General features: G+C 37.5%; 5 protein-coding genes, 3 long non-coding RNA genes and 3 pseudogenes across 24 annotated transcripts; 5 read left to right on the forward strand and 6 right to left on the reverse strand.

Moving 5' to 3' along the window:
* Positions 1-202: 202 nt before the first annotated feature.
* Positions 203-50,844, reverse strand: CFI (complement factor I). 3 transcript variants are annotated; one of them, XM_077882272.1, is made up of 14 exons: positions 50,646-50,843; positions 37,761-37,802; positions 30,678-30,957; positions 28,767-28,920; positions 26,776-26,948; positions 25,410-25,523; positions 25,199-25,309; positions 19,766-19,789; positions 16,414-16,449; positions 14,255-14,358; positions 13,986-14,089; positions 6,403-6,680; positions 2,564-2,668; positions 203-534 (listed from the first exon to the last, which is right to left on the reverse strand). In XM_077882272.1, exons 1-14 carry the CDS (start codon positions 50,700-50,702, stop codon positions 317-319), a joined length of 1,800 nt encoding a protein of 599 aa, XP_077738398.1. In that variant the 5' UTR covers positions 50,703-50,843; the 3' UTR covers positions 203-316. The 3 variants fall into 3 exon arrangements, with proteins under 3 accessions (XP_077738398.1, XP_077738400.1, XP_077738399.1); XM_077882274.1 differs by lacking the exon at positions 37,761-37,802 and having other exon boundaries at positions 50,646-50,844; XM_077882273.1 differs by lacking the exon at positions 19,766-19,789 and having other exon boundaries at positions 50,646-50,844.
* An 831-nt stretch (positions 50,845-51,675) lies between these two features.
* GAR1 (GAR1 ribonucleoprotein) lies at positions 51,676-71,097 on the forward strand. 8 transcript variants are annotated; one of them, XM_077882282.1, is made up of 7 exons: positions 51,676-51,827; positions 63,060-63,266; positions 64,711-64,865; positions 65,323-65,382; positions 68,792-68,930; positions 70,365-70,433; positions 70,802-71,097. In XM_077882282.1, exons 2-7 carry the CDS (start codon positions 63,071-63,073, stop codon positions 70,813-70,815), a joined length of 633 nt encoding a protein of 210 aa, XP_077738408.1. In that variant the 5' UTR covers positions 51,676-51,827; positions 63,060-63,070; the 3' UTR covers positions 70,816-71,097. The 8 variants fall into 8 exon arrangements, with proteins under 8 accessions (XP_077738408.1, XP_077738403.1, XP_077738404.1 ...); XM_077882277.1 differs by lacking the exon at positions 51,676-51,827 and adding an exon at positions 62,271-62,484; XM_077882278.1 differs by lacking the exon at positions 51,676-51,827 and adding an exon at positions 62,427-62,555.
* LOC144303869 (uncharacterized) lies at positions 58,562-62,239 on the reverse strand. 2 transcript variants are annotated; one of them, XR_013370868.1, is made up of 3 exons: positions 62,099-62,239; positions 60,876-60,959; positions 58,562-58,755 (listed from the first exon to the last, which is right to left on the reverse strand). It is a non-coding gene; the product is annotated as an uncharacterized LOC144303869 (long non-coding RNA). The 2 variants fall into 2 exon arrangements; XR_013370867.1 differs by lacking the exon at positions 60,876-60,959 and having other exon boundaries at positions 62,099-62,238.
* Positions 71,098-73,316: 2,219 nt separating the features above from the next.
* RRH (retinal pigment epithelium-derived rhodopsin homolog) lies at positions 73,317-92,855 on the forward strand. 3 transcript variants are annotated; one of them, XR_013370869.1, is made up of 8 exons: positions 73,317-75,204; positions 80,306-80,496; positions 82,978-83,077; positions 83,597-83,750; positions 84,639-84,807; positions 89,654-89,832; positions 90,426-90,524; positions 91,483-92,516. XR_013370869.1 is itself a non-coding variant. In XM_077882285.1 (8 exons), exons 1-7 carry the CDS (start codon positions 75,069-75,071, stop codon positions 91,595-91,597), a joined length of 1,044 nt encoding a protein of 347 aa, XP_077738411.1. In that variant the 5' UTR covers positions 73,317-75,068; the 3' UTR covers positions 91,598-91,609; positions 91,826-92,855. The 3 variants fall into 3 exon arrangements, 2 of the variants coding, with proteins under 2 accessions (XP_077738411.1, XP_077738410.1); XM_077882285.1 differs by lacking the exon at positions 90,426-90,524 and having other exon boundaries at positions 91,483-91,609; positions 91,826-92,855; XM_077882284.1 differs by lacking the exon at positions 90,426-90,524.
* Positions 74,786-85,120, reverse strand: LOC144303873 (uncharacterized). Its single transcript, XR_013370871.1, has 3 exons — positions 85,082-85,120; positions 83,946-84,024; positions 74,786-75,853 (listed from the first exon to the last, which is right to left on the reverse strand). It is a non-coding gene; the product is annotated as an uncharacterized LOC144303873 (long non-coding RNA).
* On the forward strand, positions 91,494-114,318 carry LRIT3 (leucine rich repeat, Ig-like and transmembrane domains 3). Its single transcript, XM_077882283.1, has 5 exons — positions 91,494-91,609; positions 93,659-93,785; positions 96,720-97,192; positions 105,446-105,751; positions 107,597-114,318. The coding sequence occupies exons 2-5, from the start codon at positions 93,667-93,669 to the stop codon at positions 108,742-108,744; spliced, it is 2,046 nt and encodes a 681-aa protein (XP_077738409.1). The 5' UTR covers positions 91,494-91,609; positions 93,659-93,666; the 3' UTR covers positions 108,745-114,318.
* Positions 114,319-129,896: 15,578 nt separating this feature from the next.
* Positions 129,897-130,003, forward strand: LOC144304397 (U2 spliceosomal RNA; annotated as a pseudogene).
* A 10,364-nt stretch (positions 130,004-140,367) lies between these two features.
* On the forward strand, positions 140,368-233,438 carry EGF (epidermal growth factor). Of its 5 annotated transcripts, none has more exons than XM_077882286.1 (24): positions 140,368-141,033; positions 165,597-165,796; positions 167,886-168,067; positions 168,436-168,669; positions 169,604-169,806; positions 182,339-182,464; positions 183,741-183,863; positions 189,289-189,411; positions 190,303-190,428; positions 191,503-191,639; positions 193,904-194,052; positions 198,241-198,345; positions 199,586-199,809; positions 204,287-204,454; positions 205,144-205,293; positions 208,469-208,591; positions 213,043-213,159; positions 213,853-213,978; positions 217,062-217,184; positions 218,753-218,897; positions 224,043-224,207; positions 227,273-227,390; positions 230,356-230,461; positions 232,375-233,438. In XM_077882286.1, exons 1-24 carry the CDS (start codon positions 140,907-140,909, stop codon positions 232,608-232,610), a joined length of 3,636 nt encoding a protein of 1,211 aa, XP_077738412.1. In that variant the 5' UTR covers positions 140,368-140,906; the 3' UTR covers positions 232,611-233,438. The 5 variants fall into 5 exon arrangements, with proteins under 5 accessions (XP_077738412.1, XP_077738413.1, XP_077738414.1 ...); XM_077882287.1 differs by having other exon boundaries at positions 208,472-208,591; XM_077882289.1 differs by having other exon boundaries at positions 140,369-140,865.
* LOC144304211 (uncharacterized) lies at positions 172,838-173,905 on the reverse strand. The gene is made up of 2 exons (XR_013371155.1): positions 173,642-173,905; positions 172,838-173,187 (listed from the first exon to the last, which is right to left on the reverse strand). It is a non-coding gene; the product is annotated as an uncharacterized LOC144304211 (long non-coding RNA).
* Positions 186,782-187,631, reverse strand: LOC144303926 (large ribosomal subunit protein eL30 pseudogene; annotated as a pseudogene).
* Positions 233,439-265,028: 31,590 nt separating the features above from the next.
* On the reverse strand, positions 265,029-266,096 carry LOC144303874 (large ribosomal subunit protein uL18 pseudogene; annotated as a pseudogene).
* Between the last annotated feature and the right edge of the window lie 2,599 nt (positions 266,097-268,695).

The following is a 268,695-nucleotide window of genomic DNA, read 5'->3' on the forward strand; positions in this document are numbered from 1 at the left end:
GTTTGAATGCAGGCTTATGTGAATGCAATGTCATTCAACTAGCAAAACCTTTAGTATAGTCGATATATCATTCCTATATAAGGAGATAATTTAATCCCAATTTCAATTCAATAAAATATGGATGCCCAACTAAAATATTTCTTTGTTGATTATGTGGCAAAGTTCCAATATGGAATAAGCTTTGTAGAGACCTTTAAAAATGTCCAATAAAATGTGCTTTATTATTTTTTTCCTAGAGAAGTACTAATTATGCAGTATCATTTCAACTAAAATCCAACTCCCTAGAGAAAAAGAGTAGAAGAGAGAGACCACAATTTTATACATTGTACTGAGAAATAAGAGACCTTCCCACGTGATGGCTAATCCAGTCAAAATAATTGGCTACTTTGGTGTAAACACCTGGGTACTCTGGGTTTCCGCAGTTTTCACCCCAACTCACAACACCCCAAACATAAGTCACATTGTTGATATCCTTACAGACTAAGGGACCTCCAGAGTCCCCTTTACAGGCGTCGATGGAACCGTCATCTGTACCTGAAAAAGACAAAGGAAAAAAGAAAATCACACACGCACTTCCATTTGTCGAGGCTGCCATGCCGACTTCTTGTCTCCTCCACCAATGGGTGTACCTTCTGGCTTTCTTCCACTTTCCTAACGGGAAACAATGAGTATTCTCCCTTACCAGGCCCCTGCTGGGCCCATAGAGATGGAGCAATGCAGGTAGGGGGACACTTAGTCTTCTGCTCATTTTCCAAATTTAGTTGAGTGCTTCCCTTACTTCCTCTATTTTATGCAAGTTTATACTCTAAGGAGACTGCAATCTGAAAGTAGCATCCAGTGCTGATTGGGAAAATAATAGATATACTTAGTGCTTATTGAGTGCTTAATATATATTAGTCATTCATTGTGTTAATCCTAAACCACAGCCCAATGAGCTAAGCATCATTATTATCCCTATTTTAAGATCAGATAAATAAGGCACAGAGAGGAACCTAATTTGTCCAAGGCCACTCAGCTACTGAGTGGCAGAGGGTGGACTTGAACTCAGGCAGGGAGACCTTAGAACTTTTCCTGTTAATTGTGATAATTGCCTCCTGGTAAGTTTTGTGCTATTCTCCCCTTTTGTCCTCTGGCATCCTGAACTCCATTTAAGAAGGGAGGGCACTGGGAATGACTGTTTACTTTCTTTTCACTTTTAAGACTTTCTAAGGTTTTTAAATCACGGATCCCAAAAGCTATAGGATGTCAATAACATTGCCTTTTTCTGTAATACACTATTTTTATAAGTGGTTTTAATAAAGTATCATATATGCATTACCCTGGCTGGTTCCCTGCCTTAGCATCACCGCCAATAGTAGGAACTGTGGTAGCTTGTGTCAAAGATGTGGGAAACAAAGGCAAAAGAAATGTAGTTTCAATTAAAATCACCTTATAGCTTGCAAGACCCTCATAGGTCCCTGAAACATGCAGAGTGTGACCCTCCTCAAGGAACTCGTGGCTGCCTTAGTGCCTTCACGCTTAAAAGTAACCTTATCTTGGCATAGCTGGCCCCTTGAGGTCCTGAAATCCTTGCTTTCAGAGTTGTGCTATCCCTCACCCCCATGAATTAAAAGAGTATACAATCAATCACTCCTCACAATCCCAGTACTTTGTGCCCACAGGTCCGTTCCAGAGAGTATAGAAGGGGTTATAAGATGTAGGCGAGAGATACAGGGGGCCTTTAACTCCCCTGATGGGCTCTGCTGTTCCCTGCAGGTGGAGAGGCTGAGATCCAGTGGAGCAGAACAAGAGATAAGGGAACAGACCAAGTTGGTAGAAGAATATCAAGGCCATGGGCTTCCCATTGACAGTTCTCAATAAAAGACTGCCACTAAAAGCCCTAGGTGGCAACTCATTCAGGACCTCTCTGCTTCTAGAGAGCTTTTTTCTTTCCTTTCTGCTCTCACTTTCACTTAATAAACTTTTATTTCCCTTTACCCTTTTGTGTTGGGGAGATTCATCCTTCCACTCCATGAGACAAGCACCCTGCAACTCTGTATCACTAGCAGTCAGTGGCAGGTATCATAAAAAGTGCAATGGGATTTCTGAGGAGGGAGGATTTACTCCTGACTGGACACATCTGAAATGAGACTGTTCAGAATTTTATTTAGAACAAGTTTGAGTTTTGATCCTGGATATGCCACTTCTTGTCTGTAGGACTTTGGGCAAACTATGTAACTGCTGTGCATCTGTTTCCTCATTTATTAAGACCTTGGATTTTGCAGATGGGGAACCCTGCTCCAGGTCACATGAGTAGTAATTGGTAAAAACGGGGATGTAAACCCCGGGCAGTCTGTTCCAGAGTCCATGCTCTTGGTCACCTTGCTATATGCCATACGGTGTCATAAGATTTTTCCTTTTAGTGTTAGCTTAAGGGAATTTGAACTAGGGGCCAGGGAAGCACCAGCCAGAAGGTCCAATGAAAGGGCCCAGGGCCCAGAGCAAGTGGATGGATTTAGAGAGGAGGAGAGATGTTTGGTCGGGGGTAGGTGTAAATAGCTTAGAGAAGCTACTTGGGACTTACCTGCACACACCATTTCTTTTTCAAAGTAGCGACCTGGGTAAAACTTGGAGCAGTTGTCTATTAGCTTAACGTCACCCCACTTAAGTACATAAACTTTTTGGTTGTCTAAACAAAGTGAGAGAACAAATAGACATTTAGAAGTCACAAATGAGAAATCTAAATAAATACTTATTCTCATAATTTGGTAAACCATGAGGAATATAGAAGATTACATATATTCCTTAACACATATATAAACTTTTGAGGAGAATTCATTAACGTATTTAATCCTATGCTGCTCCTCTGCCCTGTTTCTATAATTGCCCTTCTAAAAATAGTTAAGGGGCATTATTGAACACATGCTGGAGTCATTCTTATTTCACAAAGCCCTGGGTGCTCTGAGATGAATAAGATAAACTCCTTCCCCTAAAATTGCTAAGTCCAGTCGGGGAGCTAGACTGATCCAGTGACTGTGGATCCAGTCAGTGATTAGCATTTTCTTACATGAATAGGTCCTATCATTTAACAGTCACAGATTTCCTTGACAGTGCTTGTTAGAGTGAAAACAATCTTTTGACATAAGAATGAATGTAAGTCAAATGACTTACCCCCTCACTTAATGAATAAACTATTGGGGGACAGAGGCTTCTGGTTATCTTTTTTTTTTTTTTTTAAGATTTTATTCAGAGAGACAGAAAGAGAGGCAGAGGCAGAGGCAGAAGGAAAACCAGGCTTCTGCAGGAACCCTGATGCAGGACTCCATCCCAGGACCCCGGGGATCACCACTTGAGCCCCAAGACCCCGGGATCACGTCCTGAGCCAAAGGCAGATGCTCAACCACTGAGCCACCCAGGTACCCTGGCTTCTGGTTATCTTGAGAGGACACCTCCATGACCCTAACACTGTAGGGAGCATGTAGTATACTATAAAACTAATATTCTCTTCTGAAAAGCAGGGGGGAGACAAAAATCCACCAAAGTAAAGGACAAATTAGGATATTTTCTTTTCTTTCCTTCAAGTCTTACTTCAAGTTAGTTTTAAAATGCTATCTTCTTCAGGTTAAGAGTTTTTTTTTTTTTTTTAATTAGTGATTTATTATTTCTTCCAACTCAGGAAAAGCCTTTAAAAACTGGGAATTCCTATACTATGTGAACAATTTTTAATGGCTCAGGAGATTATTCCCTCCCCTGAACTCTTGTTTTGTATACTCCCTTTTTTCTTTTTTAGAGGGAGAGTGAGAGTGGGGAGGGGCGTAGGGAGAAAGAGAAAGAGAATCTCAAGCAAGCTCCATGCTCAGCAAGTCTGATGCAGGGCTTGATCTCACAATCCTGAGATCATGACCTGAGCCAAAATCAAGAGTTGGATGCTTAACTGACTGAGCCACTCAGGCATTCTATTGCTTTATATACTCCTTGGGGCACCTGTCACATTCTGCTATCCGATGGTGGCATTCACATCTGATGGCTTCTCTGTACTGTAAGTCCCTTGAGTGCTGGTCTTGTCTCTCAATCTGTAGCCTCTGTACTCTTTGTTGACTTGGTCCATATTTTTCATCAGTGAAATCCTAATACATTAGCATTACTATCTTGCAGGTATGATAAGGGCTCAAAAATGTGTTAAATTGTTTGATTGATAAGTAAAACAATGCATAAGAACATACCTACCAGTTTATAGGAAATACATGGAATAGAAGAATGTGCAAAATGCCACATCAAAGATACAATCAGCCAGATTCAAGGTGTGAAAATTCCAAAATAAGAACGACTCAGTTTCTTTAATAAATAACATTTTAAATAAAAGGAAGAGGGTAACTGTTCTAGAGTAAAAGAGATTTAAGAAAAATAGCCACCAAATGCAAAGTGCAGACTTTGGATCCCAAGGAAATAATTCTGATTGTTAAAATAGTTTGTAAATAATTGAGAAATATTAAACATGGAATGGTTATTAGATGATATTATGGGATCATTTTCATTTTGTTAGATATGGATGATGTTGTGTTTTTGTTTTTATTTTTGTTTCTTTAAGTCCTTACCTGGTAAATGTATCTACTGGAATATTCATGGGTAAAATTACATTATATCTGGGTTTGATTTAATATGCTTCAGGAAAAAATAACTGTGTGTGGTGGGTGGGTGGGAGGAGTATGTTCAATAGCTCCCAAGTGTCCTTCAGATCCATTCTCTCCCCTTTGATGCCCTACCCTTTGCCTAAAGAGCCTGATCTAAGGGACCACCTCAACAGGAATCTCTTAGCCTCTGGTTTTCTTTTCTTTTCTTTTTTTTTTAAGATTTTATTTATTTATTCATGAGAGACACAGAGAGAGAGGCAGAGACACAGGCAGAGGGAGAAGCAGGCTCCATGCAGGGAGCACTATGTGGGACTCGATCCCAAGTCTCCAGGATCACGCCCTGGGCGGAAGGCAGATGCTCAACCGCTGAGCCACCCAGGTGTCCCTAGCCTCTGCTTTTCAACATAAAGGAAGGAAGGGAAGATAAGGAGAGAAGATAAAGAGATTGGGGTTGGCTATAACCTTCTATCCAAAATCACTGCTTCTCTTAATGCAGCCTGCTCAACCTGATACTCTTTCTCGTGGTAACTTCTTCCTCTCACATCTTTAGATCTAAGAGAAGCTGTTCTGGTACTGTTCATTCCAGGTTGCTGCCTAGCCCTTGTAGTTCCCCAAACCCCTATCCACATCCTTGTAATTAATCCCTTTATAAGTAGCCCTTCCTATTTATCTATTAAGCTTGTGAATAATTCTGAGAGATAAAACAAGACTGGTAGAGGGTTGATAACTGGAAACTGAGTGACAAGTAAATAGGCTTATTGTATATACTTAATCTCTACTCTTGTACTCGTAAATGTACATAATAAAAGTTTTTTAAGGAACAAATGTTAGGACATAATGCCTTCTGAATAAATTAATTACTAATAACATTTAGTCTTGGGTATTATATGTTAATTTATACACATATTTGGAACTTTTCAATGTAGCAATTATAAACAATGTAGTGGAGTATGAGTCTATAAGACATGTAGTGAAGTTATTTACAAAGAGATGTAGGAGGTCAAAAGGAAGCTAAATTTCAAAGCTAACTCTTCAAGATAAAGGTAAAAACACTGGCTAATTCTAATTTAACTTCTAATTTAGCCAGTTTTTCTAAGTGTCTACATCACTTATTCACACAAATGTTCACCTCAAGTCTTCTTAGAAGCTCAAGAAATAATTCTTTCTTTCTTTCTTTATTTATTTTTTACTTTTTATGGGACGCAATGGTGGGGCAAGGAGAATGAGGAAGTGAAGGAGAAAGCAGAGGGTTGTGGGATTACTGATTCACCTATACTGAGACTATTCCTTTGAAAACCATTTTATCTTCCATCCATGTCTCTCTAACAAATCCAGAAAGTCCATGCTGTATATGTCCCCCTGTCACTCTACTTTTTTTTTTTTAAATGGTTACCCCTCAATGTATACTTCAAGATCACAGAGTGTAGATGTCCTCTGAAACTCTGGATCAGGATCAGCTACATAATTTTCAGGGCCCAGTAAAAAACAAACAAACAAACAAACAAAAAACAAACAAAAAACAAACAAAAAACACGTGAGGTGGGGGCCGCTGCAAAAATTATTAAGAATTCAATGATGATGACAGCATAGCAGTACACTAAGCATGGGGCCTTTGGAGCCTGGGATGCTGGACAACTGCACAAGTCTCACTCCCATGAAGCCAGTCTTGACTCCTCATTTTTCTGGAGTTATGCTATGTTTTTCCCAGAGTACTAGGAAATTAGCTCTATCCATTTCTATTCCCCTGGAATAGAACCCCTGGATTCTGATTAACAAATTTTAAAACATATACCTTTTTCTCGACCCCAGCCAGAAACAGTGCATCTGTCATTAGGTTGGAATAGATATGAAGACCAGGGGACACAGGCAGGGATGGAATGAGGCAGCGAACATTCTTTTTGGTTTGAGCGTTTTCTCAATTCAATCAAAGCTATGTCATTTTCATAGGTGGCTCCGCTGTAATTTTCATGAACAATAATTTGTTTTGCGAGCTGAACAATTGTATCACTGTCAGGTCTTAACGAACTTAGAAATGATGTCCATATTTGGTACTGGTAAATTCTACTGACACTATAATAGAAAGGAAAGGGAGATAAGTTATATTGAGGGAAAAAAACAACTAAAACATGAACATTTGATGCTTCGTCTTTATATTCTCTGTTTTAAAGGACTTTCTTCCTTTTTCCAGATTCTTTTTTAATCCTTGCTGTTATGAGGCAGTGTGATTAAATTTATGGGGTAGAATGTTAGTGGCCAAATAAAGAGAGGAATAACCCATCTAACTGCTCAATATAAGGGCCATAAAGAACGCACTAACAGTTGCCCAGAAGTGGAATGAGTTGGCTACCTCTGGAGAGCACCATCACTGAAGGTGTTCAAGCAGAGATCAGAAAGCATGTAGCCAGGAATGTGGTTGAGGAAATGGGGAATCAGGGCACACATTCTCATTACTTTGCCAACCCCAGAGGTTCTCAAGGTGAAGACTATAGCAGTCATTATCCTGCATTTAAGACTTAAGACTGTGTTTAAGACTGTTCATCTTAACATTGTATTGTATTCTATTTATTTGTCAGAAGCCTTTCTTCCTGTTGAATTGTGCTAGTTGAAGTCAAAGGATGAGGTCTGATTCATCTGTACTTAGATCCCTTCATCTGGTATTGTACCTGGAATATATTCGCTCTTCTTTTTTTTTCGCTTTTCTAAATTTAGTTGAAATTAGCTAAATGCTGCTTGTTCTATGCTTCACTCAATTTTCATACCAATTTTTACCTCATGTTTTCAGCAAATTGGCATTACCATCATTTTCTCAGGTAATCACCTAACAGCTAAACGGTGATGTTCTAGGAACTAAGGAGGTGTGCAGGATGCTTTAATTTATGCTTAATATTCCAAGAATGCTATGCCTCATATTAATTTTGGTTGCTTTTTAGGATCATAGGTCCTGAATATTGTTTAAAGTTTAGTCCTGTTTATTCATTCAATTTACTCAACAAATACTTAGTATGCACCTACTATTACCAGTCACTGTGCTAGCCACTGGGATACAGAAATGAGCAAAATCAGAAACAGTTCCTGCCTTCATGGAGCTCAGGATCTAGGGAAAGATGTGGTATTAAATGGATAATGGGGATAATGAAGATATGTATTCTACTGTGTAAAGTGAGAGAAATGAACAACACATGGAATTCTGAGAATTTATCAAGAAGGCTTTGACTTAAGGGAATCATGGAAGATTCTCTGGGGAAGTGAAGATTGAGTTGAGATCTGAATAAAGAATAGCACTAACTAGAGAAACAGGGTAGGAAAAATCATTTCAGGCATTAGAAGTAACACCTGAAGATCTCTCTGCAACAGGGAGCAAGGTGCATATGAGTAGTTGAAAGAAGTTCAGAGCAGGTAGAGCAGACAGAGAGTTGAAGCTGTGGGGCAAGATGAAACTGGCAAAAGTAAGTAGAGGTCAGATCACATGGAGCCTACTGGGCCATGTTAAAAATGTTGTTTAGATACTCTAGCAGCAAATGAGCCTGGCAAAACCAATGTCTGACATTTTCAGCCTCTCTAGTGGAGAAGTGGGCCCTGCATCCCACCAAAATTCATGAGAATAAGAATTAAAAAAGTAGAAGCAACGTAGATTAAGACTACTGATAGTGGTGGTCCACGATGGGAGTGTTGGAACACCCTGAACTCGCCTTATTCCATGGACACACCAAATCTAAACTACATATAGAGCAATACCTCCTGAAGAACAGAAGGCTAATCAAACAGCTTGTGCACAATAAACAACAAAGGGACTGCATAGAGAAAGGTAGGAGAGACAGAGATATGGTAATGATGGCAACTCCACATCTGATTCAATGACCTGCAGTAGGAAGGAATATCCCTAAGGGGTTCGTGTGTAGATTCGCCTGGCCTGGAGGAAAAATAAAATCACCAGTGTAAAGGGCAACTACACTATAAATGAAAGAAATTAAATTTTGAGCCCTAGAGAGTCTGCCAAATGGTGGAAGAACTGCTGGAACTTTCTTTTTTTTTTAAGATTTATTTATTCATTTATTTATGATAGACATAGAGAAAGAGAGAGAGAGAGAGAGAGGCAGAGACACAGGAGGAGAGAGAAGCAGGCTCCATGCCAGGAGCCCGACATGGGACTTGATTCCGGGACTCCAGGATCATGCCCTGGGCCAAAGACAGGCACTAAACCACTGAGCCACCCAGGGATCCCCTGCTGGAACTTTCTTGGGGAGTTGAAGGTGCTGGTGAGTGCCATTGTCTATGTTCCCCTTCCACCTTGATAACACAGATGGGAAAAGGGCCTAGACACTCTAGCTGGTCTACAGCCTCAGTGACCCCAGATTCCTAGACTAAATAGCTCCAGCCATCCCTTTTAGGTGGGCTCCTACCTTCATCCATCCCAGCACCAGCTGTCTTGGTGAGACTGCCCCAATGCAGCACACCCCCAGCCACCACCACTTGTGCTTGCTATATCTCCAGCCATCACACCAAAGTGGCCAGGTAGAAAGTAATCCAGGACTTTCTGGGCTGCATCTGCTTCAACTCCAGGCCATCCTACCAGGAAAGCCCCTATGTGGAGTGCCCCAGCCTGTTTGCCCCAGCTCCAGTTATCCTGCCATGGTGGCCCTGGTGCAGAGCACCCTGGAACCTGCCAACCCATGCCTGCCCCAGCTCCCGCCATCCAGCCAGGTGGTTTGAGCATAGAGCCCCCTGGGACTCCCAGGTCCATGCTCACTCCAGCTCCAGCGTCCATGTAGAATGGCTCCAGTGTAGCATGCCCTAAGACCCCTTGGCCCATACCTGCTCTGGCTTTAGCCAGTCAACCAAACCCACCAGGTCATATAATCTACACATGGAAGCACCTACACAAGACCACTCCTTCAAGACTGGGAAAAGCAGCTGTTCTGCCTAGTACCCAGAAACAGATAAAGTCAAACAAAATCAGGAGACAGAGAAATATGGTTCAAATAAAAGAACAAACAAGATAAAACCAGGGATTAAAAAAAAACCCTAATGAAATGGAAGTAAGTAACTTACCTGATAAAGAGGTCAAAGTAATGGTCATAAAGATGCTCATTGAACTTGGGAGAAGAATGGAGGAAACACAGTAAAAACTTCAACAAAGAATTGAAAGAACCAAAGAGAAATCACAGAGCTGAAGAATACAATAACTGAACTAAAAGATACTCTAGAGGAAATCAATAGCAGATTAGATGATACATAAGAACAGATCAGTGATCTGGAAGACAGAAGAGTGGAAATCACCCAAGCAGAACAGTAAAAAGAAAAATAATTTCTTTTTTTTTATTTTTGAAAAATAATTTTAGTATGCTAACATCGAGTATGCTAACATTCACATTATAGGGGTCCACAAAGAGAAGAGAAATAGAGATGGGCAAAAAACTTATTTGAAGAAATAATGCTTAAAATTTTATTAACCTGGGGAAGGAAACAGACATCTAGGACCAGGAAACACAGAGAGTCCCAAAACAAGATGAACCCAAAGAGATCCATAACAAGGCACATTATAATTACCATGGAAAAAGTTAAAAAGAAAATCTTTTTTTTAATTTTTATTTATTTATTTATTTTTATTTATGATAGTCACACACACAGAGAGAGAGGCAGAGACACAGGCAGAGGGAGAAGCAGGCTCCATGCACCGGGAGCCCGACGTGGGATTCGATCCCGGGTCTCCAGGATCGCGCCCTGGGCTAAAGGCAGGCGCCAAACCGCTGCGCTACCCAGGGATTTTTTTTTTTATTTACTTAGAGAAAATCTTAAAAGCAGCAGAGAAAAACAAATAATTACAAACAAGGGAAACCTCATAAGGTGATGAGCTAATTTTTCAGCAGAAACTTTTCTGGTCAAAAGAGAGTGGCAGGGTATATTTAAAGTGCTGAAGAAGAAAAACTCATAACCAAGAATACACTATTTGGCAGGGTTGAAAAAGAGATAAAGAATTTCCCAGACAAGCAAAAGCTGAATTTCATCGCCACGAGACTGGCCTTACAAAAAAAAAAAAAAAAAAAAAGTCTAAAGGGAAAACCATAATTAGAAATAAGAAAATATATGAAAGAAAAAAATCTTACTGATACAGGTAAACATATAATAAGGCAGTAAAGTAATTTGGCTACTTTCAAAGTTAATATGAAGATTAAAAGACAAATAGTAAAATCAACTATAACTAAAATAAGCAGTTGAAGGATACACATAATAAAAAGATGTAAAATAAGACATCAAAAACTTAAAATATGAGGAAAGGAATAAAAAATGTAGTGCTTTTAGAATGTGTTCAAATTTAAGTAACTGTCAGCCATATATATATATATATATATATATATACACACACACACACACATATATATACACACGCACACAAATGGAGAGAGAGGGGGGAGAGAGGGAGAGAGAGAAAGAGAGAGATAGAAAGACTGCTATATAGATAGGTAGGTCAATATATATGAGCCTTATGGTGAGCACAAACAAAAACCTGCAATAGATATACAAAAAATAAAGAAAAAGAACCCAAAATAAAACTAAAGGAAACCATCAGGCCACAATGGAAGAGATGAAGAGAGTAAGAACAGAACAGAAAAACCATAAGAATAACCAACAAACAATGAACAAAATGGCAATAAGTACATGTCTATCAATAATTACATGTAAGTGAATTAAATGCATCAGTTGAAAGATAGAGTGGCTAAATGGGTAGAAAATAAGACTCATCTATGTGCTGCCTATAAGAGATTCATTTCAGATCTAAAGACATGCACAGACAGAATGTAAGGGGATGGAAAAAGATGTTTCATGCAAATGGAAACAAAAGGATAGCTGGCATAGCAATACTTAAAACAGACAAAATAGACTTTAAACCAAAGACTAACAAAAGACAAAGAAGAGCATTACATAATGATAGAGTAAATCCAAGAAGATGATATAACATTCCTAAAGATTTAGGCACCCAATTTAGGAGCACCTAGATATATAAAGCAAGTATTAACAGACATAAAGAAAGATATAGTAAGTAACACAATAACAGTAGGGGACTTTAATATATCATTTACATCAATGGATAGACATCCAGACAGAAAATTAATAAGGAAACATTGGCATTAAGTGGTGCATTAAACCAGATGGACTTAATAGATATATACAAATATTTCATCCCAAAACTATGGGATACACAATCTTTTCAAGCACACAGGAATGTTCTCCAGAGTACATCATGAGAGAGAGAGAGAGCACACAAGCAGGACAGAGGGATAGAGGGAGAAGGAGAAGCAGGCTCCCTGCTCAGCAGGGGGCCTGATGACCAACTCCATCCCAGGACCCTGGGATCATGACCTGAGCTGAGGGCAGATACTTAACTGCTCAAAGCTCCACACTAATTGTCTCATATGCTGCTCCAGCACTGGCTTGCTCATTTTCTGCATGTGTGCATCATTGACATCTCTTCTTATTCACATAAGGAGACCAATCATATAGGATTAGCTCCACTTATGACCTTATTTAAACTTAATTCCCTCTTTAAAGACTATCTCGAGGACACCCGTGTGGCTCAGCTGGTTAAGTATCTGCCCTTGGCTCAGGTTATGATCCCAGGGTCCTGGGATGGAGTTGGGCATCGGGCTCCCTGCTGAGGGAGCCCTTCTCCTTCTCCCTCTATCCCTCTGCCCTGCTTGTACGTGATGTCTCTCTCTCTCAAATAAATAAATAAAATATTTATTTAAAAAGACTATCTCCAAATCTAGTCATGTTGGGGATTAGGTCTTCAACGTGTAATTTTAGGGGGACACAATTCAATCCATAACAGTGGCTGAAGGACAATATACAAAATGTGTTGAAAACAACCTAAGGTCAGCTAGAGGACAGAGTTTGGATTTCCAGCCTCAGTTCTGATTTTAGAATGAATGAAACATCATTTACTGAGTGCCTCTTACAGACCAGATAGTGTATGTGGCACTTTCATATATGTTATTTTGTTTTAATATTCTTGACAGCCCTAAGAGGTAAATATTATTCTTCCCATTTTGTGGATTACCCAACTGAGACTGAGAAGTTACACAACCGGGCTAAAGTTACACTCCTAGTCAGCTGCAGAAACATAATTATCAGTACCATCTGACAACATACAAAGTTTTTACGATATTATTGCCAATGATAAGCATGCCTATCTATGCTGTATGTTACATCTCCTTGGCTTATTTACTTTATAACCAGAAGTTTGTATTTCTTGATCTTCTTCATCTATTTTGCTTACTTCCCAACTCTTCCCCTTTCTGGTAACCAAGTTTGCTTCTTGTACCTATGAATGTGTTTCTGTTTTGTTCATTCATTTGTTTTGTGTTTTAGATTCCACATATAAGTGAAATCATATAGCATTTGTCTTTCCCTGTCTGACTTATTTTACCTAGCATAGTACTCTCTAGATCCATCCATGTTGTTGCTAATGACAAGATCTCATTCTTTTTTTATGGTTAAGTAATATCCTATTGTATACATACATCTTTATCCATTTATGTATACATAGACACCTTTAAATTCGTTTTCATTTTCTTTGGGTAAATACTGGAAGCAGAAGAGCTAGATTGCATAGTGGTTCTATTTTTTAATTTTTTGAGGAACCTCCATACTGTACATCATGTGTTAGTCCACAAAAGATAACCAACTGAGCCACACAGGTGTCCTGGAGATAGTCTTTAAAGAGGTAATTAAGTTTAAGTAAGGTCATAAGTGGAGCTCTCATCCCATATGATTGGTCTCTTTATGAGAATAAGAAGAGATGTCAGTGATGCACACATGCAGAAAATGAGCAAGCCAGTCTGGAACAGCATGTGAGACAATTAGTGCAGAACTTTGAACAGTTCCTTTACTGTCTGGAACACATATCAAATACATTTAAGGGTACATGGAAGGGGCAAAAGAGATGTATACATTTGAAGCCTTTAAACGCATGCAGCTCTTTAAACAACATCCTTGTTGAAGTGAGGTGAGAAATGCCAAGTTAGTATTACCTCTATATAAACCTTTCAGTCATAAACTCTTCTCGACAATTTGGTGTAACTCTACAAAACATAGGTAGTATCTACTTCCCATCATGCAAATGAGCCAAAAAACATGCCTTGGTACCTATGGGTTTGATCTGACCTTGCCATCTGGGATCATAATTTGGTCTGGGGGGAAGAACACAGTAGGTTCTGGGACAATGGCCTCTGGGGTTCCGATCATGAATATTGGAGGGGATTTAGCTGTTAATAGAGTGGAATTTGTCACATGTTTTTATCTATCATCTGCCAAAATCTCTATTACCCACTTTGATTATTTCAGGGAATCCAAAATCTGTTTGGAGACATTTTTTACCTGACACAGTGTGCAGCAGTTAGAATCCAACACCCTCCGATATAAATTCCTCCACATTTGATTTTCTCATTTTCCTTAATTGCCACCTGCCACGGGAAGTCTCCCTGTAAGAGACATTAGTGTGGTTACTGCCATTCTACCAAACAGTGATAGACAGATGGCCCTAAGATAAGTCCTTTGCAAGAGTCCCAGTTTCTTAACATTACATATCTTCCCCACCTTTCTTTGTTTTTCAAACTTGGACTGCTCCTGGGAAGTAACAGTTTTACCATTACTGCTGCCTTTCCTCCCACGACTCGTTTCCTTCGACTGAGCACGTTGTTTGTAACTCCACAGAATAGTTTAGGGAGAAGTGACTTTATCCGTTTTCTTTCTTCAAGAAAGAGAGAGATTGTATCATTATGATTTTGAACGAATTACTTCCTTATTGTCTATGCCACAAAAACAGCAAAGTCATTGCTAAAACGAAACAGGCTGAATTGATTAATAAATTATTTTATATACTAACAAGTACTATTTACCTTGTTTAAAAATTCTAGCTTAATACGAAAATTGGCTTGATTCTCTGAAGTTCTGCCTAAAGGCACACTGGTGGCAGAAAGAGGTTAGCTGAAGGGTTAAACATTTATCAGTCTTTGGCAGATAGATAAGAGATATCACATGGCCAGGCATACTTAAGATGAGGGTCTCATTCAGAAATTTTCAGAATGAGCTGAAAACATGGGCACCTATATCTTCTCACTTCCATAGTTTTTACTTTGTAGAGGCTGTTCCTATGGAATTCTTTTCAATAATATTAACATTAATGATGTTAAGGTTTGAGCACTTTCTGCATCAGTCCCCATGCTAAATACTTTGCATGTAGTTTATCTCATCTAACCATCATATTAACCCTGAGAAGTAATGTGCCGGGGACCCATAGACAATCCAGGATCAATGGGCTAGAGGGTATTTTTTTTGTCACTTGACATGTGATAATATTTCCTTCCTTTGTGAGCATTTAGCTGTGGCACACTTGTCACAGAGACACATGGCAGAGCAAAGCTTAAGAAGTGAACTGGCAAAAGAATTCACACAAAAAAGAAGAAAGTAAAAATATATGATGTTTTCCTTATTCTTTCTATATATTTTACCATATCACAAATACTTTTATGAACTTGCTTATTAGCCCCAAATTAGAAAGGAAAATTAATATCAATGTCAATTACTTTGAAGGAGGTAGCTCCTTCAGGGAAAGAAGTTGTGAGTGAAGATGGATAGTTTTCTGTTTGTTTTTTTGTCCCACCCATTCTAAGAATGGGGGTGGGGAAAGAGTGTGATGGTAAGTTTTAAATTTGTGCTTAGACCTTTATTTTATTTTTAAAGATTTTATTTATTCATGAGACACAGAGAGGCAAAGACATAGGCAGAGGCAGAAGCAGGTTTCCTATGGGGAGCCCAATGTGGGACTCAATCCAGCGACTCCAGGATCACACCCTGAGCTGAAGACAGCTGCTCAACCATTGAGCCACCCAGGTGTGGCTTTTAGAACTTTAAAAGAAGAAAGACCTCGTCTACTGAGGGTTGTGGAAGCAGCTCGGGCACTATCTGAAAACCAGTGCTATGTTGAGTATAAAATAAAGCGTCTTTGTTGAAAAATCTCTTCAGACTGATATCTATATCTTCAAGATCTAAATCTTTCACTCATTGTCTGATGAAAAAACATTGTTAATTAATTTTGGGGCCTGGCATTTAGAAGAGAGTCTTCAGCTTAAATTCTTCTAAAACAGGGAGTTATTTTATTCCCAAATTGTATTTGAGGTTAAGTTATTCACCTAAGGTTATGCAGTTAATAAATAAATGAGTCAGGATGTAACACAAATTTGTCTGACTCAAAAGCTCTTATTAATTACTGTCTCCTTAGGGGCTTAATACTTTAATTTTAATACTTCTAATTAATACTTTAATTTAATTTGGCTTTCAGTGTACAACTGGCCAGGATATGGATCTTCAGAGACCTGTTTTATCATGTTTTATCACAGTTTAAAATATTGCAAAAGAACAACTAAGTTCAAGTAAAATCTATTATTTTTCTATTTCAAAATGTATGTCATGGGTCGTGCTCGAAAACTGGTTGTTTTTGACACAACTGATGTGACAAAGCTTACAGCAAATAAAACTTTATGTAGGTCAAAAATATTGTATTCACTTCAAAATTAGCTTTGTGAATTAATCCATTTTTAAAAGTAGTTCCCAAGAAACATTTATGTTTGTTTTTCTTGATAGTGATAAGCAGAAGAGTAATGGCATTTTTTCTATTTAGATTGATAGCAAAGGTAATTGTTGCTTGAATCAATTACAGGTACACACATTCATACATACATACACAACATTAAAATGCAGACTTAAACCAGGGAATCGGTAGTAAAAGAGAATAATGTTAACTTACCTGCATCCATATTAGCAGTCAAATATTCTGTTTCTTCTATAATAAAACAAAAAGTTCCAAAGTTTATGATTGTGTTTATAAAAAAATTAAATAATTAAAATTATTTAAATTTTGATCGTAATTTTCTGTCTTAAAACCTGTCCTCTATTTATTTGAGAGAGAGTGAGAAAGAATGCGGGCTTGGGTGTGCATGTGCATGTGTGGGCACACATGAGTAGGGGAAGGGCAGAGGGAGAGAGAATCTTAAGCAGGCTCCACAGACTTGGGGTTTGATTTCACCGCCCTGAGATCATGACTTGAGCTAAAATCAAGAGTTGGATACTTAACCCACTGAGCCACCCAGGCACCCCAAAACCTGTCCTCTGTTTAAAAAGGACAGTACAAATCCTAAAAGCACACTGTCTCATTTCCTTTCTATACCTAGGTAGGTAATTGTGAAGGCTCATGATGAACTAGGCAGAAATTTTGCAAGTACCAACTAAAGGTGTCTGTTGGTACAGAATGGTGAGACCTATAGTGCTGCGGTTTTCTGCATTTAGAGAAGGCACAATGCTTGGGTAAGAGAAGTAAAGTTTCTTTTTCAACTCTGATTCACCAAGTCCTTATATAAGGTAGTGAATAGTTACTAACACTGAGTGAAAGAGTACTGAGCTGACATCATAGAGGCTCCTCTCATTTTGTACATAATAAGACACCTCTTACAGGAGTCCTGCAAACAAAGATGTTGTATTAGGCATTGATAGTATTAGGCATTAAGGATATTAGAAGTCAAAAATGAAACAAACCAACAAAAGATTCTCTCCTCTTCCTTAGACATTTGCTTGAAGTTATATGGGATGATTCCATCATCACTTTGCCATCCTAGAACATTTCAGAGGATAGGATAATAATTTCTTTGACCTAGGGGTCCAAAGGTGAATTCCCACCACCATGTTTTTTGTCTTGGTTGAGGATGTGGCTGTGAATGGCACAGCTCAGAAGGGCAATGTTACTTGGCTACAGCAATCATGTGTCTTGTCTCTGGATTTTCCAAGTTCTTTTTGGGAGAGATATATACATATCCACATGCCTAGATTATTTTCTGGGGCAGAGAGAGGTTCTGCTCAGAAGCTTTCACAAAAGCACCCTCATGAATCAAAGAGACCACTTAAATGTTCATATTAAATGATCAACAAAAAAAAAGATGCAGAATGTTCAGTGTAGCTGAGGTGTACTGGATATTTGAAGAACATCACAAAGCTCCAAAAGCACAAGCCACAAGAAAAACAGTCAATGACTTTGATTACATAAAGATTAAGATTTCTATTCAACAAAACTCACTATGGATAGAGTTAATCAATTGGTGATAGAATGGAAAAAGGTATTGGCAATGTCTAAAACTGAAAATGAATAAACATCTAGAATGCAAATCAACAAGACTTCAACTGCAACATGAAATTAAGAAAAGATATGAACTGGCAAAATGATACAGGGGAGAAAAGAAGGTGAAAACTCAAAAGCTAGTATGAAGAGAAACTCAAAACCATTCATTATTATAAAAATGCAAATTAATAAACAATGCCATTTGACTGACAGTATGAGACTAGCAAAATTAGAAAGGTGGATGATACTCAATGTTAGTGGGGTTGAGGAGAACCCTCCTGCATTATTGGTGGTAGAGGTAAGAACTGGTATAGCTCTGCCAAAGAACATGTAGGCAATAGTTAGCCAAATTAGGTAGATGAATACCCTGAGAACCAACACTTTTTGCCCAGCTCGACGTCTTGAAGAAATTCTCCCATACATCCTGAAGAAGAGAACATTCACCATAGTGTGACTGAGGGCTGAGAGTCCATTACTGGGAAAGTAGGGAGTAAATTGTGAAAGAGGAACACCACGGAGTGTTTTATGCAGCAAGCTAGAGGCAACAGATTAGATGGACACATAGCAACATGGACAGATCTTTAAAACTTGAATGTTTTGTAAAAAGAAATAAAGGAAATATGAGATCTTATAATGCTATATATACTATGTGAAATAAAAATGTATGCTCACAAGATAATACACATTGGATAAGAATGTATACAAACAACATGACATACACATGTTATTTTATTTTACACATTTTAATACACATGAAAATGGTTGCCTAAGGGGAAGGGGAATCAGGAACTGAAATAAAGGAGAATAAATAAAACAAGTGAGGTGCCCTGCCTAGACCAACACTGATCATGTGCAACAAGTTGAGGGGTATCATTAACTCATCTCTTTGCACCGGAGGTCTGAAACTAGGAAGGAAGGAAGGGAAAGAAGGAGGGAGGGGAAAAAGGATAACGATGGAATAAAACCAGGAACAGTGATGAAATCATTGAGATTAGGCATTTAGAACAGGGGTGATCTTGAGGATATGGAAATCCTCCAGGAATCCTAAAAAATCCTGAGGAGGATCACAAACTTCTGATAGTCCTATTATATGAATAATAAAGACATATTAAATAAATATGTGAATTTCATATGGATACTAAAGAAATTTATATGAATATAAAGAAATAATAAAGACAATTTATTCTTATGAATAATAAAGGGTGACCTTAAGAGGTGGAGGATTTGGTGACAACTGGCTTATAAAAGTAAATTAGAAAATACCTTTCATGAAAAGATGTTACTTTGACTGTGCTGGCAATTTCCTCAGAAATTGCTTTGGGTTGAGGAAAAAGTAAAGGAAGAGGATAAGGGTTTTCAGCAAAGGTGAAACACAGAGATATGTCCACTTTGGGTGGTTTGGGTTAGCAGGTTATGGATGATGAGCATGAGAAGGAAAGTTTATCACTCTGTGAGAAAGGCCTCTGTTGCCTATACTAGTGTGAAAGCTGAGCTATTGCTAACACGTGGTCATATAGTGTGCAATTAATAACTACATTAAAAGAGAAGAAGAGGGGCAGCTGGATGGCTCAGTTGGTTAACTATCTGACTTGATTTCATCTCAGGATCATGAGATCCAGCCCTACATCAGGCTCCACACTCAGCAGGGAGTCTGCTTGAAGATTCTCTCTCCCTCTCCCTCTGCCCCTTCCCCAGTTCTCTCTCTTATTCTCTCTCTCTCTAAAATAAATAGATCTTAAAAATTATATAAAGGAGACAGCAATAGCTTTGTTTTATTTTGATTCTGCAATATTCCAAGAATTTAATAAATTTTTTACCTTGAGCCACATGCAAAAAAAACCACATGTAGAAAAACCAAAAATTTACCATAGTGAAGAATAATTTTTGAGAAACATGCATACCATATCATATGTACATATATTATGAAATTACAATACCTTATCCTTTTCTCAATTTTTAAATAAATTTTCTATTATAAAAATGGATTTACCTTTAATTTCAGAATGTTCAGTTCCTAAAAACAAACAAAACACTCACTGTAGCAAAGACATAATGTTCACCTGAATAAAATATATATGAATCATTAATATCTCAGAAATAATATAGCAAAATTTTTCCAAAGATAAAAGGGAATCACAGTATGTCATCTTTCTTTGATTTTTAATACCATATAACAAACGTTTCATATTGCATTTGAACACATACGAATTTCACTACAACAAGGAAATAATTTTTTCTTGGGTATTAAAAAGAAATGTATATTTTGAATATATTTGAACACATACGCACAGCAAATTTACTATACAGTTATACAAAATGTATAACTCTTTTAAACTTATATGTATAAAAGGTGGGATTTTTCAGGATACATGAAATCAATTTACACTCCAAACTTCCGTTGGTGTAGTGATTCTGATCTGTCCGCTGAAAGATCAATGAATATAATAATATTATTTTACATCTCTGCTCTCATTTGCTCTTGCTTAGAGAGGGAAAAATTAGAAGCACTACTGAAATACAAATGGTGATGCTAACTCCACAGAAGGGTAAATGGAAGTAACAATGAGAGTTGACTAAATGTATTTTTGATATGGGTTCAAGATAATTGATTTTTTAAAAGTCAGCTTTATGTCATAGTTACTCGCTAGCAGTGGGATTTTTTTCCCCTGATAAGCTAACAATTTGTGTTCTTTGACCTTAAACTGAATCAGGAGAAGGAGGAGAGGGAGAGAAAAGGGACCGAAGAAGAGGAGAAGGTGAAGAAACCCCAAATATTCTTATGCTGAAAAGTGAAATCAAATTGTAAGCTTAAGAGGAAGACAAATACTGCATGATGTCACTTATATGTAAAATCTAACAAAGCAAACTCAGAGAAAAAAAGATCAAATTTGTGGTTACTAGGGGCAGAGGGTGGGGGGTGGGGAATTGTCCTACAAACTTCCTGATAAATAAGCACTGGAGGTACAACGTACAGCACAGTGACTATAGTTACCATTGCTATATGGTACGCTTAAAAATTGCTAAGGGAGTAAATCCTAAACGTTCTCATCACAAAGAAAAAAATTTTTTGGTAACTGTATGGCATAATAGATGTTAACTAAACTTACTGTGGTCATCATCTCTCGATGAATGTGTGCCAAGTCACTATATTATACACCTTAAACTTATATGCAGTATTGTATGTCAATTCTATCTCAATAAAACTGAGAGGGAAAAACTCTCAAGCATCCTGGCAAGAGTTGTGATTCACTGTCTTCCTCCCTTAAAAATGCTTTGAAATTTCTTTCTCTTCTCTCTTTATTAAGGTTTTAACTATTTTTAATGAACATAAAGTATTTTGCTGAACTGCTTATATAAATCAAAAGAAATAATATGACTTGAAATCCTAAAAAGTGTGTTTTTATATTTAAGAACTGATGTCAATGGGAAATTAAATAAGACTTCTGTAAAGTCATATAATACCAAGCACTGCCAAAATATAATTATTATCAATTAATTTGTCCATATATATCTCCAACATGTATTTAATGCTTATTTATAAGGCATTACATTTGGAATATAAAAATAATTAGATTCTCTTTTCAAGAATAGGGTCTGGCACATATATAGTAAGAACTTAATAAATATTCATTGAATAAATGAATGAATATAATAATTTCCAGAGATTTTTCCTCCAGAAAGCATTGATGTAAGGAAGAAGTCAGTCTGTGTGACACAGAGTAGGCACCTAGTAAATATTTTTTAGCATCAGAGGTTTTCTTTTTTTTTTTTTCAAATCTCTATAAATCCAGAATAAGGAACATCCTATAGGCAAATGACCAAGTTTCTCTAAAAATCAATGGCATGAAAAAAATTGGGAGTGGATGGGTAGGTAACATTTTTTAAATTGAAGTATAGTTGACAAAAACTGTTATATTAGTTTCAGGTGTATGACCCCAAGATTCAACAATTCTACATATTATGCAATGCTGACCACAGTGTGGTTACTGTGTGTCATCATGCAACATTATTACAGTATCATTGACCATACTCTGACATTTTATAACTGGAAGTTTGTTCTTCTTAATCTCCTTCAACTAATTCTCCCATTCTCCCCACCTATCTCTGGCCACCACTAGTTTGTTCTCTGTATTTATGTATCTATGTCTGCTTTTGTTTGTTTCTTGGTTCATTTGTTTTGTTTTTAAATGCTTCATATAAGTGAAATAATATGGTGTTTGTATTTCTCTGATTTACTTCACCTAGCATAATATTCTCTAGGTTTAACATGTTGTTGCAAATGGCAAGATGTTATTCTTTTTTATGACCTGAGTAATATGCCTCTGTGTGTGTGTGTGTGTGTGTGTGTGTGACATTTTCTTTCTTTGTTTGTCAGTGGACACTTGGGTTGCTTCCATATCTTGGCTATTGTAAATCATGCTGCAATAAACATAGAGATACATCCTTTTTGCATTTGTGTTCTTGTTCTCTTTGGGCAAATACTCAGGAGTGGAATTGCTGAATCATATGGTAGATATATACAAATATGTATAATTTTTTTTGAGAAATCTCCATACTGTCTTCCATAGTGGCTGCTCCAATTTTGTGCACCATCAACAGCGCACCAGGGTTCTCTTTTCTCCACATCTTCACCAATACTTGTTATTTCTTGTCCTTTTGACACTAGCCATGCTGACTGGTGTGAGGTGATATCTTACTATAGTTTTGATTCACATTGCCCTGATGATTAGGGATGTTGAGCATCTTTTCATGTGTCTGTTGGCCATCTTTATGTCTTCTTTGGACAAATGTCTATTCAGATCCTCTGCCCATTTATTAATCATTTTGTGTGTGTGTGTGTGCATTGTACTGAGTTGTATAAATTTTTATGTATTTTGGATATTAATCTCTTATCAGATATATCATTTACAAACATCTTTTCCCATTCAATAGGTCATCTTTTTATTTTGTTGATGGTTTTCTTTGCTGTGCAAAAGCTTTTTATTTTGTGGTAGTCCCAATAGTTTATTTTTACTTTTGTTTCCCTCACCTAAGGAGAAATACCTAGAAAAATGTTGCTAAAGCTGGTGTCCAAGAGATTACTGCTTATATTTTCTTTTAGGAGTGTTATGATTTCAGTTCTCACATTTAGGTCTTTATTTTTTTATTTAAGTTAAATTAAACAACATACATTTAGGTCTTTAATCCATTTTGACTTTATTTTTGTGTATGGTGTAAGAAAGTGATCCAGTTTCATTTCTTTGAATGTACATTTCCAGCTTTCCCAACACCATTTATTGAAAAGAATGTCTTGTCTAGATTATATATTCTTGCCTCCTTTGTTGTGGATTAATTGACCATGTAAGCATCCATTTATTTGTGGACTTTCTATCCTGTTCTATTCATCTATGTGTCTGTTTTTGTGCAAGTACTACACCGTTTTGATTACTATAGTTTTGTAGTATATCTTGAAATCTAGGATTGTGATACCTTCAGTTTTGTTCTTTCTCAAGATTATTTTGGCTATCCAGGGTCTTTTGTGGTTCTACACAAATTTTAAGATTATTTGCTCTAGTTCTATGAAAAATACTATTGATATTTTGATAGGGATTGTGCCAAATCTATAGATTACTTTGGGTAGTACGGACATTAAAAAATATTTGTTCTTCCAAGCCATGAACATGGTATATATTTCCATTTATTTGTTTCACTTTCAATTTCTTTCATCAATGTCTTATAGTTTTCAGAGTACAAATCTTTCATCTCCTTAATTAAATTTATTCCTAGGTATTTTATTCCTTTTGGTGCAATTATAAATGGGATTGTTATCTTAATTTCTTTCTCCAATAATTTGTTACTAGCATATAGAAACACAACTGATATCTGAATGTTTTTTTTTTTTTTGTATCCTGCAGTTTTACTGAATTCATTTATTAGTTCTAATAGTTTATTTTGTGGAGTCTTTAGAGTTTTCTTCTTTAAAAAAAAAGATTTATTATTTTGGGGGAGGGAGAAAGAGAGAGAGAAGGAGAGAGAGAGAGAGAGGAAATGAGAGGAGGGGCAGAGGGACAGAATCTCCACTGAGTGTGGAGCCTAATGTAGTGCTCTATCTCATGAACCATGAGATCATGACCTGAGCCAAAATCAAGAGTTGGATACCCAACTGACTGAGCCACCCAGGTACCCCTAGAGTTTTCGATGTAAAGTATCATGTCATTTGCAAATGGTGACAGTTTTATTTTTTCCTTGCAAATTTAAATGCCCTTTTACGAACTTTGGGCTTTTTTGATTCTTCCTTTTCTAGCTCTTTTAGGTATAATGTTAGATTATTTATTTGGGTCTTTTCTTCTTTCTTGAGATAGGCCTGTATTGGTATAAAATTCTTTCTTAGAACTGATTTTGATGTATCCCAAAGATATTGGACCATTGTGTTTCTAGGTGGGTAACTCTTAAAGAATAAAACAGACTTTAAAAACTTAATAATCAAATACAATGTTAGATTATTTTGGACCTTAATTCAAACACATTGTTCTAAAAGGACAATTTTGAGAGGGCCACCTGGGTGGCTCAGTTGGTTAAGCATCTGAAGACTCTTGGTTTTGGCTCAGGTCATGATCTTACAGTCATGGAATGGAGCCCCCACTGGGCTCTGGGCTCAGCTTCGAGTCTGCTTCAGATTCTCTAGCTCTCTCCCTCCAACTCTCTCTCTCTCTCTCTCTCTCTCTCTCAAATAAATAAATAAAATCTTTTTTAAAAAGATATTTTTGAGATGGTTGGAAAAATTTGAACATGGGCTGTTATTAAACAGTGTTTGGGAATTATTATTAGGTATACCAATGAAAATATATTGTGTATATATGAAGTGTTTGTATCATTAGAAATTTATATAGGTGAAGTGACACGGTATCTCAAATGTGCTTTAAAATACTCAAACAAGTTGAACGAGACTGGCAAAATATTGTTAACTGTTTGAGCTGGGAGATAGGCACATATTGGTTCATTCTACTAATGTCTAGTTTTGTTATGTGGGAGCTTTTCTAATTTTTTTTTATGATAGTCACAGAGAGAGAGAGAGAGAGAGAGAGAGAGAAAGGCAGAGACATAGGCGGAGGGAGAAGCAGGCTCCATGCACCGGGAGCCCGACGTGGGATTCGATCCCGGGTCTCCAGGATTGCGCCTTGGGCCAAAGGCAGGCGCCAAACCTCTGTGCCACCCAGGGATCCCTGTGGGAGCTTTTCTAATACAAAGTTATGAAATAACAAATATGTTTAATAAATGAAAATATGAGAGAAGAACATTCCATAGTTCTTCAAATGCCCATTCAGTAGTACTCTTACTGCTAACACTATCCTATACTCATTTAAAATTACAATTTACCTAAAAGGAAGTTTCAGAATATCCAGATCAAGTAATGAAAAAACATAACCACACAACTTTAAATTACCTTGACAACCATTTTCATCTTCTCCTGTAATGCAGTCCACTTCACCATTGCACTTATACTTGTTTGGAATACAAACACCAGATTTACAAAAGAAACTTTTGCCATGGCATCCTGCACAAACATAAACAGTAGAGATTTTATTTTTATTTTTTTCATACTTAATATTTAATGGGATAGAATCTGAAATTCAATGGGGGAAGTCTTTTACTACCTGTACAGCATAGTTCATCACTCTGGTCTCCACAATCATTGATACCATTACAGGTCCTCTTTTGAGGAATCTGTTTCCCATTCACACAATGGAAGGAATCACTTGCTGCAGAAACTGTAAATTATGAATTATCTTTGTGAAATTTATTTATGGAGTTGTAGGTGACATCTTTATCACATTTGGAATAACAGAAACATTAAGATAAAGTCAGGCATCAAGTAAAAAATGATATAAGCTGTATTGGTAGGATCAACATAATATATATGGTTAAAAAGGAAAACAAATGTCAAAAGTTGGTTTATGGAGGCCCTTTCGTTATCTCTGAAAACCAGTATTTATTGTGGAGGTCTGTACTCGTTGAGATTGGGGGATGGGGATCAGGGATCACAGGTCCTTGCTCACATTGGCAAATACAGGTGTTCACCCATTCCTTTCCCGCTGCGGTACGAATCCTCACTTCCATCTCATAACTTATTTGAACAGTGCCATTTATATTTTGATGGTATTTTTTTAGCACCAAAAAAAGTCTTCAGCCTCTATTTTTTTTTAATTTTTATTTATTTATGATAGTCACACACAGAGAGAGAGAGAGGCAGAGACACAGGCAGAGGGAGAAGCAGGCTCCATGCACCGGGAGCCTGACGTGGGATTCGATCCCGGGTCTCCGGGATCGCGCCCTCGGCCAAAGGCAGGCGCTAAACCGCTGCGCCACCCAGGGATCCCTCTATTTTTATTTTTTAAGATTTTTATTTATTTATTCATGAGAGACACACAGAGAGAGGCAGAGACATAGGCAGAGGGAGAAGCAGGCTCCCTGCGGGGAGCCTGACACTGGACTCCATCCTAGGACCCTGGGATCACGACCTGAGCCGAAGGCAGATACTCAACCACTGAGCCACCCAGTTGTCCCAGGCTTTAGCTTTTAAAACCGCATTTGTGACTAAAATATTCCAATCTAGTTAAGACTTAGGTAAAAAGTGGCAGTGACTGCTTTGAGACTGTGGCCACTTAAATATTTTAAAGGTATTTTGAAGTGTGTACGCTGGACCTCTCAAAGAAAATATGGAGGTTTCTTCTGATGTTTGAGTTGCTTATGTTTGTTTTATTAACTTTAACCCAGCTGTTCCAGCAAGCAAAGAGAAGTCAAGCAGCTTTGCCCCCAGAGAGGAACCTGGATAGAAGTAATATTTGAACGCAAAAAGGTGCAATAGAGGAAAAGCACCAATTTAGGTTTTAAAGCCCCCCAGAATGATTTTGCCCCTATTATTGCAATTGAGTATCCATCCTTTGTTCATTTACTACAGACTGGTGTGCAATAAGCAATTTTGAAGGAAGTTTTGGAGTTTCAGGCAAGTACTCTACCAACCTGTGTTCTCTGTGTAACAAACCACACCAGCTACACTTTTAGCTCTTCTCTTAGTAAAAGTACATTCAGCCAAACTTGTCTCTAATCCTCGACAATGTACCTGCAGACATTCGGTGAGATTTTTATGTTGATCTTCAGGAACTTCAAACGTTTTTTGAATGTCAAAAGCACCTCTACAAATAGAATAAATGAAACATTAATGTAGAATAATTAGTAGCTTGCATTTATAATCTTAGTGTAGGAGATAAGGAACTAAAGTAATTTCCTCTAATTTTCTACATATGAATGATACATTGAACAAGATGCTTAAATTCTCTGAGCCTCAGTATCTTCACCTGCAAAAGGGAACATAATAATCTCAGCTAGTTTTGGAAAGATTAATTAAAGCAGTCAATTTAAATTGACTAGCCAAAGTTCAAGCATGACAAATAATCAGCAAATAATAGTTTCCTCTTCTCTGTTTCTTGTTGAGGAGGAATTATTCTTCCACACTCCTGATGTTTCCTTTCAACCTGAGGGTGTCATTCTTGGCCTCTCTCCATCTCTTAATTCCTCTTTGTTCAAGGAAAGGGAACCGAATAATTGATCAGGGAATTTTGGAGTTATAAATCAAGGTTAGTTCACTTTTTCCATCTTTCCTTTTGGGGACTGCTTCACTTGCTTCTCTTGCTGTAAGGTTTACCTAGTTGGTTCCATTGTTGCTTAGATTTTGAGAGGTTAAGTTGATTTAATTCTAGGAGGTTTGTTTTATTTTTATGTTAAACTATGTCTTCAATTCAGCCTTGACAGTATTAAGGTGATATTTGGCATCTGTATGCCATTGCTTAGACTTCTCAATTTGTTCAGAATTTGTGCATGTAAGAGGCTACCTCTATGACTCAATATACTAGAGATGATGAGTTATAGTAAATTGTTCTTTCAGAACATTCAACTGTTTCTTGTTTCTTTTAGAAGGAAATGGGGGAAATGGTGTTAAAAATAAGAAGTTGAGAAAGATGCATCAGGTAAAAAATATAAACGATAACAAAGCAATAATCACAATATAAATATCGTATCAATTAGAATGAAAGGCAAAAAGAAAACAATTAAAGAGAATAAGGAAGGTATTTTTAATGATTTCGGATCCATAATGATGATGAAAGAGTCATAAAACTGTGCCAAACAGCATCAAAATATGGGAACAAATGAGAGCCATTGGGGCAATCTCAGAGGTAAATAATTTGAAAAAAATCAATCTAAAACTATCTAAAAATACTAGATAAATGCATTCAATGAGCTCTTTTTTATAAATAAAAAATAAATAAAACTGTATTTATTTATTTATTTATTTATTTATTTATTTGAAAAAGAAAGAGAGCACAAGTGGGGAGGGGGAGCAGAGGGAGAAAGAGAAGCAGACTCCCTGCTGAGCAGGGAGCCTGACCAGGGTTCAACGAGATCTTAAAGAAGGAAGGGAAAATAATTGGCTAAAATAAGAGAAGTCTGTCCATGAGCTCATACAAAATATGATAAGAGTAAAATACTGGGAGATGAAAGACTGAGAGACTTTCCTATTAGGTTGAATCATAGGTTGTAGGTCACAAACTGTCAAAGACCACAAGTACCTTGTGGCTCAGTTTAATAAGATCCTTTCACTAATGAACCACTAGCAGATGTGGTATAGGAAGAAGGAACCTGAATTCAGAATAAAGTTGAGAGATGCAAGAAGCAGCAACAAACCAACACATTGGTAATGAACATATTTACAACTCTCTGGAACTTCAACAAACCTACAGGTACTCTGTGCTCAGCCATGTTCTAAGTGTAAATGAATAGGAATAAATAGTGAAACATGAACATATTTAATCTTCATAACAATGCTAGGAGGCAGGTGGTTAATATTCTCAGGTCACATATGAGGAAATTAAAGCAGAAAGACTGGGTAATCAAAGAAGCTAATAGTTGGAACAACAAGACCAACCCCAAGATAATCCACTGACACAAGCACTCACTGTTGAAATCCAAGGTCAACACAGGCCACATTAGCCTCCAATATGCTCCAGGATTTTTTACATATGAACATTTTCTTATCTTGGTGTATAAGTTTTACTTCAACAATTCCCTCTGAAGTGGTATTTCCATAATTTAAGGAAATGCTAAATTGTCCTAAAATTAAAAACAAAACAAAACAAAACAAAACAAAAGAATGAGCAATATTAGGCAATTATATTTTCTCCTCTTGATTAAAAGCCTTTAAAATAACAAAATACATAATTTCAAATTAACTGTGAACTCCATGAAGATTTTGACAGAAAATAGCAGGCAATTATTTTATGAGGCAACCGTGTGAAGAAAACACTGATATTTATCCCCATTTTTACACATGAGGAACCTAAATTCCTCCATTTTTACACATGAGGTTAAGTTGCTCGCTCCAGTGGGGAAGCCAGGAATCAGAAGCTATCATATTGATCTCACTCCCAAGTCTGTGCTCTTTTTAAAAGTAAGCCAAACAAATTAGAATGTAAAAAAGTTTTATACATCCTCATATATTTAAGGCATTTAATGCCTCAAGAGAACAAAAGTCTGCCACTGACAGAATAATCTCTATTATTTCTTCCCTTCTTCCAACAGGCAAAAGAGATGGGTTGAAATAAGGGGCTCTCTACTTCCTGCTCCAGAGTGCTTCAACATCTTCACTCAGCATCACACAGATATTTAGGCTACTGCACTGACCTATGGCATGGTGCCTTTAAAAACAATGTTTTGGGGTGTCTGGGTGGCACAGTCGGTTGAGCACTTGACTCTTGGTTTTGGCTCAGGGTCATGATCTCAGGGTCCTGAGATGGAGCCCCAGGTGGGGCTTGGTGCTGAATGCAGACTCTGTTTGAGTTTCTCTTTCCCTCTCTCCTTCCCCTCCTCACTGCGTGCTCTCTCTCTCAAATAAATAAATAAATAAATAAATAAATAAATAAATAAATCTTTTTTTTTAAAGAAAGGATGTTATGAGTATTTTTCTATCAATTCACTCAGTGCCTGTGATAATTGATATCTGAATATAGCCTAAGGTTTGCTGTCATAGCTAAAATTTCTTGAGCTTTTTTTGTGTGCCAGTGTGTGAAGAGCTTTACATACATGATTTTATTTAGTTTTCATGAGGGTCTTACGAGTTAGGAACTAGTGTTATTCATATTTTACAGATGTGGAAAAATGGGATCTGACAGTCACATAGCTTGTCAATAACTGAGGTGGGGTAGAGGGGCTTGCAGCTAAATCTGGCAGTGAGATTCATAACCTTAACCACTCCACAGATCTACCTGTCAGTATCCCAGCCTCCTCACTGCATTAGGAACCTGGATGGAGTATAGACAAGCTCTTTCATTTGATGTACCAAGTTAGAGATTTTAGAGCATGGCCAGGTTAGAGCATGGCCTAGGTCAGCAGAGGCCTGAGTTCCCCTTAGATTAGGGCCAACAGGGTTGGGGTTCCCTTGGGGTAGGGGCTGGTAGGATGAATGCTGGAAGAAATTATTGGAGCTGGAGGTCCAGAGGTGCAGCTCCATCTCAGTATCAATGTCATGTAAAGATTTGTTCACTGGGTTCTGAACCAATTCAGTAGTTCTGGGAATAGTCCTGCTAGCCAAGTAGAAGTGAGGATAAGGATAATTTTGAAGGGCTGGGTAACAGAGAGTGGCACCAGGCACCGAGGGGAAAGACTGACCTTGGGAGCCTTGTGCTGTGGATTCAAAGGCTGGCTATATTCTGGTGATGTTATTTCTTTAGTTATCACAGCAATTACAATCAAGGGTTGAGAAAGGAATTTTGAATTGTCATCATAACATTTCATAGCAAAATTATTTTCTAGTAGAAGGGATGGCAAAAAACTTCCTTCTTACATCATAGACTCAACTAGACTTTTCCTACCTTCAGCTGTGCATGTTCCATTATTTAAAAACTTTGCCCCTGGACGAAGACATTCAAAACTCTTTTGCTGACAGTAAGTTGGGTAGCTTCTCCCATTAGTTGAACACACTGAGGTACCATCCTTTGGGCACTGATAAGGGAGTTTACAAGTACAGGTCCCATCGATGCATTTCTGCCATGGTTGGCAGAAGACTTTATTGCAGGAGAGATGTGTGTATCTTTCAGTTAAACATTTTTCATCTAACAGACTCACTTGTGGTGTGTTTGATAGCGAAGAAAGCTGTAAAACACAAAATAAACAGTAACAAACCAAAATCTTCTTTTTGAAGATGATTATACATGAAGGAAAGGAACAAAACAGACTCACCTATCACACAGTACAGATAGGGTGATATGTTTTCGTGGCTTGCAGAATCACAAACCTGACTTCTAGTCCAAGCTTGGGTATTTACAACTATATGCCCTTGGGTAAGTTACTTACCCTCATAAAATGTGTGTTTCCTCACCTGTAAAATGGGAGGTAACATCTTCTATTTTGCGAGGCTATTGCAAGGATTAGAAATTATAAACATATAATGGTTGACAGGTACTAGGCATGAAATCAATGGGAGCTATTATTATCCTAAAGCCAACATAAAACTCTGCCTTTGAAGAAATCATGTTAAGAAGTAACAAAACAAAACTGGTGTGAAATACAGTCTTGTGGAATGAATTGATGAATTAAATTGGTTAATTTAATTAGTAACAAAAAAGCCATTTGTTAAACTCCTACTATGTGTAAAGTTTCTCTAAGATACATGGGTTCTGTCTTCCAGGGGCTTGATATGTAAGCAATAAGACAGAAACACACATAGCAACTGGGGTACAAGGCAGACTGTGGTAATTGATATAACAGTGGTAGACACAACACAGTACTCTCGGAGAACCAGAGTGGAAGAGAGTTAGTATTTCTAAGGAATTTAAAAAGACCTCATGGAGGTGGTAGCATTTGAGCACGTTAAGGAAGGACAGATGTTAGCAGAGGGCTGGTGCTACAGCCTGTGTTTACAAGAGGGTTGGTGCAGAATGTATTCAGGGAATCAAGAGCAGTCCCAACTGATGGGCGTATGGGGTTTCATATACTTCAAATGGAATGGTCACTGGCCAGGAAACTGGTAAGAGGCAGCAGGAGTGGAGTATCAGAATGGTTTAAAAAGACACTCAGGCAACCAAAAGTAATAGGATTGGACAATTTAATCCATTTAGGGTTTGAGGGTGGGTACTAGGTCTTGAGGTTGAGTGATAGTGAAGATCTGTAATGCTATTATGAATTTGGTTTGCAACCGTTTGAGTATGAAGTGTCTGAAGGATGTGCATTTGGCAATACTTTTTGGCAAAGGGGTATCTGGTATGTGTCTAAATGTTGGAAGACAGATTATTAGCTCATTTATTCATTAACTCAATAAATGAGTTAGTAAGTACTGCTCTGTAACACAGAAAGACTAGGACCAGAGGAATAGAACTCCCTGTCACACCCAAAGAGAGACAGGCAAGCCTGAATGACAATTTCTCTGGTAGAGATGGCTGGAAATGCCATTAGGACAGTGTTCTGGGCCCTGGCCTGATGAAGAAACTTGGGAACATTTCCAGAAAGAACTGATCTGGGCTGAGTTCTGAGGGTACTGAGCAGAAGTTGCTGGCAGAGGGGGTGGTGGGTAGGTACTTTAGGCAAGACTGTAAGAAAGAGAACAGGAGGCTTGATTGAGACTAAAGAATAGAAAGGGAGGGTGGTGGAGGATAAGAGAGCAGGTCCCAGGGGAGTCACTTTCAGCCATGAAGCAAATATGCATTTGAGGAAGATATTGGAGATCAGGTCAGACAGGCAGGAGGCCAATTAGACCTGCAGGAATCCAGAGGAAATATGTGGAGGGCTGGGAACAGACCAGTTGGGTAAAAAACGAGTTGTGGAAATCCAGTGCTGCTTCTGTCCCCTAGTTGGCCTGTCTGGAGGATGAGTGTCTTGTCCTTTGGTCTCCCTAGTCCTCAGTGACAAGTCCCCCTCTCTTTCTCAGTGTCCTCCAGCTGCAATAACAGCCAGTGGGGACAGAAACAAATTGAACAATCTTTAAATGCTGTCATGAAAACAAATAAAAACCAATCAGTTAAAACCATGCAAGAATTTGCATAAGCTCTAAAAGTTATTCTATCTAATATGCTTTTCACAAAACTTTATTAAATAGCCACATAAAGAAGAAAATTTCACAAATTGGTCATTCAGTAAATTGGCTTTTGACACATTGATCTCTGAAGAAATCCACCAGTCACATACTTTTCATGGTTCCTCTTTTGTGGCACTTATTAGAGTTGAAATTTTTGTAATTACTTAGTTCTTATATCTTCCACTGAGTAGATTGTAAGTGCCCTGATAGCAGGAACTGTCACCTTTCTATGTATCACCCTTATATTGAAAGAGAGATATTCCAATTGGGTGCAAGTAGAAAACAACATAATTCTTTCCAGCCTTTATTCCTTTAAATCCTTTCTCGGGTCTCCTTTTTCCTTGCTCATTGACAGAAACATGCACAAGTGTCATAACTTTTCAATCATTCTTAGATTAGAGAAAACATAAAAAATTAAGGCTTTTAGTCCCAGAAAAGATCATATAACAACAACTACAATGTCCAGTTCTCTATAATCATTGGAACTCTGACCTTCATTTCAGGTGAAATCTTCTCAGACTTGCTTTAAGGGGTATGGTGGGCCTGGTATTCACTGAATGGCAAACAAAACAAAACAAAACAAACCCAACAAAAACACAACATTGAGGAGAATTTACATTAAAGGAGCTGAAGATGAGGAGCAAGTAAAAGAGAATTTGCTTCCCAGCCAGAGAGGGGTCCTTTGCTCCATGTGTCTACTGTGGCAGAGAGCTCCAGAGGATGAAGGCTGAAAAAAGGCCACTGAATTAGATGAACAAGGATTACTGGGACTCCTCAAAGAAGTAGTCTTAGCTGAGTGTTAGAGGTAGAAACCAGACTTTTGAGAGTTGAGGCCAGAAAATGGAAGCAGAAGTACAGGGTAGCCATTTGATTGACTTTGTGCTTAGATACAGGAAACTGAACACAGGCTTTAAAAAAAAAAAAAAAAAAATCTCTGCTTCCAGGGTGCCTGGGTGGCTCAGTTGGTTAGGTGTCAAACTCTTGGGTTTGGCTCACTTTATGATCTCAGAATCATGAGATCAAGCCGCACATTATGGGGCTCTGTGGTCAGCACAGAGTCTGCTTGAGATTCTCTCTCCCTCTCCCTCTGCCCCTTCCCTCCTGCTCATGTTCTCTGTCTCTCTAAAATAAACAAATAAATCTGTAAAAACAAAAACAAAAAACTCTGTTTCCCCTCCAAGTGCCACTAAAGTAAGAATAAAACAATTTTAAAAAATAAGGTATAATCAATACACCCAAATGGAATGGGGAGAGTGTTAGAGGCCTCTAGTTAGGTTCTAACAGGATGCCTGGCAGCCAGGAAAGAAGTCATAGCCAGCTATCAGGAAAGTCAGAGGCCTGTCCTGGCAGCATTCCAAAACAAAGCCACAAGAAGCCAGATTAAACCAGACAGGCCCAAGATGGCTGACCAGATGGATGGATTGGGTCAAAGTTTCAGGACCCAATGTCTCCGCAGTCCACCCTGCAACGAGATGACTACAGACTTGAGGTATTACCAAAATTTTAGAAGCTACAAAGCAGATGGGCCGGTGGTAATGGTTTTAGCAGACCAGAGAGAACTGAAAGGCCTCATGAGGAAAATCCATAAGAATAAAGCAAATATATCCCACAGAACCCCAGACAAGTTTAGGCATTAGTACTTTTGAAGAACATGGAGTGACTGAAAATCCAGGCAATTGTTGAAAAGAAATGCTTGTATGAACATGTCATAAAGGAATCGGATATAAATAGCAGAAGAAAAAAAAGAAACAAATAGCAGAAGAGACAGCAATGATTTGAATGATTTGAAAGTGGTTGTTTCTGGATGGAGAGAACCAGGGTGAGATTGGGTATTTTTAAAAAAGGGTATGATAGGGTATTTTTAAAAAAGATTTTATTTATTTATTCATGACAGACACACACACAGAGAGAGAGAGAGAGAGAAAGAGGCAGAGACACAGGCAGAGGGAGAAGCAGGCTCCATGCAGGGAGCCTGACGTGGGACTTGATCCCCGGTCTCCAGGATCACACCTTGGGCTGATGGTGGCGCTAAACCACTGGGCCACCAGGGCTGCCCAATAAGGGTATTTCATAAGGAAAGATAATTGGTTCATGATCTTATCTGACTGGTCAGTATCTATGCTCAATCAGTTGTTAAACATTTTTAGCATTACCATGGTTTTAAGCCTTATTTGCCTTTGTAAACTATACACATGAATTAATGTGATAAACATAATTAAATGAAGAAGAATATCAGTAGGCTTGCAGCAGAGAAGAATTAAGTATTAGATTTTGAAGGAAAATGGATGGGATAGTAACACAAAGGGACCCAGAATAAAGAGAGACTTTGCTGTTGTCAGGACATAGGAGATTTCATGATAACTATAGGCTAAGATCAGGAATCTAACAGAATAGGAAAGACTGAAGCTGTAAGAGAAAGGGACAATATTGTTGAAACACAGTTGAGGAAGATATAGGAGAAGGTATAATCAGAGAATGATGGAGAAGATTGCCTTAGAAATTAAGCAGTTTCCTATTCCAACAACCTTTCATGGTAAGCTGGAATCAATTTTATAGTAATTATTATATTTTAAATTTCAAGTTAGTCATGGTAATGACTAACACTGTTCAACATACTGGCTGCCTAAAATGGCAATAATCAAAAGAGAGCTAGAAAGTTATTGTGGGGCAGTAGCCAGGGACAGAAGAGTAAGTTTGTTTATCTGCTGTGTAAAACATGATGACAGCAGGCTTTAACGCTGAGGGAATGGGGTAAGTTACATGTATCTATGGATCCTCAATACCTAGAGCAGTGGTCTGTTGATCTCTAAGGATGTAATTAAAGGGGTTTGTAAATGCACTTCCAAACCAGTCTTTGTCTGAAAGAGATTATAAATTATGCTTCATACATTTATGTAAACTCATCTTTCCAATGAATGTATATAGATGTTGTCAATAAGCAAATTATTTAAATCATCATGGAAATTATATTAACTCTGTCACTTCCTTCCTTCCCACAATAAGATACTAAAAAAAAAAAAAAAAAAGACTATTACATATGTGGTTGATGGTAGAAGATGCGGTGATGGATCAAAAGCTTTCTTAATGTTTATCTTTGTGGTAAACACTGTTTACTAAAACCTTATTTTACTCTACTTCCAGGCAAACAGAAAGATTGCCCTTGACAAAAATGAATAGAGAATAAATGCACAGTATAACATAAGGTGACAAATGTTATACAAGGTAAGAGGGATAGAGATTGGGGAGAGTGAGGGAGAAAACTGCTATTTTTGTATGGAATTGTCAGGGAAGGTTTATCTTGGAGCAGAGATATGAAGGTGAGTGAGCAAGCCATGCACCTACCTACATGTGAGGTGTCATGGTCAGAATTAGCCAAATCTGTAGGGGAGAAGCATAGGTGATGTGCTCTTGGTGTAGAGACCTGGTGTGGTTGCAGAGGAGTAAGTGGCTGGAGGGAGAGGAAGAGGAGGTAAGATCAGAGAACTGGAGGGTTGGGTGAACAATCATATAGGACTTAAAATTCACTGTAGAGACCAGCTTATTCTCAGAATGAAATATAAAGCCATTGGAGGATGTGAGCCTCCCAATATTTTGAAGTTGAGGAGATGATGGAGAGTTAGAAAAGGAAATGAGAAGATGTGGTCAGTGAAGTAAAAAACAAATAAATAGAAAATAGTGCACAGTAGCAGGGAGAAGGAAGGAGTGGCCGGCAGCTGTGTTTAATGCTTCTTTAGTTAAATGGTGACCTTGGGAAATGCAATTTTGTTGGAATGATGGGAACTCAAGTCTGACTGGGTTCAAGAAATAATGGAAAAAGAGAAACTGAGCACAGCAAATTTTTGAGAGTTTAAATGTAAAGAGGCACAGAGAAATGGGGCAATAATTGGAAGGGGATATTAAGTCAAGAGAGGGTTTTTGTTTTAAGACAGAGGATCATATACATTTGTACAGTGAAATGAATGCTGGATTGAAAATAATACCCAACTGCAACACCCACAGATAAGCGAATGGCAGAGTCAACACTTCTAACCCCAGTAGGAGCAGTTCATCAGCCACATGGCAGGGTTAAAAACAATGAAAAGTTAATTAAGTACTATATGAAGTCAGCCTTGTCCCCTCAATCAGTAATATTAAAATGAGCATTTAAATATAGATTTATATCATTAATGATGAACCTCTCCCTATGTGTTTATTGTGCATTTTGCTCCTTGTGAACTATCTTTTGCAGCTAATATGCCATGAAATCAAATGAAAAATTTTAAAAATAATGAAGTGTGTTTAATGATATTATTCTATTAAAGATTGTTGAAAATTATTAAAATATTATTTATGTGCTTAAAATTGTATTTTTTAAAAGATTTTATTTATTCATGAGAAACACAGAGTAAGAGGCAGAGACACAGGCAGATGGAGAAGTAGGTTCCCCACCAGGAGCCCAATGCAGGACCTAATTCCCTGACCCCGGATCATGCCCTGAACCGAAGGTAGACCTCCAACTGCTGAGCCACACAGGTGTCCCAAATTGTATTTGTTTTTTAAGCTGCATTATGTATATAGCAGTATATTTATTATTGATAAGTAAATATATTTACATATACTAGAAGCACATGTCCAAAAATTTTTAGCAATTATGACTATAGTCTACTCGTCTATAAAACATGACTCAACTCTTCTGTTACTATTGCTTTTTTGTGTATATGGATATGTTTTTGTTTTGTTTTGGCCCTTGGTATTTGCAATGATGTAACGATTATTTTGACTTGAATTTTGTCTTTTTATTCTAGGCAGGATGACAATGAAACAATTTTAGATGGGTGGTTGGTAATTAGAAAACAGGAAGCAAACAATCCCTTATTTACCCTAGTACATAGCTGTATAACTTTACCTGGGTTTTCCTTATCCATTGTTTTTGGTTTTCATCTGTATCCTATAAACAAAGGAAAAAGAATGATCAACTATGACCAAAGTACAGAAAAGGTCGCCAATTCCTGCTTGTATTGCTAAGTAGCTGTGTGAACTTGGGTAAATGACTACTTTCTGATTCTGTTCTTCTGTAAAATGTAGAAAATAAAAATAATATTCTCACAGAGCTATTCCAAGGATCAAATGAAAAATACATGGGAAAACATGAATGAACATTTAAGACCCTATGGAAATGCAAATATGATGGTAACTGTGATAGATTGTAAGTGGCCCCAATTCTAGCCTCCCTGCATTCCAGTCATTTGCTGGGGGAAAGGTGTATTTTCTTAACTGTAGACTCTGGGTCTGGCCATGTGACTCGCTTTAATTAACAAGCAGTCAGTAGGTGTTACACAAGAGATTGGAAAGTATTTGTCCAATTAGTTTGTCCTTTTGCTTCTCTGCCATAGCTATGAGAAGAATATAGCTAGGCAAGCAAAGAAGAATCACTCTACTTGAGCCCAATTTAGATCAGCTGATCACCAGCCAACCTGCAGCCTAGTATATTAAATAAACTTTCTGACACTGAGATTTTGTGGTGATTTTATTATTATGACATTAACTACCTGGTATAATCATCATTTCCCTGGAAAATATTGAGAGGAAAAAAAGGAAAAGATTCAAAAAGGGCAAACAATATAGCATTTTGTCTTTCTTCCAGAAGTGAATAAACTCATATCCTGAAAGTTAACCGTAGGGGAAGTCTTTCCATTTGGAGAGTTTTAGGCCTCCTGTGGCCTCAGTGTCTTCTCATCCTGGTCTTCGCTAGCAATTTTTTTCTATAATCTTTTCCTCTCTTTGGATCTGTCCATCTTTTATCATACCTGTTTCGATATAAAGTCATACTCTGATACCCCGACAACCAGATATTTAACCAGCAGCCACCCTATTCAGATAAAAAAGTGATGTTTCTCTACTAATACTAAATGATGAATACTTAACAAAGAACTTGAATTTTGTTATTTTTGTTGTTGTTTGTTTTATTTTTAAAATAACTACACCATTTGGCCCAGGACCAGTATGTTGTTGCTGGAAATGGTAGAAAAATGGTTGTACGATGTGTGCAGGTAAGGTGGGCATTCTACTTTTTTCTTTAAAAATTGGGAGTATTGCTTTGGGGTCAATTCCATTATTTTTGCCTCAGAGATTTTTTAAAAAATCATTGGCCTAGTTTTTTGGCCTTATTTTTATTATGACAGTTTTGTTTTTTAATATGAAAACAGTTTTGTTTTTTAAGATGGCTGAAATTTTGTTGTTGTTTTTATTTTTAATTAATTAAAAAAATAGGAAACACAAAGGAATATTACAAACAGGTTCAAAGGGGTGCCTATAAAAAGTATATTTCCTTTTTTCCCTTATCCATTTAACTTACCAAGGCCCACCTCGGAGTCAACCACTTAATAGTCTTTGTGAATCTTTCCAGAGATCATTATTGTACATGAGCCTATGTTTTATTTTCTAACTCTGCCCCCCAACGCCAGTGCAATTTGCAACCAGTGGCCCTTTCTAATGTTTTGTCATTATAATCAAAGTTATAGTGAATCTTTTTACATAATACACATCATTTCCCACTATACTAAATATATCTGTCAGTACTTAACCTGGGAGTGAAATTTTAAAAAATCAGCACTTTTAACTTTGAAAGATATTGCCTAATTTCTCTTTATAGAGGTTGTTTTCATTTGCATTCCCAACCTTGATATCAGACAGTGCCTATTTTCCATAATCTTGACCACAGAACATATACCTCACTAACTTTTTTATCTTTGCCAATTTGGTATATAAAAATGTTATCAGAGTACATACAGTTTTATTTGCAATTTACCCAATGAGTGAGGCTGAACATCTTTCAATATGCTCAAACTTTGAGATTTTTATTTCTTTCTCCTTGCACTAATCATATCTTTTGCTGATGTATATTGGATTGTGTTTGTTTGTTTGTTTGTTTGGCCTTTTGTTTGTTTGTTTGTTTTATAAGAAGTCTATATATTAAAGAAACTAGCACCTTGGAATAAGAGTTGCAAAAAATTGTCTACTGACAAATGGCAAGCTTAGTGTTTTTGACACACTAAACAGATACTTTTTTAAAAAGGATTTTTTTTTTAGAGAGAGAGAGCAAAATAGAGTGAGAGTGAGTGGGGGGGAAGAGAGAGAGAAGAGAGAGAATCGCAGAGGGGCATGAGCTCGAGCGTGGAGCCCAATGCCAGGCTCAATCTCATTACCCTGAGATCATGACCTGAGTGGAAACCAAGAATTCAACACTCAACCAGCTGAGCCACCAGGTGCCCTGAGAACAGAAACTTCCAAAACACTATTCCCTATACAACAAAATTATTTCCAATAAAAACCATGAAAGAAATGAACAATAAATTATGCAGAAAAATGTGAACAGCAAATATTTTCTGTCATTGAAATTCATATATATATATAATATATAATATATATATATATAATATATATATACACCCTGTTTGTAAAAAATAAAAGTAAAAAACACAATACAAATAAGGAAAAAATAGGGATCCCTGGGTGGCTCAGTGGTTTGGCACCTTCGGCCCAGGGCGTGATCCTGGAGTCCCAGGATTGAGTCCTGCATCAGGCTTCCTGCATGGAGCCTGCTTCTCCTCTATCTGTGTCTCTGCCTCTCACTCTCTATCTGTGTCTCTCATGAATAAATAAAATCTTAAAAAAAAAACAAATAAGGAAAAAAATAGAGAAATATTTTTAACTACATATTTGTCTTTGATGAAGAAGAAAAAAATTACACCTATGTATAGGTCTGTTATTGTAATGAATAATAATTTTTCAGTTTAACAACAATTAAATACATTGATAAAAAAGGAATAAATTTCATTTTAAAGATATTATTCAAATTTGGTAAAATATGTCCTGCATGTACTGTTGTTTGCTCTTGGCACACCTTTTGGTCTGCACTTTTTTACTATTTTATATTTTAAAAACAAAAATTCCAAATGGCCTAGAATGAAAAAACTGAAAACTCTCCTTCTGTTTCTTCATCCTTGTAATTCACTGTGACAATACTGTTTATTCACATTCAGAAAAATGTGATAACAGAGAGTTTGGAGACAGGAACTGTACTGAAATGACCTGAACAATTCCAATGCATAGTGTTTATGAGACTGCCTCTATCAGGGCTGAATTGAGAATTGACTGAATTAACTTGCATTTATAACACAATGTCTATTAAAGGATATGTTTTAAAAAACACACCCATTTGAGGTTTACATTTGTATTTTAAAATCTCAATCTCAGTAACCCCAGCAATTGTTAACTGTACTAATACAAGAGCCACTGGCCAGATATGGCTACCTACATTAAAATTAATTAAAATTAAATTAAATAGGAATTCTGCTTCCAGTCAAGATTAAATAATAGGAACCAGGTTTATGCTTCAGCCTAAAACAACTAAGAAATGGGCAAAACATAGCAATAATTTTCAAGATACTGAACATTAGGTGAAGAAAGGTAGTGATCCCTGAGAGTCTAGAAGTAAATGAAGAAGACCTGTAATTGCTCCATTTGATTGCCTTGAGAGTTCCATGACTGTGGTGCAGACGAAGGGAACTTGAGCTGAGCCCAAGGGACTCCCTGAGCTGAGGAAAAAGATTTGAGAGTCTGAGGAGACCAAAGCAGTTAGAATTCAAAGAATTGAATGCTGGAAAGAAGTGAATGGAATAGAAAAAAGAACTTGGGAGCTCCTTAGCAGATCCCCTCTGAGTGTTCAACAAGTATTCATCAGCACCTGAGTGTGAAGAAACTACTTCAGGCTGGGGAAAGGACCACCGAAAAGAATTCTAGGTGATAGGGACCACATTCAAACAGGGCCATGAATAGTTCTAATTCTTACCACTTGTAATTCATGGGGCATTTGGAGGTGTACACAGAGGATCTTGCCTCAGTAGTGTGGAATAATTAGTTCTAAACTGAGTGCTAGGGACACTTGGGTGGCTCAGCAGTTGAGCGTCTGCCTTCAGCTCAGGGCATGGTCCTGGAGTCTCGGGATAGAGTCCCACATCGGGCTCCCCTCGAGGAGCCTGCTTCTCCCTCTGCTTATGTCTCTGCTTCTCTCTCTGTGTTTCTCATGAATAAATAAATAAAATATAAAAAAACAAACTGAGTGTTATTCTGGTCCTACGTAAAAATGTTTAAAGCAAGACTTGAAAGGGTCAAACTGTTTTCAAGTAACTTAAACATCTCAGAACAAAGTTCAAGAATGTTTATAGGCATACAAAAATACTCAGCAGTAGAGTACTCAGCATACAAAAATACTCTCATCCAGTAGAGTAAAATTCATAATATCTGGCACCCCCCAAAATTACTAGGCATGCAAAGATGCAGCAAAATATGACTCATAATGAGAAAAACCAATCAACTGAAATACACTCAGAATGCTAGTATAGATGTTAGAATTAGCAGGTAAAGATATTTAAATATTTATTATAACTGTAGTTCATATGTTTAAAGCGTTAAGTAGAAACATGAAAGATATATGAGATCCAAATTGAACTTCTAGAGTTGAAAACTACAATATTTGAGATTAAAAAAAATATACTGGATGGAACTAATGACAAGTAGGTCTTGGCAGAAGAAAATATTAGAAAACCTAAAGATTTATCAAACAAGGTATGAGTGAGCTGTGCAACAAATTCAAGTGGCATGTTTTATGTGTAATTGGAGTTCCAAAGGAGAAGGGAGTGAGATAGGAACAAAAAATATATTTGAAGTAATAAGGGCTGACATTTTTCTAAATTTGATGAAAAATAAAAATCCACAGTTCCAACAAGTTGAATGAATCTCAAGCAGAAGAAACATGAAGGAAACTCCATTAAGGCATCATATTCAAATTTTCAAATACCAGAGATAAAGAGAAAATCTTCAAAAGGGCCAAAGAAAAGAGTCACATCATGGGCAAAGGAACAAAGGTAAGGGTGACAGCTGAGGTCTCATCACTAATACAAATGAGAAGACAGTGGAGTAACAGTTAAAAAATACTGTGTGTGTGTAGGGAGCCCTATCAACATATAAATCTATTCCTAACAAAAATGTCATTAAAAGTTTAAGGCAAATAACAACCTCTTTAGATACAAAACTGAAAAATTAATCACCAGTATATTTGCCTTAACAGAAAAGTTTTTTAAAAATCCCTTTAAGCAGAAGGAAAATTATGCTGGATGGCAATCTGGATCCATACAAAGGAATGATGAATGCTGGAAATATCTGGGAATATTTGATATGAGGAGGAGGTCAATGACGACAGTAGCTTTTATCTCTGCTTTGTATCTTGTTGTATCTTTGACATTATTATCAGAGTGATTTTGGACTCATGAATTAGGAAGTATTTACTTCTTTTCTTTTTTGGGGGGAAGAGTTTGAGAAGAATTAGTGTTAATTCTTCTTTCAGTGTTTAGTAGTGAAGCCATCTGATACTGGATATTTCTTTGATGAAGTTTTTAGAAATTCCTGATTCATCTCTTGTTGCTTGTCTGTTCAGATTTACTATTTCTTCTTGATTCAGTGTTGGTAATGTGTGTGTTTGTAGGAATTTGGCTACTCATCTAAGTTATCTAATATATTGGCATATAATTGTTCATAGTACCCTTTTATCATTCTTTTGATTTCGGTAAGGTCAACAGTGATGTGTCCACTTTCTGATTTTATTTGTGTCTTTTTATGTCAGTCTAGTTAAGGTGTGTCCATTTGATCTTTTCAAAGAACCAAATTTTTGTTTAGTTGAATCTATTATGTTACTATTTATTTTTCCCACCTACAATTTCTCCTCCTCTTCCTTCCCCTCTTCCTCCTTTTTTGGAGGCTAAACAACATGCTACTAAACAACCAATGGATCAGTGAAGAAATCAAAGAGGAAATAAAGAAATACATGGAGACAGATGAAAATGAAGACATAATGGTCCCATATCTTTGGGATACAGCAGAAGCAGTTCCAAGAGGGACATTTTTAGTGATACAGATCTACTTCAAGAAAAAAGAAAAATCTCAAATGAACAATCTAACACCTAAAGGAACTAGAAAAGAACAAACATAGCCCAAAGTTGTTGGAAGGAAGGAAATAATAAAGATCAGAGAGGGAATAAATGAAATAGAGACTAAAAAGATAGAAAAAAATCAATAAAACCAAGAGTTGGTTCTTTGAAAAGATAAACAAAATTGATAAACTTTAGCCAGACTCATCAAGAAAAATGGAGGACTCAAAGAAATAAAATCAGAGATGAAAGAGAAATTAACAACCAAATTAACAGAAATATAAAGCATTTGACAAGATTCTTTATTCATTCATGATAAAAACTCCCCATTCTAATCTTTATTATTTCCTTCCTTTTCCTAGCTTTGGATTTATTTTGCTCTTCTTTTTCTGGTTCTTTAAGGTGTAAGGTTAGATTTTTGATTAAGGATATTTGTTATTTTTTAATGTAGGCATTTACTGCTATAAATTTCCCTGTGAGAACTGCTTTTGCCACATCTCGAAAGTTTTGGTATGTTGTGTTTTTGCTTTCATTCATTTCTAAGTATTTTCTAATTTACTTTGTGATTTCTTTGACCACTGGTTAAGAGTACATTGCTTAATTTCCACATATTCGTGAATTTTCTTCTGTTTTCTTTCTGTTACTGATTTCTAGCTTTATTCCATTATCTTTCAAGGAACTATTTCTAAGGATTTCAATATTTTTAGACTTGAGACATGTCCTGTGGCTTAACATATGGGCTATGCTGGAGAATGTTCTATGTGCACTTGAGAAAAATGTGTATTCTTCTTTTGTTGAGTGTAGTGCTCTGTATGTCTAGTTGTTAGGTTAGGTTGATTTATAGTGTTATTAAAATCCTCTATTTTCTTATTTGTCTTCTGTTTAGATTTTCTATCCATTATGGAAGGTGGGATATAGAAGTCTCCAACTATTATTAGAATTCTTTTCTTCCCTTCAATTATGTCATTGTCTCATATATTTTGGGCTTTACTATTTGGTATGTGTATGTTTATAATTATACATTTTAAATGAATTCTTTTGTCAATATCTAGTGTTCTTTGTCTCTCATAACATGACAAAATTAAGGTTAATTTTGTCTGACATTAGTGTGTCCACTTCTGGTTCTCTTTTGGTTGCTATCTGCATGGAATATTGTTTTCCACCCTTTCATTTCAATCTATTTATGTCTTTGGACCTAAGTGAGTCTCTTGTAGATAGCATATAGTTGGATCACATTTAGTTTTTTTAAAAATAAATTCTGCCAGTCTCTACCTTTCATTGGAGAATTTAACCTACTTATATTTGTTTATAAGGAAGGCCTTATTTTAACCATTTTGCAATTTGTTCTCTGTATTACAACTTTGTATTCTTTATGTCTTCTGTTACGGCCTTTTCTGTTTAGTTGATTTGTTTATAGTGAACTATTTTATTTTCTTCTTACATCTTTTCTGTATATTTTTAAGATTTTCTTTGTGGTTGCTGTGGAGATTATACTTAACATCTTAAATGTATAACAATTTAGTTTGAATTGATACCAACCTCGCTTCAAGAGTAGATAAAAACCCTGGTCTTATATAGGTCCATCTCCTCTTCTATGTTGTTATGGCCATATATTCATCTTTATGCATTGTATGCCTATTAATATAGATTTATCATTATTTTTATACATTCTTCTTTTAAATCATGTGAAATACAAAGAGGTGCTCCAAACCAAAAATGAAATTACGCCAGCCTTTGTATTTACCTATATTGTTATCTTTATTGAAGTTATTTATTTCTTCTGTGGCTTCCAGTTATTGTCTAGTGTATTTTTGGTCAGCCTGCAGGACTATCTTTTTTTTTTTTAATTTTTATTTATTTATGATAGTCACAGAGAGAGAGAGAGAGAGAGAGAGGCAGAGACACAGGCAGAGGGAGAAGCAGGCTCCATGCACCGGGAGCCCGACGTGGGATTCGATCCCGGGTCTCCAGGATCGTGCCCTGGGCCAAAGGCAGGCGCTAAACCGCTGCGCCACCCAGGGATCCCGTATCTTTCTTATAATGAATTTCTTATTTACCAATGACTAACTCCATCAATTAATCTGAAAATGTCTTAATTTCTCCTTCATTTTTAAAGGATAGTTTTTTTTCAATATAGAATTTGTGATTGACAGTCTTTTCTTTCAGCACTTTAAAAATATTCCACTCTCTTCTCCATGCCTCAATGGTTTCTAATGAGAAATATACTTCTAATCTTACTGAAAATCTTTTGCCCATGATGAGTTACTTTTCTCTTGCTGCTTTCAAGATATTCTGTTTAGTTCCTTGGCTTTTAACAATTTCATTATAACGTGTCTTGGTGTGGACTTCTTTGCATTATCTTTTTAGAGGCTGGTAAGCTTTCTAAATCTATAGACTCATATCTTTTAGCAAATTTGGGAAGTTTTTGGCTATTATTTCTTCAAATATTCTTTTTAACCTGTTCTCTTCTCTGGGTTTCTAGTGTGTATATTTTGGTGTTCTTAATGGTGACCCACAGGTCTTAAGCTATGTTAGCTTCTCTGTTTTTTTCTTTCTGATCTTCAAACTGGATAATTTGACTGATCAAGTTCACTTACTCTTCTGCCTGCTTCACTCTACTATTAAAACTCTAGTGAGTTTTTTTATTTCTGCTATACTTTTAGGCTCCAGAATTCCTGATTGTTTTTTATGATTTCTATCTCTTCATTGATATTATATGTTTACTCATGCATCATCTTCCTGGTTTCCTTTAGCTCTTTGAATATATTTAAGTTAGTTGATTTAAAGTCTTTCCCTAGTAAGTCCCAAGTCAGTTCTTCCTCATTTCTGTTAATTTCTCCTATAAATGGGACACATTTTGTTTCCTTGCATGCTTCATATGTTTTTGGTAAAACTAGACATTTTGAATATTACAATGTAATAACTCTTGAAATCATATTTTTCCTTCTACTCAAGGTTTGCTTTTCTTCCTTGCTGTACACTGTAGCTGTTTGTTTAGTGAGTTTTCTAAACTGTTTTTGTAGGAAGTTTGTTTTTTGTGATGTGTAGTGTCTGAAGTTTCTGTTCCTTTACCTTGCAGTAAGCTAGTGTTTGGACAAATATTTCTTTGAGTGAGAGAGAGAGAGAGAGAGAGAGAGACAGAGAGAGAGAGAGAGAGAGAGAGAGAGGAGAGAGAGAAGGAAAAGGAAAAGGGAAATGAGAGGAGAAATAAAATAAAAAGAATAAGAAACTCCTTAAATCATTAACAACAAAAAAACCTCTTTTTTTTTTTTTTTTTTTTTTTTTTTGTAGAATAATGGCCCCTTCTACACTTAGCCAGGCCATTTACAATTTCTCTCCTAGCCTTCACTTCATGCTTGCACTGAGCCTAGAGATCATTTAGAAGTATAGGCTTAGGGTCTTCCTAGATCTTTTCTGAGCATGCATTCTACCCTGGGCATGTGTGTTGCTTTTTAAATTCCCAAGTATTCACAGGGACTTTTAAATGGTCCAATTTCCCATAGAAACCCTCTCCCTAATTTTTTCTCCAAGCTTTGGCACTCTCCTGTTTGTCTCAACCGTAATCTTTTGTCTAGGTAGCTGCACGTTGTTTAGTGCTTCACAATGTTTTTAAGGAATGATCACTGCCTTTCCACTCTGAGTTGAGTTCTAAATTAGGCAAAACAAAGACAAATATATTTGGTCAGTCTTTCCAGTATCCCCTCAGGCAGGTTAGAACAAACCCTATTCTTTTTAAATAAATTCTGCTCTGCTCCTTCTAGAGCTAGGGATGAGACTTCCACACGTGGACTGCCATCTTCAAGACTGCCACTGAACTGGGGACAGGGTAGGGCAAAGTCAAGTAGAAATGCCACAGAGCTTTCTTACCATTTTTAAGCTGCCTTTTCCTTCATTCAGTGTTTAGTTGGATGCTGTAGCCTTTGATTAATAACTAGAGTTCTGACAAAGTTGCCCCTGAGAGACTGCATGATTGTGTGTGTGTGTGTGTGAAGTGTTTGGATTTGCCTACTCTGCCATTTTTGCTGACCTCACTCACTCTCTGCATTGTGTGTTGCTTCCTGTGCATATTGTCTTTCCATCATCTCATCACTCTGCTGAACACACCCTAATTCTTTCTTTCCAAAATATTACTGATATAAACTTAGGCTTGTAATAAACTTTTAGGGTAAATAAAAATTTGGGGTTTTGGTTGGGGTTTATGTTACAGTACAATAGTCCCACAGTAGTGAACAACCATATTGAATGAAACATTTGGCTTCCCTATTCTTTAATATATGTTGGTCATTAATGCAGCAGCCAATCCCTCTGTTCTGGTTTTATCTCCCAGAGAAACCTGAGTCCCCTTATCTCTACATCTGGGCAGCAAAACCAGAATTCTCTCACTATTCAGAATATCCTGTTTATCTAACACCAGTTCACTCTTGTCATTGACATAATTCACCTTCAAATAAGTCCATCAAACAAACAAACAAACAAAAAACAAAAACAAAACCAAATAAGTCCATCAAAAAGTTTTGATATAAAAAAGGGTGTGGCACTTTTTATTCCTTAGAGGGAAATCTGGTCTCCACTTTCAAAATCACAAAAATTTCTTCCAGATGTACATATTTTCATTTAGAAAATGTAGACACATTTTAAAACTTCTTTGAACACATTTGAAGACATGTTGTCTGTATGGTAACTTCCATTTAAAAATAGTTTTCTCCTAGTATTACATTTTCTTTTATAAACTAATATTTTAAGAAGTTCAGAAATTTTCACAAATATGGTAATTCCTACAAAATTCTGTTTTTTAAAGAAAAGAAGACAACTTTATTATTGGATGATTATTCAGTAAAAGAGGCTCCCTTTCTGTAAGTGAAAAATACTATTTTGTTTTTTATTGGTTTTGTTCTGGGAATAGAAAATGTGGCTGAAATGTCTTTTTCTCAAAAACAAGTTTTTCCTTATTCTAAAATAACATGCATTTATTTGGATTTTAAAAAGATGAATAATGGGGACACTTGGGTGGCTCAGTGGTTGAGCATCTGCCTTTGGCTCAGGTCGTGATCTTGGATCCTAGGATCAAATTCTACATCAGGCTCCCCACTGGAATCCTGCTTCTCCCTCTGCCTATGTCTCTGCCTCTCTCTCTGTGTCTCTCCTGAATAAATAAATAAAATCTTAAAAAAATAAGATGAATAATGCATAAAACAGAATTTCTGAATTCTGAAAATTCATAAGTGTATAAAACAAAAAGTAAAAATCACCAGTAATCTCATTACTTAAGATACCAACTGGTATCTATTTGATATATACCCCCCAGGAACTTTTAAATTGCTGTTTATATGAGCAGCTATATTTATGTATTCGTGTGTGTGTGTGTGTGTACACACAGATACATAAATGTGTGTATATTTTCTTCTTTAACAAAAATAAGATTTTAGTAAGGGCTTTTGTCTCAATAAATATATAATGTGTCATTTTAATAGCTACATGATAGTTCATTTATAGATGTACAATAATTGAATCAATTTCTTATGAATGAGCACTTATTTTCATTTGTTCTGTTACAAACATTGCATATATATTTTAGAAGTTACAAGAAACTTATTTAAAGTAAGTAATTCTGATTTCTTAGGTGGTTTTCTTTAAATATTTGCTTCTCTAAACTGGCATTAAGACAAAACAGCTTTTGTAACACTGTTTCAAAGTGCTTTGACCACAAAAGTAGGCAATAATCAATAATTGTCTAAAATATCTTAAACCTATATAACTTAATATGTGATCTTCCAGCCTGGCTATAATCTGTCATATCAGTTTTGACTGCTCAAGTTCCCCACTGTCTCCATTCTGATCAAATGTATTTATTCACCTGGAGGAAACTAATGTTTTACTATCCTTCTACCATATAACTGGTATGAAAAGGGTGAAAGTTACTCTGTTTCTCTACACTAATCCAGAATTACGAATCCAGCTCAAATCCCACTTGGTCCATAGACTCTTCCTGGTCTCTTAACAGGAAGGGAATTTTTCCCCTCATTAAAGTCCTTTGGCACATGATATTTACAACATTTTTGGCAATTGAATATCTTGCAACAGTTCCTTCTCAAATGTTATTTAAATCTTATTACTTCCTCATTGTCATGTCATCTTTCTACCACTGTACCGAAGGGCTGTTGAAGGAAGAGATCAGACATGCTATTTTCCCAGTACTATACCTTGCATGTAGAAGGATTTGGTAAATACTTTTTGATTTAATACAATGACTGTAAATTATAGATCTCTATTAGTAAAATTCTCATTCAATTAATTGTTATGCACAGATAAGAGAACATGAAAAAAAGCAATTTCTTAAAGCACTTTCATCAAGATATTAACACAAAATCTTTGTTACTGACTATATATTGCCACTGTTGGTATCTGAACTATGTAATCTCTAAAGTCAAAATAATATATTTAAGATTTTTCTCTTTTTTACTTATTTTAAATTTTTTAAATTTAAATTCAATTAATTAACATATAGTGTATTATTAGTTTCAGAGGTAGAGGTCAGTGATTCATCAGTTGCATATAACACCCAGTGCTTTTTATGTCACATGCCCTCCTTAATGCCCATTACCCAGTTACCCCATCCTCCCATCCACCTCCCCTCCTGCAACCTTCAGTTTGTTTCCTATGATTAAGGGTCTCTTATGGCTTGTCTCCCTGTCTGATTTCATATTATTTTATTTTACCCTCCCTTCACCCATGTCTTAAGATTTTTCTTACATTCTTGTAATATTAAAAACATCTACTTAAAATAGGCTAAATATTGAGTTACTTACCTTGCAAAAACTTAGGCAGAAGCACAAATGTAACAAAATAACATGAACAAGCTTCATATTGGAAACTTTCAGGGTCTGTCTCTCTTCTCCACCCTGGATATTCTTTTGAAATTTAATTTTTAACCTTTGAAAAAATATTTAGAAAGAGCAAGTCTCCTAAAGAGCTTTGCACTTTTGAACTCAGAGAATTTGGCTAAAATCCAGAGTTTTACCGTAACTGAAACCAAAAAAGGCCTTCCCAGTAAATAGCTGAGTGAGGTGACCAATAGGGAGCATGTTTCCTCCAGAGGAAAATAATTTCCACAGTTTGTTAATAGCCCTTCAATTTTGCTTTTTTAGAGAAGACAGAAACTACATGGAACGAAAATTGCTTGTGTTTTTGGCAAAATAAAATTAGAGTGTTTTCCCTTAAGTTTGAGGATGAGGAGGTAAGTAAAAGTATATCATGTTGAAGGCTATGAAGAATACAGTAAATATCCTGAACAAAACATTTCCTTTACCATGCATCCATTATGCTGTGATCAAATTATATTGTCTGAGCATAGAAAACTTTTTTAAAAAACGATTTATTTGAGAGAGAGGGAGACAAAGTATGAGCAGCGGGGAGGAGACAAGAGAGAGAAGGAGAAGCAGATGAGCAGGGCGCCCAATGTGGGGCTTGATTCCAGTACCCTGAGACCATAGGTTCCCCAAGGTGAGGGCAGATGCTTAACTGACTGGGCTACCCAGGTACCCCAGCATAGAAAACTTTAAAAAATAAGTTTTATTGCCCCAGCACCGAGTGTAGTGCAGGATTCATTTTTATTTGTGAAATAAATGTTAGGGTTTTCCTGAAGCAGACATGAGACAGAGTTGGGGCTACAAGTTAGAAATTAACTCCAGTGAAAGGAAGTGAGGTTAAGCAGGAGTGAGCAGAGAGAAAAGTGAGACTGCAATGCAGGTTCAACAAAGCCCTGGTTAACTCATGGGGAGCTCTGGAGTGAGTGTGGCCTGTCACAGTGTCTCTGGGTCAGGCAGGAGTGGTTAGACTGTTAAATCCTGCCTTGCTCAGTCACCTGGTGTGTATTGTCCAGGAAAGGCATCCCCTTAGGTGAGGCCATTCTCTGCAGCTGAGGCAGACTCGGAAGGATCTGACATTTAGTTGTCATCAGAAGAAATGTCTCCTCATCACACTTTTCACAGGTAGGTAGCAAACCCTTCCATGAAGTGGAATTTGGGAAACTCATCTTCCCATTTTTAGAGTGCACCATTTGCACCTTTTAGTTCTACCTTTCATATATGCTCCAAGAGTGGCTCCTTCAAAACTGCGGTAGGCTTTTCTTCCTGAGGGAAAATTTAGAAGAGGGAGGTGGTAAGAAAAAATGATGGCCCTGGCCCTTGTAGTTGCTCTTGAGGCTGCAGGTGATGCTCATCCATCCTCTGCCTTTTTTCTATCCATTCTAGATTCCTTTTACCCTGAGCTTCCACATCTGCCAGCCTCAGTTGCTTACCTAATGTCATGACTCACAAACTTCCTGGAGCCTCTGGTTACATTTCCTTCTCAGACCATAGTTGTTTTTATCCTTTTACTGTCACAGGAGGCACTAAATAGCTATATGGTTCCATACATACTCTTTTCCCTCACTGTATGACAGCAGCCCTGCTTCCTCTAAATGAGCAGGGTCAGTTATTCCTGTCAACATGGTGACTCCTCTTCTTTCTTGCCGATTCCTAGACACTGGAAGCCCAATGTGCACCAGGCAGAAGGCTCAGCTTATAACTCATTGGGATTCTTGCTATGCCTCCTGGCAAAAGAATGCTTCCTTGGAGGAACAAGATCCCTAATTCTGCAAAGTCTACAGTTGTGGAGACAGGAAGCACAAAGCTCTGTTAGTCACTGGGAGTGACAGTATGTGTGGTCATTCCGGCTTCTATTGCTTGGCTCCCAGACCTCCATCTTCTACTATAGGGGGTACAATGCTAAATGGTTTTTCATTCAATGCATATATTACTTCCTGGAGGACAGTACCCAGTCCTCAGGGTATTGTCTTTTTTCTTTTTTCTTTTTTTTTTTTAAGATTTTGTTTATTTATTCATGAGGGACAGAGAGAGAGAGAGAGAGGCAGAGACATAGGTAGAGGGAGAAGCAGGCTCCATGCAGGGAGCCCAAAGTGGGGCTCGATCCTGGAACTCCCGATTACGCCCTGAAGGCAGATGCTCAACCACTGAGCCACCCAGGTGTCCCTCAGAGTATTGTCTTTAAATAGCACCTCACTTCTGCATTCAGCAGGCTGTTCCAATGACCATAAGGTTGCCAGCTTTCAAGTGATGGAGTATATGATATGACCAGTGAACTGCATGGTCATTGACCTACTCACATCTCCTTTGCTATCAGGTGGGTCCCCTTGTCTGACAGGATGTTGGAAGATTACACTGAAATCTTTCGGATTTTGATCCCAGCTGAGGCCTCGCAGGCAAGAAAGGCACACTTCAACCTGGAATGTGTGTCTATTTGTGTGAGAATGTACCACTGGCTCTTGTAAAATTGAAAGGACCAACTGTGTCAATTTACCAACAAGTGGCAGTTGCTTTCCCTGATGCATTTTCAGCTTGTACCTACATTGTAAGCCCACCTATCTGTAAACCAAACACGTTTTTCCCTCTTCCTGGTCATATCATCTTCCTATGGCTGTGAGCTGAGGAAAGGATGCAACAGTTTGGATTAGATGGGGAGGGGGAAATCTGAGCTACAAGCTGGTGCAGTTTGCTAGTGTCCTTGGTCCAGTTTGTATTTGGTTCTGGGTGTACACTTCCATCTTATAATACGGTTTTTCTAGGCCTGCTCTACCTTATGTTTTGTGGGTGTTAGGACTCAGCTCATAATGGGCATTTCTGGTCACAGGTGACATAGTATGCAAGGTTCAGTAATTCCAGATTTACCAGGGGCTAGTAGTAAACAGTTATTTCTCAAAAAGGGTATACTTTTCTGCTGCAGAGAATTCATGGCCTTGCTCCAGAACCCCAGGGTTCTCTTTTGTAATTCTCTCAATGGTTCCTTCTCAAACATTGGGCAATGTTTTTTTCCACCACTGACAATTCTAATATCATAGGTTCTGTCAAATCATGGGAGAACTCTTTCCTGCTCTGGCAGCCTGAGCAGTATTCCTCAGTGTTTTGTGCTTCCTTCTTTGTGAAGGCAGTTCAAGATAAATAATTTGTCTTTTAGTTTAGAGAAGATATCCTGGCAGTTTTCTAAGCACTGGCTTCCTAAAAATTTTATTGATGTGCCAAGCCTTGTCTCCTGTAGTATATGTATCTTTTTAAGGCATTTAGCAGGCTAGCCACCTCTTGCTTACCTGCTCTCATCAAGGTAAAACCATCAATGTAATGGAACAGTGTGATGCTTTACAGGAAATCCAGATGATCCAAATCTCTTCAGACTTTATTATGACAGAAGATGGGAGATAAGATCTATGGAAAAACTGTAATGTATATTGTTGCTTATCCCATGTGAACAAGAACTGTTTCTGATCTTCTTTCCTATTTAAAATACTTACAATTGTTTAGGTTTCACTGACTAAATTCTTATTGATACACTTTATAATATTGCTAAAACTAGCATCAAGGTTCTTATCTCTAAAAGAAATTCAACTGAAACAATTTTAAAGCAAAGGGGTGATTAGAATGAATAGAAAACAACAGCAAAAATATCCAAATTATAAATTTTTTACAACAATAAAAGCATACAACTCAGGATAGCATTAAAAGAATAAAATGAATCAAGTGATAAAAAGGAAATAATAAAGACATAAGCAATAGTAAAGAAACCAGAAAGTAAAAAAGTAGAAATTTGATATATAAACCAATGAATGATTTTGAGAAATTAAAAAAGAGAGAGGGTTAAATATTTTAGAGGAAAGCTGTTGAAGTGGCAATTTTTAGGGGGGCTGCCAACATCCATTTTCCTTCATAATAGGTTCCCAATTCTCTTTGTGGAATTATTGCTCTTCTATTATGGGTTGTTTGGGTGGGAGAATAATTCCCAGCACCTGCTTTTCAAAACAAGTTAAGAAATCCATATCCAGCCTCTTTCCATTCCCTTTTAGAGCAGAGACTAATCAGAGTCTTTTTTCTTCATGTCTGAATCTTGAATTAAGTGATAAGAGAACAGAAGTACCAATTGGGAATTATATATTGAAACAGCAGCAGCAGCAGTGCACCAGTCAATTTAGCTGTTAGTTATAAGACAAGTTTCCTGTGATTCCTTTTCACCTTCCTGACCATCCTCAGTTCTTAAGCCTAACTTCTTAGCCTTCTGTCAATAGTCTGAACATCCTATTATCTGCCAAATGAATTTTCTTTTGCTAAAGTTATTCAGAGTTGGTTTGGTAGCTTGTCACTTAGAACCCTAAGTAATAAAAGTATGTGCAATTTATCAAATAATCTGAAGATCCAGATGAAAATTTCAAGGAAAATAAAATGATCAGAATAATTTATGCAAGGAGAGGTAGAAAATTAAAATAAATTAATAGCTAAGAAAAAATAGAAAGTTAAAGATTTTAACCCCTAACGACACTTTTACTAACTCTTTCTTTTTAAAAAGATTTTAAGTAATATCTACACCCAACGTGGGGTTTGAATTTACAACCCCAAGATCAAGAGTCACATACTCTACTGACTAAGCCAGACAAGAGCCCCTATTTTTTTTTAAAGATTTTATTTTACTAATCCTTTTAAGAAAGATCATTCTTCTGTTATTTAAACTTTTCTAGAACACAGAAAAAGATGAAAAGCACTCCAATTTATTTTTTTTAAGATTTGTTTATTTATTTATTCATGAGAGACACAGAGCGAGGGGTGGAGGGTGTGCAGAGACACAGGCATAGGGAGAAGCAGGCTCCCTACAGGGAGCCCAACATGGGACTCGATCCCGGGCCCCCAGGGTCACACCCTGGGCTGAAGGTCGCGCTAAACCGCTGAGCCACCTGGGCTGCCCCAAGCACTCCAATTTATTAGCAATACTCAAAAAATGGTAAGATGGGCCTTTGAAATAAATCTTTAATAATTATAATTAATCATTCATTTCTATGTAATGATCCTAAATAAAATATTAGCAAAGTATACATTACAAATCACAGCATATTAAAAACAATATAATGACCAAGTGGGGAGCATTTTAGAAATTTACAAGGATGTTCAACATTAGGATATCTATTTATATAATTCAGTATATTAAATTTAATTAATTAAAATAGATTAAATAAGATAATATGTATAATTACATCATAAAATATGGAAAAGGTGTTTAATATGAGTTTAACATAAATTCTTAATTTTTAAAAAGTGAGCAATCTGGAAAAAGAACAAATATCATTAATATCATAAAGGATAGAAACCAACAGTAAATACCATGTACAATGGTGAAACACTAGAGGCAAACCCATAAAAAATCAAAGATGATGTATTTAAATATTGTTGTTGCTATTGCAGGCAATAAATATGAAAAAATTATTGCAGTAGAAGAGACAAAATTGCCATTATTTGCAGATAAAATGACAGATTTATCTGACATTATCTGTCTATCTATGACAGATAAAAGTGCTTGAAAAAGTATTAGACCTAATGTCAATTATTAAAATGACTAGATACAAAATCAATAGAAGAAAATGACTTTCTTATAAACAATTTAAAAAATGTAATAGATGGTTCATAATGACTGACATTCTCTATAGTTAGTATCTCTTCCCTCCCAACATGTCATTGAAAATAAATATAAAAATAAAAATAATTCCATTGCACCATCAAAAACTGAAGAGGGATTCCATCAATAGGATATAAACAGTGAAGAGTTACTGAAGATGTATAACAGAGGAAAAGATTAATTGCAAAACTCAAAGTTTAAGAAATGTTATATAGGTGACAGCGAGGTATCCAGAATAAGGGAAACCACAAAATAAATGGAGACAGTAGAATCTGAGAGAAGTGATGGACAGGTGGTCAATTAAAGAAAGATCAGAACAATTGAGCCAGCAGCCCATTCTTTTATTATTTTTAAAGTAATCTCTACCCCAACCTATGAGGGGCTTGAACTCAAAACCGCAAGACCAAAAGAGTTACCTGCTCTGTCAACTGAGACAGTCAGGTGCCCTGAGCCCGTATCCCATTCTTGGGGCAACTTACTTCAGCATTTGTTCCAAGATAAAGTCTACAGAAGGCTCTCTGCCCAACAGGTTCTAACTTAGCAGTTCCTGAGTGGATAGTGAGGCAGGAGAAGCAAAGAAGCATTCCAGGTATATACAACTTCATGGGGTTCAGGAAGTCTCTGCATTTGAAAAATAAGCCATAGGAAAGCTCCTGAGGCCTCACATCCCACTGTATCCCTCTCCTGCACAATCATCCACGCAGGGATCCTAACAAGGATCTATACAACCAGAATTTACAAGAAAAAGAAAAAGAAAGATTAACTTCATTTATGACTATAGGTGCAAAAAGTCCAAGTAAAATGTCAGCAAATTGATACAAACAAAATCTTAAAAAGGATTCAGCAGTCTGTAATTAATAACATCAACACTTGACATCTATTTTATGCACACACACAAACACACATATGTCTGTACGTTCAAGTAAATACGTGGGCTGTCATAATTATTATTTTTTAAAATTTATTTATAAAAAAGAGAGAGAGAGAGACACGCAGAGTCCCCCCCATGCAGGGAGCCTGACGTGGGACTCGATTCCAGGTCTCCAGGATCATGAAGGTGGTGCTAAACCACTGAGCCACTTGGGCTGCCCTCAAAGCAACCTTAAAAGTCATTTTGAAATAGTCTGGGAAAATTCTACATGGACTGTTACTAGCTGATACTAAGGAATTATTACTTTAGTTAACTGTGATAATGGTATTGTGATTATGTTTAGAAAGTCCTCTGGGAAAAAAAAAGTCCTCTGGTGGAGATTTATGGATGAAATGCTATGTGAAGCTTACCACAAAATACTCTAGCCCCCCCCCCATACATACATACATATATATATATATATATATAGAAAAATATATAATAGTAATTTATAAATAATTATAAGATAATAAAATATTTTGGAATTACAAATTTAAGAATATTTATTTTTAAAATAAAATATTTTAAGGATGCCTGGGTAGCTCAGTGGTTATGCATCTGCCTTTGGCTCGGGGCATGATCCTGGGTCCAAGGATTGAATCCCATGTCAGGTTCCCTGTGGGGTGCCTGTTTTTCCCTCTGTCAATGTCTCTGCCTCTGTTTCACTTATGAATGAATAAAATCTAAAAAAAAAATAAGTTTATATGCATAATTTATAATTATATATATTATAATAATGAAGGGATAGATGAAACAAGATTTGCAAAATGCTGGTAATTGTTGAAACTGAATTATGAGGTTTGTTATACCGCTCTCTGTGAACTTTTATGTTTGAAATTTTAATAATAAGTTTTAAAAAAGAAAGTCATGAGTTCATATTGTTTCCAATTTACAGTCAACTTTGGCTAAGTCCTTAGAACATCTTGTTCTAGTATAAGGTTTTTCAGCCCTTTCTCTTCTCTGTTGTTTAGAATATCTCCTTACCAAGTATTTTAATTAGATTTCCTAACTTTTCAGTAGCACAAATGGATGTATGCTACTTATATGCTTTCTCTTTTTCCCTCCATTTTTTTTTTAAAGATTTTATTTATTTATTCGAGAGAGAGAGAGAGAGAGAGAGAGGCAGACACACAGGCAGAGGGAGAAGCAGGCTTCCTGTAAGGAGCCTGATGTGGGACTCAATCCTGGATCCCGGGATCATGCCCTGAGCTGAAGGCAGATGCTCAACCGCTGAGCCACCCAGGCATCCCCCTCCATTTCTTTTATAATCTCTTTGTCCATTATTCTGTAGTCACTTTGTTGACAAACACAATAAATGGTCAGAAATTCAAATTATAAAGTTCAGTTTAGTTCAGGTAACAAATACTTATTGGGCATTATTATTTTTTTTTTATAGGCACTGTGCTAAATGCTTAGGATTCCAAAACAAACTGTAGTGTCCATTCTTCGGGAACTTAGAATCTAGTGTAGATTTCTCAGTTGGGTTCTGTAGATGCCGTTAGGAATTCTGTGAGAAGTCACTAGGAATTCAAAAAAAAAAAAAGAAAGGGGAAAATTTTTAATTTTTTTGACTTTCCTTCTCCATGCAATGCCAGTACTTGCAGTAATGAAAAGTGATCAAGCAGCTCTGTTAGTAATTTTGCTAGAGACTTTTCAGCTATATGGCAGTGTCTGCATGACTATGTCCATTTGGTAGAGTCCACTCTGTTTTTGATGTGAGATAGGGGATGCTATTGATAATTAGTGAGTGCTGAATTGTACTGAGAGGGTAGTGATAGGTTGATGGCATCAGCTTCTCCCTCTTGAACTGTATCATCTCCTTATCCTTCCCCAGCCTCTCCATACCCACAGCTACCAGAGAGCAAACAAACTTTCCCTGATATGATTAAAAAAAAAAAATCAAGGAGTAAATTCTAAGTAAAGCTATGACTCAGATGCCTCCCTGTTGTTTTGTAATTTTGTGATTGCAAAACATGGAGCTTGTCATTAAGAGTGAATTATAAAGATTTCATTTTTCCTTTCTGATTTCCTTGTGTAGTTTTCTTGTTTTACACTTTGTTAGAAACTGTTTTACAAACACGACTTAAAGTCCAATGTGATGATCTCAAGGTCGTGAGATTGAGCCGCACGTACTCAACCAATTCAACAAGGTCATGTAAGGAAAAAATGTCTCCTAAGTAGGCTAGTTTCTGCAGCCATTCTTGATCTTCAAAGAATTTGGCAAAATCTCGCCTATTTTCTTGGAAGTATTACCACAGTCCACTTCTCAGCGCAAACATCCTGTTTGCGCTGAGAACCAAAATCTATATTAGTTTTTCTTATTGTGTAACAAATTAGAACCAAAATCTGTATTAGTTTCTCTTATTGTGTAACAAATTAGATTGATAACAATGATAGAGCAAAGTACTCAGAGGTCTGAGTCCAAAGATTCAGAAACCAAGGGTATGGTGCTATCATGAAGACTAACAGGGAACGGGAATGACGCACAATTTGGGAAGAATAAGAGATGAGGGTTGGGACCGAAAAGGACTGAAAACTCTGAGACTCTAGGGTTCTACTTTGTTCCTCTAAGTGGCTGAAGTTACTTCACGTCTCTGAATGTTACTTTCTTGCTGTCAAGAAGTAAAATAAAGGGGTACCAGGTAATCCTGAAGGTCTTATAAAACTTCAATAATTTTTATCACAGTGAGTTAGAAATAAAAGCGGACCCCAAATGGAGCTAAACGCTGAACATAAAAGTTAAATGAAGCAAAGCAAAATAGAGCAGGGCCGTTATGAGTAATATTCTTCATGATATACAGTATTTAAAATACATTTACCAAATATGAATAAAAATACATTTATCAAGTTCCTTTTATATCTAGGCTTCTTAGGGGCTTAGAATAGTGCAGAAAACATATTGTGATTCCTAGTGATGAGGGAACAGAAGGCTAGCTGAGGACAAAGCACAAGCTCACACCCTGCAACACCCCCCTTCCACTCCTAGGTGGGAATATATGTGACTTTCCCCCAGGAAGTTCCCAAGTATCTTAATGTTAATGCCCCGCTAGAGGAAAAACAACTTAACTTTGATGTAGGAAGGAGCGGCAAATGGGGCTAGGCAGGGAAAGTTAAGGGAAAGGCTGAGAATCAAGCTCCCAGAAATCTGTGGGTTCCCATAAACGAAAGGTCCAGAGTCAGGCTCCCACCCATCCCAAGAAAACAAAGACAGTAAAAACAGAGAAAAATAATAAACCTGGCTTCCTAGCTCCAAAATGTTGGGGAGTATCTCCCTTTGATGGTTACTAAGTAATCACGGAAACTCACAAGACCACAAAGAAGTCAGTCATTATGGTGTTATCAATACTCTCTGATCAATCCAAGACTGCACAAGAATCTCAAGGCCATTGGGCTCCCTGGCCCGGTTCTCAATCAAAGACTGCCACTAAAACCCCTCTGGCTTCTGAGAGCTTTCTCTGTACCTCTGCTTACTAAACTTTCATCGCTTTGCTCACTCTCTATTGTCCATGAGATTCATTCTTCAACTCCATGAGGCAAGAACCAAGCTCTCTCATATCAACTTGACAACTGCAAGGCCTCCAGTATCTTACAGGTCCTCCCCAACATATGGAAATCTTTTTGAAACTTCCCTTTTCCTTACCTTCAACTCCCAGGTATATAATCAGCCAGCCCTCACTAGCCGGGGGCAGCAGCACTCTTCCTGCCCGTGGGTCCTGCCCCCATGCTTTAAACAAAACAAAACAAAACAAAACAAAACTAAACAAAACTAAACAAAACTAAACAAAACAAAACCACCATTTTGCACCAAAGACGTCTCAAGAATTCTTTCTTGGTGGTTGGCTCTGGACTTCACCCCAGCAAACCTCACCTATATTTCCAAAACTACGTCACTAGTATTCCCATAGCGAAGTTCACAAAGTTCTTCCCAATTACATCAGCCCTCTGAAGCAGGTACCAATCCCCACCCTTTCAAAGAAGAGGAGGTGGACTGTGTCAAATACCAAAGGAAGGAAGGTCTCGAAAGATTCCAGTATAAAAGAGACCAACCAAATTTAACAAATAGGAGATCACTAGCTTTCCTTGGTAGAGAAATCTCACCGGAAGCTTAAATTAGGTATGAAGGTCTTAAAGGAAAAAAAGGATAGAGGGGCTTGTAGCATAGATGGTCCACGGCCTGTGTCAGTGCTCAAAACCTACTCTCCAGGGACCCCTGGCTGGCTCAGTCAGAAGAGCCTGACACTCTTCCGCTCCCAGCTGTGAGTCCCAGCCCTATGTTGGGTGTAGAGATCGCCTAACTAAAAGGTAAAAAAAAAAAAAAAAAAAAAAAAGGCCCCGGTGGCTCAGCAGTTTAGCGCCGCCTGCAGCCCAGGGCGTGATCCTGGAGATCTGGGATCGAGTCCCATGTCGGGCTCCCTGCATGGAGCCTGTTTCTCCCTCTCATGAATGAATAAATGAAATCTTTAAAATAATTTTTTTAAAAATACGGCTTCGCTTTTTGTTACATAAAATATACTTTTAAAGAAAAAACATTTTTATTTATTTTATTTTTAGGAAAAAAAACATTTTTTTAAAATTTTTTATTTATGATAGGCACACAGTGAGACAGAGAGAGGCAGAGACACAGGCAGAGGGAGAAGCAGGCTCCATGCACCGGGAGCCCGACGTGGGATTCGATCCCGGGTCTCCAGGATCGCGCCCTGGGCCAAAGGCAGGCGCCAAACCGCTGCGCCACCCAGGGATCCCCCCCCAAAAAAAACATTTTTAAAGAAAAGAACACACGTGCACGCACGTCCCCCCTTCCTTTAACGAAGCGTAACGACGGGACAAAAGGACCGCCCCGGTTCACCTCACAGTCGAGCTTACCTCAAAAGGTCCGGAAGAAACACACGCGCTCAGAAGAACGCAGGAAGCCCTGCGCGGGTCGCGACCCCACCAGATCCACCCCTGCGTACAGCGCAGCTGCAAACTCAGAGACGGGGCAGTACAGTTGCTGGGGCTGGCGACGAAGTAACGAACGAGGAGACCATTCTGCAGCCTGAGAAGCCAGGGCTCCCCACCAGCTCCCAGCCACCTGGAACCGCCAGGTCCCCGGGAGAGGGGGGCGGAACTCTCACGCCAACCATCTCCCGGGGCAACAGCGCGGCCGCACTTCCGGCAACTTCTCGAGTCAACGGACGCCACTATTATACGTCATTTCCTCCGCTCCTCGTAGGCAAACGGACGCTACTGCCGTAAACTACTGTTTGACGGTGGGTAGTAGCGCCGCTCTTCCAGCGCTGAAGGCTGTTTTGGAAATGGGACAGCGCCCCCGGTTCTGCCGGTGACTGGCTTTTTTTGTAAATCAGTCGTTCGAATTTCTTGTCGCTCCCCGCCACCTTTGTGCGGGTACGGTGGCCGAGGAGGCTCGTTCACGGCGGAAGTACCGGGCTGGCGGGTGGGTGGGGGCAGCGGGGCCGGAGGTGCACGTGGCTCCGGTGCGTTGCGGTGGCGAGCAGAGGGGTCTGAGGATGTCTGGACGCGGGACCCAGCTACGGAGGGAGGGGGGAAGGAAGGGAATGTGGCGTGAAGACCTTTCTGCCTGCTGGGGGAGGAGATACTGACCGGGGGCGGAGAGGCTGGTGAGCGGTCGGTCCGCGCGCACAGGGCAACGGGAAGGTGACACGCCTCACCCTCGGGTTCATCTCTGGCGGCTTGGCCTTGGGTGAGGTGGCAAGGTTGCTGTACTTCTTACTGTCCCGCTGTATGATGTTCTGACCGTGGCACAGAGGGTGGTGCACCCAGAGGCCACAATGACCAAAAAGATACGTACTGTTTTTCTTACCAGGTAGAGTAAGCATGTCTTTTCGAGGCGGTGGTCGTGGAGGCTTTAATCGAGGTGGTGGCTTCAGTCGCGGCGGAAGCAACAACCACTTCCGAGGTGGAGGCGGTAATTTCCGAGGCGGCGGTGGTGGTAGAGGAGGATTTGGACGAGGAGGTGGCCGCGGAGGCTTTAACAAAGGCCAAGACCAAGGACCTCCGGAGCACGTAGTTTGTATGTCGGTTTCAAAGCTTAACCTACTTGGGGGCGGAGGTTGTGGGTTTAAGTTTGGGAAATGAGCGTGCTGAAAGGCAGCTCTAGCAGCTCTCCTATGGAAGTTGCTGCTGGGTTGGGGAATCGGGTCTGGAGATGCTGTAAGCTGACGTACAATCGTGTTGTGGCGCTCAATTGTAAAGGGGCGATCAAGAAGGCAGAACAACACTTAGAATGCGTCGTGGAGGTGGAACTTGAGCTTGGGCTGAAAGGAAGTTATTAAGTAGGTAATACTGTGTGTTTATTCCTGTTGTCCCCGTTTTACAGGTAAGAAAACCGTGAGAGTTGAGTTTCTTTGCTAGGGTCGTAGTAATAAGTTTCTTTGCTGGCATCATAAGTGATCCGTTTGAGCTACAAAGCCACGTTTTCTGACTCCAAAGCCCATGCTGTCCATTGCTTTTCATAAGTAAGAGAAGTGAGGAAAATTGCTTGTTAGGGAGTCTACAGAGGGGAGGGAAGCCAAGGAAAAAAACCTAATGAGAGTAGATTTGAAGTAATTATCAATGAGGTGGGATGGAAGTCCTGGGACGTGAGACAGATTTGATAGTAGAAGCCTACATCAAAAAGGAGAAGTGATGAAGAGAGTGCAACCTCACACTGGTTGGATCAGTGTGCAAAATGGTTTGAAGAGTGCAATGGCTAGAGTCATAGGTCCCAGCCCACAAGCATGCAACAGTCCTTGCATGATGCACTGTGAGGGTAGTGAAAGTGAGGAGAAAAAAAAGGACGGGTTTGATGGGAGAGCAAGTTCAATGGAAATAAATTCAGTAGAACTTGGCTAATTCTTGGGAATAAAAGGTTCCAGGTTTGGATTTTGGGTGATAGGGATGAAGAATTGGTTTTGGAGGGATGTGATGAGTTTTTTAGTTTGGGGTGACGGTCAGAAATAGAGGTAGTTATTTTGGATTCCACGCGTCCCTGAAAAAGAGTGAAGAGTCATTGGTAAAGACGTGGTAGTAGGAAGTTATTAAAGGGAGGAAAAAAGGAGAACAAAGACTGATTTACAGTTAGGGACCGGGGAAATGAAGAGACAGAATGTAAGCATGGTGTTTAATAATAATACTTATTGTTATAATAAAACACCTGTTATAGGTTGGATGGCCTTAATGTGCCAGGCACTTTTCTAAGCACCTGACATTTATTATTGTATTTATTCCTCATAGTAATATATATAGGGTGTTGGTATTGCTATTTGCCCTTATTAAGAATAGGATAGTGAATCAGAGAAAAGAATCTTACCCCAGGTCACAGAGCTAATGTGGAGTTTTTGGCTTTTTTTTTTTTTTTGCCTCAGAGGAGAACACATAAGTGAAATCCCAGGTACCCAAGAAGAAACTTCCAGATGATGTTGGTCAATATCATTTGAAACTGTTTTATATCTTAACATTTTCTTGTCCTATTTCAGTATTAGGAGAGTTCCTGCATCCCTGTGAAGATGACATAGTTTGTAAATGTACTACAGACGAAAATAAGGTGCCTTATTTTAATGCTCCAGTTTATTTAGAGAACAAAGAACAAATTGGTAAAGTGGATGAAATATTTGGACAACTTAGAGATTTTGTATCCTTTTTCATTAGAAGACCCAGTGATCTCATTAAAAGGTTACCATTTGCTTTTTTCTGGAGCTAAGTATTGTTTTAATTAAACTTCTTGTTTTATTCAATTGGGAGAGAGTATTGCTAAGATTGTAACATAAAGGAGAATCAAGAGAAGAGAATGTATCTCCCCATATTGAAAAGGAAGACTATAATAGAGTAACTTCCTTTTTGGAAGGTTTTAGAAGTGATTACCATTTGGGTAAGTGCTACAGGATTAAGGTACTTTGCTTTGATTATGATGATGCTACTGGAATAGCGTGGAATTAGAAGTTTTAAAAATAAAAACTTCATTTCCTCTTGGAAACTTATTTCTTACTTTTTCTAGATATTTCCATATAGCTTTGTTTTTAAAATTACATAGGAATTCAGAAGGTTACCTCTTGTGATCTTAATTGCTTATTCCTTAATGTAACTAATAGTATTTTTCTGTTAAATTGTCAGAAAATATGAAGGCATCTTCCTTTAAAAAACTGCAGAAGGTGAGTGAAGCTTCTGATAAGTAGGATCTTTGGTTTTGTAAGTAAATGACCTTCCTTAGGACAGTGCTACTTAGAGCACTTGAACCCTCCAGTATATCACTAGTGAAGCTCTTAAATTGATATGTTCTGTACTTTAAATGTTGAACTTACTGATCCTTAAAAGTAATTTAATACAAGCTTTCAGAAATTACTCTTAGGCAAATTCTGTAACTGCACAGTATGTTTTTTCGTTTATGCAAGATTCTTACTGAAAGCTTACATGACCAAACTTTCTAAATAAAGCGTTAAATTAGGAAACATTATTTGAGAGAAGTCAGATATTAAATGATTTCACAGATCTTTCAAAACATGATAAATGCTGTGAAGGAGAACTGCAGATTGCCATGAGGATGTTAGTAGTGGGACCATATTTAGTATATTGGCTTTCTGAATAAACTAGAAGCTGAGACCTGGAAGTTGATTAGAGGTGATTTCCAAACCTTGTTGCTCATCAGAATATCTAGGGGAGCTTTTAAGGTCATGTATTTCTTGGTCCCACTCTTAGAAATTGGAGCTGGTAAGTCCTCAGATAGGGACCAGGCTTCAATTGTAAAAAGGCAGGCTCCTGGATAATTTTGATGTAATTAGATTAGCACTTGGGAACCACTGCTATTCAAACAGGTGGGAAGCACATTATAAGTAGAGAAAACTGTACAGGTCTCTGAGACAGCCAGTTTAAGGATCTGAAAAAGGCTGAAGTGTAGCTTGGACATAGATCATTTAGGAGGGACTAGAGAGGTAGGCAGGGGCAGGGTTACTAAGGCCTTAGGTCATGGGAAAGCATTTAGTTTTAGTTTTGTTTTTAAATATTAGGATAAATACAGTTAAATTATACTTAAAAAGAGCACTAGAAAAATTAAAGAGCACCCTGGAAAGGGGTTAGTACTGTATGTGAAGGGGCCAGGTCAGAGACTGTTTCATCAGTCCCAGAAGAAATGGTGTTTCGGACCAGGGTAATAATGACAGTGGAAATGGAGAAAAGTGGATGGATTTATGAACAATACAGGAAGTAGCATTGATAGATCTTGGTAGTTGATTAACAATTGAAGTTAAAAATATCACCATCTTTCAGATGTCTGATTTCAGATCTTTGTGGATGGTGTCACCATGTACCAAAATGGGAGACACCGGAGAAGAAGGAAATTGGGGGAAGATGATGAATTCACTTTTAGACATGAGGAGTTTGAAGCACTTGTGAGATATTCACATAGGAGCTCAAAGGAAGAGCCTGGATTAGTGATGGGATTGCAGGTTGTCATTGTGCAGATAGTATATGATACAGTCTAGGAAGAAAGAGTAAGAAAAAGAGCTTTGGGGTATCTCCTAAATTTTATATCTATCTGGAGACTAAGAATAACACCAGTAAAGGAGGAGGCAAACCAGGAGAGTTTCATAAAAGTAGTTATCTTCTGAGTCAGGAGAATAGAAGTGGTCAGCTATGGCAAAGTACTGCCGCAGAGTTCTTTGGACTTAGCAACAGGCAGGGCAAAAGGTCATGGAGCCAATGGAGTGGTGGGCACAGAACCCAGATTGGTGTAAGAGATTCTAGATGGGGACAGTGCCTTCTTGCTGGCATATGGCTGCTGTAGAAACTGGCAAGTAGCCACTGGGAAATTCAGCTGCTTCAGGCAGGCCTGAGAGCCAGGCTTCTTATTTGGTGACCTGAAAAAAAGAATTGGCCTGTGATAGCCACTTAAATTTGATCTGGATGCCTGTCTTTTGTCACAGTATTACTTATTTGAGGATTTATTATTTTTTAAAAAGATTTTATTTATTTGAGAGAGAGATGGAGCATAAGCAGGGGGAGGTGCAGAGGGAGAGGGTGGAGCAGACTCCCCACTGAGCAGGGAACCCAATGTGGGGCTCAATCCCAGGACCCTGGGATCATGACCTGAGCGGAAGGCAGATACTTAACTGACTGAGTCACCCAGGGGCCCCTGAGACTTTATTATTAAGTGTTTTTGTTGTTGTGTTTTTGTTGTTGTTTGTTTTTTTCACGGATGCTAAATTGGGACATTCTACCTCTCATTTCTAGATCCACTGCTCAGGTTCAGGTCCTCATTATCCAGCCTAGGCTATCCAGTTGAATTTTCTGCTTAGTAAATACCTGCTTAGTAAAATAACCAGTAACCATTTGTAGCTATTGAGCACCTGAAATGTGGCTAATGTAACTGAGGAACTGAATTTTTATTTTATTTATTTATTATTTACTTTAAAGATTTTATTTATTCATGAGAGACACAAAGAGGCAGGTTCCTGGCGGAGAGCTTGATTCAGGACTCGATTCCAGGACTCTGGGATCACAACCTGAGCCAAAGGCAGATGCTCAACTACTGAGCTGCCCAGGTGTCCCAGGAACTGAATTTTTAATTGTGTGTATGTTTTTTTAAAGATTTTATTTATTTATTCATAGACACAGAGAGAGAGAGAGAGGCAGAGACACAGGCAGAGGGAGAAGCAGGCTCCATGCAGGGAGCCCGATGTGGGACTTGATCCCAGGTCTCCAGGATCACACCCCAGGCTGCAGGCGGCACCAAACCGCTGCGCCACCAGGGCTGCCCAAATTTTTAATTGTTAATTAATTTAAATAGCCGCATGTGGCTAGTGGCTACTACTGTATTGGGCATTGCAGAGCTAGACACTACTTTTGAGAGAATGGACTCTGGGAAGAGTGATAAAAGGTGGTATCTAAAGAGGGATTCCGACATCTTATAAGTAATATGTTATCATTTGAAACTCCTTATGCATGTTTTATGTAAAATTGTGAAATATGCCTCATTATGTTTCATTATAATGAAAAATAATCTCTTTAATCCTGAATGATAGAATGGGTTTAATTTATGCATATCCTTTATTACTTTGTATGTTCAGCAAATACTTACTGATTTGATCAGTAGTTTGAAATAGTTTTCAATATTTCAAAGTTTCAAATATTTCAAAGTTTTGAAATAAATAGTGTGTGCTTCATTTTGAATTTTAATGTTAAATTCTTAACAGTTTTAAGGGCAATTCTATTGTGAAAAGGTAATTAATTTTTAGAAGACATCTATTTATAAAGAGAAATGAGATTGAATTGATCTTCATTTTTATTTATATGCTTGTAATGCTTATCGTGTGGAAAGTTTAAGGGCTTTGTATACATTACTTTTTTGATCTTCATGAAGACTATGGGGTAGGTGCTTCATTCTCTTCATCTGATAGATTAGGACATGAAGGCACAGAGAAATTAAGTCTTTGCCCACTGTTACACAGTAGTTAATAGGGTTGAGATTTGAACCTAGGCAGTCTTGAGTCTAGTGTGTAGATCCTTAATGATCATACTGTATCACTTCCCAAGCCATCACACTAATTGTTTCTGTCATACTTCCAGTTTTATATAGACCCATATAAACTGCTACCACTACAGAGGTTTTTACCTCGACCTCCAGGTGAGAAGGGACCTCCAAGAGGTGGTGGCAGAGGAGGTCGAGGAGGAGGAAGAGGAGGAGGTGGCAGAGGTGGTAGAGGTGGTAAGTTGTTTTTTGGGGAAATTTTCTAGTGAGATTTCAAACTTGCAGCCAATTCACACAGTACAACTTAATTTTGTATATAGGCAAACCTCCTTTATGTTTTTTTTTAGAAAAGCTATTTTCAAATCTTGACAGATTACCATAGTAATAATGCTTTGTTTCAATGACTTATTTTTAAAAAAAATCTAATAAAGTATAATTTTGAGGGATTTTATCTTTGGGGTTATCCATGTTTTGTTGTACATTTTATAAAGTGTAAGATTATCTTGACTGAGTTTTAGTTTTTTAATTAATATTATTGGGTGTTGATTATATGCTGAGAGCTAGTTGTATTCTTTTAATATCTATGTGTATTCTTTTAATATTCAGCAAAACCTTGTGAGATAGGAGATAGCCTTATTTTAGATGTGGAAATGGGTGGCTTACAAAAATTAATTTGCCCAGTTAATTGGCAATCCAGATTCTATCTTCTGATGTCATGTCAAAGGCTTACCAATAAAGTTATTGCTTTGATTTCAGCATTTTGATATATGTATTTCCTAAAGTTTTGGTACATTCACCATTGTGGACTGTTAGATGATGAGCAGGGTTGGGGATAAGGTGTGGTGCAGTATTGAGTATGCCTAGATCTGAGTAGTGGTGTGGTGGGGAACAGGATGATGGCAGAGCCTAAGTAGTTGGGAACAGGAGCCAAAAATTGGTTGGATATCTTCTGTTACTGAAACAGAATGGAGAAAGAAGTCTGTTTCCAACTTTGCCTTTCTCAATTTAATTATTTCATTCTAAATATGCTTTTTTTTTTTTTTTTATCCAGATAGCCAGGAGATAATCTCTTTAAGAAATCTGGATATATCTTTTTAAAATATTTTTGAGACACTAATGAGATCCCCCTCATTCCCATTCTATATTCAGTCTCTCATGTGACACTGAAAAAAATTCATTTGTTTTCTTAAAACTTTTATATTTATATACCACTGTTTTGGGAATATGTTTTTTCCTCTTAATGTAATTCATCATTCCTTACAAAGTTAATCAAAAGAAGTAAAAATGGAGACTGAAATAGGAGGTCAAATATGTATTGGATAAATGAAAATTTTTAATTTTCTTATTAAATATGTGAGCATCAGTGATGGTCCATATGTGGCTCAACTAACTTTAAATATTCTATTTATTATGATACCCCCAGAGTGAAACCACCCCTATCTGTTACCTTTTGTTCTTAGAATAAAAAGCCTTAGTTTAATCAAAAAAGTAATTCAGCAGAAGTTGAATTACTCATACATTTAATAGTAGGGCTAAATGGAACTTTAAAGTTACGAGTTTGGTAATTCATTAAAATAGGATTCTTGTTTAAAAAATTGTAAGGTAGGTTATTAGGCTTATCAGATTAGGATTGGCTACCATAATTTTTATAAATATTTCCTTTATTTTTAGGTGGTTTTAGAGGTGGAAGAGGAGGTGGAGGTGGAGGCTTCAGAGGAAGGGGTGGTGGTGGTTTCAGAGGTGAGTGTGAAAAATAGTCTTTGAATCACTGAATTTCTAGGATTGGTATTACCTACCATTTTAAATTTTCATTCAGTCTTATTTCTGTTTCCCCAGTATATGGAACACCATGGTGTTCTTTGCTTTAGCCTAATTTAGATCTTTATTTTATGTCACTTTCTTGCTTTTCCCTTTGAATTTTTTCACCTACTTTTAATTGTTTTGCGGAATTAATTTGAAAAAGCAGTATGAATGACAGTTAAATTTGGTAAATTGGTTGGCTACATAGTATAAGAATTAATGTTGATTTTAAGCTTGAGATTTTATTTATAGTGCTATTAAAAATTCATTTACTATAGCCTTAATACTTTCATTTTTCTCTTAATTAGGGAGAGGACATTAAGTGTAAGAGTTGGCAGAGAAACTTCCTGCATGATCTACGTCAATGGCTCAGAAACTTGTTTCTTGAGCAAGTCTGGAAGAACTGGTCATTTTATGACAGTGGAACTAAAATGTCATCACCATGCAAAAATGAGTACAACAGAATAAGCGATTTTGCTCTAAAAGTATGAACAAATGTTTAAATGTTTTGTATAACGCTTGGAACTCTGGGGGCTTAATAAATGGGCAGTTTTCATTTGAAGCATACTTGGAATTTTTAAAATAAAATGTTTTATTTCTTTAACTTATAATAGAACTGTGTTTATTAAAACAGCAATTTTTGAAGTTAAAAGGAACAATTAAGCTTAAACCCAGTGGATTTCAGATTGAAAAAATGATTTGTTTATGTATATAACTGATTTTTAAAAAGAAGGCTAGTGAAAGAGTACTTTAACGTTATTAATAAATTAACACCCCCTTTCAAAATCTTTGCCTTTTGTATATGAAAATATCAGCACTTTTTATTGCGTTTCATTTGTGAACCTTCATAAAGGTTACAAAAGCAGTTTCTTTAATTGTAATTAATAATTGGTTAGCAAATTTTAGTGTTGGGTATGAATCTATTAGACTTGGAACAGCTCTTTTCATGTAAGAACTAAAGTTCAAGAGATTTCTGGAGAAACACTTAATTCTCATTCAACATAGAATTCTGAAAGTTTTACTGACTCTTATTTTACTTTTTTAAGGGGACTCTAAGATGTTATTCATCATAAGGAAAAAAGATATTATTCATCATAAATAATTTGTTCAGATTCCTGGCAATATGTTCAGATTCCTAGGTAGAGACATTTCAGATTTTTTTTTTTTTGAGACATTACAAATTAAATTGACTTTTGATGCCCACTGCTAGTGTAGTATCAAGATATAACTATGAGAGCAAGTTAGAATACTGTGATAATGGGACCATTTCCCTGCCATTGATTTTTTTTTTCTCTTCTCACACGTATTCATTCTCAGAATGATGTTTCTCTAACTGTTTCTTTCTACCATACTATACCTAATAATCAATACTTGATTAACTCTTGGAATGCTTGAGCATATAGTATTGTCTGCATTAGCAATTTAGGTTTTACTTATCTTTTTTTGATTAATGGAATTACAGCAGAATTAATAAGCATGTAGGCCATAAATATATATGATGAAAATAAGTTGAAAATTTTTCACAGGAAGAAATAGTGCTTTTCAACTTGGGAAAGGAGGCTATTTGATTTTTTAGAATTGTTGGGTTGAAATTGGGTTGAGAATTAAAGCCAGAGTTTCTACTCTTGGTTTATAAAAGACATAGTGAGCATTAGAGGGGTGATGATGGCATTGTCCAAAGAACAAATAATAGTGCAACTGTCCTATGCTTTTTTTTTGACATTTAAAAGTCTCAGATGGTTATGATGGAAGCAATGTGTAGATCAGTAGACAAACTACTTGGAGGTTTCCCCTTTTACATCTTTTGGTCATTGGTTATCTTTATACTTTTATTTTCACATCTTAATTCCCCCTTTTTTTCCTTAACAGTTTTCTGGATTTCCTTTTATTTTTTTTTTCTTTTCTTAAAAGATGTTATTTATTCCTGAGAGACAGAGATTGAGAGAGGCAGAGATATAGGCAGAAGGAGAAGCAGGCTCCCTTTGGGGAGCCCAATGTGGGACTTGATCACAGAATCCTGGGATCACACCCTGAGCCCAAGGCCGATGCCCAACCACTGGGCCACCCAGCATCCCTCTGGGTTTCCTTTGGGGCATTTAGTTTTGAATCAAGTTCACATGTTTAGGGAGCCTAACAGTGAATTCTGTACTGTGGTGTGGTAAATATCACTGAGTTCCATTGTAAAAGATATTTTGATGATTATTCATGTCTTTTGAGTTGTTAACTGAATAACATCTTGATTGCTTGCATCATGTTAAAATGTACTTGTTGTCATAGCAATGAAACAATTTAGTGGAATACAAGCAATATTTCCTGACACTGTTAGAAATTCGGGAAGAGTTATGAAAGGATTGACTTCAGGCCAGTTGAAGTTTATCAGATTAAAGAATTGTGAGCTATATGTAAACAGGATATGCTTATAGTTCTATTTCTTAGTATTCTAAGCCTCATCCCAATATATCTTTTCCTGTATCATAAAGGAAGCATGAACAAGTGGTTTGAATACTTACCACATTCATACCTGTAAAGATTTTATCTACAACAGATGCATTTGGAATTATTTTTCTTTCATTCTTATAAATAGAAATAATTATTTCTGGAAGATTTAAATGGTTGCTGAGGGATCCCTGGGTGGCGCAGCGGTTTGGCGCCTGCCTTTGGCCCAGGGCGCGATCCTGGAGACCCGGGATCGAATCCCACGTCGGGCTCCTGGTGCATGGAGCCTGCTTCTCCCTCTGCCTGTGTCTCTGCCTCTCTCTCTCTCTCTCACTGTGTGCCTATCATAAATAAATAAAAAAAAATTAAAAAAAAAATAAATAAATGGTTGCTGATTTAAATGGATGCTACAATTAAGTACAATCCATTACAGAAAAGGAAGGGAATATGAACCTATGAACCAAAGAAAACTCAAATAGTTTTTGTTTTATTCTACATACTGAATGCAAACAACAAAACTTAAAACCCAACAACCCAGAGATTTTTTTTTTTAAAGGGAGATTCCTCTTAGGTGTTATGGTAATTGCTTTAGGGAATATTTGAAAATATTTTGATATTGGAATCTGATGAGATTCACTTTCCTCACATAGATACTCTTTGGATTGTTACTTGACATTTATAAGAATTTGAATGTTGGTAGTTATACGATCTGGGGCAGATCAACCTGGTTCAACTTCATTTTATTTTTTAAAAATTTAAAGATTTTATTTATTTGACAGATTAGGAGAGAGCACGAGAAGTGGGGAGGGGCAGAGGGAGAGAGAAGTAGACTCTGCTGAGCAGGGAGTAGGGCTTCATCTCAGGATGATGAGACCACGACCTGAACAGAAGGCAGATGCTTAACCAGCTGAGCCACACAGGTGTCCCTTAGCTTTATTTTGTACATGGTGTGGAGGAATTGAGGCAAAGGATTATCTTGGGTCCTCTCCTGCTATGCCATTCTAGGAGTTCTAAATTAAATTAAGTGGCTATATATAGCCCTCTAGTGGTTTTGCTATATGCTTACACTGTTAACTTTGGTACATGTAGCATTTCTCTGAAGTTACTGATTTTGAAAAAATAGCTATTGAGAAGAATCAGATTTTAGTAATATTACATGACCTAAATAATGGAGGGGAAAAGATGGTAGAGATATTTTATTATAACAATTTTCATGCTATATTATAACCCATTTCTGTAACCTACTTTTTGGGTTATTATAATATGGTCCAGAATATTAGAATTGCCCTGCACCTTACAAGATGAATGATTGCATCCAGATTCTTTGCTGATAAATGCTGTGATTGTTATCTGATAATTGTGCATATCAAAGCATAGGGTAAATTAAGTAAGGTACTTAGACTATGAAGTAGATCATACATATCCATCTATGAAATACAAACTACTAATAAGTTAGACTTAAATTTATTGGCCTGGAATTTATGATAGGACTTTGAGGAAGAAAAGTTACAGAATGATTTTATATGCATATCTCCCCATTTTTGCTTAAAAGAAAAAAAAAAAAAACGAGAGAAACTTCAAATCCTAGTATGAATATGTGTTTGTATAAGCAAAGAAAAACAGAAGATCTAAGCCAAAAAATAAAACTACCTTTAGGGCAGTGAGATTTGGAAGGATAGAAAGATTACTTTTTTATTTATGTCTGATTATTCAAATTGTTAAGGAAAATAAACATGAAAAAAATTGAAAGGCTCAACAGAAAGGAAACTTAATCTGAAAAGTTTTAGGTGACCAAGTTTGGTTTTTAATTTCAGAACTGATTTCCAGCAACAGTGAGTTAAGTCAACTCCTGCTGATTTTGAGTTTGTTTATTGTTTTAATGTTTAATAATCTCCTTAGATACAAGACTGATGCCCAAAGTATTTAAAATGTGTGGTGCTTGGTATTTCTCTTTATTTTGCTAATAAGCTTTTTCCTTGTTCTGGGATTTAAAATCCTTTCTTCTCCAGCCCAATTAAATTTGTTAAGAGGGCGTCTATGAAAAGGCCCTTCTTTGAGGTCTTTGAGTGGAACTGATTGGTTCTGAAAATTCTTCCTTCATTGGTTCTTAAAACATTTCATAATTATTGAAGGCTCATTATGAAGGCTGTCTCAATTTCTTCCTCCAAAATGCTAAGGAATAATTTAGACAACAGTACAGACTCTAAAAATGAAGATGGCTCCGTCTTTTCACAGACTGAACACAATATTGTTGCAGCTTACTTGATCACAGCAGGTATGGATGTTTACTCCATTAACCATTATTTTGCTTTTGAATGGGTGAAGAAAAGGGGTTTTCAGCTTAAGGCATGAGGAAAAGCATGGATTCAGAGATGTTTCAGGTTCCATATTGTTGACCAACAAGTCAGTTATTTTGTCTCAGTTGGGGTGCTCATGTAAATAGGGATAATAATACTTGCCCTATTTCGTCGATGTGTAGCAAAGAGAAAGTAGGTGAAAGGATAAATGAAGGCATTGTTAATGATGGTTAATGCCACAAGTTATTTTGTATCTTGTGTAACAGTAGTGAAGTGGGACTGAGAAAAGTTTTCTAGAAAATAATTCTTTTATGATCATATATTTCGTTATTACGTTGTTTTTATTGGTGAAGAATGTGTACCATGGCAAAAATATATATGCCATTTACTGTTCTCATACATACTGTTCATAGGCTTGTCTTGGTGGTGGAATCTAGTTAGGATGGAAAGGTCTTAGAAAGAAAAAGTTGCAAAAAGAGGTAGCAGATTATTGTCACTGAGGACAGTTTGAAAATTCAGCTCATTCCCAGAATGCTGTATTGGGAAACTCTTGAGCTTTGAATTTCATCTTTTAGTATCTTTGCAACAATGAGCAACTTCCTTCAGCTTTTTCTTCCATTTTCTTATCTGAAAACAGGATAAGAATAAGGTAACTGTCATGATTGTTGAGAAGAGTAAAATTAAATGACCTAAATGACACATACAGTAGGTGTTGGATGCATACTTGTTTCTTTCTGCCCACCTGTACGCACTCATTGATGTATACTAAGGTTTAAGATAAAGGCGTGTTTACTATATAAAAGGGGTGAAGGAAATGAAATAGAAGTTGTCCATCTTTTTAGCATATAGGTTGAATTGTATACATTTTATATTGAGCAGTCCCTTCATTTCCAACTTTATGCTCAGTAATAAGTTTTAGAAGTAACTCTTATATTGGGTTATTGCCATTTTGTGGATTGGCTTATGAAAATTCTCAAATATATTCAAAAGTGGAGTGAAAAGTAGGAGTTTATTCTTTATAGTTGCTTAGTTTCCCTATAGTTCACAATTACTTCTGTGCTAGAAATTGTGGATCTTCAGTTAATTTTTGTAAATTTCAGTGATATGCTAACTTGTTCATTTGAATACCTCTGTATGATAAATACTGGACAAGTTCTGTTTTCCTTTCGATGTTTGTTGTTGCAACAATATGAGAAAACAATATGCTAATTAAAGAGAAAATCTTTACAACTAGATAGAAATACTTTGTATACAAACTTTTGATTTAGCTAGTTTTTTGTAGATGAACAAGAAAAACTGTCTTTTTAAAATCTGTTTACAAAAGTAACATGCAAAGAAAATTTCTTGTTAAGAAATTGTTCCAGGTTCTTATGCCATAGCAGTAACAATAGTAGGAATTTTACTACCACTACTATGATGATGGTCATCACCACTACCACTACCACCGCCACTACTAGTGCTACTGTTATTTGAATACTTGCACTGTTCTAAATACTTACACATACAGGATAATTCATCCTTATCCTTATAAGTTAGTTTTATCTTCCCCATTTATATAGATGAAGAGTTTAAGTAACTTACCCAACACACATCTACTAATATCTACATCAGGATTTGAACCCAGGCATTTTGATTCTAGAACACTCATGTAACCTCAAGGGCCAGTTTTACTGAGGAATATACCTTTTTTTTATTATTTATTTATTTATTTATTTATTTATTTATTTATTTATTAATTATTTGAGGAATATACCTTGAGGGCGTGTTGTGTTTTTGGTTTTTGGAAGATAAACTGAAGGGAGCATATCTAACCTCTTCATGCTTCTGTTGAAAGATTTATTGTTCTTCAGGTCTCCTAGTTTTCCCCTTTTAACAAAACCCACTTATATTTCCAAATCAAAACCAAAGCTTTGCGGAGAAGAATTTAGTTAAAGCATTTTTTTCATTTGTTATCTTTACCAAGAGTTTATTAGTTTAGTTTAGTTTTGTTTTGTTTAAAATTTAATTTTCAATTTAGTATGTTTCTTAGATTTTAGCTTACAAACTTTTACCACCTTGAGCACTCTCCCTTTCTCCAGGTAAGGCTGGGAGGCAGGAGGACATGGTATATTGAGGATCTAAAATAAGTTCATTATGGATGAATTGTAAAGTGAAGTGTAAGAGATATTAGGCTGCAGAGGAGGCTGTGGACCAGGTAATGAAGAATCACCTAAATGATGAGAGGAATCACTGAATGACATGATTCCATTTGCATACTTAGAAATACACTTAGTAATAGCTAAGAGACCACATACAAGCTGTTGTATGTTTAAGAAGGATCCTGAAGAGGAAGAAGTGGCAATTGGGATAGAAGTAGACACATTCAAGAGTCAGAAGTTAGAATTGTTAGTTGTATGTGGCAATTGAGGGAGAAGGAAAGGAAGTGTCAAAGATGACAAGTTTTCTGTTTGGGGGTTCCTACTTAGATGGGGAAGCTATTCATCAAGATAGGAGTACACTTGGGAAAGAACAAATTTGAGGAAAAAAAGTCTCTGGGTTCAGTGTGAGAAATGCCCAGTAAAAAGCTGCATATGTGGATTTGAATTTTATGAGATCAGTCTGGAAAGGAGCAGCATATAGGCTTAGAAATGTATGAAATCACAGACTATGTGTTCAATGTTAAAAGGGGGTCTAAGAAATTTGGACAATGCACATATCTAATAAGGTAGAGATGGAGAAAGGCCAGGGTATAGATTAAGTAGGATCTACCAAGAGATTATAAGAAAGCTACAGAAGCCAAGAGAAAATTACCTTAATTTAGACATAACTATTAAATGATCTATTGTCTACTCAGAAAATACCTGCAGTCAGGGAAATAGAGCAGAGAGCTTGAGATAGTGGCTGAATGGATAGAGAAAAGGGCCAAATTGTTTACCTCATACCCCCCATTATATCTAAGACCTCCTCCAAAATACAATTACTTTATTCTGGTTGTGTACTGGTAGGCAACAACTTCTGCATTATGTTTTATATGACTTTTAAAATCATCAAATTTGTACTTAGCTTAGAAAGATTCAATTCATTAAGCTTTTTGGATGCATGCTACAATACTTGACACTATAAATAGAGCCAAAAGGGCACCTGACTGGCTCAATCAGTAGAGCATGTTTCCATCCATCCATGTTGGATGTAGAGATTACTTAAAAATAAAACCTTAAGAAAAAATTAAAAAAAAAAGAGAGAATCACTGAATTTGCTATCATTGTGCCTTACTTATGCTTTGAAAGAATAATAGAACTTAAACAATATGAGTTTTAATTGTGCTCTGTTTATTAAGTAAATTTGTTAACTGCCACATACTCATAGAACACAGAAGTCATTAGGAACCTGAAATCTAGATAAGAAAACTAGGAATACCTAAGAGTTAAATATAGCATCACATGAGATGAATTATGTATAATATAAGCAAGCACTTTGGAAATTTAGAGAAGAGAGAATACTGTGGGTAGGGGAAGGCTCTAGGGCAGAGCTGGGCTTAAATAGAACTTTGAAGGATAGGTAGCATTTGAATAGATACAGGAAGAGAGTGTTTCAAGTGGGAAAAATAAGAGTCAAAATTTACAGCAAGCTTGTGTATGTGATAAATAACTAGAGTAGAGGGCTTGTTTGGCAAATGTGGTAATTTGCTTAGAGAAGGTGAAAACAGATTGAGGCAAAACCTGGAATATCAAGTTGGGACATGGGGGCTTTTATTCCACAGCCAATGGAGAGTATTGGAGTTCTGAGAAGAAAGATGGCTAATTCTATGTTAAAGCCAGCTTACTCTGCCAGCAGTATGAAGGGAAAAGAATAGGAACCTGGAAAACTAGTGTCACAGGATCCTAAAAGAAAGTTTTGACTGAGGCCCCAAGATGTAATAGAAGTTCTTCGTCAGTTGCTACTTTTGGGTGTTGGTGTTTGGAAATCCTCCCTCTCTACAATTGCTGGGGGCTGCTCACCAATAGTACACTTCAAATACAACTCTTCTCTTGTGGCTTACCCCTCCTTTAGCCCCCAGGAATCTGGTAATGGCTCTAGCCTGTAAGCCAAAATCTATTCATTCCTCATCCCCACTGTTAGGACCTACTGTGACCCACAACTAGCTTATGGGAAATTTATGCATCCTTCACAGCATGTAGAGGTTGTTAATTGGGCTAACATGAGTGTCTGGTCCATTCAACAGTACTACTCATTGTATATAAATATACTACCATTCTAATTATGAAATTCAGTCATCTGTCTACTTGAGTCCATCCCATCCCGGGGCATTGACAACAATGAGTTTCTGGCCCTGCAATGCTATGAGTCAGATCCCAGACTGTGGAAACTTGGAGGTACCATGTGTGAGGCTTCTCAGTGTACCTAAAGCCAGTCTGACTCCCTTTCTGAGTAGTCAAACCTTGCAGTGTGCATTCTATAAGTGGTCTGTGTGTGCGTGTGTGTGTGTGTGTGTGTGTTGCATGATGAACTCAGGTTTGAAGCTGTTGAATTTCCAAAAATACTGGAACAGTCATATGATCTTACACGTGGTAGATCCCTAGTAATGTTCAATGGCAATGAGTTTAATGAGAAGGGATATGGAACTGGAGCATGAGTCAGGGCTGGAAAGTGACAGAAGAGCTGTTAGGATAGAGTGATAGCTTAAGGCTTGAGAAAGCAAACAATAGAGAAAGAAAAGCCTCAGGCCTCAGGAAGGAGGAAGAGGAAGTTAGACTGCCAAAAGAGATGGTATGGTCATACATATATCTTAAAAATCAGCAGAGGTGGTATCATGAAAGATAGGGGAGGGATTTCAAGGGCAGAGTGATTGACAGGGTATTAAAACCAGCCTTCAGTGCTCTATATGCAATCGGTAGATTTTTTGTTTTAATTTTATTATTTCTGTTTCACAAGAAGGGCTGGGAAGATATTACAACCAGTTTTAAGAACAGTTGGAGCTCATCAAATAAATGAACTAAAATGGACTTGCTATCTTTTTGAAGGGACTTAAATATTTAATTTTGAATACTACTTTTAAACATTCAAATTAAAGTGATTTTAATTTTTTGTATATGTTCTCAGGTATAATAAGTATTTTCAGCAACCTAATAGTTCTGGGCATCTTCATTAAGTATAAGGAACTTCGGACACCCACAAACGCAATTATCATTAACCTGGCTGTTACTGATATAGGAGTCAGTAGCATTGGATATCCCATGTCGGCAGCTTCAGATCTGTATGGAAGTTGGAAATTTGGATATGCAGGATGCCAGGTATCGGAGACATTTGGAATGAAAGCAAAATAAAAGATTAAAGAGATACAAATTTAAACGTCTAAAAAAAAGTATCCTGGGCCGCCTGGGTGGCTCAGTGGTGAGCCTTTGGCTCAGGGTGTGATTCCGGTCTGGGGATCGGAGCCTGCTTCTCCCTCTATGTCTGCTTCTCTCTGTGTCTCTCAGGAATAAATAAATAAAATCTTTTTTAAAAATACAAAAATACAAAAACATCCCAAGGGTTTCAATCAAACAAGACAATGTAGGATAATAGATAGACTGCTCTTACTGAAAATAGCTTCAGAAGTGACTGGGAAATATATTCTTTAATAAGAGAAATGACAGTGGTAGCATTCATTATATTTTCGAAATTTCCCTGACAAAACAAAAAATTTCCCCCAAAACAAAAAAATTAGCATTTAACCAGAGAAGAAATGTAAAAATTTGCATATTCAAAAAACTTGCATATTGCAAATTCAAAAAGAAATATCCTGTTTTCATTTGAAACAATGAACTATTTAATGACAGTATCATAATATCCAAGTAATGTAGTGAGTTTACCAGTTTTTCCCCCAATGGAAAGTCCTCCAATGGAATTGCTATTAATTATATCCATTAAATAAAGAAGATGTGGTTTATGTATACAGTGGAATATTACTCAGCTATTAGAAATGACAAATACCCACCATTTGCTTCAACGTGGATGGAACTGGAGGGTATTATGCTGAGTGAAGTAAGTCAATCGGAGAAGGACAAACATTATATGTTCTCATTCATTTGGGGAATATAAATAATAGTGAAAGGGAATATAAGGGAAGGGAGAAGAAATGTGTGGGAAATATCAGAAAGGGAGACAGAACGTAAAGACTGCTAACTCTGGGAAACGAACTAGGGGTGGTAAAAGGGGAGGAGGGCGGAGGGTGGGAGTGAATGGGTGACGGGCACTGGGGGTTATTCTGTATGTTGGTAAATTGAACACCAATAAAAAATAAATTAAAAAAAATAATTATATCCATTATTTTTACTGACAAGGAAATATATTAATTTGTATTAGGATAGTAGGCCATGGCTCTTGCTTGATTTTTAAAAACAGTTTACTATTTTAAGGTATAAAATTATAGAGAATAAAGTGAGAGTAATAGAGTAATGGATACTCACATATATACCACCTGGTTTTGTCAAATCTTAATGTTTTGCAATATGTGCTTCAGGTTGTTTTGCTTTTTAAAGATAAAATACTTGAGGGGCACCTGCATGGCTCAGTCAGATAAGGGACTTATTCTTGGTTTTGGCTCAGATCATGGTCTTAGGGTCGTGAGATGGAGCCCTATGTTGGCTCTGTATGCTCAGTGCAGAGTCTGCTTGAGATTCTTACCCACCCTGCTAGTGTGCACACACTCTCTTTCTCGGTTAAATAAGTAAAATCTTTAAAAAAAATAAAGATCTAAAACCTGAAAAATACTATTAAAGGCCATGCATTGCATACCATCCCCAATCTTACTTCCTTTTCTTCCATGAGTGTTTTTCTATCTTGGTACATATTTACCTGCAAATAAACTAAACATCCAGAAAACTGTTTGGATGTTTTAAGTTCTGTATAAATAATACATTGTTTATGTGATGCAATCTTATATGATAGTATGTTTTTGATGTTTATCCTTGTTGATGGATGTAGCTGTAAGTCACTTTTTTAAATTACTACACGATATTCCATTTTATGAACATACCCCAGTGTATTTATTTTCCTGTTATTAAGCATTTATTCTCAATTATTTTCTGTCACAAACAAGGCTTCAAGTAAGCATTCTTTTGTCTCTACAATACATAAGAGGTTCTTTAAACATCTTGTTTATGAGAAAGATGGTTGGGTTGTAGAGCATATTCATCTTCAACTTCATCAGATATGGCCAAATTTGCTCTCCAAAATGGGTATGCCAATTATGGGAACTTTGATTATTCCACATTCTCTCCACTGCTTGGAGTTGCCAGACTTTTAATTTTTTTATCACTTTGGTGGGTGTGAAATGGTACTTATAATTTGCACTTCTTTGAATATGTATTGTGGTTTACATCTTATATCATAAACATTCAGGTTTCCTCTTGTATGAATAGCTCATTTTTGTTTGTCTTTTCTTTTTGTTGAATTGTTTATCTTGTGAACACTAATATTTTGTTGGTTATATGCACTGCACTTAATTTATGGTTTGTTTTTGCATTATGTTTATAGAGTATGTTGTATAGAAGTTTTACTTTAAGTCTTAAAATTTTAAAAGTTTATTTTAATTAATGAAGACCTAAAACACTTTCCACAAATGTCTTTAGTAAGCCAGTTACAATATGACAATAGAAAATTTATTCTAAAATTATTAAAATAAAAAACATTCAATGTATTTAAAATGTATTCTGGCCATAGAATAAAAATGTAAATGTCTCTTGGGAGGGTGTATAGAATGGTGTATTCTTTCCAATTTTGAATTTTAGATTTATGCTGGATTGAATATCTTTTTTGGAATGGCAAGTATTGGATTACTCACTGTTGTGGCCATGGATCGATACCTGACCATCTGTAGTCCTGACACAGGTATAGCACTTCTCTCAACTTTCCCAACGAATTCTTTTTTTGCTTAAGTACCACTCACAGACATTCACTTTAAAATATAAATGTAATGAGTTGTAATCATGGTCAGTTATTTCTCTGACAGTCCTTGTTCAAAAATTTCAATGATTTCCTATGATACTTAGAATAAAATCCAAATTTCACAGCACAACCTCTGAGGCTTTGTGTGGTCTGGCCCTTGGCTATCACCCTATGGGGTACTGGCCTAGGCTTTTCCCATTTCAGGGATAAATGCTATTTCCCTGTGCCTGGAGCGTGTTTCTCCCTGCTTATCCTCTGACTGATCCTTTTTATCATTCAGGTGCCAGCTTAAATGCCTTTTTCCCCCCTAAATATGAATTCAGGTAGATAGGCTCTGAGTGAACTGAAGTGCTTTGCAAAGAATCTACTTCATAGCAATGTTAAGTAATCAGTTAAAACAAGGTGAAGATATGAATTTCATCAGTGGCAAATGATGCTAATATTTCATCTGTTTGTTAATAGGAAGAAGAATGACCACCAACACTTACATCAGCATGATTCTGGGGGCCTGGCTCAATGGTCTCTTTTGGGCTTTGATGCCTATTATAGGGTGGGCTAGTTATGCCCCGGATCCTACTGGGGCTACTTGTACCATAAACTGGCGGAAAAATGATGCGTAAGAGACACATTTTCACTTCATAATCAACTGTTTCTAATGTAGACATTTTTTCGTCATTTCAAATTTAAGCTCAGAGCAAATGCTTCCTTACAGAATGTGGCAAAGTGCTTCCCTGGTAGTGATGATGCAATTCTAGCATTGAATTATGCTTGTTTGCAAGTAAAGGCCATCCAGCTCCATTACTGTTCTTACCCTCTTCTGTCCTCTGTCTCCTGGGGCAGCAGAGTGGGTAGAGAGCACCCATTGGGTATTGGCATCTCAGGAGTAGAATCTGAAAGGGAAAACGGAATGTTAATATCGCTCTAGACCGCATATGGCTTTGCCGAAAGCCCAGCTGACTCCCGACTATCTTTTCAAGATGATCTGGTGATAAAGCTGGAATGACCCAGTAAAAGCAAATCACCATAAGGATTTGCTTGCTCCTTAGTGATGCTCTTCTGTATTTACCAGGGAAAAGAGGGTAACTTTGTTAAAGAAAATGAAAGATCACTCAGAAAAACAGAAAATTTCTCTCAAACTAAATCTAAATCTTAAACTTTCTGTAGAGGGTCAATAAGTAAATATTTTAGGCTTTACAGACAAGACTGTCTCTGTTACAATGATTCATCCCTGCCTGTGAAAGCAGCCATAGACAGTATGTAAAAGAATGTAGTTCCAATAAAATTTAATTTACAAAGACAGATGATAGACTGGGTGTGGCCCATGGGCCATAGTTTGCCAACCCCTAGCCTAAATGAACTAGTTAAATATTCTTTCCAACCTACTTAATAATATAGTGACTGTTGAGCAGTGCCAGTATTATTTTTAGTAATTGTCCTGTTTCCTTTTCCTTATTCAGCACATGAAACAAATAGAGATTTAATGATTCCCTTTTCTTATTTTCAGATTTTTTGTTTCTTTCACGATGACAGTTATTGCAGTAAATTTTATTGTGCCCTTGACAGTGATGTTTTACTGCTATTACCATGTCACTCGATCCATTAAATGCCATACTACTAGTAACTGCACTGAGTATCTCAACAGAGATTGGTCAGACCAGGTAGATGTAACAAAGGTAAGACATTAAAATTCTTAAAATGTTTTTGTAATGGAGCTTTTACGCCTATGTGGTCCATATTACAATCACCTCTCCCCAGCACCTGATGCTTACTCTCTGGCTCTTTTTCTTGTGTTTGTCTCCATATTTTTAAAATTTATTTTATTTTTTAATTTTTAATTTTTTTTGTCTCATATTTCTAAATGATGTGTTTGTCTGCTGTTTTGGGTATTTTTTGTTTTCTATCACTCTTGATTTCCTACTATAGACAATGAGAGTATATTTCTCTTACACCATCTTTCCTACTCCTCCACCCTGTCCTTTCTTTTCCTCTTCTTGTCTGCATTACGTTACTATTTGGTTACATTGTTGACATTATCATAACTACCTAAATTCTGTTTACTACAGATCTCTGTAGGGTTCTGTGATTTGTATTTTTTAATCAGTTTTTTTTCTTTTGGGGCTAATAATTCATTCACGTCTTTCATTCTCTTCCTCCTTCTCTCAGTCCTCTCTTCTGCTACCCTCTGTCCTCCACACTTCCCATAGTTTTGTTTGCTTACTATTCTGTGTACTTGTCATGAATTCATCTCTAAACTCCCCACCAGAGGCACCAATCTTCTCTCAGTGTTTCAAATGCATCAGAAACTAACTGACTTCATCCTTTCTTTGGAACTATCCCTCTTGGAGCTCTCAAGCATCTTGCTCTGCCCTGGCCCTTCTCTAAGACCACTGCCAGCATCCTCAGATCTTATCAACAGCTGGGAATGCCTTTGGCCTCTCTTCTGAGGTGGATTGCCCATTTTCTGGCTTGTGTATCTTCCTTTTTCTTGGTTACTTGCTCTCATTTGGTGGAACACATTCTCAAGTAGATTTCTGAGAAGGTTATAGGGAGGTAAATTATTAAAGATTTTATTGCCATATCTTACTTCTATGACCATATTTGACTGTTAGCCTCACATGGAATTTTAAATAGAAAAATGATTTTCAAGGACACCTGGGTAGCTCAGAGGTTAAGCATCTTCCTTCGGCTCAGGGAGTGATCCTGGAAACCCGGGATCGGCTCAGGGAGTGATCCTGGAAACCCGGGATCAAGTCCCACGTCAGGCTACCTGCATGGAGCCGTTTTCTCCCTCTGCCTGTATCTCTGCCTCTCTCTCTCTCTCTCTCTCTCTCTGTGTGTGTGTGTGTGTGTCTCTCATGAATAAGTAAATAAAATCTTAAAAAAAAGAAAAATGACTTTAAAAAAAATTTCATTTATCTATTCATGAGAGACACAGAGAGAGAGAGGCAGAGACACAGGCAGAGGGAGAAGCAGGCTCCATGCAGGGAGCCTGAATCCCAGGTCTCTGGATCAGGCGCTGGACTGAAGGTGGCGCTAAACCGCTGAGCCACCTGGGCTGCCCAGAAAAATGATTTTCAGAGTTTTGAAGGCGTTGCTCTATAGTCTCCTAGCTTCCAGTGTTGCTATTGTGAAGGCTGACAGCATTCCAGTAACTGACCCTTTGTAGTGTTCTATGTTCTCTCTGGAAGCTTGAAGGATCATTTCTGTGTTTCATGCTGATGTGCCTTGAGGGAGTTCTTCATTCACCCATGTACTGGGTATGTGGTGAGTGCTTTCAATATGAGGACTCAAGTCTTCCCCTTCTGGGAGATTTCTTGTATTATTTCTCTGGTGATTTCCTTTCTATGTTTTGTTTTTTCTATTCTCTTTCTGGAAGTCTTTTTTTTCTTTTTTTTTTTGGTATTGAATCTTCTGGATATATCTTCTAATTTTCTTAATTTTCTCTCCTATGTTGACCCTGTCTTGGACTTTGTTTGTTTATTGTTTCTACTTTCTGCAAGATTTTCTCAACCATATCTGGTCTGAAATTGGGTTAGAAAAGTGAGGCTCAAGCCTTGGGTGTGAAATTTAAGCAGGCACCAAAAAACTCAGCAATCCAAAAAAAAAAGTAGCTAATGTAGTATTTTTTAAAAATAAGAATTAATGTCACATCAGAAAGGGAGACAAACCATAAGAGACTCTTAACTATAGAAAATGAACTGAGGGTTGATGAAAGGGAGGTCGGTGCGGGGATGGGGCAACTGGGTGATGGGCATTAAGGACAGCATGTTATATAACACTGTGTGTTATATGCACTGATGAATCATTGAACTCTATCTCCGAAACTAATAATACCCTGTATGCTAATTAATTGAATTTAAATTTAAAAATTAATTTAAAAACCCATATTGAACAAAATATAAAATTTTAAATAAACACAGCATCTGACCCTGCACTTGCATGACACATTTCATACCTAATCTTGGCTAACTACATCATCCAACCTTTCTAGTGCATTTTAAAAATTCTGCCCTTTCTTTTTAAGCTAGGGTAAAGGATAAAAATGGTTTTAATAGATAAAGAGTTATTTTACACCCTCTACTCCTTTCCAGTAGCCTCCTTTTCTTTTATGGATATATATCTTCTCTCATTTCTGTGATGGTATTATGTACATACTTACATTTTCCTCTGTTCATCACATATTTTTTGTTTCCCCTGAATTTCTCTACCAATTTTTTGGGTATCTTTTTTTAAAAAAAATATTTTTGAAGTATAGTTGACATACAATGTTATATTATTTTCAAGTATACAACATAGTGATTTGATGATTCTCTACATACAATGTTCACCACAATAATTATAGCTCCTGCCTGTCACCATACAATGTTACTACATTATTGACTATATTCCCTATGCTGTACTTCTCATCCCTATGACTAACTTATTTTATAACTGGAAGTTTGTACCTAATCTCCTTTACCTATTTTGCCCATCCCCCTATATTTCTCTCCTCTGGCAATCACCAGTTCTCTGTATTTATGAGTCTATTTCTGTTTTTTGTTTGTTCATTTGTTTTGTTTCTTAGATTCCACATATAAATGAAATCATATAGTATTTATCTTTCTCTGTCTGACTTATTTCACTTAACATAATATACTCTAGGTCCATCCACATTGTTACAAATGGCAAGATTTCATTTTAATGGCTAAGTAATACTCCATTGTGTGTGTGTGTGTGTGTGTGTGTGTGAGTGCGTGTGCTCCTGAACTATTTTTGTCTCTGCCTGTCAGTTTGTTTCCTCAATGTGTGGTGGTCAATGACTGTCTTGCATGCATATTTAAGAGTGATGCACTAAAATGCTGATTGTAAGCTCTGAGCATTCACATTCACTGGGATGTTCCTTTGGGGGAATTTCTGATGCTCTGTGTCTGAATGTATTTTCTTCTGGGCTGGTCAATTTCCAAGAAGATTCTTTTTTGTTCCTAAGAGGGAAGCATAAGTCTGTCTCCTGTACTCTCATGGCTCAGAGCAGGGAGGGGGCAGCATGCAGCACCTCTCTTTCAGTACACTGCTCCAGCTCTCAGCTGAGCCTGGTGCCTCCTAGTTTCTTGCCTCTTACTCTGAATCTCTGGATTCTTCTGGGGAGAGGAAGGGGAATTGCCTGTTTGAGTGGTGAGTGGTGAGGGGATTCAGAAATCTAATTCCTTCTTTTTGTGGATTTCAATGAGTTCTGCTATATCTCTACATTCAGAGCCAGCTTGTTACCTTCAATTCCAGAGACTTTATGTACTGTTGTGGAATGGATTAGTCTGTATTTAGTTTTCCCCTGCCACTGGCTTTTTTTAAAATTTCTATTTATTTTAAAATTATTCTTGTGTCTGATATGTAATTTGCTGCTTATCCAATGATTATTAAGTTTTAGTTTCTATAAAGCTATTTTCTAATCTGTGATTCTCAATCCTTGGGTTTTTATCTTTTTTTTTTTTTAAGATTTTATTTATTTACTTTAGAGAGAGAATGAGTGAAGCATTCTTCACTCATGAGTGGAGTGGAATAGAGGGAGAGGAAAAAGCAGACTCCCAGCTGAGCAGGGAGCCCAATGTGGGGCTCCATCCCAAGATCCCCAGATCATGACCTGCACAGAAGGCAGATGCTTCACTGACTGAGCCACCCAGGCGCCCCTGGGTATTTATCTCTTTAAACCTCTTTTCCATCATTTTAGTGGATAATCAATAAAGAACAATATAAAAATTATAATTTTTTATTTAAACAAGCTGCAAGGGGGAACCTCTTTACAAAACTATCTGTACTGTGCATATATATTGAGCTCAAATCATCTGTTCAGAATTCAATGAACTCAATATAGAATTTTGTTTTTTTCCAGGTTGAATTTAGAAGGTTAGACAGTTATATTTTAGAATAGCAGATAATGACAGTGAGGGCAAAAAGCACAGTGCCAGCAGTCCATAGCACAATTATTAGAAATGGGTTAGGAGTGGGTTTTCATCTGCCTCTCAACAATACCAGCTTTAGTATTCCTCTCTAGCACACCAAAAGAAAGAGGACATTCTTTACATTTGTATAACATTCTATCCATTTAACAAGCCCTTGTTATCATAGAGACTTTGACTCACACAGGCAAAGTACAACAAGGTTTGGAAAAATTCAGTTTTTCCTCTATGTCATCATCAACATAAATTTATTCAAAGTCCACTCTAGATAATTTTTCATACTATTTTAAATATATTAGCTATTTTGGGCACCTGGGTGGTTCAGTGGTTGAGCATCTGCCTTTGGCTCAGGTCGTGATCCTGGGGTCCTGGGATTGAGTCCCACCCACACTGGGCTCCCCGCAGGGAGCCTACTTCTCCCTCTGCCTATATCTCTGCCTCTCTCTCCCTGTGTCTCTCAGAAATAAATAAATAAAATCTTATATATATATATATATATATATATATATATATATATATATGTTATATATATATTAGCTATTTCAATATTTTAGATATTGGGTTTGCCAAACATTGATTTATCTTACAGATGTCTGTGATAATGATATTTATGTTTCTGGTGGCCTGGTCCCCTTATTCCATTGTGTGCTTATGGGCTTCTTTCGGTGACCCAAAGAAGATTCCTCCCTCAATGGCCATCATAGCTCCACTATTTGCAAAATCTTCTACATTCTACAATCCCTGTATTTACGTGGTTGCTAATAAAAAGTAAGTAGTGTTTAAAATGCTTTTAAATTTTAGAAAATGGATATAGAAAGAATTTTAAAAAGATTTTTGAGGAGGCAAGTGACAGAAACTCACTTCAAACTAGTGTTAGAATTATTTGGCTCATGCAATATGTGTCCAGGCCCTTAAATACCTAGAGCTCCAGTGACAGTCTCTTCCCACATGGAGGCAAGATGATTACGGCAACCCAAGACCCATGTTCTACCATAAGCTAAGCATCCCCAAATTTGAGTTTCAATTCAGATGACTCTCCAGCAGAAAAGCTGCTGGACGGTGGTTGGTGGGCTCAGTTTAATTCTCATGATTACCCCCCACTCCCAATACATGGAATTGATTTTCCAAAGAAAAGAGTGGTTCTATTATCAGAAAAAGGACAAGGTGAGGAAGGCAATGTTATGCTCCTTAAGTGGGTGGCATAGTTGCATATTTATTAAAAAGAAGTTATTCAAATGCAAGGGCAAAACTCAGTTCCAAAATAAATGGGCTTCAGGAGTGGATAGTCATTGAGGATAATAAAGAATCCTTCCTTCTCCCTTTGTTGGAACTCAACAAAGATTTCTTTTCTGTCTCCTCAGTGAAGCCTAGATTACTTTATTTCCTGTTACTGCTGAAAGATGGAATAACTAATTTATTGACCTTAAATATTTGATCAGAAAAATCTCAGTAGAGGCCAGGTAATTTGATACTGAAATGCAAACTTTCGTGTTTATGCACATGTTTGGGAGAGCCGCGTTAGCTACAGGTATACAAAGAAACATAAACACTGTCAAGACCAAACAGACCACATAAGAAGACTAAAGAACATATTTTAAATTCAGAGTCTATTTGTAGTTCTTTTGGAAAGATTATCTTCAAACTTCCCTTAATTTCAACTGGCATTTGCTCAGAAGAACAAATGTGTAAAATACACATTCTCAGTTCAAGTAAATTGTGACTGACATTCAAAGTATCATCCTCTGGATGCCTGGGTGTGGTTGAGCATCTGCTTTCGGCTCAGGGAGTAATCCTGGGACCCAGGATCGAGTCTCGCGTTGGGCTCCCTGCAAGGAGCCTGCTTCTCCTTCTGCCTGTGTCTCTGCTTGTCTCTCTCTGTGTCTCTCATGAATAAATCAATAAATAAATCTTTAAAAAAACAACAAAAACAAAAACAAAGTGTCATCCTCAATACACATAATTATTGATTTTTATTAAATATCTTCAATGTTTATAATCAATGGTGCAAATTTGGTCTTTAACTATACCGTATACTTTATACATTTATGAATATACTTTTTAAAAAGATTTTATTTATTTGAGACAGAGAAAGTGAGCAAGTGGGTACACTTCTGTCTGGGGAAGGGACAGAGGGAGGGACAGAGGGAGAAGCAGGCTCTACACTGAGCAAGGAGCCTGATACAGGGCTCCATCCCAGGACCCTGGGATCAGGGCCTGAGCCAAAGTTAGATGCTCAACCAACTGAGCCATCCAGGCACCCCATTTATGAATATCATTAACAGAAGATGTTAAAGTCGGAAGCAAAAATTTATTTGGAGATGTCAATTAGCAATAGAGGCATCTTAGCCATGTTTGAAAATGCTTTAAAAGTTCCAAGTCATTATAGGATAATGCCAGATTTCCCCTTTCTTACTGTAGATTTCGGAAGGCAATATTTGCCATGTTCAAATGTCAGACTCATCAAGCAATGCCCGGGACGAGTATTTTACCAATGGATGTATCTCAAAACCCACTGGCTTCTGGAAGAAACTGAAATAAGAGAAAAGTACATAGTATTAAAATATTTTGTTGCTTCTCCCCCATGGTTTAGTTTTATTTTAAATATGATCTGTTTAGATCAGAGGTAGACATAGATTATTGTCTTATTACACCCTCAATTCCTCAAGTGTAGCTTCTAGTTCTTCTATTTGTGGGATGGCTACTGTAGTGAGTGTTTATTTCCTTTATATGAGCTTAACTATTCATTTCCTTTGATGCACAGGCACTTGAGACCCATTCTCTTTCTCCCAAACATGGCATTCAATGACCTGGTAACTGGTGTGAGCCCTCCACTAGACTAGAAGTAGCCACTATTTTAATGTTAAAATAAATTAATAATAATAATAGTCTTCAATAAGTAAATTACTGAAATGAGTTGTTGGATATTCCTAGCTAGATGGAAAACATTTTTAGCATTTCACACTTTTAAAATTGCAATTATTAACCTCTACTATTTAACAAAAATAATTGAACGACTATTAAACACATTGCTTCTAAATCACATTAGTTGATGCACATGTGTACATTACATAGCAATATAATCTCTGCATATTATGTATTCTGCATTTTTAATTAACATTTTTCTGTATATGTATTTCCATATGTTTGCCACTAGAATTAATCAGGGAGGTTTGTGTATTTGTTCTCTTTTTCCTATTTTGTTTGTCTGAAATTTATTTTTATTGTGGCAAGAACACAACATGTGATCTACTCTCTTAACCAGTTTTTGTGTACAATACAGTTTTGGTAACTATAAGTACAGTAGTATATAGCAGATCTGTAGAACTTATCTTGTTTAACTGAAACTTTATGTATATTGATAGCTGGATGCTTGTTCTTTGATGTATCTTTAGCAGGTAGATGCATTTTGCCTGGCACGTAATAGTCACTCAATAAAAAAAAAAATTGTTGAATGTTGAATGCATTTTATAAACTCATGCATTTGTTGTCTTAAATAACCATTGTTTAAATAGTTGACATTTAAAATCTGCAGTTTTTTATTTTAATTGAGCAAATTTTTCTAGCTTTATTGTTTCTATTTGCATCCTATCATTTTTAAATAACATTTCCTACAGTATTCTTATTTTTATAGAATTGGCTCTCTTTTGAAAAGGTTTTTGGTTAAAAGATGATTGATAGAATCACTCAGTACAATAACACGATTAAATTATATGTGTGTGTGTTATCAGGCAGGGGCAATCAGGAGGTACTTGACATGCCCAGATATATATAAATGTGTGTGTGTGTGTGTGTGTGTGTGTGTGTGTGTGAATAAAACCTAAATCCCTGATTGTCAAATGTCCATGAAGATTTACCATTTTATGTATGTGGAGGTAGTTTTTAATTATCGAGTTTAATTTTTATTTTCTGATAGAGCCCAAATTTGCTAAAAGACATGACAATTGATTTTCAGATATGATTTGTTGCCTGTATTGAGAAACTAATTCAGAATAAAATATATTCGTGATCAGAGATAATGGCCTTCCTTATAAACAAACATGCTAGGAGAAGCCTTATACTCCTCTGAAGTGACCTGGGAGAACCAGAGTTTTAGTCTTGCCATTCAGTGGTGGGTTGAAGCAGTTTGCCTAAAAAATCTAGGTACTGAATTTTGTTTACTTTTTTTTTTTTTTTTAGAGATCACAAATGCAAAAAATAAAACTTATATGTTATAAATAATCCGTAATATTTCTAGCATCTGCTGAAACACTGAATTATTTTTAACATTAAGTGTATCTTCAAGGCATAGTACCAGTTACAACCATAGTAAAAGGACTTAGTAGGCATTTCCTTGCAAATTTGGATATGGGCACCTATTGAAATTTTCTTGACATATGCTTGATTTTCATTTTCCTTAGAATGTGTTACTTTGCTGAAACCATATTCAAAGGCTAGGTCGATTGATCCCCTGTAAAATACACTTGAAGGTTAAGTAACTACAGATCTCAGCTAATCCCATGTAATCTGCTGTTACTAAATGGCTGTTTGCATTCCTGGTGCACCAGTTTCTGAAGCTTAGGATTTGGTTTCTACTTTTTGTTCAAATAACCTTCAGAAGGAGCGATGCATCTCTCAGCATGTCTGTGCATTGTGCTTGTTAGCTTTTTGGAAAGAGGGAGCTGTTCATGTCCTTCACAGTGTACCTGCGATTATCATGGCAGAAATGACGGAACGGGATCAAGGTATGCTCCTCTCCTTGCTAGTGAGTGTGCTAATGATTCTAAGGAAAAGGACTTTAACTAGACAGCCTTATTTTGAAAGCAAATTCTGGACCAGGTATCAGAGGAGAGAAGGTTTAATTTACATAAGCTTTAACTTCCTTGTGTTAAAATCAGTTGCCCACTCCACTGTTTTCATTTTGAGCAGTTTAACTCTTAAAAGCCCCTCAAATTATTTGAGACCCTCAAACACATCGTATGTTACAAAAATATCCATTGCACTTGTGTTCATCACATGTCCCTTTCAGGAGGTCAAACCACTGAAATAAGTGTTTAGCTTGTTTATAGAAAATCTAAGAGGGAGGGCCAATCAGGAGGTACTGGACATGCCCAGATGATTTGCTTCCCTTCTTTCCCATTTCATTTTGAAGGTTATTCATGCCAACTGGATAGATATTTTTAAAGTAGGAAGGAAGATCACAAGAGTGAAATTAGAGAGGCTCATAATTAGGATTTTTCATTTTAAAGTATTGGAGTTTACAAAGAGAAGTTTGAAAGACATGGATCAACCCTGTCTGTTGCAGATACTGGGGAGCCTCACAGAAGTTAGTCAGCCTCTGGGTTGTTTTAACATCTACCTGTAAAGTGAGAATAATTGCATACTTATAATTTATGTGAGTCCTTTGAGGTAGAAGTTAGATGCAAAACAACTTTTGTTAGCTAAACATGATAGAACTTGTTTTTTAAAAAGAGGATATTTAATAATAAAATCAGATTATTTTGTGACTTGGTTGAAGTGAACAGTGAGCCTCTTATAGAAAATAATTTGTTAAAAGAATCACCCAATTTGGGGGATCCCTGGGTGGCTCAGCGGTTTAGCGCCTGCCTTTGGCCCCGGGGCGCGATCCTGGAGTCCCGGGATCGAGTCCCGCGTCGGGCTCCCGGCATGGAGCCTGCTTCTCCCTCCTCCTGTGTCTCTGCCTCTCTCTCTCTCTCTCTCTGTCTATCATAAATAAATAAATAAATCTTAAAAAAAAAAAAAGGAATCACCCAATTTATGTCTTACAACTTTAAACAAATAAATAATAATTAAAATATATCTTTGAGTAGTTTGTCTTGTTATTGTATGAACTTTACTTAACCAGCTCTTGGTATCTTTTTTGACTATCCACTAGGTTATTTAAGACAAAGAGAACAATGTAATAATAAAGACCTACTTGGCAAAAGTATGAAGCAGTTAATGACTCAGGGCAGGGTACTTTTAAGAAAATAGTCACAGAAAATTTTTTTTTCATAGGGATGGCCCCATTATTGATGGATTTTATAAAAACCATAGCATATTATGCCTGGCAAGGACTCTAGAAAAAAAATCTAATTTGACTGCTGTCATTTTATAGACAAAGAAACATAACCACAAAGAGACTAAATGACTTGTCCAAGCTCACAACACTGAGCTGATGTAGAGACTGGCTGATAAAGATGCTAGGTCTTTCAGCTTTCTATGTAGGCTTTCTTCTATTACACTGGAATGTTGAGTAGAAACCAGATCATCCTAACATAAAGTAGCACTGGAATTTGTAATACAGAATCGAGATGAAGAATCAGAGGTGTTCCTAGAGAATTCTAATGATTCCATAAGGCCTTCTCTTAAAGTTACAAAAAGGAGATGACCCTGTCAGTATACTCCAGCTTTATGCTATCTACTTCTCTTCACATTATACGCTGGCTTTTAAAATGCACTGATTCAATGTCATGTGTTTTTACTGCATGGCTGTTTCATTGTTATTATGTATGACAAGTATAATGTATTATAGTTTAGACCATGCTTTGCAAAATTTTTATAGTCCATTTTCAGCAATCCAGTAGGGGGGAGTATATAAAGAGAGACAAATAAGTCTTTTTTCAGGTTAAAATGAATCTAAATTCTCTGGTTCTTCATACTTTACACCCACACATGTTGTTTTTCTATGCCTGTTTTACACATGCCACTAAAGCAAGATCACAATGTGACTTATTCAAGGTCACTTCAGTTAGTGAGCGTTAGGAGGTATAAACTCACAGTTTCTGGTTTGTTCCTTAGGCTGAAAGCAATGCACAGGTCACATTATTAAAAGAGAGTTCAACTTTAAGCATCTAGTGTGAACACTTGCTCTTTCTCCTCCCTCCCTCCTTCCCTTCCTTTCCTATTTCAAATTAAATTATCTTCTTAAAAAGGATCAATTCATAACTTCAACAAGAGATTTTTAAGAAATAGGCCATTTCCTAAAGAGGTTAAGAGTATGTACTTTGGAGTTGGACAGATGTGGGTTTGAAAGACGGCTGGGTAACCTACTAACTATGTGACCTTGGGCAGTTACCTCATGTTGGCGGGCCTCAATTATTTTCCCTGTAAAATGAGATTGATGATTAAATAGCTAACAGCCATTATTAAGTGCCTATAATGTGCCAGGATTGTATAAAATTTTACATCCATTTCAGTTAATCATCCTATCAGTGCCATATGGGAAAATGAAGTTGAAAGATTGGGGAAGTGGCTTTTCATGGCCACAGGGGAAGTGGCAGAGCTTAGATCTGAACCAAGATCAACCTGACTCCAGGGCTAGTGCTTTTACCTATTCCTCAATATCTACCTTATAGGGCTGTTGATGATTAAGTAAGGTAGGTGTGATGTGGTTGCACAGGCCTGGCACATAAAGAACTTCATCAGTATTAGGTTGAACCACATGAAATTGCTGATATTTGCTCATTTTTAACCTACAAAAATGGCCATTTCATAGGATTCAACCTAGAAGAAGAAGATGATGATGATGAATTCCAATAGGTCAGTCAGGCTCAATGAATATTTTGTGAAAACCAGTAAGAAATGAAAAATGTTTCATTTTCCTGCATGTTTCAAGTATTATTTTTTCACCTGGGTCTTGGAAAGCGGGTTTCCTTCTATTGCTCTTGTGACACTAGGTCGGTGCTATGTAATGACCTGGATATGAATGAGGTCCCTATGAACTTCCCTGTGGACACTGTGAAGCTACGTATAGAGAAGACAGTCATCCGCAGAATCCCCGCAGAGGCCTTCTACTACCTGGTGGAGCTCCAATACCTCTGGGTGACTTACAATTCCGTGGCCAGCCTTGATGCCAGCAGCTTTTACAACCTAAAGCAGCTGCATGAGTTGCGCTTGGATGGAAATTCTCTGGTTGCTTTCCCTTGGGCATCTCTGTTGGACATGCCCCATCTGAGGACCCTGGATTTGCACAACAACAGAATAACCAGTGTGCCAAATGAGGTGGTCAGGTACCTGAAGAACCTTGCCTACTTGGATTTATCAAGCAACAGGCTAACCACACTACCACCAGATTTCCTGGAGAGCTGGTCCCACTTACTTACAACATCATTACGAAGCCTGGACCTTACACCACGAAGAATTATTCTTGGTAAGCTCAGAAGCCTTTGGGCTTCTCAGGTCCAGATATTTTGCTTTGTATGACTTCAGTTGTCCAGTCTTTTCATATTTATTTAATTTGGCTTCTTATTCTATACTTGCACTTTGGATGGGATAGAACTTTATCGGCTGACCTAAGTCGGTTGATCTGTTTACCCCATGTAAGATGAAATGGCTCTGTGTGTGCACTGGAGTAAGGGCAGCAGTGTGTGTGTGTGTGTGTGTGTGTGTGTGTGTGTGTTGGAGGAGGGAGGGAGATAGACTCATAAACTGAGAGACTAATGCTGATGTTAGAGAGCCTGGGGCTGAGTGATAAAATCTACCAACCTGCCCTGATTCTGTGAGCACATCAGTCAGTGCTTCATGCTCTGCCGTAGCCAACCTGCTCTGTTCTCTTTTCAGCCATTCATTAGGCTTTTCAGGGGTGGAAGAGGGGCACTGGCATATTTATGGCCGTTTCATAGGGTTATGAAGTGGCAGTGGTTTTATTAGGGAGAATAGCTTCCAGATTTTTCTTAATCTAAAAAGAAATGATAAAGACAATCTTCTAATGCATTAGTTTAGATGTGATTTGTTTTGTAGACTTTGATCTTGACTTTCTGTGGGTATTTGTCTTGGCTTCTTAAAATGTAGACTCCTTCCAGTAAGTCTCTCTCTTCCTTTTTTTGTCTCTTCCCACAGTGTTTGCATGGTGCTCTGAACATGGCAAATGCCCAGTAAATGTGGTTGCCAGATTGAAATCAGTAGACCTTTCTCAGGGGTACCTGTGGGCAATGAGGCCTTTCATACTTTTGTGGCTCTGATCAATCAATCAATTTGATCTACTAAATTCTTGTTCACCCAATAAGGCTGTGTTGTGAGTTCACATGTTACAACCATTGTGGCCACCGAAGAGATTATATTTCTTAGGATGAAAGAACTGAGTGTTTGGCCAGTGAAATGATTTCTAAGCCTTTTGGTGTGAGAAGCAACTTGATGATAAATTTGTGCCATGAGTCCTTACTGACTAATGTCACATGCTCAAACATTTGCTGAAGTAAAGTATAAATGAAATAGAACTTTGAAAAAAATTTTTTTGCTAAAAAAGAAAATGCCATGGCAGCAGTTAAATGATTTTAGCATTGCTTTTGTTGAAATATAAATGTATTTTGGTGCTTATGAGACTAAAAGTACAAGTGATAAGAACCACATAGAAAGAGGAAAAATAATGTAATTTTTTATCATATACCTATTTTATGTTTGCCTACTGCTTATCTAGTGCTTCAGACATTTTTATTAGGGAATAAAAGAAGTATTGTAGGGTGAGTTAGGGGAAAAAACATTAATTTTTTTTAAAGATTTTATTTATTCATGGGACAGACACACACACACACACACACACACACACACACACACACACACAGAGGCAGAGACACAGGCAGAGGGAGAAGCAGGCTCCATGTAGGGAGCCTGGCTGGGACTCGACCCCGGGTCTCCAGGCCCAGGCCCTGGACTGAAGGCGGCGATAAACTGCTGAGCCACCTGGGGTGCCCTCTATTAGTTTAATTTAATGATAGTTGTGGAGTCCTTCTTAATATGTACACCATGATAGACACCATGTAAACCTATAGTGTAGTACTTATTTACTTTATTTTAGCCACTAATTTAGTCCTTATGATAATAGATAGAAAAGGTCTTAATTTATATATTGAGATTCTATTTCTCTACACATTTTTCTAAGTTGCTTTAGATCTATCAAAAGGTGATATATAGTAGGAAATAAAATCAAATTACTGAATTGTTATTAATAGCTTTCTAATGATTAGTCGCTATTATTGCTAATATCACTATAAAGAATTGATTTACACGACATTAATATTTTTCCATTGTGAGTTAAATTTGGATGAAACTTCAGGGATCAGTTGGAGAGGGTTATTGAAATTTCACTGTCCACAGAGATAAACAGCTTTATCTATGTTTTAGGGTTCAGTTTCTTCAAAAGCAGATTCTTTAAAGGGGTAATATGAAAATGCTTTTGGTATAACATTAAATTTAAAGAGCAGGGTGTTCAATGGTATATAATCATAATTATTTTAAAGTGTGCAAAGAAAAAGGCTGAAAAAAATATACTAGCTGGTTAACTGTCCTCTTTGGGTGTTGGGATGTCTTTTCAGTATTCTATATTTTGAAAATGTTCTGCATTGATCATGCATTGCTATTATAATAATAATGATAAAATCATGATAATAAATAACAGAGGATATTTTGAAACATGCCGAGATATATGCAGCAGCTGATCTTACCAAAGCCATGCCTACTATGTAATGAAAGGGAAAAGAAATGCTCTCCTCTAAAGAAGACTGGCTCACATGTGTGAATCACACATAGAAAACTCACTTTTTTCATCTGCAAAATGGAGGTGGGAGATCTCACTCTCTCTCATTCATAGGATTGTAATGAGAATATTATGAGATATTTTATGTGGCAGTTCTTTAGAATATGAGGTGAACAGTCTCTGAGGTTATGATTTTAGATCAACAATAATCCATAGCAGCTGTGACTGAGATGGGAGTGTCTTATAAAGAAAAACTCCTCTATTTTGGCTTTTTCTGTTACTTTAATTGAGTCTTCCAATTTTGTCATTAAAATATGGTAATGAAAACCAGTTCTAGGCTTTTCTAGAACTCAGTGTTTAACTGTAGCAATTGTATCTTTCTAGGTGCCCTGTAAAATTTACTTTTCTATTATTATAGTGGAATATATTGTGCTTTTAATTGTTAGTGTCCTGTGTTTATTATTGTTAGCAGATGAAACTTCTGTTTGTAACAATAATAGTAATAGCTAATATTAATAGAGTGCTTACTCAGGGCCAAAACTATTTCTTATACTTTATATATATAACTTCTTTCAGTCTTATGTTAACCCTGTACTGTTTCACCCCATTTTTTTAAAAGATTTTATTTATTTATTCATGAGAGACACACAGAGAGAGGCAGAGACATAGGCAGAGGGAGAAGCAGGTTCCCTGTGGGGAGCCTGATACAGGACTTGATCCCAGGACCCTGAGCCAAAGGCAGATGCTCAACCACTGAGCCACCAGGTAACCCCCACCCTCATTTTATAGAAGAAGAATTGAATCACATATTCAGCCACATGCCCAAATTTACTCATCAGACAGTGATGGAGCTAGGCATGAATACAGTTGTTTGGCTCCAGAGCCCAGGGTATTCCCCACTCCTTTGTAATGTAAGGTATTGTATGTAATAATACCAGAGTTCTTTTTCTTATATATGTATTATTGATCTTTTTAAATCATGTATTTATTTTTTAAAAAATTAGGAAGAGACCTTTCCATTACTCCTCTTTTCTACATGAGTAAAAATATCAACTTCATAAAATTGTCCTCTAATGTATCATAAAAACATTGTATACTCCCACTAGTGTCCTGCAAATAAACATTTAAATGAACTGTGAAACTACATTGGATTTTCTATTTGTAATACAGGTAAATTTCCATGCCCTCTTTCTCGGGAATAAAGATACATTTACACAGGCAGACTCTGTAAGGACCAACACTCTTTGTCTTGGAAAAAGCTTGCAGTAGGAGAGGGCATAGAATGCTTTTTTGGGTGCTTTTTATTGGTACTCAAATCTTCTCAATTGCAAACATGTCTTTTTTTTCCCATTCAAAATAAAGTTTACCTGGAAGGCAGTGGCCACACGAGTATTCCCACAAAATTTTCTAAAATGGCATTAATTTAATTCAACAAACACTCCTCAATCCCTGTTGATATGCTTGTTCTTTTCTAGCCACAGAGGAGATAAAACCACAAACTAGGGTTAACTCCTTACCAGGTGCTCTTCTGAGGACTCCCTAGCAGTATCTCAGCCAGGACAATGCCAGTAAGTGGGTTGTAATTATTACCTGCTTTTTACAGCTGGTGCAGAGGCAGAGTCAAGCTTCAAGTTCAGTCCATCTCCAGAGATATCATTCTTTTGTTTTTTATGCCTTTTCTTAATTGAGAAGTTGAGGTATAATTTGCACATCATGTATCTTAAGTGTACAGCTTAGTAAGTGATGGCAAATGAATACCCCCATGAAATCCACATCCTCATTCAGATATAGAATAATTTCTTGTAAAAATTTTTTATTTAAATTCAATTAATTAACATAAAATGTATTATTGATTTCAGAGGTAGAAGTCAGTGACTCATCATCAGTCTTATATAACACCCAGTGCTCATTATATCGCATGCCCACCTTAAAGTCCATCACTCAAATACCTCATCCCCCCTCTTAACTCCCCTCAAGCAACCCTCAGTTTGTTTCCTATAGTTAGGAGTCTCTTGTGGTTTGTCTCCTTCTCTGATTTTTGTCTTGTTTTATTTTTTCCTCTCTTCCCCTATGATCCTCTGTTTTGTTTCTTAAATACCACTTATGGGTGAGATCATACGATAATTGTCTTTCTCTGATTGACTTCGCTGAGTTTAATACTCTCTAGTTCCATCCATATCATCGCACATGGCAAGATTTCATTTTTTTATGGCTGAGTAATATTCTATTGTATATATACATATATACACCACATTTTCTTTATCCATTCTTCTGTTGATGGACATCTGGGCTCTTTGGCTGTTTGGCTGTTTTGGACATTGCTACTATAAACATTGGGGTCCAAGGATATGGAATAATTTCATCACACTGGAAAGTTAACCTATACCTCTTCTCCTCCACTTCAAGCAACCACTGTTTTTATTTAATCACAATAGGTTAATTTTGTCTGCCCTAGAATTTTATTTAAATAAAATCATGTAAGATGTACCTTTGTGTCTAGCTTCTTTCATTTAGCATTATTATTTTTTTTAAGATTTTATTTATTTATTCATGAGAGACACACAGAAAGGCAGAAGAATAGGCAGAGGGAGAAGCAGGCTCCCTATGGTGAGCCCAATGTGGGACTTGATCCCAGGACCTTGGGATCGTGCCCTAAACCAAAGGCAGACGCTCAACCACTGAGCCACGCAAGCGTCCCTGGCATTATTGTTTTTGAGATAACTGCATGTCATTGCATGTATGGGTAGTTCCTTCTGCTGAGTCATATTCAGTTTTATGAATATATAAATTGTTCATCCTTCCTCCTATTTTTTGGAAACATAGGGTGTAACCAGTCTTTAGCTATTATGAAGTAAGCTGCTATTAACATTCTTGTGCAGAATGTTAAGCCTTTTGTCAATTATATGTGCTATTAATATTTTCTATAAATCTGTGATTTATTTATTCATTTTCTTCATGTTGTCTTTGGTAAGAAAGTTTTAAATTTTAAAGACATTTAATTTATCAGTTTTTTTTCATTTATAGTTAGTGCTTTGTGTGTCTCATCTAAGAAATATTTGCCTAACTACAGGTCACAGAGATATTCTATTTTCCTTATAGTTTTAACTTTTATATTTTATTTCTGGCTTTATAATTCTTAGCTTTTATGCTTATGACTGTGGCCTATCTCAAAATAGTTTTTGAGTATAGTGTGAAGTAGCGGTTGAGCTTTTTTCCAAACAGATGTCCAGTTGTTCCAGGACCATTTGTTGAAAAGAGTTTACTTTCCTCCTTGGATTGTTAAATGCCACTGCCACCACAAAACTGATTAAGGTATGGTTTTTGCTTTCAAGAACTTATGGTCTGCAGAATTACTTTTGTACCGGAATTTATTGCTGACTCTGCATGAAAAAATAGCACATTTAATTCAACTGCTGTGATGCATGGAAAACATTGTCCTTTTAGAGAAGGAATAAGGCAAAGTTGATTTGTTCCTATCCAAGAATAGTTATATAAACTAAATTAATTAGTGCAAATTACTGTGATTGTGATTGGTGTGCTACCCTGAAGGAATGCAGTACAAAAATAAGTTTAACTTTAGGGAGTTCTTGTACCTTTGTCCTCAAATTGGGAGAAAAAAACACTTGATGAATGGGTCAGCACTCAGGTCACTATTATTATTCAGGTTTTAAAAGTTGTGCTTTTGACCTTGATGTTTCAAGGCTAGAATAAACATTATATTTTTGAAGGGTTTAAAAATATTCTCCTGTTCTATATAACTTTTAGACATAACCAGTTGGATTAATTTTTAAAAGAATTTTGTTTCAGGGGTGCTGGGTGGCTCAATCAATTAAGTGTCCAACTCTTGATTTCGGCTCAGGTCATGATCTCAGGGTTGTGAGATGGAGCCCCTGCATTGGCTTCCACACTCAGTGGGAAATCTACTTGAGATTCTCTCTTTCCCTCTGTCCCTTTCCCCACTCACACTCACATGTGCATATACTCTCTCTCCTTCAAATAAATAAATCTTCAAAAAAATTTATTGTTTCACCACTAACAAATTTTTATGCCAGTTTCAAAGCATGAATAAAGCTGTTAATGTTATAGAAATGTCCTAGGTAGACATTTGTGCTCCAGACATCATTGCTCTAACATGTGTTCATAGATGACAGCACTTATAGCTGCCACCTATGGCTCTAGATGTTTTTAGGTGATGAAATGAGTTATGGTGGAAGGAATATTAGATTAAGAGTCTGAGATATCTGGGACTTACTCAGGACTCTAAGCTACTTACAGAATCAAGGCAGTAATCTCTTTGTGCTTTAGTGTCCTCTAATGTGATACTCAAAAAATCATACTAGCTTCCTGAGGTCAGTATAAGACATAGAGAGCTTGAGAATGAAAGCTTTAAAATCAGGATATTTAAAATCAGGTTCAAATCCTGACTATATACAGTTGTGTGACCACAGGCAAATCCCTCAACATCTGTGAGTGTTGGCATTCTCTTTACGATGAGGATGATACTAATATTATCCACCTCATGCTATTGTCAGAATTGAGGTAGACAAATCCTTTAGCATGCTTAGCACTGTTGGAAGATAATTTTTCATAGTCTCTCCCATTTCTGCATGTCTTGTGAGCAGAGGCAGCCACTGATTGCCTTTTGTTCTGAACTGTCTTTTTAAGGACGTTTGTGTAGAGAACTGCTTTGGAAGGTAAAGATATGTCTCCCTCCAGAGAAAGTGTAGGCAGGTTTACTGACCAGTATAACAAAGATTATGTCTTCCTCCAGAGCCATAAGCTATCCTCCACTTCTAACCAGGAGTCTGTGTCTTCTGCCAACTGGGAAGTATTGGTCACCCTAAAGTAGGCTAAAACTCAGACCATTTACAATTCTTGACAAGTACAGTATTTGCCACCTAAGAAGCAATCGATAACTGCCAACTTGTTCTATTATTATTTTATAAAGCAAAAATCTAGTATAACAAGTGTTTTGAGAGCATAAAGTTTTATCCACATTATTAATTATTACATGACAGAATGAATTTGATGTTTGCTGGCAAGTTGGATATTAGAGACTGGCCATAGATTCATAGGACTAAATGTAGGAGGAAGAAATTCAAGGTAATTCACCCATGGAAGAAATGAAATTTCTAAGATGGAAAGTACTGGCAGAAAAATATGAACCAATCATGAAATACTATTAAAATAAAAATAGACATAAATAGAAATTTATATTAAAAATAGATGTAAATAGACATAAATAGAATTTACGAATGAACAGTTAAATCTTCCAACATGGTTGGAATTTTTTAAAATTGCAGTTCTGTCTTTTCTCTTTCTGAATCAATGTATAATCTACTCCATTAGTAAAAAGCCACAGCCACGAAACTTTTTAAGATAAATCCCTTGCAACCCTAGGCTTTATGTGAGGTTGCTGTGGGACATGACCCCTAACATCCTTAGAGAGACTTTTGTCTGCCAGAGGCTTTGAAGCACTATCTTAGATCTTTCTGGGATCTTGGCAAATGATGTTATAGTTTCACCCTCCCTGGATTTGATCTTTGTGCTGAAGCCCTTCCTAGTTTGAGAACTTTGGAGAGGCTGGGGGTGAGAAGCAGTTTTATTACTGAACCCAGCAAGCCTTGGTCCTTTTCTATTTAACAGTTCTTCACTTAGCTGCTGTAAGTCCTTTCCATTTTATCATGTGCAGCAAGAAAACGCCAGGTAGCACTTTAAGCTCTCGATCTGGAAATATCCTTAGCGAGAACATTCGTTTCATTGAGGGCACTTTATACTTTTCATGTGACAGTGTTTCTAAACTCTCTGCCACTCCCTAAAGGGGTCTGTTTTTAGGGAGAGGGTACAGATACTTGCCTGTCCAAGAGGCTGTGATGTCAACTGAAGTCCACAGAATAACCTTTATCAACCTTTTCCTTCCTTCTGGTTTAGGTCTGCAAGACAACCCTTGGTTCTGTGACTGTCACATTTCCAAAATGATCGAGTTGTCAAAAGTTGCTGACCCTTCTATAGTGCTTCTTGATCCACTGATGATTTGTAGCGAACCTGAGCGCCTGACAGGGATTTTGTTTCAGCGGGCTGAGTTGGAGCAGTGTCTGAAGCCATCAGTCATGACCTCGGCCACCCAGATCACATCTGCTCTGGGTAGTAACGTTCTGCTGCGGTGTGATGCTACTGGCTACCCTACCCCACAGCTCACGTGGACCAGATCTGACAGCTCACCAGTTAATTATACAGGTATTTTCTTAATTCAGGCCTAAAAAAACAAGTAGTTCCCAAAGATCTGAATTTAATTTCATGTTTTTGTGTGATTTGAAATTGGCTAGTTAATTCTTTTTATTTTTTAGATTTATTTTTTTACTTTAGAAAGAGAAAGAGCAGAAAGAGGAACAGAGGGAAAGGAAGAGAGAGTATCCCAACCAGACTTCCTACTGAGTGCAGAGCCTGATCCTGAGATCACAACCTGAGCCAGAACCAAGAGTAGGGAGCTCAACTAACTGAACCACCCAGGTGCTCCTGAAATTGGCTAGTTAATTCTAATAAAATATGCCAAGATTGTTTGGTGAAAGGACTTTGAAAGATTCATTTGCTTGGTTAATATTTTCCTTAGCTTATCTAACTACATAGACAATCTGATTTCTTTTATTGATAGAAAACAACATGATCCAGTGGATGGATGATTGTAAATAAGGCTCTTGGTCTTGCTGCATAATCTTGGATATGGCTCACTTTAAAATGGATAACTATTACAGTATTCTTAGAAAAGATTTTCATACAAGTTTCTCATTTTTGAATAATTATTTAAATAATAAATTACATGCAAACCTTATTATGAAGCAAAAGGATAATTTTTAGAAATATGGGTTTCATCGACTTTTTAGATCCTACTATGACCAACTCAATGCTTTGGCCTTAGTTTCAATAGTGATATTCCTTTTTTTTTTTAAGATTTTATTTGTTTATTCATGAGACACACAGAGACAGAGAGAGGCAGAGACAAAGTCAAAGGGAGAAGCAGGTTCCATGCAGGGAGCCCGAAGGGGGACTTGATCCCAGGACCCCGGGATCACTCCCTGAGCCAAAGACAGATGCTCAATTGCTGAGATACCCAGGCATCACTCAATAGTGATTTTCTGATGAATTAAAGTGATATATTTAAAAAAAAAAACCTCATTAAAATTAAATGTAAATCAAAGTAAAAGTAATGAAACCTGATGGAATAAGAAATACTCAAGGCCTAATATTCTTACAAATAGTAGATGGCCCACAGTTTGAGGCAGTAAGTTAAATTCTGGGATACTAGGATACTGCTTAGGACATTATTATTCTTCAGAAAGCTTAAAAAATCAAGACAGAATGGTAAAATGTTAGATTTAGTGTTTAGGAAAGTAAAATTCCAATTCTGAAAAAACTATATATTATTCTACAAATAAAGGAATCCATGGTTTACTAATTTATTTAGATTAAATATAAAATGAAAGACTAAGAATACTAATTATGACTTTTCTATGCCAGAAAATGATCTGCTATGCCATCTGGCTATGTAAATAGATAGCATTTTATTACAATGATAAAATTTTTTGGGAAATCTTTAAGATTTTATAATAACCATTTCATAGGACCATAGTGAATTAAAATTAGAGCGCATTGGTCAGGCAACTTTGTCTTATCCCCTTATTTAAAAAATATGGAAACAGAGGCCTAAAGATGCTAATTGTCTTGTCTGAAATCACATACTAATAAGTGGACAAACGTTTACTAAAACCAAGTCTACCAATTCATAGCAGTGTGTCTTTTTAAAATACCATTCCCCATACAGACCTCACGGTACTTGGCATGTCCTAGACCTTCATGTAGACAGTGTACAGAACTATGACCTGCTATCAGAGACTTGCAGTGGGCCATTTCCCTCCCTTGATTTATGCAAAAGGGATGCATGTAGATCCAGGTCAGTTAGCATGTTGCTTGAGTTTCTCCTTTTTTTCCCCTCACAGAGTATTTTTCTTAAATAAATATTTTTTAAAAATTTATTTATTTATTTATTTATTTATTTATTTATTTATTTATTTATCTATCTTACAGTAATTCAGGAATCTCCAGGGGAAGGAGTCAGATGGTCCATAATAAGCTTGACTGGTATTTCTTATAAGGATGCTGGGGATTACAAATGTAAGGCCAAAAATTTGGCTGGAATGTCAGAAGCTATGGTTACTGTGACAGTGGTTGGTGTTGTCACAACCACCATATCATCAGAGACCTCTGAAAGAACTGGAGATCACCCTGAGGAAGAAGTCCAGCCAAGATCCAGATCTACATCCCCGCCTGGTTCATTGTCATCTTCTTGGCCTTCCTCCTCCCCTGCTTCTTCCATTTTTCTTTCTAATTCTACTTCATCTCCTCCCCCCTCTGCTTTCTTCTCCTTATCTCCTTTCCTCTCCTCTATTGTTTCTTCAACCACAGCTAGAAACACTGGAATTTCAACAAGCCCCACCATGGCCAGCCAACAGTCACTCCAGCTCCACCCAGATGGGAAAAGAAATTTAAAGGTGGAGTTGGGTGGAAGTCAGCTTCCTTCAGGTAGTGCAAGTAGAAAAGAAGAGTTGGCATTGTTGGATGAAGCAATGCCAGTGGAAACAAATACCACAATAGAGAATCTCAGGGTAGTTGGTGAGACTGAAGAGAGTGTCACATTGATGTGGAACACTGTCAACACCACACAAAAGTCTGAGATGACAGTGTTGTACTCCAAGTATGGTGAAAAGGACCTGCTGCTGCTGAATGCTGACTCCAGCAAGAACCAAGTAACCATAGATGGCTTGGAGCCTGGTAGGCAATATATAGCATGTGTCTGTCCAAAAGGAATACCTCCCCAGAAAGACCAATGTATTACCTTTTCTACTGACAGAGTTGAAAAGGAAGGTGATTCTCAAGTGTCTTTCCTTGTTGTGGTGAGCGGTACCGCCTGTGTTGTTGTCTTGCCATTGATATTTTTCCTGTTGTACAAAGTTTGCAAACTGCAATGTAGGTCAGAATCTTTCTGGGAAGATGACTTGGCAAAAGAAACTTATATCCAATTTGAAACCCTGTCCCCCAGGTCTCAAAGTGTAGGGGAGCTTTGGACGCGAAGGCACAGAGATGATTCAGAAAAATTGCTGCTTTGTTCTAGGTCAAGTGTAGAGTCTCAGATGACTTTTAAAAATGAAGGTTTGAGATCAGAGTATTATTGCTAAGATTTTACACATGAACCCCACAAAATTTCTTCCATGCAACTAAGGATTGAGGATATAGTCGGCCTTCTGTTTGGATGACCTTTTGTTCAGGTGTGGTTTTCTTTTTTTCTTTTCTTTTTTTTTTTTAGATACCATGTGAGGGGCACCTGGTTTCCTCAGTCAGTAGAGCCTACAACTTTTGATCTTGGAGTTGTAAGTTTAAGTTCAAGCCCCAATTGGATGTAGAGATTACATAAAAACTACCATGTCATTTCTGAATCAAACAAACAAATAGTCTTGATTTTTGTTGTGTGGAAGATATCCATAGAAATAGTTTTTAGGATAGTGCTTGATAAATTAATAGTATGTTTTAGGGTAGTGTTTTAGTTTTTCAAAATAAATTCATGTGAGAATAGTTATAAAAAAGTGAAGTCTGAATTTTAAAAAGAGTTTTCTAAGAAGTGAAGAAAGATTAGTATAACCAGCTAAGCCTTGATGTTCATTCATGTTTGAAGTGCTTTATGACATTTGCTATGGGTATTTACTGTCATTGCCTAGTGGGCAAGAGTGAGAAAGTACAGAATTTTTCGTTCACTAAGGTTAAATCCAACCCAGTGGAGAGGGAGGGCTCCAACTCTTGGTACCATTATGCATTACAAGACTGTATGGTTGATTAATATTGCAAGAAAAAAAATTTTTTATCCTTAGAAATATAGATACTAGCAAAAAAGTTTAAAAAGAGGATCCTGAAAATAGTAAGGCCATTTCTAAAAATAGTAACCATTGCATCCTAATACATTTGCCAACAGACTATATGGATCTTTATTTTAAAAAATGTTAAAAATTTTTTTAATTTAAAAAATTTAAATTTTGAAAAAAATTTTGAAACAATCTCTTTAATATTGTGATATTTACTTTTCTCTTCTGCTCTGTTTCTCCTTCTCTCTCTCCCCTTTCCTTCCTTCATTTCTTTTTTTTCTCTTCTACTTTGTCAGGAGATATTCAGGTAGCCATAGGACCACAGCTAAACTGTTTGTCTTTTGCCACGTTATATTTTGATTTCCTGGCTAAAGGGAAGAACTTTGAGTCTTTTTTAGATCTGAAAAAGATGTTTTAGGATTTTTTTGGTCAAATTTTCTATAAAAAACAGAGAAATTGAACTGGAGTGGACATAGATAGGAAAGGGGATTCATACATAAAATTTAGGTTTTTAAAAGAAAAGTTTATCACCACCTTTACTAAAGATTATATTCTCTTTACATTGGAGATTCTGGACTACAGAACAGATTTATAAAGGTGTGTCAGGAGTCCTGAAATACTCTGAATAGCAAGTTCTAAGAAATCCTAAATTTTACATAAGCAATAGATTGACTTCAATGTTACACATTGTGGAAATTATAATACAAGCAACTGGACAATGAAAAATCGTTCATTCCAAATGGCTGTTAATTAAATTCTAGTTTAGACATATTCTGAGTATTAGAAGGAGACCAGCATGGATGGATGGCCTGTCTAGAACTCCCAAATGTCCCTTTCTTGTATAATTTCCTCTCCTCTTTCCTTTCCACCCTGTTTGTCCTTGGTGCTTTCATCACTGAGTGCATTTCTAATCATCTAATAGTTTTAAGTTCAGTATTCATTGTTAAGATGTGTTAGAAAAATATTTTTTACAAACAATTTTGTGCCTAGCTTCAAATTCTGTTGGGTCAACTTAAAAGATCGCAAAAACTCACATTTCTTTACTCTAAAGACATCGTGGAATTCACTGCTACATTTAAAAGGTTCATATAGGGGTACCTGGGTGACTCAGTGGTTGAGTGTGCCCTCGGCTTAGGTCAAGTCTTGCATCAGGCTCTCTGCAGGGAACCTACTTCTCCCTCTGCTTATGTCTCTGCCTCCCTCTCTATGTCTCTCATGAATACATAAATAAAATTTTTTTTAAAAAATTAAAGATTCATATAAACAGGCTGCCAAAATACTACCACATTAGAAATAATGACTATAGGAAAAGGTCACAGACCTTACCTGAGGTAAGTGGCACCCAAGTTGTACAAAGGCAGGTTATTTGTTAAGAAAGGAGACTTGGCCCACCCTGATGAGGTAAATTACAGACTGCCCTCATAAGGAAATCAAGTGAGGCCTGCACTTAATTTTGACCAATGAGGAAAATCTAGCTGTGGGTATGGGCGGGAGAAAGCAATTCTGTCGTCTTGAACTTGGTCTTGGCCCATGAAGTGAGTCCTAAGTAATGTGTTGCTAATTGTGAAAGAACTGAAATAGTAAATTAGCTACTCTCTAAAAATACACATATTTGTATGTTGACAAGGTTATTCTGATGATATCATTGCTCTTACATTCTTACAAGTATACTTTCCTGAGTGGAAGAAAAAGGTTGAGCATTGTGGAATTCTAGATCATCAATAGCCTATTTATCAATGTCACCATAAGCATTGTAGAGAGCAATAATAATTGATATATAGCCAATATATGTGACAATTAAATATGATTACAGTGTTTTACTCTCAGACAAGATATATTTGAATATGTAAAACTTGGGTAAATGATGAGGGTGTGTCACATATGAGACTATCATAAATGATGTGTTCTGACATAAAAAATGTTGAGAACTGCACTTATGATTGCTACAAAAGAGAACCCTGGACTTTAGAGTCAGACAAGTGCTCTGGACTTTGGGGAAACTTTTACAAAATGTTCAAAGACAAAAAATTTTGACCCACAGACTTGAGTCTCAAAAACGGATTATGGTTAACAAAGGGAGATTTTAAAAACCCAAAAACTTTTAAGTGAATAATTGTGGATTTATTTATTTATTTATTTATTTATTTATTTATTTATTTATGATTTTATTTATTTATTCATGAGTGACACACAGAGAGAGGCAGAGACACAGGCAGAGGGAGCAGGCTCCCCGTGGGGAGCCCAGTGCAGGACTTGATCCCAGGACCCCAGGGATCACGACCTGAGCCAAAGGCAGATGCTCAACCACTGAGCCACCCAGGTGCCAATTGTGAAATAATTTAAATAAAAAAGGAGACAACTCAGGAAAGTTGAATGGCTGTCTACTAATCTGAATATTTAAATAATACATGTAGAAGATATAAAGAAGGAAGAATAACCAAAGATGAAGGTAGAGGTGTAGCAAATCTATTATGAAAGTGTTATAAACTAAAGCCCCCAATAAACTGAGCATTGAAATTATGGTAAAGTTGACCAGAAGGAACTGTAAGGGTTTTGTTGTTGTTAAAAAGAAAAAGGAAATAATAAGTCTACTGTTTAGAGACGATAAGAAAAAGTTTATCAAAGAAGTAGCAGAATCATTCAACTCCTATTTTTTCTCCTCTTTTCTAAATGGGTTTTTAAACTGAATATGGAGAAGCAGCTATGAAAAGTGAAAAATTTCAAGATAGATAAGGGATTAGTAAATTAACTCCAAGATATTTTAAAGAGACCAGATAAATTACCAGGGTGGTAATAGAATTTTCAGCCATAATCTCAGAGCTACTGTTTAGTAGTCTTTGAAAAGTCATGACAAATAGGAGAGATACCATAGACCACAAATGACTAACTTTCATTTTTATTTTTGAAAGGGAGAATAGGGTAGGTTCTGGAAATTATAGGCAGCTTGATATATGCATGAGGAATTGACAACAGATTGATAAAAGGCTTGTTTTTGAGCATGCAGAAATGAATGTTATGGTCATTAGCAGCCAACAAATGCCAACTAAGGAGAAGCTTTAATAAACCAGTATGGCTTATTTTTTATGAGCTTACTGGGCAGATAGATCAAAGGACTGCTTGAAAATCAAACAGTAGCTAGCTATTGTTATTTGTCTTGCCTTAATGGAGTAATAAGTGTTGTTTCCTCTCAAGAATGTCTAGTAATGGCTTTAAATAACACAAGAAAGTGTTTGTTAGAGTACCTTTTCTCTATTTAGCATTTTTGTAAATGACTAGATGAACATAGACTTCTCAACTCTGCAGAGGACATGAAAATAGACAGCGTATCTTATGTTGGTGCTTCTCAAATTTTCCACAGACTATTCCTAATGGAAGGGGAAAGTAAACATGTACATCTGAGAAACCAGGGCAATTATCCTAGCGGGCTGCCAAAAGAGAGACATTTCTCTGAATTATTTTGTCTTAATTAAAAACCATGTGACTTTCCACTCTATTTCAAGATTTTTAAAAATATAAATCTGTCTAATCAATTTCTTTTCTCTTTCTCCTCCTCTTCTTCTTCTTCCTCCTCCTCCTCCTCCTCTTCTTCTTCTTCTTCTTCTTCTTCTTCTTCTTCTTCTTCTTCTTCTTTTTTTTTCTTCTTCTTCTTTGTAAAAATTGACATCCCTGTGCCTTTGAATACTTTGGCACATATTCCCCAGAGGTGCTCTGCTTATCTTCATCCAAGTCAATCATAAAAACCTCAAATAGAATAGGGTAAAAAACCAGAGAACTATCACTCTATTAGAGGCTATTTCATTCTGAATAAAGCCATCAATGAATGCATTTATATGATAAATAAGACACTAAATCTTGAAAAGGATCTTAATAAGATGGCATATTAACAGAATTAAATCTAACAGAAATAAATATAAAATTTTGCATTTAAATTAGTACAGATATCGGTCAGTTTTCAAGTGATAAAAAAATCCATGACTTATGATTTTTAATTTAGATTTAGAATGATTCCAATCATCCTAAGAACCAACAGAGTTATGTAATTGCTAAGTATAGTAGCATTAAATTACTTTAATATAAGTAGTAGTTAGATCAAGAAAAGTAACAGTCTCTCCATGCTCTGCATTAATAAACCATTTTTTACAGGAGCAAATTTAATTTTGGGTGCCAAACTTAACAGGGACCTCGATAAACTATGGAGTATCCATAGGAAGAAAACAGACTACCAAGCATCTAGAAATTTTATCATGCAAGAAAGGGTTAAAACCTAGAGCACAGACTGTGAAGAGACCAGACTAGCTTAGTGCAGCACATGGCACTAAATGTTGTCCTGCAACATGGTGCTGAGTAGCATCTGCTTAGGTTGTTAAAATGGAGGCTACTGGGTTCTGCAGGTAGAAATTTGGATTTAGCAGCCTGGGGCTTTGGAAGCTGCATTTTGACACTCAACCCAGGGGAATGATGCAGGTGAGGCAAAGCCTCTGAGAAACACTGTTCTATGCAATGGATATGGAAGCAGTATTGGAATTACAAAAAAGCAGGGTGGCTCCACATTAAAACAAAACAAAACAAAACAAAAACAAAACAAAACAAAACAAAAAAAACCCAATAATCTTTCTTGGTAACAACCGGAGTTAGAAAACAGCATAGAAAAGCATACTGCAATAATATTACCCAGGACATTCATGGATATTCCAGGAGTCAGAGATGATACAGAAGGGACACTGAAGGACACTGTAGATTAAAAGTTCTCTAGTCAATCATTTGGACTATAGCAGAGAGAAAGAAAAATTAATAAAAGTATATTCATTGGATTTAGTGGAAAGAAAATGCTAATATTTGTATTTATGAGTAGCCACCTTTTTGTTCAATTTGTAATAAAATTGATTTTTATACAAACATCTGCCTCTTGATTGTTTAAACAGTGCATATGTTGATGCTGTTTTCCTTTTATGCAATTAATTTCAACTAAGTGGTTGGATGAAAGAGTTATAATTTTTTTTTCTCTTTGGCATAGAATGTAACACTGATGATTTATTTCTTAATTATTCATGGGAAACCCACACACACAATGTTTAATGTATTATTTTGGTACAATTTATAAGCACAATTCAGTCCTTAAGCAGCAATTTTTGAGAATACCATGAGCTACAAATTGCCTGCAAAAGAAATAAACATCAAATTCCAATGAATGTCCTGCCATTGCTGCAAACTGGTGAGTCCAGAGAGCAGCAGAAGGAAATGTTAAAGGCCTGCAAGAAAGAAGACAGTCGAGAGTATATGTGAAGCAAAGACAAAATCACCAGATAACAAAAAGCAAGTATATGGGCCTCGTGTCTGAGACTTGATCGTCCTAGCATGAGCTACAGGAAAGAAGCGTGAAAGTGAGTGGGACCAGAGTTGGAAGGCTTGGAAAAGCATTGCTTGTAGGTGAGAAGGAGCTGGAGCACAGTGGTACTCATCAAAGACATGGGATTAAAAGAAAAGAAAGAAGCAAGAGAGGGAAAATTAAAGCAAATGCACTGACATTGATCATTTAATACATTTAATTGTAGAGCAAAGACTAAGTGGGTACATGAGTAGAAGAATTGTCTGTAAGCAGTGTACAAACTGACAGGGTAGGAAGAATGCAAATAAGAAATGGGAAAAGGAAGAGAGAAATTGGAGAATAGAAGATTAATTGCCTGCTATGTAAGTAATATGTGGAAGTCAAAGGATACCATTTAAAAATTATAGACCAGATAGTAAACTGTTAAGTAGGAAAGAAGAAAAGAGCACTATAAAATACCCTTTAAAACAAGAAGAAAATGCATGCCTTTCTAAAAGCCAAGTGAAAAAAAAAAAAATAAAAAAATAAAAAAAAATAAAAAAAAAATAAAATAAATAAAAGCCAAGTGAAATTAAAGGGGGAAAAAAAAAAAAAGGCAAGACACGAAATAGAAAAAGATTAAAACTATTTGTTTTTAAAGACAAAGAAAAATATCCTCAGGGTTTCCAAGCAAAAAGGTCAAATTACTTATTTGGTTAAGAAAATTAGGTAGCCATTAGACTTCTAAAAAACAACATACTAAACAATGTACAGTAGAGCTGCCTTTTGAGGAAACTCAGGGGAAAGAAAATGCAAGCCAGGAATTTTTCTATACGGTTAAGCTACCCTTTAAGGCTATAGGAGATAAGAAGCAACTTTCCCCTTTTCCTAAGAGTTTTAGTGATTTAAAGCATACTTACACATGATTTTGTCAGGGAGGAATTTGTAAAAAGCTTAGCCGGGTTGTTCATTTCTGAAGCTATCATGTTAGTTGGGATGGCTTAGACTGAAGAATACACTTCCCAGATAGCTTCTCTACTCACATGTCTATGAACTGATGGGGACAGTGGAAGGTTGGATATAGTTGGGTCCCTGGCCTTGTCTGCATAGTTTCAGGGCCTCTGCACATGGTCTCTTAGCTGGGTTTTTAGATTCCTATGTGGTGGTTCAGGAATTCAAGAAACCAAAGCAGAAACTGACACTCCTCTTAAAAGATACCAAGAACAAAACAAAACAAACAAACAAAAACAAAAAAAGATACCAAGAGCAACATACTCTGTTGATCTAAGCAGTCCCTATCCATAATCAAGGGGGAAGGTAAATAGACTCCGCTTGTCAATAGAAGTGTGTAAAAAATGTATGGCCGTCATCTTAAATACAAGTAGAACCTCCCACCTAGACATTAAAAAACAAAACAATAAACAACTCTTGATAAAAGCTAAAATATGAGAAGTTCAGGATTTCTGGAAAGTAGGGATAATTTAAAATTCTACACATAAAAATCAAGATAGTTTAAAAAAGCAATCAGCAGAATATTCATACTGGCAAATATATATGTCAATAAAAATGGATAAAAATAAGTAAATTTCAAAAAAATAGAAAAGGAAAAAAGTAAGCTAAACGAAGCATAAGGAAGCAAATAATGAAGGCAGAAACAGACATTACTAGGGCAGAAAATAGAAAAATAGGAAATCAAATTCTGTTCTTTTGAAAAAAAGTCACCAAAAGAGATGGACCACTAAGAAATATAATTTTAAAAAGGGATAAAGAACATAAAATGACAAGAGAGAAATAACTGTTGATACACAGAAAAATTTAAAAATCAGATTACTTTGCACACCAATATGCAAATAAATGAGAAAACCTAGAGGTAATGCATCATTTTGTAGGAAAATACAATTTACCAAAATGGAGCCAAGTATTTATAGAAAGCATAAGAAAAGCAGTTATAATAGAGTTAGAAGAAGCTATCCAGGAACTGTCCAACAGAAGTCACTGGACCCAGATGATATAGTAAGGGAATTCTCCAAAAGAGACCAAAAGAGAGAGTCTAAGATAGCACTAATGCTACTTAACCTGCTTCAGAGAAAATGAAGGAAAATTTTCAAATTCTTTTTACAAAGCAATTATACTACTAATATCTAAATATGATAAATATAATTTAAAAGGAATATTTCAGATCATATTATTTATGAATATTGATGCAAAAAATCCAAAATAAAATTTTAATGAAGAGACTTCAACACCACAGTAAAAAAAACATCATTACCAAGAAGGGTTTAAAAGAAATGCAAAGATAGTGCAATATTAGAAAGTCTACTAATATATACTACTATTTTATTACATTAAGAGTTCTGAAAGGCCTTTGAAAAAGGTCAACACTTATTGCTAAGAAAAACTCCCCAGAAAATAAAAATGAGTGAATACTTCCTTTATGTACGATATTCATATATCATAGAGCATTGATTAGGAAATGTCATGTATCATTGATATGATTAGGGTTGACATATACACATACATATATTAATGTACACACACATAAAGTATAAGTGTATGTGTTTATACACTTACAAACACACATACATACACACAGGTATATAAAAAGGCAACATTTTACCTAGTATGAAACAAAGGCATACCCATCAAAAACAGGAACAAGGCAAGAATGCGTACTACCTCCACTATTATTTAACATAGTACTAGAGGTATTAACCAACTCAATTGGACAAGAGAAAACAATTAGGGGTATAACAGTTGGAACAATAACAAGAAAGAAGTAAAATTATCTCTATTGCAGATTTGATAGTGATGCTGGAAAACCTAAAGAATTAGTGATAAAAACAACTTAAAAAACCCCAAAGAAATGAACAGGGTAGCAGTATATAAAATCAACACACCAAGTTTAATAACTTTTGTATATACAAATAATAGCCAATAGAAGATATTATGGAAAAAAAACTCCTGTTTATAATAGCAAAATAACTAAGTAAATAAAATAGGAAAAAATGAAATGTGAAATATTTAAAATTCTCTTAAGGAAAAAAATCATACCTGAAAGATATGAAAGTAAATTTGAACAAAGAGAAAGACAGTCTTTATTCCTAATTAGGATGTTTCATCATCATCAAGATATATTATCTCCAAGTTAACTTATAAATTTAATATCCCAATAAAAGTGCCAACAAACCCTTTATTTTTCTGAAGCTAGGCACCTACTATTTAGAAAAAAAGGGAAATAATAAAACACACACACATATCCACTTATTCTTTCACAAAAAACCACAGGTAACAAGAAAGCAATGAAATAGGTTGCCTACTAATTAAGGATGTCTATGGAAAGGCAGAGAGTGGGGAAGGGGTGATTTAGAGTGGGAAGAATAAAGGAGAGAGGTATATTCTCTGAGTATACCTTTTTGAAAATTTTTTCCTTTTGAAAGTATATTAATGTTCTACATATTCAAAAATTAACACTGAAACCTCAAGGCTGGGAAAATAAAAACATGAACTAAATACAAACAAAAACAAATGAACCCCAACTGTATTTCCAATTCATCACCTGTCCATGTTGAAAGGGGGAAGGAAAAAATAATTTAAATAATTTTTTCATTTTCATTTTAAATTAAAATTTTAATTTTGAGATAATCATAGATTCACATGCAGCTATAGTGGGGAAAGGCTAGGGTGCCTCATTCCTGCCTGGGAGGTATGGAAGTCTAGTCTCCTCACTTGGCCTTTGCTGGCGGTGATAAAGCGGTGAAGATGGGGCCCCAGTTTTTCTGTGATATTTGACTGGAGTATGGTGGTTATTGTCCAAAAGTTTCCTGTCTTGCTCGGCTGCCCTTTCCTAATCCTTTGGCTAGAGAAAGCAGCCTTTGGCTGTTTTTGTCTATGCTTGTTGGCATTTCTGGATTGCCAGCTTCTTTAGCTCCAAAGGTGGCATACAGAAGTCAAAAAGAAAAGCCAGAGAACTCATCATCATGTTGTCCCCTGGGTCTTGAGGTACCTGGCTAGTCTGCCTTTTCTCCACCTTTCAGAGTCTTCTGTTTAAGTATAAAGTCCATGTTTGTTTGTTTTTTTAAGATTTTATTTATTTATTCATGACAGACACAGAGACAGAGAGGCAGAGACACAGGCAGAGGGAGAAGCAGGCTCCATGCAGGAGCCTGATGTGGGACTCGATCCCAGGTCTCCAGGATCACACCCGGGCTGAAGGCGGTGTTAAACCGCTGGGCCACCCGGGGCTGCCCCTAAAGTCCATGTTTTTTAATTGCACTGGATAGAAGGAATAAAATAAAGTATGTCTATTCTATCTTACTAGAAGTGGAAGTTTTTCCCAGGTAACTTTTGCGTAATATATATCTATAAAATAATCTTGGCCTAAGGGGGGGCGGGGGAAAGACCCACTAACAAATCTTGAACTCTGTTTTTTGAATATTATAACAATTCTAAAATTATTTCCTTTGCATTGTAGGAATAAGTGATAAGTGAATGGGTTGATATTCTTGGAAACCAGGATTTTACTGCACAGGGAGATACAAATATGAGGAAAAGAAAGGCAAGAAGAGAACTTGGTGGGGTGAATTGAAATTTGGAATTGAATGTATGAACTGATTATTTTATCCATCTATCTATCTATCTGCATATCTTTGCCTCTTTTAGCTCTTTTACCTTTTGAACCAGCTATAAGCAATTACACTCCAAAAGTAATCGGCCCACCAGATCTTGCCTTCTAAATACCATTCCCCTTGAAAGGAACATTCATTGAAATTGCTAATTTCAAGACTGGTAGGAAAGGTAAGAGTTGAACTGCAAGCCTCTTATGTGTTAGAATATACATAAGTTCTCAAAAAAAGTGATGGATAATGTCAAGAGCCCCCTTGAAACCACTTTGAAGGTTCTTCTCCTGGCTAAATCTGGGACAATTTGAGCATAAAAATGAGTAAAGACTTTAATGAATTATAACCTACTAAATAAAATGGAAATCCATGAGTCAATCCATGGGTAGTATATAGCAGATAAATAGGTAGTTAAGTAGGTAGGTAGGTAGGTAGATAGGTAGGTAGGTAGATAGATAGGTAGATAGATTGATAGATGGATGAGAAGTCAGAGCTCTTCCTTATAGTAGAAAGTTGATTGATAAATCAGGACTTGGAAAATCACCACTTTGTGATCATCATACCAAAGTCTGGTTTGAGCAAGAATTACCAATGAATGACAAATCTAGGAGGCAAAGTTTGAGGAGGATTAGGGTATTTGCATCGTTTTCTAAATGTCTCCTCTCAGACTGCTCATTATTGCAATGGAAACAAATGATAACTGTACAAAACAAACCATTGGGAAAAGAAAATTAGTATCACTGGTAAGGGGGCAACAGACATAACCTGCCTTGATATATGATTTTCTGAGACAGGCACAGTATCAGTTACATAGTATTCTGGCTGGGGATGCAATGAACAGAATCTTATGAGAAAACAGCATACTAGCCTGAATTAAGGGACACACTTGAAAATAACTGACCTGTATTCTTTAAAAGTATTTACGTCATTAAAGATAAAGAAAGACTGACAAAATGCTCCAGATTAATGAAGATTAAAGACTAAATAGCAACTAAATGTAGTATGTTATCCTGGACTGGATCCTGGACTTTCTGAAGAAAGAAAAAGTATAAAGGACCTAACTGGTGATATTGGGATATGGATGATTGATTAGATAAAAGTGTTATATCAATGTTAAGTATTTTGAATTTAATAACTGTAGTGAAGTTATGTAAGAGAATAAAGTCAATACTCATGTTCTTAAGAGATACACATGGAATACTGAAGAGTAAAGGGGCATGATGTGTCATGATTTATGCAACCTATACTTCAATATACACTTGGAAAGAGCAAGAGGTTAATATCCAAATGTGGCAAAATGTTAACAACTGGTGAATCTGGATAAAGGCTATATTGAAGCTCACTTGTAACTTATAATTTTGAGTTTGAAATTGTTTCAAAGTAAGAAAAAATTTTAAAAATGGAGGATAGTGGATCAAAGATTAGAATGAAAGTAGGAAATGAAAACCCTGCTAAAGTCCCATCTCTGAATTATGGGTAGAAATTTGGAATGAAACGATTTTTGTTCAGGTTGGCAGAGTTTAAGATTATAATCGTCTTTCACATATGCAACATGTGCTGGAAGAAACAACAGAACTTCAATGAATGTATGTGGTTAAATCAGGTTTCTTAGTTTATTAGGAAAGACTAACAAGAAGTAGTAAAAACTGAAAAATTGAAAATTGACTTTGATAATAATGCAATTAAGGTGCATCCTTAGAATTCAGTAGTGCAATGTATTATTTGAATACAGCCGCTTTAGGAAGGCATTTTTGGTATTTGTTTAAACATGATCTGTGCCATATGTCCCAACACACTATATGTATAGCCAATGCCCAAACACAGCAGCTGATTCCCGTTCTTCTGGACAGATGGAGTAGTTTCCTTAGCCCATGAAAATACTTACAAACTCAACATTCATTGAATGCTCTTTCCTCAGGACTCCTTGCCCCACCTCCTCACACACTCCTGCCAATCCTGATATCCTTTTACTCTTAGCAGAATCTTATTTCACTTTAGCAATTTGCACATTTGTAAAATTGGACACCTGGGGTTTTAGTTTTCAAAGCATAGCTCAACGGGTGTGTCCTGGCTTCTTGGCTTCTTTGAATATGCGTGTGCATCTAGTGTGTCCGTGCTTATGCGCATGCATGGCAGTCTGCTCCTTGATAAACTGGCCCTCTAGTGCTCTCTTGGAATTCAAATAGAGTTCTTGATGTATGGCTACAAATTTATTGACTGTAATCATGTTTCAGAGGCCAAACTCTCAGAAGGAAGTGACCATGTCTGTCAATTTGTTAGGTGTCACATGATTGTTTAATAGGTATTATCATGATGACCAAGGATTCTTTTGGATAGTTTTATGGCTCTGATATCCACTTGTACTTAGCAAGTATGAGCTAAATTATTAACTTTTTACTTGATGACAGAAAACAAATTCTAACAAAGAATAATAATAGATTAGAGATGCACATGTAAAATTGAGGAGTAGAGGGGAATGAAATATTATGATGTATGCAACCTATTCTTCAATACGTATTTGTAAAGAGCACAAGAGATTGATGATGCAAATGTAGCAAAATGTTAACGACTGGTGAATCTGGATAAAGGATATTTTGGAATTATTTCCTCACCAAGAGAATCAAGATCACCTTATAGTCTGATAAGTGGCCAAACATTTATTATTTCAACTTGAATTTTTTCTTGCTGAGATTGAACACCTATCTGCTCGTATACTTTGGTTGTTTATTCACTTGTGAATACCTTATTGTTTGACTTTTCACATTTTTCTATTGGGTTGATCTTTACCTTTTTAATTTGTAAGAATATTTAAATATTAAGGATATTAATCTGTGATACATATTGCCAATATTTTCCCCTTGCTTTTAATATACTGTTGAGCTTTATTTATAGTGTTTTTCATAGAGAAGTTTTACATTGCTGTGTAGTTAAATCAGTTCATATTCACACTTAAAATTTCTGGCCTTATTACTGTACTTAAAAAGTCCTCCCTGTCCTCAAATTGCATATATATTCTCCAAATGTCCTCCTGAACTTTTTATAGCTGTATTTTACTGTGAAGTTTTTAATTTATATGCAATTTTAACTTATGCATGATGTTAAGTACACAGCATATATAATCCAAATTTTTGGTGAATTAATTTTTTGGCAAATTAAAATTAACTTAGTTTTGTAAATTTAAAAATATGTCTTGTAATTTTACAATGGAAGGATCAGACTGTGTTTGAAATATATTTATAATGAAAATTCTTAAAAAATAATATAATTGGAAAACAAAAAATACACCTGGTGTCTGATTAGTTACCTACTTTGTGGAACAAATGCATGGCCATCTACCTGAAAGACATTCTATGCATTCTAAGCATTACTGGGGGCAGAAGTGCAATGTTTTCTCCCTAACTCAAAATTCTCAACTTTGAATGTACATTAGAATCACCTGTTTTTTAAAATGCTGTTGCCAGTCCCCAGAGATTCTGATTTCATTGGCCTGGACCTACCTATGTGGGATTTTAAAATCTTCCCAGGTGATATAATGCACAGCTGAGGTTGAGACTCCTGCATTAGAGCTTCTTAATGATGTCTAACTGATACTATTTGCTTAAAGCTTAGCTGTGATTCAAGTAAAATTATGTATCTAAATTTTAGTTCTAAAACCCTTCCATCTCTGGCCTCTAATCTTAACTGAGTATAGCCCAGAGAAACCACTAGGACTTTGGCACTAATTTGGATATAATCTTTACTTTCTTCTGGGTGCATTGTGTAGACAATGGATTTAAGAGATTTGAAATAGTGATGTATCTAAAAAGTTTTCAGAATTAATTTCTCATGAGAAAGCAAATTTACCTTAGCATTTATCTTAGAAATATATGAATTTATCTTAAAATAATAACTATAGACACTTTAGAAATACAACTTTCTACTATGATTTCTTTGCAGATTCAAAATCAGAGACTTCTATAAAGAGCTTTAAAAAGTGAAACTTTGGCACAGATGTGTTCAGGTTTCATTTTCTTTTTTATATAAAGTCACATAACCTAAAATTGTGAATTTTAGAGGGATTTTTATTTTCTGTATTTGTCAAGAGCTTTTTTTACAATGAATGCATATTACTTTTATCATCAAAAGTCATGTTAATTTTTAAAATTTACATTTATATGATGTGATTACAACTCTTAAAAAATATGCAGAAGGAAATGCATTTGTTATTAGTTTTTACCTCCAGACAGTTGGGACTATGAGCAATTAATTTTTTCCCTTTTGCTATGTTTTTATATTTTCCAAGTTTTCTGCCATAATCCTATATTACTTCTATAAAGGAAAAATACACACTTAAACTAATTAAAAATTCATAGTAGGCTCATATAAATCACCCAAGTACTCTCAATAACTTTTATTTTATAAAACCAATTCAAGCATTTAAGTAGTATTCTGTTTTTAAAAAAGGATTTTATTTTATATTTTTTATTTGATTTAAATTCTTCACAATTTAAATAATCATTTCAGAAAGAAATTTTTCTTTCTTTTTTAAAAAGATTTTATTTATTTATTTATTTACTTACTTACTTATTTTATTTATTTATTTATTTGAGAGAGCACTAACAGTGGAGAGGGGCAGAAGTAGAGGGAGAAGCAGGAGGAAAGGGGAGTAGAGGGAGAGGGAGAAGCAGGGGGGTGGGGGAGCCGGACATGAGGATCTGGATCACAGGACCCTGAGATCATGACCCAGGCCCAAGGCAAAAGCTTAACCCACTGACCCACCTAAGTTCCATGAAACTTTGTTTTTTTATCTTGATATTTTTATGTAAGGAGATATAACCATGAGCCCTCTGGTATTTTTTTTCTCCTTTCTGGTTTTTTTTTTTTTTTTTTTCCCTCCTCTCCTTCAAGCCTCTTTTTCAAAGAGGGGCTGCTATTGCAGAAGTCAGGTATCAACTGGGTCCTAGCTGTAGGCAACAGCCTCACACACCTGAGCCTGCCCCCCACCTCCTGCACTGCCTGCCTCATGAGGTGGTCAGGACCAGATGTTTTCCATGGTGTCTGGTCTTTTTTTTTTTTTTTTTTAAGATTTATTTGTTTTGTTCATGAGAGACACATACACAGAGAGAGAGGTAGAACATAGGTAGAGGAAGAAGCAGGCTCCCCACAGGGAGCCCCATGCGGCACTGGATCCCAGGACCCCGGGATCACTCCCTGAGCTGAAGGCAGGCGCTCAACCGCTGAGCCACCCAGGCATCCGGAGTGTTGTTTTGTGATGTGCACTCTCAGCCTAGGGAGGAGACAAGTCCACTTGTATGCTCTGTGCTCACTGGGGTGGCTGTCAAGGTAGCTTGTGGTCCTCCATTCTCTTAGTCTCTTTGTCCATTTATCATTTCATCCATTCTGAGGAAGAAGGGAGGAAGCATGAAGCCTCATTTGGGTCTATGTCCAAACCATATTTGCTAGTCCATCCTGACCAAGGTGTCCTGTAGGTTGAGATTTACTGTGGCTCTAGTAATAGGGCTGTCTCTGTTATCTCCATGTATGTAGCGATGGTTTGTGTTAATGGGTTACTGGAGCAAAATCTAGAAGGGGAGTAGAACCAGAATAGAGGAAGAGTAAATTGTTGGTACCCCTATTTCTCATACCTTCTCCTAGAAGCAACTCATGGGTGACATCCAGCAAATATTTATGGGGGAGTCTACCATATGTAAAACACTTTGGAGTGGACAAAGTCCTCAAAGAGTTCACAATCTAAGTGTGCATAAATGCCTGTGGGGATGAGCATGCTTGTCTCTATGTATATGTTCAAACCTGCACTCAACTAATTACAATCCAATGTTGTAAGTGGTAGGAGAAATATTAGCAAAGAGCAATGAGAAGAGAGAGAAGGGGACATTTGACTCCTCCACTTCTTAGTTTATACCAGACTTCCATTTTTAGTAGATTTGACAAGTGTGCTTGACAGCCTGTTGTAGACGTACCTGCTAACACATCAAAAGATTTTTGTCTCAGTCTGTTCTGCAACTAACTGGGATACCTTTTGTCTATGGGCCTCATTTTTCCTATTTTGGTGACAAAGGATATTGAGTTAGCTTTCCATGATTCTCTGTAAAATGCTGTGATTTATTCCTTTCAGGAGATGAACAACTAATTGTAATTAGCAATTCACCACCAATCACAGCACACACTATCTTTGAGTCAAAAGACACCTTAGAAGTTGTCTGGTACACAAAGGAAACCAGCACCCAGAAGGATGGGAATTTTATCCAAGGTCAGAGCCATCCTTGGTCCTCAGGTTTCCTCATGTTGGTGCAGCTCTTGTAGACTAGGAGAACAGAATTCTGTTAAGAGTTGCTAGACTAGTGGGCACCTGGGTGGGGCAGTTGGTTGAGCATCCAACTCTTGGTTTCAGCTCAGGTTGTGACCTCAGTGTCCTGAGATGGAGCCCTGCATTGCGCTCCACACTTGGCACAGTGTTTGTTGAGACTCTCTCTGCCCCTCTCCACTGTGTGCTTTCCCACTGTCTCTAAAATAAATAAATACATCTTTAAAAAAAGTGCTGGACTGAATACCCAATAAGAATTTGACTCAACACAATGAGCATAAAACAAATAATGCAATTCAAGGGATTTCAGGTGAGATACATTCCCTTGAGCAATCAACTGGACATTCTTGGCAGCAGGTAGTAAATGTGATTGGGGAAATATCTGTGAATACCATTCTTTCTGTGCCCTAGAAATGTCACCCTTCTTAGGAATGTGATTAACTGGATGTTTAGAAACATTAAAAAAAAGCATGTGAAATAGACTGTTAAGATACTGAAAAATTTCCTCTATTCACTTTAGAACAAATAGCATGTTTACAGCAGATTAAGTAAAAGGTATACTGTTGGGTTTTGGTGAGCTTGGTGTTCTCTCTTGATTTTATCAGTAACTTTCAGATGAATTTAAGTACAAAGTCAATAAGTGTGAATTGCTCTAAGCAGTGTGTCATGCTGGAAAAAATAAAGGAAGAGAGCCAGCAAATTAAGTTCTGGTTTAAATGGATTAATTCTAGCAAAGATCAATTTGTTTAAATATTAAGTGAGTCCAAGCACAAATTCACTCATGTGCCCTCTGACTTTGCTCTCAGTTGGCCTCCTCCTTGTCCCCATCCAAGAACAGCATGGACAGCTGTGATAGAAAACAGGGTGTGTCTCTGGCTATGGGGCTCAAATGCCACATGCTAGATTCTCTCTCATCATGGCATTTGAGGTTGAGATCCACATATTGGCTTTATTCCCTAGGCAGCTGGGAGGTTGTGTGGGGTCACAGTGCTTCTCACATGGGTGCTCAGCTTCACCTTCCCAGTGGCCTCATTTCCTCCTACGGTAGAAGTGATGTATCTCCATTCCCTTTTAGGATTCCTCAGAATTTTCTAAATGATGAGGAGGGGTTTTACCTAGGGTTGATGCTGTATTTGGAGGATGGCTTCTATGGGGAAAGGCACTTAACATAACCATCACCTTCACAGAAGATTTTTCTGTTATTGGGTTTTAGGAAACTTACTTGCCTGTGGGGAGATTTTTGTGTATTCATACATGCACAAATGAGTGCACACACACTGTGTGTGTTTTCCTCTGCTTCTTTTTACTTTTCACATGTAGTCATTCATTTCTTACTTGACAAAGTTACACTGAGTGCCTGCCCTGTGCCAGGCATTATCTCTTTATTGACAAGATGTATGTTTGGTCATGTGACTTAGCAATCTGGTAGGAGTACTTTGGAGTAGTTCCTCTGAGATAATTAACTTTAAATAAAAATAAGGCAGTCAATCATATGAAAAGATTCTTAATATCACTCACTGTCAGAGAAGTACAAATCAAAACTACAATGAGATAGCATCTGAAACCTGTTAGAAAGGCTAAAATCAACAACACAAGAAATGACAGGTGTTGGTGAGGATGTGGAGAAAAAGGAATCCTTGTGCACTGTTGGTGGGAATGCAAACTGGTACAGTCATTCTTGAAAATAGTGTACAGGTTCTTCAGAAAGTTAAAGATAGAACTACTATATGATCCAGCAATTGCACTACTAGGTATTTACCTGAAGACTACAAAAATATTAATTCAAAGAGATACATGCACTCCAGTGTTTATAGCAGCATTATCTGCAATAGCCAAATTGTCCAACAACTGATCAATGGATAAAGAAGAAGTGATATATATACATGATTACTTAGCCATAAAAAAATGAAATCTTGCCATGTGGATGGAGCTAGAAAGTATAATGCTAAGTGCAATAAGTCAGAGAAAGACAAAGACAAATTTCACTCATATGGAATTTATTTTTTAGATGTTATTTATTTTGAGAGAGTGAGAGTGAGCAGGGGGTCAGGGGGAGGGGCGGAGGGAGAGGGAGAGTTACCAAGCAGACTCCACACTGAGAATAGAGCCCAAAGGACCCTGAGATCATGACCTGAGTCAAAACCAAGAGTTGGACACTTAACTGACTGAGCCATGCAGATGCCCCTTATTCATGTGGAATTTAAGAAACTAAACAAATGAGCATAGGGAAAAAGAGGGATGCAAACCAAGAAACAGACCCTTAACTACAGAGAACAAACTGATGGTTACCAGAGGGGAGGTGGGTGGGGGATGGGTTAAATAGGTGATGGGAATTAAGGAGGGCACTTATGATAAGCACCAGGTGTTGTATGTAAGTGTTGAATCACTAAATCGTACATCTGAAACTAGTATTACACTGTGTTAACTAACTGGAATTAAAAACTTAAATATATAAGCCAGTCACCAAGAAATAATAGTTTTAGAAAGACATAAGGGAAATGGGAAATTTATAATATCCAAGTACTATTCCCAGCATCAGTTTTCTTAGTTGTTTGATCACGAGTTAATTAATGTAGTTGATCTTTTCCTCAGAGTGAAGGGGTGTTTTGGTTTTGGAAATAGAACATGATTCCTGTGGTGCAAGAATGATTCAAACCATACCAATCCTTTCAGATAAATGCTGAGTCTATTATAAATATTTTTTTCAAATCCGGAAGACCTTATAATTTCATACATGAATTATCATTGATACATTTAAAAATGATTTCTAACTTTTAATTTGATTCTATGCTTTTGGTATACCTCTCTGTAAGTGGGGAGATAAAAAATTATGGTTCTCTCCATAAATTTAAAAATCTTCAATTTATAGCTGTAATTTCTGCCTTGTCTTTTAATCCCTAGGCCAATATAATTCAGATTTGACTACTCTCCCGGGGGCTATATTTTCTACTCTAGGCACTTATTTTTTCTTAAATGGTGAATCATGAGACCAGTTGTTCTGGATGAAGACTCAGATGTGGACAAAGATTATTATGTATCTAATATATGCGACACATGAAACATTCCACATGGAAGTTTGTCCTAAAGCCCCATAATTGTACTACATTACTAGTTTAACACATATTTGAGTAAAGAGAAATGTTTAACATTATTAAAAAGACAAGCTTGATGGGAAGTGATGGAAAGTCTCATCTTGAAGAGACACAGTGGTGGGCCAACTCCAAATATTCTCAAGAGGAATTTTAAAGGAAAAGCCTTAGTAAATCTGTATGTATACATTAAAAAATGGGCTGAAAAGAAACTAGTTAGGGAAGGTAGAACTATGAAATTATCATTTAAGACAGTACTAAGTGCACATTTCTACCCACGCATGCCTAAATTCAATAATTATGTCAAATAAACATCTACTTAGTAATTGTCAGGGAAAAACTGTCCTGTCAAGGCTTCTTATGTTTCTCTTCCTGTGTTGGAAATATGTAGTATGTTGGATAAAAATTAATTTGCTAACAATGGGCAAGATAGGGACTTGAAATGTTAAACTAAGCATCCTTTGGAGAATCATTTTATCTTATTTCCAGTTTTTAAACAGAACGTATGCTTTGGACTCTTGAATGTTCTTGACATGAACTGCTGAGGCTGATATAGAATCCTTACCTGTGAGGTGCTGAATTCCAGACGGAATTCTGAGTAGTTTAAGTGTGGCTCTGTTGGAGGAAAGGAAACATTCTAAGGGAATAACATTCTAAAGCTAATTTTCCTTTTAATAAACAAGGCAGTCTGAAGGAGAGCCTACCAGAGGCAGCATACCTGATGGCAGGGGTTTTAGGTTATAAGAAAACTGAATGTAATGCTCTTCATCTAAAGGTCAGTGGAAATCTTACTAAGTCTCTTTTGAAATTACAATTTTAGTCCTTAGAGATTGGGACTAGCTGGGATTGCAGAAGGATCAACATACTTTTGGCTACAGATTCACTACATCATCCTTAGAAGAAGAAGAAAAAAAAAGGTAAAAAGAAATGGCTAGTTCAAAGCCCAAATTCCTATTATATGGATGTAAGATGTCCAGGTTGCTACAAGATTACCACAGTTTTCAGCCATGCTCAGATGGTGCTTCAACATTGTTGTGTCAGCCAACAGAAGAGGCCAGACTCACAGAAGGGTGTTCACCTAGAAGAAAGATCACTAGATTATCCACATGACCTCTTGAACTTGTGTAATATCACAGAACGCCCTATCAGTTCAGTAATTCATCGCTTCTTGGCCTTTTGGCTAAGATCAAGTGTAGTATCAGTTCAGTAATTCAATTACTCTACCAAGATAAGGTAATTATGCTTAATTTTGTAAGGTATACACACTGATCTCCTATTTTGGAGTCAGATTTTCAATAAAGTTTTGATTATGGGCAATAAATAAAGATAGTAAATTACAATTTAGAAACCAAATTGTAGCTTAAAAATGAGGGAAATTGCATAAATTTACTGCCTGTTCAAATAAATTATTGTCAGTTTTTCTGTGTCTGTTATCTGTTTTACATAAATAATAAATACTATAATAAATACTATAATACTATAATTACAGATAAGAGTTTATATATTTTTCTATTAATATTGTGGCAAACATGTCCCTTTTAATGAGTATGTCATGATCTCATAATAATTTCTTAACTACTTCTGTTACTGTAAATGAAAACTCTTTCTAATTTTTTCTACCATGAATAACATTACAATACCTTTTTGTATGATTATAGCTTCTTTTTTTAGTAGAGAGATTATTCCTTTAGGGAGAAATTGCCAAGAGTGAGATTATATGGTCAACGCCTACGAATATTTTTACTGCTCTGAAATGTGTTGCCAAATTGCTTGCTAAAAGGGTTGTACCAAATGCAAGTTGGCTTTTAAAGGTCAGGCTTATTTTGATACAGGAATAACATATGTGTTATATTAAACTAACCATTTCTCAACTGGTGAGAAACAAAACATATCATTTCCTAATACATAGACTAAGAATATAATCCAGGAATCATGCCAAAGTCTGCCATATTGTGAATGGGCCAGGCATTCACAAACCTCAATTCTGTTCGTTTTGGTCATAATTCTAAAGTGGATCCCTTCTGGAAGTTACATTTTGGGCAAGTTGTAGCCTGATGCCGAGAGAAGTTATCTCAATGCTTTTTTTTTTTTTTTTTTTTTTTTTTGCCTCAGCATAGGTAGGAGGACTGAGGCCATAGTTTTATTTGTATACATGCATAGGGAGCTCAATTTTATTTTGTAATTCCTTCATTTGAGAGGATAACAAATGAAGATTACAGCTAGCTCCCAAACTCCCTGGAAACAAGGTAATTTTCCTTTTAAGAAATAAGGTAGTCAGATTCTGTTGCATAGTTTAAAAATACCAGGCACAAGAAGTTCTATCTGTACAATGCCACAGTTGTATGATTTTGTTATTCTTGGTTTAGCAGATACATTTAATGAAAGGGCTAAAAGGAATACATGAGTGCACCCAGGGAAACTGGAATCACAGGTGACCTACAAGAGAAGAATCCTTTCCATGGCATGGATTTAATTCAGGTGAATGATCACAGGATCTGAGATTCAGTGTTTTAACAACTGCCCCCAGGATGTCTTGGTCCTCAGCAAAAGTGGCCAAATCCCTTCCTCTCTTCTTTCTCCAAAATACGTAAAGTCTTTGTGTAAAGTTTGGAATAACATCATTTATTTGTTATTCCACAAACACTCACATGCATTCTTTGGGTTGTTTTCTTACATACAGATTTGACTTCCCTGTCTTGAGCACTGAATTAAACTTCCTTGATAATCAGGACATCTGTTTATTTACTGTAACGGCTGCCTCTTTTTCTTATAGTCTCCAGGCACATCTTTATGGATCACTGGAAAAGACTACTTTATTTCTCAAATAACACAACCAGAAGCCAGAGGGACCTTATCAGATGGAATTCTCAAAGCAGTGTAGACACCAAGAAGTTGGCAAAAGCCAACAGAAGAATGGGTACCGTAACCCATATCTTCCTGTTGGTGCCCTGGTCTCAGGAGCTGGTGTGGGGGAGGGGAGCCCATCTTACTATTAGCAAAATGAAAGAAGCCCTAGAGACTAGAGGTTTAGGCACAAGTTCTAGAGTCAGACAGACTTGAGGAGTATGTCTCTCAATCACTTGATAGCATCTCCATTACTCTATAGCTCTGAGACTTTGGGCAAGATCTTGAACTTCTCTAAGCTCACATTTACCTTCCATAAAAATGGAATTAATATCTACTTTTCATAGGGCCAGGAAGAGGTTTTCTTTTCATTCTTTTTGCTGATGGTGGCTCCTGACTGATGGCGAGCAAAGGTAGATGATATTTAAGAAAAAAACATGACTTTGTATCCTATTTTTAATTTTATTTCTGCTTTTGTGGGTGAAACATTCGGCTTTGGACTCTCTGAAAAAAAATTCCTTATATAATGAAATATTTAGCACGGTTGCAGGATACAAGGTCTGTATACAGAACTCAATTTTATTTCTATAAAAGAGCAACAAACAAGTAGAAAATGAAATTGAAAACTATTCATTTACAAGAGCATTCAAAAACATAAAATACAAACAAATTTAATGAAAGGTATGTAAATCTCTACACTGAAAAGTGAAAAACATTAATGAGAGAAATTAAAGAAGACTTAAAATAAATGGAGAAATATATAATGTTCATAGATTGGATGAGGTAGTATTGTTAAGATGTCAGTTCTTCCCAAATTGAACTATATATTCAGTGAATATATATATATATATAGAGAGAGAAAAATAAACTACTCCAGCCTCACAAAATATACAAAAATTATTGAGGATGAATCACAAACCACAACATAAATGCTAAAACTCTAAGAGTGCCTAGAAAAAAACAGAGTATATTGAATACATACAAAAAATTCAACCATAAAGAAAAAAATTAATAACTTGGACTTCATCAGAATTAAACTCTTTTGCTCATGAGTGAAACTATTAAGAAAATGAATGGGCAAGCCACGAACTGGGAGAAAATATTTGTAAGACATAGATCTGACATACATATTATATATGTAATGCATAGATAAGAATTTATATCTAGAATATATACAAAGAACCATAAACCAATAAAACAAAAAAACCCTGAAAAAACCCAATAAAGAAATGGGCAAAAGATATGAATACACATCTCACAAAAGATGCATGATCAATTAACATGAAAACATGGTCACCACCATTATTCATCAGGGAAAGGCATTTTAAAATTGTAATGTAATATTAAGTCACACTTGTTAAAATATTTAAAATTTAAAAGATGGACAATACCAGATGTGGATAAGAATGTGGGACAACAAGGACTCTCATGAATTTCTGGTGAGAGTATAAAATGGAGCAGCCTCTTTGGAAAAATGTTTGGCAGCTTCTTATGAAGTTAAACATATACTTAACCTATGAACCAGCAATTAGTTATTAACTGGACAGAAATAAAAACATTCATTGAGCCAAACCTAAAAACAATCCAAACATCCATCAACAGGAGAATGGATAAACAAATTATGATATATTCACACTAAAGAATACTTCTTGCAATAAAAAAAGAAAGGAGTACTAATACACGCAACATGGATGAATGCCAAAACCACACTGAACAAAAGAAATCAGGGATCCCTGGGTGGCTCAGTGGTTTAGCCCCAGTCTTCGGCTCAGCGCGTGGTCCTGGAGTCCCGGGATCTAGTCCCCCATCAGGCTCCCTACAAGGAGCCTGCTTCTCCCTCTGCCTGTGTCTCTGCTTCTCTCTCTCTGTCTCTCATTAATAAATAAATAAAATCTTAAAAAAAAAGAGATCAGATACAAAAGTGAACATATTGTATGATTTCTTTCATTTCAAGTTCAAGAACAGACAAAACCTATGATAGACATCAGAACAATGAGTGCCTGTGGATGTGGGTGAGATTGACTGGAGGGAGCACAAGGGACATTTTGGTGGTGCCAGAAGCATTTTTCATCTTGGTCATTATGTTGGTTTAATGTATATATACATTTACCGAGACTCATTAGATTTTTTTTTTAATTTTTATTTATTTATGATAGTCACACAGAGAGGGAGAGAGAGAGAGAGAGAGAGAGAGAGAGGCAGAGCCACAGGCAGAGGGAGAAGCAGGCTCCATGCACCGGGAGCCCGACGTGGGATTCGATCCCGGGTCTCCAGGATCAGGCCCTGGGCCAAAGGCAGGCGCCAAACCGCTGCGCCACCCAGGGATCCCGACTCATTAGATTTTATACATAAGATCTGTTCTCTTTCCATAAATTTTATTTTAATAAAAATGAAAAATGAATGCATCTCAGTTGGAAGTCAGGCTAGGAAAACCAAATGAAAGCAAGTTAATTTATTTTGTTTCTCTGGTATTTGAAACTTTAAAAAAATATCATTTACTCAAATATTTTACACCATCTATTTTGTACATCCTTCCAATTTTAAGTGGTAAACTATGATAATTCCCCTCCCCCAATAATTTCTATCCTTGGAGGTAGAAGAAAGGAAAGAACTATTTCACAGTTTTATAAATATTATAAGAACAAAGAAAGGGGAACGCCTGGGTGGCTCAGCGGTAGAGTGTCTGCTTTCCGGCCAGGGCATGATCCTGGAGCCCTAGGATCGAGTCTTACATCGGGCTCCCCGCATGGACCCTGCTTCTCTGTCTGCTCATGTCTCTGCCTCTCTCTCTCTCACACATGAATAAATAAATAAAATCTTAAAAAAAGAACAAAGAAAGAACTGCAAACTATGGCTTTCATTAGTTTACAAGAAGTTTTTTTTTTTTTTTTTAAAGATTCCATTTATTTATTTTAGAGAGAGGGAGAGAGAGCACGAGTGGTTGGGGGAGGGGAAGAGAGGGAGAGAGAGAACCTCAAGGAGACTGTGCAGAGCCCGACACAGGGCTCAGTCCCACAACTCTGAGATCATGACCCCAGCTGAAACCAAGAGTGAGGGGGTTAACTGACTGAGCCACCCAGGCGTCCCAAGCGAGTAGTTCTAATTACATGAAGTTTATAGCATCTCTAGTTCTCTAGTACTCCTGTCAGCCTTCAAAAAGTCTATACTTTTTAAAAAAAAATCTTTTTAAAGATTTGTTTGAGAGAGAGGAGGGAGAGAGCATAAGTATGGGGAGAGGCAGAGGGAGAGGGAGAAGCAGACTCCCCAGGAGCAAGGAGCCCAATGCAGGACTCGATCCCAGGACCCCAGGATCATGACCTGAGCCAAAGGCAGGTGCTTAACTGACCAACCACCCAGGTGTCTCCAAACGGTCTGTACTTAATGGAACCGTGCTTCCTATTTCAATGGAACTGAAGGTCAGGGGAAAAAGTGTATTATGGATGATTTTTAAAAAGCCAGAGTTCTCTCTCTAAACTTTAAAGTTTTTAGAAGTTAAGGATACCTGAGAGAACGCTGAAGGAGGCTTTATTGGAGGAGGTCATTGAGAAAATGTGATGCTGGTTGATCTGCCAGATGGACCAGGCAGTGGGAGGCTCCTCACCTCCTCTCCTGGCCTTGAAAGGTCCATTCTGCTCACTTTTCTATAGCCAGAGCCATTTCAAGGATGCAACCTTGAGAGAGTAATGTGTTGCTGAGACTATTTGTAGGATATTTATGATATATATGTGATTGAATTCTGTTAAGGCTTCTAGATAAGTGTTTAAGATTCTGGTGATTGAGTGCAGAGATCCAGTTGTCTTGCAACCTCTTGTGATAAAACTTCTAATAAGTTCCTTTGCTTATTAAAACTGCCACTTCCCTAGCTTATCCTAAAACGTGTGTTAAAAAGCAGGTATTTTATGATAAAATTGTGTAGTGCATGCTCTGTGAGGAATGCAGAGGAAAACCCAGATTCAGTGATTAGCAATGCCAAAAAATGCAAGTAATTAGCCATCGTTCAAGTAAAGCAGTGCTGCCGTTTCTCTGTCGTGGCTTTTTATACTTTTGTTGCCCCCAAATTCCATTTTATTAGAAACCCATTTTCCACCTGGTCAGTCTTGTCTTGTTTTCTCTTTTCTTTTCTTTCCTTTTTTCTTTTTAGTGAGATAGAATCTTAAGCAGGCTCCACACCCAGCACGGAACCTACCCCAAGGTTCGATCCTACAACTCTGAGATCATAACCTGAACTGAAATCGAGTCTGATGCTTAACCGACTGAGCCACCCGGGTGCCCCTCCACCTGATCTTTCTTGACAAGTTTTTTTTTTTTTCCCCTGTTTTAAACAGTTTCTAAGTAAAATTCTGTATTTCAGGAATAAAACAAAAAACTGACCCCTCCCAGTCTGGAGGGGCCTGTCCCATTCTTCAGTCTCTCCTTGCCCATCTGGTACAGGGTCAGTTTCAAATTTCACCCAAGAAACTCCTCAGGTCGAAAACCAACAAGCAGGCTGAGATTATGTAAATAAATGCTATGCAGTCTAAAATGAGCTTTTCTTTTAATTTTAAATTTTGCTGCTGCTTCATAGAATTATAAATTATATATTATAGATTGTTATGCTTTTTTTTTATTTGTCCAGTTTCTGGAGTCTTGTTTCTTCCTCTTGGTCAGAGGAACCTTTCTAGGTGACTAGGGTGGACTTTGCTGAAAAATGGAACATGGTCAGGATTTCTCTTTCACTCTTGTTTATTGAGTGCTTTTTATTTATTTACTTTTATTTTTTAAAGATTTTGTTTATTTATTCATGAAAGACACAGAGAGAGAGAGGCAGAGATACAGGCAGAGGGAGAAGCAGTCTCCCTGGGGGAAGCTTGATGCGGGACTCAATCCCCCGGGGTCATGACCTGAGCTGAAGGCAGACGCTCAACCACTGAACCACCCAGGTGCCCCTGTCAAGTGCTTTTTAAAATCTGATTTCATTTGATAGAAGCATGGCATTACTTAATCTGTGCATTAAGCAGAACATTGCTAAACTGGATAGTGGATAGTGACGCCCCTCCTGTCCTTAAAAAAAAAAAAAAAGTCACTATTTTTATAAAAGCAGTTTTAGGCTTACAGAAAAACTATGCAGAAAGTACAGAGAATTCCCATATCCCTTCTCCTCCCTCGCTTCCCCCTATTATTAATACCTTGCATTGGTATTCTACATTTGTTACAATTGATGAGCCAATATTGATGCATATTGTTATTAACTAAAGTCCATAGTTTAGAGTTCACTCTTGTTGTTGTACATTGTAAGGGTTTTGATAAATATATAAATGTAAATGGCATATATCCACCATTATTGTATCACACAGAATAGTTTTCATGCCCTAAAAATCTTTTGTGATCCCCTTATTGATCTCTTCCCTCCGCAAGTCCTGACCACTACTGATCTTTTTACTCTCTCCATATTTTGCCTTTTCCAGGATGTTATAAAATTGAATTCGGACAGTATGTAGCTTTTCAAATTGGCTTCTTTCACTTAGCAGTATGCATTTGGGATTCCTTCATGCCTTTAATGGCTTGATGGGTCACTTTATTCATGAATGATATTCTACTGTATGGATATACCACAGTTTATGTATCCATTCTTCTCGTGAAGGACATCTTGGTCGCTTCCAATCTTAGGCAATTATGAATAAAGCCCCTATAAATATTTGTGTGTAGGTTTTCTTTGTGGTCCTAAGTTTTCAGCTCATTGGGTAAATACTAAGGAGCACAACTGCCTTTCTTTTTCAAGAAAACTTTTACATCTGTTATTCATATCCTGATAAATTATAATTTCTCTTGTGTAGCTAACTCCGACGTCTATATCCCTCCCAATTTCTTTCCTTTAAAGCCATTTCAATTTCTGTCACATACGAATCACAAGAATACCATACACGTTAACAAGTTTCTCTTTGAAAAGCAAGAAAATGTTTTCAAGTTTATAGGAACTACCCTGATACACCTGATAGTCATTGTTAGAAGCAGCCTGTGAAATAGTTTGTATGTTGTTTCTGCAGGTGGATGTTAAGTGCTAATAGTTATTCACACCAAAACACACTGCCTTGTCACTTCTGGTTCCTACTGTCATATGCACATGCGTAGTATATGTTTTGCTCTTACTTTTGATGATGGCCCAGCTTGTTTATTCCTATCAAAACCACTGTTAAAAAGGAGACAATAATAACTTCATAGTTCATACCCTTCATAAATGTGTGTGGTACTGGGAAGATTTCTCAGTCTTTCTGACCTCCAGTGTCCTCATTTGTGAAAAGGACCTTGTTTGTGAATGGCAAGGTGGTGTGGAAGATTGGGGGTGATGTGAGTAAAGCATCTACCTCCTAGATGCCTGGATCACTAGGAACAATCTGTTGATAGTGTGGTGGCAGTGATGACTAATAGCAGCTGTACATGAAGCAAATATATAACCCAGAAGAATTAGGTGCTCTGTGCTTCAATAGAAAAGTTTTACCTGAAAAGTAATAATGGTGCCCAGCACATATAACCATGTCTCCCAATAGCCTCCCTTCTCCTAGTGATGTTCACTTATGCTTAAAAACATTCAGAGCTGTCTCCTTACCATTAATGCCTAATTCTTCCGGTGACTTGCCAGCAGGGTTTCCTCCCATCCATCTGTGTCCTCTCAGGATCTAAGGATCTAATAAATAAGCATTTATGTTCTTTGTCCATTCCTGGTCCACATCCTATTGTCAGTACGGCTTTCCTCCTGTGCATGCTTATCTGAGACTTCCTATTGATCACACGAAGCTTCACTGCATGCCGCAGTCCCTATTTTGTTGCAGTTGCCCCTTCTTTCCTGACTTCTCCAGAATAATTGGTGACTGGCCATTCATTAGCTCCTACTCATAAACCATGTTTTGTTGTTTTTAATCAACCTAAGCAAGCTCTTGAACTTAGGGGACCATGGCTTCTATTTCGTGTACAGTGCCCTCTCACAAGTAGATGTTAAATTAATCAATGCATTAGTTAATTTGACTCAATTCCAGAAACTAAAATGGGTATTCGGCCTGTAAAACTGATTTCTGGGCAACTTTAAAATGCCAATGATGTTCATTTGCCCCAGAGAGGTTCGGTTTTATCTAGAAGTAAGAATATGGAGTAATAAAATATCTCTGCAAGTCCTTTCTGCATGGGTAGCTCTGTCTTAAGATTTTGCTATCTGGGCAACCCTGGATTTTCTGCGGATTAGCTGAGACTGATCTTTTACATCAGTCACCGGTCTTGATGTCTACCATAGCCATGCTGACTCCATCATCTCCTGAGGGGCTTACACTCAACATTAATAACTGTATTAGCCCAGGTGACATGTAATTAGGAAAGTGAGACTTTTTACAACCAAAAATAATACGAGAGAGTCCACATCCAACTAGAATATAGTCGTGGGTTACTTCTTATTTGTGCTCATATCACTTTCCTCCTCCCCACTAACCCAGCCCAATGCTTGACCGTCCTTCTATTTGTTGTCCCCTGTGACACTGACAAGGCATTTTGCTGAAGGGGAAGCTTAACAAGGTTAGTAACTTAGTGCAGGTTATTTGCAGGACGTTCATTCTGAGTCTTGAGTCCAAGTGAGTCCAGAAAGCAATGGAATATTCCATATATCCCCACCCCCACCCCACGTGACTTCTGCTGCTGGCCAGGGTCTGCTTCTCCTATGAGAAATCAGAGTTGTCTGGCAGGGGCCGGCTAAAATCAGAGAAATCCTGCCTTTAGCTGTTTCAAAAAGTGACCCAGTATCTGAGGAATGATGAGGACATAATTAAATATGAGTGAAAGGCTTGGAGTTCTTCCCATTCTCTCCCAGAATGGGTGTTCACTCACGTGGCTGTTGTTTTTGTGACTCTCGCTTTATCTACATTTTGACTAGCACTTGCAACACTACCTCTGGGCAACTTAAATGAAAGCTTGTTTTCCAGGATGAAGTAAACTGGCAGAAATTTCCATTGTTCATCAAATCTGGTGTAAATGGTTTGCCTGAACCAGATATTTCTGGGCCCTGCGTGCACTCCTGACAAAATAACTGAGGAGGCAGCTAACGGGTACTTCAAGCTTTTATTTTCTATCCCTGATATGTGAAAAGATTGCCTAAGTTGTCTGAGAAGGAACAGCAGTCAGCTCTGCTGGATTTTCAGTGCTTTCCAGATTTTGCACTATTAGCTTATTTTTTCCAGCGCGGCTCTATAATAACAACCCACTCCTTTCCCTGCACTCCTGGCCCCTCGTGGTGTTTTATTGTGCTCATGCTGAAAGAAAAGGTGTCTGTGCATACTGTTCCTCTTCATTTGGCTTCAGGGATTTCCCTTTGATTTGGAAAGAATAATCTTTCAAATTCCGCTATAAAATATACAGGAGAAAGAAAGAAAAAAAAAGAAGATAAAGCTCCAGGAATGTGCACTGGTGTTGACATTTTGTCTGAAGATTGCTCATGTGAATGATCAATTACCCTGGGTCTGAACTATCAGCGCTGTTGCTCACCACTGATTTGTACGGCTCAGTTCAACTTAGTGTCCATCCTTCAAGGGATTCAAACCCAGCTCCTTTTCAGCAGGTACCTCCAAGACACCAGGAGCGAGTCCACAGCCCCCTCACTGCTCTCTCCCTGGTTCTGCCCGGAATATTTATGGTGAGTCGCCAGTTATCTCCTCTCTGGCAGCCGTCCCTGCTTTCCTGCAGTGTGCAATTGCCCACACTCACATTCGCAAACAGAGGCTCACTCAAGTGTCACTAAAGGAGGCAGGAGGTGGAGCTAAAAGGGCTTTAAAAAGGAAAGGGAGTCATTCTACATTGCAAAAAGAGACCCGGTGTTTGGGGAGGAATCCTATCTCTGTATTTCTTCCTGCAGCCCCATTGAGGGTTGTGGTCGGAACTTTCCATCCCTTTCCTTTCTCCCTCTCTCTCTATCTCTCTCTCTCTGTCTTTCTCTCTGTCTCTCTCCCTTCCTCCCTCTCTCGCGGTGGCCCAGGCTGCTCTGCCGGTCACGGCGAAGTCAGCGGCAGGCCTCTGGACAGTGGGCCCTGGAACTGCGAAATTTGTCACACGGGTGTCAGGTATTTCTTACTGACTTGCCAAGAACGTAGATGAAGAAATCTTTCCTGAACGTCCGTTTCAGGCTGCAGGCCGCTCTCCGGGGTTGAAGGAGGAAGAACGGGAGGACCACAGCAGAGGAGCAGAGAAAAAGATGCTCCGGGGCTGCGGGCCAACCCAGGGGGACACGCTTGGGGTCAGACGCACCCACTTTGCCCGGGCTATGCTCGAGCGAAGGCAAGTTCTTTTCTGTTGAAAGTTCGAGCCCCCTCAAGATTATGCTGCTCCCCCTTATCATTCTGTGGCTGGTAGTTTTTAAATGTAGTTTTGCTAGTCTCTCAGACCCGGAGAACTGGAACTGTCCTGAAGTCTCTCCCTCAGGAAAGGGGAGCCCTGCTTGTGTGGGTAAGTAATCTCATGAAAAGGGATTCACCTCCTCCCAGAAACTGCCTTCATATATCTGTTCATTCTGTTTTGTATACCTGAGCCTTTTTTTTCTGCCTGATTTCTCTCGGAGTGTGCATATTTGCTTACTTTTTGTTATCTAAGGCATGTCTATTTCCTTCCTGGTTGTTAGAGAGAATCGGCGACCCAACTATAAAAATTCACAGCTCTCCCTGTTCTTGTGCGTGTGAGTGATTATGTCTCATTTATAAGTAACTGAGCATTTCTTTTCATGTAAACCTCTGTCTTTATTGTGACGGGAGGAGCAACTACTCATTTAGATCCTCACCTTTATATTGGAACAGGTGGATTTTTTTTTTTTGGGGGGGGGAACTGTTTCTATAGAAGATATAAAGAAAAAAATTCTTTCTTTCTGATGACTTTGTATGAGAACTCAGAAGTTGCTAAAACACCAGTGAAAAAATGGGAATGGAATAGAGAACAAACGAGATTCAATCATTTTGCCAGCTAAGTTTCAAGCGAAACGTCCTCTCCTCTCTCCCCTCTCCTGCCATTTCTGGAAGTTGCTCTGACGGCAACTTCAGTTTTCGAGTAACAGGTGCATTGAAACTTTGAGCACTGCTAAGAAATGACAATGAGTAAATATGCTACACTCCCTCCCATATTAAACGGGTTTTTCACACAGGAGAAATGGGACTTTTACCAAATGCAAATAACCATCCTGTTTAAGGACTTTGCCTAAAAACATCTTTCTCTCTCCCCCTCCCTTCTTCCCTTCTTGCCTTTCCTCTCCCTCTCTTACTGTTAATTTATTTCATTTATTCCTTGGGTGGGTCTCAACCTACTGCTCAAACGAGACAGCCATTTCCATTCATTAGAGGGCATAACTGTCCTGATGTACCTCTTCTGTCATCCTGATCTTCTGGAAAGGGGTATGGCTCTCTAAAAGAGGTAGAGTGAGGGAAACACAGTAAAGTTTCTAGAAGAGAATCCTCTAGAAGACAGCACAAAATAATAGGACTAAAGAGAACAATTCTGAGTCAAACTGCTGACCTTGGGCTCTTGCCCTGGCTCTCCCATGAAGGAAGTTACGAATGAGGAAGTCAGGTGCTCTTGCTCAGAGTCCCAGACCCTGTCTCCAGGCAGTGCTCATTGTAACAAGTGAGCGGAAGCCCAGGATGCTGGAAGGAAGGACTGAATTCTAGTGATCTCCGTGTCTCTGGCACCTAGAACATTTCCGTGTTCATAATATGTACTCTATAAATTCTTTCTAAATGAATGAGAAGTCTCTCCCTGACCTGTTAACCACCTAGTCCTAGAGAATAGCTACAAAAAGGGGTTGCAAAAGGCAAAATGACCCCATGAACCTGTTACTCAGCTGTTGGAGCAGAAGTAAGAGCTTTTAGACAGTTATGTCAAGTGGACTGGAGCCTCTCTGGGACGGGAGAATTTTCTGAGAGTAGTTGGCAACTGACCAGAGACAGGCACTGCCATCTGTATGGGATGTGAGGGGAGATGGTAGGAGCCAGTCAAGAAGCAGAACCCGAGAGAGCAAAAGAATTACAGAAATGAACTGTTACACGAAACTTTAGAGTCTCCAGGAACAACCCCGTTCCTGCTTGCAAACCAGGCTCTGCCTTGTGCTCCCCGCTGCCCCTGCTGGTGGCTCAGAAGTGTCTTCACTGAGGCTGGTTGCACCAAATAAAAATGAAGCCCAGGATAGAGACAGTGAGCAGAGCAGGACCGTGTCACAGAGTAGAAGGTTTTAGAAGCAAACACACTTCATTGCAAATCCATTCTACCTATTTAATACTTGAGTGATACTGGAATGCTGCCCCATATTAATACCCACCCCTTCAGGATTGTTGTGGGGATCACATGAGATAACACATAAAACGAACCTAGCATAAAGGCTTGTAGATCATGGTCAATAACTGTCCCCGTGGCTCCTCCATGTCTTGGCTAAAACCCTTTGATCAAATCATACCATGAGATGCCTTATTTGAGTACAATCACATGGCACAGACCTCATAGAAGGTAGAATGTCTGGATGCCACTTTGTGACTCTGCCTCTGCTGCCTCGTTCCTTTCAAGTCACTGGTTTAAACCCCCTACTTTACACTTTACATCTCATGTTAGCTGATAAATGCCTGGGTCACACCCTGGGTCCCCGTGCATTTCAGAGGATAGTATTTCTCCTCTCTAAATAGATAGAGTGCTATCATCTATTTTTCTCCCAATTAAATTCTTCTTGCCTATTACTTGCCCTTGGCATTGAGCCAGACCACCTCTGGCCAGCAGGAAGAATGCTTTGTCGTTTGACAAGATTCAGGTTACTTTATGCAAGGCTGTCATTCACGTGACTGCTAGCCAGGTAAACCACTTGATAACAGAGTCCGGTTTTCTTCTCATTCCACCCTCCCACCCTTCCTGCCTTTTTTTTTTTTTTTTTTTTTAAATTGAATGAGTGTTTTATTAGCCTCTATTTGAGCTGAAGTAGGTGAGCAGAGCAATAAGGAAAACTGCTGGCAAGTGGCTTCTGAACTTTCAAGTCTGTTTGCCCTGGAGGAGAAAAATCAATTGAAAAAAGGAACTTTTCCTGTTTGCCATGTATTTTTTATTTGAACTGTATTATTTATTTGAACTTTCTTGGTAAATAAAGGGTGAGGAAGAAGCACCCTGAGACACCTGGCTGTAACAGGAGGGATCCTGGGGTACTATGTTGGCCGACTGGGGAGATCACTCCTAGCAGTAAACAGTGAAATCCCTGATTTCAGCGGTGGCTAAGGCTTGGTCAGCTTCCCAGTCATGTGCAGAGCAGAGATATTTCAGATCAGAATCTTGTTTGTTTTTTCAGCCAAGGTTATGCAAAAGTTTTTTTTTAATTAACTGCAGAGAAATTACTGAAATGATCTTTTATGCATACGGTGTGAATGAAATCACCCCCTCAAGTACTCACTGGTTTGTGGTCTTTGAAGGGTAGTAGAGCTTAGTGGTAAAATGCTTAAGTTTAGGGGACAACCTGGGTTCAAATCCCAGTTCTGAAGCTTGTGAATCATGTGTCTCATTTTCCTTAGTGCAAAACAGGATTGTTGTCAGGATTATGTTAATGTATTTGTTTTCAATGCTGGCCACGCATTACAATCACCAGTGTCTGGGTTGTCACTTTGGTCCATCTGGGTCAACATCTCTTCTGGGGGTGCAATCCAGGCATCGTTTTCTTTGTTAGTCTTCCTATTCTGAGGCAGCCTCAGCTCAGGATCACTAAAATAATACATACAAAGAGCATAAAACAGAGCCTGGCATAAAATCAGCACTTCAGCAAGTCTTTGCTACTATTAATATTTTTAACACTAATAAATTAATAAAAATTATTTGTGTTGGTGGTAACCGTAGTAGTATTTTCTAAATGTGGTTTGGCTTCTTCCACAATAATTGAATTTTTTTTTTTTTTTTTTTTTTACACACAGAAAAATGCTGCATTGAAAAACTTGATGATAGTTTTACCACATTAAAAAATGTAGTCAAAATAATTTCAGGGGTGCCTGGGTGGCTCAGCCAGTTAAGCATCTGCCTTCAGCTCAGGTCATGATCCCAGAGTCCTGGGATCAAGTCCTGCATTGGGCTCCCTGCTCAGCGGGGGGTCTGCTTCTCCCTCTGCCCTTCCCCCCTGTTCATGATCTCTTTCTCTTTCATGCTTTCTCTCTCAAATAAATAAATAAAATCTTTTAAAAAATAATAATTTCAACATTTATAACTCATATTTTTTGTAATTAGAAGAAATGTTTAGTAAAAATACAAAAACATATCAAAATGACTGGAGTCAGTGTCCTTGTGGAACTGCAATTGCAATGTTTGTCTTTTTGTGATATCAACTGATAAAAAATTCTGCTAAGCACAAATTAAATCTGCTTGTTAGATTTCTTACCAGCAATAATTTTATTTTAATAACAATAACAAAAACAAGCCACTTGAAAATGATTATTTAAATTTCTTGCATATTTTGTCTTCTATTTGAAACCAGTTTCTCTAAGATTTTTAAAGGTGTTGAGGGCATACGAAGAAATAATAAAATAATTATTTAAATGAATTTACATTTTTTTTAAACAAATTAGGGTTATCCAAATATTTGACATTCAACTTAGAAGTTGGAAGGTGGGAATTCTTTGCTTATGTTAAGAAGAGAACAACTGTTTTCCATTAAAAAGTAAATGGGCTAGTAATTTAGCTCACATAAATTCAGAATCTTGCTTTATCATCTACAAATTTGCCTTCATGAAAATCCATTTGAGATCATTTCTTGTTTAGTATGAATAGTTGCTTTCTTTTCTTTCTTTCTATTTTTTTTTTAAACATCAGTAGGCTCCAAACTCCACTCTATTGAGTAAACAATAAAAATGTGGGCACATGCTCCCAGGATGTGTTTATTGGTCAGTTCCTGATATGTTATCAATACCACTATTATGAACATTTCATAACACATACTAATTCCTAATATTTCCTTACCACACAATAGTATATCTTCATACAGAACGGAGACTGTTCTAGAGAAATAATAAAATAGAGAACAAATGCTTTATCTTTTTTCACTATTAGCTCCTCTCTGTTCTCTTAGGTGTGATGAGATAAACAAAAGGATGGCTATTTTTTTTTTTTAATAAAGAGGACTTATTCATAGTGAGTGAGTTTTCTCAGAGTGTAGAAGAGAAAACATAAAAATGCAACGAGGCTGTGCTAAGATTCTTTCATAAGGACTAGAAGGCCATGCCACATCCCTGAGGACGAATTGGAGTTTCTGATATTCCCAAGCTCTATGGCCTGCTGGGGTCACTGTATCTTTAGATTTTTAAATAAAAATGTCCTGTGCTTCCATCCTATGTTAGGGGGAAACCTCTGTTTCTTTATCCATTCATCTGTCAATGAACGCTTGGGTTGCTCCCATAATTTGGTTATTATAAATGATGCTGCAATAAACATAGGGGGTGCATATATCTTTTCTAATTAGTGTTTTTGCATTCTTTGGGTAAATACTCAGTAGTGGAATTATTGGATCATAGAGTAGTAGTAGTTTCGATTTGCATTTCCCTGATGATGAATGATGAGTGTCTTTTCATATGTCTGTTGGCCTTCTGTAGGTCTTTTTTTTTTTAAACATTTTATTTATTTATTCATGAGAGACACACAGAGAGAGAGGCAGAGACACAGGCAGAGGGAGAAGCAGGCTCCACGCAGGGACCCCGACGTGGGACTTGATCCAGGGTCTCCAGGATCAGGCCCTGGGCTGAAGGCAGCACTAAACCGCTGAGCCACCTGGGCTGCCCACATCTGTAGGTCTTCTTTGAGAAATGTCTATTCATGTCTTTGGCCATTTTTATTTGGAGTGTGTGTGTGTATGTGTGTGTGTGTGTGTGCGTAACTGTTGAGTTATATACATTCTTTATATATTTGGTTATCAGTTAGGATAATTGTGGCCCCATAGATTGAATTTGGAGCTCTGCTTCTTCTTCTATTTTTTGGAGTAGCTTCAGAAGAATAAATATTAACTCTTTAAATGTTTGGTAGAATTCATCTGGCTCTGGACTTTTGTTAGTTGGGAGTTTTTTGATTATTACTTCAATTTCATTGCTGGTAATCAGTCCATTCAAATTTTCTATTTCTTCCTGATTCAGTTTGGGGGGTTCTATGTTTCTAGTAATTTATTGATTTCTTCTAGGTTGTCCAATTTTTTGGCATATAGCTTTTCAGATGTTCTCTCATAACTCCTATATTTCTGTGGTGTTGGTTGTTATTTCCACTCTTTCATTTCTGATTTTATTTATTTGGGTTTCTCCCCCCTTTTTAAATGAATCTGGCTAAAAGCTAATCAATTTTATTTGCTTTTTTTCAAAGAACTAGCTCCTCCTGGTTTCATCGATCTGTTCTGTTGTGTTTTATTAGGTCTGGTTTTTTTTTTTTTTTTCTCTAATCTTTATTATTTCCTTCTTTCTACTAGTTTGGGCTTTGTTTGTTCTTTTTCTAGCTCCTTTAGGTATAAGGTTACATTGTTTGTTTGAAATTTTTCTTGCTTCCTAAGGTAGGCCTATATTATTATAATCTTCCCTTTTGGAACGGCTTTTGCTGCATCCCAAAGATTTTATTTAAAGATTTATTTATTTATTTTGAGAGAGTGAGAGAGCATGAGTGCAGGAGGAGGGGAAAGGGAGTATAAAAGGGAGAGAATCTCAAGCAGACTTCCGGCTGAGCATGGAACTGGATGTGGGGTTTTATCTCACAATCCTGAGATCATGACCTAAGCTGAAATCAAGAGTTGAACACTTAACTGACTGAGTCATCTGGGCACCCCTGCACCTCAAAGATTTTGCACTATTGTTTTTATTTTTATTTGTTCTATGTATTTTAAAAATTTTCTCTTTGATTTCTTGGTTGACCCATTCATTCTTTAGTAGTATGCTATTTAACCTCTAAGTATTTGTGTTCTTTCCAGATTTTTTTCTTGTGATTGATTTCTAGTTTCATAGCATTGTGGCCAGAAAAAATGTATAATATGACTTACATCGTTTTTGAATTTGTTAAGACTTGTTTTACGACCTAACATGTTATCTCTTCTGGAGAGTTCCACGTGCACTTGAAAAGAATGTGTATCCAAAGGAAAAAAAAAAAAAAAGAAAAAAAGAAAAGAAAAGAAAAGAATGTGTATTCGCTGTTTTAGGATAGAATGCTCTGAATAAATGTTAGATCTATCTGGTTCAATGTGTCATTCAAAGCTGTTGTTTCCTTGTTGGCTTTATGTTTGGATGATCTATTCTTTGATGTAAGTAGGGTGTTCATGTCCTCTATTATTATTGTATTACTATTGATTACTTCCTTTATGTTTGTTATTAACTGTTTTATGTATTTGGGTGCTCACATCTTGAGTGCATAAATATTTACAATTGTATCTTCTTGTTGGATTATTCACTTTATGGTTATGTAGTGTCCTTCTTTGTCTCTTGTTATAGTCTCTGTTTTAAAGTCTATTTTTTCTGATACAAGTATCACTTATATCACTACCCCATCTTTCTTTTCACTTCCATTTGTTTCTGCAGAACATTTTAGATTTCTTCCTTCTCCAACTCTGTTTTCTGATCAGATCCTGGGCCTCCCTTTTTAAATAACAAAAAAGTTTTTAAATTACTAAATAGCATAATCAAGTGTTTTAATACATGAAATAACTGTTTCTCAGAAGAGACCACAGGTTTTGAAACATTTTTTCTTCCTCTTTTCTTCCACAATGGGAGAATGTTAATTTTGAGATGTAAGTGAAGATTCTTGGAGGCAGGTCCCAGGTGGTGGCAGTACTACCTGGACAGGAGACTTTTTCTTGGACTCTTAGGCTTGTCCAGGGTTCTGGAATTCCAGGGGTGGGGAGTGCCCTTTCTTTGGCCAAGTCAGAAGTGAAGCAAGGCATTGACTTCAAATGAAACCCTCATAGGTCTGGCCTTGGATAGTGATTGGAAGGTATTCTATGGGTTGTTCTTCTTTCTTGTTATCCCCAGTCTTTAAAGAGAGTTTTAATAAAAGTTAGAGATTGATCTCACTTGTACTGAGAAAAAAGATAAAAAGGTCAGTCCTGTTTTAGGTGAATGACATAAGGTCAGAAGGTCAGTAGTAGCTTAAACAACATCACAAGGCCTATGTCATTCATCTCACTTCCTCTCATCGCATAGGCATTTTATCATCTCACATCATAAGATGGGTGAGTACAGTATAATAAGATATTTTGAGAGAGATCATATTCACCTAACTTTTATTTCTGTATATTATTATAATTGTTCTATTTTATTATTAGTTACTGTTTTTGATCTTTTACTGTGCCTAATTTATAAATTAAACTTTATCATACCTATATATTATAAGAAAAAACATAGTTTATATAGGATTCAATATTTTCTGTTGTTTCAGGCATCCACTGAGGGTCATAGAATGTATTTCTCATTGATAAGGGGAAACTACTATATTAGGAGAATTTGAATTGTGAATCAATTAGTATATCTCTTCTCTCTCTCTCTCTTAAGATTTTATTTATTTATTTGGCAGAGAAATAGAAAAAGGCAGAGAGCACAAAGAGGGGAAATGGCAGAGGGAGAGGAAGAAGCAAGCTGCCTGCTCAGAAGGGAGCTCAATGTGGGGCTCCATCCCAGGACTCTAGGATCATGACCTGAGCTGAAGGCAGAAGCTTAACTGACTGAGCCACCCAGGTGTCCCTCTCCTCTCTTATTTTTATCATTGATTTGTAGATTTTGTTGTCCTAATATATTCAGATTAATTTTTGTTGCTTCTTAATCCAAACGGTTATAAAATCAAACACTAGACCTCAGATAAAAGGTAACACATATTTCTTAACTAAAAAATAAACCCTCGAGAATCTGCTTAATGTTCTTAATCTTTTAGTCATTTTGATTGTAGTGGAAGATACTAGTAACTTTTTAACACATATAAATCACTCAATTTAAGATATTTTAGCAATTATTTTAATGAGGTAGTTTTGTAAACTTGTTATGAACATACAGAAAGTAAGACTCAATAACTAATCTCAACAGCTGGAAAATACTACACTGGAGAACTTTTCCAGAATGTCCAAGTCAGTTTTAAAGAATATACTTTCTTCCAAGGAATTTCTAAATATTTTTCAAGAAATTCTCAAATTTCATGAAGCAATTTAGTGTTTAGTTCAGTTTTAGTTATTACTCCAAATTTGAGCAATCCTAGAGCTAGGGAACAGAATGTTATGTCATATATGTTATGTTAATAAATATTTTGTTATAGTCTCTTTTTAAAAAGATTTTATTTATTCATGAGAGACATGGAGAAAGAGGCAGAGACATAGGCAGAGGGAGAAGCAGGCTCCCTGCGGGGAGCCCAATGCAGGACTCAATTCCAGAACTCAGGATCATGACATGAGCTGAAGACAGATGCTCAACCATTGAGCCACCCAGGTGCCCCTGTTATATTATAGTTTTTAATGATAGAGTTAGAATTAACTTTGAGAAAGAACCAGGAACAACACAACAACAGTGCAACAAAAGCTTTGGAACACAATTTCCCCTATTGTCTATTTACTTCTTGCTTAAAGGTCAATACTTTCATCCAGAATGCTAATATTACTCACCATGAAGGAGGTATTACTTGGATTTTAGGTGAACCAAGAATGCAGATTCATTCTGTAGAAACTATTTATTAACAATAATGTTAATAAATAATGGTATGGCATATGACCATTTCAGTCCCATCCCCAGTTGTGCCATTTGCTGGTGGGCCCAAAACAAGATGACTGAGATCCAGGCTTAGAAGAATGAGTAACATTTTTGTCAGGTGTAGAAGAAAGAACTACTTTATTTTTTTTATTTTAATTTTTTTTATGATAGGCACACAGTGAGAGAGAGAGAGAGAGAGAGAAGCAGAGACATAGGCAGAGGGAGAAGCAGGCCCCATGCACCGGGAGCCTGATGTGGGATTCGATCCCGGGTCTCCAGGATCGCGCCCTGGGCCAAAGGCAGGCGCTAAACCGCTGCACCACCCAGGGATCCCTAGAACTACTTTAAACAGACAGGATCTTTATACTTCCTGAAAGATCTTGCTATGTCTCAAAAACACATTTCTACTTTAACTTGTACAGCTAACATTACTAACCTCTTACGGTTGTTGTGAAATAATACATGTAAATAATATCTTTCTTTAGGTGTTCTTTTTCTTGACATCATCATTCTGTTGGGAAAACAAGAATTCCTGTCCCCTTAAAGGTCCCTCTAGCTGGACTAAGAATCAAATTGACATGAGACAGATTAACAAGAGAAATAAGTATATGTACGGGGAATCCACATTGACATGGGAGTTCCAAAGACAGGCAAAATGAGGTATATATATCATTCTGAACTAAGAAGGGGGTAAGGGTGTGGGACTTCAGAGGAAAGGAATGCACTTCACAAGGCAATAAGAAGAGCAGATGTTTGGTAGTTAGATGTTTTCCCTGCCATGTGGATGGGTCACTGAGATAAAATTTATTTCTGTTAATAACACTTATTCTGGGAAAGACCCCCTAATTTAGAATCTTCTGTGTAGTTAAGGGAGGGGCAAAAGTACCTCTTAAGCATTCAGGGTCTCAAGTGCTTTCAGCTCAAAATAACCCATGTGCCAAAGTGGCGTATTCTTGAAGGGCCTGTCCTGAACCCCTTCAATTCAAATATTTACCTTTGACATAGGCAGGCTGGATCCAAGAACCCAGAGAGGGTCCTGCATGATCAGCCAAGAGGGTCCTTGGGTACATGCAAGATAGATATCAAACATGAGCTGGGAGGAGTGAGAGCAGAGTTTATTGAAGATATAGAGAGACCAAGTACGGAGTCTGGGAGACTCAGCAAGGAAAAGGAGAAAGAGTCTCATCTTTGTTTGGGTCTGGGTTTTTTTTCTAAGGATTGTGGTCTGGTATATGTGTCCTCTCAGGCATCCAGGAATTGGTCAGATCAAGGACAAGGGCCCAGGTGTCCTCCATAAGTCACTTGGAGCCAGGGGGTCTCGGCGTCGAAATGTCTAGCCCCAGTGGTCTGGAATGTGCACAGGATGGCCTCGCCCAGTCATTCTTGCCTAGTCCTTCCTTAGATGTTATCTATTGTGCTGGAAGACTCTAAAGAAATCATTAACTCCTTGCCCCTTACAAGGAAGACATACATCATTTGTACTAGGATCATGGGTAAAGTGAGGGTACAGTCCTAGCAAGAATAGATAGAGGAAAAGGAACAAAAAGCAGATTTTATGGAGCCCTTTAGTATCCCTATCTCACTTTTGATGCTGGAATTTAGTTAATGTATGGAAACTTCAGTTATTTTAGCCAAATACTAGGCAGAAACTTTTGCTCTCATCACCTCTTGACCTTCCTTCTAAGTCTGGAGTTTGAATTGGTGTGTGTGTCTGTTTTCACTTTATGACCTTGATTTTCTGATTCTCCCAAGCCTGGCTAACCATGCTAATGTCTCTCAGTGTCTGGGTTTCCCAAGTATTTCCCAGGATACTTAGTATGCTGGAATTTGTGTGAGTGTGAAGGCATTTGAGAGGCAGCAGAACCCTGTGACAATGATTCATGATTTATTTGCAAGCACTCTCCTAGTGACAGGATAGAAAAGGCCTCTCAGAGAAAAGTACTACCTTCTTCCTCCATTCAGAATAGCCTATTAGGGTGCTATAGACCAGCTTTGCATTAGGGTGCTAAAGACCAGGTTCTGCTGCTGTAGATGGTTTTTAGGATGCAGATAGTCCAAACATCATGGCAGCTGCCTTGTTTTTCAGCACATGGTGTGGCAGTTGAGAAATAGTGTTTTATTTTATTAATTTAAATACTTTGCTGGTTAAATTTCAAAAGCTTGAAGAAGGATCTTCCTTCTTCCATAGATTCCATCTTTGTATAAACAGATCAATGGTAGGAGATCAATCAAACTCAATACTATGTAGCTGCTGACATCAATCTTGTGAATTATGGGTCCTTCCCTTCTGAGGTTTAAAAACAGGCACAGAAGGGATGCCTGGGTGGCTCAGTGGTTGAGCATCTGCCTTCAGCCCAGGAGGGTGAGATTCTGGAGTCCCGGGATCGAGTCCCACGTGGGGCTCCCTGCATGGAGCCTGCTTCTCCCTCTGTCTATGTCTCTGTCTCTCTCTCTCTCTGTGTCTCTCATGAATAAATAAATAAAATCTTAAAAAACAAACAAAAAACAGGCACAGAGGCAGAAGCTACCAGGAATCTTCTGGTGTCTTTCACTTTCTCTCTGAAGCATATAGTTTTTCTGTTTATTGTAGAATTTTTGAAAGAAAGGAATTTAACTTCTCCTTGGTCTGCAGGGAGCCTGCAAAGGCTATTGTCATTCACTTTAATTTACCCAGTATGTGGAAATGTACATCTTTTAGATTCAAGCAACATTAGTGAGCATTTTAAAATCTCTAATCAGATCCAAATGTTTATTATATTTTGGAAAACAAATCTGAAAAATCAACTGAAATTTTATATGTCTTGGCTATTCTAATGAATCATGGAAACAATTCCATGTAGAAGAAAAAAGGTACATGAAGAAAATTTTTCATCTGAATTTTCAATGCATTTAAGAAGCACCCAACGATGCCCAAGAAAGGATGAAAGATGACTGTCTTCCAATATTGATATATTATCTTCTGGAACAGAAAGCTAAAAAAAAGCACAGGGTATGGATAACCCTCTTATCATAAACTGTGTGGAAGCATATGAAATGACCAGGTTTTGTTACTTCCAATATACAGGAGGAAAGGTCATTTTTGAAACAAAGGACACATTCTAAGCAGAGTGCTTACACAAGCGCGTTGATCTTGTTACAGGAAAAAGTGAAGCAGTTGCAGACCCGGTGTTTCTGGTGTCATGCTTGTTGCCTCATTTTGCATGAAAACATTCCCTTACCTCCAGCCTGATGTTCTGTGCCTGGCAGGTTGTCTTAGGCCTCAGCTTTTGAAATGGATAAGTTATGTAGCTGATATGAGCGCAGTACTTACCTCATAGGATTTTAAGACTCAATTAATTAATTCATACAAGGTGCTTAAAATCTTGCCTGACTTAGTGAGTTTCCAGTATATATTAGCTGTTACTTTCCACCAAAGACCATAAGCTGAGACATTAGGAACACTTCCATTTTGTGAAATTTTTCTAATACTTGTTTCTTCAAATTTGTAATGATGCTTAGAGAAATCTGAAATTAATTTCTTAGGATGAGCCAAGTCCTCACAATCATCTTACTCACTATTCTTTGTGATTTGTTATTATCCTCAATGATAAAGTATGGCACAAAATCCCCAATTAATTATTTTTTCTAAGTAATTATTCTGTTTGTCACATTTGCTTTCAACATTCCAAAGAAATTATATGAAGTATTTTTTTCCTGGCTATACGTGCAGCTGGGGCCCAGGACTAAGTGTTGGTCAGGCTGAAATTAATAAGAATAACAAAACTGGACCCTGGAAACATCTAGAGACCAACACTTCTTAATTTTCTTTTGTTTTTGTCTCTTTGTCTAGGGATGCTCAGAACGTAGTATCTATAGGCAAATATTTATTTATTTAGCCTTGTAATTTGAAAAACATTATTTTAAAGGTAGTTAAAGAAGATAATTGTGTTAGTTACAAATGAGACGCATACCAAATCTTGTACCTCTAGTATTTTTTTTACAGACTTAATCAGCTGATCAATTTTTTAGACTTCCTTCAGAGGGCTGAACTCGTAGTGTCACTACAGGGGTTGGAGTTATTTGTTTTAGGTTATTGTTTTACTTCTTTTGGTAGAGCCCATAGTGGCACATTATTAATTTGATATTTGAAATCTAAAGAAGCAGAAAATAGGAATTAAGATGAATAACATCTATTTATGAATTTACCACAAGCTTGGGCTTCTTTACAAAATGCCATAAACAAGGAAACTATTGAATTCTAGAAGACCAGGAGGATAGGAATTGAACTGATAATGTTAGATTAGAAAGACCTGTAACATCATCTAGCCCAACTAACTGCCTCCTGTTACTGATGAGAAGTTGAGATTCAGAAAGGTGAAGTAACTCATCCCTACACTCATAAAATTTACCATGTGCATGCCATCTCTCATGACTGATTGTCGGAAACCCACCAATGTAATGATTAGTTCTTCCTGCCAAAAAGTATTAATAATATTAAGTTGGTTTAAGTTAAGTCTCTTAATATCTCTAGTTGTTTATGTTTAAAGCACCTTGAAAGTAGGACTAAGCTTTCCTTTTATATAAATTATATCAATGAATTAATTCAAATCTATTCAACAAATATTTATTCAACATTAATTATGTGTTTGGACTAATGGCGACATCACTGATCCAAATGCCCAGGATCTCCAGAGGGGACAGTGGGGTTCCCAGCTCAGAGAGCCAGGAGTGGAGCAGGCCACAGTTTACCTGATGACTTATGGATCATATTCGTTGAATTTACCAAAACTTACTTTGACAAAATCCAACAAGTGGCTTGAAAACCTTCCTACAAAGAAACTAAAGATTGCAGACAATGCTACTAACTCAAGCTCTAGAGAATAATGAGGGAAAGACAGAAGGACCTTTCTCTTATTCTTAAAATAAGCTCTTTCTTAGTTGTATAAGAGACATAAATAATGGAAATCTCTTTAGACTTGACAAAAAATAGGAAAAAAAAGAGAAAAATTAACAAGAAGACAACCTGAGAACTGGATTTATGTTTACTGATATTAGTGATGAACTGCACAAGTGTAAAATTTGCCTTGAAATGTTAGCTGATGGTAACATGAAGCTTTCAGGACAAGCAAGATATTTTAAAATGAGTATCCAGGAATGTGAAATGACTTCCTGATTTTAACAGTTGTCTTCAAAGTTATGATATCTGAGACGAAGCCTAACGATAAAATGTTAGAAGGTGGGGAGCCTGGGTGGCTCAGTCAGTTAAGGGTCTGCCTTTGGCTCAGGTCATGATCCCAGGGTCCTGGGATGGAGCCTATGTTGGTCTCCTTGCTCAGTGGGGAGTGTGCTTGAGATTCTCTCTCTCCCTCTCCATCTGCTCATGTTCTCTCTCACTCTCTCATAAATAAACAAAATCTGTAAAATAAAAAGTTAGAAGGCTCTTGCATTTTCTGACTACAGCAAAAATAGACAAGCCTTTTTCTATTAGTGAAATACATATTTCTCCTGCTTCCTGCTGTGGTAGAATGTAGCTAAAATAATACATGGAAAACCACGTGACAATGGACTCAAATGTGTTCTTTTGTCAGCAGATACTACTGAAAACTTCACAGAAAGCATTACTGAAATTTTGAAGAAAAAGTATTATAAAAACTACACAGTTGAATGAAAGTAAAGGTGTTTCTAATATATCTTGGCTTATGGTATTTTCCAGAAAGTAATAGCAACACTTAACTGACTACTTACTATATGTGAGGAAAAATTCTAAGCATATGGCATGAAGTAATTTATTTAGTCGTCATAACAATTCTATGAGGTAAGTACTATCATCATCTCCATTTAAAGATGACAAAACTGATACATAGAGAGGTTAAGTAATGAGCTAAAGGGGACACCGCTAATAAACAGTGGAGCCAGGAAACAATCAACAGGTGTTTTCTGTCCCCATTGCTAGTGTTCTTAGTCACTCTTGCATTTATCTTTGTTTCAACAATGAAATGCACAAAGAGCTAATACTTTTTCATTAACCAATAAAGGAAAAATGCATCAGAGAAGAAATTTTCTCCATAGTCAATGACTTCTTTATATACTGACAAACGTATTACAAAAAGAAAAAGTAGTGTAAGTGTACCCAGTGGCAATGGAGCCACTGCATTTACTGGACTATAAAAAAAAAAAAAAAAAAAAAACAACAACAACAACAAAAGATTCTTCAGTAAGATAATAGTGGGTCCTATACTACTACATTCCATACTACAGGTTCTTGGCAGTCTCCTAGGGAAGCAGTTTTGTCAAGAAGTCGAAATGGGAATTGCACAAAGGACTATGGGATATCACTAATGTCTTTACTCCTCTAAAACAAGACTAAATTGGATTCTTTATATTTTTAAAGATTTTATTTATTTATTTGAGAGAGTGATCATGAGCAGGGAGAGAGGGGCAGAGGGAGAGGAAGAATGAGAAGCTGACTCCATCCCCACTGAGCAGGGAGCCCTACACAGTACTTGATCCAAGACCCCAGGATCATGACCTGAACTAAAGGTAGAAGCTTAACCAATTGAGCCACCCAGATACTCTAAACTGGATTCTTCATAATATTTTGTATTACATGCGGAGTAACCATGAAACACTATTCTTCACACAGGCTTTCCATATAGTATCCTGAAGCAAAGCACTTAAGAGAGCACATGTTATATAGTTTTCTTTTTTAAAAAATGTTACATCTTCTTTCTTTCTTTCTTTCTTTCTTTCTTTCTTTCTTTCTTTCTTTCTCTTTCTTTCTTTTCTTTCTTTCTCTCTTCTGTGGTGACAAATAGATGTTACTAGTATGCTACTCAAAAAAGAACTAAAACAATAGAACTTTATCCCTTCAGATTGAAGGTGACATTTTAACAATGAGGAAGTGACTGCTTGTAAGAAACTTGTATATGAACAGAGCAGTTTGAAAACAGGTGTTTGGAAAAATTTCCATTGTTGTGTGAGTAGGTTGTTGAACAACCTAATGTCAATATGCCACCTATTAAAAATTCTTATGTCTTAAGTATCAAGACATTGAATTTTAAGTCAGATTTTTATTTTATTTTTTTTTAATTTTTTATTTATTTATGATAGTCACAGATAGAGAGAGAGAGAGAGGCAGAGACACAGGCAGAGGGAGAAGCAGGCTCCATGCACTGGGAGCCCGATGTGGGATTCGATCCCGGGTCTCCAGGATCGCGCCCTGGACCAAAGGCAGGCGCCAAACTGCTGTGCCACCCAGGGATCCCTAAGTCAGATTTTTAAATTTAAATTCTTATGTCACATTCAATGTTTTTAGTAAATGCAATCTAATCAGAAAATATGGCATAAACTCAATTTTCCACATGCAGAGGGACTTTTGGGGCTGTGGGGTATCCCCAGCTGGAAATGTTCAGCAGAGAGTAGGAAATATAGTAGAAAAACTTCAGAAGACAGGTCAAAATAGTGACTTCTGAGTCTTATTGTGTGTGTGTGTGTGTGTGTGTGTGAAACATCCAGAAAAACTTTTTTTTATCACTTTAATATTGGTGAATGCATTTTAGTCTTGTAGTAGCAGTCTTTAAATAAAATTGAGCATAATTTATACTGTCAAGATGAGCGTTATTTAAACATGCTTATTTGAGATGAAGGATTACCTATAGCATAGGAACCTTATAACAGGACGCACTGTTCTACAAACTGCATTTTTACGAGTTTTTAAAAAGTTATACTGAGCTGTGGTATTGACCAGGAGATAGATACATAGCTCAGTGGTTGAGCATCTGCCTTTGGCTCAGGGCATAATCCCGGGGTCCTGAGTTCAAGTCCCATATTAGGCTCTCCGCAGGGAGCCTGCTTCTCCCTCTGCCTATGTCTCTGCCTCGAATAAATAAATAAATTTAAAATTTAAAAATGTTAATGCAATGGACTAGAAAGTCCAAAAACAGACTTTATACAGTCATTTGATCTTTGACAAAGGTGCAAAAGCAATTCAGTGGAGAAAGGATAGTCTTTTCAACAAATGATGTTGGATCAATGAGGTATCTATGAGTAAAATAACGAACCTCAACCTAAACTGCATACAAAGATTAACTCAAAATGGGTCATAGATCTAAATTTAAGCTGTAAAACTATAAAATTTTTAGAAAAAAAACAAAGGAGAAATTTTTGCCTTGGGATTAATAGTTCTTAGAAATGACACCAAAAGCATGATATACAAAAGAAAAAAAAGTGGATAAATTGAGCCTCATCAAAATTAAAACTTTTCCTCTGCCAAAAAAGGCAATGTCAAGAAGATAAAAAGACCTACTGCCTGCTGGAAGAAAACATTTGCAAATCATGTATCTGACAAAGCACTTGCATCCAAAATATATTTTTAAAAAACTTTCAAATGCAACAATAAGAAAATAAATAACATAGTTAAAAATGGGCAAAGGATTTAAGTAGACCACCAAAGAGAACATAAGGATGCTAAGTTCATGTAAAAATGCTCAGTATTATTAATTGTTACAGACTGAATGTGGCCCCAAGTATGTTTATGTTTTAATTTCTGAAACTTGTAATGTTACCTTATATGGCAAAAAGGACTTTGCAAATGTGATCCTCAGATGGAGTGGATCACTTGTATTATTTAGAAGGATTCTAAATGTAAGTACCAGGGTCTTATAAGAGAGAGGCAAGAACATGAAAGGAGGAAGAAGGCAGTGGAATTGGAGAGAGATTTGAAGAGTCTGCACTGCTGGGTTTAAACATGGTGAAGGAATACATTAGACATAGGGAGTACATGTATATGAGATGCAATAGATTATAAAATTAGAGATGCAGTAATCCAGGTGATATAATTAATTACAGGAATCCATTTAAAAGGACCCACTTTTAAAATATTATTATTATTATTATTATTATTATATAAATTTCAGGTTGTCAGCTTTATAATTTGACATCTGTATACAATGAAAAGTGATCACCACCACAAGTCTAGTTAGTATCTGTCACACACAGTTGACCCCCTTCCCCTCTAGTAACCACTAGTGTGTTCTCTGTATTTATAACTTTGTCTTATTTATTTTATTTTATTTTATTTTTATTTTATTTTATTTTATTTTATTTTTTTATTTTATTTTATGTTATGTTATTTGTTTAGCTTCTTTCTTTCTTTCTTTCTTTCTTTCTTTCTTTCTTTCTTTCCTTTCTTTCTTCTTTCTTTCTTTTTCTTTCCTTCTTTCTTTTTTGTTCTTTTTGATTCCAAATAGGAGTAAAATCATACGGTGTTTGTCTTTCTCTAACTTTTTTGCTTTTTTGCTTAGTGTAATACTGTCTAGGTCCTTCTATGCTGTCACAAATGGCAAGATTTCAATTTTTGTGGCTGAGTATATTCCATTCTGTATATATATGTGCTATATCTTCATCCATTCGTATATTGATGGACATTCCATCTGTTTTTTTTTATATTGGCCATTGTAAATAATGCTACAGTGAACATAGGAGTGCATATATCTTTTGAATTAGTGTTTTTATATTATTTAGATAAATACCCAGAAATGGAATAGCCAGTTCATATCGTAGTTCTATTCTTAATTTTTTGAGGAAACTGCATACTGGTTTTTGTAGTAACTGCAATTTCCAATCCCAACAGAGTATGAAGTTTCCTTTCATAACCCCACCAACACTTGTTACACTTGTTATTCCTTGTCTTTTTTATAATAGTTAGTCTGATGGTTTGAGCTGTTATCTCATGGTTTTGGTTTGCATTTCCCTAGTAAAATTAGTGATGTTGAGTACATATTCATGTGTCTGTTAGCCATCTTTATATCTCCCTTGGAGAAATGTAGACTCAGATTCTTTTCCCATTTTAGATAGAGTTGTTTTTTTTTGTTGTTGTTGTTGAATTGTAGGAGTTCTTTATATATTTTATGTACTTACATCTTAACAGATACATAATTTGCAAATATCTTCTATTTAGTAGGTTGCCTTATCAGTTGATGATGGTTTCCTGTGCTGCACAGCATTTATTTGATGTAGTTCTATTTCTTTATTTTTGCTTTTGCTACTCTTGCCTTTGAGTCAGAACCGCAAAGATGGCACTTAGACCAATGTTAAGGGGCTTACCACTTACTGTTTTCTTCTAGGAATTTTATGGTTTTAGGTCTTGCATTCAAGTTTCTGGTCTATTTTGAATTAATTTCTGTTTATAGTATAAATAGCAGTATAGTTTAATTCTTTTGCACATGGCTGTACCAGTTTTCCTCAACATCGTTTATTGAAGAAACTGTCCTTTCTCCGTTGTATATTCTTGGCTCCTTTGTTAAAGGGATCTACTTTCTAATCAGTTCCTGGAACATGAATGTCGAGAATCTGGCTTTAGGGTGAACATGCCTAGGGCAGTGTTCCTGAAGTGGGTTTCTTGACACAGTTGAACTATAAGATACTATCCAGTAAGAGTTCCTGTTAAATTCAGTTTGAGATAAACAGTACAGTGTGATGATCAGAAAGACATGGCTTTATTATTTATAAGTGATATGAATCTGTTATTTATTGATCATGTGACTATGACAAGTTACCTGCTCTGTACAATGAAAATACTGAGAGCCCCTACCTCCTAATGTGTTTATGTATTAAATGAAATAATACTTTCAATGTGCTATCCTAGTGATAATGCCCAATATGGTGGCTATTATTATTCTGGCGATATTCACCATCTACCTTCTTGGAGCATCAAAAAATGTAATAGCACATTACAGACCAAGAAGTTCTACTGGAAAGAACAAACAACTTTGCAGAACCTTCTAGCCTCAGGTACTATCCTGAGAACCTGGGAGTAGAGCTCGTAAATTTGACAATGAGAATCAGTTGAGGGTTAGATAGGGTCTATTTTTTGCTTTAGATGACACATATCTACCACCACTCTGGGACTAGGTGGCAAATTTCATTCACATATTTCAGGGAGCAAAATTAAGCCCCAGAGCTTGTCTTACAGAATTAAGATTTATTTTTAAAGATTTTATTTATTTAATCATGAGAGACACAGAGAGAGGCAGAGACATAGGCAGAGGGAGAAGCAGGTTCCCTGTGGGGATCCCGATGTGGGACTCAGTTCCAGGACCCCTGGATCATGACCTGAGCCAAAGGCAGATGCTCAACCACTGAGCCACCCATGAGCACCCAGAATTAAGATTTAAATTCACCTCTCTGGCTCCCTTTTCTGGATGTATTGTTTCTGGGTCAATTGGTTTCTCTTTCACCTGCCTTGAATTTTGACACTAATGAATAAGTTGAGAAGAAAGCTATGATAGTCCCCAAATTAAATGTGTGCTCTTTAAGTATGGTAATTAAAAGAAAAACAGATGGAAACAGTGCTTTAGAGTGAAATAAAACTTTCTGCATTTCTTAAAACCCAAGTTACCACTCAAATCAGCCCCTTGAGAGGTAGTAATAGATGACTTTTATTGGGGGTTTATGGGAGGCACAGTGAGAGGAGGTGTCAGGCTTTCTTACAGCCAGTCTTTCAGGTTAAATGTACATTCTTTTTCCATGGTGTTGTTGAATCCTGAAGGTCCAGAGCTCCCTTTTCACTGTGAACCTTCAGTCTGTCACCAGATTTAAGGCAGGAAACCTGGGGTGGGGAGAGCAGGGTACCATGCTGGCCTGAGAGAAGAGGAGGATTTTCTGTTTATCTGGTTGCCAGAATCATTTCTGTTAACTAAGTCCTGTGAGTCTTTGCCTCCAGGGTGCAGAAGACCTTCACTTTCTCTTCTCATTTCTCATTCTCATTTACCATCTCAGAGCAGATGAAGAGGTGCCTGTCATGAAATATTCTGTTTCTGCAGTCCACTTCAATCAAAACCTACTTGTCCTACTTGTCCTAACTGACCTCTGAGACAGTTCTTGGAGTCACTAATAAAAATCTTCAGTATGCTCCAAACATTCTGGCCTCCTTTCTAATTTCTGCAGATCCCCTACTAATCCCCAAGGCTGGGAAGTCAGAGGTTCCGATTGATTTGCTGTGACCTGTTTGCTGTCTTTGGGTTTGTATTCTTAGACATGATGTTTGATTTTCTGTGGACTTCCCTCTTACTGAATGGCACCCAAAATAAATGGCATAGGTTTTGACATGGGAAATTTTAGCTGTTCAAACATGCGCACCCTGCTGACATTCAAATCCACAGACTGTACCACACATCGATGTTTACAGAGTCTCTGACAGGTCTGAAAACCCTAACTTTTTATCATTTTCAGTGGTAGTACAGAATGATTATTTCACCAATCCTAATTTCTTGAAGTTTTCCATTTAAAAAAAATCAAATTACATTTCACATCTACAAATACTTACCCAGGCCTTGGTATACACAAAATGATGTGACAGTGTAGGAAAAAAAAAATGAACAATGTGGAATTAAAATCAGTTACATAAGTAAAATGAAGATTGCAACGTCTCGACACATGACATCCCAGACCAAGGCAGGAAAGCAGGAATATCTGGCTGCTAATTCCAACTCTACCACCAAGCAGTGGTAGGTCTTTGGGGAACATCACTGAATTTCCTCATCTGAACTGGATCTATGATTTCCAATTCACCAAGCGTAAGAATCATCTGGAGTGTCTATTCAAAACACAGATTGCTAGCCCTTGGCCCAGCCCTATTGAATTAAAATCTTGAAGGAAGGGATCTGCAAAAGATGCACATAGACTCATAGCATCCTGTGTAATTTTTTTTTGAACAATTTTGGGAAACACTGAATTAGGTAATATTTAGGATCCTTTCAGTCCTAAGAGGCTATAATAAACCCTGGATGTCATGATTCACCAGTGAATGGGAAAAATCTGAAGAGAAAATTCATTAGTTAATTCATACTTAGTATTTTAATAAATATTTTCTACTTATTTTCTGAAAAGTTACTGAAGTTAATGTTATGGCTTACATTTTATGGATCTAGGTATTTTTCAGATTTCTCTTTTCTCTTTGATTTATTCATTATAATATCTGACCTATCTAGCTCATGGTGTTAAAGATAAATGAGATCAGGTTGTGAAAGTTTGTTGCTATTATTATTATTATTATTATTATTACTATTAGTAAAATAACTACTGTAGGACTAACTCTGCTTTTTTGAATTTGATGTATATGCTGTTGTCTTCAGCTTTGTTCCTATGGTTAAAGCCAGACAAATGAGCAAAACTCAATGATTTCTTTATTCAAAAATTTTGAGTGCCAGTTATGTGCAAAGCATTATGTTATATTCTGTCTAAAATGTTTAGAGTGCCTTTTCATTCTCCTTTTTTTAAAACCTGGAAACCTCCCATTTAGTCATTTTTTTTAAGTTTTATTTATTTCCTTTGTAACCTCTACACCCAATGTGGGGCTCGAACTCACAACCCTGAGATCAAGAATCACATGCTTTTCTGACTGAGCCAGCCAGATGCCCCCATTTAGTAATACTGTCAAATGAATAAAATGTTTTATTGATCTTATGAATGTATCAGTGCACTAGAATATTGGTAATATGTGTTGGGCACATTTATTCAGTTTATAGAGAATGCATGATACACATTTCAAAGAGATGACTCCTAGCAATAAATCCACAGGCTCACAGATCAGTAGTTATCAGTTGAGGGTGATTTTTGCTATGTCTTCCTTTTCTCCAGAACACATTACTAAAAAAAGAGATGAGTTACACCAAGGTTCTCATCCAGAGATTCAAACCTGAACAGTGGCACAAACCTATGGAGTGAGACCTTGGTTCTGGAAATCAGCAATGGCAAATTATATTTGCATAGTGCTCTCCACGATTAATAACATACTTCCTCATCTAAAATTTTATTTCTTTCCCCAGTAATCCCCTGATGTGGGCAGGGAGGTCCTGTGAGTTGTGCAGGAAAGCTATGGTGCCAGGACTAGAAACAAGGCTTCCTGGTTCTCAGTCCAATGCCCTTCCCATTTCTTCTCTGACACCTCTGGTTTCACACCTGGAGAGGCAATAAAACATGGGTTCTCCTCCATACCTGTGCAGGGCTCTTCTATCATAGGAAAGACACAAGAAGGGTGATTTGGGCTAATTCTCTTCGACACTTATGCTGGCACCTATTTCAAACTCTCATGATCTTGTACTTCCTTCCTCTGTTAACTATTCGGATATCCTCTAAAGCAGAGTAAACGTTTTCTGACTGTAGAACATAATCCCTGAGTAAGAGGAGGTTAATCCATCATTTCATTTAATCCATAGAACAATAGACACATTTACTGTGTCACAGTAAGGTATAAAATCTAATGTGAAAACAGAATCATGTAACCCTAGTGGGGAAGCAAGAATACATTAGCATTCATCTCCAATCCCCGACTCATCCCAGAAGTTCCAGAGTTATCTAAAGGCGCAGTGGAAGGAGCCTCATCACACTCAGGCAGGGGAGATTACGGCAACTAACCTGGCTGCAGGAGATGAAGCTATTCTCTGACATTCCCTTGAAGCATCAAAGGCAAGCTCTGTGCAGAGTCAGCCAATAATTTGTGCTGAGATTTCCAAAGAGAGGTATTGGATTCCCAAGCAGGTGTTGAACACTTGAGAGTCTGAGTGGGAAGGCAGCCATCACCTGGAACAGGAGACCATAGGGTTAGGGTTCAGGGCAAGGCCCTGTGGGAATAAAAAAATCCAGTGAGGTCCACCACTCAAATTTAGCAAATAAAAATACAGGGCAACTAGTTAAAATTAAACTAGTTAAGTTTCAAGTTAACAGTGAAATGATTTTTTAGTATAAGTATGTGTCATAATATATATATGCAATTCAAATTTGACTGGGCATCCTGTATTTTTTTTGTGGCAATGCTAACAGGGACAAAACATGTCAGAGCTTAAGATGGCATTTCTGCTTTCCCTGCTTCCACTTAAGGCCTCTTGTTTTTGCTATCTTCTTCCCTATCATTACCCTGAGGTTCTGTTCATAAGGTAAGAAGAGGAGGTGGGTTCTATTTCCAAAATGATATTATTTTACATCTGTAATATTATTCCCAATTTGCGTAATTAAAGTTTACAATCATCCAGACCCTATCCACAATAGAGATGGTTTCCTTTTTTTTAACATAAAATGGCATTTTATAGATGAGAGTAGTAAATGATTTTCTCTTCAAAGAGTTTTTTCATAATTTGGCAATGTTCATTTCTTATAATTTGTGAAGAAGATGCTTTAGAAAATTAATTGTGAACATCTACAGGAACTTGTTCTTCATACAATTTTCTTTATTTAAAATATAAAACCAAGAATTAAACATTCAGTCTACTTGTAGTGGTTGTCATGGTGAAATATTTTGTCTAAATCAGGTAAAATGTTGAAAATATACAATTTGGTTTCTTTCTTCCCACTCAGGTCCTGCACCCTTCTTAATTTTCTCCCATGGAATCAGTATCTTTAGGATTGACCTGGAAGGCACTAATCATGAGCAATTGGTGGCAGATGCTGGTGTATCAGTGATCATGGATTTTCATTATAATAAAGAAAGAATCTATTGGGTAGATCCAGAAAGACAACTTTTGCAAAGAGTTTTTCTGAATGGGACAAGGCAAGAGGTAAAGTACACCCTCAAAGTATTTATATAGGCTGACAAACACAATACCAATAATTTGTAATGTATAGATGAACAAAAATTACATTCCAATTCAAATGGAATGTAATTGTAGATTCATAAATATTTGTTTAATTTGCATCCGTGGCATGTTACTGAATGAACTCATACATGTGGCACTGGTATTCAGAAGGCCCCAAAAGGAGTCAGGATGTTAACAGAATTTTGAAAACATGTAAGTTTACTAAGTCAGATCACCACTTTATGGTTAAAACAGATTATTAACATGATTATTTTTGGCTCCAGTGGTTCTCAGCTGAGGGCAATTTTGTCCCTTGGGGGATATTTGGCAATGTCCTGGAACATTTTTGGTTTTCACGCCTGGATTGGGAAGGAGAGAAAATGCGCTACTAGCATCTAGTGGGCAGAGGCCAGGGATGCTACTAATCACCCTAAATTATACAGGATGGCCCCCATGATAAAGCATTATGTGGCCTAAAATGTCAATTGTGCTGAGTTTGGGGATCCTGTTTCATCTAAAATGTCTCATGGGTTTTATCTCCTGATATTTCGGAGAAAATCTTTTTGATTCTTAAGGTGTTTTCACACTGGAAAAAAAACCCAATAAAGCAGGTGTTATACATAAAGTATTTTGGTTCAAGTACATACAAAAGATCTTTCCTCTTTCTCTATAACTGGTAGAACCTTTACATGAGTCCCAGGAGGAATGTTCTCTGGATTCCTGAGAGATGGATTATGGAGACAAGTAACTGGAGAAACCTTAAGCATTTATCCCCACACAAATTGCTCACTGTTTTGTTTTTCTTCAAACCAAACCTTTCTCCCTCCATTTATTCTTAAAAGCTTCAATTAAGTGCTAATCCCTTTAGTCACATTTCTGATACTCATTAATGTCACCTTTAACAAGGATGGCTACTCATTTTCCAGCCATCCACAGAATTGTTTAAAAAATCTTGAGTCTCAAAGTCTGGAGGGTTTTCTGCCATGGAATAGGAAAAAAAGTTAAACACTTGTGAATTTGTGTCAAGTCATTAGAAAAGGATTGACCTAATGCCTAAAATCCATCATTGTATCCCCTCCTTTGGGTTAAAACATTGTTTACAAAGGATACCTGCTAAAATACCATTTGCCTGGGTTAGTTAATATATTAGCAACTGGTTAAATGGATTGGCTAGATTACTTTGTATGAAGTAGAGGAATAGTGCCAGCTGGTGAGACTGACCGCTGCCCAGTCTGAGTTCCATGATGTCACGTTGGTAGCTAGAAATCAGCTATGGTGGGAATATTTACAATAAGGGAGGGCAGGAATATTTTATAAACCAAGAAAATCTGCAACCACACAGATTAGGTTGTCTCTCCACCTCCCACCCTCCACCACCCAAGAAGACTGACCAGTTTACCTGCACACACTGGAATTAGGAGATAAAAAAAACAAAAAAAACAAAAAAAACAAGGTTTTTGTTTGGTCATATTATCTTAAGGGAGCAGGAAACACTACCCAAGAAGCATAAAAAGAAGCCCTGCTCTTTGGGCCATAGGGTTATAGTGGAGGGCATCGAGGACCTGTAGAAAAGGTGGGGCCTGATAGAAGAGGAGAGCAGCCAGGAAAGTGGGGCTCTAATGAGAAATTCATTTATTTTAGAGCTCTATGCACAAATGTCAAGGGCTTCTTGCCAGATTTTGGCAAAGCTTAGGCTTGGGTTCAGGTGGGAATATGGACCATTCCATTAGCAAACGGACAAACTGTCTTTAAGATAACATGGAAATTTCACTGTTATTACAGTTGTAATTATTAATACATTATGGCTGATTGCTTAATTTCAATATGCATAGGATAATTTTCCATCTTAAAGTCAATATATAAATACTGTGCCCAGAAATATTCATGTGTGAGGGTTAACATTGCTCTATCAAAACAATGGCACCATATCTGTGACTGTTTTATGACTTAAATAGTTTTATGAATGCACAAACATGACAAGTACTTAAAAGAATAGACTTTTATGCATAAAGATAAGAACAATGTTTATGTGAATGAGAAAGTATTAATATTTTGAAATTTGATTTTGCAGAGAGTATGCAATATAGAGAAAAATGTTTCAGGAATGGCAATAAATTGGATAAATGAAGAACTTATTTGGTCAAATCAACAGGAAGGAATCATCACAGTAACAGATATGAAAGGAAACAATTCGCGAGTTCTCTTAAGAGCCTTAAACTATCCTGCAAATGTAGCAATTGATCCAATAGAAAGGTAACTGCTGTTTTCAGGCATTGAAATATATATCAAAATCTGATGATAATTCACAGAATTATAACATTTTGAACTCAGAAGGACCTTCTCACTGAGAAGGTTGCCTGGGCTTGAACCAAGGCAGGCGTCCCTCTGCAAATGGTGCTCCGATTACCATGATTTCTTGCCAGAGAAGCATAATTCCCTTTTAACTTGAAATCACACAGAATTCCCATAGCAGAGCAATAAATATTTGTTGAACTGGAATTTCATTCAAAATAGTCAAACTCATCCTGTGCAGACATCCGAGGACTGCTGAAACACCAAGAGTTGGCCGTTTCAGTGACTTTGCCTTCAATTATGTGTCTGTGTAATGTGTTTGCTCTCAGGTTTATATTTTGGTCTTCAGAGGTGGCAGTGGCTGGAAGCCTTCACAGAGCAGATCTCAATGGTGTGGAAGAGAAGATTCTTTTACAGACATCAGAAAGAATAACAGCTGTGTCATTGGATGTGCTTGATAAACAGCTTTTTTGGATTCAGTACAGCAGAGATGGAAGCAATTCTCATATTTATTCCTGTAATTATGATGGAGGTTCTGTCCACCTTAGCAAACATCTTACACAGTAAGTTTTGGTTTTGGTGTAAAATAAAGCAATCTCCATTTGAGGTTTGTCTGGCTAAACTGGTGGAGTGGTTTAGCACAGACTGGGAAGTCCAAAAGACTTGAGTACAAGTCCTAGATTTACCATTTATTGGACAAGTGATTTGGGGATGGTTACATGACTTCTACTTAGTTTCCAATTTTTTTAAAAAAAATATTTTATTTGTTTATTAGAGAGAGAGAGCACAAGTGGGAGGGGGAAAGGGCAGAGGGAGTGGGAGAAGCAGACTCCCCACTAAGCAGGGAGCCTGATGCAGGTATTGATCCCAGGACCCTGAGATCATGACCCAAGCCTAAGGCATATATTTAACAGACTGAGCCACCTCAGTTTCCTTTAATGTGGGGATAATAATAGTAGCTACTTCTTGGGGTTATTGTGAAACTTAAGTAAAATTAATTAAGAAATGCAAATAAAAATAATTAACAGTTTTGGCATTTGGAAGTTCTCACATGTTGGTTATAGGTTTTAGTTATCTTTTTGGAATTACTATGTCCTATATGTGTAAATCAAAGTTCATCTGATTTGCTATCTTGCCTGTAACTGACTCTCCAGCTTGTGGTAAGAGGCAGAAATTAGTCAAGTGTGAAATAGATTCAAGCAGAATCCACTCTGAGAGTATTCCTATTTTCTTCCCTATTTTATTTTCATTACACTTAAATGTTGATTAGGAAAGAATGAGACAATGAACCTGAAGCCAAAAATTATATCCCATTAGTTCAGATTATGAATACATAAGTAAAATTTTAAACTTAACATCTGCTTCTAAACCTAAATGAGATACAATTGAAAGGTAGGTAATTAAAATTCAGTCAATTAATTGAAATGGAGTGAAATGTTAATAAGCCTGGGAGGAAATGTTCTGCTATTCTTTATGTTTTTTTCTGTTGTTTTTCAGGCATAATTTTTTTGCAATGTCCCTTTTTGGGAATCAGATCTTCTACTCAACATGGAAAAAGAAGACAATTTGGATAGCTAACAAACACAGTGGGAAGGATATGGTTAGAATTAACCTAGATTCATCATTTGTACCACCTGGTGGAATCAAAGTAGTGCATCCACTCTTACAGCCCAAGGCAGAGAGTGGCACTTGGGCACCTGGTGAGTCATCTTTGACCTTGAACAGGGTCTAGCACTTCATCCCCACTGGTCCACCTGCTCAAACCACGAACTCATGAACCATCCTTGATTTCTCCCACTGCCTCAGCCCCAATTTTCAATCTACCAAATCCTTTCCATTCTATCTCCTAAATACATCTCTCCTCTATTGCCACTACTGCAGTTCAACAACCAGCATTTCTTGCCTGGCCTGTCGTAGTAGCCACTCAACTAATCTTTCCGGGTTTTTTTCCTCTTGGCTTTAAATAGTTAATCTGATCCATTAACTCCCTGGCTTAAAATCCTTCAAAAGCTTTCCTTTGCATTTAGATTAAAATGCAACATTTTACTGGGCCTAAGATTATTTGATGAAACTAATCTAACATTCCCCCTCTCCCCGGGCCAGAACCTGAATCAAGTCTTCCCATAATTGATCAAACATGTCTTCCCCTTTGTGCCTTTAGGCTTTTGTAGTCATTGCTTTCTCTGCCTAGATTTCTCTTCTGAAGTTCTGAGCTTAATTAAGTATTATGTCCTTCCATTATGATTGGAAGCCTTCTCTGGTCATCCAATCAAGAGGAGGTAAGGAGGCTTACCTCTCACCTCCAATTTTTTTCTCTGTACACCCTTCATTGAACTCATCCCAAGGTGTAATTACATATTATTTTGCTTTCTTTTTTATGTTCTCTCCCACTTTATTATAAATGCCATGCAGGCAGGAACCATGCCTGTTTGATTGTTTGTTTGTTTAAAGCTCCCTATATTCAGTGGTTACTGATTTATTTATAAATGAAGAATTTTAGATAACGTTAGTAAAATGAATGGTTTGACTGAATCCAGTCATAGCCCCAAATTTCTACTTTCAAATGTAGTGTTTGTTTGAATTCTTTAGCATCTACTTTTTTCTAGGTAGGCTCTTCAGTATGGTTTACAAACCACACAAATGACATTACACTAAGATTTGCTGTATGTAAAAAAGGCTAGCTTCAAGCAGGATTTGACATACATTCAATCTAATCCCCAATTAGCCAGAAGAGGTTCTGAAGCAGAATTCTTGTTTTCTTTCTGTTGGATGCCACTAGGATTTGGTAGTGGTGTGGGAAATGGTGGGGACTGTGAGTCCCTGCCACAGTTGGTAGATGAATGTGTTTATTTCTGCCCTAGACAGAATTACTGATGAGAGCTGATCAGGAGGATAGGCAGGAGGTTGCTGAAGGGAGGTGAGAATCTAGGGGAACTGACATCAGTATTTCTTATATGGTCAAGGAGGTAACTAATAGTGTGAGTGCTTTTTAACTGATTTCTTTAAAGACTTTGGTAGAAACCATAATTTAATTTGTGTAATTACTTTTGAGTGATGAGGGACTTCCAAGGATAAAATAAATCCACGAGATGAGTGTTTATTCAGATAAACAAAGTGTTTATTCTTTGAGAACTGATTTACTTGAATTTATAAAACAGAAGTTGTGGGAAATAATTTGACTGTGGACTGGAGCAGAACAGTAAGTAACAACCTGGTGGCAGTGTTGTGATTGAGATGGTTGACCGTATTCCATGCAGGAAGGCGGCAAATTCTGCCAAATTCCTCCCATGGGGAATTTTGGCTCAAGCTGTCTTCACATATGACTCATTGTCCAAGTGGTGATGACTCACCACAAAATTAGAACTAACCACTACTGTGAATAAGTAATCATTGAGTCTCATTGGTAATTATTATAGACATGTCCATCACTATCTCTTACATTTGTGTATAACCTCATGCTTCCCAAATTCTTTTTGTGAGCATTATCCTATGGTTTGTCCTGGTAACCTTATGAAACAGAAAGGTGAGAAATTACCGTACTCGTTTCATAATTGAGAAATCTGAAGCCTAGAGAAGAAGTTGAGTGAGTTTTCCAAGATTACACAGATTACTAATGATGGGTTTTGGGAGAAAAAAATCCCTGTGATAAGTCGGTCAGTTTATTGTTCTTTCTATCATAAATACTTTAGTTCTTCAGAATCTTCCACAATTGCTCAGGTTTTTTGATAGAGAGGTCAAATACAAACATTGAAAGCATGAATTCTAGAAGAAAATCTATAGTGATTCGTTAAAGAACAGCTTTAAACAACCTGGAAAATCACAGAATTGGGTTGGGAAATCACTGCCAGCTGGAGATCTACAGGCAGACCTGAAATGTGGAAGGCAGTTGGTATTGGAGTTATGGCTCCAGTTAGTGACCAAAGAACGTGCTTCACATATACTTTAAGTGCAAAGGACTTTTGATTTCAAAAGCACTGTTACTTTAGCCATCATTAAATAGGTTTAAATTATTTTAGTGCTTGGTAGAGCAGGAATTCTTTAGGTGGGATTTAGGGACTGTGAATCTCTTGATTGGATAGGTTAGACGAAAATATGCAGTTGTCCCTCCTTAGGAAGGTGGTATAGAGCTGTCACCAGGTTCTCAAGTGCCTTCATATTTAAGGACCTACTACTTCTAGAGGCTAGCTAGTTCCTCCTGGATAGTGAGCTTACAACTTCAGCTCCTCTGGAGAGGTGGATGGTGGTAGTATTTTGGTTTGCAAGGCATTTAGTAGTGAAATTACTTCAATGGGGCGATGACCGAGAAAAATCATATAACCTAGTTGGTATTATTTTTTACATAAAATTTAAGTGTTTGTACACATAATGGTATCAATAAACTTACTTCATGCAAAATACCTTAAGTAGCATTTATCAAAGCATGTTCTACAAAACACTAGTTCTATGGGATTTAATGGCATTATTGGCGGGGAGTAAAAAAATTTCAGGGTCAAATGATTTAGACAGGCTGGGTTAAATAAAATTAAACAAGGGGTCTTTTTCCCAAGTGACTTCTCAGAACCACTCATATGGTTAAGTGCATTGTTAGTCTCTAAAGCTCATACAACCTATAGCATTTTCCTAATTCATTTTCTATGCAGCAGCCCACTTGACTCCCGAATCTATTATTTCTAACCCAGACCTCTTTCTTGAGATCTAGACCAATTAACAAAGAGAGAGACTGAGGCACAGTGAGAGTTAAGCAGCAGAGAAAATTGATTTATTCATTTCCTAAGAATGTGAGCAGCCCCAGTGAACGCTAGGGCAAGGGTGGGATTTACAAAAGCAAAGCCACAGAACTTCACAAAGAAGACTCCAGTAATTTCTCAGTTTAAAATAATCCTTGCTTTGTTGATTCGGATTGGCTGGTTACAGAGGAGCTGGCTACCACCAGGGGCTGAGCCCCATGTCCACGCAGGAGAGCCACGGTTTCACCATCAAGGCTGGTTTTCTGATACTTCTGACCAGTTTCCTGAGTGGTCACTCAGGTCCCTCAACTGGGCCACACCTGCTTGCTGTCTGCACCTTCCAGGCTCAGGGTCCTGCAGTGGGCACATGGAAAATTTCCTTATCAAGCCCGTAGATTTCCATGCCTTTGGAGCATTTCTACTTGGATTTCTTGCAAGTGCTTCAGGTACAAAGGAAATAATTGACCTGCCAACTTTCACCTCCCCCCTGCCAATATCCCTATCTCAGTGAGTGGCCTCTCATGTCCATCTCCCAAGGCAGAAATTTGGGTGTGACCCTTTCCTCTCTCTTTCCCCACTCCCACCTCATGAAATTACCTCCAGCCCCCAACAGTTCCCCAGCCTGCCATCTAACCACTAGTGCCCTATTTGGCAGCAATCCATCCCTAACGTCTGCTTAATCAGTATCCCTGCCTCCTTTCTCCAGGCTGTAGCATAACCCTTCAGAAATGAGAGCCCAATCATGCTAGTCCTTGGTTAAAACCAATCAACAATTCTGTTGCCCGTAATGAAAATCCGGTCTATTTACCCTGTTCACAGTTGTTCACAGAACGTTCTCAGCTGAACCTCTCACACCTCTCACCATTGTCTGTGTTACATTCTGTGCTGCAGCCATGCTCAGAGATTTCAGTTCCTCCCACAGGACGTGCTTGCTCTTCCCCCGCCAGGCTTCTCAGCATGTTCCAAAACGTGCTTTCTCTGCCCTGGCTCACTCTCCTGGTCCTCTGAGAAGTAGCTCAAGCGTTACCTCTTTTAGAAGCAACTTCCCTGCCCCACTCATGGTGAACCTCGGTTAGCTTTTCTCAGAATAACACATTTCCCTGACTTGGCACTTACTGTTCGTCTTCCTAAACTTCCTTACTCCTATGAGGACAGGAGGACACCTCTCCCTTGTACTCTCAGTGCCTAGAGGACATTTTATAAATAATAGTTGGGGAAAAAAAAGAAAGAAATTGCAAGAAGCCCAGAGATATGCTCAAAGTGTTTTGTATAGCCTCTTCCACAATCAAAAATAAAAGAATGGATAATCACCCTTTATCACTCTCTCCCCTAAATAATATCCTAACGAACAAGTTTTTAAAAGGTTATCATTCTAAGTACATGTTGTCTTCCTTAAGTGTTGTAAGCGCCCCCCTTCCCTTGATCTGACACAGTCCGCTCCCTTTGATATGACTAAATCCCCAATGTTTTTTTTTTATTTTTTATTTTTTTTAAGATTTATTTATTCATTCAGAGAGAGCAAAGAGAGAGGCAGAGACACAGGCAGAGGGAGAAGCAAGCTCCATGCAGGGAGCCTGACGTGGGACTCGATCCCGGGTCTCCAGGATCACACCCCTGGCTGCAGGCGGCGCTAAACCGCTGCACCACTGGGGCTGCCCCCCAATGTTTTAAATCAGTTTTCTCACTTAACTCTCACTATGCCTCAGTGTATTTTTCTTTTTTCTTTGGATTTGTCTAGATCTCAAGAAAGAGGTCTGAACCAAAAATAATAGATTTGGGAGCCACATGCGCTGCTACATAGGAGATAAAATAGGAAAATGATACAGGCTTCCTTAGAAATCTACATCCTTAGAAATAACAGAAATTGTCATAATTATAGAGTGTGTAAAGAATTATCTGCCCTGGCTTTCCCTATATCACTCCATTTAATTTTCACAGCAATCCTATAAACTAGGTATGATTATTACTCCCATTTTATAAATTAAAAAGCTGAGTTGCAGAAATGTCATATCTTTGTTCAAGGGCACCCTGTGGGGGAATTGGGATTTGAACCTAGGCAGAGTGACACCAAGCTGCTTCCCCAATCACACGAAAGAAATTCAGCAATTTTTTACATAATAGCAATAATAATTACTATTCTCTCTCATTTTGTATCTTAGATTTTGCCTTATTTGTTTGGAGAAAACCTGTAATTTGGCATATTCTTATCTATCCATGGCCTTCTGGAGGTTAAATGCTTTGGTATGCATAGGTCATGGGGTCAGAAGCTATTTCTCTCTCTTGCTCTCTCTCTCTCTCTCTCTCTCTCTCTCACACACACACACACACACACACACACACCCCTCTCTTCTGACTGTCACAGAATTGATCTCCCATTTTTGTTGGCATGATTAAACTTATTAGGCAATAGTACTTTCCTGGCTGGCCCAACACCTACAATATTATATTGAATCTCAGAGCCAGTGTGGGAACTCCTTTGTATGCAATGTTAATGACCTTATTTCAGACTCAACTTCTGGGGATTTTTGCAACTAGTTTTACTGTTCATAGATTTTATTTTGTAAAAGTGCCAAATATTTTTGCTTTCTTTTGTATTCTTCCTCCCTCCCTCCCTCCCTCCCTCCCTCCCTCCCTCCCTCCCTCCCTCCCTCCCTCCCTCCCTCCCTTCCTTCCTTCCTTCCTTCCTTCCTTCCTTCCTTCCTTCCTTCCTTCCTTCCTTCCTTCCTTTTAAAGACTTCATTTATTTATTCATGAGAGACACACAGAGAGAGGCAGAGACATGGGCAGAGGGAGAAGCAGGCTCCTCACAGGGAGCCCAATGTGGGACTCCATCTCCAGACCCCCAGATCCTGGGATCATGCCCTGAGCAAAAGGCAGACGCTCAGCCACTGAGCAACCCAGGTGTCCTTCTGTATTCTTTAATTGTAGATTCTAATTTCATGTGGTATACATTTTGTTTATGCATTCATCTGCCCATGGGTATGTGGGTTACTTCCATGTTTCAGCTATTGTGAATAATGCTGCAATGAACATGGGCGTACGAATATCTCGTCAAGACTCTCCTTTTGATTCTTTCAGATATATATAGGCAGAAGTGAATTGCTGGATCACATGATATTTCCATTTTTAATTTTTTGAGGAACCACCATACTATATTCCATGCAGTGGCTATACCATATTATATTTCCACCAACACTTATTTTCTGTTTTCATGTAATTTTGAATGATCAGTTCAAACATCCAAATCTGTTATTTTTCATAGAAATCTTAGCAAAATGTGGATGATTATATCTTCCTAACATTATTTATAGATGGTTATTGACATTTTGTTAATAACTAGGGTCGCACAAAGATAAATGTCAGTGGGACAATCATCAGACTGGTTTGAGGCAAAGCTGGTTTTTTTTTTTAAGATTTTATTTATTTATTTGAGAGAGGAAGAGAGAGAAAGAGAGAGAAGGGGGAGAGAGAGAAGGGGGGAGAGAGAGAGCATTACCAGGGAGGGAGAAGCAGACTCCCCACTGAGCCGGGAGCTTGATGCAGGGCTCCATCCCAGGACCTTGAGATCATGACCTGAGCCAAGGCAGATGCATAGCTAACTGAACCATCCAGGTGTTCCCACAGCTGGGTTTTAAATGCAGGTTTGCCCTGATACCAAATTTTTGCCCCTTGAAATAAACGTCTTTTAAGTACTTGGAATGGTTCTCTATTATTTTTCTGTCTTCTTTCTTGCTATTGGCTCTCATTTTTTGCTGATTTCCACAAGCCTAACCATGGACTCTGTTTATTTTCTAATCTGAAGCATTTCTTTGCCATTTATTTGTTGAAGAAACAAGAATATTTGTCCTGTATAATTTTCCACACTTTGGACTTTGCAGATTATAACCCCATGGTGTCATTTAACATGATTCCATATTTCCTATAAACAGGTAGTTTTGGCCTAGAAGGCTGATCAGATTCAGATTTTTTTTGTAGGATCACTTAAAGGTGGTACTGTATGCTTTCTATTGATCACACCAGGGAGCATGCAGTGGCTAATTCTAGTTCTTACTGTGATGTTCAAGATTTGTCAGCAGTTTAGGTGTTGCCAAAGTGGTCCATCCATTGTAAAGTTTCCCATCAGCCTTCCACATAATAGTTTTAGAAGCTATTGATTATCATTGCCTAGAGCCATTTTTTCATTAGAGTTTCAAAGAGGTGACACTCTAATTCTATCACTGCTTATGCATTTGTTAGCTGAAGGAGTTTTCTACTTCAGCTATGATTTCCCTGGGGAGGATCTTTTATAGGAAAAGTAAATTAAATGTTTGATTCTTTCCCTTATCTGTTTTCAGATAAAGGGTATCTTTTTAAGCAGCTTGATAAACTCATAGATTTAAAAAAATATTTGACATGTTTCATTCACTACAGTTATTATCATTTGACTCTCAATTGTACCATTTTTCTCCAGGAGGAGCCCTGAATTGAGGCTTCTAGTCTTTGTGGGAGAGAAGACCAATAGGGATCTCAGCTGCCCTCTCCCAGTAGCTGTCTCTGGCAGTCTGGAAAGCTGGGCTGAGGCTACCTCTGGGCTCACTGGAATCATGTAGTCACTTGTACCAATGGGGAATGCAATGGAGATGGGTGGTGACAATGAGAGTGGCATGAACACCTCACATCTCCATCTTTATGCTATGGGCTGGTCATAATCACACTTGTAAGAAGTGGGTACAAAATAAGAAAAGACTGAGTGGGCCCACGGGGCTCATCTGAGAGTAAAAAGCATGTATTTTTTAACTGCTCAGAGGCTGTTGATTTGTTTACTTTCTGATTCTTAGAGGGGTTTAGATGGATAAGGATCCAAAGTACCTGAATTCTGGTTAAGTGGGGTTTGTTTTCATTGCAATTAGGAATTCCAAGAGACTATTCTTGTATTGTTTTCCTTGTTATTTTCTATGAACAAAGAAGAATAAACCTACATTATACAGTCTGGGAAGTTTTTTGAGGAAATTGAAGAAGTCATTTTATTCAGGGAACTCATTGATGAGGAAGACAATAAATAAATGAAACAAAAATATAACTAGTTTCTTATAGAAAACAGATATGAGCCTGGGTAGCTCAGTGGTTTAGCGCCACCTTCAGCCCAGGGCATGATTCTGGAGACCAGGGATCGAGTCCCACGTCGGATTCCCTGCATGGAGCCTGCTTCTCCCTCTGCCTGTGTCTCTGCCTCTCTCTCTCTCTCTCTCTCTCTCTCTGTGTCTCTCATGAATAAATAAATAAAACCTTAAAAAAAGAAAACAGATATAATATTGTATATGTAATATTTATTTTTCTTTAAAAATTTATAGTTACATATATGTACATACATACAAGTATACATGTATAATGCACACACAAGTGTCTATCTTTCTATGTATCTAGAGATGGGATCTATAACCAGAAGATTTGAGCTTGACTTTCAGGTTTACCCCTTATTACTTAAGATACGGTTTCTTAATAAAATGAAAGATAATATGTGCTCTGCATAGCTCAAGGGCTTGTCATGAAAATTAAATGAGATCATGTAAATGCTTTATAAAACGTTATTTGAATTTTTATTGTATATATTAAATACTGGAGGTGCTAATATTGCAGTATAAGACTGGTTAAAGTAAATAGGTTTAAATGGAAGAGACTAGAAAGGCTTTGTTGATGAGCGAGTCTTATACTGAATTTGAGGTTGAGGGAAGATGATCAGTAGATGGGGAATCCCATCTGCATTGTTTCAGAAGTGAACCAGGGTAAAGTCTATAGATTTTCTTGGTGCAGAAAAGCTCATGAAAGCCTGTGTGTTAGGCAGGCAGTTATTGAAGGTGCAGTTGGTGGTGGACATTAACTCCATGATTAGGAGCTTTAATTTGATCTCAGAGGTAATTAAGCCGCACTGCTGAGCTCTGGGAAGGGGTGTTATCTGAGGTCAGTAGCAGCGGTTTGAGTGCTAGCTTTGGCCTAATTTGAAGCTAAAGAACAGCAGAGATTAAAGAGATTAAACAAAAATATAGCCTTCAATCCTCTATGTTTTGCCACTTCCTAAAATGACCTTTTAAAGTGTTTAGTGCCTGAACTCAGGTCGCATTCTTAGCCTAACCATTTAGAGGAAAATGGTGATTGTTTTGTTGCCCGTCTTCATCGTTAAAGAGTGAAATATATTGCTAATGAGTACCAGTCAAACCATCAGCAGCATGGTAGCATGGAAGGGGTACTGGGCTAGCATAGTCCATCTGAGTTCTAACCCTCAGGTTGACTGGAAATTCAAGGAGGAACTAAAAGTTCCTCCTTGCAAGTGACATGATCACAGTTTTTTTTGTGCATTAATTTTATGTTTGTAGCATACCTGAGTTGTGAAAGGGCACTATGCTGTGTGCTTTCTGGGCTATAAAATGTGAATGAGATACACGAGATGGTGATGATGATGATGATGATGATGATGATGATGATAATGATGATAAGAGCACAGGTAAGCATAGGAGAGAGGAAGGAGAAAAGTACAAAAGAGGGATAAATAATAGTGGATCTAGATAAGAACAGAGTATTTCATGTACCCTGGACACAGTTGTTTGTCTTCACTAAGCAGTTTGAATCCCTATCAACACATTATAAGCAGTAATTAAGGTTTGAGACTCCTTAGAGGAATTTACCACAAACATCTGATTCTGTATAGAACCATAAAAATTTTTTTAAGTAAGGGAACTCAGAATATTTATTCTAACACTTTTATTTCATTGATTAGGAAACCAAGGTGAAAGAGATAATGATCGATGTAAAGGCAGAACCAGAAAACTTGGTTTTCTTAGTCCTTAATCCAGTACTCACCTATCATACTGGGTTTGGCAAGATTTTTTTAAGGGATATTTTTAAGAAGCCTAATTCCTCAATTTTTTGTTACCTCAGGAAAGTGGTAACACTTTGGTGCCTTTAAAAGGCAGAATCAGAGGATTGGCTCTTCACCTAGTAGGGTGCTGCTGCATTCACAAATCATTTAATAAAGCCAGTTAGATCTTCAAATTAAAAAAGAAAGGCCAAGTCAGACATTTCTGTATTTTTATTGTTGTTATTCCCTTTCAAACTTTATAAAAATTAAAGTTCAGAAGGATACATGTCCTTTTTTTTTTTTTTTTTTTTTTTTAGCAATTCAAAGTGGATGTATTTAGTCTCCTATGTTTAGTCATTTACTTTTAAAATTTGGATCATTTTATTTTTTCGTTTTACTTAGTTAAAATTTTAACATCTGAAGCATGTAGGAATCTGAAGGCAATGTAGCTATACATGTGTGATTGGTGTAAAAACCACAGACAAGAAACAAAATGTTTGGAATCAATATCCAAGAAACTTAGTGTAGATCTGAACTGATTCAGTACATAATAATGCAACAGTATTGAATAATTGGCAAGATTGCTTTTGTATTTAATTCTGTCATGACATCTGAATAAACAAGTTTAAAAGAACTAAGTTCATAACAGACTTGCTAAAGGGAGGTGTTCATAACTGTAGGGAGGTTGGGATGTTTCATCAATACATTAGGCAGGTGTTTCGCAAAGTGTGGTATGAAGACTCTTGACAACAGAATCACTCAGATTTAGTTGAAAATGCAGATTCCTGAGCCTTTTTCTTGATTCACCAAATCAGGATCTCTAAAGGGTAAAATGCCAGGTAGTCTCAATGCACACTGGTGACATTTTCAAGAGGGCAAGAATATGTTTTTACTGTGTCATGGTGTTCCTGGTCAAGAAGAGTGTTTAGTGACTTGAACTAGAAGGAAATTGGTAGAGTTAGAGTGAGGACACATCTTTATTAAGTATATAAGCAGAGACCAGAGGACAGCCCTACTTGGAGAATGGTCTCAATTTCTTGCACTGGTGAGCTCAGGCTCTCGCTGTTTTGGTCCCTGTGTCATTCACAGCAAGACTGTTTTTAGCAGTCCTTCCTTTGGGTCCTTGACACTTCTCATTATTCATAGGCTGTCAGTGATCACATCTCTGCCAGGGCTCCAGATCCATGACCCTGGTCTTCTTCCTTTGCTATCACCTCTTGCCAGAGTTCTGGCCTCCATATCTACCTGGATCCTGAAACCTTCCCTTAGACTCAAGTTTAACTCTGTATTTCCCAGAATATTTTTACAAAGGTCCTGTCATTGTTAAAATTGGCAAAAAGTAAGATGGAGCAAAATTTGAACAGGGTATATCTGTTACTAGTTTGTCTCTTGATCTTGGCTCTGAAAATCAAAGGTGCAAAGTTGGCCATTTGTTATTCCATATATTTGGCTAATTCAGCCCAAGCACATACCCTACTAAGCAGATTTTACTATTTACCATGGGTTATTTTGTAAAACACGGAATACTGGCAGCAATAAACTCAGAAATTTGGGGATAAGACATATGGCAGTGGCATATTTTAAGTCTGAAAGATGTTGTTCTTTAAATAAAGATCCTAAAAACAGCCTAAAAACATATATATATACATACATATATATATGTATGTATGTATATATATATATGTCAAACTTATATACTTAAAAAAAGATGTTCTTAGGATTAAAGCTTTTTTTCTTAAACAGATATTTCATTTTCAGAATTTTTGTTTATATGCTTTATTATATTCTTTTTATAAAAGTAAACCAGAATGAGTGAAATAAAGGGGATTAAGAGTACAGTTATCTTTTTCTGAAAAAAAGATTTTATTTATTTATGAATTTATTTGTTCATGAGAGACACAGAAAGAGAGGCAGAGACAGGCAGAAGGAGAAGCAGGCTCCCCATGGGGAGCCCTATGCGGGACTCAATCTCAGGACCCCCAAGATCACGACCTGAACCAAAGGCAGACGCTCAGGTGCCCCAAGAGTACACTTACCTTGATGAACGCTGAGAATTGTATAAAATTATATATGTATAAATATAAACATATATTAAAAAGTAAAGCAGAGGTGTGTCTGGATGGTTCAGCTGGTTAAGCACTGTCTCTTGGTTTCTGCTCATGTGGTAGGCTCAGGTCATGATCTCAGGGTCATGAGACTCAGTTGGGCAAGGAGTGCAGGCTCAGTGCCAAACTGCTTAAGACTCTCTCTCTCTCTCTCCCTTTCCCCCTCCCCTGTGTGCTCACGGTCTCTCTCTCTCAAATAAATAAAGAAATCTTAAAAAAAAATAAATGAAGCAGAATGAAAAAGCTAGTAAGATGTGTTTAGTGTTTGTAATCCAAGGAATGAAATCTCCAGCTAATTAGGATGTCCAATCCCAAGTACTTTGGTAGGAATAACACAATTAGAGAAATAAGTGGGCTGCCTCTCTGAATGCCTCAGAATCCAGGCTAGTACCGTTTGGCTCCTGAGCAGTGCCACCACTGTGAAAGACAACACCCCTGCTCTTGTCACAGGGAAATTAGACTTCTAAACACCACAAAGGATCAAGGAGTGTCCCTGTCAAAATGCATCCCCAATCCAAATAAACCATCTTTTCTTTCATTTATTTTTTTTCCCCATCTTCTCTTTTAGATCAGAAACTCTGCAAATGGAAGCAAGGTAACTGCAGAGGCAGCACGTGTGGTCAAGATTCAAAGTCCTATTCATGCACGTGTGCAGAGGGATATACTTTAAGCCAAGATGGAAAATACTGTGAAGGTAATGTGCAGGGTAGCTACCTAAAAGCAAGGACAGCCCACCTGAGCCAGTGGCTGGTCTTCAGTGGGTCATCTAGAGCCTCAAAGCAAAACCAACTTGAGGTTTTCCCCCCTTTTTCTCCAGAAAAATGATTTTAATTTTTCTTCCATTAAAGTTTTTGTAATAACTTTCAGATCTTTATGCGTCATGTTCCTATATCAAATACTCACAGAGGCTACTCAGAACTTAATATAAGGCAGGGATTCTCTGAGTGGACTCCGTGGACCTCGGTGGGTTTGACAGTGTGCAAAATGTCAGTATTTTCAAATTGTTTAAGGTAGTATGGTTCCATGACTATCATTCGATCCTCAAAGAGTGACTTCCATACCATATCCCATAACGTTCTGGTAGGAATTTGGGAAACTGTGCATTGAGACTGTTTATCTGGGGTTCCTCCTATTTTGAAGCTTCAGGTCCAGTTCAGTGAACCCAGGAGAAATACTGTATCCTTTCTCCTGGGAAGTCCAGTGAGTTACTAATTAAGAGCATCCAATGACTGTAGCACTCATTCAGTAGAATTAGTTGGGGTGAGATGTCGGGTAAAGCTGACATTTAAGTATAAGTTAAGTATATGCCTTCTGCTCACCTGGGACTAGTGGGGGAGAGCCATTGCATAGAACATTGGCCTGAAAGCTGGGTTTCTGCCGCAGTGAATCTGCTGGGGAATGTTCCTGTATTCAAGTGAAGGGCTCCTGTCAGCCCCGAGAGTGCTGAAGAGCAGAGCAGGGGATGTCATTTCCTGATCAAGGACTTTCAAGAGTCCCTGACTTCAATGGCTACATTTTTCATGGGAAATTGTACTACTTTTTCCTGAAGGCAATTTTAGTATGAAAATACAGATTTATTTGAAAGCATAAACTGTGACAATAAAAATGACTTTCGTGACAATGAACTGACTTATTTCGTTATTTGCCAGGGTAGCAAAAACAGTCTTAGGGCAGCCCACATGGCTCAGTGGTTTAGCACCTGCCTTCAGCCCAGGGCGTGATCCTGGAGACCCAAGATCGAGTCCCACATCGGGCTCCCTGCGTGGAGCCTGCTTCTCCCCCCTGCCTGTGTCTCTGCCTCTCTCTCTGTGTCTCTAATGAATAAATAAATAAAATCTTTAAAAAAAAACAGACTTTCCATTCTCAGTTATAGCAAATACAAGTGTGAGATATTATACTTTGTGCTTATTAGTAATATTACAATTTATTTAAAAAATAACCATTTATGTTTTACTGTCGTCATTGTATAGATGTCAATGAATGTGCCTTTTGGAATCATGGCTGTACTCTTGGGTGTGAAAACATCCCTGGATCTTATTATTGCACATGCCCTGTAGGATTTATTCTGCTTCCTGATGGGAAACGGTGTCATCGTAAGTATTTATCGCATTATTTTCTTTCATTTTCAGTGATGTTTCTAAGGTAGCTATGATCTGGGTTGGTGGTCCTTGATCAGCAGTATGCATCAGAATTATCTTGATATTTTAGAATGTACATGAATGACTAGACCCCAGATTTATTAAATTAAAACCTCTAAGGTTGGGAAACACGTATATAAATCTATCTCTCTATATATATATTTCTTGTTTCTTTATCCATATTTTACTGTGTATCTCTGAAAGATAAGCATGTAAAAACTCAATCATGATACTTTATTATATCTAAAACACTAGCTGTGATTCCCTGTTATCATCTATTATCTAGTTAGTTTTTAGGTATAATCACAATACCATTGTCACCTGAAAAAAATCAGCAATAATTCCCTAATAACATTAAATGTTGTCTAGGTGTTCAAATTACTTTAAAAGGTCTTTTTAAACAGTTGATTCATTTAACTAACCATCCAGACAAGAACTATGTATATTCTATTAGCTTAATACTTCACTTTTATTCTACAGATTCCCTCACTTCTTTTTGTCTTTCTCTGAGTGACTTGTTTCACTTAGCGTTATGCCATCTAGATCCATCCAAGTTTTTGCAAATGTCAATATTTCATTTTTATGAATAATAGTCCATTACACACACACACACACACACACACACACACACATCCAATTACATCCAATTCTCCTTTATTCATTTATCTGTTGATGGACACTTAGGCTGCTTCCATAATTTGGCTATTGTCAAAATGCTGCAATAAACATAGGGGTGCATGTATCCTTTTGATTAGTGTTTTCATATTTTTTGGGTAAATATCCAGTAGTGTTATTCTGACAGGAGTGAAGTGATATCTCATTATAGTTTTGATTTGTATTTCTCTAATGATGAGTGATGTTGAGCGTCTTTTCATGTGTCTGTTGGTTACTTGTAGGTCTTCTTTGGAGAAATATCTGCTTATGTCTTCTGCCTATTTTAAAATTGGATTTTTTTGTTTTGTTTTTTGGGTGTTGAGTTGTATCAGTTCTTTAAATATTTTACGTACTAACTCCTTGTCAGATATGTCATTTACAAATATCTTTCCCATCCAGTGGTTGTCTTTTTGTTTCATTGATTGCCTCCCTTGCTGTTCAGAGACTTTTTCATTTGATGTAGTCCCAAGAACTTATTTTTGCTTTTGTTTTCCTTGCCTTAGGAGACATATTTAGACATTGCTATGGCCAATTTCAGAAAAATTACTGCCAGTGCTCTCTTTAAGGATTTTTATGGCTTCAGGTCTTATGTTTAGTTCTTTAATCTATCTTGAGTTTATTTTTGTGGATGGCGAAAGAGTGGTCTAGTTTCATTCCTTTACAAGTAGCTATCCAGTTTTCCTAACACCATTTGTTAAAGAGACTGTCCTTTTCCCATTGCATATTCTTGACTCCTTTGTTGAAGATTGCTGACAATATAATTATGAGTTTATTTCTGGGCTCTCTATTCTGTTCTGTTAATCTATGTGTCTATATTTGTGCCGGTACCACATTGTTTTGATTACTACAGTTTTGTAATACATCTTGAAACCTGGGATTGTGATACCTCCAATTTTGCTTTTCTTTTTCAAGGTTTCTTTGGCTATTCAGTCTTTAGTGTTTCCCTACAAATGTTAGGATTATTTGTTTTAGTTTAGTTCTATGAAAAATGCTATTGATATTTTGATAAGGATTACATTAAATCTGTAGATTGCTTTGGGTGAGTAGTATAGACATTTTAGCAATATCGGTTCTTCCAATCCATAAGCATGGAATATCTTTCCATTTATTTGTGTCATCTTGAATTTGTTTTATCAGTGTTTTATAGTGTTTAGGGTACAGGCTTCTCACTTCTTTGGTTAAATTTATTCCTTAATATCTTATTGTTTTGGTGGTATTGTATATATGATTTTTTTTAAAATTTCACTTTCTGTGGCTTCATTATTAGTGTATAGGAATGTAGGATATTTCTGTAGATCAATTTTGTGTTCTGTGACTTTACTGAATTCACTTATCAGTTCTAATAGTTTTTTGGTGGAGTCTTTAGGGTTTTCCTCTGTAGTATCATGTCATCTACAAATAGTGAGAGTCATCTTCCTTACCAATTTGGATACTTTTTATTTCTTTGTGTTGCCTAGTTGCTATGGCTAGGATTTCCAGTATTATGTTGAATAAAAATCGTGAGTGGACATCCTTGGCCCCTGTGTTATTAATGGGTCAGTCTGGGACCACTTTGGCCTTGAGTTGAGTCATAACAGATGTTTGCCAGGGCTGTGACTGCACCAAACTGCAGGGTACTCTCCCTATGTTTGTCTCCTGAGAGGCTTTCAGTGGTGGCTGGGGCTCGCAGTCAGACTTGATGTCTATCCCGAGTTGCTGTCAAACATGTGTGTGGTTATCTTCCCTTCTCCCCAACACAAGAGTCACTTTTAAGCGGTGCTGGCCTCTGATGCGGCTCTTTGCATTATGCCAATCTTGTGGAGCCACTTTGGAGAACTCTTGCCTAGGACAGGTTAGATGCAGTAGGGGTCTACAGGAGAGCGTGGGGGCAGGATGTATTGTTAGTGAGCCAGGTGGAGAGTGTTGGCACTACTGATTCCCATAGGTGTCTGTGTATCTGGGCCAGGGGTGGGGGAGAGAAATAGCATGAGCCAGTTCTTTTGTTCCTGGAGAAGTCTCCTAAAGATCCTTTTCCCTCTAGTGAACATTTTGAAATTAGTAAATAAATCTCCTTTTTGTATACTCCAGGTGTTTTTCTAACTGCTGCTTCTATGCTGTATCTCAGTTTGCTCTTTGTTGTGCTGTCTCCTCAAGGGTGGGGATTCAGCTTCAGCTGAGCTCACTGGTATTTAAAGGTCCTGCTGTTTGAGCCAAGCCTCTCTGGTTTTCATAGCTAAATGTTATGGTACTTCATCTTCCCAGTGTGGGTCCCCCCGTGCCTGGGATGGGGAGCCGGAGGTGAGGGTCTGCTCTTCTCCATTCTTTGTGCTTGCATTGGCACTTCCTCCCAAGGTATGTCTTGCCATGTCACTTTGGGTCCTAGCCATGTCCCTACAACAAGCTGTGGACAGTTTTTTTCTGCCAGTCTCCAGGTTGTTTTCTGGGTTATTTACACCGATGTGGGTGTTATCTAGATTTATCCATGGGATGAGGTGAGCTTAGTATCTTCCTACTCTGACACCCTCCATGGAAGTTGTTTGGGCATATTTTATTTATTTATTTATTTATTTATTTATTTATTTATTTATTATAGTCACACACACAGAGAGAGAGAGAGAGAGAGAGGCAGAGACACAGGCAGAGGGAGAAGCAGGCTCCATGCACCAGGAGCCCGATGTGGGATTCAATCCCGGGTCTCCCGGATCGCGCCCTGGGCCAAAGGCAGGCGCCAAACTGCTGCGCCACCCAGGGATCCCCTGTTTGGGCATATTTTTAATGATATCAAAATCACCTGGATGAGTAACAGCTAGTGTGTATACTCTCTGATATTTTCCACATGCTGTGCCTAATTTAATGTTATTGCCACTCTAGTGATGGACACCAGTTTGGGCCAACATGGTACAGTACTCTACTGTAGATTTCTGCAAAGCTGGGTAACAGTGGCTAGTGAGGATCACCAGTTTTGTTTGTCTTGTCTAATCATTTCAGAGTTTTTTTGTATTGCAGTCTGTACTTTCCACTCTTCATAATGAGTTTGAGCCTAGAGTTGATCTACTCCAGCAACTTTTTCATGTGCTGTGAGGCCACCATCTTCCCGCCTTAGGTATAGGACAGTTTCCAAACAAGAACAGCCACTAAGGTAGTTGAAATTGAGAAAGAGTCCAACAGTCTTTCAATGAATGGTTGTAGCAGCCATTAACAATAATATCCTAGATTTCCTTGTTATCTCGTAAGATATATTTTCCAGGCTTATCTTATATATTCTATGTTCTAGACCTGGCATTAGCAATTTCTTAAAGAATGATACTTGTTTTTAATGAGAAAATTATATTTAGAGAACATAATCTGCTACTACTAGGTTAGTCATTGTGTCTAGCCTTTCAGGCCATCAGAGCCAGGAAAACACTTTTTAAAGAGAGAAATAAAGTATAAATTTATATGGACATGCCCACTTTCAATTTAAGATTACATACTCTCGTACCTTCTTATAGGTTTCTTATTGAATCTACTAACATAGCTAAGTAGAAATTAATATTTAAGACCATATGCATTGTCTAGCCCTGTTCCAGAGATGATGATGAGTAGATCAGTCTGAGTGTGGTAAGTGCTTATGACATTTAAGGCATTTAAAAATAGATGGATGGTAATGAATTTACCATGGGTAATGGTAATGAGATTACCCACTACATTTGTTCCTGTCTCTGGAACTTTCCCTTCTAATACCATGTAATTTACCAGTTGGCAAATATACTTAAGTGCATGATGTTAATGTGTTATGGAATACACTATGTGACATGCATAATCTCATTTGATTGTCAAAACTTCTAAGACCTCTATAGTACATGTATTTTCTATTTTAATCTTTGATTTTCTTGTAATTTATTTTGATGTATGGTGTAAGGTAGGGATGTAACTTTTCAAATCATTTCTCAGTTATTTCTGTGCCATGTTGGATGATCATTCACATGATCAATGATTTAAAATACCTTTACCACAGGGGCATCTGGGTAGCTCAGGTGGTTAAGCATCTGACTCTTGGTTTTGGCGCAGGTCATATGATCTCATGGCTTGTGGATTTACATCAGGCTCCACACTCAATGGAGAGTCTAGTTGAAGATTTCTCCTCCTCTGCCTCTCCTGCAACTTGTGTGTGCACATGCATGCCAGCTCTCTCTCTCAAATAAATAAACAAATCTTAAAAAATACATTTATCATATACTACATTCTTATGCATACCTGAGTCTTTTTCTAAAATGAGCTTTCTCTCTGGCTCTATTATCTTTTCTGTCTATACCTGCACTTATTTAGTTAATGCTCCTTTATGATACATTTTGATATTTGTTAAGAGCCTCTCACTCTCTTCCTACACCTAACCACACTCATACCATGTTCTTAGTTTTTTTACGTATACAATTAGTTTTCCAGATGAACTTGCAAATCCTTTGGCTAAGTTACATTTAAAATATTTTGGAATTTTGATGATTAATAACTTTGAAAATATTATTTGACATAGAAGAAACTTAGAGGAAGCTAGAGTCATTTGCCAAAAAGAGAAGCCTTTCTTTAATTTTTTAGATTTGAGAATTTTCTGTATTTTTACATCACCCTTACCACAGCATTTCATAAATGTCTTTATGAAATGTCATTAACTTACTCTTTTTAGTGTAGCATTTTTTAGCTGTTGATTTTGCTAAATTTCCACAAATCTGACTTAACACTAATCTTGACCTTATGCTTCAATGATTAGAATTAATTGCCTGTCCGAGCAATACATCTAAATGTAGCCATGACTGTGTTCTGACATCAGATGGTCCCATATGTTTCTGTCCTGAAGGCTCAGTGCTTGAGGCAGATGGAAAAACATGTAGTGGTAAGTTTATTTACTTTTTGTTTGTTTGAAAACAAACTTTCTGAGTGACATCTAAAGATTGATCTTTGATATAATGGAGAAGAGACTTTCCAACATTATACTTGAAAAGATATTGGTGCAGCAGAATAGTATGTAGATTTTTGTCAGGTTTTTATTTGTGTTTTTTTTTTTTGCTTTTAGACAGCATAGCGTGGTGGTTATGAGCAAGGGCTTTGGAGTTAGACAGCTCTGAGGTAGCATTCATTAACTGTTACAAGCAGTGTTATTTTGGACTACTTGCCCTCCCTTAGTTTCATTTTTTTTTTTCATCTGTGGAAGTTAGTAGACCTGCCTCCTGGATTTGTGGCCAGCGTTGAACAAGATGATGGATGCAGAGTCTTTAGTTTATTCCTTGTAGCGAATTAATGCCTCTCTACTTTTATCTTCATAGAGATTTAAGCATATAGAGAGCTGGATATAACTTAAAATTAACATATAGTTATGTGTGGCTTTTTTTTTTAAATAAAGAAAGCAAAAAAAAAAAAATCACAGGGCCAGAAATATATGTGAGAAAAAAATACATTACTCACTTGCAAGAATTAGACCAGCTGTCAAACTCATCAAAATATATTTTTTATTCCACTGTCAGTACACTTGTTTTTCAAACTCAGTGATAGTACAGAGGCCAAGGGTTGCTGGGTTGTGAAGGGTTAACATTCAAGACATGGGGTTATAGGAAAATGGAATATGATGACATTTTGCTCCTAGTCTCTGAAAAATAAATTTGATTGCAGCAGTATACAAGACTGTGGAAATGATTTTAAAAATCAACATATACTTAGTTCACTCACTATTTTGATGAAAAATTGTTTTATTTTTGAACGCATCATTAACAACTGCTTGTTTTTGTAGGCTGTTCATCACCTGATAATGGTGGATGTAGCCAGCTCTGCCTCCCTCTCAGCCCAGTATCCTGGGAATGTGGTTGCTTTCCTGGGTATGACCTACAACTGGACAAACAAAGCTGTGCAGCATCAGGTTAGTGCTGCGGACTTTGAAAGTGTGTCGCTGCAAAAAGATTATGTGAAACATTTTATTTAGAAAGATGGAGAGTTACGTTGCTTTTGGCTTCTGAGTAGAATGTCTGACTTCTTATTTTTGGAGATAGAAAACAAATAACATTGTAAATATAAATAAGAATCACAAAAATCATGTTTTTGAGGAATGTTTTTAAGTTTACTAGTACTCAGCAAAGATTTGTCATGACATTTAGTATGGCATTCCAGTATATGCGAAAATCACGACCAGAATAGTCTTAAAATACTTTATAGTTTAGAAGTGTTTAATAAATATTTGTTGATTGATTTGATTTTCATCTCTCCAGTGAATGTAACTATCATAATACTTTGACAAAATCTGTCCTTTTTATGTCAAAATTTAATATGTTGCTGAATGCTTGAATAATTTTTTCATCTTCTGATATTACATCTCTTAATCTTTCAGCAGCCTTGGATTCCTAGATTTATACCAAATTGATGTTATCTCTCCTAGGTTAATTATGCTTGTAATCTGAGATGACATAATGATGAGCCTGAAGAGCTTGATTTAGAGCCCAAGACTCTTAACTTCCTAGGGCGTTAGTGAATATAGCATAATCTGAGCTCTGAAAATATCAGAGGCCTTGTTATTAACCCGAATAATCATGCCTCCCTTTCAGAAGTACCCAGGTCAGAGAATGGTATTTATTTGGACATGAATTTATATAATCTGCTAATATTAAGATGTTTCTATATGTGTGAAGCAAGGAGATTATGGGACTAAGACTTGCATCATCTAGCTGTGGGGTTAGCTATTTAATGCTGGCTCTTTTTATAAGTAATTTGCATTTTAAAAGCAGGCACCCAGACAGAGGGGAATCCAGTAAAATGGAATTCTGATAAAATATCGCCTCATAGAAGAAATCTTCTTGACTGTCTTAACCTATACCACATTTGGTGGGAAATTAAGAAGGCAAACTGTAGAAAGAGGATACAGTGAAAAGGAAAAGTCAGAAGTGCTTATCGGGTTCCAAGGCATATTTTAAATACAGCCATACTTGAATTTGGTTAACAGGACCACAACCATTTTTGCTGTTTGCCAATTCTCAAGATATTCGACACATGCATTTTGATGGAACAGATTATGGAACCCTGCTCAGCCAGCAAATGGGAATGGTTTTTGCCCTTGATCACGACCCTGTGGAAAATAAGGTATGGTTTTGTCACTTGAACAGATGTGGCTATGCTTTAAGGGCAGAGTAGAGGATTTTATCCTAATAGATGACCTGAGCTACTTGAAAATCCTGTGCTAAGCTCAGAATGAATAAGCATAGAAAAATGTACATACAGACATTGGAGCGTAATTTGGGAAATTTCAAGGACACTCTTACTCTCATAACCTTAGCCTAGTCCTTACAGTGATTCAATCATTTTATTGAGAATGGTTGAGCAGGATCTTTATTTTTCAAAGATTTTATTTATTTATTCATGATAGAGAGAGAAAGAGAGAGAGAGAGGGAGAATGAGAGGCAGAGACACAGGCAGAGGGAGAAGCAGGCTCCATGCAGGGAGCCTGACGTGGGACTCGATCCTGGGACTCCAGGATCACGCCCTGGGCCAAAGGCAGGTGCTGAACTGCTGAGCCACCCAGGGATCCCCGGTTGAGCAGGATCTTAAATTTAGCTTCTCTTTGGAGATGAGTCTGGAAGGCTAGCACAGTGCCGTACACTCAGGAGGACTGCCATAAATAGTTTTTTAGGTATTTGCGGATAGCAGAAGGAGTGAGAGGTTGGGTGGGTTATATTTGTCCTCGGTTAGCATGTACTTAAAACAAGATGTTATGGTGTCTTCTGGAGGTTAATCACACGGTAATTATAAATATACATAGTTATTAGTTAATTAGTTATTACTAGATAGTGCATTAATTTCTAGGATTTTAAACTTTGTATTTTTGTATCTTCCTGCTTTGAAGCAGTCTGGTAAATGGTCAAAAGAGACAGAGTGAAGCAGATTGATTCTGTGTGTAATTGCTATGGATTGATAGCCAAATATAACTATTTTAGAAGTTTCATACTCAAACATTAGCAAAAAAAAAAAAAAACAAAAACCCTTCTTTATTTTCCTTGAACTGAATCTATTGGACTCCATGGAAGAATTGTATTTGTAGAAATAAACAATTAATAGAAAAAAGTCAGTTCAAGGTTCATTTATTACCAAACTAATTTTGTGTGTGTTTTTTTTTTCCCTCAACACAGTCAGCATTAGACCCAGAATGAACTTACAGTCATGTGGCTGTTTTTCATTTCCCTGGTTAAGTTCTCTTGCTCTTGCTCATCAAACTGTGGTCCTTGGACTGGCAGCATCAACATCACCTGGAACTTGTTAGAATTGCAGACTCCCAGGCTCTAACTCTGACCCCTGAAGCAGAATCTCCATTTTAACAAGATTTCCAGATGATTCGCATGCACATTTGAGTTTGAGAAGAGCTCTAGCTTAGTGTTTTTTAATAGGAGAAGTACCCATTTTTGTATTATGGAATAAAACCTTTTCTGTTTTATCTACAAAGATGATAATCCACTAGTTAATAAATTACCATTGTATGAACATTCTCATCATTTATTATAGTTTATGTACATATACATACTCAGTTAAAATTCCACCAATGCCATCATTAAGTTGTCAGCTGACAACTGTTTTTAAAACTCTCACAAAATTCTTGTATCTGTTTGGTAGTCTGTATAGGAGACTTAAAAAAAGGGCTTTGCACCTGCAAGTTAGGTTCTGTTGACCAAGGTGGATTAATTAAAATGAAATTCAATATGGCCAGAGATCAAAGAAACTTTAGCAAATATCTAGACTTTGTCATTTTTACAGTAAAGAAAAATTAAGGTTAATGACTTGGCCAACGCAATTAAACAAAGAAGGGCCCAAACCAGGAGAGGAACCTGTAGGTCCAGGCTTGCAGTGAAGTGTAGTCCACAGATTGAACAGCAGAAGATACAGCCTGGCTTGTAGCCCCCACTAAACTGCTCATCATAGCTCCCTTTCAGGCTGTAGAACCCATTAGAGTTTAAGTACAATGGCTTTGTTATTGACCAATTATCAAAGATTAATAAATCACCCAGTAGCAATAGAAATGTGTGCTAGGCACAGGGCTACAGGACCACACACACACACACACACACACACACACACACACGTGTATATATAACTCCTTTTTAGTTTAATATTATCCGCATTTAACCAATGAGGACACTGAAGGTCTGAGACATGGAGGAACTTGCTTATGTTTACAGACATCTGGGAAGCAGCAGAGGTAGAAGGTGGAATCCAATTTGCAACTGTGTCTATCTCCAAAGCCAAGCTCTTAATGATTATACTATATGATCTGAAGATTTAATAACCATGTTTATATATATTCCACATGAATTTTTAAAAACAAATCTGACAGAAATGCCTATGTTCTTTTTTTGTAGATATACTTTGCCCATACAGCCCTGAAGTGGATAGAGAGAGCTAACATGGATGGTTCCCAGCGAGAAAGGCTTATTGAGGAAGGAGTGGATGTACCAGAAGGTCTTGCCATAGATTGGATTGACCGTAAATTCTACTGGACAGACAGAGGGTATGCTTCCTCCTTTAGTTTTAAGCCATGTGGGATGGGAGTGATGGCATAGGTAATACTGCTGGCCTCATCCTCTACTTTGAACCCAAGAATATATTGCTGGGCACTTGGGTGGGACTGGAGGAAAGATGCCCCTAACACTGTCCATTTTCCCTCCACTTTCTCCACACTACCAAGCAGGATGTTCCTCTTCTCATCAAGACTGGATCTATATCCAAGGGAGAATGGTGAGGACCAAGAAAGCAACATGTGTTTTTGCACTGTAGGCTGTGGTAATCGGAGAAATGCAAAGACTGTCTGAATACAATCAATTTTTTGATATGGATAAGGCCCTGTCCTGGGTAACGGAGATGCAAAGAAGCCTGAGGAGTGTCCATCTTTGCAGTAGGCTCATAGTTTAGCCAGGGAGCTAAGGCACGTGGACCCAGAAAAAAAAAAAAAAAAAAAAAAAAACAAGAAAAAAACAGTACAAATGCTTGTTCTACATATCAGTACAAGAGATATATAAATAAGGCTGGGCATAAATAATTGCCAAATGAAGTGTGTCCACACCCAGAGGGAGCTTTGGAAGAGGTTCCAGGAATCAAGTAGTCCAACCCCCCTCATTTTAGAGACCGGAATTCACCTTCTGTCTCCCTGTGAATGAGCATGAAGGAGGGAGCAAGGCTTCACATGGGAGTTGTGAGCAAAGTCCTCACAAGATTGGAGAGATGGTCTACTTTCCCTTACGTGGGAAAGAACAGAACAGAACAACAACTCTGATGTGTCTGCCACCCTGCCCTGGGGGTAATGCTTTTAGGGCTGTAGGAGGGGCAGTTGCATTTGGTGTATGCATGGCCTGTGTGAGCCCCAGGAGTGGTGGTGATAGGAGGAGGGTGAAGGAAGGAAGTGGGTGCTCCTATGTGTGCTAATGAGAGCCCTCTCCTTGCTTCCAAGAGAGACAGCTAACCACAGAGTATAGGCAGCTGTCACAAGATAGTGTTTAAATTCTCTGTGCTCTAGCATGTTTTCTCAGAATAACTTAAAGCCATAGAGTGTAATGGTAGCCAACTTATGCAACTGAGTTAAAGTAAAAGAAGATGATAGAATTAGGAGTTCACCTAGGAGTTCATCTCTATGAAATCAGCGGTCCCAATTCAGAAGGAGAGGTCCCAGGGAACAGGTTTATATGCTTGGAGGTAGGTTTTCTATGTCCTAGAAACATGGGAAACAAATGGTGTTTTAAAAATGAGCCAACTGTACAGGGTGTGCAGTTATCAATAACTTGGTACTTTTATGTCCAGGGTAAGTATATTTTCATTCATTCATTCATTTTGGTTTACATAAACATACTTTTATTCCTTTATTCTTTGGATATCCATTTATTGAATAACTGGAATGCACTAGACATTGTGCTAATAGCTTTATATCCATAACACTATGAATCCCAAAAAAGGTAAGTTTTCTTATCCCCAATTTAAAGATTAAAAAATTGGGAATTAAAGAGGAAGGTACCTTTCCCAATGGCAAGCAGCCAGCAAAAGGTAGATCTGGAATTTCAGTTGTAGTAATGATAAAAATCATAATAGCAACCTCTTCTGTGTTGAACCTACTTAAAAGGACATTTTAAAATGTCAGCTGTGCATAATAACAGAGCTTGTCCATGGTTGTTCTCCGAAGGGTAAACGTTGATCAGGACAGCAGATGTGAGCTGCTCTTGGTCTCTCTGAGGAGCCAGGTCTCCTCATATTTCCCACATTTGCACAGCACCTTTAATTTTAACAACATTTGATTAATGGCCTCATGGTACCTCCTGCAAGGCAATGCCTTCAGGAGCTAGTCACACACCTCCGTGTCCCAAAGAGTCAGACCTCAAATTCCCTAGTTCATTGGCTTCAGTAATAACAAGCCCTTCTAAGTCCTCTTCCCTCTAACAGCAGCTGTTAAAAAGAAAACCTTTAATTTGTCTGGAAATGAGAGGTTTATAGCTTGAAAACCTTGATATTAGCTAGAAATTGGATTTAAATAACTGAGATTCCAAGCTCATGATTTTAGATTATATGGTAACTTTTAACCAGTTAAAAGAGCCAGAGTGGATGCTTACAGTTTATATTGGCTGAGGAAAAGACAGATTCAAATTAACATCTAACAATAGGAAGGAAGCTAATTGATAATTCTACTGGCAATACTATTATTTAGCATTGAGGAATCCTGATTCTTAAAGTCAAAAGCCCAGTAAAAATGAATCAGGAGGGTAAAAACATATGTTTGCTCATGATTGATACCTACCAGGTGGAATAAATCACTCTTTTAGGGTTCCAGATGGATAACTGCTATGCTGGAAACAGGGTGGGTTTTGGAGCATGCCAGTGGCATCCAGGCCAATTAGATCATGGATAAAAAGAGAAAGATGCTCCACTAGATGAAGGGTCATGCTTGAACTCCTATGCACCCAAATATCTGTGCTCGTCTTTGCTTTCTCATTACCAACACTGGAGTTAGGGATTTGTTTTCTGCTGAATCAAATAGATGTGTATTATTGGGTGAACCCCTTGGGGAGCTTTGAAAGTAAATTCCAGCAATCCTACCTAAGACAGCTCCAGATTCAGGAGCTTATGTCACTCTGATTCTCATCATTTCACTCCTGCTCAAAACAGTAAGAATTCAGAGATGATGTAACAGTGAAACCAGAATTGACAGTTTTATCTCCCCTGGTCACAAGCAAGTGGCCTCAGAATTCCTTCCCTCCCACCAAGGGACAGGCTCAATGACAGTTGTGATTGAGTGAATTTGACACATCGAATTCAAAAATATCGTCCACCCGGCAGTACCTTCCCGACGATCACTTCATCTGGGAATAGAATTATCCTTTAAAAGTGGCACAGGAGTACAAATGGCTTCAAATTATCCACTGCCCTGAGTTAGTGATTTGCAAAGTGTCCTTGGCCAGCACAAGCCCTGAGCCAATTTTACCTTTGCTTTCTCTCCTTCATAAAAACTATGAGGAGGAATCTATGAAGCCTCTTCCCCACCAGGTGCTTGTAACCACACTTGGATAAACCACCCAGAGACTTCCTTAGTGCTTAGTAGAATAGGGAAAGGGGAATAGTACTGCTCTGTGTTTCTGGGAAGGCCCACAAGAACAAGGGCTAGGCCCTTCCAGATGTTCGTTGAATGAATTAAAAATAACCATACTTTCTAGTTTGCTAGGGAAGCAGGCTGAGCGGACACCACATGGTAGGGAGGGGAGGTTCTTCTTCTCCTCTCAGCCTGTGGTCCTACCTGCTTCTGGATGCTGCTTGGAAGCCCAGGTTAGTATACAGGGTGAGAGTGTGCTGGACTAAAGCATCTGCCCTGGGTCTGCCACCTGCATTGTTAACATTCTCTATATTAGAATTCCCTCTCCTCCTGCCAAACTCTAAGCTCTATAAAGACAAAGACAGGGTTTTGTTTACTATCGTCTCCAATGCTGAGGTCAATCTCCGACACACAGTAGGTGCTCAGTTAATATTTATTTGATAATGAAAGTCAGTCTAACAAATAAATAGAAAAACCAGAAAACAAGGATTTTCTCCTCTGCCAGAACCCAAAGGGTTATTATTATTTTTTTAATGTAAAGATGAGCAAATAATAATTTTAGTACTCCCATTTGTCTTAGAATTATGTGGAAGAAAATTAAGTCAACATAAATCTCCCTTCTGCTGTCCTCATGCTGGCTGTCTCTTGGCTCTTTGAGGCCTACTCTCTCTCTTTCCTGTGATCTGTGACCAGGAAGTACAGCTCCTCCTCTGGCTTTCATTGGGTTCAGCAGGAGCTGGGATGTTGTGAAGAAAAAGGGTTGGTGGTATTTATACTCCTGACTTTGTCCCTGCCAGACCCCTGACACAGTCGCCTCGTACCTTATCCTTTCACTGTGTATTTTAGTTGTGTGGGATAAATATTGGGATGCTGATTGAAAGACTGTGTTAAAAAAAATAGAATTTGTGAATGTATGTCCTGATATGTGTGTGTGTGTGTGTGTGTGTGTGTGTGTACATGTGATGGTCCTGACTTGTGTTGAGAGTATATGTGTGCACACATGTGGTGGAGGTGGTTTAGAGTGCCTCTTTGTGCATTTCTCTAAGTAACAGAGAAAAAGGAGTATTTTTGTTTAAAAAGTTGATATTTAAAGTTGATATAACAAGCTCCTTTATATTGCATGCATTTTAGAAAATCTCTTATTGAAGGGAGTGATTTAAATGGAAAACATCGTGAGATAATCATCAAGGAGGACATCTCTCAGCCACGAGGAATTGCTGTTCATCCAATGGCCAAGTAAGTTTTGTGAAAATAAGGCACTTGCCCATAGAGGTCATGAGACAGTTCATGTTTGATATACTAGTGTTCAAAATTTTTCTTAAGATCTCAGGTGTTCAGTGGAATCAGAAATCAAGAGAATCCATGAGATTAGTTCAAACTTTCAGAAATGATATAACTAGCATGACTTCCCCAACCTTTTATGTCTTTTGACTTTCTATTCTTACATAAACATTTTGTTATTCAGATAACCTTCCTTTTAAGCAAATTTAATTTTTTAAAAAAGAAGTGGGCTGTAGATGCAAACCCATGAAACTACTTCCTTTAAAAATCTATATTATTGCTTTCCTGAGCAAAGTATGGTATTTAGATTGTATGGTTTATGAATTCTATTTAGAAAAATCATAGGATGAGTTCTAATGATAGGTCATTCCTAGATTTAGACAACTGGAAAAAGAAATCACGAAAGATTAGAGGACTGTGTTGTTAATTGTGAATTAGTAACATATTGTTAACAAATGTTGGTTCAGGTTTAGAGAATTAAGTAGAATAATGAATTCCTTCCTAGTTGTTAAAAAACAAGGGTTAAAAACTAACCCTATATAACTTATAATGGGAATTTTATGAGGGTGATGGGAAATAATATATTGGTAGTAATTGCTAATTGATTTGGAGCCAGCCACGTGATTAAAAAAGTGAGAATGTAACCATCTCTAAACAAACTAGGATAAAAGATAATGAACCATATTGACCTCAAAAAATGTGCCTCAGCATCTGATTTATGGAACTTAAAATCAACCAAATTAACTGAGTACATTGTATGAAACTAGATAACAGATAAATATGCTATTTCCTTTATGCTGTAATTTTACATATATAGTAAGTTTTACATATGCATAGCAAAGGAACAGGCTAATAAGATTTTATTGCCTTCTGCAGCATGAAACACTAATTTAAGAATATGCTCTTGAACACACTTTCAATTGGTAATATAGTACAATTTTTCAAACTAATAATTTCTTCTTTATCCAATGATCTGAGCTTTAATTCAGCATTACCTGTCCAAGATGCTCTACATAAAAAGATAATTTTTGCTATTGAGAATTATTTGTCCGATGTACACTGTTATACTTTCTGTATTCCTTGGTGTACTACTTCAGTTTATTCTAAAATGATTTTACATTGATGTTTTCAGTGTTGAAAGAATGGAAGAATTTTTTCATGCAATTTTATTTGTTGTATGCTTTCTTGATTAAAGGAGATTATTCTGGACTGATATGGGGATTAATCCACGAATTGAAAGTTCTTCCCTTCAAGGCATTGGCCGACTGGTTATAGCTAGTTCTGATCTGGTCTGGCCCAGTGGAATAACGATTGATTATGTAACTGACAAATTGTACTGGTGTGATACCAAGCTGTCTGTGATTGAGATGGCCAATCTGGATGGTTCAAAACGCCAAAGACTTGCCCAGAACGATGTAGGTGAGACTTTGGGATGGGTGATTTCTTCATCTTGACCTGAGTGTTGATGCGTGTTAAATAAAAAGTGTGTTTATACACACACACACACACACACACACATACACACACACGCACAAACATACACTCACCTGTGAGAGAGATATGGAGACAGACTTCTTTGGGAATGTCTGAGCTACAAAGATTACCTTCACATTGGAATACTGGATAAAACATTGTGATGAATAATCATTTCTCTTTGCCAAGATTTCCCAAAATCAGAATGAAAATATTAAAAATTTACGACTTCTCTAGGAATAAGAACTTGGTTCAGTTGTTGTCATTTCTTATGTTTTAGGCAAAGATTAATAAATATAGTTTTCTTTCCTATTATATTTTCCGATTTTTCATGGGATGTCATGTATGTTCATAAATATATTTAAAATGCTATAGTCTATGCTAAGTGTTAACAGAGAAATACTGGGGGATCCCTGGGTGGCTCAGCGGTTTAACGCCTGCCTTGGGCCCAGGGCGTGATCCTGGAGATCTGAGATCTAATCCCACATCCAGCTCCTTACATGGAGCCTGCCTCTCCCTCTGCTTCTCTCTCTCTATGTCTCATATGAATAAATAAATAAAATCTTTAAAAAGAGAGAGAGAGAGAAATACTGGGGGTGCCTGGGTGCCTCAGTCAGTTAAGTGTACAACTATTGGTTCAGCTCAGGTCATCATCTGTGGGTCAGGAAGTGAGCGCCCTGTGGGGCTCCCTGCTCAGCGAGAAGTCGACTTCCCTTCTGCCCCTCCACTCATTCCTTCCCCGTGTGCACTCACGCATGCTCTCACTTTCATAAATAAATAAATCCTTTAAAAAGACAGAGAGCGAAATACTGAATGTACCAGAAGCCATTGCATGTTCTTGAGCAGGAAATGTGTATGATAAGACTGGCACCTCACTGTAACCCTTAGTAACAGTATAAGGGTTGGATTGAAATCTGAAGAGAAGGAAATTAGTCAGGAGACTCCAACAGTTGTCCAGTCAACAGTTGATGAAAGCCTGAGATAGAACATTGCCATTTCAAAGTGGAATGGAGGATTAGAGTATTAAAAAGAATTACTATGAACGAAAAATTTAGAGGATTTGGTCATAGATTAAATATCAGCACAAGAGCCAGAAAGATGTTGAAGATGCTTCCGAGATTCAGAAACTGGTTGGTTGAGAAGATACAAAAATATAGTCTATCTCTTTTATGAAGAAGCTGACTAATAATCCGCATAAGATATTTATTTTTGTCATTCTTTTTGGCTTAGAAGATATGAATTTCTAGATTTGTATTATACATTAAATAGGTCATGATAAGTAAAACTGAAAATCTTGCATACTTCCAAGTTTCCTTGAAAATTAAAAGTATACTTTACAATAAATCATAAGCCCATCTAAGATCATAGACTTTATTCATCCATGCACTTAACAGATATTTATTGAATCATTTTAGGAAGTAGAGATACAGTAGAGAGTAAAATAAAAATGGTTCCTGTGAAGTCCTGGAGCCTGGGATGTGGGGACATATATTATTAAAAAAATACATCACCCAAATAAATGGAAAATTATAGCTTCGCTATATGGAGGTATAAAGGGATTTGAATTATCCAAATCAGAATGTAAAGATACCATATGCTAAACCAAAAAGCATAGCAAATACTTAGTGAATAATTTCTGTGGTGCTATAATATGTGACTAATACAACTTCCTATTAAAAGCAGTTATCAAATATTTGATATGAAAATATCTAAGTGACCATTTCCATCATTACAGTGCCATCTACTGGCATAAAAGTGGTGGCTTCTCAGCTGCTAACTCAGAATTTTTAATGTAAAGATTTAAGGATTAAACTAACATTTTTTATTTACTTATTTATTTTAAAGATTTTATTTATTTATTTGAGAGACAGAGCATGGGGGGTCAGAGGGAAGAGGGTGAAGCCGACTTCCCCCTGGGCAGGGAGCCCAATGCGGGGCTCAATCCCAGGACCCTGAGATCATGACCTGAGCTGAAGGCAGATGCTTATTGGACTGAGCTATCAAGACGATTTTCATATGGTCTCACTCATGTGTGGAATCTAAGAAATGAAACAGAGGATCATAGCGAAAGAGAGGGAAAAATAAAACAAGACAAAATCAGAGAGGGAGACAAACCATAAGAGACTCTTAATCATAGGAAAGAAATTGAGGGTCACTGGAGGGGACAGGATGGGGGGACGGGGTAACTGGATGATGAACTTTAAAGAGGGCACATGATGTAATGAGCCGTGGGTGTTATATAAGACTTATGAATCACTGACCTCTACCTCTGAAACCAATAATACATTATATGTTAATTAATTGAATTGAAATAAAATTAAATAATATATTACATTAAAATTTAATTTTGCAAGGGAGGTGAAATAAAGACATAAACTCACAGAATAAAAATTTAAAGAGAAAAAATTGGATTCATTCATTCATTTTTTTTTGAGAGAGAGAGTGTGCGTGGGGGTGATGAGGAGAGGCAGAGGGCAGAGGGAGAGAGAGAATCTTAAGCAGGCTTCATGCTCATTGTGGAGTCTGATGCAGGGCTCAATCTCATGACCCTGAGATCAAGGCCTGAGCCAAAATCAAGGGATGGATGCTTGACTGATTAAGCCACCCGGATGCCCCTGAAGAAACTAATTTTTTATTTAACATTCAACTGTGGCTCTACTATTTAAAAACATAAGGAAAATTATGTCTAGTGTGAGGATTTGTTGAAAAACTCTCACTAATTCTCATCAAGTATACTTCAAAATTAAAAATGAGAAAAACAAAAAAATTTTTAAAGGTTTTAAAAACCATAGCTAATTCTGACACATGCTACAACATGTGTGAACCCTAGGGACATTATGGTGAGTGAAATAAGCCAATCATAAAAGACAAATACATATGATTCTATCTACCTGAAGTATCTAGATTAGTCACAGTCACGGGAAGAAAAAATACAGTGATATTTGCCAGTGACTAAAAGGAATGAGAAATGGAAGTTGTGGTTTAATGGATATACGGTTTCAGTTTTGCAAGATAAAAAAATTCTGGAAATGGGCTACACAACAAAGTGAAGATACTTAACAATACTGAAATGCACACTGGGGTTAAGATGATACATTTTATGTTAAATCTTTTTTGCCTTAGCAAAACAAAACAAAACAAAACAAACAAACAAAAACCAAACACCTCACAGCTGTATAAAAAAATTTCCTTGCTGCATTTATTGCTTGAGTTAGGGACAAAGGCTAGAGACTAAAACGCATCTTAATGGCCCTGGTCAATAATGATGATTGGAGACTCATTGTCCCCAGGATAAGTGATTTTGAGTTTGCTGCCAAAAGAGGGAGACATTCATTCTAATCTACTAAATCCATTGCTCATTTGCTAAAGAAACAAACAAACAACAACAACAACAACAAAAACCACAACAGCAACAAAAAAAACTGGCTTGGGAAATGTGACTGGACATGATTAAAGCTTCCAAATGTGGGACTCTGCAGCTTTAGCCTCTAACCACTTGAGATAGTGTATTACAGCATTTCCCTGCTTACTATAAATACTTGAATATCTTATCAGGGCAGTTCCAGGGGCATGGAGAGGTGGTTAGTTGAGGTGGGGTCGGAAGAGCCATTTAGGGGTTGATAAGAGCCATGAAAATGGAGGCAGGAGATAATAGATACTTTTAAACAGCTTGGCTAAGAAGGGAAGGAAAAAGACAAAAAGAAGCTAGAGGAGCCAAGAAGATGAGGATATTAATGAGCTAAGGGAAGGAAGCTAGTAGAATGAAGAGAATGAAGGTGTAAAAGAGAAGGGTAATTGACAGAACCAGGTGTGAGAGGAGACAGGAAGAATGAGCCCAGGAGGACAGGCCAATGGACTAATACCAGGTAACGGGAGAGATGGGAAAGGAGGCGGGGATCCAGTGCAGGGATCCAATGCAGGGAGATGTGTTGTTGCAGATGGGAATTTAAGGAGACACTGTTACTCAATTCTTTCAAATTGCTAAAGATCCTTGCAACAACCAGTGGCAACTTAGTCTATCACTTATTGTTGCTGCTCAAAAGGCAAGAATCCTAATGCAAAGAGAGATAAAATAACTTACTGAAGCTTAGCCTATAGTGACCAAGTCACCAAACATGGAAACATTGTCACCCTGGCCTCCCCCTCCTTGACATTCTGTCAATAGCCCACATTCCCCCACTCTGCGGATGCTGTGTGTCAACGCTGGGACCTCCTACCACCAGGCTCCCATTCTAAGACGAGGTTCCCTCAACGTGTGGGTTCTCCGTGATGCAGGTGGAGGTAGCCGCAAGTATCTTGCTTAGCAGCTATGTGAAAGGAATGCTGCAGTGTAGGAATCGTGTGAGCATGTTGTAAGCCTTGTTCTTTTAAAAATATTCATGGCAAAGACAAGATGTGTGTAATGGATTGAAACTGCTTCCAGGTCACCCATTTGCTATGGCCGTGTTTGAGGATCACGTGTGGTTCTCTGATTGGACTATGCCATCAATAATAAGAGTGGACAAGAGGACTGGCAAAAACAGGGTACGTCTCCGAGGCAGCATGCTGAAGCCTTCATCACTGGTTGTAGTTCATCCATTGGCAAAACCAGGTACACTGGCCATGTCACACAGTCTTTCTTAGGCTGGCATCTATAACCATTTTAATTGTTTGATGTGAGAGGCGGAGGGGGGTATTGCAATTCTCATTAATTTGGGTAGATGTTAAGATTTCCTGAGATTGGGTTGGGTCTAAACTAAGACAATCTGGTAGTGAATTTGGGCTTTGTCTCCCCATTCTCATGTTTACTTCTCCTGACCAGCTTCTACTTAATTGTTCCTTTTCACAGACTCCTTGGGTTAAAGGCACTGAGGGTGGGGATGGGGCGGGGCACAGTTTAGACACCTGAGGCGAAAGCTTCTATCTATTCTGGGGCCTTTTCCTAGCCCTTGAGAGTGCCAGGGAGTGAGCATCCTCCAGTGTCCTCTAATAACCTCCTTCTGAATTGCTCTTTGTTGGTTTGACTAGATTATGAGTCAGGAAATAGGGATTATATCTGCCTAAAAAACTTCTTGAACAAAAGTACTGGCTATATTCAATAAATACTCATAAGGTAATAACATTCTGAACTTACCCAAGAACTGGCTCTGTTTGGAACTCTCCTGAAATAGTTCTTGATATAGGCTCCATTTAGATACACCGAGTTTCTCTCCCCAAAAGCTATAATGCTGTGGTTTGTACCAATGGCACTTTTTCAATCTCCAAGCCCATCTGTGAATGTACCTCTTTTCCCCCCACAAGGAGCACAGCCCTGCTTATATCAAAATGGAGGCTGTGAACATATTTGCAAAGAGAGGTTTGGAACTGCTCAATGTTTGTGTCGTGAAGGTTTTGTGAAAGCCCCAGATGGGAAAATGTGTCTGGCTCTGAATGGCCATCAGATACCGGCAGGTAAGATGATAAATTATATGGCTAAATTATCTTACTTTGGCTCAGGAATATAGTTCTCTATCAATCCTTGTGCTATTGCTGATTTTCAGTATTTTGTATTATTAAAAGATTTCCTACTTCAGAGCGCCTGGGTGGCTTAGTTAGTTCTGCATCTGACTCTTGCTTTCAACTCAGGTCATGATCTCAGGGTTGTGAGATCGAGCCCTACCCTGGGCTCTGCTGTGGACATGGAGCCTGCTTAAAGATTCCATCTTTTCCTCTGCCTCTGCACCTCCTCCCCTCCAAAAAAAACCCAGCTTCCCTGCTTTTAGGGATGCCAAGTCTTTTTGTTTCGTTTGTTTGTTTTCTCTGATGAATTTGGTCTCCTTTTGAAAGACTAAATTCAATTGACCTCCTCTAGTAAAATGAACAAATGATAATATTCAACATGTTAGGTTCCAGTCCTTTGGCCCCCCACTTACAATGGAGTGGCCCAAACTTGGAAAAATAAATGCCAGCATTTTACCACCTCAGATAATGATCAGAGACATTTTGTTTAGATGTTTTATGGCCTCAATTTTAGAGGTGATCACATACGATCCTCCTATCATATAACTGTTTTTTTTTTTATAACTGGTTTTAATGTGAAAAGCAAAGTCCTTTGTAGTAAATAACTTTAGAATAGTAAATAAGTGTAGGGAATGTAGCCTGAGAAGGCTTGTGGTCCATGTTTAAAGAACTAAATATGACTTTGAGGAAGAGGATGGAAAAGGAAATCAAATGTGATGTGTAACCAGTAGTGCTGATTTGCTTACCTTGAATGTGCATGCAAGCAATTGGGGAGTCTTTGAATTCATCCCTTGATAACTTCATACCAAAGAGAATTTAAATTGTATTAAAAATGTTTTTTAAATTCATTTATCTAGTAGGCATGGTATAAATTAGGTGGTAGATTAATAGCAAACAAATGGATTGGTTATCTATGGACCAGAATTGGTTATTTTGGATTTTCAGAATTTTCTATCAATTGTAGCTTTAGAACAACAGTTCTCAATATTTTGGGTTTTAAGACCCATTTACACTCTTTTTTTTTTTTTTTAAGATTTATTTATCTTTGAGAGTGTGTGTGTGAGAGAGAGAGAGAGAGAGAGAGGACGTGAGAGGGGGAGGAGCAGAGGGAGGGAGAGAGAGAGAGAGAGAGAGGACGTGAGAGGGGGAGGAGCAGAGGGAGAATCCGCAAGTGGGCTTCCCACTGAGCACAGAGCCTGACACAGGGCTTGACCCCACAACCCTGGGATCATAACCTGAACCTAGATCAAGAGTTGGACACTTAACCAACTGAGCCATGTAGGTGCCCCGAGGACCCCTTTTCATTCTTAAACATGATAGAAAACCCCAAAGAACTTCTGTTAAAGTGGGTTATATCTATCAATAATATTAGAAATTAAAACTAAAACTTTTAAACATGTATATATTAAAATCATAATAATATTCCATATGTATAAGCATAGCATATTTTTAGGGAAATAAATAACTATTTTCTAAAACAAAAACATGTAGTGAGAATAATGGCACTGTTTTATGGTATAACTTTAATATCTGGCTTAATATAGGGCAGCTGGATTCTCATGTCTGCTTCTATGTTAAATCTGTTGCTGTGTTGTTTTGCTTGAAGGATATGAAGAAAATCTGACCTCACACAGACATGGATTTGGAAAAGGGAGGATTGATAATTTAATAGCCTTTTTAGATGATACTATGCCAGAACTGAACGGGTCATAGTTTCTTAAGCCGTAGCTGCAGTGCAGAATCTGAAGCCACATCAATAAACTTTTGTCACCGACTACATTAAAATCCAGTGGTCTATTTTGTACTTTGAGTGGCTCTTTTACTAGTGCATAATTTTGTGGCATCATGTTGGTCATTTGAACATACGGATTGGCTGAGTTGCGCATATCTTCCAAGTGTGACACACATACAAATCACATTTATTAATTATTACCGTCAATTCATTAGACAAGTCTTTGAGTTTGGGGATTTTCATCAAGGTCATGGTGGTGGCAAAAATTTTTCAGAATTTTATTTTCACTTGAAAGTTGAAATTTTATCATTGGCAATAAGTACTGCCAATTGTTTTTCTTGAACAACAGACTCACTTTATTTTTGAAAAAATGCTTGCCAAATTTCCAAGTGTTTATGACATACTTAGTCTTTCAAGTAAAAATTATGTCTAATGAGAAAAGAGGCCAGTTTCAGTTTGCAGCTCAGAGTACACACGTGCTTTTCCCCCCCGACAACCAGACGGCCATCGTAACTTCTGAATGTGCAGTGTTTTAGATATACTTCCCACTTCATTGCATAGAATATTAAAAAGCCAAGTATGCCATGGTTGAGAACTTTAAAAAATTAATAATTCTTACTACTTCATCATGGTTCTTCTTAAGTGAAACTAGAGTGTGTGTGCGTGTGTGTGTGAATGTGTACAGTGAAGAATGTGATTATTAGTTGAGTTTGGTGCCATTGCCTTAATTCATGCTAAGGCACCAACAGTTTTACCTAATGTCTAATTTCACATGTATTTACATTTTGTGAAAATAATTTTTACCTTATGAACTCTGCAATGGGAACCCGGGGGTTCATTGACCACACTTTCAGAACACACTTAATGTTTTAGAGGATCCAATTTTCCCATGTACTGGGGATTTGCATAGGTCCCATACCTATTAAATTATGGCTTGTTTATACCTTTCCATATTTCTAAATACTGGTAAAATAAAGTTAAAATAAGTATCAAAAGCAGCCTAAGGAAGAAGGAGTATAAATGGAAGGCAGGTTGGGGAGATTATTTTACTAATTTGTCCTTAGTAATTGTGGCTGTTGACTGTGAGTTGATTATGTGCATAAGAATTTTGTTATTCTACTCTTACTGGTTTTGCCAGTACCTAAAAGAGTCCTGTTCTTTTGCCCACTGGCTCCCCCAACCCTCAACCAAGTGCACTGAGTGAAGCTGGGAGGGTGTGGGAGAGCAGGCAAGGTTTTCTAAGTCACCAAGACACTGCTAGTTTCTCTGAATGTTCTTACTGTAAGAGTAAGTCTGAACTTACAGCCAACAAACAGCTATAATGTAAATTAAATCAAAACTTCTTGAATCATATAAGGTAAATTGACTGTATTTTCTGTATCTTTTGACCTTCAGTAGGTAGTGAAGCAGATCTAAGTAATCACGTAACGCCAGGGGATGTCTTACCCAGAAGTAAAGGATTTGAAGATAACATTACAGAATCTCAGCATATGCTAGTGGCCGAAATCATGGTGTCAGGTATGAATAAGGAATTCTCCAATATAGGTTTGGTTCCAACAATTTCCATCTTACCAATCAGAATTTTGACTTAGCTCTCTAACTTTGACAAAATCTACACAAAACTCCTGATGCCAAACTTTGGACTCAAACTTTGGTCCTTCTTCTTTTCTGAATCATGTGCCCAAGGAAGATGGCCCCATAGGAGACTGGACATGAACTTTACTCATTCAGAATCTTTGAATGGAAACTTCTTTGAATAAATCTAACTTGGAAACAAAGGTGAAAAAATAAGACCGGACAGATTTGACTGAGTCCATCCCCATCCATACCTAGTAATTTTGATATTTAGCCCATTTAGCTATACTTGCATTAGTGTGAAAAGTAGATAGTAACTGGGAAGCAGTATAGGTTGGTTGCCTCAGCTTCTCCAAGTTTACAAACAGCAAATGTTAGAATTGTTCTCTTCTATATTGCACAATTATCACCAAAATGCTAAATAATTTGTTCAGTATATAACAACTTGAGGTAGCCTAATTCTTGTATACTCTATATTCACTCATGAGGTCAGTGGTTTTCAAAGTGGGCTTCACTCAGCCCTGGAACTTCTGAAAACCTCACCCCTTCATTCTGCTCTCTACCCTGTAATCAGTGCTACTCTACATTGACACATTTTATTTACTTATATTTCTGACTAAGATTTTATTTTAACAAAGTGTCTGTGTCTAAAAATAAGTTTGAAAGCTCCCCTTTAAGACCTTAGATACATTTAAAATGCTCATCCAACTTTTGTGGTCTGCAGACTGTTTTGTCTGTGTACAAGACCTTGGAGACTTCTCACCTCTCCCTGTAAGAACTTATTAGTACAGGGATGCCTGGGTAGCTCAGTTGGTTAAGCATTCCACTCTTGATTTTGGCCTGGGTCATGATATCAAGGTTGTGAGATAGAGCCCTGCATCAGGCTCCTCACCTAGTGGAGCCTGCTTACTCTCTCTCCCTCCCTTTGCCTCTTCCCTCTCCCTCTCTCTCTTAAAAAAAAAAAAAGAACTTATTGGTATGATTTTTTATAAAATATCAGCACAGAGGTGGATATTTTTGGTAATAATAATTTTTATGGAGCTTTAGAGTTACCAGGTATTATACCCTCTAATTGGATTCTTTTTTTTTTTTTTAAGATTTCTTTATTCATTTGAAAGAGGGAGTTGGGCAGGGGGAGGCAGAGGGAGAGGGAGAGGAGAGAGAACCTCAAGCAGACTACCTGCTGAACACAGAGCCAGATATGGGGCTTGATCTCACAACCCCGATATCATGACCTGAGCCAAAATCAAGAGTCAGAAGCCTAACCAACTGAGCCACCCAGGTGCCCCTCTAATTTGATTCTTATCACAACCCATCACTTTATAGATTTGAAAACTGAGACTAAGATATATTAAGGTACTGACTTTACCAACGACTTTTGAAAATCATGACCAAATAATTAACTCATGTCAAGAAAAGGTCTGGAAAGCATTAGCACATTAGGAATATTACTCATTTAGTGATTATTTATTTGCTATACACTATGCTAAGCACTATGGATATGATGATGAGCTAAATATAGCCCTATTCTCGAAGTTCACCGTATGAGTAGAGACAAATAAATGATAGACTAAAACAATATAAATAAATTATTATAAACAATATAAATAATAGTATTGAGAACAATTTCAAAGTTGCTAGGGATCCTTAAAGGTTCATAGAGCATATTTTGAAGGACTAATGTTTGGGAGATTCAAAGACCAAGATGAATGACAGTAAATTAGACACATGGGTGGGATCGGGGAGTGATGAGATGGCCAAAGATTTGGAATATGTATACTGTATAATAAGCTGTGTTTTGTTTCATACCTGAAACTATACTCTACCTTGTGCAGAATAGATGGAAGTGATTGTCTTTGTGAAAACTACCTCATTTTTCCATATCTGAATTGTGTTCTATTTTGTCTTAGTCTATGAGGTTTTTGTTCTACTCGTGTTATGCTAATGGGTCATATTTATGTTTTGTAGTGAGATTTCACTTAAAGTGTCTATGCTAAAAAGAATTTGAAAAATCTATAATAGATTTTAGGTTAGGATCAATATATTCTTAGTCCCCAGAGGCACACAGACTGGTATATAGCAAGTAGATCTGTATCCAACAAGGCAAAGAAATTCAGTCATAAAAAGGTTTTGTTGTCGAGTTTACTAAAATAATGAGTTCTAAATTCATGAATAAAACTTAAAATTCTTAACACAGCCTGTTGGGCTTTGGTGAACTAGTCCTTACACACCTCACCAGCCTCAGTGTGTGCCTTTCTGTCCTTGACTTTCTCTGGCTGGCTTCAGTTACACTGGCCTTGCCTGTAACAGACAGATGTTGTGTTCTCAGTCCACAGTGCTCTTTCTACACCCTTCCAAGTCCTGTGTATCCTTCAGGTCTCAGCTTAATATACTCTCACTCTGAAAGCTTTTCCTAGTCTCCTAAGCAGGTGAGATGAGTTATTTCAGGTGTCTTAGAACCTGGTATTGTTTTTTTTGAGCATGCTTATCACACTTGTACTTCAATAACTACACAAGGAAGCAGAACCCCTGTCTATATTCTCCGTCTCTGTATTGTTTGTTCTCACTAGGATCTGGCATGTAGAAGGTACTTTTAAATGAATTCATTTTATTAGTTTAAATAATAGGCCCAAGAGTCTTTTCTGAGTCTTATCTGAATCAGGTAAGTCTAATTCTGATTCAGAGTGTCACAATACTCTTGTTCTTTATCATCCTTATTTACATACATATAAAATTTATTATTTTCAGGTCTTTTTTTTTTAATCACTTTTTCCAAGTCCTTACAATAATCACGTGAAGTAGACTGGACAAAAAGTGTCACCCGTATGTAATTTGGAGAACAGGAATGTGAAGCCCAGGCACTTGTCTCTTCCAGAGCTAGTTTGTGACAGGGAGCACTTTGGCTATAGCCCATCTCCCCCTACAACTGCATATTTATTGCTTTTCATTATGCAAAAACTGCCTTGGGATTTGCAACTTACCAAATAAATCCTGAATCATATTCTAATTTAAGGCAATTCTGCAAGTGATTTAAAATGTCTTGGGCAATTGGATACTGTCCACCATATGCTGAACAGCCTTGTGACTTGAGAGCTAGTCTTCCAAATAAATGCCAAATCAAATGGATAATTGATTTAGTCTGAACTTGTCCATCTTGAAAAGTCATGAGTGAGAGATGACCAAGCAAGAATGAAGGGCATGTGTTCCCACAAGAGAAATCTTACTCAAAGAGCTAAGCAAATCAAATGCAGTTACCCAATGTAACTGCATTCACATAGAATCTGAATCCTACTCATCTAACTTTCTTTAATTTACGGGCAAGTTTAGAAGACTTCTCTTACCTCTTCTATACTCAGATGAGCAAACTTACCAATGAATAGTGAGATGATAGGTTATATCCTGCTGTGGTATATTAGATCCCCCCAACTCCAACTGTGGCGTTTGGAGAATGATTATATACATAAGTAGTAAAGGGGAAAAAAAAACCAACTTACTCATGTTTATGCCTCAACATGCAGCTCTGTCCCCTGGGGCATTTGCATTTCAATGGAGTATGAAATAAAATGGTCCATTTACAGCATTTAGTTTATATGGTTCATGACTTTATAAAAGTGCCTTGAGGTTTGCAAGTCACTGCATAAATCTTGACAATAAACATACATTGTGACATACATATTCTGTAATATATGAAACATAATTTTAGTAAATTGACAATAAGTCTTTTTATTGTATCTTGCTTGATTGTAATAAACTCTTATTTATTGTACCTCTGTCATGTTGGTACACAGATCGACTTGTTATATATTAGTCTATGTCTCTTTGGGGGATAAGAATACTTGACCCCTATTGTATGTCATGGTGGTTGGGAATTCTCAAATAAACAAAACTGTTAATATTTGAGCCCCTTTACTCCTGGAGATTTTATAGTTCAAATTTGCAAATGTTTTAAAAAAAATTATAAACAAGTTCACACAGGGCTCTTTGAATACCAAATAGTTCTTTAAGACTACAGATTTACTGAGAGCATATAAATGGGAACACATGGCTTATGGATCCTTTATTTATTTTTTTAAGATTTTATTCATTTATTAACAAGAGACATAGAGGGAGAGGCAGAGACATAGGCAAAGAGAGAAGCAGGCTCCCTCTGGGGAGCCTGGTGCGAGACTCGATCTCAGGACCCATGGCCTGAGCCAAAGGCAGACACTCAACCACTGAGCCACCCAGGTGCACCTTGTAGGTCCTTTAATATAGATATAGCTTACAGGTCAACTAATTATTTCTATTTGGAGGTTAACCTGTCCCAGAACTCAGAAAGAAGTGCTGGAAAACTTTCAAGTCCATTTTCCCTTGGAGGTCTGCAAATGATCTAATGGGGTTCTCGCTGTTTGCAGATGCTGATGACTGTGCTCCTGTGGGATGCAGTACATGGGCTGAGTGTGTTTCAGAGGGAGAAAATGCCACATGTCAGTGTTTGAAAGGATTTACTGGGGATGGAAAGCTATGTTTTGGTAAGAGCAAAGGCCAATACACATAATATCTGGAAAATAGTGAACCAGAAACATTCTTTCAGATAATACTGATTCAAAAGCTCCAGGGGATTTATGTAATCAGCAGGATTGAAAAAAATTATTTGATATTAGCTAAAAAGATGATGGATGGCATATAGTGTATATGAAATAGATAATATGTTGTTATATTACAGTGAGTTTATATTAAAATTACATAATGTATGCAGTTGACAGTAAGGAGGAAAATTTATAATTAGCTTCAAAAGCATGAATCTGAATTTGAGTCAATTCACAAATTCAACAATTCCAATAAAAACAACTTTTCCCTCTAAAATCTTAGGTCATAAGTTTCAGCTTAATAAGTAGATTGTGCTGGATAGTTTTCCATTTTATATTGATAGCCTTGAAATTTTCGTTAGTGATTACTGTAAAAATCTCAGTTCTTACAGTCTGAAACTCTGGCACAATGTGATTTATTTACCCATACTTAGCTGATCAGACACCTAAGCAATCTGTAAAAATTGATTCGGAAGTGAACTTTATGACCAAGATGCAGAGTTTGCATTAAATTTCCAAATAGTATCTGTAAGTGGCTGAATGATTGTTTGCAAGCTTATATACTTCTTTTTCCTATGATTCTCACTTATACTGGGATTGTCTACATATTTCACTAGTTCATCATTTTGCCCACAGACATAGATGAATGTGAGATGGGCATCACGATTTGCCCTCCTACCTCCTCAAAGTGCGTCAATACTGAAGGTGGCTATGTTTGCCAGTGCTCAGAAGGCTACCGAGGCGATGGGATCCACTGTCTGGGTAAGAGAGCATGTGTGCCAAGGGAGGAGGGTGGAGGCAGGCCTCCGTGGATCAGAAAACACCGTGGGTGTGATGCGTTGAGAAGGATATAATTTAGATACCACACACATTAAGACTAAAAGAGAAATAGTGTGACCTGTTCAAATGGACAGATCTCAATTCTTGATGAACAGTCAGGTTTGAGCCCTTATGCTATATGATTGCACTAGTCACCTGCAAGACCCTGCAGAGGTTTTGTGCCCCTCTCCTTTCTAAGTCTTTCTCTGGGGTTTGAGTGACTCCAAGTGCCTCATCAATACTCCACACCTCCAGCAGTCATGGGGGCGTCATCCAGCATTTTCATTGTCACTGAATGGTTTGGGTTTTGTTTTTGTTTTTTTTTAAAGATTTTATTTATTCATGAGAGACACACAGAGAGAGGCAGAGACATAGGCAGAGGGAGAAGCAGGCTCCCTGCAAGGAGCCTGATGCAGGACTGGATCCCAGCACCCCAAGATTGAGACCTGAGCTGAAGGTACTCGCTCAACCACTGGGCCACCCAGGTGCCCCGTGTTGTCACTGAATGTTGCAGTTGAGCGGTAGGGAACTGCAGGCTTGTTGGAAGTCACTGCTGCATGCCTCCTGGAAAGAGGCTGTGGTTCTGTGGAAGGCTCATTGAGCAGTTATTGATGCTAAGTTTCAGTAGATGGGAGAGTCAAGCCGCTGACATTTAGATACAAGCAGAGAATGATTAAGACCTCTTTCATGGGATCCCTGGGTGGCGCAGCGGTTTGGCGCCTGCCTTTGGCCCAGGGCGCGATCCTGGAGACCCGGGATCGAATCCCACATCCTGCTCCCGGTGCATGGAGCCTGCTTCTCCCTCTGCCTGTGTCTCTGCCTCTCTCTCTCTCTCTGTGTGTGTGACTATCATAAATAAATAAAAATTAAAAAAAAAAAAAGACCTCTTTCATAATCACCGTCCTCTGCCAAGGTCTGGGTGTGGCCTCTGGGGTGGGAGCTCACTTCGTGCACATCTCCTACCACTCCAGGTGTCAGTAGTACAGTAACGCAGCACAAGTGGGGACCTGCCTGAACCATTGTGGCCCAGTGAAGTGCTTCCCTGGAGTTTAACAGGGCTTTAACATGTCTCTTTCAGTATTTTCTTTTCCTTCTGAAAACATGCAAATCTTTTCACGGTGAAGGGCAGATGACCCGATAAGAAACTAAAATGATACTGCTTTCTCCCACATGTTAAGGTGAAAGATGAAATATCAGTCATGACTACCAAGTTTTTTTTGGATCTGGTTGGTTTAAATCAGACCTTTATCAGATTAGTTTTGTGGAGTCCACAGTCATTTGTAAATATTCTTTTAAGCACATATTTGGCTGTTAGTCAGGAAAATGTCACTGCTCTGATTAAACTGACTCATAGATGATTTAGACAAACAGGCTTTATATTTAATTTACTTTGAAGAGAAAGGGAGGTATACATTTTGGATGTATAAACTCATTAATCTCTGGATTCTCTGTCACTAACCTACCTCTTTCCAGTAGTGTACATGCAACAGGGTGTCATGGCCCAGCCTGCCTCGTTGGCATGGAGTCCTCAGGCCACATGGAAGAATGGGCTTATTCCTGTTCCCTCTCTGTGTGTCTTTCTCCCTCACTTTCTCCCTTCCCCACTATTTCTGTTCCTCTCTCCCTTCCTTCTCCCTTCCTTCCTTTCTCCTCTTCCATATATATGTGGATATAGTGTTTTAACCATGCCTGTACATAATAAGTGCTATATAAAAGTGTTGTTGTTATTCTTAAGAGTGGATGTATTTCTTGGCCAAAAGCATTTTTTGTTTTGTTTTGTTTTTTTGTCTTTGCTTCTTGGAAAAGCTCTCTCTGACTCTCAAGGTAACAGTCCATAGAAATTTTAACAGGATGGAAGTAAAAAAAAAAAAAAAAAAAAAAAAAAAGACTAAAATTGAGCCATTCAGGATAGTAGTTCAATGTGACAAATAGTTATTTGGCCCTATTAAGTGCAAAGACACATTAATCAGAAGTGTGAGGAATACCAGAATGATGGAGGTAGTGCTTGCTTGTGAGAAGAGTGGGATCAGACAGGGAGCCATGATAAGTGGTGAAGAAAGTACGTATTATGAGAGAAGTCAAAACTACAATGAAAGTTCCCAACAGGAAGAATATCTGTCTGAGGTATTAGGAAAGACCTCATGAAGGAAGTATCACTGTGGATGGACCTTCGAGCATGAGTAAATTTTTATTAGGCAGAAATGGGAAGGAATGGAAAGCATTCCAGGCATGAACATATGACAGGTCTATTTAGGGGTAGAGAAGAGCCTAAATGAGCACTAATGCTCATGTGAAGATGTGAGGGAAACAGAAACCGAGGCTGGTAGGGTAATGTCTTAGTCTGCTTAGGCTGCCATGACAGAAGCCAGCATAGACTGGCTAGCTTAGAAGATAGAAATTTATTTTCTCACAGTTCTGGAGGTGAGAAGTCCCAGATCTAGTGCTGGCTGATTCAGTTCCTGATGGCAGCTCTTCTAGGCTTGCAGACCACCACCTTCTTGTTATGTACTCAGATGGTCTTTCTGCTGTAGTTCAGGGGTGGGGGATCTGGTGTCTCTTCTTTTTCTTTTCTTTTATTTTTTTAAAAGATTTATTTATTCATTTATTCATGAGAGACACACTTAGAAAGGCAGAGACATGGGCAGAGGGAGAAGCAGGCTCCCTGTGGGGAGCCCGTTGTGGGACTCGATCCCAGGACACCGGGATCACGACCTGAGCCAAGGGCAGATGCTCAACCACCGAGCCACCCAGGTGTCCCCCTTCCTTTTTTTATAAGAAATTCCATCCTGATGGATTAGGGCCTCACTCTTATAGCTTAATTTAACTTTACTTCCTTGAAGGCCCTATCTCTAAATATTATCACACTGGGGGTTAGAGCTTCAACATGGGGATTTGGGGGGAGATGCAATTCAGTTCATAACAGGTGGGTTGGATTGCATATGTAGAAGACTGGAAGCTGACTGCCCGTCATTAGGGTTTTACTCTGTACCTCACTTTTCTCTTCCCTACTCCCTTGTTTCTGGCAGATATTAATGAGTGCCAACTGGGCATGCACACCTGTGGGGAAAATGCCACCTGTACAAATATGGAGGGAAACTATACCTGCATGTGCGCTGGCAGCCTGTCTGAACCTGGACAGATATGTGCTGGTAGGTTGGTGGGTGGTCTCAGTCCAAGGAAGGAACTTAATTTCGGAAAATTCTATACCCCTATGTATTTCTCTAGAGATTCTAGAAATATTCAATTCAACTGAGCTGGTGAGTTTATATTCCTGATTAGGTTGATGCTAAGCTTGGGAATGTAAAATAGTCAAGTTTTCTTAATTTAATAGCATCTGGAATAAATTCTTTTTTTATTGCTCACAATTCAATAACGGTGGGAATACAGGTGGTTCTCTTTAACTATGCGACTAATGTCTTAATTTGTAATGTTGATTTCTGGGGCTGCTGGAAAAATTTTGCAGGTCAAGGCAGATCAGGAAGGATATCTGGACCCTTAACATTTTGAATCACTTTTAAAGCTTTTAAAATATTACCTTAAAAAACTAGTATTTCTTGATCTGAATTGGAACTTCAGCTCTTTTTCCTTTCTTTTTTCCAGATTTTTATTTATTTGAGATAGAGAGAAAGAGCACAAGCAGGGGGAGGAGCAGAGGGAGAAAGAGAAGCAGGCTTCCCGCTGAGCAGGGAGCCCAATATGTGTGTGTATTGGGGGGGGGGCTTGTTTGCTTGATCCCAGGACCCTGGGATCATGACCTGAGCCTAAGCCAGATGCTCGGTTGACTGAGCCAACCAGGCACCTCTTGTTTCTTTCTTTTTAAATGTTAATGGTCTACTTGTGCTTCCTCAAGGCTTTCCCCAAAGGGCAGTATCTTCTCAGCATCTGCACTCAAGAAGGGGGGAGCTGGCTTCATCCTGACCCTGGAAACCAGGATCAGGGACTCTGTCGCCACCACTGCCAGCAATTTATCTGTCTCAGCTCTGCAAGCAGGAAACATCTTAAGAAGGGAAATTTCTGTACTTACTTGGGTCTTTTTTAAAAAATATATTATTTTTCTCACATAATTTGCTTTTCTTAAAGGCATTGAAAGACTGCTAATATTTGTATAGTCAACTATACACCCTAATGTTTTCCTTTTAATGAGTGGAGAACCACTCAATAAAAGTGACCTTACCACCTTGACATTCCCTCTGTCACGGTAGCATTTCTTTTCTGTTGAATTTGCTGGTCTTGTCTTTGAAGGTCCCTCTTGAAAGTTAAATCATTTTTAGAAGCATTGTATGGGAGAAATTTTTGATACTGGGGATAATGGATTGTATATTGGTAGTTTATAAGCCATAAAGAGGTACTTTTGTTCAGTGAGACCCTCTTAAAGCTGGCTGTCATTTCACACCATGAGTGTGTGTTTGTGGATGACAGATGACTTTTATAATGAGACCAGTGACTCGGGATCCTTGCAATAATTTAGAATTGACCATTCCCTTACTTGCCTCCAATATGCTTTATGTCAGATAATACTGAACCTAAAGAAAGAATGGCTGGCTTCATGGTGAATGATGTGAAGTCTGGTTAGGAAAGTGAAACTAGAGTTGCTTCTGAGTTCTTGTCACTAAAAGACACTATATCACAAATTGTTCACAGAGACTAGTTCCTGATATTGATACCTGAGAGACCTAATCACTTCAGAAAGTAAAATTAATGTCTTTGATTTTTGTAGACTCTACTCCGCCTTCTCATCCCATGGAGGACAGTCACTATTCTGTGAGAAATGGTTATCGGGAATGCCCCTCATCCTATGATGGGTACTGCCTCTATAATGGTGTGTGTATGTACATTGAAGCAGTCGACAGATACGCATGCAAGTAAGTCAAGTCTTTGTGATGGCAAAGAGGTATGATGTGGCAGTCTGTAACCTTTTGCTAATTCATAAAATTTGTATCAAGGAAGTTCTTCTATAATTAGGTTTTTGCTAGGGAAAAATATATAAACACATATATATATAAAGTGCGTGTGTGTGTACATGTATTGCACCCTCTCTGCAAACCCCACCCCCAACCCCCTAGCTGCCAATAGTAAATATACATTTAAGGAATTGGTGATTTTCCCTTTTACTTAACTTGATGTTACTACTGATACAGTCTGGGGCTTAAACCTCTCGTTCTAGCTGAAAACTTGAGTTTGTGAAAGAATCCCTGAAAACTTTGAATTGTTTCCCGCTGCATATGTGGAGAACATCCACAATATGTTTCTGAATTTACAAAAGTGTAATATATACACACTGGACTTCTTACCTTCAATTGTCAAAACTGGAAAAAAAATATTTTTCTTCAGTTTCTAATATTGGCGTTTACATTTCGGTTGCTTAGTAACAAGTGCCGGAAATGGGGCCTGCTGTTTTTGCTCCTTCCTCATCCCTGTGAAGGTTTCAATAGTGGGCACAGTCAACTGAAAAGTAGATTTAAGGGTGACAATGAGTCTTCCTACCATACTTACTCAGAAAACATTTCCTTTCTGGCAGTATCTAATTCTGCATCAAATTTTACTTTTAATGGATTTTGGATTTTGAAGTCAATCAGAGGGAGCTGATAGGTCCAGAAAAATAAATAGGTCTCCTGTGGCTAGAGTCCTGACTCATTGATGATTTTCCCTGTGCCTAAGGAAGAAGTGATAAAATATTCTGGTCCTCATGAATAGATGCTATAAGCTTAAAGGCTTTTATTATTTTATGAATAATAATCAGCAGAAACATAGTCTAAATAGGAGTGCCTTGCATTATAAATCGTATCAGCCAGACAAAAATAATGAAAAATACTCGTGAATATTAGTGAAAATGACTCAATGCTCATAGAATTCTACCTTCATATTCAGACGCTGTAATTTTTCTAACCTAAGATAAATCCATATTCACAGTAGTTATCCTTGATTTTGATAATAAGAATAAATTATTTTTTATTTATTCATGGTTCCTTATTATCCAAAATAATGAAATCATGAAGATAAATGTCCTACTTTATTAGATCATGATTTGTTTATCTCTATGATACTTTAGATTATGAGAGATATTACAATAATGTGAGGGATACTTCACAATTACGAATTGCATTTAGTACATTATTTTCATTTGACCCGATGGCATCGATTCATTAAATGATTTATGAACTCTTTAGTACACTGCTTTTCTGTCATTAAATCCTGATGAAAATATCTTGTTCCCTGATAAGGTTTTAAACATGAATTGCTACAAAATGACAATTAAACTAGAGATAACACTCATATTTAAGGACCTTTAATGAAAAGCAATATTTAAAATATCACCAGAGGTCCCATTAATCTAGATCATAACTTTGTTTTTAAATTCTACATTAAATAAAAATGTGGTTTAATCAGACATTCAACCCTTTCCTCCTTTTGCCTCAATGACCTCACCTTGTATTTTTTAAATTCTATGATAACACATCTCTAGGAGTGCTCACCACTCCAACTTTTATTAGAAACACCTCCTGGACATCATTCTGCAGGGTTCTGAATACCATGAGAAGGTTTATAAAGGGCTCCTCTTCTTTCCTTGCTTGAAGACAGTGGAAGCTCCCCTCAGATACAGAGATCCCCTGGCTGCCTGGGGTGCAGAGGATGTGAGAACTGAAGTCTCCACACCCCACATCTTTCTCAAAGTTTCCCTGGTCTGGAGATTCTCAGAAGACCAAGCCCCCTGAGCTAAAAGGAGGTCCTCATTCATTCTGATTTGGCTTTGAACCAACCCACAGGTTGGCTAGGTCTTCTTGAGATCAAGCTGCCCCAGCACCAGTGTTGTGAAATGTTTCATGGAAAAGGAGTTGTGTGGTCAAATCAGTCTGAGAAATGCTGCATACTCTAGCCCTCAGTTCTTGATCATAGTACATACACCACAATGTGAAAAAGTTTTGTTGACCTTTTCTCAATCTAGAATTTCTTGAAATTATTTGACCAAAAAAAACTCAGATTTGAATAATTTATCTGATTAGATAAACCCAAGAATCTTTTGCTTGGTTAAACAGAACTAATTAATAATGCCAAGAACTAGTAGTGGATGGCCCATCCATGTGAAATGCTGGCTTACTGCTTTGGGCCTTATATGGCCCAGAGAGGCCCTGATATTACTGCTTGGCTTGGCTGCCCAGGACTCTTGCCCATGTAATTGGCATATTTCCTGAGACCCTAAAATCTCTAAGATTAACATCCAACAGCTTAAAAGTGGCTGCTAGGCATTGGTAGTAAATTACTATAACCAAAGATAGCTAGAATTAAAACAGTATCCAGGAAAGCCTGAAATAACTTGACAGTCTGTTATTCTTCCTACACTTAGATCCTGTTATCTCTTTCATGATCCGTTCTAGAAGAATAACTTGAGGTGCACAGAGCTTAAAACCCTTTTCGGGAGTAGCCCAATGTAGAAAAATTAGAGAGGGTGACAAAACATGAGAGACTCCTAACTCTGGGAAATGAACAAGGGGTAATGGAAGGGAAGGCGAGCAGGAGGATGGGTGATGGGCACTGAGGGGGGCGCTTGATGGAATGAGCACTGGATGTTATACTATGTGTTGGCAAATCGAACTTCATTTAAAAAATATATAAAAATAATTTTAAAAATTTAAAAAACAAGAAAAAAGGAAGTAGCCTAATGTAGCAAAAAGAACACAGGCTTTGAAATCAGAAAACCATTTGGATCAAACCTGCCATTCACTGATTAAAAGCAAAAAAGATAAAAAGTAACTAGTATCGGTAAGGATGTGGAGACAAAGGAGCCCTCATACACTGCTGATGGAAATATAAACTGATACAGCCACTGTGGAAAACTGCATGGAATTTCCTCAAAAAATTAAAAATAGAAATACCATATAATCTAATAATTCTACTCTTGGGTATTTACCCAGAGAAGAGGAAAACACTAATTCAAAAAGATATCTATCACAGCATTATTTACAATAACCTAGATATAGAACCAATCTAAGTGTCCATTGATACATGAATGGATAAGGAAGATGGTGTGTGTGTGTGTGTGTGTGTGTGTGTGTGTGTGTGTTTGTGATGGAATATTATGCAGCAACAGAAAGGATGAGATATGCCATTTGAAACAATACGGAGGGACCCAGAGTATATTACGCTAAGTGAAATAAGTCAGACAAGAAAGACAAATACCATTTAACTTCACTTCTACGTGGAATCTAAAAAAAAATGAATAAACAAACAAAAAGCAGAATGGGACCTGTAAATACCGAGAACAAACTGATGGTTGCCAGAGAAGAGATGGGTAGGGGGATGGGTAAAATGAGTGAAGGGGAGAGTGAGATACAGCCTTCCCGTTATGGAATGAATAAGTCATGGGAATAAAAGGCACAGCATAAGGGGGTATAGTCAGTGACATCGTAACAGGGATACGTGGGGACAGATGGCAGCTACATCTGTGATGAGCAGAGCATACTGTGTACTCTTGTCAAATCCTTATGCTGTACCTGAAACTAATGTAACATAGTGTCAGCTATGCTGAACCAACCAACCAACCAACCAAAGCCCTGCCATTCACCAGACCTGATACAAATTACTTAACTCTTTTGACCCTCACTTTTCTCATCTGTAAAATGGGAATTTGCTATCGAAAGTAAAGCGAGTAAAAGTGCCTAGCACGGTGTCAGATACATAGGCTGCCTAACAAATGCTAGTTTCATTCCTCTTCTCTCTGAAAGTGACTTTCCAACGCTCTTATGACCAACTCAAGCTAGACTGGGACTAGGATCTAGATCTTTTTTTTTTTTTTTTTTAAAGATTTTATTGATTCATGAGAGACAGAGATGGGGGGGTGGTTGGAGACAGACACAGGCAGAAGGAGAAGCAGGCTCCATGCAGGGAGCCGGATGTGGGACTCGATCCAGGTACTCCAGGATCACACCCTGGGCCTAAGGCAGGTGCTAAACTGCTGAGCCACCCGGGGATCCCCGGATCTAGATCTTTTGCAGTTTCATCTCATGCTTTTTCCAAGCTCTCTTCCCCCGGTGAGAACCAGTATCAATTCCCTGGGCATTCATTCCTTCAGGTCCTTTTGGAATGAGGCGCAGATAGATAACTGACCCAGGGCTGGGAGCGGGGTGGGGTGGGGAGAAATTCCTAACAAGTGAGTAGCTCAAAATGCTCAAAGGAATATTTTTGACTTTTATGCTCCTGTGAAGAGTAATAGAATACGATTGTACCCACGATCCCATAATTTCTGGAAGTATTCATTCCCAATAGATGGCAGCATTGTTTCATTTACTTTTACCTACACGGCCGTGGCTCCCGTGGGTGGCTGGTGACTCTAGTTACCATTTCGCTAATGAAACACTGAAAGCTCCTTTTCCTCCACTTATTTTTCTCTCCCTTGAAGAAAGGACGCAAATGTCCGTGTGGCCTCACTGAGACCTTTTCTCTCGGGCCAGTGGTGGTTTTTTTTGTTTTGTTTTGTTTTTGTTTTGCTTTTTTTTTTTTTTTTAAAGAAAAGAAATGTTTCCTTGGCCGGCTAGGCTGCCCTTCCTGTTCAGAGACTACACATTGTTGTATAAGCCTGGTCTCCAGTGAGGGACTCACTCTGCCTTCAAATTCTTCCTTCCTTTGACCTATACTCTCTGCAATCTGGCCAAACATTTGTTCAAAAACTCTCTGGGCTCTCGGGGCAGAGTTGCTTTGCGTTGGTCTTAAAGGTAGCTTCTCTAGCCTAACAGAAGCTGATCTTTAATCAATGTTCTGCAATGCCTTATAGAGGCGGCATGCAAATAATCCCTCATCAGTCCGGGTGCAAACAGACCAAGGGGGGCGGGGGCCCATGCTGCATGAACTTGTCCATCACAGTGCTTTCAACTGACCCCTGATGGATTTTCCATATGCTTCTAGAGAGCCCAGTTTGGGGAATGCAGGGGTTGAAAGCAGGATATAGAATCTGAAAAATATCTGCGTGTTTGGCCAGGGCTTGCGGCTGACCTGTGTTTGGTGTGTTGTTACAGCTGTGTTTTTGGCTACGTCGGGGAGCGATGTCAGCACCGAGACCTGAAATGGGAACTGCGCCACGCGGGCCAGGGCCGGCAGCGGCAGGTCGCCGCGGTGGCCGTGGGCGTGGCCGTGCTGGTCCTGCTGCTGCTGCTCGGGCTGGGGGGCGCGCACTGCTACAGGTGACCTTTCCCTCCCGTGCACCTTGCACCTGGCTCTAGCGCCGCCCGCCCGAGGGCATGCCTGCCTCCGGGAGATGAACCTTCTCTGCACACTTGCCACATTGATTTGAAAGGGGGAATGACCATAAAAGAAAACAAGAAATGGCTGAGGATGTGGCTGCTCTAAAACATCGATGGTTTTACTTGTCCTTGTTGCATTCCAGTCTTTGTCGGTATATCTGCATTTTTGAAAAAGATTTTATTTATTTATTCATGAGAGCCACAGAGAGAGAGGGAGAAGCAGGCTCCCTGCGGGGAGCCCCATGCGGGACTCGATCCTGGGACCCCGGGATCATGACCTGAGCCAAAGGCAGATGCTCAACTGCTGAACCCCCCGGGTGCTCCTATCTGCACCATTTATGGGGTTTTTATTGAGCATAATGCACTTTCATAGTCCACTTTTCTTCTCTTAGGCGTCACCTGCTTCCCCCCACCCCACCCCCGCTCGCATGTGGGCGGCATAATTAGTTTTTCATGGTTGCCTTCCCCGCAGTGGATTTCCCACAAAGCATTAACTTCTGTTCAAGAGAATCAGTGTTTTCCCTCACTTGGAAGGTCCTTGGGTTTTGCGTTTTCAGTAATTTCAAAGTAAAAGTTGAAAACTCTGGAGCAAAAATATTTATACATTTAATCTCAAAAAATACTACATTAAGGTGAAGGGATCATTTTCCTTTTTCTTGAAAAGGGCTTCATCCTCCACTATCATCAATGTTGACAAGCATTTTATGTACTGTTAGAGCTTGTGCTGTACAAAATTATTGAGTCATTACACTTTTGGGCTGAAGGGAACTTTGTAGAATTATCTAACTCCATTTCATCATTTTATGGCTGAAGAACCTAAGGCCAACTTACCTAATGGTCCCAATTCTCTGAAAATGTAGGGAGTACGTACTTACATGACCACCTGCAGAATAAAATTCAACCACATTTACCAGTGCTATGCAGCCACTCAGATGGCAAGTGTCATGTATTATGGAGAATTTCAGCATATCATCCAAGATGTGCTCGTCTGAGATCCTGCTGTATCTTAGCATTCTGGTTAAGAGCATGGGTTTTAGGATCAGACTACGCAGGTACAAGTCCCAGTCATGCTGAAGTCATAACAGGCGTGTTATCTAACCTCTGTATCCATTAATTTCCTTTGCTATAAAATGGGAACAAAGAACAGTAATAATGTCAAGAGTTATTATAAAATTAATTGAGTTAAGAGTTTAGAACTGGCATAGAGGACTTAATAAACACTATGTTATTATCATGGGGATTTGTTATGAGCTATAATCTTCCCACCAAGAGTAACATGTTCTGAACCTCTTTTACACCTTGAGAGACAAGGTTCTCTTGAAATTTTTAGTTCAGAGGTTCAACAGTAACCATTTATGTCACTTTTTAGCTTGGTATTGGACTTGTAGAAAGAGTATCAAATAATCAAGATTTGTCCCATTGGACAGAATGCCAAGAGAAAAGTAGATGCTTGGCAAATAGTGTAGAAAGAATTGAAGCAGGAAACTCAAGTTCATGTGTGCCATAATTATTAAGTATTTTTTTCTTATTCTGTGGGTTACGACATAATAAATAAATTTTATTTTCTGCTGATGTTCTTCAGAACTCTGGATTGAAAGCTAATGTCAGATTGCTGGCTCTTTGGACTTAGAATTCAAGGACCAGCTCAGCTGGTTAGAGTAGACTTTATGTACAAATAAGAACATTTTTAGCTTCTGACCCCCATATATCTAAATCAAAAGTGATAAGCATTATTTTTTCGAAAAGAAAACTCCTCAGAACCTTTTCTCTTTTTCTTTTTACTGAAAGGCATCCAAAGTTGTAAAGTTCTTTCTGAGCAGATGTATGGGTATTTACCTAATGGCTCTGATCAGTGGAGCAGCTTACCCCCCTGCAAATTTTTGACTATGTTTTTGACTGCATCAGTACTTTGGTGTATTGATTCTGAGACGATCAAATTAAGACTTCTAGTCTAAATATTGTCATGTCACCAAAGTATACCGATAAATACAGCTCTACCCTTGAGTTTTTAAGTGAGGCATATTGAATGATTTTCCTTAAAGAGTTAGAATCAGTTATTTCCTCCTTTTGTATCACTCCTTGCCTCTCTTGTCTCGATTGAGCATTGATACTCTTTGTCTCCTAGAGGGACTTAGCTGCCACCTGCCCAAGATAGCAGCACTATTTTTGGAATCTTGGGCTGGCTGGTGGTTTTTTAATATTTTTTTTTAAAAAAGATTTTATTTGTTTATTCATGAGAGACACAGAGAGAGAGAGAGAGACAGAGACACAGGCAGAGGGGGAAGCAGGCTCCCCACAGGGAGCCTGATGTGGGATTTAAACCTGAGACTCCGGGATCATGCCCTGAGCCTAAGGCAGACACTCAACGACTGAGCCACCCCAGGCGTCCCTGGCTAGTGGTCTTTACCACCACATTTCCTTCATTGCCTTCCTTTCAATGGCTGCTCCATACATTATGTACCTCTCTCTCTCCCTCTAGAAGCTACAGCTCTGGGGACAGATATCCCAGCCTAATATTAGATCTCTCCCACTTTACTCCCCTTCCTCTCGGGCATGCCACCATGCCTTCTATAGACTTTGTGCTTCATCTTTGTCAAACAAGTATTTATGAAGCTAGATTTGGAGGCAAGAGACCTATCCTATTTCCTAGGTTGGCAATTATGAGATAGTATTCTCTTGGGTCCTCCACTCTGTGTTCTTGTGTCTGATGCCTTTCAGCAACCAGACTAGTGGGAGGAACCCAGCCATCTCACAGAACCTTGAAAAAAATGAAATATCATCTGGAAAGTTCTGCAGAAAAGAATACAGAGAAAACCCAAAGTTATGCTCCTAGTTTTCTTAATATTTCTTCTTTGAGACATTTTAGGTACCTATATTTCTTTTTTTTTTTTTTTTTTTTTGGTACCTATATTTCAATAGCAAAAGTGGTTGTCCCTGACCATCACTGAGTGGGCTACTGGTTGTGTGTTGTTTTGAAATTGTCTCACATTTTGGCTTTATTGCAGGACTAAGAAGTTGTCATCAAAAAATTTAAAGAATCCTTATGAAGAGCCAAGCAGAGAGGGTAGCAGTAGCAGGCCTTCAGACAGCGAGGCTAGGATGGCCTCTTGTCCCCAACCTTGGGTAATGTGACCAAAGTACATGAAGCAAGAAATTGGCTTCATGTAGATCCCAGTTAATTTTTTCTCATAATTTTCTTCTATCCTGTAACTTCTTCTTCTAACTTGTATTTTTGTGAGTTATGTAAAAAGTCTTTCCCAATTTTTAGGTAATCTCTTTCAAATCGTTTTCTTAAAAGCCCAAGACTATGCTCTACTTTTCTTTCTTTTTTCTTCTGGTTTCTCACTGTAGCTGTTTGTTTGTTCGTTTGTTTATTCATTTCTTTGAAACACAGCTGATGCTCTAATTTTTTTTTATTTTTATTTACTTATGATAGTCACACAGAGAGAGAGAGAGGCAGAGACACAGGCAGAGGGAGAAGCAGGCTCCATGCACCGGGAGCCCGACGTGGGATTTGATCCCAGGTCTCCAGGATCACGCCCTGGGCCAAAGGCAGGCGCCAAACCGCTGCGCCACCCAGGGATCCCTCTAATTTTCTTAATATTTTTTTTCTTCACATACATTTTAAATCCCTAAATTTCAGCAGCAAAATAGTTGCCAGGTATAGCAAATAAAAATACAGGACACCTAGATAAGTTCATACTTATAGTGAATGTTCACATTAAAATTCAAATCTAATTGGGTGTCTTGTATTTTATCTGGCAAACCTATACATTTTCCAAAAAGCATAGTGATTGGGAAGTTCAAAATGCTTCATAAATCACCCACTTCAGTAACTGATCTTGAAACCGTATAGGGCAAGCTTAGATAGGCTAAGCTTCCTTGAAACTGTTGGAATTTCCATTTCCAGACACCTGTCAGAGACAACTTGAGTGGTTCAGTGTGTACTGCTGGTATTATTGGGGGCATATATTGCAGAAGAGGCTGGTCTAATACGTGGCAGATCCATTGGGGGATTGAAACCTGTGGGCAAATAGGGAAAAGGTTATTAGGGGATGTTTTGGAGGGGCAGAGGCAACATATGTCTCCTTCCCACACCACTCCCCCACTCCCCTGCCCCCACCATACTCTTTCCCAGAGAATAGCTTTCCTGTGGCCATGCTTTTGCTCAACAGGTCATCACTGATCCTGCCTCTTATAGGCATTCAGTGTATACTTGTTTTCTGGCTACGACTTAAAATACAAAAATAAAACAAGAAATGTGAAGTCTAGCCTTACACTCCTACTAATTGGCTGTCTGAATCTTCAGTAGGTTACTTATCCCCTGTTTCCTCTTCAGGACACTGAGGGGTGTGGATTAGATGACCTCTGAGATTCCTTCTGTATCTTCAGATCCCTAAGTGTGTGCTTCTTGGTGGGCTTACCTCTAGAACATCCTCAGTTCTTTGAGTGCTCATGACTGTGTGGACTTCTGACTGACCTGTATTGCACCTGTTGGGCTCTATGGCATTTCATTCAGGTTTTGAGTAGCAACTTTAATTCATGTTCTTGAAATCATTGGAAAAGAAGGAGAAACCATCTGTATCTAGTTTTTAAAAAAATCAAAAACATTTGCCACTGTCATTAGCAGCTTGTTGGCTCCAAGCTGTAGGAGGAGGCCTTGGGCTGCTGAGCTCAGCCCCCCAACCCATCATAACTGTCCACTCTAATTGTCATTGACACCAGCTGCTGCTACAGATCTCAGTGGGAGCAAGAGAGAGCTGAGCCTCTGAGATGGCAGGAGAAGCAGCAGAACCGAATTTGGTTCCATCAGCTGCTTTTCTCATCTCATCCCAGAATCTGAGGACCTATGTTCTTCTGGGCAGACAAACATGTGGCTGGAAAATTTGCAGTGCAGAGGGGCTGGCTTTAGATTTTAGTCAGAAATAATGGCGTATGCCCTTAAACAATGGATCGTGTAACGATTTTGCAATATGTCACTGCAGAGAGACCATTAATGAAGAGAAAGCAGTGAAGGATAATTAGCATTGTGGAAAATAAGAAAATGGAAACACATGTTCATGGGATTCGCCAACATTTCTCTCCCTAATTGACTCCAGTCGTTGTGCTTCCTACACTTTTCTCAAAGAGAAATATGAGCAGGGAGGGTTTTGTTGTTTTTTTTCAATTCCCTTTTCCTTATTTTATTTCTGAGTTATGGACTCTTCCTGTGGAGGGTCCATTTCTGAACCAACAGAGAGCATGATCAGCTAAAATCTTGGGGGCAGTCCCCCTTACTGATTGGTGAGGAAGGACTTTTGCAAATTGCATTATTTGTCCTAAGGCATGAGATAACTTATTTTCTTTCATTTTAGCATTGACCTATTTTCTTTCATCGATCTATTTTAATACCTAATCCATCTAGTGTGAATGTGAGCCAGTGGACTCTGGTCAGCCTACACTCCAAGTGCCCAATCAATTGTGGGTGATACAATAAGGACAAAATAATAATTTTTTTGACCAAAGAGAAATGCTGAATCTTTCTGGGCCTGCCTTTTAGAATTCTTGTTGCTAAAGTGTTCAACTATGAAAAGGCATTTGGGGGATTCCTGCAAAACAGTAGTTATGCTATTAGTTGTTATTACCTGCTAATGACCCCAACCTCCTCAGAACTTGGTAGCATGTTTAAATGAATTTTATTAACTAAACAAACACATGTATTTGAAAAATTGGAGTACATACATATATGAGCTCTTATTTGTCTGGTCTTTGGGCAATGCTTAGAACACCTAGGGATTCTTGGATTGCTTTAAATAAAACAGTGGGACCCTTGGGATCCATGACCCAAAAGTTAGGATTCCAGAATTAGAATAGATCTTCAGTAAAGACATTGGTAGTGCCTATTTGCCTTAATCAACATAAGGCTCCCAGTTGAAAACTGAATCTTTTATTAGCAAGAGAGAGAAATTTGACAGGGCCTTTCTTTCAGCTTCCACCTTCCATAAGATGAACACAATGAAGCCATAGACTTTGACTTAATGCGTGTTGAAATCATTGATGAGTTATAGCTATGTCCTCTCCCTCCCTTCCTCCCCTGTATACTCTGCAGTTTGTGGTTATAAAGGAACATCAAAATCTCAGGAATGGAAGTCAACCTATGGCCCTCAAGGATGGTGAGTCAGCAGATGTTAGCCGGTTTTCCTCTCCAGAGCCAGGTGAGTGGCTATCTTTACCTGGATCCTGAGTGTTTTCCTGAATGTGAAATTCTCATGGATGCGCAGATACAATACTTAAACTGTATAAGCTATGTGAGCAGCTGAGCTGTAGAAATGCCATAGACCTTTAGAGAAATGTATTTGGATTAGATTCTTATCTTGCACAAGATTACCATGTTCGCTCAAAATTCTGGTCACATACCAGTCTGCTAGATCACTTCGAGCAAACACACAATGAGTGACTATTTTGAATTCAGCTGCATTTTTTAGATCATTCTTGGGGTTAGGGATCTGTACTGGTAGCCATAGGTATAGTTCTGGTGAAATTGTAAATGACTCCAAGAAAACGTGTTCCATGTTCTAGTAGGAAGGTTCCTGTGAATTTAAGTTGTTCTGAGGGTCTTCCTGGGGATTTGGGAGTGTTTACATCTTATCAAGGGCCAGCCCTCAGCCAAATGCCTGGCCATCTGTGAAGTCCATTCGGGCTACTGGGAGAGGGTCCATAAAAACAACCCACGTTCTCAGACTACTCTGGAATTCAATCTGCTTCAGGTGGAAATGGAATTAGATACCTTATAATACTTTTGCCAAGAGTTGCATTATGATAAACATCTTGAGCATGGGGCTCAGATATCAATTTTATTTCATAACTCAGAGGACAAGGTTGAACATGTTTGAATCATACGCTGTTAGAAAGTTTCAGAGAAACTTTGAGCCAACAAAACCAGTTTCTGTGCTGAGGGGGGGTTTCAGCTTTGCTTATATTTTCTGATGTCTGCCCTTTGTGAATATGCTTGTTACTCTCCTCTTCAAATTTCCCTAAAGAGAGAACATAGGATTCTTGTTTTACAAAACTCACTCTGCATCTGTCTCATACGTGTATTGCCATGTAACCCAAATTCAGTAGAACGTTTTTTTCCTTTGGTGAAGGCTTTGGATATTAAGGTACACTTTAGAATTGAATATTAAAACTACAATAAATAAAATTTTATATATAAACTGTTACCAGGTTTGTTCCCCACTTAATGAAAACGTTGGGCATTTTCAAAAGTTGCTTGGGTTTTGTTATTATTACCAATGTTATGAGAAAGTAATGGAATATCCTATCATTATATATTGCTTTTTCTTGAGGAGCTAAAAGCACATGATTCTTTGTTACAGAAGTAATTCACTGTGGAGGTATATATAATTTTTCCAGTTAATCAGTAGCACAATGATTTGACCAAGGTATGGTTAAACTCAGAAAAGAACTCAGGATCTGGTTAGCTAAGTGCACAGGAAAAGATTAGAATAGCTTTTTTGCTTATTCTACTGTGGTTTGACTTACTCTCTGTAGGCCATTCATAAAACTGTCTCCCAATTTGAGTGATCACACCCTCTGATCACGGCCAGCTGTCTCATAAATGCACAAGATAAAAGTGCACAAAGAGATCCAAGGTAGGGAAGTAGAATGGAGAATGAGATAAAAGATTGAGATTGGCTCTGAGCCAATTCCTTTTCTGCTCCTGGAAAACCCATAAAAACACAGGCTGTACTAGCGGTGGATCCAAGGAACCATATTCATTGACCTCAACCAACATCAACTGGTGCAGGTTGAGTTAGCACCATGCTATGGGCAAAGTACCATGCTAGGCATGCAAGTGCACCTCAGCTCTGTTCTCAAGTCTCCCAGAAGGGGAGAGAAATGCACAGAGAATGTCAGAAGAATGTCAAGCATGGCCTTTGAATCATCTCATCCAACCAAGACTAATTTTTTAGAAATCGGGTCCAGAGAGTCTGAGAATGGATTCATTTTGTGTCTCATCTTTCAGGCCTACTCTCTAATCACTATCATTAGGGCCTCTCTTGCTGGACATTGCGAATGGACATTGTGAATGATGTGAACCCTAAAGTTTCTTATTCCTTTTGTATAGGGTCAGTAAAACGGACCTCATGGAGAAATGAACACCAGTTATATAAGGACACAGAGCAAGGCTGCTGCACTCCACCATCCAGTAATAGAGGCACCGGCTCTCAGTCAATGGAGCAGAGCTTTTCTGTCCCCTCCTATGAGGCACAGCCCATTGCTTTGGGGGTTGAGAAGCCACAGTCTCTCCTATCAGCTAACCCTTATTGCAACAAAGGGCCCCAGATCCACCACACCAAATGAAGCTGATTCAGTGACAACTGGAATTAAAAGGTCAAAAAGTATAAACTGTATTGATAGACGGTAATATTTCATTTCAAAAAGTAGAGGGAAAATACAGATTTTGGTGCCACAATCTCTTCAACTAATCACCAACCCAGGGTCCTGGAGACAAATATGTAGTTGTGCTTTTGTTTCTTCCTTCAAGCAGTCCCACTGCAGATTTTCAAGTAAGAGCAACTGGGAGAATCACTAGGGAACTCATTAGAAACTGGAACACAGTATTACTCTGTGTTATCTTCTGTAGTCAATACAGACAGATTTTTTTTTCTCTGCAGCCCCAGAAGAAATTAGGTGAAAGCAGGTAACCACACTTGTCTGTTTATATAAGGTAATTCCTTTTATCTGGACAGAATATTTAGTTCAATCTTATAAAAATGATTAGAATATTAAAATTGCTGTTATGATACATTGTAGGTACCTAACCTACCATCGGTGTGGTCCATGCTGTTAATTTCATGGAATGAATTTTTATAAATTGACCAAAAAATGTATTAACTTAGAACCTGATTTCTTTGGAATGAGTTGGCTTATTTTTTCTATTTTAAAATCTTTGAATTAAAATATTTTATTTTTAAAAAATAACTCAAGAGACATCGGTGTTTCTCAAGCTTTACTATTCTTTCCCCATGAAATATTTTTAATGAAAACGGTAAATTTTCCTTTCATGTGTTGGCACAGAATTTTTACTTCTTTTCAAATATGAGATTGCAAGCAAATTTTCAGATTTATTTTCATTTTGAACAACGAATATCTTCTAATTATTTAAATAAAATCATCATAAAACATAAACATTTTCTTGTATTCCTGGTTAAGTTATAAATTATATTCTAAGGGATATTAAAGTTGAACCAAAGTGATTTGCCAAGGTGATTGTCAGAGCTTCCTATTGTTAAAGTTCTAAAAATAGTTTTGAAATGTATTGTTGTAACTTTGTAAAGTAAAACTTCACAAGGTGTTCTAATTCAATCTTATTCTTATAGCTAAGACGTTGTTATAAATCACACAACCTAATACAGTAAGTGTAGACTATTTGGGCCTTTGGATTATTCAGTTTATGCATTAGCTGGCCCTTTTGCTTATCTTTTCTTGCATTTCTTTTCAACTCCTTAGACTTTGGTTAGGCTAGAAATCAGCATAAAAAGGATTTGAAGCACATCTCTTCAAGTCAATACTTAGAAATTTTGGTAAAGATTTAGTGGTGAGGAGGATAACTTATATTAGATCATTATTCAGTGTGACCCCTTTCACAGATTTATACAAATACAGATTTTTCTTTATTCTGTATAAAATTTTCCTTTAATTGACAGTGGGTACCCTGAAGGATTAGAAGACCTATTTTTTTTTTTCTAATGAGTGAAATGACCTCAGAAAACAATACTCAGAATGTTCCCAACTATGGCGACATTATATTCTGAAATGTGAATGTTTTTTTTTTCTTCCTAAAATCAAGCATTTCTGAAGTTTTCAGGGTATAGATTATACAATTTTTAAAAATTTTACTACCTCTTTCTTTTAGAATTTCAATGAAAACTAAAGAGATGACATGAGACCATAGTAGCTCATAACGTAACATTATCTTTGAACCAGATAATCCCTTTTCCTTCAAGACTTTCAATGAATCTAATACCTCATAAATTGGGACCATGTTAAATCCCAAACGAGGTGGTAACACTGGCTTCCTGGTCAGATTAAAGAAAAAGCGTACTTTGCATTCTTTAATCACCAAGTCACCATGAAGAGATAGCTCCCTTTCTTATGGTTCCACATTTCTACCAGAAATATCCTCCTTTAAGAAATTATTTTAGAAAAGAGCATTTTCATCTGAGATGTTTGATTTTCATTTTTTCCAAACTGAATATTTTTATTTCCTAACTCTCATGGTCTCATTGGGCACAATGCCTGATTGTGATTCTGTTTGACTAACATGTTACCTACTACATATAAAATGGGCATTCCACCCTCTTTTCTAGCATCTAATGAAGGCTGACTACTCTGTATTCTTTTATTTTTTAAGAAGATTTTATTTATTTATTCATGAGAGACACACAGAGAGAGGCAGAGACATAGGCAGAGGGAGAAGCAGGCTTCCTGCAGAGTCCCAGGACCCCGGGATCACACCCTGAGCCAAAGGCAGATGCCCAACCAATGAGCCACCCAGGCATCCCTACTGTATTCTTTTAAAACAAGTTCCACATATTGGCCTTAATTTCCAGCTCATGTCCTTTTCATGTAAACCAATTATTATTGTGTGATAATTGTGTTAAAAGCACTAAATAATAAATCCTTAAAAAGTAATCTGGGGAGAAAAGGAAGATACCCAGTCATTTTAAGTAGCTGTGAGAGGCAACATGTTGTTATCTTTTGCTTTGTTTTACTTTTTCCTTCTTTTTTTGTCTTTAAATGAGAAACTCTAGCTGTATGCATTGTTTCGACCTGAGCTTTCCAAATTTAGACATTCCTGAAGCAGAGAGTACTTTCCCACTTAGAACTTGATAGGACTTTTGTAGCTAGTAGCCATACGCAAGCGACAGCATAACTCCATAGGAAAATATGTGGCATTTATTTATTTTTTTAAAAGATTCGTTTATTTATTTATTTATTCATGAGAGACACAGAGAGAAAGAGAGGCAGAGACACAGGCAGTGAGAAGTAGGCTCCACGCAGGGAGCCCGACATGGGACTCGATCCCCCGTCTCCAGGATCAGGCCCTGGGCTGAAGGCGGCGCTAAACCGCTGAGCCACCCGGGCTGCCCAAGGCAGACATTTAGTATGATGTTAATCATGGACACATCTGAAACAGACTTTAAGGAAGCATCTAAATTGCAAAACAGAAAAATTTCCTAGCTGGTGTTCATTTATTTTTTTTCCTCTACAGTGAATATTTGGCCCTTCTGACATGATTCAGTGTCTGATGGGACAGAAGAAAATTAAGATGTGCCACACTCAACAATTAAACCTACAGGGTGCATTCCTTTTTTTTAAGCTTTAATTTTAATTCCAGTTAGTTAACATACAGTGTTATGTTAGTTTCAGGTGTACAATATAGTGATTTAAGACTTCCATACAACATTCGGTGCTCATCACAAATGCATTCCTTAATCCCCATCACCTATTTCACCCATCCCCCCCACCTCTCCTCTGGTAACCATCAATTTGTTCTTTATAGTCTATTTAGAGTCTATTTCTTGGTTTGTCTCTCTTTATTCCCTGTGTTCATTTGTTTTGTCTCCTAAATTCCACATGTGAGAGAAATCATATAGAATTTTCTTTCTCTAACTTATTTTGTTTAGCATTATATTCTCTCGCTCCACTGAAGTCATTGCAGATGGCAAGATTTCATTCTTTTTATGACTGAATAATATTCCATTAAGTGTATATATATATATATATATATATATACATATATACCATATTTTCTTTATCCTTTCATCAATTGATGGACAGTTGGACTGCTTCAGTAGTTTGGCCATTATAAATAATGCTTCAATAAACATTGGAGTGCATGCTTTTGTATTCTTTGGGTAGATCCCCAGTAGTGCAGTTGCTGGATTGTGCGATTTGTCCTAGCTCTGGGAAAAACACTGTTGGTTATTTTGATAGAGGCGGCATTAAATGTGTAGATTGCTTTGGGTAGTATAGACATTTGAACAATATTTGTTCTTCCAGTCCCTGAGCATGGAATGTCTTCTGTTTCTTCATGTCATCTTCAATTTCTTTCATCAGGAATTAATAGTTTTAAAAGTACAGGTTTTTTACATCTTTGGTTAGGTTTGTTCTTAAGTATCTTCTTATTTTTGGCGCAATTGTAAATGAGACTATTTTCTTAATTTCTCTTTCTGCTACTTCATTATTAGTGTATAGAAATGCAACAGATCTCTGTTCATTGCTTTTGTATCTTGCAACTTAACTGACTTCATTTATCAGTTTTAGCAGGTTTTTGGTGGAATCTTTAAGGTTTTCTATACATAGTATCCTGTCATCTGCAAATAGTGAAAGTTTTACTTCTTATCAATTTGGATGCATTTCGGTTTTTTTGTTGCTGTTCTTGTTGTCTTGTTACTGTGGCTAGGACTTGCAGTACTACGTTGAATAAAAGTGGTGAGAAGGGACAGCCTTCTCTTGTTGTGACCTTAGGGGAGAGGCTCACAGTTCTTTCCCATTAAGGATGATATTTGTGGGTTTTTCATATATGGACTTTATTATGTTGAGGTGTGTTCCCTCTAAACCTACTTATTGAGGGCTTTTATTGTGAATGGATGTTGTACTTTGTCAAATGCTCTTTTGGCATCTATTGAACTGATCATATGGTTCTTATGCATCTCTTATTGATATGATGTGTCACATTGGTCGATTTGCAAATATTGAACCACCCTTACAACCCAGGAATAAGTCCCACATAAGCATGGTGAATGATTTTTTTAATGTATTTTTGGATTCAGTTTGCTAGTATTTCATTAAAAATTTTTGCATCTATATTCATTAGAGAGATTGGCCTGTAGTTTTCTTTTTTAGTAGTATCTTTATTTGGTTTGTTATCAAAATAATGCTGACCTCATAGAATGAATTTGGAAGTTTTCCTCTTTTTTCTGGTTTTTGGAGTAGTTTGAGAAAAATAGATATTAACTCTTCTTTGAATGTTTGGTAGAATTTACCTGTAAAGTCATCTGGTCCTGGACTTTTGTTTGTTGAGAGTTTTTGGATTACTGTTTCAATTTCATTCTATTTCTTCTTGTTTATGTTTTGGTAGTTTACATATTTCTAGGAATTTTATCCATTTCTTCTAAGTTGCCCAATTTGTTGGTGTATAGTTTTTCATAAGATTCTCTTTTAATTGTATTTCTGAGGCATTGGCTATTATTTCGCCTCTCTCACTTGTGATTTTATGTATTTGAGTCCTTTCTCTTTTTTTTTCTTGATAAGTCTGGCTAGAGGTTTATCAATTTTATTGATGTTTTCAAAGAACCAGCTCCTAATTTCATTGATCTGCTCTATTGTTTTTTTTGTTTGTTTGTTTTTTGTTTTGGTTTTTATATCATTTATTTCTGCTCTAATGGTTATTATTGCTTTCCTTCTGCTTGTTTTAGGTTTTGTTTGTATTCTTCTTCTACCTTGTTTAGGTGTAAGGTTGTTTATTTGAGGGTCTTCTTGCTTTTTGAGGTAGGCCTGTCTTGCTATAAACTTCCTTCTTAGAGCTGGTTTTTCTGCATCCCAGAGGTTTTTGACCATTGTGTTTTCATTTTCATTTGTTTCCATGTACTTTTTTATTTCTTCTTTTATTTCCTGGTTGATTCATTCATTGTTTAGTAGCATGTTATTTATCTTCCACCTATTTGTGATCTTTCCAGATTTTTTTTTTTTTTTTTTTTTTTTTTTTTTTTTTTTGTGGATGACTTCTAGTTTCATAGTCTTTTGGCCAGAAAATATATATGGAATGACTTCAATATTCTGAATTTGTTGAGACTTGTTTTGTGGGCTGATGATATGTGATCTATTCTGGAGAATGTTCCATGTGCACTTGAAAAGAATGTGTATTCTGCTGTTTTAGGATGGAACGTTCTGAATATATCAGTTAAGCCCATCTGTTCCAGTGTGTCATTCAAAGCCACCATTTCCTTGTTGATTTCCTGTTTAGATGATCTGTCCATTAATGTGAGTGGGGTGTTAAAGTTCCCTACTCTTATTGTATTATTATTGATTAGTTCCTTTATGTTTGTTATTAACTGGTTTATATATTTGGGTGCTCCCATGTTAGGTACATAACTATTTATAATTGACATATATTCTTGTTGGATTGTTCCCTTTATTATAATATGGTGTCCTTCTTTGTCTCTTGTTACAGTCTTTGTTTTAAAGTCTACTTTGTGCAATATAAGTTTTGCTACTCCTGCCTTCTTTTGACATCCATTTGCATGATAGATGTTTTCTCCATTTCTCTGCTTCTTCCAGCCTGCTGTTCATTCTATCAGGTGTGTTTCTCATTTTGCTTATTGTGTCCTTTATCTCTGCTGTAGTATCCCTTATCTCTGTGTTAAGGGTCTCACTCATGTCTTCCACTTTTTTCTGAAGTCCAGTGAGTATCCTTATGATTATTAGTTTAGATTCTCTATCAGGCATGTTACTTTTACCGTTTCACTTAGATCTCTGGCGATGGCCTTGTCCTGTTCTTTCATTTGGGACACATTCCTCTGTCTTCTTATTTTGTCTAAGTCTCCATGTCTGTTACTGTGTATTAGGAAAGTCAACTACCTCCCCTATTCTTGAGGGTAATGGCCTTATGAGGAAAGATCATGTAGTGCCCTGCCATGTAGTGCCCCCTGCTTTGTGGGGCCTGGTGCTTCCAGGAGTGTCTCTAATGTGTGCTACTTTTGCTCTTCTATTTTGTCCTGGCCATTTTATCTTTTAGGCCAGTCATCTGCAGCAGCTCTCCTTGCCTCTTACAGGCAGTGTTTGGTCCCTGGCCTGAAGGTGGTATATTTTAGCCAGGTGTGCTCTGGTCTGTTTGTCAAATGAGCCCTGTCACCACCACTACCACCAGAACTGAGGCTCTGCAAAACTCCTAGGTCAAGAGATGGTTTGAATAGGGCTTTGGGCCAGTCTTCTCGGGGAGGAGATCTGCTGTCCTGGGACTGAGGCAAGCACAACTTGGAGGAACAGTTCCAGTGGAATGCAGGAAGGTGGGGATTGGTGGTAAGCAAGTTAGGTAGTGAGTGTTGGTGCTGTGCTGGTTCCCGCAGGTGGCTCTGTGTTTATGCTGAGGGGTGGAGGAGGGACGTGGCACCTGCCAATTTCTTTGTTCCCAGAAGGATCTCTGTGAATGATGCCTCTCTGGGATGCATTCTGAGATGACTGAATAACCTCCCCACTGCGTGCCATAAGTGCTCTTCAGATCACTATTCCCATGCTGTATGTTTCTGGGCTGTTTGCTGGCCTTTCCTCCAATAGTAGCCTCAATGCCCCCATGGTTTCCCTGAGCCAAGCATGTTTAAAATTCCAAGCTTTAACCCCCACTGTTTGCAAGAACTCATTAAATTTGACCCCTCTTGCTTTCCAAGCCAATTGCTATGGGAATTCCTTCTCCCTGTGTGCTCCCTGTGTACTCTTCACCCTGTGTACTCTTCACTACTCCTACTGTGTGCTTCCTCTTTCACCCTTCTCCATGACCACGATCCCCACCTCCAGCAGTGGCTATGATTTGTTTCTCTCCCAAGCCCATGTCCACACTTCCTACCTTCTCTACCTTTAGTTGTGGAGTTTGTTCTACCTGTCTTCAGGGCCATTTCTGGAGGTATTTCAGATAATTTTATAGTTATCCAATTGTATTTGTGAGACAGGGCAAGCCTAGGATCCTTCTTTTTTTAAATTTAAATCCACTTTTTATTCTTTCATAGATTTTAACAATTATACACAACTTTTAACATAAAGATAGTAAAATCTCAAGGATAAGGAGGCAATATATATGGCCTCCTCTATTCGTTCTTCAGGAAGGAAGGAAATTTCCAAAGGTACAATGTGTGAGATTTAACACTGGAAAAATACGTATGAAACTTGTTTAACTGGCTCCACCTAGGACCAGACATAGCACAATAAATATAGAACTGCATCATCTTTTTAAAAGATTGTTGTAATTTTAACACATTCTTACCAAAGAAATATGATCAGTGACCAATTTGAAATTCTACAATATACAGGTGGAGGAACACTTATAATGAATATCAGAGCATCTTCTATCTCTAGCATCTTCACATCCATACATCAACAGTCTTAAAAGGGATTAGAAATTACATTGCAAATTCAGAACAACAAAAAACAAACTTGGTCAAACTTTCTTCATCCTATCATTCCTTACCATCACAATCCTAGTTCACTGGTAGGTTTAAGGTAGGAATAGAGCCTAGGATCCTTCTACTCCACCACCATCTTCCAACCAGTTGCCAGGATGCATTCTAAATGAAAAGTTGTAAATCCCAAATTAATGGCTGAGTTGTTTGGGTTCTTGTTTTTAATTTATGCAATTCATCTGTCAAAATAATTAAAGTATAATAAAACTGTTATCATTCAGAACCTTTAGGGAATCATTTTGGACAGTGAGTCAAATGTTTGCCCCTTGGTTTCTTTAGTTTTTGAGATGAAGCATCCTTTGTGTGAAAACAACTTAAAGTCCCAGCAAGTACCAATACAAACTAAGGTATTATTACTACTTCCAAAGTATTGATATACTGTAGACCTTACTGCTTTAAACACCAATGTTTTAGGATAACTCCTTTTCTCTCATTATGTAAAACATGTTGAGCATAAGTATATCTCTTATTGATAAACATGTTAAGCATAAATATGCATTTTCTTGATAAAGTAAAAGCTTCATTACACATCAACTTTAATAAAATGCTATCATTTTGTGATCATCAGGGCTCCTTTACTGTATATTAAAGGTTCTTAGGTCTTGAGTCCAAACATTTTAATCTATTATTTATATTACTTTTCCTGTGGACTTTCAAGCTGTCAGCTCTCATGCCTCCATCAATTACCTTCTATGCAAGCTCCTCATCTCACCTTCCTTGTTGTTTCTGTTTTATAAACTTGAGGTTCAGATAACCAAGCAAGTTAGCATTGTAAATACAGTAAGAATAAATGTATATTGAAGGCAAGTTTAAGAAAATTTCCTGAGTAAATTACATACATTTTAGCCCTTAGACTTTTGACATGTTACATCCTGTTATTTTTTTCCTTACTGTTTTTGGCTGCATCCTCAGAATGCAGATATATTTATTCCAAATAGATGAGGTGATGTCATCATATATATAATGACAATACATGATATAGTGGTTAAGAAGATGGTCTCTAAAGTCTACAGGACTGAATTTAAACACTATATATTGTATTACATACTAGCTTTATTATCTTGTTCAAACTACTTAATCTCTCTAAGCTTCAATTTCCTCATCTCCATGACGGGCAGAATAACATTACTGTCGTCATAGGATTGTTGTGCTTTGAAGTGAAATAATGCATGCACGGTGCTTGCCATAATGCTTACCATAAAATTAAATCATATTATTATTGTTATTATTTTGCCCCTTTTTCAAGACCAGTTTCAATAGTATTAGCTTACAGTATGGTAAACTTGTTTGTACTGTTTCTAATCTAGGCAACTGGCCCATGAAGACAGGGAAAGAGCAGAGCCCAAAACCCCTGGGTCAGAATTTCAAGAGGCATTGTACACAAATATCCAGACAGATTAAACATTCAATTTCAGTTTTACATACAAATGACTACCTTAGACATATATGTTTGGGATATGTTAGTCATTTATTCATCAAGTTTTATGCACGGGATAAAAAAATTAATGAGAGCATTAATTATTGACTATATTAGTGTGGGACAACACTATGCAGTTTATCTGTGCCCAGGTAGAGCAGAGAAAATTATTTTTTTGTTTTTGTTTTTATCTATTTTTTAAGGCAATATGCTTATAAGCAGAAGTTTTTGAGAAATCTTGTAAGGCTTCTAAAAATCTCAGTTTACTTTCATGATTCAAATAGTAATTAAATATCCCATGTATTATGAGAATAACCCCTTTGTCTGTATATTTTAGTGAGATATTTCTCTAACATTTGTTGGCAGCTGTTAAGCCAAGTAGGAATACACTGTCAAATGTGGACATTAGTTTTAAATACATATTAATTTGTTAGAGCTGGAGACCGCAGCAGAAAAGACACAGGTGGTGACTTCTAATGATAGGTAAGAGGATATATAATTAGAGTTATAAAACTACTTGATCTCTGTCAACAGCCACTTTCCAAAATTTTTCACCCTCATCATGTGCTTTTATTAGTATTTCTACCTGTTGCCTCAATGATAAGGAAATACCACCCAAAAGAGGTATGGCAATGACTGGGCTATGACTGATCTTTAAAACCATTTATACCCTAATTCCAGTTAAACCTACCTAGTCTTATAGGTCTGGGTATGTATGATAGGTTGCACTATCAAAAAATCTTTAAATCTGTGGAATTAAAATATTTTTCTCCATAAATATATCTTACATTTGTATTGTGGCTTCTAATTGTTGTATTCCTTATCTTATTTGACTTCATTATTCCTCACATCCAATCTAAAAATATCAGTGGAGCAGATCTCTTTTCATTTTGCTTGTTCTTAAAGATTATAGCCAAAATTGAAGGAAAGTAAAGATGAATAATAAAATACATTACTAGAGATAAGAAATAACTTCATTATGATAAAACATTTATTTTTCCAGAAATATACTACAATTCTAAAATCATATGCAAAAAAAAATCATGCACATAATACCCATCCTCAAATATATAAAGCAAAAAACCAACAACTTATCAGAGTATCAACAGTATCACAATAGATTTTACTATACTACTCTTGGTAATTAATAAACTTGGGAGAGAAAAAATTAGTAAGGCTATAGAAGACTTTAAAATATGTAATTAGAATTGGATATATATGGTGCACAAAAAACTTCATGGAAATTAATAAGTGATAGTTCACAATATAGCTTCAATAAGTTTCTGAAAACCACAAGAATATGGTGATACAGGCCATACTGAAATTAAGTTAGTTAATAATAATGTGATAATTAAATGTTTGTAAATTACAGAAACATTTCTAAATAACTTATGGGCCAAATAAGAAATCATAATGGAAATTAGAAAATACACAGAACCAAAAAATTGTGAAAATTCTACACACAACAATGAATGGTATATAACTAAATTGACATTGAGGAGGAATTTTATAGCTTTATATCCTTATAAAGGAAAAAAAAAAGAAAATTAATGAGCTAACAAGCACCCAGCTGAAGAAATTTAAAAAGGGAAATCAGAATAACTCCAAAGAAAATATAAGCAAAGATTTCATAAAGAGGAGAAATTACTAAAATAGGAAAAAATATAAGGATCAAAAAAGCCAAAAGTTATTTTTTTGAATAAGTTTAACAAATATACAACAATATTGTTTCCACTATCAAAAAGTCTTTGCACCTGTGGGATTAAATTTTTTAATTAGAAGAAAAAGAATGAACAAATAATATTATTAATGAAAAGGGCATAAAACTACAGGTGTTGTAACAATTCTAAAAAATAAGAGAATAGTATGAATGACTTTGTGACAATAAAATTTCAAATTTAAGCCAATGGACAATTGTTTAGAAAAAAATCAGTTTACCAAAACTGACTGAGAAAGAAACAGAAAATCTGAATAGTCCTAAATCCATTAAAGAAATTTTAAATATTAAAAATCTTTCCACAAGGAAAGTATAAACTTTACATATTTGGTAGCTTTGTATTGTGTCAATTTGGTAAACAGGAACTGTTTCCCAGAATTCTATTCCTGTGTGTGTATATATATATATATATATATATATAGACACAGGTGTCAACTAGTTCTGTGTGCACAGGTGTCAACTAGTTCTGTCTTAACCATGTTGATTGCAGTCAGGTTGCAGATTGTTCTCCCTCTCCTTTACTCGGTGTTCATTCTTTTTCCTGACTGTTGGGTCTAATGTGCATCAGTGATCTCAAGCCACTTGCCACAGATGCAAAAGTCTTCCATTAACCTGATGCTCTGCTTCATGCTCCCACTTCTCCACACTTGAGAAGGTAGGAGCATCTGGCTCCACATCATCTTAAATTTGCACTTTAAAACAACAGTGAGATACCACTACACACCTATAGAATGGACAAAATCTGGAATCTGGAACACGACAACACAAAATGCTGGCCAGGATGTGAAGCATCGGGAACTTATTTGTTGCCTGTGGAAATGCAAAATGGCACATCTGCTTTATGAGATGATTGGTATTCCTTATAAAACTAAACGTATACGGATGATATGGTCCAGCAATCAACTTCTTGGCATTTACCCAAGGTATTTGACTATGTTCACACAAAAACCTGTACATAGATGTTTATAGCAGCTTTATTCACAGTTGCCAAAACTTGGAAGCAACAAGATGCTTCAGTAGGTGAATGGATAAATAAACTGTGGGACATCTAGACAATGGGATATTATTTATCACTAAGAAGAAATGAGCTGTCAAACATGAAAAGACACAGAGGGCCCTAAAATGTTTTCCTCAGTGAAAAAAGTCAATCTGAAGAGGATACATACGGTATGATTCCAACTGTAGAGACAATAAAAAGATCAGTGGCTGTTAGGAATTAAATGGGAGGGATAAATGGGTGAAGCACAGATGATTAGAACAGTAAAAATACTCTGTATGATAATACAGATGATAGATACATGTCATATTTTTGCCCAAACCCATAGCACGTACAATACCAAGAGTCAACTCTAAGGTGAACTGTGGACTTTGGGGGATTATGATGTGTCACTGTAAGTTCATCAGTTGTAACAAATGTACCATTCTGGTGGGGGATTCCAGTAATGGGAGAAGCAGGTGTGGGGGCAAGAGGTTTATGAGAAATCTCTGTAACTTCCTCTCGATTTTGCTATGAACCTAAAACTGCTCTAAAAGGAGTCTGAAAAATTGTTTAATTTTAAAATGGTATGGGATTAGTAGAACCCTTATTTCTTTTTTTTGAAAAAAAGATTTACTATTTATTTGAGAGAGAGAGAGAGAATGAGAGGACAGGCAGAGGGAGAGGGAGAGGAAGAGGGAAAGAATCTCAAGCAAACTCACTGCTGAGTGCAGAACTGGATACAGGGTTCAATTTCATCACCCTGAGATCATGACCTGAGCTGAAATCAAGAGTCCGATGCGCAACCAACTGAGTCACCCAGGCACCTTATTTCTAAAATAGACAAGTATGGTGCAAGAAAGAAAGATTGCAGGCCAAACTCAATTATTAATATAGATGCAAAAGTCTGAACAAAATTTTAACAAATGAATTCAGCACTGTATTAAAAAGGTAACATATCATGACCAGGTGGGAATTCTATAAGTGAAAAATTGACTAAATATTTAAAGCCAGTAACTATAAAAGTAACAAAAGAAAAAAAACTTTTTAATCAATGCAGAAAAGGTATTCAGTATAATTCAACATCATTTCATGACAAAATCTTAACAAAATGAGAAAAGAGAAATTCTTTAACTTAATAAAAAATCTACCAGAATCCCACAGCAAACATTATATTTAATGATGAAATATTGAAGATCATTATTAAGATAAAGATGCCCTATATCATCATTTTCATTCAACATTGTGCTAGATGTTGCAGACAGCACAGTAATATTCCCAAAACAATAAGAATAATTTTTTAAACTATGCAAATATTGAAAACAAGGAAATTAAACTCATTATTTTTAGCTGATATAGCTATTCATAGAAAACAAAAAGAATACAGTTAAATTACAAGAAGCAACGCAAAAGTATTGTATCTTGGTAAAACTATCTCGAAAATGTAGTAGAAAAAATATTTATCAATTACAGTAGTAATATAAATATGAAGTAACCATGAATAAATCTAAGTGGGTCCTGGTCAATTATGGGGAAAATAAAAAACTTAGCTAAAAGGCATGAAAAATGGCTGAAAAGAAGATATATCATGTCATGGATAGAAAGTCTTAATATAAAAAAGTTGTCAATTCTCATCAAATATTTCAATTCAATAAAATTTTAATAAAAATCTCATGTTTTAAAAATAAAATTTGACAAGCTAATTCTAAAATTTAAACAGAACGATCAGGCAATGAGAGTATAGAATAGCCGAAATTTGCTGTGAACAATTAGAACACTGGATAAAATACAAACAGCCTATCTAAAGTCACTGGAGAGCTACTAAGGCAGTGAGGATTTGGAGGGTTAAAATCTTGAGTAGAAGGATTGAGAAATGCAGAGATAACCCTGATATTTAGTGTCACTTGTCTTCCTGAGGTATTTACCAATATGTAAACAGCAGATTGAAAACATAAGAGGAGAATAACAATATGAATGAATGAAGAGTAAGTGAGAAGACAGTATTATGGAGTTAGGAGATAAAAGTCAGAGGTTAGGGCCTAGAAAGAGGAATGGCCCTGAGAACCAATCCAAGCTTTACCATAGGATCTTTGAATGGCTACAGCATCGGCAAAAGAACTAACTAGAAACAGTCCATTTCTCACAAAGATACACAGATTCAAGTTAGCCCATTCCCAAGTAGGATTAAGGTGATCTGACCTCATTCTTAATTTTACTGCAAACAAAAATGTATCCTCTCTAGAGGAATATAACATCATTCAAAACTTCTGATTATTTCTCCAATTTTTTAAATATGTGATATCTGGTCTTCAACAAAAAATTAACAGGTAAACCAGGAGTTAAGACAATTGATTAAAAACCAAAAGAAAAGAAAAAAAAAAAAACGGGCAAAATAAATAGACCTATAGGAGATTCAATTATTCAAGTTATCGGACATGGATTTTTTTTTTTTTTTAAATTTTTATTTATTCATGATAGGCACACAGTGAGAGAGAGAGAGGCAGAGACACAGGCAGAGGGAGAAGCAGGCTCCATGCACCGGGAGCCTGACGTGGGACTCGATCCCGGATCTCCAGGATCGCGCCCTGGGCCAAAGGCAGGCGCCAAACCGCTGCGCCACCCAGGGATCCCCGGACATGGATTTTAAAATAACTTAGGTTTATACATTGAAGAATATATCCTGAGAAAAAGAATTTCAGCAAGAATTTAAATCTATTGGGATGCCTGGGTAGCTCAGCAGTTGAACGTCTGCCTTTGGCTCAGGGCGTGATCCCGGAGTACCAGGATGAAGTCCCAAATCAGGCTCCCTGCATGGAGCCTGCTTCTCCCTCTGCCTATGTCTCTGCCTCTGTGTGTGTGTGTGTCCTCCATGAATAAATAAAATCTTAAAAAAAAAGGAATTTGAATTTATTTTAAAAAGTCAACTGAAAATGACAATAACTAAAATAAAGAACTCAGTAAATGGGTTTAAAGATTAGACACAGTTAAAGAGACAACTAGTAAGCTAGAAAGTAGGCCAATAGAAAATAAATATATGTTTAATTTTAGAAGGCTAGAAAAGAGAATGGTAAAAGAACAGTATTTGAAGAAATATTATCTGAGAATATTTTAAAATAGATGAAAAGTAATAAATCAGATTAAAGAAATGCCACAAAACCAAACAAGAGAAATATAAAGAAAACCTTGAATACAAAGAAAATTAGAAACTTTAAAAAAGCATTCCTAAACAAGAAACATATTTTCAAATGAACAAAAATAAACAGATGACAGAAATGATGAAAGCCATCAAGCCTTCTTGAAGGCTTTCATCAAGAAAATCTTGAAGGCTTTCATCAAAAAATTTTTAAAGTGTTGAAAGAAAATAACTAGATTACAACATCTAGCAAAAACGTTGTTTACAAAAATGAAAGTAAAATAAGAATTATAGAAAACACAAACCTAGAAAATTGGACACCAGGAGACTCACAACAATGGAAATACTAAAGGAAATTTTTCAGACAGAAGTAAAATGATCCTAGATCAAATCATGAAAATACAAGAAGTGAAGAATAACTGAAAGGACAAATATGTGGGTAGATTTAAAGGACTATAGACTGTGTATAAAAAAATCAAAAACTACCCGTGGAGAAGAATTAAATAGGAGAATTTGATCTATAGGATACCAGAAATTATAAAAAGCAATAGCAACTAAGAAGTGTAGTATTGTTGCAGGAATATGCAAACAGACAAATGGAATATAAAATGACCCACACATAGCAACTTGAAAGGTAATAGAGCATGCAATGCACATTGGTGAGAAAAAATAGACTATCAGTAAGGACAACTGAGAAACTTGGTTATCCATATAGAATATAAAGAAACAGATCCCTACCTTACACATTTACATAAAAATCAATCCAAGGTAGGATATAGATTTAAATGTAGAAGACAAAACTACAATTATTTTAGAAACATTTATAGGAGCACACTTTTTAATAGCCTTGGGTTAAAGAAAAATTTCTCAATCAAGATACCCAAAATGAAAATATCGGTAAATTATCATTAAAATTAAGAAATTCTCCTTCTCAAAATACACCATAAGGAGGGTCAAAGTACAAAATGTACCTTTTAGAAGTTTGCAACAGACATAGCTGACAGATTTGTAACTGTTATAAATCTGGAAAATATAAATATTTCCTAAAAGCAATAAGAGAAAACAATGCTATAGAAAAATAGGCAGAAGAGGAAACACAAATGTCACCTCCAAACCACATGAAATACCATTGCATTGCATCAGTATTCAGGGGACAAGTCACAGTGGGATGCCATTTCACTCAGCCTCTGGCAGACATTTCACTCAGACAAGTCCAAGTTTTTAGCAAGAGAGTGGAACAACCAGTACTTTCACACAGCTGGTAGGGCTGTTAATTGGTATAATGATGTTGGCACTACCAAATGAAGTTGAACATGCTCATATTCCACAATTTATCAAGTTTAATCTGATGCCTATATCCTAGAGAAACCCTTATTTCTGTATATCTTTACATAGAAAAGAGTTCATAATAACAAAAAACTGGAAACCATGTAAGTATCTACCAACAGTAATACAAAAAAGATATTATTGTATAGTCTCAGGGCACCTGGGTGGCTCAGTCGGTTAAGTGTCTGCCTTCAGCTCAGGTCATGATCCCGGAATCATAGCTGGGAGTCTGGCTCCCTACTCAGTGGGGTCTACTCTCTCTCCCTCTGCCCCATCCTTCCCTGGTACTTGCTCTCTCTCTCTCTTAAATAAATAAAGAAAATGTTTAAAAAGAGAGAAATTATTGCAGTCTTATTATAGAATAGAGTAGCTAAAAATAAGTGAATTGTAACCTCACACATGAAAATAGGTTAATTTGAAAAACAGGACTTAATCTGAGTTAGTTTGCAAAACAGGAAAGAAGAGAATTTTACATACTAAGTAATTCCATTATATAAAGTTCATAAAGGAGGGGTGGGAGTGAATGGGTGACGGACACTGGGGGTTATTCTGTATGTTGGTAAATTGAACACCAATAAAAAATAAATTAAAAAAAAATAAAAGAAAAAGAAAAAAATAAAGTTCATAAGCAGGTAAGACTAACGATATGTTGTTTGTGGATGCAGGCTTAAAGTGGTACAATTATAAAGCAATTGCTGACAAAAAATCCTAAAGGGCAGTTGTCTTTGAAGGCAAGTGAGGATACTTTCAGTGATGGGTATCCAGGGTGTCCTGGACTTCTGAGATCCTGATAATGTTCTTCTCTAAGTCTCGGTAGGGGCTGCATAGGTATTATTATTATTATTATTATTATTATTATTATTATTTCTCTATAAACTTCCCACATGTAATACCAAAAAAAGTGGGGAAAATGTATACTTCACGGTTCCAAAGCCAAATGGTGAAAAGAATACAACAGAAATTGTCCCTAAATTCTACTAGGCACTTCATGGATTCCAAATCAGAATTATTCACATTCCTTGCATTTATTCGAGCTGGGCTTTCTGAAACCTGGCTCTCTGGAGCCACGGAGCATGCGTGCCGGGTTAACATGTTCTGAGCTGTAAATTTCCCTCCACAGTTGCAGGAGCCAGAAGAGCAGAAAATGATATTCTCCACACACTTTGAACACATTTGGCAAATAGAAAGATAAAAACGAGAATGAGATCATGGAGATTCTCTCCCCCCAAAGAAAGGCTGTGTACAACAAAGGAGGAAATACATAGAAAAAAATAAAATTTGGCATTTGGAATTACCTGGTTGGGTATAGTAAAAATAATAATAATAATAATAAAGAAAGAAAAGATAATTGTGAAAAGAAAGTGCATTTAAATTTTGTTCATTTGATTTGCTTTGATCTTCTATGAACAGATCTGACCCTTGGCAATCCATTGTTCAGATTTTTTCCCCTTAACTTTCAGTTTTAAATTCTGCTTTTCAAATCATAACCTTCTGTGTTTACTAAATTATTCAACAGATTCATATGGCAATGTGTATGTTTGTCCCAAACTGGAAAGTAAAATGAAACTGTCTGTATTTCTTACATTCATAAAATAATGGGTAGGGATAACTCTTTAAGTAATTAAAGTAGAAAGGCAATCAAGATCACAAATGGAAGAAAGTAGAAGCTAAGATCCTCTGCCTCTCTCAGCGTTTTTAACCCTCAGTCACATTCAAACTCTTAAGAGCAGGTTTGTTTGTTGCTTTCTCATTCCAAACTCACAGCTTTCTTTCAGATTGTCTCTTGGATTCCAAAAACTTTGCATTCCCTCACAATTGTTATCACCTTTTTTTCCCACTATTTTTATTATTTTTTATTGAAATTCAATTTGCTAACATACAGTATGACACCCAGGGCTCATCCCATCAAGTGCCCTCCTTAGTGCTCATGACCCAGTCACCCCATCCCCCCATCTTCTTCCCCTTCTGCAACTCTTTGTTTCCCAGGGTTAGGAGTCTCTCATGGTTTATTTTCCTCTCTAATTTTTCCCCACTCAGTTTCCCTCCTTTCCCTTATAGTCGCTTTCACTATTTCTTATATTCCACATATGAGTGAGACCATATGATAATTGTCTTTCTCCAGTTGACTTATTTCACTCAGCATAATACCCTCCAGTTTCATCCAGGTTGAAGTAAATGGTGGGTATTCGTTCTTTCTGATGGCTAATATTCCATTGTATATATAGACCACATCTTCTTTATCTATTCATCTGTCGAAAGGCATCATGGCTCCCTCCACAATTTGGCTATTGTGGAGATTGCTGCTACGAACATTGGGGTGCAGGTGTCCTGTCATTACCATCTTCTGATTCAAAAACTGTCATGAAACTCAGCAAAGTTCTCAGAGAGTAAGGCAAGCAGAAAAATCTGGGGGCACCTGGGTGTTTCAGTTGGTTAAATGTGCAACTCCTGGTCTCTGCTCAGGCCATGATTATCATGGGTCATGGGATCGCACTCAGCAGGAAGTCTGCTTGAGATTCCCTCTGTTTGCTTGCTCTCTAAAAAACTGAATCTTAAGAAGAAAGAAGAAGAAGAAGAAGAAGAAGAAGAAGAAGAAGAAGAAGAAGAAGAAGAAGAAGAAGAAGAAGAAGAAAGAAGAAGAAAGAAGAAGAAGAAAAAGGAGAAGAAGAAGAAGGAGAAGGAGAAGGAGAAGAAGAAGAAAGAAGAAGAAGAAGAAGAAGAAGAAGAAGAAGAAGAAGAAGAAGAAGAAGAAGAAAGAAGAAGAAGAAAAAGGAGAAGAAGAAAAAGGAGAAGAAGAAGAAGAAGAAAGAAGAAGAAGAAGAAGGAGAAGGAGAAGGAGAAGAAGAAGAAAGAAGAAGAAGAAGAAGAAGAAGAAGAAGAAGAAGAAGAAGAAGAAGAAGAAGAAGAAGAAGAAAGAAGAAGAAGAAGGATGAGGAGGAGGAGGAAAGAGAAAACCCTGGACTTCAGTGATCACTCTGTTCCTTAAAGCAGTCACTCTACCTGCTTGTGATGGAAAGAGAGAAAAGAGCCTTTGTAATCCTAGCCCTGCCACCAATCTTAGATAAACAATGTATCCTAAAGGTTTAGTTCCATGCTCAAAGTAGAATTTCCTTTCCCAAGTCTCTGAAGAGGGTCCTTTCACTTCTCTTTTGACTTCACACCTGTAGTCAGGGGCAGCTTGGTACATCAAAGGACAGCTGCCATGCCATTGGAGTTGCAAGAACATTCTTCCTGTGACAACCATCTACTGGGCTGGCTCTGATGACTAGAAGACCAAGTCTTCATTTAATCCTTAAAATATTAGGAAATAGTATCTCCTTTTTCAAGACATGTCTCCTGAAAATTTTTTTTTTCTCCCCCGGAAGCCAAATCTCCCTGCCTTTGCTGTGCATTCCTCTCTCGATTACATTTTTAGACCTTTCGGAGTAGCTGGTGCCTCTCCCTGGAGATTGGGCTACAGAATGTCAGTGTCCTTTTCAGAAGTGTGATGTCCAAATTGAGCACCATACTCCAGATGTGGTGCAGATGCCATGGAATGCTAAGTGATTTATTTCCCCCTTTACACTAAACTTCCCAAATGTTGCTCCTTTTGCTAGAAACCACGTCCCACGGGAAGCTCATACAGAAACAATCCAGGATTAGCTTCGGTCTCCCACTGGAGTTACCTGCGCTGAAAGAGTGTTCGGTGTGAAGTTGCCACAGTTCACAGGGCTTCCCTCCAAGATGTGGGAGTGAAATATTTCCAGGTCCTGCAACTGGGCAGGAACATACTCCATATGTTAAAATACATGTACAGCAGGAGTCAACTATAAACCCCAATATTGGGGCACCTGGAGGTCTCAGTGGTTGATCCCAGCTTCTGGGATAAGTTCCACGTCGGTCTCCCTGTTTGGAGCCTACTTCTCCTTCTGCCGGTGTCTCTGCCTCTCATGAATAAATAAATAAAAATCCTTAAAACAAAACAAAACAAAACAAAAACTGAAGATCATGTTTATATAAATGGCTAACCAAACCAAATGTTTTAAAAAGTCTTATTTATTTGGGAGAGAGAGAGAGCAGGGGGAGGGGCAGAACAAGGGGATCACAAGCCGACTCCCTGCTTGATTGGAGAGCCCCATAGGATGTGGGGTTTGATTCCATGATCCTGACATCACAACTCGAGCGGAAACCTGGAAACTGAGAGTGGGATGCCGAACTGAACAAGCCACCCAGGTGCCCCATCACAAAACCAAATTTTGCATATCTTGCACTTTTGCAATTTTGCACTTTTTTTTTTTGATGGGAGAGACTGTCATTTCCCAACATAATTGGTATGGTTCTCATTTCCTTTAAACTCTGTTCATACAGTTAAACTTGTTTCTGATGTTAACCTAAGGATTATACCCGTCAAATTAAAATAGTCTAGAAAAGAAAAAAAATATGAATTGTCCTCTTAAACTAGGTTTTCATATTTTAGATTTTATTCGTCTGTCCTTTTGGAAGAAATGAAAGATTTGCTTTCAATTAGCCATCCTAAAGAAGGAGTCCCTTTATATTGTATTATTTATGTTTGTGCCAACCCTGAACTCAGTGCAAATCTGCAGTTAGTATGGTCAAATATTTCTTCTCAACAGCTTATCCAGGTGGGCCTGTGTGGCCTTTCAGATCTCTGAGTGTCATTTCCAAACTGCAAATGATGTCTAGAGGGAAATATTGTAGTTCAGAACTGAAACCTATACCCTATACTCCCCCATCCACATACTGCGCAGGATGCTCACTCTTCCATTAAATTAAAGACACTGGAAATGATGTCAGCATTTTACTTTTACTCCCTAATCTAGACGCTTACTCCTTGGTAGAGATTCTATGGTGCTTTCCCATTCCAATTGGCTCCAATTTTTTGTTTGTTTGTTTGTTTTGTTTTTAGCTGCAAGCACATTGGTAGTTTCTAGCTATTGAAGTATTTGAAGGAGTGTGCAATGAAGAGGGGATGATGGGGATGGATGAGACAGGCTAATGAGAAAGTCCTCTGGACTGAGACTGTGGAGGGTAAAGAAATTATTCAGCTTGGGGAGTTTAGAAAGGAATCCTGTAGCAATTCATTTCAGTCCTGGATTGTCAGAGTCAGTCTTAACTGTTTATTCACTTTTTAAAAACTAGTCCTAGAAAAACCAAATGATCCATTTGGGGTTTGCAAGAGGTCTTCCATAACTCAGAGGACTGGCACATTAATTTAATCAGAAACTTGGCTTCTTTTCCATCTTTTCATTTTGTCAATTAAGAAGCATAGCCACAATGCATAGATTTATCTGGGATGCAAAGAAAATCAAAGTACTCCCAGAGACTTGTTGGGCCAAGGAGACATTCACCTGGGACTACTTAAGAGATCAATTTTCAAAGCCTATAAAAAATAAATGGAATTGCCCTTGTGTGAGTCTGTTAGCATCTATACCACTGCATTATGCATGATCTTGGCCATGTTCATCGCTTGTCTATTCATCACACTGATTCAACAAAAGTTTTCCTTTTTTGCCAAATGGCAGATATCAAGACCAAATCCATACTTTCCTCACTCTGGTTTCTTGGCAGGAGTGTTTCTTGTCCCTTTAAGCTATGTGTAAGTTTTCTTTGGTATAGCCACAGAAGTTTGGCCTCTTCTCTGCAGGGGCAGTTTTGAAGGCTTATAGACATTTCCCTAATCTTAATATTTGCTAGATAATTTTTCTTTTTTGCATCCTGCCTTTTTTTTTTTAATTTCAAATAAACTCATTATCATTAGCCTCTCTTAAGTAGATCTCATCTGGGTAGTTAATAAACATGACTTTCACATAAATGTTTTAAGAAGAAAAAAACAGATCTGATTCCCACCCTCTGTTAGTTTTCACACATATTCATAGATACAAAGCAAACAGCAATCATGCACCTTTTTTCACTAACAGCAAGTAATTTATTCATTTTAATGCAAGAGTATGTAAAATGGAAGTTTGTGTTTGAATTACAAGTTCAGTAAACAGAGTCATTATAATTGCCTATTAGGATGATTTTTATGTTTTATAAGCATTGAATTTTTGGATAACTCATAGCAAGTAGAAAGCCCATGTGCCATTTTTTTTTCTTTCACAGATTTAATCTAGAATAGCTATTCAAACTTTCTATTTCAAACTCTATTCAGACTGCTGAATATTTGTTTTTAGTGCTTTTTCTCTCTTGACCAAGATAGTAATTGCCTTCACTGAAAAAAAATAATTTTGTTTATTCTATTTATTATTCCAAATTCCCTGTTCTAATTTGTTTTATATAGCTTGCTTGGCTGTTGCAGCTTTCTCAATTTCTTCTGATTGGGCACTATTGTTTAAATCTTGTGAATGATTGTCATTAATTTGTCAGAAAAAATATTTTAGTCCAAGTCACTATGGATATGAGTTGTTATTAGATTTATATACTTGATAATTGCACGCCGCAATTGAGCCTTTCCCGCTGACCATCAATAGCATCTCAGGCAATGGTTTAAGTGGTGGCGCTTATGAAACTTACCATGTTCTGTAATTGTCAACTTCAATTTTTTCCATCATGCCCTTAAATTAGAGACATTAGTGACCAAGACTTCCAGAAACCAAATTCCTCCTTTCTCTTACAGAATGACTTTCCTGAAGGAGAAGAGAACTCATTTACAAATTTTAGCCAGTTGTTCCTTTGTTTCAGAAAAGCTTGGAATTGAGACAAATTAGAGGAGATGTGTAATTCTTGACATGAAAAGCAGGGAGATGGATATGAATCTAAACCATACGTTTTTCCACTCAGCTGTAGAGGCTTAAACAGAGCTGGAATAATCTTCTTTTGCAACTCCAGACACCAAGAAAAGTGAGTTTCTGTTACAGCAGTGTTTACAGGCTATGAACAGGTACTACTGGAGGTAGGTGATGTGCTTTCAAGTGACACCTATGTGAACAGTTTATTCTAATGGTTAGGTGTTTACTTTTCATCCAACATTTTATTATGGAAAATTTCAAAATACAGCCAAAGGGAAAGAATTTTACAGTGAACACCCATAAACCTACCGCCTACATTCTACAATTAACATCTTACTATATGTGCTTTATCACATAGATACTTCTATCCATGCTTTGATCTAGCCATCAATTCCTCTTATTTTTAATGCATTTTATGTGTCTTATTTTTAATGCTTTTCAGACAACCGTACATTTCTTCTAAAACCCTCTAGCATGCAGATTATTGAGAGTTCAATATCTATGTACAGTTTATTTTTCTGTGGGAGTAAAATTTACTGTCTTTGACAAAATGCATACATATACCTGTGTAACCCAAACTCCTATAAAAATATACAACATTAGCACCACCTCACAAAGCTCTTTGATGCCTGTTCTTCCTTAATCCCCATCCTTCCCCCTTATCCCCAGGCAACCACTATTCTGAGATTTATATTTATATATCTTAACCATGGATAAGTGTACCTATTTTGGAACTACAAATAAATACAACCAATGGTTTCCATTTCTGGTAAGGCTTCTTTTGGGTAAGGCTTCTTTCACTCCACCTAAGTTTTTCTTCACCCCTGTTGTTCTATATATCAGTAGTTCACTCCTTTGTGGGAGCATTTTTTTTTTTTTTTGGTCTTTTCAAGGGACACCTGGGTGGCTCAGTGATTGAGCATCTACCTTCAGCTCAGGGCGTGATTCTGGGATCCGGGATTGAGTCCCATGTTGGGCTTCCTGAATGGAGCCTGCTTCTCCCTCTGCCTATGTCTCTGCCTCTCTCTCTCTCTCTCTCTCTCTCATGAATAAATAAATAAACTCTTTTAAGATTGCAAGATTTTATTTATTTATTCATGAGAGAGAGAGAGAGAGAGCCATCGAGATAGCACAAGTGGGGAGAAGAGGGAGAAGCAGACCCGCCACTGAGCTGGGCTTGATCCCAGCACCCCAGGATCATGTCCTGAGATGAAGGCAGATGTTTAACTGACTGAGTTACCCAGGCACCCTAATTCATTCCTTTATGTTGCTGAATAATAGTTTATTCTTTATGTGCAGAGAGATTTTTACTTTCCTAGGGTGGAATTGTAGTTGTCAAGTAATAGCACAGTATATTATTTTTACATTGCTAGGAAACATAGGGAATTTTTTTCCAAAGTGGCTGTATACCATTTTACATTACCAGCAGTGATACATGAGTGGTTTGGTTGTCCTATCTTCAGTCTTTTTAATTTTACTCTCTCTATCAATATGAGTGATACTCATCATGATCGTAATTCAATTTCCCAGGTGTTTGTATTTAGTATGTTTTAGGAAAAAGATAATTAGAACATTGAGTCTATGATTTCAAGTGTATCAGACTGGAGCCAAAGCCAAGTAATAAGTATGTCAATTTAAGGTGAAGTTAGATTAAAATTCCAGATAAATAGATTGGATGGTATATGGATATATCAAAATTTGTGAAGTGGTTTGTGAATAAGTGAAGTTTGGGAAATGCTGTTATAGAGGAAGTTATTTTTCAGACTTCCTTAATCCATGGCTTTTTTGGATTGAATCAAAATATCAACACATGAAAATCTTTAAGAAATTCAGACAAGTTTTTCAAGAAGATGTACAGATAACAAACAGGTACACAAAAAGTTGCTCAGCATCATGAATAATCAAGAAAATGAATATAATCAAAGTCACAATGATATACCACCTCACACCTGTTGGTATGGCTATTATCAAAAAGGGTGGGGGGAGAGACAAACCAAAAACAGACTCTTAAATACAGAAGGGAGGTTGCCAACTGCTGGTTGCCAAAGGGGAGGAATATTGGGGAATGGATAAAGGGAAATAAAGGAAATAGATAAAGGAGGTTAAAAGTACACTCAGTCAGGTATAGAATTGTAGAACCATCATATTGTACACCTGAAACTAATATAACACTCTGCTAATTATATTTGAATAAAAAATATAGGAAATAACAAGTGTTGGTGAAGATGTGGAAAAAAGAGAATTTTCAGGCAAGTGTTGGTAAAAATATAAACTGGCATCGCCACTATGGAAAATGGTATGGAGGCTCCTCAAAAAATTAAAAATAAAACTACCTTATGATTCAGCAATTCCATTTCTGGGTATCTATACAAAGAAAATGCCAACACTAATTTGCAAAGATATATGTGCCCCCTCTGATCACTGCAGGATTATTTACAGTAGCCAAGATATGGAATCAGCCTAAGTGTCCACCGACGGATGAACACATAAAAAAGATGTGGTGTATATACAATAGAATATTACTCAACCATAAAAAAAGAAGGAAATCTTGCCATTTGTGAAGATATGGATGGATCTTGAGGGCCTTATGCTAAGTGAAATAAGTCAGAGAAAGACAAAGATTGTGTAATCTCACATATATGTGGTATTTAAACAAAAAAAACAAACTTATAGATACAGAGACTAGGTTGATGGCTGCCAGAGGTGGGGGTTGGAGGGTGGGCAAAATGCATTAAGGATTTCAAAATGTACAAACTTCTAGTTATAAAATAAACAGTTATGAGATTATAATGTGCAGAATAGTGACAGCATACATATAGCATAGTTAATAATATTGTATTGCCTATTTGAAAGCTTCTAAGACAGTAAATCTTACAAGTTCTGGTCACACACACACAAAATTGGTAACTGTATGGTGACAGATGTTAATTAGACTTATTGTAGTGATCATTCCACAATAGATACAAATATGGAATCATTATGCTATACACCTGAAACTAATGGTATATGTCAATTATACCTCAATGTAAAAAAAAAAAATTCCAATTACCATTGTCTACTACAGAGTGGTTGAGCTCTAAGATTAGAATTCTATATAAGCCTAGGTAAAAAAGATTTCAGGTGTCAATTCTGCTTTTGAGGTCATGCTTTAAACAAAGGAAAACTGTATTACAAAGGCAAAATAGCAAGCTAGGTATTAATACCCATTGAAGCCAGCAAGCTGGGTTTGCTCCTTGGTTCCACTACTTCCTTGCTGTGAGATCTAGGCAACTTACCTTCCCTCTCTGTGCTTCAGTTCCTCATCTATAAATGTGGGGAATAATAGGAACAATTTACATAGAATTATGAGAAATATATGAGTAAAAACATGAAAGTAGAGATGCCTGGGTGGCTCAGTGGTTGAGCGTCTGCCTTTGGCTCAGGGCATGATCCCAGGGTTCTGGGATCGAGTCCCACATCCGGGCCCTCCGCAGGGAGCCTGCTTCTCCTTGTGCCTATGTCTCTACCTCTGTGTGTATGTGTTTCTCATGAATAAATACACAAATAATCCTCAAAAAAAAAAAAACCCATGTAAGTAGCACAAAGTAAGTACTATATAAGGGATGAGCAATGATTATTACTACGGTTGAAGGAGAATCAGCCCAGTGAGGGGAAGGGTTCTGCAGGCCAACATCTCTAACCAAGGAATAAGACAGAAGAGTAAATACCTCTAGAAGCAGAAAGACTCATATCTTGTCAGCCTGATGTTTGTTTCCCCTTCCTCTAGTATAGCAACTTGCTCTTCCTTTGGGCAACAGCCTCCCCACATTCTCAATGTAGTTAAGGCTGACCTTATTTCCCGGCATTCCCATCCCTCAGTTTATAGGATTGGTCAAGGGATGGACACCTAATATCAGTCAGAACATACCACTTGTTTGTGCAGTTGCCACAGGTGCTACTGAGAAAGATTCATTCCCTTTCTTTGTGCCTCAGTCACTAAGCCAATAAGACACAATGATGGTACTGCTGGGAGTCATTTTGCATCCTCTGAGCAGAGATTTCAAGAGACCGAGTCCCATGCTGAGCTGAAGAGAGAGAAAGAGAAAGAGACAGAGAGACTGAAAGAGAAACAGAGACAAAGTGAGAGAGAAACAGAGGCAGAGACAGAGAGAGACAGAGAGGAAGACCAAAAGAGAGACAGAGGCAGAGTGAGAGACAGAGAGGCAAAGACAGACAGAGACAAAGAGAGACAGACTGGCAGAGGGACAGAGACACAAAGAGACAGGGAGAGAGAGAGAGTGAAAGAAAGGGGACACAGAGACAGATCAAGAGACAGAAGCTATGAATGGCTGGCATCATTTAATCAACTGGCTCTAGCTGTATCAGTTGGACCTTACCAGCTGTGGACTAAGAATGTCTTGTTTTTGCCTAAGCCGATTTGACTTTGGTTTCTGTTATTTGTAAGTGAGAATCCTGATGAGTACATCTTTTATTATCAAAGGCACATCTTGCCAAGGTAGTTTTCCTGGGTTAGGGGGGCTTTGCTTGTTTATGTAAACATCTCTCTCTACAGAAACTTCTGTGGGTGGTTTGTAGAGATTACGTGGAGATTCCGGTAGAGCCAGGTTTATGAAATTCCTCAGCAGTCAGGGGACAGGTTTGAAGAGAAGTGATGCCAATCAGTTTACCGGGGAGCCAGCATGGGAACCAGGAAGAGACCGGTTAGTTGCCCTGGCCATCAGGGTTCCATGGTCTGTGTGAGGTGGAGTGGAGTGGGCCAGGGCCCGAGGGAAGGGTAAGATTCTTGAGCAAATCTGTGCTCCGTAGGTATTTCCCTGGCACTGCAAATGAGATAAGAGATCTGCTGCTTTACTTTCCTTCTCTTTTCTCAGTCTGCCTCTTTGAACTGTTGCTGCCGAAACTACCAGAACTCTGTCACCGGATCTCAATACTATCTGATAACACCTCTGATAGCAATCCTACCTTTTATCTTCGGACTAAGACTCCTGTAGCATGATGTAATCATTTGACTTCAATGGGCCCAGCAATCTGGAAAAGGTGGCACCGGAAGTAAGCTGGAGATTACATTCACGTTCAGTGACTTCCTAATCACATTATCAATAAATAGGGCTTCTTGTTGTAAAGCTGGGTAATTGCACTTCTGGTTGCTAATATCTCATAGGCCTAAAAGAGTGATTACAGATAATAAGAAAGTTGAGGTTCAAGGGACTGTGCAAATTATTAAACAATGAATGGAGGGTGCTTGAATGGTGTCATGGAATGAACCTCCTGGCCCTAAACCACCCATTCACACACAGCTGAAGGCCAAGCAGCAGGGGGCCTTCCATGGTGCACAAACATCACCAACTCCACACAGGCCCCAGTTATGGATTTCTAACCACGCAGGAGAGTGAAGAGAAGTGGTGCTAGGGAATGAGTGGGTTCAAGTAGGGTGGGGGTTGGGGCTGGGGGGACAGAAGCCCATAAACGTAGCCCATGGTGATTAGCAAGAGTTTTCTGGTTATGGTCCATTCTCTTGTCACTTCATGTACTCATTTATTTTTATGTTCCTTTCACTCATTCAAAAACTTACTGAAACTCTACTGGGGTGACAGAGACTCTACAAAGTGCTGGATATCACATGAGGCCACCCTCACAGAACACACAGTCCAGCTGGTGGGGACAGATACTGAATGGTCACCAGGATGGTGATGATTACTACAGAGCACAGACACCATGTGGGATGCCACAATCAAAGTTAGTCTGCAGAGGCAAGGACAGACCTGAGGGCTGGGCATTCAACCTGACACAGGAAAGGACAAAGGTGAAGTTAGATCAGGATAAAACAAGCCTTTGGACAAACACTTCTGACCAAAAGAGCAGATGGGTGTGAAGGCCCTGAGATGGGGAGCAGCTGGCTCCCTGGGAGAGCTGAAGAAAACAGAATGGTTGTAGGAGGGTGACCAAGAAGCTGTGGCTGGAAACATGGGTAGAATCAGATTAGGTGAGACTTTCCTGGTTAAGTATTGGAATATAAGAGGCTGGCCTTTTTAAAATTTTTTTTTAAAGATTTTATTTATTTATTCATGAGAGACACAGAGAGAGGCAGAGACATAGGCATCGGGAGAAGCAGGCTCTCCATGGAGTCTTATGTGGGACTCAATCCTGCATAATCAATCCCCTGGGATCACGCTCAGCCCTGAGCCCAAGGCAGATGCTCAACCACTGAGCCACCCTGAGGCTGGACTTTATCTAAAAGCTGGCAGTGTCACACAACACTGACAGGCTTAATGGGAAATTGTAAATTTTCTTATGATTGCAATTGCCCGGTTTTAGATATGCACGAGATTCTTTTTATTTTGTAGGTTTAGTCACTAGAAATAAAACTAAGGTGTAGGAATTTATAAGAGGCAAACCATTAATAACTAGGTCAATAAGAACAGAGACCTTAAAAGAAAGGATTTGGGGATTTTCTTTTTTCTATTACACCTTTTTAGAATTTTTTTGTTTCCTCCTCTTCTATTTGAAATTCTCTTTTCCTACTAAGATAGATCATGAAAAGTTCCATGTTTATGGTATATATCTATTTGTATAAATACATGTGAGAGATAATAGAAAACTAAGTTCACACACACACAAACAGCAGATAATATAAAAGTTTTAGAAAGCAATCTGAAGGATTGGAAGTTTGGATAAGAATGTGTAGGGGCGCCTGGCTGGCTCAGCCAGTAGAGCCTGTGACTCTCGATCTCAGGGTTGAGTTCAAGCCCCACATTGGGTGTGGAGTCTCCTTTAAAAAAGAATGAATAAATATGAAATTAATTAAAGTTTAAATACAAAAAGATGAAGAGCCAACTTTAAATGAGTACAGAAACAGAGATGTTAAGAAGTCATTAAAGAGGGTTCAAAAACCAACAAAAGGTATTTTAATTGATTCTTGAAAGCATAGGGCTGAGGGAAGAGCAGAACAACTAGCAAATATCTTCAAGGGCCAGGGAAGTCACAAGAACATATGAAGCCACTGCCTATAATGGAGTGAGGAATCACAGGGTCTGCATAAAAGCATTCACATTTAAAACTCTCTCTTTAAGAAAAACCATACTGCCAAACAATCTGCTCCCCCCTAGGAATAAAATAATAAATCCCCCACATTAACAGAAAATAGAAAAGGAAACTCTGAACGAATCCTTTCCATGCTATCATGTTCTGTGCCACTCTCTCTTTCCTGTTCTGCTTTCAGACATCTGTCCTGGCTCCTGGGGACCTATGTGGATCTGGGTTTTGGGGAAGATAACCCTTCTCTATCCTTAGCATACCCAGCAAGCTACTTAGTTGGGTTTTGCTGAGACTTAACTCTAATTATTATGGATATGATGGCTCAGAGGGAATGTGGGGGGCAGATCATGAGAATGCCTAGTAAGGCATTTGAAAAAGATGACTCCTCTTCAAAATGGTGTATGAGGAGGGAAGGGGGCTCTGCCTTTCAACAATGGGGACAGGCCTCCACCACAGACCCCAGGAATTCAAAAGAATCTTGGGGACAGAGGTGCCAAGGTTCTCAAGGGCATCTACTCAAATATCCTCATCTTCATTTTCAGGGTCCTACTTCTTTCCCATCAAGGCCCTGATTTTGGCTTGTGCTGGGAATCCAATCTCTCTGAACTTCTGCCATTCTAACAATTAAGTCCTCCAGCTGTAGGAGATGAGGGTCACTGTAAAAACTGCCAAAGAGTTTTCTTTTTTATTCTCATACTTTGCTTTAACTTGTTGATTAACAGATCTGCCAGTCATTTTCTCTGTTAACTCTCCTAGTCCCTACAGTTACTATTTCCCGCATACCTTCTAAATGCCTGTCTCTTGTACCAGTTAATGTACCTCTTTCCACCTGTATTCTGTCTCAGTTCTCCTGCTAGAGATTGGCAATCATCATGCCAGGAATTAGTAGCACCTCCCACAGTGCTGTGGTCTCCTTTCCTACTAGTAGCTTAGTGATGCAGAGTCCCATCCTCAGTTTTGCTTTCTAGGACCATATGCAATACCAGCTCTCTTGGGATGTGTATTTTCTCATTCAGGTTATTTATTGGGAAAGTGCTCTCTGGAAGAGTGAGAGAAACAGTGATAGGGCAACGAGGAAAAACTAAACAAGGGTGTGATGTCAACTACAGACTAGTTTTCCCTCATGGAAGATCTGAGGCAGGAATTGCACAGTAGAATTGGCCCAATCCACTGATACAAAAGATGGGCTCCTTACCCTAGGTAGGACCAGTTCTGCAGTGCAGTTTCTGCCCCAGGTCACAGTCTGCATTATCTCTACCCTCCAACCCCAACACATATACATAAAGAACGGGCAATTCTCCGTTGAGTTGTTATCAGCTGTTGAAACAAATTTCTAGGCCCAAGGTGGAGCTGCTCCTGCCCAGGTACCTCACCAGGAAACCAAAACTTGTCCTCAAATGCTCCATTTGATCAGAAACACAGTATACATAGTCAACCAATCCCCGAATGCTAAGCCAGTCCTTGGCTCTATACTTAGTTCATGTTGTTTCTCTTATCCAAAAAAGGCTGACTGTATAGCCCTAGCCAATCAGACATTTTCTGTTTTTCTCTTCCTGTTCCTTATTCTTTATCCTATGAACATTAACTTTAAAAAATAAGCTGGGAACTGGAAATCCAGTGGATTTTCATTGGCTGAGTTGTGATTGTCTCTTATTGGCCTGGCTATTTCCAAGGAGGAGGAAGCCTTCCTTCCTCTTGCTGGGAAAGTAGAGTAGTATTCACATGCAAGGTGCTTCTCTTCGTGTTGGGGCTGCAAATTGATGACAAGTAGCAGGGCATGAAAACTCCCCATGCCAAACCTCCAGACTGACTCCAGTGTAGTGAGGTTTCCCTATATTAAATTTCACATTTCCCTCTTTGATCCAGATCTTTCTTTGAAAGTATTACTGATCAATAGTCAGGTCCTTTATATTTAGTGGTTTTGTCCCTCAGCGTCAGGAAGGACCTTTTCTGGTTGTCCTGTCCTATGTAGAAGGGAAAGTGCATAGCAGATAGAAACCACTAAGTCCACATTTGTGTAACAAGAAAGGTTAGGAGCAAGAAGCTCTCAGGTACGTCCCATCTAAAGTCTGTATTTTCTCATCATTGAGCCACCATCATCCTATTGGGTACATTGTTTTTTTAAAAAGTTCAGCAGCCAACAAAGATACAAAAATTAATATAATTATACAAAACAGAAGAAACATAACAATTCCAAATTGTATGATGGTTCTTTTTTTTTTTTTTTTTTTTGCTTGGTGAATAAGTTTATTATTGGCTTTATCTGAAAAATCTTCATAGAAAATTATGGTTTGGTTTATTAGCTCTCAGCAGCCTGCTCCTGAGCTCTAAGGAAGCTGGCCTTCTTCTGAGCTACCCGATCTTTCTTTTGGGCAAGAGACGTCTTAGGACGGTTCCACCTCTTCTTCTTAACTTCTTTCTTAGGCTTCTTCTCATAGACAGGATTCTCTCGTATAGCAGCGTGAGCTTTCTTATACATCTCCTCCATCATGTCTGGAGTAACGTTGTTCTTTATATATTGAGAGAATTGTTTCTTGTAAGCATCTTCATCTTCCTCCATTAGGTAACCATATAATCTGCAACATTCTGACCCATGATGTGCTTTCGATGAACTTCTGCATTGAATTCCTTGCTTTCTGAATCATAACCAGGGAATCATTTGGTACTGTGAGGAGGGATAGACAAGCCTCCGTCCACTGCTCCCTTGAGGGCCCCAAAAACTTTATTTCCAGTGGTAGTTCTGGCAAGCCCTGCATCCAAATAGCAGGTGAAGGCACCAGGGTGACCATCAATGCTTTCCACATTGTATTCATCTCCAGTCACTTCCACTTGGCCTTCATAGATCTTGTCCATGCCAAATCTATTGAGGAGCCTGCGGGCCAGCAGCAGGCCGGTACAATATGCTGCAGCATAATTTGTCAGGCCAACCTTCACACCATACTTTGGGAGTTCATGAGCATAAGCTGCACAAACGATCATGTCTCCTTCTATGCGGGCATAAGCAATCTGACAAATGATATCTCGGTTGCTTACACGAACCATCATCCTGTATTTAGGTGTGTTGTACTTATTTTTGTCCTGAATTACCAAGCGTTTCCGGGCATAATGATCAGTTTTACCCTCTCGTCGTCTTCTAAATTTCACTTGGTATCTCTTGAAGGAAGCCTTATTCTTGACAACCTTAACAAACCCCATCCTGCAGAACAGAGTCCGGCGGCCACGGCTCACCACAGACCAGCAGGCCCAGCAGCGCTCGGCGGGGGGAAAAGGCCTCAGCCCGGGCGCAGGCGCAGTATGTAGCACTGACCTGTCTGATGGTTCTAAACTAGGACTTGAGTTCTGAAAGCAGCCAACTAAAATGTTAATTGGCACTTATTTGAACTTAGGAGGAAAAGGTTCTGTCTAGAAAGGCAAACCAGAATCATGGATGCCTCCTGAAAGTCTCCACTTAAAGCAACCATGAGAGCCAATTATGAATGAATACTGCAAGAACACACTGAAAGAATTAACCAAGTGTATTTGGAAAGATACAGTGAAAGTATAAACAGGAAGCAATAGTTAATTAACTTCTTGCAAAACAGCAAAACTTCAAAGCATGTTAAAACAATATCGTTATCTCAAAAGAGCTATTTGGAACCAAATGTGTTACTGATAATATAGTCCATAAGGTTGCAAATTCAGAGATTGTAAATTTGGAAAAGAATACAAAGTTAGTGAATAGTTAGGGGTTTGTTTCTTTAAAGCCTCCTTCAGGGTGCTCTCTTCTCTAGTTTCAGACAATGTTTGGCCTGGCTCTCACCAAAAAAGCATGTGGATAGATTAATTTATATAAATTGAGATGCCAGGTTGGTAAGTTTGGATAATTTAAATTCTTCAGCAAACGTATGGGGGCCCTCAGCCACTTTAAGAGGCTGTCTAGCTATGGCTCTCAATTCAACCTTAGTCCAGGGAACATAAGAAACTTGAGTTTTATTTAGATCCTCAGAAAACTTAACCTTAAAGAGGTAAATTTAAGGGGGAGATGCAAGATGACAGAAGAGTAGGGATCCTCATTTCATCTGGTCTCCTAAATTTAGCTAGATAACTATCCAACCATCCTGAATACCTATGAATTCTACCTGAGATTTGAAGAAAGAATGGCTGGAACTCTACAAATACTCCACTTTTTGCAAGGTAGGAGTGCAGAGAAGAGAAATAGTGGAGATATATGGGAAGATACACAATGAGGGGAGGGAGCCTTTTTAAAGTGAGCTGCAGGAAAGTGATATAGTCCTGGAGCTCAAAATGAGAAACTTTAGAAATATGCTCCTGTGAGACTTCACTGCCTAAAAAGTGCTCAGTGGTGAAGCAGGGCAGAACTACAGGTGGGACAGTGGGGACTCAATATTCCTGGAGGCACAGAAAGAACAGGGGTGTCTGAGCTGGCAGGTTCCGAAGCACTGGACTGGGGAAACAGGTTTAGGCCAGTGAGCCTAGGAGAAGGCTCAGTTTGTACTGCCATTAATGAACTGTGCCAGATCAGGTGACCACTCTGTGTTTTGGGTCCTGTAAAGGAATGGAGCACAGCAACTTTCCACCCTCCTCTGGGAGAGGTAGAGCAGGTGCACTTAACTGGATGAACACTCTCTGTGCAGGGCCCTGCAAATTGCACAAATCAGTGTCCCCCCATCTGCCCCTAGGGAGGATCTGAGTGGGTGGGCACCATAGGAGTCTGAAGAGTTTGGCACACATAGGGATCTCTCAGTTCTGGGGCTGGAGATTGGAATGTGGCCAATATTTTTCCCCTTTCACCATCAAGAGGCATGGGAGGCCTTCAGGGAACAAAAATCTAACACAGCAAACAGCTTACACTGAGCCCAGCCCCCTGGCAAGGGGTAGGGCATCTCTGCCCAGGCATAGACATCTGAGAATCAGTGCAGCAGGCCCCTCCCGCAGAAGACCAGCTGGAAGAACAGGGGAAGAGCAAGTTTACTGACCAAGCAGCACTGGAAAGCTCCAGGACTGAGAGAAAATAGTATATAGAATGTGAGGTTTCTCTCTTATGATTCATTTATCTTTCAAGTTAAAAATTTTCAATATTCTTTCTTTTTTTTCCATCTCAACTAGTTTCTTAGTTTATCAACTCTTTGTTTTTAAGTCTTCTTTTTTTAACTTTTATATTTTATAATTACATGTTATAGATATGTTCTTCATTTTTGGTTTACTTTCACTGTATTCAGTCTTGTATATACATAAGTTTTGCTTTTTAAAAAAAATTTGGAATTTAATATCTACTAATACACAGACTAAAATACACTCAGAACCAAGTGGATCACCCTGTTTTGTCCTCTCTGTGAGATTATATTCTCTCTCTCCCAATCCTCTCCCTTTTTTGTTTCTTTTTTTTATATCTGTTTTTCCTTTCCTTTTTTCTTTTATTTTCTGGTTCCTGACCTCTTTAGTAGTGTCTAGTGTGTATTTTGCTTGGGTTGTGGTTGGTATTTTTTACTCTGCTCATTCATACAGCCATTCTGCACAGGACAAAATGACTAGAAGGAAGAATTCACCATAAAAAAAAATAACCAGATTCATACTCTCTGCCATAGATCTAAAGGATATGGATTTAAGTAAAGTGTCAGAGACAGAGTTCAGGATTACAATTATAAAGTTACTAGTTGGGTTTGAAAAAAACTCAGTGCAGAAATAAGATCTAATCAGGCCAAAATTAAAAATACCCTAAATGAAATGCAGTCTAAACTGGATGCTCTAGCTAGGGTAAATGAGGCATAGAGAGAATAAGTGACATAGAAGACAAGTTGATCGAAAGGAAGAAAGCTGAGGAAAAGAAAGAAAAATAACTAAGAGCCCATGAGGAGAGGCTTCAAGAATAAGTGATA

Source organism: Canis aureus, chromosome 33, assembly GCF_053574225.1.
Source record: "Canis aureus isolate CA01 chromosome 33, VMU_Caureus_v.1.0, whole genome shotgun sequence".
In the NCBI taxonomy this organism is placed as follows: domain Eukaryota; kingdom Metazoa; phylum Chordata; class Mammalia; order Carnivora; family Canidae; genus Canis; species Canis aureus.

Bases quoted from the DNA above. Each gene is read 5' to 3' on its own strand.
- CFI (XM_077882272.1), bottom strand. From the start codon at position 50,702: ATGAAGCTTGTTCATGTTATTTTGTTACATTTGTGCTTCTGCCTAAGT. The intron at 37,803-50,645 runs GTAAGTAACTCA...CTTTGTTTATAG, and splicing joins TCTGCCTAAGTTTTTGCAAG to GATACAGATGAAAACCAAAA. The intron at 16,450-19,765 runs GTAAATCCATTT...GTTTTATTATAG, and splicing joins TGAACATTCTGAAATTAAAG to AAGAAACAGAATATTTGACT.
- GAR1 (XM_077882282.1), top strand. From the start codon at position 63,071: ATGTCTTTTCGAGGCGGTGGTCGTGGAGGCTTTAATCGAGGTGGTGGC. The intron at 63,267-64,710 runs GTATGTCGGTTT...GTCCTATTTCAG, and splicing joins ACCTCCGGAGCACGTAGTTT to TATTAGGAGAGTTCCTGCAT. The intron at 65,383-68,791 runs GTGAGTGAAGCT...TCATACTTCCAG, and splicing joins CCTTTAAAAAACTGCAGAAG to TTTTATATAGACCCATATAA.
- RRH (XM_077882285.1), top strand. From the start codon at position 75,069: ATGAAGGCTGTCTCAATTTCTTCCTCCAAAATGCTAAGGAATAATTTA. The intron at 80,497-82,977 runs GTATCGGAGACA...TTTGAATTTTAG, and splicing joins TTGGATATGCAGGATGCCAG to ATTTATGCTGGATTGAATAT. The intron at 83,078-83,596 runs GTATAGCACTTC...GTTTGTTAATAG, and splicing joins CATCTGTAGTCCTGACACAG to GAAGAAGAATGACCACCAAC.
- LRIT3 (XM_077882283.1), top strand. From the start codon at position 93,667: ATGCATCTCTCAGCATGTCTGTGCATTGTGCTTGTTAGCTTTTTGGAA. The intron at 93,786-96,719 runs GTATGCTCCTCT...TTGTGACACTAG, and splicing joins AATGACGGAACGGGATCAAG to GTCGGTGCTATGTAATGACC. The intron at 97,193-105,445 runs GTAAGCTCAGAA...CTTCTGGTTTAG, and splicing joins ACCACGAAGAATTATTCTTG to GTCTGCAAGACAACCCTTGG.
- EGF (XM_077882286.1), top strand. From the start codon at position 140,907: ATGCTGCTCCCCCTTATCATTCTGTGGCTGGTAGTTTTTAAATGTAGT. The intron at 169,807-182,338 runs GTGAGTCATCTT...CTTCTCTTTTAG, and splicing joins GAGTGGCACTTGGGCACCTG to ATCAGAAACTCTGCAAATGG. The intron at 191,640-193,903 runs GTATGGTTTTGT...CTTTTTTTGTAG, and splicing joins ACGACCCTGTGGAAAATAAG to ATATACTTTGCCCATACAGC.